Raw genomic sequence first — 218,870 nt, forward strand, 5'->3', positions numbered from 1 at the left:
GGTGCCTCGGATAAATCGCCCCTAGCCGGGGTGGGCTCCGACTACCGAAGAGCCAGATTATAAAGCAGGTGAAGACATGTATATAGCGGGATGCAGGCATGCAGAGCGGCTCTGGTCACACAAAACTAACCTGTAGCCTGCAGGGCGGTTTCTCAAGCAAACCATTGTGGACTGGATTCACGCGTTAAGCGGTAAACCATGGCTTGCAAGCATGTGATCTACTTGCCACCCAAGCTAAACCACAAAAAGTACATCGTGTATTGTGATTAGCTGGGCGGACCAGCCACTATGTAGGAGGGGTACGTGAAGAGTCCCGAATCACAGGTTGTCAAGTCCTCCCTTTGCCATCTGTGTGTGTGTGTGTGTGTGTGTGTGTGCGTGCGTGCGTGCGTACATCTTGACTCCTGGACTTTCCTGGACAAGTCCTTGCAGTTTTCTTGGCAAGGTTTTCAAAAGTGGTTTGCCCCGGGGCTGAGAGAAAGTGGCTGGCCCAAAGTCCCCCAGCTATGGCTTCATGCCAGAGGTAGGACCAGAGTTTAGGGTTTACCTAGCTTCTAATCCAGTACCTTTAACCCCTGCACCAAACTGGTTCTCCTGTTTTACTCCTGAGCAAAAAAGCAGGTCTGAACTTGATTGTTAGCCAATTGTTGCCCTTGTTCCAATCTACCCTGCATTTTTTTATTTATTTCATGCCGTTGAAGCCCACACATCTTCAAGCTGCTGCGACTGAGAAACATGGCCTTAACCCCTGGTTGACTGAGTGTTCATGTGCTGAATTAAACCAATTGCCTAGCCATTTCCAGCACACTGAAGTGGAACTGAAACCTCAGGACCCGGTTGGCCCAGAACAAAGTACCAGAAAAGCTCATTGGTGCCCTTCTAGCTTGAGAATAAACTGCCTTGGATATATGCCTTGGGATATATCTTAACAGATTATTAACATGGCATTCTGTATGTCGACCAAGACCCAGAATTCCCCAGCCACAAAGCCACAGGAGAGAACACAAAACAGTGAAAACACACAAGACTACCATCAGAACAAGAAGACTCAAACACGAAATGCCATGCACATCACACATGTCTGGGCTGGGTTTGAACAACGCAAAGATCCTGATTATAAACCACATTAAGATATTGTGTGATGCAGGAATGCAATTTCTTACTAGCTGTTGTCACATAAAACTAAACTTGTATGACAGTTTCTCAAGCAAACCATTATTGATTGGGTTCACACATTAAGCTGTAAACCATGGTTTGCAAACAGGTACACAGCCAGCTAAGGTGGGCTGTATTCCTTTCTAGGACTTTGCAGTGAAAATTGGGCACTGCCAGAGAGAAACAGAGTGAACCTACCTCATTCATTTTCTCACAGAAGGAAGGAATTTGACAACCGGGGCTCCTTCTAGTGAAAAAGCTGGTATACCAAATGAACTCTTCCCTTCTGGGCCACTAAATAAATAAACACAGAGAAAGAGAGAGAGAAAGAGGACGACCATTCCACCATTTCCAACCTGGTGGTTTTGTCTCTGAATCCCATCTTCCTGTGAACAGCAGTTACAGCATATCCGGGCTGAATATTAACCGCATTCTCACCCAAACCCTGTGATGTAACTTTACTAGAAAATGTTGTAAGTGCGGGACTTACAACAAAAAAATGTTGTCGAAAAAAACATCCCCAAGGCAGGCATCTGAAACAACCCACAGACTGTTAGTGAGACAACTACGGGGCCTTATCTAAAAAGTTACCAGGAGTTGAGCAACAGTAGGAATCTACATCTTAATCTTGAAGCTCAAGGATTTGGGGGCCCAAAGTCCCAAAAAAGTTCTAGTTACTACATTAATTGGGTATATTTTTGTTATAACTCCATGAAGATCTGGGCCCGATACAGCTTTGTCTCCCACTTCTGCTTTTTATCTTTAGGATCGCTGTGTGACATAGATAGACTGAGATTCTGTTATTGTGGCCAAATGGGAGTTTCAAAACTGGGATCTCAGGGCAATCTGTTATGGCACTTTATTCTCTCCATGTCTCTCAACTTTCTCTACCTGTCTGCCCTCACCAACTCTATCCATTATAGCATTCCTTGAATGCTGCCTATAGTTTAACCATGGTTTATTGAATAAAATACTGGCTACACAAAACACTGAAACGTAGAATGCATGAGTTGGAAGGGACCTTACAGGATCATCTAGTCCAGTGTTTCTCAACCTTGGGAAATTTAAGGTGTGTGGACTTCAACTCCCAGAATTCCCCAGCCAGGCTGGCTGGGGAATTCTGGGAGTTGAAGTCCACACACCTTAAAGTTCCCAAGGTTGAGAAACACTGAACTAGTCGAACCCCTGCTGAGTGAAGGAATCCATAAAATACTTTCTGAAAGGGAGCCATCCAACCCTGAAGCCAACACCAAACAAATCCTATTATGGCTTAGCAAGATGTGCAGACCCAATTCCAAGCTTATTTCCTCACTTCTGTATTGTAAACCACCTTTGAGTCCTTCAGGAAGTGGGTGGTCTATAAATAACTGTATACATAAATGAATATTTATGCTTGCCAACGTGCAAGCAGGCTGGGTGTGATGGGAGGTGATATCCTATCTTCCTTTCTGGAACCTGCAGTTAGGCCAATAGGACAAGCTGGGGGTGATGTTGATGTACCGTCCTTCTAGCATAAAAGAAAGCATAAAAGAAATATGTCCCACAGCATCCCTCCCCAAACTGTGAAATTGAGAAATGGTGTTAGCCAGGCTAAGCCAATCACAGCAAATCAGGTTTAAGAGGCATGAAAAGCTCTTGGAATGAAGGCTGGACAGAGATAATATGCAGGAAGGAGAAAGTCAGAAGTAGTTTTATTTCAACCATTGTGTTTATAGTACCACATCTATTACCCCTGATCTTTGAATTATATGTATATTGTAAACCTGTATTAAGTCAACAATAACCGCTCAGAGTCCCTCTCTGGGGGGAGATGGGCGGTAGCACAAATTTGAAAACTAAATAAAAAAAATAGTCATCAACAACTTGATGGCAACTAACAACCACAACAACAATTCCCCACCCATCAGCGTGGCTGGCTCTGGGCTCCAATACACTGCAATAAACTGCAGTTGGTACCCCTCAATTCTTGCCCCTTCAAGGTAGATCAGGTATCTTGGCACTGGTGGCCAAGGTTCTTTTGGGATTCAGGAGCAATCACCACACCTAGCGAGTGTAGGAAATGCAATAGAAGTTATTTGCTATCAGGTTTAAAGTACAGAGAGAAGCATAAAAGAACTGTGACCCAAACACTTGGCCTTTCTGCTGCCAGAGGCTCCTTCAAGGCAGCAGATGATACCCCAGCAGGTCCAGAGGGGGGTAGCACCTCCTGAATGGTCTATGCTGAAGACCTCCAAAAGGGCAAGTGCCTCTGGCTGTCTTTTCTTAAATCTCACTTTTTTTTTAGCATAAGCTTCTCGGTGGGCCAAGTGCCAAGGACACCCTTATCCGACTATGTCTGGATCAATTGAAGAGAATCACTGGAGCTCAGGGTTGAACTGTGAAGTCCTTGGTGCTCTCTCAGCTTGGTTGTTGGCTTGCAGACGTTTCATTACCCAACTAGGTAACATCATTCCTAGATGAGAGGCTTTGCTCACAGTCACTCATGCCCTCGTGACTTCCCCTCTGGACTACTGTAATGGGCTCTACATGGGGCTGCCCTTGAAGAGCATTTGGAGCTTCATCTGGTTCAGAATGCAGCTGCATGGATAGTAAATGGTGTCGGCTACTCAACACATGTAACACCACTGCTATGGGAGCTGCATTGGTTGCTGGTGTGCTTCCGGGTGCAATTCAAGGTGCTGGTTGTCACCTTTAAAGCCCTTCATGGCTTGGGGCCGGGTTGCCTAAGGGACCGTCTTCTCCCAGTTGTTTCTACCCATCCAATTCGATCTAGCAGGTTGGGTGTGTTACGGGTCCCATCAGCCAGGGAGCGTTGGTTGGTGGGAACTAGAAGGCTTGCCTTCTCTTCCGTAGTGCCTGCCCTCTGGAACATCCTCCCTCCGGAAATTAGGATGTCCCCAACCCTGCTGGCCTTTCGTAAGGCCGTAAAGACCTGGCTTTGTGCCAGGGACCTCAAGCCTGTGGATGGTTCCTTCTCTTGGCTGTATTAACATCCATACATTGCTCACTTGGCAGCCATGTATATTTATTTTGTATTTATTTTGTATTTTAACTGTTTTAATTGTAATTGTTCTAATTGTTTTATGGTTTTATTGTTGTAAGCCGCCCAGAGCCACTTGCTGAGATGGGTGGCTATAGAAATCAAATCAATCAATCAATCAATAATCAGTGCTAGTGAGTGTGGGGTTTGCTCCCTGATCATATACAGTACCTACTATATATGAACAGGGAACGAACCCCACCCTCACCAGCACTGATGATGTTACCTCATTGGGTGATGAAACGTCTGCAAGCCAACAACCAAGATCAAGGAGCACCAAGGATTCCACAGTACGTCTGTGCCTTTGCAAGTGTGCTTTTTAGGGAATAGCCTGGTGCTAAGCAGACGATTCATCTACATAGCTTTGTGTCAGTTTGTCTACATTGGGAGAAGCCCAAGTACCAATAGATGTGGGAAAAGCAGTAAGCTACTTCTAAGCTGTTCATCTGAGGTGAAGAATCTGGCCCAATCTTCTGTCATGGAAACAGGCACCACAGGAACTACTGAAACTCTACTTTATTGTTAAAGGGTACGATAACATAATCTGGAAAGCCTAAGAAACGTCCTTTCTCTGTCTCTCTCCCCTTCCCCCACCTTATATGAAAGAGAATCAAGGTATGGCTTTTTTTTCCTCTCCTCCCCTCCTCTCTGTCTGGGCTAAGTTGATGTTTATACAACGATCATTGAATTCCTTCTTCAAGACCATCTCCATATTCCTCCACACCAATGGCTGTTTTAGTCTCCACTATTAAACTCATAAAAGAGCTGGTTGACCTCACCGAGGGGCTGGTGGTTGGGATACTTAGGCTGGTAATATTGGGCGATTTCAACTTAGCACCCCCGGGGTGGGTTCTGAGATGGCTCAGGATTTCGTGATCACTATGACAACCACAGACTTGTCCTAAATCATCATTTTCATTCAGAGTTAGTAGCCAGCTGGACAGAATTTGAAGAGGTGCAATATCTTGCAACATTATCTGAGAAGACTCAGTGAATCAGTGGATCGTGAGTAGTCGGACAGAGTCCTCAAGGATATGAGTTTTGCCACCTGTGGCCTTGGTCCCTGTCCCACCTGGCTGGTAGATGTTGCCAGGGAGTGGACAGGAAGTTGGCTTCAAGCACTTGTGAATGCCATACTGTGCAAGGAAGAGACATCAGTGTCCCTGAAGAGGGCATTAGTGCAACCCTCCTTAAGGTGCCAAGCCTGGATCCGGCTGTATTGGATAACTATCTCCCATTCTAGCTACCTCCTTTTGGGAGAAGGTTTTTGGGAAGATGTTGGGCCACCATTTGCAAAGGGCTGTGGAAGAATGGATTACCCGGACCCTTTTGAGTTAGAGTTCAGGGCCAGGCATGGGTGGAAATTGCACTGGTTTTCTTGTTGATGACCTATGGCAGGGCTTATATGAGGAAGCATGATCCTACTAGTCCTACTGTATCTTCGTTACCATCAAACATGTATTCTACTGGACCATCTATTAGAGTTGGGAATTGGGGGCACCATTCTTCAGTGATTCAATTCCTTCCTAAGTGGGCAGTTTCAGTGGCAGGGGAATCAACCCTCAGGGACTCCAGTATGGGGTTCCTCTGGGCTTGATCCTCTCCCCCATCTTATTTAACATCTACATGAATTTGCTGGAAGGTCATCAAACAGTTCAGTATCATCAATATGCTGATGGTGCCCATTTATAAATATGTATCCCAGGATGTTCATGAGATGAGTGGAAGTCTTGTCTTGGTGCCTGGAAGCTTTGAGAGTCTGGATGGGGAGAAACAGGCTGAGATTGAATCCTAGCAAGATGGGAGTGCCTTTGGGTTTGGAAGCTGGCTGACTCTGGGACAAGACAACTTTAGATGGGGTTGTGCTCCTCCAGGAAGAGCAGACGCACCATCTGGGGGTGCTCTTGGAATCTCAGCGCCTGCTGGAACAGCAGATGGAAGCTACAGCCAGGAGGGCCTTCTCCCACTTTAGCCTGGTGCACCAGTTGTGACTGTTCCTGGCGTAGAAGGTGCTAGCTACAGTCACTCATCCCTTTGCCACCTCCAAAGTAGACTACTGCAATGTGCTGTAGGTGGGATTGCTCTTGAAAAGCACCCAGAAATGAAAACTTGGGCCAAACGTGGTGGCCCACATATTAGCCAGGACAACCCAGGATTGTCATATTATACCAATACTACAGGAGCTGCAATTGGTTGCCAATATGTTTCTTCGATAAGGTGCTGATCATCTTTAGAGCCCTGCATAGCTTGGGGCCTGGACATCTTTGAGACCATGTGTTTTTGCCTGGAGAGAGCACTTGGGAAGGGACCTCAGGGGTGAGCCTTCTCTGGAGGAGCTCCACTCCCTGTGGATTGCCCTCCCACCGGCTACAAGAACCACGCTCTCACTTTTAACATTTAGGAAGCATTTAGAAACAGTTCTCCTTCAAGGATGCCAGAGCTTGAAATGAATCTGGCTATCTGAATGATGTAAGTTGTTCAGTTTTTTATGATTGCAATAGGATTTATGCCGATTGCATTTATAATCAATTTAAAAATACTGAGAATTTGCTTATTCCTGTTTAATTAGATGTTGTACTTTGTTGACTGAAGCAGCACCAAAGCATTCCTAATCACTCAGTGGGGATTACAAGCACTGATTTCCAACCCATCTACAGATTAAAGTTGGGACTTGGTGGGTCAAGCGTGTGCTCTGTAAGCAAGCAACAAACCTGTTTTCGTTTTGTGATTTATTTCATCATACCTGAAGGGGCCATGTCTTCTTCTGCTTCCACCCTGTTGGGAGCTTTTACCCCACAAGGAAATACATCTACTTATTTCAAGGACACGCGCCACTTCCCTATTCTGTCTCCTAGTCATGTCACCCAATTTCTCCATCCTGGTCCTTGCTGCCCACTGTGTTAGACTTCAGCTCCCACCAGCCTCAGCTGCTAGCCCTATACCTTTTACTTTCCACTTGTCTGCTTTTCTCCCCTTGATGCTGTGTGGGGACAATCTCCCCTCCTCTCTCGATTTCTTCCCTTATTTACTTGGCTGGGGAAAAAAGGCTCCTGGCTCCCTATTGATAGTTTTCTCCATCAGCAAAGTCTGAGAGAAGAGATCCCCCTTTTATAGAAGCTGTATACAAGTGAGATGCAGTCAGGCATGAAGAACTAAGGAAATATGCAGATTTCCCACAAAATAAAACGTGGATGCTTTCAGAGTTCTGGCTGGCTAGTCAGCCACGCCTTCTTCTAAGCCATTCCATTCTAGCAGCATTCATTCCCAAACTGCCTCCAGTTTAAACAGGTAGTTTTAATCTACAATGAATGGCTTGAGAGTACCTTACTTGCAAGATTAATGACAATCTGGACTTGCCAAGCCCCTTCTGTGCTGTCTGTCCCCCAAGAGTCACTGAACAACTGCTGAAAATCAGAGGTGCCTTTTTTTACTTCAAGGCACAAAATATTAAAAAAATGTAGAATCTTCCTTGCTGCCCAGTGAAAAATCCCAGCTGTGCCCACCTACCTCAGCCCTTGGCAAATGAGATGGGGAGGCCTGAGGGTTGTGCACCCCAGATACATACCTTTTTAGCCCTTAAGCCCCTCGTAAGAGGCCCAAGGCCAGAAAAGAAACTTTTTGACAATGGGAACCTTCCCTGTCCAACACTTCCTTTGGCTAGATAGCAGAGCTAGTTATATACTTAAGCAGAATGCAGTGGCTTCCTATTAATTTAGCTATTAATAAGGACAGCAGAGAATTATTTAAATCACTGTCATTTACAGTACCGTTCACCTTAAACACAGGAAGAGATAGAGATTATGGGAACATGCATCTCAGATGCCAAAGGGATCTGACTGTCTTGGGTTTTGTGGATTTGGACAGCTGATTGCAGAGGCATTTGAAATGTGGAATGAAATGTATTGGGCCCAGCCCTGTATGTGAATTAGGAGGAACAACACAGGTTGCCTGCACTTCCTTGGCAGAGGAATGGACTACGAAGAGGCTAAAAAATATGCGAGCTGCTGCAGCGGCCCTTCATCGTATCAAAATCCAGCAGATTGCCAATGTTTATTGGTTTCAGGGTGCCAGAAAATTACATTATAAAACCCCCAAGTTATGAAACCCATACAAAAAAGAGACTGAGATAAGGCTGGCCCTCAAAACTGAGTCAAACTTCCCTTGCTGGGGATGAACAGGGAGAAAAGAACTAAAAAAAAAAAAAAAAGTCTTGGAGATGGAGAGCAGATAATTCTCGGCTCCAACTCAAGAGTGAACCTTGATCCAAAACAAACTGGCCCCCAAGGAGGGCCACCACGGACACTGGCCCTTCCAGCCAGCAATGCACAGACACACACGAGCAGAGTCCTCTAGGTGATGGCAAAAAGGCCTGGGGAGTTGACCCTTGGTTTCTAAGCTCAGCCTTCCCAGCACGTGTTGGCAAACAAAGAGCGCACGCAACCGGCCTGACACGGATGTTGGACAACCTCCTTGCTTCTGGGCTCAGCAAGACCAGAGCCTCCCCAAGCCTCTGGTGGAGGTGGCGTTCTTGGCCCAGCAAGCTGGGAGAGCTCATTTCCTGCTTTTGCCACCGCCTCCAGGGAGAGAAACAGGGGCGTGGGCCAGAGCTTTGGCTGGGCCACGTTAGAAGGCCACTGAGCTCGGGGGAGAGAGAAAGCGCAAGGTGGCACCTGCCTCAGCTTCACTTCAAAACAGAATCTAAGGAAGATGACACACGCACCGCCCCCACCCCCCGGTCTCCCAGAGATGTTTCTCCAGCAGGCCAAGCGGGTCAGGCTCTGTGGGGGCATCAGAAGTGGCCTCTGTCGAGGAAAAGCTTCAGGAGCTCCAATCTGCTGGCCCCTTCCTTCCCCTGCGCCAAGGGTTGTCTTTGTTGCAGAGGTTTCATTTCCTTTCACACGCAGACCCCCCACCCACCCCACCCCTCTCCAGACACGCTTCTTCTCTCCTCCCACCCACTTGGCGTTTCTTAAGGCAAATTCCACTTGGAGAAGAGCGGCCTCGGCGTTCCAAAGACCTGGCCAAGAGGACAGTCGACGGCGGGTGGGAGAAAGGGGCGGGGCCGGGGGAGGGCCGGGGCCAGGAGGAGGAGCGACTTCACATGCAGGATGGGCAGCAGGACCCAGCTTAAACCTGGGAGGAGGGGAAGCTGCTGCTGTCCGGCAGCACGTCCTGGTGGGCCTCCAGGCGGGCCAGGCGGCTCTGTTCCAGGGCAATGGCTTCCGCCGAATGCTTGCATTTCTCCGAACCGCACTGGCAGGTGAAGTATTTGCTTTTGATGTCCCAGAAACGGTCCCCGTAGTCGAATCTGCAGCCCGGGATACAAGGGGAAAAAGGCATGAAGATGACTGACTTACTTCACCTTGAGAACCAGAATGATCTAGCTTTTCAAAGCCCTGAAGAGCTTAGGGACAGAATATCCCCAGGGTCATCTCCCTCCTCTCTTTTGTCTGGCTGGGCTCTTTGGTCCTCTTCACCCCTCCCTCCCTCCCTCCCTTCCTCGCCATTACTATTTTTATAAATAACTCAAGGTGGTGAACATCCCTAATACTCCTTCCTCCTCCTATTTTCCCCACAACCACCACCCTGTGAGGTGAGTTGGGCTGAGAGAGAGGGACTGGCCCAAGGTCATTAAGTGAATTTGATCCAATTTTACGACCTTTTTTGCGGCAGCTGTTAAGCAAATCACAGCGGGCGTTAAGCGAACGTGGTTGTTAAGCGAATCACACAGTTCCCCATTGATTTTGCTTGCCAGAAGCCAGCTGGGAAGGTCGAAAATGGCAATCACATGGCCATGGGACACTGCAATGGTCGTAAATGCAAACTGATTGGGCCCAAATCATGATCACATGACCATGGGGATGCTGTGACAGTTGTAAGTGTGAGGACTGGTTGTAAGTTGGTTTTTCCAGCACTCTTGTAAGTCTGAACCATCAGTAAACGAATGGTTGTTAAGCAAGGACTACCTGAAATGTAACCTTACAATAAAGTAGAATTCATCTGGGCATGCTTCCTGTCTAGACTACCTTGCAACCTTGCAGGTCTGAAAACACATTTCTCCCCCCGTTGCCTTTACAAGAGACCTGGGTTCTTTGATAGAGTTATCAGTGGCACTTAAGGTGCTAAAGGTTGAGAGCCACCATGAAGCTACTTGCAGAGGAGTGCATCTCCCCGCTGCATTCTGAACTGCAACAGCTTCCTGGCTAATTCCACCCAACGATGTCTCATCATATACATACACACAACCCACAATTCCCCTGAGACTGACCCAAGTTCTTCGCCAGTCTGAATGTCCCGGCTGCTGAAGAAAGCAATGCGGGGGAAGCGCAGGTCCTGGTGCAACATAAACACTCGTACGGGGATGATATTGGGGTCACACAGGTGGTTGATGAAGCGGCTGACGTTGCCATAGTAACGGGCGTCGATGCAGTAGACCTCGCCATCCTGTAGGAGGGAAAGACCGAGTGTTACCCAAACTCTTCTGGATAGTCCGAGAATCCTAGGGTTGGAAGGCACCTTGGACCTTCGACTCCAACCTCTGCCCAGGGCAGGAATCCTCAGGCCATCCCTGCCAAAAGGCTGTCCAACCTTGGCTCGAAAACCTCCTGTGACAGAGCTCCAGAGGCAGGCTGTCCCTTAACAGCTCTCACACCCCGGAAATCTATCCTTATTTTGAGTTTGGATCCCTCTCTGCATAAAGCTTTCACCCGCTGGTTCTTGTCCTACCCTTGGAACCTCAGGAGAATAAATCCGCACCCTCTTCTCCGGGACAGCCCTTCAAGTGTCGGAAGACTACTGTCAGGTCCCCCTTTAGCCTTCCCTTTCTAGGTTAAACATAAGCCTGTTCCTTTAACTCTGTATTTCTCAACCTTGGTGACTTGAAGATACGTGGACTTCGACTCCCAGAATTCCCCAGCCAACTATGGGGAATCTGGACAACCTCAGAGTTCACTTTCTGCATCTCTTTGCTGCCACCTAGCGGTCAATCTAGTCACTCAAGTCTGCTCCCACCTGCTGCTCCACCCATTGTGACTCCCTAAGCAAATTTCCGAGGAGTTCCTCTGCAAATGAGCTCTGGCCCTGCAGATCACGAACAGCTTGTTGCTTTTCTTAAAGATCAAAGGTTTGCACCCCCAATCCATGCCTCAGGGAAGCTGCCACTCCGGCCTCAACTGTATTTATGCCTCTCTGCCCAGATCCGGCAGCCTTTCCTGACAATCTCTGTGGTTTTTTGTAAAAGGAGAGATGTCCTGAAACCTCCCCAAGAATATTCTGCTCAATCTTGGGGGGAAAACAACAACAATAGAGTATGCTACTTGAATGAAACAGACTATTAATAGAAGAGTTCTCTGACTCCTTAATGGCTAACTTAACAGCGATCATGTTAGTCAGTCATTAGGCAGCCACAAGACTTTTTGCTCTGTTAAAAACAGTCTGCTCCTTTCAAGCAGCATTCTCTGTTCTTTCCCTGCACAAACATCTATTTTTAATACAGGCAGTCCTCGACTTAGGACCACAATTGGGACTGGCACGTATGTCGCTAAGCGAGGGGGGGTCGTTAAGTGAGTCATGCCAGATTTTATGACCTTTTTTGCTGTGGTTGTTAAGCAAATCACTATGGTCGTTAAATTAATCATGTGGGCGTTAAGCAAATCAGGCTTCCCCTATTGACTCTGCTTGTTGGAAGCTGGCTGGGAAGGTTGCAAATGGCGATTGCGTGATCCTGGGAGGCTGCAAGCGTCCTAAATACATGCCAGTTGCCAAGCACCTGAAATTTGATCATGTGACCAGAGGGATGCTGTGACGGTCATAAGTGTAAGGACCGGTCGTGAGTCACTTTTCTGAGCGCCGTTGAAACTTTGAACAGTTGCTAAACGAATGGTTGTAAGTCAAGGACTACCTGTGTAAGTATACAACTTCAGATGACAAGCACCATTTTAAAAGTGGAACGGCTTCTTCACGGGAAGCCTGTTCTTATAGCTACGACATGGCTGTGTTATTTAAAAGGAGGACCTATGCCAAGCTTCCCCCGATGTGTTGGGGCTTCATCTCCTCCTGTGCCCTGTACAGAATACCTGCAGGACTGCCTACTGCAGCCAGTACCAGCCCAACCAGTTAGCTCTATTAGGGAGAAATGGCTACAAGTCTCACACTTCTGGGAGGTTCATGAGGCCTGAAGGAAGGCAGCGTGACTGGGGAAGACCCTCCCTCTGGATATCAGGTTGACCCCTGTCGATCTTTTGAAAACTCTGGACAAGCAAGCTGTTCTGGAGAGCCTTCCCTGATTTGATTTGATGTTGCCACCTTTATTTCTATTTTTATGTTATTATGGCTGTTCTTCTTTTAATGTTGTTTTATTGTTCCTATTTATGAGGTTTGTACATGCTGCCAACTGCTGAGTTGGTAAAATGGTACTGTGGATATTTTAATTGTACTGTTTGTTCTATGGAACTTGCCAGGAGGTTTTTTTTGCATTGTGCCTGGATAGAAATATGTGTAATGCAAATACAGGCCAAAACAAAACAAAAATGAAGACAGGTGTAGAAGCACTCTTTATCTCATTTGATCCCCAATTTCCAACGTTACCTTGTTGTCTAGATCAAACAGGTACGAGTCATCTTCTCTTACATCAGCTTCTGCATCGGAAATCAGCTCTCCTACATACCTTTTAATACAAGCAAACATAACAAGGGGAGAGGATGACTTGTCCCTTTAAGCCAGCAGGTTACCACAAGGCCCCAACCCTGGAGGCGCACAGCAGTCCTCCTGCCACTGGCCTGCCATATAAAGGAAAGCTCGAGATGGAAAAAGGTTTCACTCACTCGCATATGAAGGTTCCCTGGGGGATGGTCTGAAGGGCACGGACCCCCCATCCCATTTTTGCAGTTCGGTACAGCTGCAGACGAACCCTTCAATGAAGAATATACAAAACAGAAAGATGCACAGCTCTGTGAAAACGTAAAGCTTGCTTCCCTCAGCTTCCTTATCTATAGAGCAGTGTTTCTCAACCATGGCAACTTGAAGATGTGTGGACTTCAATTCCCATGGCTGGCTGGGGAATTCTGGGAACTGAAGTCCACACATCTTCAAGTTGCCAAGGTTGAGAAACACTGCTATAGAGTATTAAAAAATAAGAGGTGGGGGGACCCAATAAAAAATACCTCTCATAAAAGACCCCCTCCTGGGTAGCAAGGAATAATTAAACCGGACTTCCCCAATGTGTGCCCTGCACTGCAATTCCCCAAATTCCCAGATAATGTGGGATGAGAAAGAACAGGCTATGATATCCACTGGAAGAAGGATGGGACATAATATGATCAGCAATAATAAGACAATGACAACAAAATGGATTAAAAAAAACCGGAAGTTATTATCTCACGTTGTTGCAGTGAATTCCACAAATTAAATCTGTGAGCAACACCCTTTCATTCCCATGTGCTACTAATTTCCAATTTTTCCCCCCCTCAACTCCTGGCAAAAAAATCCCTGTCCTTTTCTATTCTCAGAAGGGGTTTGGCATTGCTTTCTTTCTAGGGAGGGAGGGAGAGTGAGTGTGTTTGTGTGTGTGGCCCAAAGTCACCGAGCTGGCTTTTGCGCCTAAGGCAAAACTTGGGCCTCCATACTCCATACAGCTTAAGTGTTAGACCAAATTGGTCCTCTCCAGGGTATTCCAGTCTCTGTTTTTTTAACCCAGTGTTTCTCAACCTCGGCAACTTTAAGATGTGTGGACTTCAACTGGCTGGGGAATTCTGGGAGTTGTAGTCCACACATCTTAAAGTTGCCGAGGTTGAGAAAACACTGCTTTCACTCGTAAACAATTTCTGCATTCTTCAGTTTAGGACACAGAGAGAGCAGTAAAGCAATCAAAGATCTCACTTGATGCCACTTTGCACCACCCGGTTTTTGCAGTTCCTCCAACAGGTGCAGGCCTGGTTACATTCAAAGATCAAAGGGGGCTCAATCTTGTTGAATTCTTGTAGCAAACGTCCATCCTGCAGAGAGAGTGGAAGAGGAAGGAAATGCTGATGGGTCCATTGTCATGGTAACAGCCTCTCCCCCCCCCCCACCCAAATGAGGCCCTGGGACGTGTGCTGGCAAACACTTCCCCCTCCTCGTCTTGCAAGGGTGGGGGAAGAAAACAAAGAAGAATTGTCAACTTCAGGTTCTCTTAAATTAAAAATAAGGAAGGAGAATCACATAGGCCTCACTTTCTGACCTGTGAGGCCTACGTATTTGTTGCTACAACTTCCAGAAATGCAGACTGACATAGACCACATATGACCACAGTGCATTTGGAAGGCACCAGGTATCGGCAAAGTGAATGATATGGACGTTTCCTCCTTTTCGGGAACTGGCGTTTACTGCCTCATCTGCTGAGAAGATCTATAGATCACCTTTCAAAGCCCAAGAGAACTGCAAAGAGGTCTGGGTTACTAGGGGACATGTATCAGGATTGGTCATGCAACGGCCAGGATCTTAAGGTCTCCTGAGTAAACTGTTCATCCCTTTTGCTCCCATCCATGATCTGTCGTTTGGACAGAGTAGCAAGAACCAAGATAAGACACTGCAGGGCCAGGGGGCTGTTGGGTTTCCCTTGAATCACCTGCTAAAGCAGGAGCCTCAACAGAAAGATGCAAATATTGTAAAATAATCAAATAAATATACATTTAAGACCCAGCCTGACTGGCAGCACCAACTGGGTTGTCAGAAAAAGGGGCCAAGCAAAGACAGGTAGTCCTTTACTTGCAACCACAACAGGGACCGGAAAATTCATTAAACTGTGAGGTCATTAAACAAGGCATCAAGTGGCCACACCCAATTCCATGACATTATTTGCGGCGGTCATTAAGCGAATCATGTAGTTCCCCATTGATTTTGCTCATTGGAAGCCAGCAGGGAAGGTCGCGAATGGTGATCATGTGACCCCAGGACGCTGCAACCATCATAAATACATGCTGGTTGCCAAGCGCCCAAATTTTGATCATGTGACTGCAGGGATGCTGCAGTAGTTGTAAGTGTGAGGACAGTTTGTCAGACACTTTTCCCAGCACTGTTGTAATTTTGAATGGTCACTAAACAAATGGTCATAAGTCAAGGACTACCTGTAAGGCAGTTCCCAGTAATACATGAAACCTAGATGATAATAAATTTGTGATTGAGTGGGTGAAAGAGGTACTGCTGTTGCTCTCTGGGTGGGTGGGGGGAAGCAACATCCCTGTGCAGTGTGTCAGGAAGCATCTCCATAAGCAGAGGAGAAGAGAAAGAAGCTTCTTCTAGAAAAGGCAGTGCTCAACTGGCTTCCCCTTCTTGGAAAGAGAGGTTGTATGGTGTAGTGGTTAGTACCGGAGTAGAAATGGGCGGGGGGACCTGGGTTCTACTCCTATCTGAGCATGGACAGGGTGATTTTGGGCCAGTCCCTCTGTAATGGTATGTGGAAATGACCTTGGGAGACTGAGCCCAGAGACCCTGCCTAGGGAACAGTCAGATAAGAGGCAGCATAGCCCGCAGCTGGACAGTGGGTGGGGCAAGAGGCTCAGAAGGGACCCTCCCTAATTTCTTGGGAGGAAAATTGTACTTTCAGGCTTGCAAAGTTTTGTTAATGTAACCTTACAATAAAGGAGAATTAGCTGAGTTGGTTCTGTTGCTTGTCTGGTCTACCTGGGAAGGCTGACACCCCCTCTTAGCTCACTCAACCGTAAAAAGTTGCAGTTGTGGGGGAAAACAGGAGGTGGGGAATGTGTGCTGCTTTAAGTGCCTGATAAAATTAAATATTAAAAACCCAGGGAAGCATGTTAACAAAGGGAGATTATAGCTGAGTACCATTTCTCACGTGCGTCCAAGTAGATTTTTTTTGTGCATCCTCAACCTGAGGCTTCCAGTTTGCTAACCAGCCCTTCTGCCCCACTCAAAGGCACCCCCTCACCTTGTCATACCAGCAGCGGATGCTGAGCTGTCCACAAAGACAATTGCTGGAGGAACAGTCATCTTGGCACGTGCAATGCTGCCAACGTAAGAAGAGACATGAAAGCAGAGGTAACGTGTGGTAGGTAATGGTGCCAAATGTCACCCAGCCTCTATGCCAGTGTTTTTCAACCTTGGCAAATTTAAGACATGCAGACTTCAACTCCGAGTTGTGCTGGCTGGGGAATTCTGGGAGTTGAAGTCCATGTGTCTTCAAGTTGCCAAGGTCGAGAAACACTGCTTTAGGCTAAGGTAGCTACGTAGCCTCTCCAGATGGAGGAAGTACACAGACCATAATTCTGTGCCACAGGCAAAGCCAGCCACTGAGAAACCAGAGGTAGCAGAAATGGGAGCACAGAAGCCATACCTAACAGGTAGCCTTGTACTACTCTTGAGATCAAACTGCTTCAATTCTTATGCTTTTTAGCTGTTGAGCCAATAGCCAGGAAGCCAGCTTTGCAGAGGCTATATATTTTTTAAACACTGGCCAAAATTTCACAAGAGCTCAACTCAGTCCTCGTGCAAGATCTGGCTATCCTATGAGACTGTCAGCCATTCTTATTATGCTTCATTCTAAACTATTAAGTATATTAATCTAAACTCCAATTTGATTCTTAAATCAAGTTATTCATTTGATTTGGAATGCTGGTAGTGCTGTGTAAAGGCATTGCAGATGTGGAGTGCTTGGTGCTCTCTGAGCTTGGCTGTTGGCTTGCAGACGTTTCATTACCCGGCTAGGTGACACCATCAGTGCTGGTGAGGGTGGGATTTACTCCCTGTCCATATACAGGAGCTTGCCCTGCCAGTGTTGGTGGGGGTGGGGGTTTCTCCTTGGGAGTTCCTTGATTAGGCTATTGTTCACAATACCCTAATCAAGGAACTACCAAAGAGACAAACCATCAAGCAGACAAACCATCAAGCAGAAAATAACACCTAATCAAGGAACTACCAAGAAGAAACTACACCCCCACCAGGGCTGGCAGGGCAAACTACTGTATATCAACAGGGAGCAAACCCCACCCTCACCAGCCCTGACGATGTTACCTAGTCGGGTAATGAAACGTCTGCAAGCCAACAACCAAGCTCAGAGAGCGTCAAGCGCTCCACAGGTCCACCCTGTGCTACATAGATTCTCTTCTACTGGAGGCATGACAGATGCCAGATTGCTGTCTCCACGTCCCGTCTGTACTGCCTCCCCTGACAGCTTGGCTCATCAGTCTTAGACAGAGAAGAACCCTTCCCATCACTTTCTTCAACGGGAGGGCCAGGAGTCAGGTCAGAGACCCTTTGCATTGCAAAGCATCTGCTCTCCCACCACACCACGGTCCCTCCCAGGCCAAAATAACCATCCAGAGCCAGGCTAGGCTTCTGCTTTCCCCTCTGCTGGCCGTACCCAGGAGCCCTGCCGCTTTGGGGTGGATCAGAAGGATACCTGCAAGTGGGTGATATTGCGATCAATGTTCATGGTGGAGGTCTCACAGTTTTCCGAGATGTACTTGTAATCATCTGGGCAGGGCTCATCGTCCACAGAGTTGACACAGGGAATGGGCACATTTTCGTAGCCACGAGCTACATCCCTGGTTAAAGGAAGCGAGCCGGACTTATGGCGGATGCTACTTTTAAGCAGCAGTTTTTAAGAACACCACCGTGTTTTAACAGCATTTGCTTCTACTACTCTCTTGCTGAATGATATTCCATCCTGCTTAAAAGGGGTATTTAGTGGGGATGATTGCTGGACTCCCTTTGTAAGCCTCAGTCGTTTTATTTTTATTCGGAAAAGTACTGAAGAAATATTAGGACAGAAGACAGTGTCGTGAAAATCCTTAAAATACTTGAAATCTGAGGAGGTATAATGAAGGGGATAGTTTTTCCAACCTTGAACCTGCTAGATGGTTTGGACTACTAGATGGTAATCAGAACTACTTACAACCACAATTGGGACCAGAACTTCCATCATCAAGCAGTGCACCTGTCAAGTGAGTCACACCCAATTTTATGACCTTTTTCGCCATGGTTGTTAAGCGAATCACCACAGCCATTAAGTGAATCATGTGGTTGTAAGTGAATCTGGCTTCTCCGATTGATTTTGCTTGTTGGAAGCTGGCTGGGAAGGTCCCAAATGGTGATCAAGTGACCCTGGAATGCTGCAACCATTGTCGGTATGTGCCTGAATTTTGATCATGTGATTGCAGGGATGCTGTGGCGGTTTTAAGTGTGAGGACTGATTGCAAGTCCCTTTGTTCAGTGCAGTCGTAACTTTGAACGATTGCTAAACAAATGGTCGTAAGTCGAGGACTACCTGCACATACAAAGTTGCTGCAACTTCTTGATCCCCCAGACCAGATGGGAGCAATAAACACAAGAAGAACCACCCAGGGTGAGACCAAATAGCCATTAATCTACCCTTTTGTCAGATGCCTTTGAAAGAAAGCCCACAAACAGAAGAGCACAGTTCACATGCCCAAATATCACTTAGATCACAATCCACAAATTGTTCTAATTCAGTAACTTCTGAAGTTCAACTACGCTGTATGAATGACTTGCTTTCAGCTGCCGAATCTCCTCCTTTGTCGAATTAATTCTGTTTTTGCTGTTAGGAGAGGGGGTAGAAACCTCTCTAGCCAATTCCTCCACACCATGCATAACTGTACATAAATCTATCATGTTCCCCCAACCCTTACCGTTTTCCAACTCTAAAGAACCCAAACGTTGGATGCTTTTTCACAGGGGTCACTGCTAGCTGCTTATTTACTCCTGGAGCTTCAGCTCTTTGGGACTTTTTTATCTTTTAAGGTACAGTGACCTGAACTCTCCAGGGCTGGAAATAGGCAAAAGGTCTCCAGCGAGCATCTGCCCGTCCAACATGTGGAAGCAGAAGGTGCCTGCTGAAAGTCCCTGTCCCCTGCCCCCCCTGTCAGGAAGCTAAAGGGAAGGGGGCTCAAGGCAAACATCTCCTGTTGGGGGGATCCTCCTGCGGAAGAACTTGTCTTTGGACAAGATTTTGGAACTTCTGGCTTTTTTGAAGAGCTTGTGGCCACCAAAGGAGTAGAGCAGTGTTTGTCAACCTTGGCAACTTGAAGATGGGCAGACTTCAACTCCCAGAATTCTGGGAGTTGAAATCTGCCCATCTTCAAGTTGCCAAGGTTGACAAACACTGCTTCAGAGGATACCACCTGGAAAAAGCCACAGGTGTTTCTTGAAGACATGCTCACCATTCATCGTCTGGAAGGCTTCTTCTTTCTCTTCTTCAATCAGGAATAGCTATCTGTCGAGGTTGCCTTAATGTGAGTTCCTGCACTAAGGAGGGGGTGGACCTGTGGGCTGCAAAGGATGCCTACACGTGGGATGATAAGGCAGGTGTCTCATCAGAAACAACCTCTTACTGTAGAATTGAGAAACGAGTCCCCCTTTCTGGGGGGAGATGAGCGGTGATAGAAATTTGAAAAATAAATAAATAAATAATAAATAAATTGTAAAGCTTGATAGCAAAGGAAAGCTGGAGTAAGACTAAGCACAGTTGCAGTTTCACTTAGCCACTGCTTTGCTTAATGAATGAGTTGCTGGTCCCAATTGTGGTCGCTAAACGAGGAGTACCTGCATTAAGCTTCCACCCACTGTCTCTCGTCTTACCCTCAGGTGCTGTGCAGAATAAATCCAAACCCTCAGCCCTGTGAAATGTCAGGTATCCAGTTTCTCTCTCCCTCCTGATAAACTGCATCTGTTGGCTTAACTGATTCTACCACTGCCAAGTGCTGCTTGATAGATTTCCCCCTTCTCTTTGTAGAAGTGGCTGTCTTCAACAGCTGTTCTATGTCCTTTGTAAAACTCCACCTGAGCCTCCTCTTCACTTGCTCCGGCTTGTAAGCTCCCTGTGAAAGCCCATTCATTCATTCATTCATTCATTCATTCATTCATTCATTCATTCACATTTATTTTCTATCCCGCCTTTATTATTTTTATAACTAACTCAAGGTGGCAAACATACCTAATACTCCTTCCTCCTCCTATTTTCCCTACAACAACAACCCTGTAAGATGAACTGGGCTGAGAGAGAGGGACTGGCCCAAGGTCACCCAGCCGGCTTTCATGCCCAAGGCGGGACTAGAACTCTCCTACCACGCCTGATTGGCTCTTGGGCTGAGAGAGAGGGACTGGCCCAAGGTCACCCAGCCGGCTTTCATGCCCAAGGCGGGACTAGAACTCTCCTACCACGCCTGATTGGCTCTTGGGCTGAGAGAGAGGGACTGGCCCAAGGTCACCCAGCCGGCTTTCGTGCCTAAGGCAAGACTAGAACTCTCCTACCACGCCTGATTGGCTCTTGGGCTGAGAGAGAGGGACTGGCCCAAGGTCACCCAGCCGGCTTTCATGCCCAAGGCGGGACTAGAACTCTCCTACCACGCCTGATTGGCTCTTGGGCTGAGAGAGAGGGACTGGCCCAAGGTCACCCAGCCGGCTTTCATGCCCAAGGCGGGACTAGAACTCTCCTACCACGCCTGATTGGCTCTTGGGCTGAGAGAGAGGGACTGGCCCAAGGTCACCCAGCCGGCTTTCATGCCTAAGGCGGGACTAGAACTCTCCTACCACGCCTGATTGGCTCTTGGGCTGAGAGAGAGGGACTGGCCCAAGGTCACCCAGCTGGCTTTCGTGCCTAAGGCGGGACTAGAACTCTCCTACCACGCCTGATTGGCTCTTGGGCTGAGAGAGAGGGACTGGCCCAAGGTCACCCAGCCGGCTTTCATGCCTAAGGCGGGACTAGAACTCTCCTACCACGCCTGATTGGCTCTTGGGCTGAGAGAGAGGGACTGGCCCAGGTCACCCAGCCGGCTTTCATGCCTAAGGCAGGACTAGAACTCACCGTCTCCTGGTTTCCAGCCTGGAGCCTTAACCACTAGATCTATGCAGCCGTTGGCCCCACCCTAAAGCAGAAGCCCCTCCAACCGGAATCACGTGCCCAAGCACATGACAAGCATTAGGAAAAAGAAACTGAAATCCATCCGAACGTGCTTGCATGCCTTCGTTCAACCTGACCCCCTTACCTGCTGATGATGCGTTCCGTGCGCACAGAACGGTTAAGGATGCCTTGGCGGATCTTGCGATTGAGCTGGAGGGCAAACCAAACATCTGAGTTCTCCAAGGTCAGGTCCACCGGCAAATCCCCCTCCTTGTTCCGTATCTCAGTGTCGGCTCCCCTTGACAGGAACAGGCTACGTGAGGAGGAATGATGTGGCGGGTTAGAGCAAGGCCTGCCACCTGCTAGTCTCCCGCCATCTTGCAATGCAGGACCCGAAACAGAAACCTCCCGACTGGCTGTTGCTTACAGGACACAGTCGTGGTAGCTCTCCCGGGCAGCTATGTGCAGAGGCGTGTCTCCGTGGAAATTGACAGCATGGAGGTCACACTGGGCATTCAGTAAGACTTCGGCAATCTCCGCACTTCCTGTGAAGGAGGCCCAGTGCAAGCAGATGTTCTCTTCCTGGATGGAAGAAGAGGAGTCCTTAAAGCAGCCTTTCTCAACCTTTTCACCCTGGAGGAACCCTTGAAATATTTTCCAGGCCTCAGGGAACCCCTGCACTTTCAGGCTCAAATATAGGCCAGCAGCTGCAAAATTGTTATATTCGTTCCATGGGTAGGCCTGCATAGATGTACTAAGGATGTTCTTAAACTAAAAATAAAGAATGAAACTTATCTCTTTAACGTGAAGTTGCCCGAATTTGAAATCATTTTTTAAAATAAATCGTGATCTCCTGGGGAACCCCTAGCAACCTCTCACGAAACCCTGCTTGAGAAACCCTGCCTTAAAGAATAGTGACGGGCAGCATGCCAGGAGGCCAAACTTCCACACGTTCCCTTGTGATCACTTGGGCTGGCCCGTAAAGACCTGCAGAAGCTCTCCTCCATCGCTCACACCGGAGCCCATAGGAGGGGTCCAAAAGGTGAAGATGGCAGTCCTGACTAGCAGGCCCAAAGCCCTGCTCCTTTTGTATGTGCATCAATGTTGCATGCACATACGAAGGAAAGGGGCTTCAGTGGCACTGCTGCGACCATCGTGTGACTGCTTTGACTCCGCCCACCCCAACAGACACTGCTGGTTGCTCACCATCACTTCTGGTGTGTTAAGGAAGCATGCAGGATCGGGCCTTCTTGGGGGGACACTCAGGGCCAGGGAAGCTCAGAATGAGCTTGTTCAGCTACGGCGGCCCTGTCTTCAAAAATGGAGCTGGCTTTGTTTCAGAACTGGTTTCTTTGTTCCTGAGTTTTGTTCAGGGTGCTCTTTTTGGCATGTGGTTTCCTTGTCCGCTCAATCATTAATGGAGGGGAGGTTGGCCCCATCCCTGTTAGCCTTTTGGAAAGCCCTTCAGACATGTTTTTTTCCAGCAACCTTGGAGATCCCGTGAGTTGTATTGTGCCCAGATTGGTGTTTCTCAACCTCGGCCATTTTAAGAGGCGTGGACTTCAACTGCCAGAATTGGGAGTTTCACCCTGCAAGGAAACCCAGGCTCACGTACATTGTCAGTCAAGGTGACGTCAGCTCCCCGGGTGAGCAACATACGGATCACCTCAATGTGCTTATGCTCAGCGGCCCAAATAATGGGGGTCCAACCTCCGTTGTCCTAAACAAGACAAAGAAAGAACGGGCTTGGGTGAAGGCCCAGGGAGAGTTGTGGCTGGGTGAAGCTGGCAGCCACTGTCACCAAGCAAGGGGAACCAGCCCCCTCCTCACCTGGGCATTGACATCCACCTGCCCCGTGGAAAGGAGCAAGCTGACCATCTCCACATTTCCATTCTTGGCAGCGTGATGGAGACAGGTGGATCCGTCATCCTCCTTTGGCAGGAACATTGGGGAGAATGAAACAACAGTGATTTAACTTGCATGGCAGGCACTTCTTCTTCCAAGAGTACCCTTTGTATAAAATGTTCCCTCCCTACTTTTATTGTTCTCATAAAACACTGATGGCATCCCGAACTCTAGCCCCTTTAAGAAGCTGCCTCCAATCCTGGATTTGTGCATTACACTAAGTGATTTATTTGGCTTTGGCTCAGGGTCTTTGGTAAGCCCAGCCAATGTGGTTTGTATATAATGGCTTAGTGCTACATGCATTCCAGGCTCAACAAACCATGGTTAAAACAAACCATAATCCTGTCCCTGAGTCATCCTATTAGACCAGCATTGTTGATGCGGGTTGTTGGGAATGAGTGATCTATCTGTTTTGGAAAAGGCAGTATTTTCTACCCATCAAAGAATGCAGCAATATTTATTTATTTATGGAAGAGATTCCGTGACATCTTACAATAATATATTGCATTGTTTATATTATAGTAGTGAATTCCTTGGTAAACCAGTGGCTGTTGATAAATACAAAATATAAGACAGTTGTTTTCCTTTCTTAGTTTCTACTTCTAATTTTTTTAAGTTTCTTTTTTTAGGATTAAAGATTATGCTGTTACCAAAATAAAAGTTTTTTTTAAAAAAAAGCACTGTTGGTGCTGAATGTCATGTTTTCAAGTAGAAATTATTTTAACGGAGTGAGCTCAAGATAGTCAAGACACAAGCATTTGCTCCTCCACCGAAGTACGATTTTTCTCAAACACGGCACATGTTGCAAAGAAATGCTATGGTCCGGTACCTCCTACATGCCATTTTGAGGAGTCTTACCCTTTTAAAAGCAGCAAGACACATAGAAATTGAACCATTATGTGTCAAAACAACTGAAGATGGGCAATTTCTGCCTGTCGTATATTTATTAAAGGCACAGGACTGTTGCAGAAAAAAAAAGCTGCAACTCAAATCCTGCACTGACCTCCTTTTAAGAAAATTTCCCCACCCCGTTCCCATCCACACAGCTCTCCTTCCACCAGAAGAGGATTTCCTTCATCTCCTGACCTTCGTGTACACACAACCACCCCTCTTGACCAAGTAACGAGCTAGCTCCACGTGGTTGTTTGCAACAGCCTCCATTAAAGGGGTTCGACGCAACTTGTCCACCGTATTTATGTTGGCTCCAGCCTGCCAGAGAGAATATTTATGATTTATTACTAATTGACTTGTCTGTTTACTTATTTAACTGATATACAGGTAGTCTAGGATAGCGACCATTTGCAATTACCACAGTGATGAGAAAGTAACTTTGTGACCAACGCCTGCATTTAGGACAGTGTTTCTCAACCTCGGCCATTTAAAGACTTGTGGACTTCAACTCCCAAAATTCTGGGAGTTGAAGTCCACAGGTCTCAAAATGGCCGAGGTTGAGAAACACTGATTTAGAACAAAAGCCTTCAGTGTAAAACTGATTACAGTCTGGTCAGTTTCAGGCAGCAGCTGGGGGCCTGCCAGGAGGGTTCTAATCAACTAATTAAGGTCACAGAGCAGAGCTTGTTAACTTGCAGTTAGCACTTTTTAGGAAAGCCCTGGGCTGCACATAAAAGCTCAGGAAGAGATGTGGGGGGGGGGGGGGAACCCAGGTCAGGCACAGGACTCTCTGCCAGAGAACTTTATCTGAATGAGACCCCAGCGCAGTGACCTTTACAGCATCTCTTTCTCGCTGTCCCTTGGTTTGCTTAGTGACCGTGTCACTTAGCGACCATTTCACCTGAACCAATCGCTAAGCAAGGACTGCCTGCATGCCACTTTCACCCAATGGACTCAGAGCAGCTTAATACTGTCATATTTATTATATGAATATTCAACAACTCTTCTCTCTCCCTCAGCAAACCCAGAAGTGTGTATTTTCATCCTTTAACCTTTCCATCCCACGCTCTTTCAAAAGGCTCCTTCGAGTGTAAAACTGGAGCAGAGCCAATGACCTGCTGCTGCTGCTGAGCAAGGATATGTGCATTTAAATCTACACGTGAGTTAGGGTGGATCAGGAGCCTGAATCCCGCTTTCTCAAAACGGGCTGCGGAACTTCCAAAAAGCAGTGGATCTGCGCTACACATTTTATAGATTAGAACACCATAACTGAAACAGAGTGAGGTGATCCAAGCGGATATTACCTATTTCTCCTTGCTATCCAATTTGCCAGCAATTCTTTAAACTACTGAAAGGGAGTTGAGCTACCGCAACTTACAAAAGTCGGTGAAGAGATGCTACTTTACATCTGTGCTCAGAGGCCGGGGTCGATTGCTCTCAAAGTCAAGCCCAGGGCGTGAGGAGGAGAGGAGAGGAAACCAGCAGAGTCCAGAGGCTCAGGCTTGCACACACACACACACACAAATACACACACACACCTGCAGCAAAACATGGCAGATTTCCAGGTAGCCCTTCTGTGCCGCAGCATGAAGTGGGAAACGTCTGCTTTGTTGTTCAGTCTGGAAATTGGGGTCTAAGCTGTCTACTGGGGGGGAAAAAAAGAAGGTAAGCGTCCAAGAGAGAGAAAAGAGAATAAACTTGATTGCCCCAGTTGCTCCAGATTCACCAAAACAAAATGGTAGATTTTAATCCTCACACAGGAAGCACTGAAAGATGGGGGGTAAACCTCTCTACCTTTCACAAACTCCTGATAAATTTCCCTCCCCACCATTCAAGATTTGACTCCAAAAACCAACATATGGGAGCACTGCACAAAACCAAGCTTTGGTGTGACAAAAACAAGGGGCAGTGAGCCTCAGATTTCTGCACTTTGAACGCAGCATTTTCAACGGGCTTTAAAGGTATGGTGTTTGAAAACACCATGTAGGTACTGACACCAAGAAGCACTGCCGATGAGCACCCCCCAGCCTTGTGGAAAAGGCAGTGACCCGGACCGCATGGGTTGATTCTAGTTGGAGGTGGTAGCCCTGCAGGTATTGTGGTGCTTGGCACACGGGTCACAGCATGATCACCTGGTGATCACAGGTAAAGGTCGACACCTTGAAATGTCCTACTTTACGGAATTATCCTTTATGGAGGTTTATCTGGTTATTTTCAGGTCCTATTTTATCTATCTATCTATCTAATTTTATCACCGCCCATCTCCCCCTCAAAGGAGGGACTCTGGGCAGTTTACAATAAAAACAGAGTTAAAATTCAAGACAATCATAAATACCATAAATACAGTAAGAATAAAAATGAGATAGGATCTAGATGGCTGAGTTCTCTATCAGTCCGTGAGTATAACAGAGTTATTTTATTTTATTTTATGATGAAACTATTTTGTCGTATCAGCAACCATAAACCCAAGAAAAAGAGAGAACCTGAATGATAATTCACAGAAACTGTTAAATACGGGCCAATGTTCTCTTCTAGTATTACAGGTAGTCCTTGCTTAACAACCATTTGTTTGGTGACGGTTCAGACTTATGATGGTGCTGAAAAAACTGACTTATGACCGGTCCTCATGCTTACAACCATCACAGTGTCCCTGCAGTCATGTGATCACAATTTGGATGCTTGGCAACTGGTTTGCATTAACCGTCGCAGCGTCCCATGATTGCCATTTTCAATCTTCCTGGCCAGCTTCCGGCAAGCAAAATCAATGGGGAACTGCGTGATTTGCTTAATGACCATGTGGTTCACATTAACGCCCCCAGTGATTTGCTTAAGGACCGCTGCAAAAAAAAAAAAGGTTGTAAAATCGGGCTGGATTTGCTTAATGACCGCTTCGCTTAGCAACCAAAATTCTGGTGCCAATTGTGGTCATTAAGCGAGGATTACCTGTACTCCTTAATCTTATAGAGCAGTGTTTCTCAACCTCAGCAACTTTAAGAAGTGTGGACTTCAACTCTGAGAATTCCCCAATCAGCATGGCTGGCTGGGGAATTCTGGGAGTTGAAGTCCACACTTCTTAAAGTTGCTGCGGTTGAGAAACTGCTCTAGAGGAACCCTTGTTCTAGAGGATGCCCTTTTTCTATCACTGGCCTCCTCATCCATATTCCAGCAGGCTAAGTGGGTGCAAGCAGACCTAGGCAACTTACACAACATCAGGACCACTTTCTGGAGTTCCCCTTGCTTTACTGAGAGATACAGCTGACGAGGATGGAATCGTAGCTTCTTGCGCCTGGGAGCAACAGAGTAGAGAAATCAAAGAGTTTTCTCTGTCAGGCAAATGAATCTGGAGACAGGGCAAACTGTGGAAGGGAAAAGGCAGGGCAGAAGGGGGAAAACATGGTAACTCAGCCCCTGTGTTCTCACCTTACTTGGTTGCCATGCCCTGATCGCTGCTCTCAAACAACCAAGGTTTGCTGAAACAATGCTAATGATCACCATGGTCCTTCCACTAAGGCAGAGAGGGCAAGAATAGAGGCTTGCTTACCGCTCGGACTCCTGCACCACCAGGGCCCGCTCCAGTTGCTCCCGTCCAACCCCTGGTGGCAATCCTTGGGCTGAAAGCACAGCCCCGTTAGGAAGAGTCAGCCGTGGTCCTGCGCTATCAATGCCGGGGCCTCCGAAGCCCATCATATCATCTGGTGGGTGTTCAACACCTGAGCCCCCACGCATCCGAGCGCTGAGGAAAGGCCAAGCAGAGAGGTAAGATACCGAGTTAAGAAATCATAATGTTGGAGTAAGAGGGCCTTTCCTGGTTATCTGATCTCATTACTTGTCAATCCAACCTAGACGTGTTCTGAAGGTAAACCTAATTACAGTTTCCACCATGCAAAGGAGACTTCTATGGTCTTCCAGTAGACAGGAAAGGGGAGGACTGCTTTCAAATCATGCAGCCCCCCCCTCGCAGTCATTGGTTGAACTGCTGTGACATCACAGAACATTCTTAAAGAATCCCATTACGTGGTGAAATAGTATCGGGCATGATATCACCATAGGCAGTAATGCTCTCAAAATACTCATTTCTGGTGGATCAACAAGAGGGTCTGCACATCACCCTTTGGCAGTGTGTGTGTTGCTGGGCTTTGGCCACCTGTTGTAAAGCATATGCCCCATGGCATGGGGCCAGGTTAACTGAGGGACGGTCTCATCCCCGTAACATCGGCCCATCCCGCCCAATCATGCAGAGAGGGCACATTATGGTCCCCGTCTGTAAGAGAATTTCATCTGGCGGGGTCCAGGAAGGCCTTCTCTTGGAACATCTTGCCCCCGGAGGTGAGGCAGGCCACATCGCTCCTGACTTTCAGGAAGGCCCTGAAGATTTGGTTCTGCTGTCTCGCTTGGGGCGGGAAGGTGGGTAGCCTAAGCTTGCACCTTAGAACCCCTCCCACCGGATTGGCATCTTAGAGCCACTTGGATTTTATATTTATTTACATTGTATTTTATATTGGTAATGTGTTTATTCTATCGGATTTTAATGTTTATTGTTGTGGTTTGAATTTTATTGTAAACCGCCCAGAGTCCCTCTTGGGGGAGATGGGCGGTAACAAAATTTGAATAATAAATAAATAATAAATAATAAATAAATATGGTAAATCGCTCAATGACAAGCATATGGTCTCAAAGAGGAGTTGAAGACTAGCTTGGAAAGGAAAAAACTGCACTTGGAACCTGAGATGGGAAGAATGTTCATGATGGAGAAACAGGAAAAGAAGAAGCAAAAGGCAAGTGGGAGGGAAGAGAGGGCTGAGGAACAACCTCACATGGGGCAAGCTGTACACCAGCTGAGGGGAAGGAAGGAAGACCAAGTAGGGATCCTAAAGAAGAAGAGCACCAGGAATTAGATGCCAATACGCTTAATACAGTGATTTTTCATATAGTGCTTTAAAATGAGCTGGTTGCAGAGCAATCCTCATCTTCATCATCCCCATCCTACTCTACTATCCATAAGACACTCACAACTGCTAATTACCTGAAGTAAAAACAATTAAAAATAACTATCATTATAACTGTAGCAGCACAACAGAAAAGGCCGGCCTTAATGCCTTCTCTGAAATACAGCCGAGATGTCCATGGGGAGGAGGCAAATGATGACACATGCATTGTTAACACCAACCATGTGACTTATGTACTTGCGTCTGATGTTGGGATGCAAGTATGAAAGGTCAAGGGTTGTGCTGTGTTGTTGCAATACACAGTTCATTATTTCCGTGCCCTCATGAGTTGTACCAGCTGCCTATGCAAATGGTGGAAGTGGAAGTGGCCTTGAAGAAAATATGTGGCAACCATGAGTAAAATGTGAGCTTAGTCCAGAACAACAGGGAAGTGTGAGAAAGAAACTCAAGATTGTCCTACCTTGATTCTCTTTGGTACAAGAGGAAGGGAAAGAGAAACACTGACAGGCTTTCAAGATTCTGTGATTACAGCTTAGTTAATCTTGACCTAGGCCAGTGTTTCTCAACCTGGGCCACTTGAGGATGTGTGGACTTCAACTCCCAGAATTCCCCAGCCAGCCATGAGAAACACTGGCCTAGATCAATAAAGCAGAGTTCTAGTATGTCTTAGGGAATCTGTTTCCCCACCTGGCCTACTTCAAAGGGCTGACATGATGTCACTCAAAAGAGTGGGGCTGAAAATTTTCTGCTGCCATTTGGTGTGGGGGGGGGGGACCGTAATGGTGGGATGGAAGATCTTTGAGATACAAATCTACTTAACCCTCCCAAGCCCTGCTGAAATGTGGCCCTTTTGCTGCTGAGTTCTAGCAGTGCAATTTTGTCCTTTATGGGATATAGAAGTTGGAATGGAGCAAGCTGCCTTCCGCACAGGCAGTGCCAAAGCTGGGAGACGTCTGGCTCCTAATTTCAGCCATTTGGTCAAATTGTGTGCCCTCTGGAGGGGAAGGGGAGGGCCTGTAGATTGCCTACTTGCTTTACAGCCTGAGAGTGATGCAGGAGAAGACCTTTTGCATAAGCATTTGCATACCAGGCACATTTCATTTATGAAGAAAAAAGACACATCCTTTTGTTTCCTGGAAAACCCGGAACCGGGATCCTTGCCAGACGCAGCCTGCTCACCTGGGCTGGGTGGTGTCAGCACGGCCGGTGGACTCGGAAGCGCCTTGGCCATGCGATGGTGGGATGGGGACAGGCGTGGAGGTATCTGCCTTGGCTATGGTGATCTCCTGGGCCTCCGAAGCATCTTCTCCACAATGTGGACAGAAGATCATGCCGTTGAGCTGGGAAACACAGGCTTTGTGGAAGCGATGAGCCACACGGAAGTCAGGGTGGCACTCCAGAAAGGTGCCCTGAGGAAAACAGGTGTCAGGGATTTGGAGGCCCGTCCAAAACTTACGGATATGAGTGCTCAGCAACAATTCCCAGGGTTCCTGGCCGCTGGCCAAGCTGGCCAAGGCTGCTGGGGGCTGTAGTTCCACAACATTACTGGGTAGCCAAGACTGGAATTGACAAGCGGGCTTGCTAGAAATGATAGAGCTCAAGCTTCCGGAAGAAAAAAAACATGAAAACCCAACCTCTGTCACCAGCAGGCAGCCAAATTCTCCAGGATGACCAGGCCTAGGACAAGAATTTGAGGAAGACTGGCCCTCTCTACTTCCCTGACCAACCCAGCTATGCTTTCTTCTAACTGAGCTTGAGGCCTGGGCTCAAACTGGCCACCAATGGATTCATTCAGGTGGAGACAACTCCAAAACCCGTGTTCGACCCCTCAAATACCTCCCAAGAGTGGGTGGATGACGACCCACGCACCCCACGATCAGTCCCCACACGCCTGCCGGTTTTCTTTTCTCACCGCTGTGCAGAAGTAGCCGCACCCAGGGCAGCAATGATGCTTCACCATCCGGGCACGATGGGCTTCGCACAGGACCATGAGCGGAACCCGGCTGGAGGGACGCATGGTCTCTTGCTTTAAGATGCTGCTGCTGCAGCCGTTTAGCTGTAAAGGCACAAAGGGGAAGCTGTTTCCCTCCTTCTCTGGGCCAGGCCCCACTGAGGCAATTCATTAGGGCAGTGTTTCTCAGCCTTGGCAACTTGAAGACGTGTGGACTCCAACTCCCAGAATTCCCCAGCCAGCTGGCTGGGGAATTCTGGGAGTTGGAGTCCACACGTCTTCAAGTTGCCAAGGCTGAGAAACACTGCATCAGGGGCTAAGCTATCTTGCTTCAGAGAGCAGCAGCAGACACTCAGCTGAGCAAAAGAGGGCCCATTTCATTCAGACGTCAACCTTGCCATCTTCAGTTGAACCTTAAGCTCAGAGATCATCTTAAAATGGGGGAGGTTTAATTTCCACAAATTGTTCAGGCCTACATTTCAGCCAGTCTCGTAACTGGCTGAACTGGGAGGCAAGTAGTATCATTTGTTATTACAAGTTGGGCCACCACAAAATGTTGCAGTACGGTTAGTCCTCATTTAGCAACCACAATTGGGACTGGCAACTCAGTCGTTAAGGGAAGCAGTCGCTAAGTGAAACCGTGACTGTGCTTATGATCTTACTTCAGCTTTCCTTTGCTTTCCAGACCTATGAAGGTCATAAATGCGAGGATTGGTTGCAAAGTTACTTTTTCATCACTGTCTTAACTGCGAATCGTTGCTAAACGAGGCAGTCGCTAAATGAGGACTGTGTATGCTACCTGCTAACCAAAGCACAGCTATCCAAGGCTCCAGTCCATTACAGGATATTCTGCTTTTCCCTTCTATTTTTTCATTCTTTTTCAACTGAAATTTAACATTCTATGGAGAGGCCAGTCTTTAACGGGCTGTTTGGAACATGCAGAGTTTTGTGCTTCTGTAAAACTCAGTGTGCCTCCAAGCATGTTGACATTTCCCCTTCCTCAATGGGCCCATGGGACATCCACAGAGGGTATCAAAAAAAAAGTCTAGATGGCAACTGTGACCACATGATCAAAGCCCACTCCCTTTTCATGTGCACATAAAAGGGGGTGGGCTTTGATCGTGCATTCATGGCCACCACCTGCCTTATCTGACACCCCCCTGCAGATGCTCCTGGACCCATATCTGGCCTCTGTTATCGGCACCCTCCAGCTAAGTTAACCATTAGAGAATCCTTATTATCACTATCTAGAAGCAACAGAGGGGCTGCGATGGATGTTGACTTAAAATCAGTAAGGCAAAATGGAAGGGACCTAAATAAAGCCATCTGGAGCCTCTTCCTTCCAGATCCTTGCTCACCTCCCCATCAGCACTCTCGGTTGCCATGCACTGATTTCCAGCCTGCTGGCTAAGCCGCTCAATGGTCGGGGCTTCCATGCGGCAAGAACACAGCGGAAGTTCCTCAAAACGTTCGGTTTCCAGAGAACTTGTCTCATTAGACACTCCTGGGAGGGGAGAGGAGGAGAGATGTGTGTCCTGGAAAGGCCCACTTGTCAGCTACGCAGGTCCATGTTCTTTGCCCGTCCAGGCTAAACTCTATCAACTGGGCGGCCAAAGTTTATTAGGCGCGCTAAGACCTGAGTAAGACATCTGTGACTTGAGGTTGGAAAGAAGATGGCGCCCTCTTCTGTGCACAAAAGCCAACGAGGCTGGCCATGCAACTTTTCTTCAACACTGGCAACTGGACAGCGTCTTCTACAGCATATGAAGGCACTAGACTAGCTTAAGAGGTGGGGGGCAACCTACTGCTCTGGCTGCAGCTTCCCATCTTACAACCCTGGTCTTCAATCAACACCATCCTCCTCAACGATGTACCTTCTCCTGAGCTTGCAGGCTCTGCTCAACCTAGGGGTCCATTAACGATGAGCCAGAAATGGTCCAAGATGATTTGCTGTTGAGGTAGGAGGGGCAACGGATGAAGCCCAAGTTGTAAAAAGGCAGCAAGAAGTTAATTTCTTGGGGCAAATGTTCAAAAAGGGCCCCAAGCCCACTCTCTTTCCTCTGGTCTCTGATACCCAGATATGCCTTGATAGCTTTTCATTTACGGTCAACAATGTTCCTCACCTTCACAGCGCATGTAAGGGACATGGAAAGCTGTGAACAATTCTCCCCTTGAGAGAGGACAATACAGCTTGCTCTAAACTAGAGCAACACAGCTTGAATCCTGGAACCCACTGCTCCAAAGGAAGAGGGGGGGTGGGGAGGCACACACCAGCATTGTTGGGGGACAGCGCCCCCTCGTTGGGCAGTTCCAGGCAGCCAAGAGGCACCTCCGTATACTCGCTCTGGGTGGCTGACGGGCCATCGTTCAGACCTGAGGAGGGAAAAGGAGGAAGAGAACGTTCACATGGAGGAAGAGCACCCCAGATGCTTTCAGGTTTCTTTTCGTTAAATAATTGCCATTCTGATGGCCTTCTATCTGGAGAGATTCTTTCAGAGGGTTTCTGAATGAAACTAGCAATTGCTTCAGATTCTGCAACCTCCTAGGTAATTAATATTTGTTTGTTTGTTTGTTTGTTTATCAAATTTGTCACCGCCCATCTCCTCCGACCGGAGGGACTCTGGGCGGTTTACAATATAAAACAATAAATATATAATAAAATTTCAATATAAAACACACTATAAAACAGTTTCACCGAGCTACCAAATATAATAAAATCCAGATGGCTGTGGTCTCATTCAGTCATTGTGAGGAGGGGCACTTCAAGGTACTAGCCAGCCCCAGGTATGACTATTCTCCTCCCTGCCCCAAGCCTGGGGGCAGAACCGGGTCTTCAACTTCCTCCGGAAGGCTAGGAGCGATGGGGCTAATCTCACCTCCGGGGGCAAGATGTTCCAAAGGGAATTTCAGATGTCAACAGCTACATGTAGTCCTCGCTTAACGATCGCAATTTTGGTCACTAAGCAATGCAGTCATTAAGCAAGGCATCATGTGACTGGACCTGATTTTACAACCATTTTTACGGCGGTAGTTAAGTAAATCACAAGGTCGTTAAGCGAATCAATGGTTCCCTATTGATTTGGCTTGTTGGAAGCTGGCTGGGAAGGTCACAAATCACGGTCACGTGACCGTAGGACAGTGCAACCGGTCATAAATCCGAGCTGGCTGCCAAGTGCCCAAATTGCAATCACGTGACCATGGGGATGGTGCAATGGTTGTCACTTCAAGGACAGGTCGTAAGTAACTTTTTAAGCCCTGTCGTATCTTCGAACTGTCATGAAACAAATGGTCGTTAAGCAAGGACTACCTATACTATTTCTCTAATAATGGCTGGGGCAATTCGTCAAAGTGCTCACTTTCCAAAGAACTTGTCTCATTAGAAATGGAAGGGGAAGAAGAGGAGATGTGAGTCTTGGAAAGGCCTTTTCGGCCCTTCTTTTTGCCAGTCCAGGCTGAATTCTGTCAGCTGTGCAACCAAAATATTACTAGGCACTCCAAGTGCTGAGTAAGACATTTGCCACCTGAAGTAGAGACAATGGTACCCTCTGTTGTAAATAGTAGCTACAAGTAGCTACTATTTCTCTAATAACCCTGGAAGGTAATACAGAATCTAGTGTAGGGATGGCCTACTTAGTCCTATCTTCCATCCCCTCACAACAGGTCATTATGGGGAAGCGTGGTGGCCTCCTCAGGGGTTCAGTGGGATCAGACTAGGCCCAAGGAGACCCAGGTTTGAATCCCCATTCAGACATGAATCTCCGCTGAAGATCTTGAGTCAACCACTCATCTGCAGCGCAGCTTTCCCTGCAGGTTATCATGAGGGTCAAATGGGAGAGAAGAGAAAACCCAGCATCTTGCCCCCGACTCCATGAAGGAAGAACGAAACAAATCAGCATCTTCTAATCTCGGGCTCCCAAATGATTTGGGACGCTAATCAAGCCCAACCACCCACAATGAAGGTCGGAGTTGGTAGAACTGTACTCTGCTAACCTCAGAAAGGCACCAGTCTGGGGGAGTCTGAGCTAGGGCACACGCGTTCTTTAACCATCTTTTTCAGACAGCTACTTCCGTGCTCTTCCAAAGAAAGGTCCAGCCTACAAGCGATCAGCATCTTCCTACAATGATGGTTCGTCTGACCTACCTCCAGCAAGCTTTCCCATCCGAATCCAGAGGAGCCCCGTCTTTCCTTTCCGCAAAGGGAAAGAAGCCGGGACTCTGCATCTCGGATTTGGTTGCCCCGAGAGGAAAATCACCTTTGTTTTCCTTGGGAAGTGGCTCTTTGCGCTTGCGTTTTCGGGACGGCTTGATCCAGGGACTGTCGTGCCGCCAGCGCTTCCGGGCTTTGCGTCTGGAGCTGGAGGTGGTGCTCTAGAGGACAAGGACAACAGAAGAGCCCCGGAGAACGACCATCATGGACCACAGCTGAGGGCCGGGGATGATGGGTCTCCATGCAGGAGGCTCCTCCATGCATCTTGGGCCAAATGGGTGAAGAGCCTCACCTACTACAAGCCAACATCCTGTTGGGGTTACAAGTGACTGAGCGATAAACCAGAGGTTGGCAACTGGTGCCTGAAAGTCACACAGCGCTTGTGCTTTTGGGCCCCCAGAGTGCAAATTAGTTGTTCTGGTAGCCATGCTTTTATTTATCATTAATTAATAAACGGAGGGGCCACCACGAACAAATTCCTATGCAACCAAGATGAGTCAACTCACCCTATCAGAGAGGTTTCCTGACTCTTCCTCTTCCTCATCATCTTCATCTTCTTCCTCCTCCTCTTCCTCCTCCTCCTCCTCTTCCTCTTCTTCTTCCTCCTCCTCTTCTTCCTCCTCCTCCTCTTCCTCCTCTTCTTCACTCATGTGTTCTGCATCAGACTATAACCAAAATAAATGAATTAATTAAAAAATGAGGAGGGGAAAGGAGAAGACAGGAAGAGTAAAACTGGAAAACCGGCTTTCAGTTCCAACTAGAACTCTTACAAAGCTTTTTTGTCCTGATGGAACTTCCTGTTAGGTAAGTACCAGGGAAAATCTGGAATAAGCTTTCACGGATAAATATTCCGAAGGTATTCCTAACCAGCTATTTCCCTAAAGGAGTATCTGTTCACTAAATGCCACAGGGAAACTCAACATTCTTATTTACAACACGAGGGGAAAACTGGAAAAAAAAAACCTGAATGTGGCATTGCTGTTCAATGTAGTCTGCTAAGATTTCCATGTTTCTTTCCCCACCTCCTCCCAAAATAAGTTGTGAGTCCTCCTGATTGCAACTTTAATAGAGAAACATGTGGGCAACGCCCTGTGAAATCTCCAAAGTCAAAGGGCACTAAATTAAATTTGCGAGGGGACAGTTTCCAGTTTCCAGGTGCATCTCCTCCCCAGTACCCACTCCTAAAGAGGCAAAATAAAGTATCCAAAATCAGAAATCATGCAGGTCTCATTTTGCATAATTTACACAGGCCACTGAAATCATCTTTCAGATTACTCCGTCTGATCTGACTGTGGCAGAGATATCTAATCCTTGGAAAAATTCTCCCAGCTCTGCTTACACTTTTTCAAAGAGACAGAGACAGGGAGAAGGCAAAGAGACACAAAAGTATGTCCAGGTTTGGGATGGCAAACTTTTAAAAGGGATCCCTTATAGCTCTGTAAGGGAGCCCTTGTAATGCTTTATTTCTCTATAAGGGATCCTTTATACAGATAGTCCTCGCTTAACGACAGCAATTAGGACTGGAATTGCCATCGCTAAGTGACGTGGTTGTAAAGTGCGACATCGCATGACCACTTCCAGTTGCTGCCATTAAACAAATCACTGTGGGTCGTTAAGTGAGGACGTCACATGGTTGCCATTTGCAACCTCCTGTTGGCTTCCCCATTGACTTTGCTTGTTGGAAGCTAGCAAAGAAGGTCACAAATGGTGACTATGTGATGCTGTGACATCATAATCGTGAGTTGGGTGCCGAGTGCCCGGATTGTAACCACGTGACTGCAGGGATGCTGTGATGGCCAGAACTCCAAGGACCAGTCTAAGTATCACTCATTCAGTGCCGTCGTAAGCTTGAAGGACACTGAATGAGTGGTCGCTAAGCAAGAACCACCTATAATTTAATGTAGTGGTTAAGGCACCGGACAAGAAACTGAAAGACCATGAGTTCTCCTCCTCCCTTAGGCACGAAAACCGGCTGGGTAACCATGGGCCAGTCCCTCTCTCCCAACCCAACCCACCTCACAGGGTTGTTGTTGTGGGGAAAACAGGAGGTGGGTGCATTATGTGCACCAACTGGAGTTGCATGAAACAAAGGTAGGATATAAACCTCATAATAAATAAAAATAAAAAGATGAAAGTAAGGGCCTGTCTAGCTTGAGAGGCAGCACCAGTTCTCTCAATGGACAACGGGGAGCCATTTTAACTCCCTGCAGTGCCTTTGACTCGGCAGCATTCTGGGACATTTAAAGAGCAGCTTCCAAATCCAAGGGGAGCCTCAACACTCCGGGCTGGGCTACCACACGGGATCACGGCAGCTGCCCAAAGATGTTGTGTTTTTGAGTAAATTGTGCCATCCCGCACCCCTTGCATGAGTCTCAAGGGATTAATGGCGCAGCTGAGTCAGCCGCTCAGCATCTTACTCTTCCTACCTTGCTGTCTGAATCGATGTGGCCGTCCACAGAGTAGCTGTCGTAGAAGAGGCTGAAGTCGCCCCCCACTTCAGTCTCCCACTCCTGGCCTCCGTCCTCCTGTGAGGCTGTGGCAGGAGCCGTCATCTCTTCCGTCACTGTGATCTAGGGAAAAGGGTGGCTTCCATTAAAAACTGCCAAAGGTTTATTTTTATGCGGGGTGTGGAGTTGGTGAGGTTGTTCCTCATTGGGAAGATTATGGCTTTTGGCTACTCAGGTAGATGTTCTCTGCTTTCCTGCTGCGGGAATCATTTCTGAGAGGCTGGCATCGAAGTCATGCAAAATAAAGACATATGTGTCTTTTCTCCCCCAGCTTCAGAACACTTTCTAAAACCAAGTTTCTCAACCTTGGCCGCTTGAAGATGGATGGACTTCAACTCCCAGAATTCCCTAGCCAGGAATTCATAGCCATGGCTGGCTGGGGAATTCTGGAAGTGGAAGTCCACCCATCTTCAAGTGGCCAAGGTTGAGGAACACTGCCTTGAGAGAACCACTGAGCGTTTAAAAGGAAGAGATGCACCTCCGTGGTTGCTCTGGGACTTGACCGCTGAAGTGAGAGGGGAATCCTTTTGTGCAACGCATCCGCCATGTAATCGTACTTCCTGTGCTTCGCAGGCTCCTCTTTAGAAAGAGAGGGAAAAAGAGGAGTGAAATGAGAATCTGGTAGACTCTAGTCCAGCCTTCCCCACCCCGCAAGTGATGGGACTACACCCCCCAGAATCCCCAGCAGGCATCGAAGGCCAGGCTGAGGCATCTGGTCTGGCCAATGCCTTCAGCCCCAAATCTCTTTCTATACCAGCCCAAGCATCTTTCCAAATCTAAATCTACGGTCTCCATACCTGGTTCTTCAATGCTTCTCAAATCATCTGAGACACGGAAATGTAACATCTCCGAGACTCTCTTTTCAGGCACCTTGGGGAAGGAGAAGAGGAAGGCCGATTACCCATGCAGATAGGACTTCACTTTTTTAGCTGCTGCCCCATCAATTTGTACAGCATCAGCAGAAATCTCAAGTGGTGCAGAAATACCGTAGAAAAAGTTTGATCACGCAGCCCACATATGTCACATAGTGTTTAGAAGAATTCAGAATTCCTGTTCTGGTTTACACCCAGCTTCCCCAGCCTGGTACCCACCAGGTATGTTGGACTATTATGCCCATTACTCCAGTATGGTCATTTAGGGTAACGGAAATCATGCTCCCACCCAGTTGGAAGATACCATACAGGTAATCCTCGACTTATGACTGTTCGTTTGACGGTCCAAAGTTACGACGGCCTCGGAATGGGCACTTTATGGCCTGTAAAGCACTTCCTAGTGTCGCAAAATGTCGCACCCCCCCCATGGTCACATGATCACATTTCAGGCACTTGGCAACAAGCTCACATTTACGACTGTGTCTCGTAGTCACGTGATCACGTTTTGCAACCTTTTTGCTGTTTTCTGGCAAAAAACACCCACTGGGAAGGCTGGATTCATTAGCAACCACGATACAAATGGTTGTAAAATCAGGTCTGGTCACGTGGTGACTCAACTTACAACTGCAAAAACTTACAATGAAAATTCCGGTCCGAATTGTGGTCACAAGTCAAGGACTACCTGTAAATAAGGATGCCAAGCCAAATGATCTAAATTTTTCCAAAGTTAGCCATTCGTGAGCATCAAAAGCAAGTGTAGTTTTGTTGGCTATGAAGAAAAGAAATCCAGTATCCACCAAGGAAACGCCTTTGTTAGGTGTTTGAGTGCCAGGAATGATTAGGAAAAAAAGAGCGGGGAAAGGTGTCGATGTGTAGCCATGTCTCAATCAGGTTAGATGGAGCCTCCAGATGCACAGACAGCTTTTGATCAACATACAGCAATGTTAAGTTGTGCTAATAGTTGCTGGAAGAAGGAACAAGTGTGTAAATTCGGGAAAACATGCATTCCAACTTTTTTTGTCCTGCAAGAAATACTGAGTTCCATTCACTGGCAGAAAACCAGCCAAATCTTCTAGACCAATGCTTCTCAACCTTGATGACTTTCACATGTGTGGACTCCAACTACAATGAAGAAGTGTCGACTTCAACTCCCAGAATTCCCCAGCCAGCCATGCTGGCTGGGGAATTCTGGGAGTTGAAGTCCATACATCTGAAAGTTGCTACGGTCGGGAAACACTGGGCTAGACAAAAGAAACATTTACACGCTGAAAAGCCTTTCTTGGTGATTTGGGAGTAAGAACCCATGATGCTTAGCTGCTAAAGTAGATCATAAGATGCACGATCACTCCACAGCCTGATGGCAAAGGGGGATTATACGTATCTTAAGTGGTTTTGCCGCTTTAGTAGCATGAAAGAGTTGTACTTTATTATGTACAGATTTGTCATAATTGGTTAACTTTCATGCTGGTACAGGAATTCCTCTGGACCCAGTTGTCTGCTCAGGGCCTTGCTAAAATAATCTACTGCTGTAAATTATCCTTCCTGTCATCAACAACGAAGACAACTCAACCCCCAAGTCCATCTCTCCGTACAGACGAAACAGCATCGTACACAAACAAGCAACGGGTCTTCTGAACCAGTTCCCTGCGCAGAAGCTACCTTTGCAAGCCTACCTGCACAGTGCTGGGCTTTGACATTGTTTTCCTAGCTCGGTGAACCTTGGGCTTGACTTCTTCAGTGGCTGGCGCTGAAGGCTGAGCAGGAGCAGAGGCCACCGCTGGGGCAGGAGCGGGGGCTGAATCTGGGGCTGGATTTGGGGCTTCTGTTGTGGGAGACCCAGAATCCCCCGGAAGACGTGACCCAGGCATAGTTAGCAAACGCATAGCCAGACTCTGGATAGAAGTTGGGGGTTTGCTGGTCCCGGTGAGGGACATCTTTGCTCGGCTGGGTCCCACTGTTTTGCTGGGGGACGATGGGAAAGTCTTGGCAGCGTGACCTGAAGAGAAGGGAACGAGTTTAGGACACCCAGCCACGACTGCATGAATGCAGCGGAGATGGAGATACAGCCATTTGATACAAGCAGCTCCTGATGTCTTTTATTAACAGTACCTAGAATGTTTCAAATGCAAAACAAGTGGAGGTTGAGACCTGGCTGGAAGACATCCAACCTCGAAACACCCCATTTTGAGCTGGAACATTGGTTCGAGATTGGAAGCAGCATGGGATACTTAGAATGGCCAGAACAGCATTGGAACACAGGCAGTCCCCAGGTTAAGAATGCCCCGGGTTAAGGACGACCCATGGTTAAGAACAGAGCCTGCTGTAGCAAACTTCGAGTTAGACACACAATGATTTGAGATAAATACACAATGGTTCGAGTTAATTGCACAATACTATTTCTACAGTATTATACAATTATACTTTTAATTATACAATTATACTGTTCTGGCTTACATACAAATTCGACTTAAAGACAGATCTTGCGAATGGAACTCATTCTTAACCCGGGGACTACCTGCATGTCTGGCAAGTTAGGTACAGGGTGTTTTTTGAGCTTGAAAGAGTTTACACACCTCTATTACTGATTAGAAATTTTACTGTAGCATTCATATTCCAAGAGCTTATTTGGTGTACAGTAGTCCCCACTGAGCGACCGCTCGTTCAGTGACCATTCGAAGTTATGACAGTGCTGAACAAGGAAACTTACAACTGGTCCTCAAAGTTGCGGCTGTCGCAGTGTCCCCAATCACAATTCTGGTGCTTGGCCGCAGCATCCTGTGGTCACACGATCACCCTTTGGGACCCTCGCTGCCGGTTTCCAACCAGCAAAATCAATGGGGAAGCTGGCAGGAGGTTGCAAGTTGCAGTCATGTGATGTCACACTTAATGACAGCGCAGAATTTGCTTAACGATGGCAATCAGAATTGCTGGAACTGCCGTCGTAAGTTGGTGCGGTCACGTGATTTTCTGCTGTATGACTGCATCGCTTAGCGACAGAGTTGCCAGATCCAATTATGGTTGTTAACTGAGAACTACCTGTAGTGGTTAAAGGCACCAGGCTAGAAACCTGGAGACTGTGAGTTTTAATCCTGTCTTAAGCACAAAACCAGCTGGGTGACCTTGGGCCAGTCCAGCTTTCTCAGCCCTAGGAAGAAGAAGGCAAGGGCAAACCACTTCTGAAAACACTGCCAGGAAAATGACACAGACTTGTCTGGGGAGTCTCCAGGGGTCAAGACTGAATTTGAAGGTAGCAAAACAAATAAAAAAAATTCATATCCCACCTATCTTCAAGGCTCAGAGAGCTCTACACTCCATCTGTTCACCTCTACAACTCTGAGGTAGGCTGGACCAAAGGACAGCAGGTGGCCAGAGTCACCCTCCGTGAGTGGGGACTTGAACCTGGCTTTCCCTGGTCATAATCCAACACCTTCACACTATACCATGCTACCTTTGCTCTCTCTCCCTGTGGGCATGACCGGTGGGCTCAGAGAGAGAGAAGAGAGACCGATGAGTCACAGGAAAAGCAGGGAAGAGGTGAGCCTATTAGGAGACTGAAGTCCTCCACCCAATCTTTGGAGCCAGTATCCCAAAGAAATCAGAACATTCAAGTGGAAGAAGAGACCCTGGGAGGTAGGTTGGGAAGACAGCAACTGGCCCAAAGCCACCTAATGAACTGCTTTGTCTGAGAGCAGACTTGTACCTGGATCTCCCTGGTCCAAGACAACCTCTTAACCAATATACGGTGCCCCAATTTCCAGTCCAGGAAGCTTCTAACTCAAATGGCAGTCATTGCAACACCAGCCACAGAACACAGATGCACAACAGTACATCAGCCAACAGAAGTCACACAACCATAGCCTTACAGGTCTCGTCACCAAAATCCTGCAAAGAAGTCTGCCAGAGAATCCTGTTTTTTTCCATAAAGGAAAACCACCTTCTTATTGGCGTGTTCCTCAGTTGCTGATCCCCTTTCCAACTCACCAGGTAGGCCTTTGCTCCCTGGGGTGGGACTAGTATTTGAGCCAGCCAAGATGCCTCCTGATTCCGGAGACACGCATCCCCCTTCTTTTGCACTCCCGGTCGCTTGCGTCCAGACTCCGTCGTCCCCATTTCTGCTGTCTCCTACTCCTCCCAATGTGCTTTTGGTCTTCCGGGGAGACAAGGCCCCGGAAGAGAGCTCCGAGTCCTCTCTGGAGGGTACAGGATCTTGAGAAAGACACAGACAAAGTCTCTCAGGGCTCAGGAGGGTTCTAGAGTCAACGGGGTTCAAATCTGGGCTGCAGATGAAAGCAGCCCCTTTCCCAACTTCCAACCTTGGACCTCCATTAAATCTTACCTATTTCATCTACTTCAACTTCCACCAGAGCTGACGCCCCTGTTAATCCCCGATGGGCCTCATCCTGAGGGAGAAAAAAAACAGCAATTCAAAACGCAAGTTGAGATTAATTTGCAAATGTTGACCCGGGCTTGCATAGAATGCTAAATCGTAGTTTACTTCACCATTGCTGGTTGCAGAGGAGATAACCCTCAGCCTATGCCTGGCCACTTACACTACATTCATGGCCCCTCCTGACCAACCCACCCAAGTCGATGGGGTCAACATTTTAGATGTATCTTTAGGGTTTTGAAGTGTGCTGAAGGAGAGCATATTGTGTACGGTGCATTTGGATGCCTTTTATTTCAAAACCGACAAGCTTTTATCTTTAAAATGCTAGATTTACAAGCGCACACACATTACTTTGTTCCCAGTCACAAGCATACAATCTACTATGGGGGGAAAGAAAGGTGATACATTAATTCACTCAGTTAGACTTGAATCTCAGCTATTTAATCATCCCCCAATAAACAACCAATCCTCATTCAATGTTTCCTAATATATTAGAGGCACAAGCCACAAAGCTCCCTAAGCTATCGTGTCCTTGGTTTGATCACGGCTTAGCAAGTTCCGGGACACGGCCACCACCGCTCTTAGCTTAAAAGACTCTGCAAAGCTCCAAACTGTGGCGGGTTTTAAAAACCAGGGTTAAACTGTGAGTTAGGACGCAATGCAAACCCAGCAACTGAATACACCAACTTTCTCGGGTATGCTAGGATAAAACAAGCCTTCAAATACAACCCCTTCTTCCTCAACAATAACACGAGGTTCGGTTTCTTTGCTTCCCAAATTTCTCTCCAACCTGAGCTAATCGGTTAGAACTCTTCTGACACATTTCCAGCACCTGAATGAACCCATCAGGTTCAAGCCTTCTTCCTTCCAGCCAATGAAGGTGTAGTTTATTGTCAATTACCTGAGTCCCATTCCCCTGTTCTATCAATCCAGTCCCTACGACAATACCAATCTGCCTCAACTACCAAATGCAGTTCCTCTTCTCTATTGCTATAGGTGAGATGGGTCTATGGTTAACCTGACCAAGATAACTCAATGAACCCAGTCTCCTAGGCTCACTCAAGCCACTGAACCACAAATGAACCACATGGGCTAGGACATCACAACATACTAGATCGAAACACGCAGATTTCAGCATGTTGCATGAACGCAGAGATTTTACAAAGAGATTGAAAATCTTTGGTAATTGGAGTCTTTTTTTTAGATTTTTTAAAATCCCACCTTTATTATTTTTATAAATAACTCAAGGTGGCGAACATACCTGGTACTCCTTCCTCCTCCTATTTTCCCCACAACAACAACCCTGTGAGGTGGGTTGGGCTGAGAGAGAGGGACTGGCCCAAGGTCACCCAGCCGGCTTTCATGCCTAAGGCGGGACTAGAACTCTCCTACCACGCCTGATTGGCTCTTGGGCTGAGAGAGGGACTGGCCCAAGGTCACCCAGCCGGCTTTCGTGCCTAAGGCGGGACTAGAACTCTCCTACCACGCCTGATTGGCTCTTGGGCTGAGAGAGAGGGACTGGCCCAAGGTCACCCAGCCAGCTTTCGTGCCTAAGGCAAGACTAGAACTCTCCTACCACGCCTGATTGGCTCTTGGGCTGAGAGAGAGGGACTGGCCCAAGGTCACCCAGCCAGCTTTCGTGCCTAAGGCAAGACTAGAACTCTCCTACCACGCCTGATTGGCTCTTGGGCTGAGAGAGAGGGACTGGCCCAAGGTCACCCAGCCAGCTTTCGTGCCTAAGGCAAGACTAGAACTCTCCTACCACGCCTGATTGGCTCTTGGGCTGAGAGAGAGGGACCGGCCCAAGGTCACCCAGCCGGCTTTCATGCCTAAGGTGGGACTAGAACTCTCCTACCACGCCTGATTGGCTCTTGGGCTGAGAGAGAGGGACTGGCCCAAGGTCACTCAGCCGGCTTTCATGCCTAAGGTGGGACTAGAACTCTCCGTCTCCTGGATTCTAGCCTGGTGCCTTAATCACTAGACCAAACTGGCTCTCTTTCTTAAATGCTTTTTTTAGTTGTTGAAGACTGAAGATCTAGAGGGCCCTCAATTTGGGGAAGAGGTGTATCAAATCACACATGATGGTGGGGAGAGAAAGAGAAACAGCAGATACTAATAGTTGGATTTGCATCCTAAAACAAAATTGAATTATAATTTAGAGCAAGGCATATACCCCGCTCCTGTAGTTTATAAATTGGGATGTATGGCTTAGACAGGAGTAGAAAACTGCCGCTTACCACAGGGGCATCAACAGCCAGGACCCAATTTTGTAAAAGGAGGAAACCTGAATTGTGACATCATAATGCAAGCTCTGCCCCTTACATACATGTTTGCAATGTCACAATGCAAGTAGAACAGAGGCAGAGTTTGCATTATGATGTTACTTCCTTCCCTCTCCATAGCTTGCCAGCAGCCTTCTGCAACCACCAAAGTTTGTGGGATTGGGTTTCTTTTAGGGGCTCAAATGGCCTCCTAGCCTTTAAAAACCCTGAGCATTCCTCAGAATCAATTCCTGACCCTACCCAAGTTGGGAGAATGGCCCTACACACGCAGTACTAGGCTTAATGCGTCTCCCCAGCCAATAAGGTTTTGCATCCTTGGCACAGTGCACGGTGCTAGTTGGATTTCATAAATCATGGTTAAGGAATCCATAGTTTAATGTGAAACCTGCACTCAATCTCTCTCTCTCCTAATACTAGACCTTGCAATCTTTCCTTGAATCTGAATCGTGGAAGCTTCAAGGCAGAGAAAAGAAAGTCCTTCACAGAGGAAAGGGTCCAACCATTCAACACTGCAACAGCTGTCAATTTAAGACAGCTTGTAAAGAACCATTCATGAGGGCTAAGACTCCACAGTAGCAACAACTCACTGCAATGATGTACAGGCAGTCCTCGCTTAACAACCATTTGTTTAGTGATGGTTCGGACTTATGATGGTGCTAAAACCAACTTATGACGGGAACTCACACTTATGACCATCAGTGTCACTGTGGTCATGTGATCACGATTTGGGCACTTGGCAACCAGTTCACATATATGACTTTCGCAGCATCCCATGGTCATGTGATCACCATTTTTGACCTTTCCAGCCGGTTTCTGGCAAGCAAAATCAATGCGGAACCATGTCATTTGCTTAACAACCACATGGTTCACTTAATGTCCACTGCAAAAAAGTCATAAAATCGGCTCAGATCACTTAATGAGCACTTTGCTTAGCAACTGAAATTCCAGTCCCAATTGTGGTCATTAAGCGAAGACTACCTGCAGTGGCATCATGATCAGGAGCTGGGCCTTTCTCTGTACTAGTTGTTGCTCATGACATGCTATCATAGCCTTGTGTGTGTCTCCATGACTGTAAGAACAGAACATACACCAGATAGGGGGTTTTTTTTAGAAAAAAAAAATCTATTTCAACCTTCTTATGTCCTCCCTGGCTGTCTGTAGACATCAGGTTCATGCTAAAATGGTTAACGAGCACTGATATGGTGCATCTGACCTTATGGCATGCCTGTGGTCTGCAAATAAGGGGGGGGGCACAAATGATGAAGCCCCACAAATCACATACTTGTGTTCAATGTCAGGGTGCAAGTAGGTGATGGTGGCATCTGCTTGATGACATCACTGCTATGAGAGATCGGGCTAAGACTGGGAAAAAAAAAACAGACAAGGATCTCTGAACACAGATCTCCTTACAGGCTTAGTAAATGAACACTCTTAGTCTGTCATGCAAATGTTGTGGGAAAGAAATTCAGAAGCTTCCAGGAAACCCCAAATTAACCCATTAATAAAGGAGCGGTGGAGCGTTCCTATGTTTCCAAGATTTTGTATTTTAAACTTTAATTCTAAGAAATTAGAAGGTTTTATAAGAGGTTTTTATTATATTTAATGTCCTAACAGCCAGGAATCACGCTGAGACGAGGAGTAGGTCTCTAGTGTTTATTGCTGCTACATGAGACAGAAAATCCTAACAAACTGAAGAAGCGTGGGAAAACCCCAGACATATAAACCCCAAAAGTTAAGGCGGGTCTGATCTGTGTCTCTTTGAATGGCTGCTCAACTACGCATGCGTTTTCCCCCCTGGATAGGGGCCCCCTCCTGCTCACCATCAGTACTCATGACATTTAATTGTGTATTACAGTGTTTTACAGTTTTATATTTTTATTTAACTTTTATTGTAAACCGCCCAGAATCCCTTTTGGGAGATGGGCAGTGATAAATTTGATTAATAAATAAATAAATAGATTAATAAATCTATCAGCAAAGGATCGTTACCTTGTCGTGGTGCTGGAGCTTGAGCACCTCAATGATACCATGAGCTAAACCGTGAAGGGCCACCCAAGACGGGAAGGTCATGACAGAGAGGTCAGACTAAATGCGATCCCTGGGGAAGGTAATGGAAACCCACCCCAGTATTCTTGCCGCGAAAACTAAATGGATCAGTACAACCAGAGATATGTCGGTATACCATCGGAAGATGAGACCCCCAGGTTGAAAGATGGTCAAAATGCTACTGGGGAGGAACAGAGGATGAGCTCAACTAGCCCCAGACCTGATGACGCAGCTAGCTCAAAGCCGAAAGGACGGTTAGCGGCCGACGGTGCTGGTGGTGAACGGCGAATCCGATGTTCTAAGGATCAACACACCATTGGAACCTGGAATGTAAGATCTATGAGCCAGGGCAAATTGGATGTAGTTATTGGTGAGATGTCAAGATTAAAGATAGACATTCTGGGCGTCAGTGAACTGAAATGGACTGGAATGGGCCACTTCACATCAAATGACCAACAGATCTACTACTGTGGACAAGAGGACCACAGAAGAAATGGAGTAGCCTTCATAATTAATAGTAAAGTGGCGAAAGCAGTGCTTGGATACAATCCAAAAAACGACAGAATGATCTCAATTCGAATTCAGGGCAAGCCATCTAACATCACAGTGATCCAAATATACGCCCCAGCCACAGATGCTGAAGAAGCTGAAGTAGAGCAGTTCTATGAGGATCTGCAGCACCTACTGGACAACACGCCTAAAAGAGACGTTATTTTCATCACAGGAGACTGGAATGCTAAGGTGGGCAGTCAAATGACACCTGGAATTACAGGTAAGTATGGCCTGGGAGAACAAAATGAAGCAGGACATAGGCTGATAGAATTTTGCCAAGACAATTCACTCTGCATAACAAACACTCTCTTCCAACAACCTAAGAGACGGCTTTATACATGGACTTCCCCATATGGACAACACCGAAATCAGATTGACTACATCCTTTGCAGCCAAAGGTGGCGGACATCTGTACAGTCGGTAAAAACAAGACCTGGAGCTGACTGTAGTTCCAATCACGAACTTCTTCTTGCACAATTTAGGATCAGACTAAAGAGATTAGGGAAGACCCACAGATCAGCTAGATATGAGCTCACTAATATTCCTAAGGAATATGCAGTGGAGGTGAAGAATCGATTTAAGGGACTGGACTTAGTAGATAGGGTCCTGGAAGAACTCTGGACAGAAGTTGGCAGCATTGTTCAGGAGGCGGCAACAAAATACATCCCAAAGAAAGAGAAAACCAAGAAGGCAAAATGGCTGTCTGCTGAGACACTAGAAGTAGCCCAGGAAAGAAGGAAAGCAAAAGGCAACAGTGATAGGGGGAGATATGCCCAATTAAATGCAAAATTCCAGAGGTTAGCCAGAAGAGATAAGGAATTATTTTTAAACAAGCAATGCACGGAAGTGGAAGAAGACAATAGAATAGGAAGGACAAGAGACCTCTTCCAGAAAATTAGAAACATCGGAGGTAAATTCCAGGCCAAAATGGGTATGATCAAAAACAAAGATGGCAAGGACCTAACAGAAGAAGAGGAGATCAAGAAAAGGTGGCAAGAATATACAGAAGACCTGTACAGGAAGGATAACAATATCGGGGATAGCTTTGACGGTGTGGTCAGGGAGCTAGAGCCAGACATCCTGAAGAGTGAGGTTGAGTGGGCCTTAAGAAGCATTGCTAATAACAAGGCAGCAGGAGACAACGGCATCCCAGCTGAACTGTTCAAAATCTTGCAAGATGATGCTGTCAAGGTAATGCATGCTATATGCCAGCAAATTTGGAAAACACAAGAATGGCCATCAGACTGGAAAAAATCAACTTATATCCCCATACCAATCTATTGAACAGTGGCACTCACTTCACATGCCAGTAAGGTAATGCTCAAGATCCTGCAAGGTAGACTTCAGCAATTCATGGAGTGAGAATTGCCAGATGTACAAGCTGGGTTTAGAAAAGGCAGAGGAACTAGGGACCAAATTGCCAATATCCAATGGATAATGGAAAAAGCCAGGGAGTTTCAGAAAAACATCTATTTCTGTTTTATTGACTATTCTAAAGCCTTTGACTGTGTGGACCATAACAAATTGTGGCAAGTTCTTAGCGGTATGGGGATACCAAGTCATTTTGTCTGCCTCCTGAAGAATCTGTATAACGACCAAGTAGCAACAGTAAGAACAGACCACGGAACAACAGACTGGTTTATGATTGGGAAAGGAGTACAGCAGGGCTGTATACTCTCACCCTACCTATTCAACTTGTATGCAGAACACATCATGCGACAAGCTGGCCTTGAGGAATCCAAGGCTGGAGTTAAAATCGCTGGAGGAAACATTAACAATCTCACATATGCAGATGATACCACTTTGATGGCTGAAAGTGAAGAGGAACCGAGGAGCCTTATGATGAAGGTGAAAGAAGAAAGTGCAAAAGCTGGCTTGCAGCTAAACCTCAAAAAAACCAAGATTATGGCAACCAGCTTGATTGATAACTGGCAAATAGAGAGAGAAAACGTAGAAGCAGTGAAAGACTTTGTATTTCTAGGTGCGAAGATTACTGCAGATGCTGACTGCAGTCAGGAAATCAGAAGACGCTTAATCCTTGGGAGAAGAGCAATGACAAATCTCGATAAAATAGTTAAGACCAGAGATATCACACTGACAACAAAGGTCCGCATAGTTAAAGCAACGGTGTTCCCCGTAGTAACATATGGCTGCGAGAGCTGGACCATAAGGAAGGCTGAGAGAAGGAAGATCGATGCTTTGGAACTGTGGGGTTGGAGGAAAATTCTGAGAGTGCCTTGGACTGCAAGAAGATCAAACCAGTCCATCCTCCAGGAAATCAAGCCAGACTGCTCACTTGAGGGAATGATATTAAAGGCAAACCTTAAATACTTTGGCCACATAATGAGAAGACAGGACACCCTGGAGAAGATGCTAATGCTAGGGAGAGTGGAGGGCAAAAGGAAGAGGGGCCAACCAAGGGCAAGGTGGATGGATGATATTCTAGAGGTGATGGACTCATCCCTGGGGGAGCTGGGGGTGTTGACGACTGACAGGAAGCTCTGGCGTGGGCTGGTCCATGAAGTCACGAAGAGTCGGAAGCGACTAAACGAATAAACAACAAGATAAATAAATTCTTGGCATCAAAACTCATTAAAGAAAATCCAAGTGAATCTTGCTTTTTTGATTGTGCTTTGCACGTGAGGGGCTGGACAACTGTGTAAGAATTTCATTTTGGCATCACTGTGGTTTGCTGCAGATACTGCTGACTGCAAGGAACTCTAAATTAAGGCTCATGGTTTATAAAGTCTGGACACCCAAGATGGCAGCTGTTGCAGGAAGCCACAAACTTCAAATAAAGTGCTGCCTACAATGTAGGATGGGGTGTGTTTGCATGCCTCCTTATAAGAGCTTGTTAGCTGAGCTTTACAATTAGCATGTCATAAACACAACCAAGACCTACTCACATATATATTTGGTCTAGTGGTTAAGGCACTGGGCTAGAAACCAGGAGGCGGTGAGTTTGAGTCCCACCTTGGGCATGAAAGCCAGCTGGGTGACCTTGGTCCAGTCCCTCCCTCTCAGCCCAACCCACCTCACAGGGTTGTTGTTGTGGGGAAAACAGGAGGAAGGAGTATTAGGTATGTTCGCCGCCTTGAGTTATTTATAAAAATAATAAAGGCGGGATAAAAATTAAATAGATAAATATATGTCGGTCTTCACTGGGCTTATTTATTGCTGGTTCTGGATCCACAAATAGAACTATGTTCTACAAATCATGACCAGTTCTAAGTTTTCTTACTGATTCTGTTTCTCTGGCTTCTCCTTCAGAAGATAATGGATGACCATAGCCTGAATCTACAGGAAGCAGGGCATTTTTCCTTAACCTGGTATCCTCCAGATGTGACTGGAGTCAACACTGACTCAAAGGTGCACAGGCACACACAAATAATGGTGCACTAGGTGGGGGTTGGACTAGATGATCTCTGAGGTCCCTTCCAATCCCTCCATTCTATGATTCTTACCCTGTTGTGTGAATCAGATCATCCCAATAAGTCATTATGCGATTGGTCTGCTTTAGCTTAGCATGTTCCCTGAAGCCAGCTTTTGCCATTCGCCTAACCAGTTGTGTGAACCCAGTCAGCAAGAGAGCCCTGTTTGTGCTGCCTCCGGCAGAAAGGATGGCCCCCAAATGTAACTCCGTGAAAATGTCTGCAACCTACTTTTAGCCACATTCTAACGCGGTCTCCTTACGAAGCAACCCTCAACAAAGGGGCACGGGGAGGGTCGAGGACAGAGGAGGGGCGGGCCCTCAACGCGAGAAAGATGCACGCGGGACTTGACGCCGCAAGGGCTGCAAGTTGGGCTAGGAAGAAACGTGTCCACCGGCCGTGAGAGGAGATCACGGGACACGAGGAGACGGGGGCCAGCTCAGAAGCGAGCACACGCTCTGAAGGGAAGCGCGTCCTCCTCTTCCCCTGATCGCCACGGATTCCTAAATGCTACAGTCGCGATCCTCGGGGATCCGTGCAGGACCGCGCTCTCATCCCGTTTTCCTTCTTTTTGCGCCGGAGAAGCTGACCGGCCGAGAGGTCACACCTCCTCGCGTCCCCCGCACCCGCTCCTCCAGCGCCCCGTCCAGGTGAAAACACAGCCTCCTTTTCGCATTCCCTAAGCGCGCAGCAAGCAGCCCCTCCCCGCGCGCCCGACGGAACCAGAAAGGAGGCGGCGAGGCCGGGGGAACCCGGGAGTTCCTGCTGCGCCTCCGCACGATCGTTCTGCAACTCCCGCCGCCGCCGCCCGGGTCCGTCCCCCTCCGCGACCCAAACCTGAGCAACTCCCGCTCCGACATCATCCATGGCCTCGCGCGGCGGTGGCAGCAGCGCCGGCCCCGCACTGACGTCACGGTCCTGGGGCAAGGAAAGGAGGGGGAGGGAGCCACTTAAAGGGGCAGCGCCGCCATTCACCCGGTTCAGACAAAGAGCGGGGAGGGCGCGCGCGGGCTGCTCCCGGGGCCTCCTTGAGGCCGAGCGTCCGCGGCCGGCTCAGTTGCAGGACTCTCCCCTGGGAAGAGGCGTCGGAGCGGCCCTCCCTTGTCGGGGGCCCCGGATCTGCTAGCACTGGAGCTCCCAGCATTTCCAGCCGGCGGAAGCCACGGGGGCCTGGGGATGATGGGGGTTGCAGTCCACCCCGTCGGGGAGGCATCCTCAGACCGTAGGGCAGAGCTGCTCTAGAGAGTTTAGAGCCTAACATGCACAAAATGTAACTTTTGAGAGGTCGTTCGTTTGAGGTCCGTGTGTTTTCGTATGTTTGATTGGCTTCCTGGCCGTGGCGCCTCGCGCGCGTTTACTCAGAAAAACGTCGCACTGTTCCATGCAAACGGAAAAGTTTACACGGGAGTCACAGGGAGCGTCATTTGGAATAGCCGCTCTGCCGCGAGCGCTTGGCGCCGAGGATAAGCGGGTTACTAAAAAGAAAAATAGGGGTGAACGGCAGAGAGAAAAAAGATCCGGCGGAAACAGAACCGGATCTGCCGGCTTCCTTTCTTTATACTGTACTCTTGATACGCTGGGGCGGAGGGATGTACTCTGAACACGTGCCGATTCATTGGCCAGGGTGTATTTGAATGTCCAATACGCCTTTTGGGCAGAAATATTTGCTCGCTACTGCTTCCATTTGCATGGATGCCCACCTGTGAGAGAGCACCCGTGGTTGGTGGCAAGGATCTTGCTTGCTTGCATTCATTCATTCGAATTTATATAGCCTCCCATCTCACAAACAAGAGACTCTGGGTGGCATACAGAGCTAAAAGCAAATACATTAAAAATATTTAAAACCAACTAAAGAATGTAAGACGAAGGGATGTTAAAAATAAGGGAGCCACCTCACTGGTTCACCCGTCCCCTGGGGTCCCCAGGCCTGCTGGCAAAACCAAGTCTTGAGGGAGCTCTGGAAGCTCAACTGTGACAAGGCCAACCTCACCTCAAGTGGGGAGAAGATTCCACAACACAGGGGCCACAGCAGAAAATGCCGCCCGCTCAGGGCCCACCAAATGTAGCAGGGGATGCAAGATCCTTTGTTTCCTAAAGAGCTGTGGACAGTAAGGCTCTCGGGTTGATCTGGCTTTGGCTTGGTATGCTTAATTGGGGTTCATCTGACAAACCGTACTACAGATTTGACCGGTGAGTCTGCAAGCTGAAGTGCAACAGATCCGCTGGATAAATCCTCCTGTTAAAATTTGGGAGTCAAGAGGACACCCAGCAAAGGAGCCCGGAATCTTGGTTCCCTTCCCCAATTAAATCCAGTCAAGAGCAACAGCACCAGTATTATGGTTGTTTTTATTTATTTTTTTAAGAACAAAATTAAATGGGGGAAAAAAAACTAGTTAGGGTCCATGGGATCAAAGTTTTTGTCATCTCAAGGAGAAAAATCCCCCATTGCCACTTGTGGCAGCAATTCCAGCATGGTGAGATTCAATGCAGGTTGCCCTTTCACTACTGAATATACAATACAGCAATCCAGAAAATTTCAATTCCCAGTTCAGTTCAGTTTTAAAGATTTTTTCTAGCCCTCGAGATGATTGATTCTTGAAAGTGTATGGGCAACATCCAGGAACATCCAAAAAGCTGTAATTGGCTTTCCAATGGGCAAGGCTTAAGACTCTGTACTTGATATATCTCTACCCCTACACCCGTTTCATCAACTTTCCCCATCTATAGATTGCAAAATCCAGCTTTTCATAGCTTGGCCTGTTGATTCCTTTTAAGCATGAAGTATTCACCAGTCCTGCAAGGATGCTTCCAAAAATTTCTGTTGGATTTGCACATTATGCCAAGCCATAATAGGGATTGTTTAAGCTTAGTGAGTTGTCTGAACCCAGCCACTATGGTTTGTTCAATAAACCATGGTTACAAAAACCCTTGCTTAGCACAATGTGTGAATATAACCTTGGAGATTTATGGAGACTCCACGAATGGGGAAGTAGCCAAAAAATTATTATGCAACACTGGAAGGATAAATCTATAGCAAACCTTCAGCTGCGGATGTTTAATAGGTAAGTTGCCTGCACTGATAAGAGACCTCAGCTGATCTTAGAAAGCTAAGCCAGTTTAGTACTGGGTGGGAGACCACTAGAAAAACTCTAGAACTGTAGACTTCTGTGGGAAATTGAAAAAAAACAAACCTGAAAAAAGGCAACAAGAAGCAACTTCCACATGGTTGCCAAGGAAAAACTACATGGGTGTATTCATGAAATCATGAAAGGTCAATTTGGAAAATCTTATTTTACTACTCTGGAAGCCTCGTGTGGCGCAGAATGGCAGGAGGCAATATTGCAACCGAAACTCTCCCCACAACCCGAGTTCAATCCCAGCGGAAGCTGGATTCTCTCTCAGGTAGCCAGCTCAGGTCGACTCGGCCTTCCAGCCTTCTGAGGTTGGTAAAATGAGCACCCGGCTTGCTGGGGAAGGTGACGACTGGGGAAGGCCATGGCGAACCACCCCGCTACAGTCTGCCAAGAAAATGTCGCGAAAGCGGCATCCTCCCAAAGGGTCAGGCATGACTCGGTGCTTGCACAGGGGACCTTTCACCTATTTTACTACTCTAGCAACATCTGTTCTTAGTTCTTTTCTAAACGGAGGGAAGAGCATCTTCAAACAATCTGATTGCCTTTCCTTGAGTTTTCTAGACAGTTAAAGGTAACTTCATTCTCTATATAGCATATAGTCATTATCCTATTAAATATGGTTTTGTAACGTGTGAATAGCACTGAGCCCAACATCCGCATTTTTGGTTTTCTTCCTGTTCCGCTGTTACTGTTTCTTTCCTAATAAAACAAAAGAAAAAAAACGATACTGTGCTCATCACAGCCATTTTCTAAACGACAATGCTCGGTATTCATCTGCTTCCTCCATAAATCGATGCCTTGTGCCTAGAAACGCCAAATCATGTGACAACCACAAGTTGCCCAGAGAGCTCTCTCTCTCGTTTTGCTTCTGTTGGCCGGCAGAAGGGGCCACTGAGACCTGCGAAGGCCTGCTCCTCATCTTGACTACCATATTCTAAGCTTATATTCACAGCCACGCGGACAATGAACTTCCTGTGTATCGGCTGTTCTTCCCAAAATGTCGCAGGGGGATGAAGGCTGCACTTCTGTGATGCAACTACGGAGGAGGAGCAGAAGACAACCAGCCCTGCTACTTTCTCCAGCAGATCCCTTGGGACAGACCAGCCTGTTTATCCCTTCGCTCCTCTGCCGCTTCCTGTAGAATTATTGCCTTTTTTATATCTGGATAAAATTGCACTAGTGGGCTGTTCTCTCAAACATCACAGTAGAGACTTTCTTTGCCCAAATGACTTCACCCTCAGCAAGGGTCACCCATGAAGTTTAGGTGGCTGCCAACTTTCCTTCCACTGTTTTAGGTTCTCAAAGGCTTCGGATGTCCTAAAGCCTCGTCTATAGGGTCTTCGTTGACCTGTTCTTGTGGCTGAGTGATGACAAGAAGATCAGAGAGAAGGTCCAAGGCAACAGACGGCTGGCAGCATTTAATAACTGTATCGTATGCTGGTGGAGATCAATCCCCTCTACGCCATACTGCTTAAGGTTTTCCCCCCCGTTTCTTTGGCTGAGATGGAGCAAGGTCTCATCCATGTCACTTCAGGGGAGGAGGAGGTATCTCAAGTGAGATTCCCCTCCTCAGACAACCCAAAGCCACAATCCTACCACGCCTACTTGGAAGGCAGCCCCACCCACTCCCATAGGACTTCTAAGCGAACACTGGATGGGGTTGGGCTGTAAAAGAGGTAGCCGTTTTTGATAATGGGGCATAAGGGTCCTGCGCAGGATGAGGACAGATCCCAGGAATCCCCTCTCCTACCACTTTCTATTCCAACTAATTAGATCCCTCTCACTTCCCAGACTATCCAGGAACTTCCCTTCATGGTACAGTCTACTCTGCTAATCCACTAGCCGCTTCCCACACCCATCCAAAGAATCCAGGGCTTCCACCCCTCTAGCACACTAGCACTAATCCTATCCCACAAAACTCAGGGATCCTGGCTCGTTACCCCTACATCTAATCCCTATAGCCCGCGTCCCTCCCTCAGAGCTCAGGCGTCCCCCTTTCCATTTCCCACCGCTACCCCTTCTTCCTCCTTCAACGTATGAGGACATTGATCTCGGTCACGCTGGCTTCCATGACGTTCTCAGCTGTAGTTTTGCCGTGCTGTTCCTTGAGGTGGCGGCGAATTGCAGGCTTGTGGGCAAAGCGCACATCGCAGTAAGAGCAGCGGTATGGCCTCTCACCACTATGGAGGTTCATGTGATCATGGAGCGTGGACTTCTGAGTGAAGCACTTCCCGCAGATGGTGCAGGAATGTGATTTCACCCCACGGTGAACATTCATATGCCGGTTGAGGTTGCTGCTGTGGTTGAACTGCTTGCCGCACCGAGGGCACATGAAAATGAAGTGATGGGCCCGCATATGGAAGACAAGCTTCTCCACCCCCTGGAAGACCTCCTCACACTTGGTGCAACAGATGATTCTTGAGATCCCGCTACCTCCCCCTAGTGTTCCTGAACTGCTACCTCTCCCTACCACAGGAAAGGTGGAGAAGGGACGACCACTCAGTCCTGCAAGTACCAGTCCCATCCCACCGCTGCTGCTCTGGCACTCAGCAGCAACAGCTGCTGCCTCACTGGTCTCCTCCAAGTAGCCTCCTCCAGGGATGATCAGGAGGCCTTTACCTACAGCATCCTCAGAGAGGCTGTAGGAGGCCTTTACCACACCATGCTGAGGTTTCTCTGGTGTAGATTCTGGAGAAGACTCAATGCCTTCTGCCACTGTAGAGTTGACTTGAGGCTCTTCCTGGTCTCCAGATTCAGCTTTGTTCCACCCTGCTGGAGGAGATAATTCTTTGTCCCAAGCTTGTGGTGAACTTTCCTTGTTCCAACTTTGCTGGGGAGATGCATCTTTGCTCCAGCTGGTGCCCATCTGCTGCTGTTGCTGCTGCTGCTGCTTCTTCTGCCGCTGGGCCACTTCCATGGCTGATTCAATCTTCACAATGCAAATATCAGAGACAGAATCTTCATACCCATAATCCTCCTCTTGCTCCTCCTCTTCCTCTTCCGCCTTCATCTCCAACTCTTCTTCCAATGGGAACTCTAGTTTAACAGGCCGCTGAATGGACCTATCAGCCATAAAAACACAAATGTTAGAACATTAGGAAGAGAGTTTGAGACATGGGTAATGCCGCTGTCTTACAAGGAATCAGACCATTGATTCATTATTGCAAGCCAATAGTCTCAAGTCTAATGGGTTTCATCCATCTCTAGAGGCAGACAATTCTTCTCAGAACAGCAAAGTGGGGAACTGAATGTGTAACCTTCCATTAAACCACAGGCCTTCTTTCCTAGTTTGAGGTTACTCCTTGACAATACACTCCAAAAGGAAGATTTTAATCAACATTCACATGTTATGGGTTTCCTTTTCATAACAAAGATGAAAACTGACGAAAGAGGCAAATGTGCATGGGATAACCCACCAGAAGATAGCAAGGTATGGCATCAACCAGGACCAGAAGCTGGAAAGGAGCTGGCAAGATCTACAGACAATGGGTCCTTTCAAAGCAATACATGACTCTTCCCATGCCCAGCAGTGTGGACCATTTGCTCCTATACGAATCATTAATGTCAACTTGGTGAGGGGCAACTATGTTTGAGCTATGGGTCACTTGGCCATGGAGTGGTGTGCTGAGGTCCAAATCAAAAAGTGGGTTGGGCCCCATAAACAATTCTCCCTCAAAACCAGTAACTCTCTTCAGCAAATGCTACTTAAAGATAATGCTCCCCAAATGTTGAACTTTTTCAAACAAGTTTGCTGGCTTACTTATTTATGCAATCTATCTACTACCTAAAATCTGCCAGACTCTAGTTGACCACTGAGCTTCAGTGTGGAAACCAAAAACTGCATTGCTGAATTCTAGAGATGGTTCCAAGGCACACAAAGATGTGCCTTGTATGTGAGCATGCAAGTACACGGGTCCGTGTGTTGCTGTCTGTGCGAACGTGTGCGCATGCTCTAAGAAACATCAATCCCTGACTAGAATTTTCTTACAGATTCTTCTACATGTTCTTTACCTTCAGAGTTTAAGTAGACACAATTTAAAAAATGCATTTGCTCTCTCAATTTCCTTTCTTACAGAAGTTTCCATTAAGTAAATCCTAACTCAATATTAAACTTTCATGCAAATAATGTCTTTAACTTCACGCCTTTGCTGCTGTTGTTTTTATGTATCAGATTTTTATTGGGGAAATTAAAAAGTACCATCAATGTTAATCTTCTGAGAATCTGTCTTATATACACTATGGGATATCTTATTCACATTTTATCCTTCTGCTTTTGGGGTCTGCTCTAACTATTTTGTTCTTTGACTAGACATTTAACTGCTGTTGTGTCTTCTGGTCAAACTATTTTAAGCTGAATGGCAAGGCATGGATCCTTGGGGAAAAAATAGTGCTGTTTTTGATGACAGCAGGAGTTGAAAGGCGAGCATTTGCAGGGTTTTGAAATGTTAGCTGGCTAGCTTGCTCTAAGTCATCTGCTTAGATATTGGGTACGATTCTTGTTTTGCTTTTCAACAGCCTTTCATTATGAGGAGTCATTGTGTCTGGGGGAATCTGCCCAAATGCCCATTGGACTATGTATAAATCCTGCATCCCTGGCTGACACCCTCAAGAACTGCACCCAACCCAAATCAATAGTATTGGGCTTAGTGGATCAATGGTTTGATTCGATATAAGGCAAATTCTTTTCTCTCCCTGTATCTGGATCGGCCTTGCACAACGAACGCTCCCAATAGGTGGCTATCGCCCCTCAAAGGTCCACAGCCAACACAGCTACTGATCTAGGTAGTTCCATGGATGGAGAACATCCCTAGGGTTGAACCACAAAAGTGTGACTTGCTACTAGATCACAGGTCCAGAACTGTTTCTCATGGCAAGCATGCCCCCACTCAAATCAGAGGATGCCACATGTAACCCAGCCCATTCGTTAAAAAATGATGGCAGCTCTACTGTCAACCACAACAGTATTTTTCCAGTGGATTCACCACTACGATGCTGCATCTATCTCTGTGATAGCCAAATCCCATATTACAACCTTCTTGTGATTACAGTCTCAGGAACTCCCAAGCTATACTATTTATGCAATTCTGAGCACGTACGATAAACATGTTTCATTTAATCAAATTAATTACGCAGGATAGACAAGACCAAAGCTGCTATTTCTTTGGCTGCCCAGATATGGTGCTATTACCTTACTTACCCAATATATTCCTTATAGCACACAGTTAAAGAAATACTATTAAGAACAACCTTTAAACAGCTTGTGTTGGTCGCCTGTGGTGAGTAAGAATCACCTCCAGGTGACCAGGCTGGGAACTTTTTTCAAGAAGTTGGTTCTTTCTATGGATTTATTTTTCCTTTTAGGAAGAGACTTGGACTAGCAGGAAAGGGGGCACCCAAACGGGGTAAAAGCTTTTTGCAAGGTTAATTAATTTATTTGCAAGATTAATTGTAATTAATGGAGGGAGCTGGCTTATGGAATCGCCAAGGGCCAGAAACAACTGAATGGATAATTCGATTCATTTTGCAAGGCTCTGAGGAATTCTTCAGCAAACCTCTTGCGTGAGTGCACTTTGTTGGACGAGGTGGAGCAGCCCACTACGCTGGAAGACTTGAATCTCCGGTAGCCTCCAAATTTGGCCGTCTCTTCCTTGAGGTTGATCTTGGGTTCGATGAACTGGGACAGGGCATTTCGACATTTTTCCACCACGTGCTCCATCTGTAGGTAGCTGGCAGCTGTCAGATAGTTCACAATGTCCCTGACGGCAAATTCTAGCGCGCCGGTGTAACAAGAGAGAAGAAGGTCGGCTACGATCTTGGCACTGTGCATGAGGGAAACCTGGAGTTCGGAGGAAGGGTTGAGCAGGAACTGGTCTCTAAGGAAGGGGGAGCAGGCCGCTAGGATGACTTTGTGGCCCCGGAACTTGAGGCTGTCCGCCACGATGGTGACGTCACAGAAACGCTCCTCAAAGCGCAGCTGATTCATGTTGCGCAGGGTGGCTGCCTCGTGGCCAGGCAGCTGAAAGCGAAGGAGCTCCACGCCAGATGCCATTGGCTCTCGCAAGGCGGAAGAGAGGGCCAAATTCCACACCGGGAGGAAAAGCAGAAGAGGCTGAGGGCCAGGGTCAAAGGAAACAGAGACACTGAAAAAGAGGGAGAGGAGAACACTGGATTTAAGACTGTAAATAAGCTCACTTTGGGCAAAGAGGACCCCTGTCCTCCCCCAACCCTCAAGGCTTCACACAAGGTGCTAAAACACCACTTGATTTATCTGGTTTGGTATTAGCAGGTTGCACGGACTCACTCTAGTTTACGGCTTAGTGAAATATATGGATCCAGTTTACGCCACAAGCCACAGTTAAGCAAATTAAGCTTTAGCACAATCTGTGAGCCAAAGGAAGATTATTTTTTTCCTCAGCCTTGTCATCAAACCTACCCATTTTTTTTTGAAACTGATTCCCACCTTTAATAATACCTTTTTCAAGGTTATACACGGCTGATACACTAATATTTCTTTTCCCTTTTCCCTCTCCTTTGACTTGCTTTCTCCATCTCGCTTGCCTCCATCCTGATCTTATACGTGACAAATCCTGTATTTGTTTACACGTAATTTCTTCTAAGATTAAGCATGCATTTTATAGCTCAAAGCTCAGTGAAGTCAGTTAGGCTTACTTCTGAACAAATAGGCTTAGAATCTGTACTATATGCAACTTAGAACTGTACCAACATAAGGAATACCAAAATCCCAAACGAATGAATGAAAAACACATTTAAAGCACCATCAAATCCATGTGATGCTCAAGAAGTTTCACTATGGTCTTTATTTAAGATTGTGTCCTAAAACATCCTAGGGCAATACAACAATTGTAAACTGGGTTGGTTCTTTGATTAATATGTCCCCCCAAAATAAGGCCTTTGTCAGATCTCACGTAACCAAAGCAATCCCTTCTCTCAATCAGCAGACTCTAATCTGCTTTTCCCTCAAATGCCTCCATTTTAGCCCGCCTACACTTCACCCCAGCCCTGGCCAGTTTCTTTCATGGGTATACAAAGCACATTTCATTCTGAATCCTGGACCAATTGCAATCTACTACAGCTATTTATTTAGGGCCCTATCGTACATTGCCACTCTCGATTTCTCTTTCATTGCTAGTTTGCACTTGTATTTACTTCAAGCTGTTGCAGTAATCTCTTTGAAGCAGCATCTCCATGGGTAAATCCACACATGTGAGTCCTACCCAACTAATCATCCCCTAATTGGGATTATGGGAACTAAACAAAAAACAAAATCCAAAATATTGGTTGAGTTCACACAGTATGTCAAGTCATCGTGAGGTTTGTTTGGTTTTAGCTTACCGTGTTGTTTTGCCTTTGTGGCTTATAAACTAAGGCTTAATGGCTTGGCATGAAATATATATCCATCCTGAAGCTTCTGCACCATTTTTAGAATCAGAGCAATCAAGCATGTCATCTGTACCCTAAGTTGTGGTTCATTTTAAATTGAAACATCTCTCAGGTGGAAGTTTGTTTCAAACAATGGTTAAAACTAACCATAATTTGGCTGGGATCACACCACATACTAAGCTATAAACTAGAGCTTTACAAACTACTACATAAACATTCTAAATCTAAACAAGCTGCATGATGATTTAGCACAGGGTTGACCTATCTGCATTGCAGAACTCCAAGCCACCACTAGGTGACTGCAAAGAAGCCTGGGAAATAGAATTAGTCTTTGCTGCCATCTAATGGTTGGATGGTGTTCTGCAGTCCAAATACAGCAACCCTAATTTACAGTAGCATGATGTATGAATCCAGCCTTTCCTTAAGTTTCAATGATACCTCAAGTTTCTGATTGCTTCATCATTCATGTAGTGCAGGAATATTGGGGGTAAAAGAAGCCAAACAGATTAAACACATTTTTGTTCCAAAAAGTTAGAACTTATTGTGACATTCAAACACAGCCTCCGTCCTGGTTCATACAACACATCAAGGCGCATAGGATCGATTAGATTTTGGCTTGGGGTGTTAAGGGAATCCAGCCAATAATGTTACTCTGCTCCTTAGTTCAGTGCCTGCATGCAATATAATCTACAAATCTGGCCTTCCCTTGCAAACATCAATGCCTATACTGCATATTTTGATTATGTGGCATTAAGTAATTTTCAACTCCTAGTGGCCATGTAGATTTCCTTCATGATGAATACTGCATACAGGTAGTCCTCGCTGAACAATCATTTGTTTAGTGACGGTGCTGGAAAAAATGACTTACGACCGGTCCTCACACGACCATCACAGCATCCCCACAGTCATGTGATTGCAATTTGGGCACTTAGCAACAGGTTCACATTTACGACCACTGCAGCATCCCACAGTCACATGATTGCCATTTTCAACCTTCCTGGCAGGCTTCTGGCAAGGAAAATCAATGGGGAACCATGTGATTTGCTTAACTACCACATGGCTCACTTAACACCTACATGGCTCACTTAATGCCTGCAGTGATTCACTTAACAACTGCCTCAAAAAAGGTCATAAAATTGGGTCAGATTTGCTGAATGACCACTTCGCTTAGCAACCAAAATTCCAGTCCCAATTGTGGTCGTTAAGCGAGGACTACCTGTATACCTATACAGCAGGGTTTCTCAGCCTTAACAACTTTTAAGATGTGCGGACTTCAACTCCTGCTATACAGAAAAAGAGAAGCACACATGTAGGCCTGTATCCTCAGCTCATTTCCCCAAAGTGTTTACTATGTGCTGCTCATCTTTCACCTAATAAGGTGTCTGTATGTTTAATTTAAAGAGTCCACATTTGAGGCATCAGCCAACAGACAGGCCATCCAGTGCACAAGCATCCTTACGTGCGCACAAACTCCAGCTTGAACTATTTTGCTGCCCAGAAGTTGCAAGCGTGGAGCGCTTGCAAGAAAAACTGTGATTTAACTCTAGGAGTGATGACTGGAGAGGTGTGGCATTAACTCCACCAAAGGCAGCGCCCCGGGAAGGGGCAAAGCCGCGGGGCGCGCACACACAGACACGCCCACGTGGAAGTGTGCCCCGCTGCTCCTGGGCTTTCCCAACCGGGTGCCCTCCCAGAGCGCAGGACCTCCGAAGGCGGAGACCCCGGGAGGTCGGAAGCGCTTCCTCGTCCGCGAAGCCCGAGCGCGGGCAGGCTCCGCGCCGCTTCCTCGCCTCTGAAAAAGGCGGGAATCTTCTTCTCTCCCTTGCAGCACAAAGCGGGACCTGCAACCTCGCGCGGGCTCGCAGGAAAGGCTTGCACTTGCCTCCCCTCCGCTCGTCTGCACGCTTTCCAACACCGGGATCCCTCGCGAGGCTCCCCGCTCGCCTGCCCAGTTGCGCGCAACCACCCGCTCGGCTGCTGCTCTCCGACTCTCTTTCGCCCTGTGCACGCTCCTTTCTTCTTTGCAAAGAGCCAGAGATCCCCCGCCTCCCGGGTGCCGCCCCCGCCCCCCATTCCCCAGCCTCTCCTTCCTGCCCCTCACCTGGATCGCGGTTCCCCCTCTCTTGGAGGAGAGGGGACGGCCCCAAATCGCCAAAAAGAAGGCAAGCCAAGAGAAAGGAATTAAAGGGGCCTCGTTAAAGGGCCAGAAATGGGGGGGGCAATATTTGTCAGCCAGACAGAAAAAGAAAAAACTCCGAAAAGGGTCAATGAAAGAAGGAGGGAAGAGGCAGAAAGAACTTCATTGCATTGTGGGAGAATCCACCCGTGGATCCTTTAAATGCCCACCCTCTTCCCCTTTAAGGCCAGTGACGTCATAAGCACGCGCCTCGAGGGCAGAGGGGAGGGGCGCATTCTTCAGCCTCCTCCAAATCACCTTGGCAACTAATCCCCCCTCCTTGGAAACCGCTTTTGTAGAGATGGGGGGCTTCCTCTCCACCCTCTTAGGAGAAAAGCACGAGGTTTCCAAAGGGGAAGATGGGCGGGAAAGAGAGGAAAGCGTTCCGGCTAGGCCGTGGTTGAACAGCAGCTCCGTCCCCTTCCGAGAGGCGCTCTGGCTGGGATGGCAGCGTCCACGCGCAGCCTCTGAAATCCGCCAGGAAAACTCTCCAGCCCGTCCTCGTTGCAGAGCTCGTCCGACTGCAACGAACTTCGGTTTTCTCATCAAGTGCCATTGCTCAACCACCAGCTTCCCGTATCAGATAGTCAACTATTAACAGCGTCATTAGATTTTACTAGTCCTGCAACTGCCTAAACTGACATTTAAGAGCATCTCCTGTTCTGAATTTGCGCTTACCTCCAAATGAGTATTTTATTCCTTTATTTTATTATTTCTTTTATCCACTTCCCAGGCATTTGGAGGTTCCTAGCTAAAGGCTGGCCATTATTAGTGGCAGAAATCATCAAAACGCAACAAATTTAGTTTTTCTCGTCCAGTGCAGTTGTTTTATGTATATTTTAATGTAATTTTTATCTGGCTATGTTTTAATGCTATTTATTGTAAACCGCCCAGAGTCCCCCATTGGGGGAGATGGGCGGTGATATAAATTTAATAAATAAATAAACAAACAAACAAACAAACAACTTCCCACGGTAGTTTTCCAATTGTTAACACGTTCGTTGAATTTGCTTCCCAGGCATTTGGAAGTTCCCAGCTAAACAGTGGCTGGGAAGTTTCCACTTCTTCCACCAACCTAGTTACCTTCTGGAATATGGAGGTTGTGGTGTGGGCACCTTGTAATAACTTCTTGACCACAGATCAGACTTACCAAGGACCTCCAGAAGATGAAGTGGCAGGGAAAAAAATTATGGTAGAAGGATAGCATAGGTAGTATAGACGTTAAGGTACTTTATGTTACTTTTTTTGTTTTGATTATTGTAATGATGGTTATTTCCAGTGACTAGAAAAATCATTATTGTGTTTTAACTTGATATACAGACATTGGGTATGTCCTCTGCTCAAATTTGGTAATGGGAGTGGCATATAAGCAAATAAACCCAGTAAATAAAAAGATGCCTGTGGTGGAAAATGAATAGCGAATACAATTGAACATATGTATGAACCCTTATTTGGGTTTATGTTATAAAATAAGGGCAGCAAAATGTCAATATTACCCTGCCCTTATTGCATCAGTGAAATGCCATCCGAAAACCTTGTTTTAATACAGTAACTTGTACCCTACTGGGGTAGAGTTGGTAGATCTTCCTTTAGAAACAGATGTGCAAGACATTTTGACAAAGTCGCTTTTGTTTGCTTAGAATTGGACACCGTATTGATAGTACCCAAAGAGATAACTGGGCTAACAATTTTCCAAATAACTAGGGATTCTTTCAATCTTAATGACTGTAAAGGTGTGAACCATTTGAATTCTACCACTAGTGAGCTTGACCTCATCCTTCCTGGCACCTTTGGGTGGCTAAGGTGGGAGTGAGGGAATGGGTTTGAGAAGTGGTCAATGCCTTTTTGAGGGAGAGAGGTGATTCCTGCAGCTATGGTAAACTCTTGAAGAGGCTATCTCTCAACCCCACAGTCTTAGACAATTTCCATCCATTATTATGGAAGATCTTGGAGAAGGTAGTGGGGCTTCAGCTGTAAAAAATCCTGGATGAAGCTGATTATCTGGATCCAGCTCAGAGCCAGGTGTGAGACAGAAACAGCACTGGCTACTTTTGTGAATGACATTCTTTGAGACTTGGATGTTGGGAATGCAGCTTTCCTTCTCCTAGATTTCTCAGCTGCTTTTGATACCATCAATCATGATATCTTTCTGGAACACCTACAGGAATTGGGACTGGTGGCACTGTATTACAGTTCTCCTTCCTGAGTGGGTGGTATCATTCAATCATGATGAGAGATTAATGAGGCCCATAGCCTCCTGTACATGGGGTACTGCACACCTTGATAGCCCCCCATACCATATTACATGAAGCCATCTGAGGATGTCAGCTGTCAGTTCAAGGTGAAATATCAATATGCTAATGATATCCAAATATTCATCTTTATACAGAGCTGTAGAGATGCTGTGGAAGTTCTCACTCAGTATCTGGCAGCTGTAAGACTGGGTGAGATGAAACAAGTTGAAATTGAATCCCAGCAAGAAAGAGAAATGATTTGTCCAGTGGTAGATTGGTGGGCTTCCCTGTTGGTTCTGGAGGGGGTGACATGGTCTCCAAAGGAGTAGGTCCACAACTTGGCAGTGCTCCTGCATTCATAGCTCCACCTAAATCAACAGATGGAAGCTGTGATGCCTTTGCAGAGCTGCAGCTGGGGTGTGAGATTACCACAATCCTCTCCAGCTTGAAGACTACCTGGAAACCATAATTAATGCAGGATGAAGCAGCCTGCACACTGACTAGTATGAACTTGCTCGGCAGTATGGTGCTTACATTGCAAGTACTCGACTGGCTTCCAGTAGGATTACAAGGGTAGTTCAAGGTGCTAGCATTAATCCATAAAGCCCTAAATGGGATACATATGTGACCATCTCTTATAAGTGGACTCTGGCCAACCTGTTTGTTCTCCTCATGAGAAGAACTTCCCAAGAGATGAAAGGAATGGTGTGGAACCAGTGCTTCCAGTTGCTGCCCTGGCCCTCTGAAATAAGCCCCCCTCTGAGATCCAGTTAGCCTCTACTTTAGTCATCTTCTGAAAAAGCTGTAAAAAATAGCTTGTGAAAGAAAAGTAAATAAAAATTACATTAAATTAAAAAATTAGACTGAAATAACAAAATGATGCCTGTGCTTTGCCTGCCATCTGTTTGGCAGTCTTAATTTTATATTGGTTTCAGAGAGTATTGTGATGCAGTTTTATGGTTCTATTGTTGCCCAGAGATTGCTACTGTGGCAGAAAGCAATGGAAAATTACTTTCCATCACCATTATACAATTCCATAATTCCATTACACAAATAATGGAAAATAAATAAATGTTGTTTCTAGCACTTTCAGAAATGATGAGGGGTGAAGATCTGTGCAATACAGAAGAGATTTAACTAATAAAATTGTGAAGAACTTGGAAAAGACATTTGTGCTATGAAAGTGTGTGTGTGGGGGGGAACATTCCATGGACTCTTTTGGAACTGTCAGAGGCTTGTTCCAGAAACCATAAAATGTTTCTGGTTCCTCTCCTCTGTCATGAAATGTGCAGGAGGGAGGGGGGTTGGATTGATTGCTGCTTGGGAGCAGAGACATCGCCAGCAGACACTGCAGAGATGGGACTGAACTGTTTTGGCAATTGCCTTATCTGCAATTAACACCAACCCGAGGAATGAAGCCTGGGAACTGAGTTGTAAAACCGAAAGCAGTTGCAAGGATTCAGTTTCAAAAGAAAGGTGGGAAGACGTGATGAGTTTAAGGGAGGGATCCAGGGAATCTCATTCACTTGTGTCTTTGAATGGCAAGGGGCTGTATCTTAATCAAATTTCCTTCCTAAACCCTAAATGGCTTATAGTGAGGATTATTGCTATTGAGATATCGGACCCCACATTCCTCACAGAAACGTCGTTGAACTCATCTCTTGTCAGGCACAGTCAGCTTCCTCAGTGGTGGAAAATCCTGTGAGTTGTAATCTAGCAATACGCCTTAGGTGTAATGAAAGAAAAGAAAATGCAAAAAAAAAAAAAAAAAAACACCAACCCCCAAACCATCAAACCCAAAAAGGGGAGAACTGAGGGGATAAGGTCTCAGCGGGCAGGTAATGGCGTTCCGTGAGTCATGCTGGCCACATGACCACGGAAGCGTCTATGGACAAACGCCGGCTCTTCGGCTTTGAAACGGAGATGAGCACCGCCCCCTAGAGTTGGACTCGACTGGACTTAATGTCAAGGGAAACCTTTACCTTTACCTGTAATGTAGAAGGTTTTCTGTGGAGGTCTCCTAAACTCTGGAGCTCTCCCTTTATGAATTCACCTGCTAGTAAACCTGAGAGTATTTAGGTACCAGTTTAAAAAACAAGTTTCTTTTCCTAATCTTTTAAGGTAACCAGAGGCAAAAAGAGGACCTTTTAATAGTTTAGTAGGGGAGCAGCTGAGCAGAAGAGGAAATTTCAGCAGACATCACTACAGCTTCTGGATTTCTTCTATACTTTCTGTCATATATATTTATCTGGAAACTTAAATCAACAGCTGAGCTCCTCTTCAGGAGCTCCAGTGTGTAAAATTAGGTGAGCAACTAAGGAGGAAGAAGGTTAACAAACTGCGATGCTCCTTTCCATTGAAAGAACCGGAGGCCATTCTTCTTGAAATCTCAGGAAGTTGAAGAACATAGAGCTCTCTGTGAAGGCCTCTGAGGAGGACAGGCTCCAGGAAGTTGTCAAGGAGAGGAGGACCTCAAGGAGGAAGTAGTGTTGCAAGAATGTGGGATGAGTCAGGTGGTGGTCCATGTAAGTGGACCACCACCTGACCAAAGGAAGAGTCTGGGAGGCTGTTGGTCTGTCCCACAGAGAAGATAAGTAAGTGGTAATTGGAATTGGGAGAAGGTAGAATTGCTTAATACCTTCTCTGAATCTGTCTTCTTTCAAAAGAGGAAGAGGGCCCTTCCTAAACCAGCTGAACAAAGGGGAAGGGGGAATGGAGTGCAGTATTGAGGAAGGCCCTTGAATCCATCCCCTTGCTTACTTTGGGGATCCAAATAAAACATCCCCAAAGGAAGACTCTACGGTGATAACCACAACATAGTGTGATGATACCAAAATGACAACATGCACACAGTAATATCATCCTATAAATGCCAGGATCATGTATTTATGCCCCAACATCTGATGCAAGTAAATAAGTTATGGCATTTGCATGATGATGTCCACATTTTGTCATTTTCCCCCTTTCCTCCCTGTAGGCATCTACGAGCTGTCTAGCTTCTGAATGAATACCATCAAAATCTTCTGCAGCAATTGATTCCACGGTTGATTGGCTCTTTCCAGTAGAGTGTTTTTCCTAACATTCCTAACAATTCCTCACATTCAATAGGAAATCCATTGATGTAAATATAGAACAGCCATTTCTAAAGCCAAATGAAATGTGCTGCTATCAAATACGCTATCTGGTAGATTTCAGAAGTCTGCCATCTCTCAAAAATACTCGCCCCTGTAATCGTACTGACTTTGAAATGTGGAATTACTGCATTGAGATTTTTACAACAGTTTTTGGCATGATATAATTTGGCCTATTTTCCAGCTGCGGTCCGGAAGAGATATTTCTGAATATGTGAAAGTTTACTCTCAGATAAACATCCTAAAATTACAGTGGCAATTTAACTATGGCTATAAAAACAAGGCCCTTAGTAATGATTTAACAAGTGTGAAGTTTGAAATGTTTTGTGCGGTATCTATTAATTGATTTTATCTTCCAAACTTTTATCTTTTGCTAAACCTTTCAATTATATATGTACTTTGCTATTTTGGCCCTTTGGTCGTAATAAATGGGATACACAACGAGAATAAAGACTTGTATGTAATGTTTTCTATGACCCTCTGATGGAAGAACCTATTTATCCTGCCCCTCTTTTCAAGGCTAAACCTAATGGGTTCCCTCCATCTGTCCTCTGGGGTTCCAGACCCTTGGTGGTTCTGTCTTTCTTTGCACTTCATCTGGTGTAACGATTGCCTATTCAAAATCACCATCAGACTCACACAGGGCTTTCACTGATACCTGATTTAATAATGAATAGTATGCAGGATCACAAACAAAGCTGAGGATAGTAAAAGCGCGGGATTTCTCCCAGTAAAACCCCAAGCAGCTTCCAGTCCCTCCCCCCAAAGTCAGTACAGTTCCATTCCCTGCAGGTGCCCCTAATGGTTCCTGCCGGTCTGCGGGAAACATCCTTGACCAGGCGAGATAACCCAAACATGCATTCTTCACTCCTCGCATCGCAGCCTGGTACCAGGAACAGGAGCAGCCCCCTCCCGGACAGCGACTCGTGTCAGCCCCATGGCGTGGGAACCCGTTACGATGTTTTCCAGGAACATTGGAACAGGGACCGTGACATCTGGTTTGCCTGGGCCCTTCTTAAAGTATGTTGCTGGATACTTTAATTTTGCCTTTTACAAATCCAACTATTAGTGTTTCTCCACCTTGGGAAATTTCAAACGTGTGCGCATCGGAAAGTTCCCGAGGTTGAGAAGCTCTGTATTACAGGCTTCTCCTCTTTTGCTTCTGACCAGGTGATGTGACAAACTGGAAGTATTCTAACTTAGGACAGTTTTCCACCTGCCTTCTCCTATCTGGCCTCTGGGGGGTGCAATTGTGTCACCCGTTTTTCTCCTCAGTAATACACCTGTCCCATTCCCCGGCCTGCTTCTGCCAAGTGCATGAAGGTCGCGCTCCCATTTTCTTGCAATTCTCAGCCTCGCAAGGAAGTCCAGACAACCAGCAGCAGTAGCTCTATCTTTATGGTAAGGTTACCTGAACAGAATCTTGCAAATCCGACAGCACATCTTGCAACAGAATCTTGCAAATCTTTTACTCTCCCAAAAACTAGGGAGGGTCCCTTCTGAGACGCTTTCGCCACCCCGCCTCCTCAGGACTCAAATTCTGTTTATCAGATGGTGGACTAGGCTGGGCTCTTCCTCCCCTCTCCCGAGGTTATTCCCGCAGGCCATTACAGAAGTTCACCTGCTGCCCCGTTTAGTCAGCTTCTGTACATGGAGGGGGAACTGGGATTCCTGTGTGGGGCAGAGATGGAAGTGTCAGAATAGGGACCCAGATTCTAGTCCTTGCTTAGCCACAGAAACGTGTGTGTGTGTGTGTGTGTGTGTGTCTGGGCCAGTCCCTCTCTCGCGCAAGTCAGTGGGTGTAGCAGGGAAGATGCAGGAGACCCAGGTTTAAGTCCACCCTCAGCCACATTGGATCAGTTCCTTCCTGTCTGCCCCAAAGCCATGGGGCGGTATTTCAGTGCAGTAAAATATGGCCCATGTTTCAAAGTCAGTACCATTACAGGGGCAATAACTTTGACAGATGGGAATCTTTTGAAACCTACCAGATAGCATATTTGACCTAGCGATGAAGGTCGAAAGTCCCAGATTTTAGTCCCCCGTCAGCCAGGGACGTTCCCTGGGAGACTCTGGGCCAGTCCCTCCCTTCCAGTCCCAAACCCAGGATGGGGTAATGGGGACTAAGATCAGGGGGACCCAGGTTCTAATCCCACCCCCCCTCCAGCCACAGAAGCTCCTGGGGACTCTGAACCAGTCCCTCTCTTGCAGCTCGTCCCACCTCACAGGATTGTTGTTGTGGGGGAAAACTGGCTGAGGTAATGCCTCCTATGCTTCCGTGGGCCCCTTAAAATCAGCTCAAGTCCTCTGCCTTGAGATCTGTTGTGAATTTATGGTTGAGGATGGTGGGCCAAACTCAAAGTGGCTGATTGCCCCAGTTATTACTTGGATTTCCCCCCCCCCCCATTTTTGGTGAATCCACGGGACTCCTTTGAATGAGATAAACAACCGTCAAGGGAGACCTTTGTCCACTGGCTTCCCCTGGTCCAACTCCATGTTTAATCATTAAAATCCAGCCGAATTAGCACAGTAGCCACTGGCAGCCTTCCCCCAACCGGGTGCCCGCTGGATACAAATCCAGTAAGTTTAGTGTTACAGTTCCCATATCCTCAACCCGTAAGGCCATAAGAAGTTTCATGTCCTCCTGGTTTTGTCCTCAGAAGCCCCTGAGCTGTGATACAACTCCAGTAACTGGGATGGGAAAACCCAGGGATTCCCCGAGGTGGGGACGGTCGGGCGCGATGTTCGTAGCCTTGACTCCGGTGCGAACTTAAGTAAACTGGATTTACGGGAAATCAAGGCTGGGAGGAAGGAGGTTCGGCCGAGCGGGAAAGCTCCGCAGGCCGTCGTGTGCAAGCGCCACTGCCCCCAATTAACCAACCAACCAGGTTAAAGCAGCTTCTCCAGGCGGCAAGCGCGAACGTCCGGGGGAAGGAAGGAACGCGTGCCGTTCAGGGATGTGGGAATGCGCGGGCACGCACGACTACGGCCAAACTGCATTTTTGTCCGGGTGGTGGTGGGAGGCTTCGGTGCCAGGATTTTCCCCCACCCACCTAGCCCCCAGCAGCTTTGATCGCGATGAGTTACAGTAAAGGAAGGAAAGGCCTCCAGACCCGCCTTTTCCGAACTCAGACGCACTCGAAGCCACAGGCAAGACTCGGATTTAGCTACGCGAACGAGCAGCGGTTTCGTCCAAGTTTGCACAATCCTCCCTTTCCCCGCCAATCAACACCCTCGCTCCCCCGCCCCCCCAGCCATCGCTTAGTTTCTTTTCCCGAGCGGGAACGGCGGACGCGAAAGCGGGGCGGCTCTTCCCCGGCTGCAAAGTTGGGGGCGGAATTTCCCACTCTGCGGGCGCGGCGTGAAAGAGGAGGGCGGCCCCGGCTCGGCGGCGGCGGCGAACCATGATCCCCGTCCTCTGTTTCCTCTCCGGCTTCGTGGCAGGTAGTAGCCGCCACTCACTGCCTTTCGCTGCTGCCTGGGTTGGGGGCGGCGGGCGGCGATCCAGCCCCGGGGGCGAGGTGGGGAGGGGAAGCGGTCAGTGCAGTTGCCCCCCCCTCTCTTCCCCGGCTCCAGTGTGTTTTTTCTGTCCTCTTTCGAGTAATTCTTTGAGATTCGATTTTGTAATGCCAAATTTTCTCTGCCGCTGTTCCTGACACCCCCCTCCCTGCCTGCTGAGCCGTTTGCTCCACCCCCCCCCCGGGTTGGAATTCTCATCCTATGCAGAATTCCCATTAAATCCTGTATCAGCCTTTGAAACCTCTAATTGCCCCCCTCCCCTGCAAGATTTTGCTTTCTCAATTTAGTTTTCTTTTCCAACCCTTCTGTGCTGCGCTTAAGTTTCTTTGGATTCTGCCTGTTCTCCGGTAGTTCGCGCCACTTCCGTGAGACTTACTCCCAGGTAAAGCGGGAACCGGATTTCTAATGTAATCGAATCGAATTATCCATTCAGTTGTATCCGACCCTTGGCGATTCCATAAGCCAGCTCTCTCCATGTAATATACTTCTAATGTAATGTAGACCAGCAAAGAAATTCATTTAGTTGGAAGCAAGGTTCTACAGAACTTGATGGGATCTGCCCCCTGCAACAGATCCAAGCTGAGTAGCCACATTTTCACCTGCAGGAACTTGGTCCGTGGTTTTTGTTAGTTCAGTGTGTGGTATGAAGTAAGAAAATGAGCATAACTGAATTAATCGTGGCTTAATTAACCTAGGTTAAGCATATCCTGTGATTATAGCCAAGGTAGGATTGGGAAAGCCCAAATTCAAATTCCCAGGTTTCACTTTCCTGCCTTCAAATGTATGCTCATTCAGGAAATTCATAGGGCAAAACTTGTCTATAGCATTAAACTGTACTCCGTCAGTCCTTGAGATTTCATACAAGTATGCCAGCCTAAAACTTGCTGCCCCGATTGCCAATTGCCAATCCTTGCTTTACCACAGTAACAAGGGTGGTGGCTGGTAGTGTCCTTATTGCTTCAAGGTGGGACAAGATAATAATAAATTTATTATTAGTAATTAAATTTGAATAAATAATAATAATAATAATAATAATAGAAAAGAGCCATGGCAAGGCAAAGTATTATGTAGCCAGTACATAAAAAACCTAGCAGGCAAAGCAGACAACAGTGAGACCTGGCAATGGCTGAGAGTCAGAAAGTTGAAGAAAGGGGCAGAGGGGCTGATTCTGGCTGCACAAGGCCAAGCCTTAAGAACAAACGCATACAAAGCCAGAAGTGAGAAGACAGCAACAGACAGCAAATGCCGCCTCTGCAAAGAAGCTGAACGCGAATTAGCTGCTGCAAGGAGGTCGCACAGACTGACTACAAACAACAGCACGACAAAGTAGCCACAATGGTGCTCTGGAATATCTGCAAGAAATGCCACTAGCTCGCAAAGAAGAACTGGGGGGACCACAAAATAGACAAAATAATGGAAAATGAAGAAGCCAAAGCGCTCTGGGACTTCAGCGTTCAGACAGACAAGCATCTGCCACACAACTCCCCAGGCTTAACAGTTGTTGACAAGAAAGACACGAAAGTCTGGGTAGTGGACGTTGCAATACCTGGAGACCGCAGAAGAGAAGAGAAAGAACTGGAGAAAATCACAAAATACTAAAGACCTGCAAATAGCAGTAGAACGACAGTGGCAAAAGAAAGCAAAGGTGGTACCAAGAGTAACAGGCGCCTTGGGTGCAATCCCAAAACTTCTGGAGCACCACTTGGACACCTCGGCACTGACAGAATCACCGTCAGTCAATTGCAAAAGGCAGCTCTACTTGGAACAGCTCACATCCCGCGACAATGCCTTTAATATTATTAGACAACATCTGCCTATCCCAGGTGCTTGGGAGGGGCTCGACAGGTGGACAAAAATGCCAAACCAGTCTTAACATCTGGCTGGCTGTGTGACCAACCATAATATATTAAACTTGTATGCACCCAGTTCCCAACAACTTTGGGTGGAGCACAATAATCACAAAGGAAATTACAAAAAAATCAATAAAAGGAAAAAGATGGCAAGTGTGATAGACCAGATGGAATGAAGCAAGGAGTATCCCTTTCCAACCCCCCTGGGTGAAGAACAAGGTCTTCACCATTCTTCTGAACAACAGCAGAGTGGAGGCCATCCGGATCTCCGGGGGAACCTCATTCCAGAGGGCAGGCTCTGCCACAAAAGTTCAGGAAGCTATTGGTAGATTCCTTGAGCTTCGTTTCTCCTCCCACCAAATGATGCCTGTCACAATTGTGGGGTGGGGTTGGACAAGTATAGGGGTCCTTGGAATGACGTGCTTAGCCATCTGTCAAGTTGAATTTGCTGAATTTGTTGCAGGTGTGGAGGAGCTCTGCATGTGTGATCCATCCATTGAGCTCTTTCTGAACGGGGTCTAGTGCTCTTCTGAAAGAGCGCTAAACCCATGCTCCAAAATAGCCTGGGGGACAGGTTGTAGGCATGGAGTAGGTGCGTGGATTGATACAGGAAAGAGTATACTATGATCTCTGTGACTAGTGCTGAAAGGGAATAGCGGTACTGCCAAGGAGTCCAGCTCTGTCCTTGTATCCAACACCACCTGGAAGTAGCCCATGGCTATGGAACTGGAATGGAGTAGACAAAACAGGACAGACCTCATCACCCATCGAACGAGTGAACTATAGCAATGTGAAACCCCTTCTTGGCAGAAGAGTGAGAAGGCTGTAGTGCACCTAGTGGTGACAGAATCAGCCATACATACTGTAGCTGGTAGAACCTGGTACTCTTTCCTAGGTTAAATTGACTTTCCGTGCAGCCCTGGTTGCTGTGCAGCATGTTCAAACGGGTGTAGCATGCTTTCCAAAGAGCGCTAAACCCGTGCTTATGAAAAGCCCACATAAAATGTGACAAGCACTTTGGCGGGTCATTACACAGGCTGATGCCTCTGTGCAACTCAAGCCAAATGGCTACAGCAAACAGTTTCCCAGGGACCAGAGGGGAGGGGACGTGCCTTCAGCAGCCCAACACAGCCAAGAGGAACCGGACAGATCTCACTCCTGACCACGTCGGCAGGCCCATCATTGACGAAGCATGCCAAGATTGTATCCATGGAAGAAACTGCTGGTAGAGGGAAAACGCTACCTGAAAAGTGTAACAGCTAAAGACAACTTTAAGCTGCTTCAGCTGCAGGATGGGGATGAGGCAAAGACAACATCATGAGGAAATGACATAAAAACCTGCTACAGGGGCTTGTTGGTGCTGCAGAGAAATGCATGAGAGTGAGCCCGTAGAGCTTGCTTTTTTTAATAGTAGTTTTATTAAAAATTACAATTGCAACAATAAAAACTAACGTAAACCAAAAAAGAAAAAATAGGTGCAGAAAAAAAGAGAAAAGAGAAAAATAGAAAAGAAAAAAATAATATAGTAAAGAAAAGTATATAAAGAAATGACTTCCCCCTTCATCACAACAAGTATAAACAATTTCAGTAACTTACCACCCGCTCTTAAAATACAACAAATGATCTCTTCTTCCCACATCCCATCTCTTATTTATAAGCAAATCCTTAAAACCTTGTTGTTCAGTCCTGATCAGCAAAAGCCCATAAAGGGTCACCAGAGATAACAACATACCTATTTTAACCTTGATCAAATAAACCAACTTTTTTTTCCTTTTACTTCTAACCATCTTGATCTTTAGTCCCTTCAAAAAATGTCCTAGAACTTGGTTTCTTTTCATTTCCTTTCTCACAAAATTCTTCAAAGCTTTAACAAGCCTCTTTTGTAAATCCAAAATAGGAAAATTATCAAGGTCACTCTCTTGGTTTGCTATCTGTATATCCCTTTTAATTATTAAGACATCATCCAGTTTCTTTTGTATGTCCAGTGTAACATCTTTTTCCATGTCATTCTTGAAGCCTGTCATTTTTAAATCCACTTTCAAATCAGTCTATCTATAGAGGCAGAACTCTTAAAATTAACTTCTGAGTCCATTGTTCAAAAATATCCTTCTGTATGTCCAGTGTTAAAATATTTTGCTTCATTCTGTATTTGTAAGTCAAGTTTGAATGTTCTTTAATTGTAATCTTTAGTTCTTTCTAGTTCCCTCTAGTGTCCAGTTTTTAAGGTCTTATTATGTTTTTTAAAAAAAATTCAAAACAAAAACATTTTCCCATGGGAAGGATTCTTTATAATTAATTCCAAAACCTTATTTCAAATTTATCTGGACCCTTAGTCCGTTTGCAGCTTTCTAAAATCAAAGTTTTAATCACCCTTTTGCTGTTTATTAAAAAAAAATTTTTTTTTAAGTCCTTAAACTTGTATTTAAAACTCCTTTCGCGAGTGAAGGAAACTCAGTGGGTGCTGTCAAGCCTGTCAGTTCAAAGGTTCCTAATAGCTGAAAGGCAGTTAACATGCAATTTCCAAAAGTGACTAGAAAAAGAACTATGCAATCTTAGTGTTCTTTTAATGGCACTGACCGTGGATGGAACAAGATGGGTATTCCCTCATTTCCCAGAGCTCTCAACCTGCCAGAGGCTGCTGTCTTGTGGTCCCCTCACAAGGAGCAACTGTCTGGAGCGCTTGTGGGCGATCTCAAGTCCTCTCCTTGTTTGGAGAGGAATTACGAAGAGCCGGTCTACTTGCCAGCTCTTCATTCCACCGCAGTCGTTCGCTTTTAGCAGAGCCATCTTCAATTCGCCATTTCTTCCCTGGATGTTTTCTGGGACTTTTCCTACATGCTTGAGTTGGCAGAAAACTGGACCTTCCTGAAATTCGTTTCCCTCCTTGCCAGCTCCTCTCTTTCCAAGCACTGACTTCCCAGATAAAACTTAGCAGATTTTACAATTTTAGACGGCCCTTGCACAGGGTCAGAATAAGGGGGGAAATGCTATTCAGATGTCAGTAGAACAGAGGATGCTTTAAGCCAGAGCTTCTTAAACTTTTTTTTTTCCTTAGGACCCCTTCCCACTTTTGAAAATTATGGAAGACCCCAAAGGAGCTCTTGTTTGCATGAGTTATATTTATCGATATTGACCCTATTAAAATTAAAACTGATGCATTCGCTGCCACGACTGCTTCTTAGGATTGTTTGATGGGATTTTAATATTGTATTATTTTTCAACATAGGCTGGCAAATAATTTTGATTATTGGGATCCCTGAGAGGGTCTTGGGGGGGCCCTTGTAAGGTCCTAGGGCCACACTTTAAAAAACACTGCTTTAAGCTATCTGTCCCAAGGGCTGGTCACCCTGGTCAGAGCCTGCCAGGGTGAATTTGTACACAGAGGAGGGCAAGTGGGAATGACTCTTTTGAGCCTGTGCCACACATTTGTTGTGAGGGCAAAAGAGTGCGCTATTCGAGCTCTGGAGGAATCGCAGGGCACAAATATAACAATTGCATGTCTGTGGAGTCCTTGGGGCTCTCTGAGCTTGGGTGGGGGTTTCTCCTTGGTAGTTCCTTGATTGGGGCATTGTTTTTCACTCAATTGTTTGTCTGTCTGATTGTTTGCCCCCTTGTTAGTTCCCTGACCTGGGCATTGTTTTCTGCCCGATTGTTTGACCGCTTGATTGTTTGTCTCCTGCTAGTTCCTTGATTGGGCTATTGTTTTCTGCTTGATTGTTTGTCAAAAAACTAACAAGGAGAAAACCACACCCCCACCAACACTGGCAGGGCAAGCTACTGTATATCAACAGGGAGCAAACCCCACACTCACTAGCACTGATGATGTTACCTAGTCAGGTGATGAAATGTCTGCAAGCAAACAGCCAAGCTCAGAGAGCCCCAAGGACTCCACAGTTCAGCCCTGAGCTACGGATATTTTCTTCTATTAATTGCATATCTCTTGCATTGTTACCTCCATTTGCAGACAGCTTTTACTTCCACAGCTCATTCTGATGCGTTTTTAACCCAGGATATCATAGTTCCATCGTTCGTACTTTGTACTAAGAGTTTCTGTCTCATTTTTCTGAGAGTCTAGCCATTTCCAATCACTTCTTTGTTCACACCCTTTTTGATTCTTGTAGATCTGTCTATTTCGGGGAAGGCAGGAAATAGCATGTGAAGCAACCATAATGTTGGCTAATACGTGAGCTGAAAATGGAAGGGGAAGACACTTTGTACCATCAGCAAATTACGATTCAAATCATTTTGTTTGCATTTTGGGTTTTTTTTTTTCCATTTTGAAATCCCAATTTGGAAGGCAGGGATGCATGAAACTATTTTTCAATCTGATGTGAAACAGCAGTGACAACTGCTTATTCAAGTCAGGCTATATAATATCCAAAAGTAAGCAGATTATTTCTGCTTATTGTACAGGAATGTTGTGAGCCCCTTTCTCCATTCCTGACAATAAATAGTATATTGAAGAACAATACGTGCAGGCCATCAAGATTTGTAGAGATGATGCAGGAAGGTGAAAGCTCAGAAGAATGAGTTTAATGAAAGACACTACAAAAACCAACATGGGCTTTTTCAAACTCACTTCCGTTAAACAGAAGATAAAAGAAATGGGATATAGCTGCTCCATTGATTTTCTTCTGCAAGTCCTGGAGAAGAAGTGAGGTGCCAGATATCTGGAGAAGAGCAAGTGTTATCTTCATTTTCATAAAGACAGAAAAGAAAGACCAGGGGAACTGCAGTCCAATCAATCTGATACTGGTATTTGGAGAGGGTCTTGATCAGGGGTCCCCAGACTCTTCTGCTCATTGAGCCCTTCGTGAAGGTTCAGATTGTTCATCGACCCCCGAACATTTATTATATGAAAATAATTTAATAAATACTACTTTAGCTAATAGTATTACAAATAATAACAACAACAACAACAATGGATAGTCCCACTGACCCTTGGGAGAACCCTGATCTAGGCTGAGATATACCCTTCTCCACCCTGGCACTTCTCAGAAGTATCTGACTTCAGATCCTATAATAGTCCTTTCTCTGGGTTAGATAGAAGCTGTAGCTCTGAACAGCACTAGGGGAAAATTGTTCTAGAATCAATTGTTTTCCTTCCTTCCACAACACTCTTGGTCACATGACCAGGAAGTAAGATGGATGGAGGCTTAGAACGGAGCAGTTGGTAGCAGTCTAAGTCACTGCCCAATTTCCTCTTCCATAGGGATGTCCTGTCTTCTGGATTTTTTTCTCTGCAGCCTCTGGTTGGGTTCAGCCCATTTTTAAATCTGATCTTTCTGTTTCTAGCTTCTCTGCCCATGCCAAATTTGGTCTCATTCCATTTTTCGGAGAGGGATGCTGCTGATATCCAGAGAGATGGACAGAATCCCAACCGCCTTTACTTAATTTATTTCCAACTTTCCGTTGGGTTGTGTCATGAGTACGGATGGTGAGCAGCAGGGGGCCCCTATCCAGGGGGAAAAACGCATGTGTAGTTTAGAGGCTTTGAACTTTCCGTCGAAGAAACTCAGAGCAGACCCGCCTTGAGTTTTGGGTTTATCTGCGTGGGTTTCCCACGGTCTTCCAGTTGGGCAGGATTCTATCTTCTAGAGCATTCAATAAACACTAGAGACCAACTCACTGTCTCAGCATGGTATTTTGCTCTAAGTTAGGGCAGGTTGGCAAGAAAGCAAAACAGCTTTTTTAAAACGTGTTCAGAATAAAAGGAAGAGGCAGCAAAAGAGGGACCAATAACGAGAAAAGGCGGACTTACTTCATTACTTTCTAGACAGGTTTTTCTGAGTGCAGAATCTGCAATCCATTGGACAATTGTGAAAAAATGGCCGACGTAGTAGGATTCCAGCTGAAATGGGATGGAAACTTTGCCAGGATTCACACTTGCATTTGAGCATGGGACAAACATGCCTTGGCAATTGCTTTTTTTCTGTCATATCCCCATGACAGTGTTTCTCAACCTTGGCAACTCTAAGATGTGTGGACTTCAATTCCCAGAATTCCCCAGCCAGCACAGCTGGCTGGGGAATTCTGGGAGTTGAAGCCCACACATCTTAGAGCTGCCAAGGTTGAGAAACACTACCCTATGATATTGTGTCCTTCCCCACAGCCAACAACCTGAGTCAAATTGTTCTTATTTATTCTGGTGCTAAAGGAATGTTTTTCCCCTTTAGCCAACAGCAGCCAGTGGCCATTCCAAGTTGTGTCAAATTGGATATATTTTGCTGCCTGATGCAGCAAGGTGATTTGCAGGACTGGGGTCATCCCAGCATTTCTCGGCCTCTCTGGTTGGTGTGAGCTTGCCCTTTTCCCTTTGATCACTTCCATCCATGGTCATTCTGTTTTGGTGAGCATTTGAAAGCCTCACACCAAAACAGTAGACCAGACCAGTTGTATATCCCATCCCAAAGAGAATGGCTTCGAGCCCTATAGATAGAGAAAGCTGGAGAAAGAAGGGCAAGAATTTGAAATACTGATTGTTATAAACAGAGCTCGTGTTGATACCCAGCAGCCACCCGACATCTTTCAAACTGCTTCACAGATTTGATACAATAAATCTAGGTATCTGAGCCGGGGAAATATATCCTTGCATTGATTGGCCTGGTTAGCTGAGAGAAGCCTAACAGAGCTGCAGAATCCAGCTTTCTCAGATGAAATTTTCTTCTTTTTCCCATCACTTCTCAGGGCACAGTATAATGGTATGTGGGAAAGACCTTGGGAGACTGAGCCAAGAGACGCTGCCTAGCGAATGGTCAGATAAGCAAGGGCACAGCCCGCAGCTGGATAGTGGCCGGGCAAGAGGCTCAGAAGGGACCCTCCCTTGTTTCTTGGGCTGTGAGGGAGAAAGTGGGGAGGATTGTGCTTTCAGACTTGCAAGATTCTGTCAATGTAGCTTTACAGTAAAGTAGAATTAGGTCATCTGGTGGTGATTCCTATCTGGTTTACCCCAGGAGGCCGACCCACAGGGTTCATCAACAGTTTGGTGGACTCCTGGAGATGCCACATTAAAGACAGGTTCTCCCACTTTCCCAGAGTCTCGCAGCCCACCAATTAGGTAAAGTTGGAGAGCCCAGATCTTTCCAAACCAGACACCTGCAGGGGTTTAGTGCTCTTTGAAAAGTTTGCATCTGCACAAGCCTGCTGATGATCTATTAAACCTATATAGGATTATAGCTAGAAAATTCCGTCTGGAAACTTTGTCCTATTTCTCCTTCATGGTGATGCTGCTTAGGATCCCAAACCTGTGAGAGGTGAGGGGTGCTCAGACCCAGAGGTGGGCTTTTCCCATGGTAGACATAAGGCTCTGGCACAGCTTGCCACCAGAGGTCCACCTGGCCGCCTTATTGGCTTTCCTCAAGGCTGTCCAAGCCATTTTATTTTGGTGGATATTTCAAGGGTGAGATGACCTGGACTGGCATTTTGTAGGATGGCTTTATTTTATTTTGTTGAGATTTTTTTTTCTTATATCATGCTTAGTACCTTTGTGGTGGTACCCAAACAATTGTAATAAATAAGTGTTACTCTAAAGCCCTTCATGAGGCTGGGCCAGATTATCTTGGAACCGTCTGTTTTCTGTAGTTTTTGCCTGTCCTGTATGAGCCAGCAGAGTTGGCATGTTCTGCGTCCCATTGATCAAACAGTGGCATCTGATGGAACCCAGGAAGTGGGCCTTCTCTATTGTGCTCTCTGGAATGATGCCCCTCCAGAAATTTGTACACCCGGCCCCTCCACAACCTGACTGTTTTTAAGCAAGCCCTTAAAACCTGGCTTTCTCCAGGCCTTGGGTGGCAGATCTCTTATGCGATGATTGGTTTATTGGATTTGTTATTTTTCCAGAAGTTTGTTTTATTGTTTTATATTGTACACCACCCAGAATTGTGCTGGAATTGGGCAGCCTATAAGTCTAATAAAAAATAAATAAATCGAAGCATAAAATCCTAATGCATAAACTGGAGGGAGTATCGATCCCAAATTCCAAGGACCAATGTCATAAAAAGGGCTTATTTTAAACCCCAAGCCAGTGACATCCCCTTCCTGTGCCTTGCAGCTATTGCCACCCAAGATTCGGTCCTTGGTGCAACGTCCTCCTGTCCAAGAGCATCTATCCGAGGTGGGAACGTCTCTCTCTCCGATGGATATCGTCCAGGAAGCATCCTCACATTTTCCTGCCCAGTTGGCACTTATCCATACCCCACACCCAGCCGGATATGTCAACCCGATGGCAAGTGGACTCCAATGCACCATCCCAGTGGAACCCGTACCAACGTAGCCCTTTGCAGAGGTATGTCAGCCCTGATACGGCAGAACGACATTTTCCTTTAATGTGTTCCTCTCAGCTTGGGTATCTGGTCCATGTAGTAAGATTCTACTCTATGTTTGCTCCCAAGGAGAGAATCTAGTGATCCTGTATCAAGGGTGTCTGTGGGGAGGGGTCAAAAAAGTCAAGATGGGAGCTGTACCACACCATCAATGCCCCACCCTTTTTTATCTGTGCATGTAAAAGGGGCAGGGCTTCAATTGTGCGATCACAGCTGCCATTTTGGCTTTTTTGGTGGACGTCCCATCATGTAACTTTTCCATTACCATTTCTATACGGAGTACAGGGAGAGCTGATGATTAGGAGCTGCAGCCAGAAGAGCTACTGTCAGCCCTTCAAGGTAGACCAGACTATGCCTCCAGAGTTATGGATGCTAAGATTACTTTTATTATAACGTTACAGTAACAGAACCTTGCAAATCTGCATGCTCTTCCCCCTCCCTCCCTTTCTCTTTGTGAGAACTGGGGAGGATCTTTTCTGAAATGCCTTCTCAGATTACAGTTCTGGGCCAGACTCAGATTTCTTTTATCTGACTGTTGTCTTGGTTGCAGCCCTTCCTCCTGTTCCTCAGGGCTATTCCTTCTGGCCATTACAGCTACTTCTTACAGCCGTTCTTTAAAAATAATAATTTTCTGCCGCTAAGCCTTGCGGTAGACAGGACAGTGACAGTACTGCAAGAGGTGATAAAAGAGAGCAGGGCTTGTAGACTTCTTTTCCAGGAGGTGTTAATGTTTTATATGTGCATTAAGCCTATTAAAGGCTGTTTTTGTAGAAATAACGTTAGCAAAGGTTTAATTAATGGTAAGAGATTAAATTTTTACAATAAGTATCTGTGTTGGAGAAGGTTGGAAGTCTCCTTCTTCTTATATTTTCCTGCTATTTTTGTACTTAGTTTTTTTCTTTAGCTCTGTATTCACAATTTTCTCTACTCCGTATTTTGTATTTTAACTTTACTTTGAAATTCTAATGATGTTCTTATTTTTTTAAAAAAAAGCCTATGAAAGGCTTAAATGAGTGTAGCTTATATTTCCTGCTGAAATGTCCGGCTTTTCCCTTAGAGCCAGGCTGCTCACGAACCCCAATGTGCATGTTTCAGAGGCTGTGAGTTGCTTGTGATATTGATTGATTGATTGATTGATTGATTGATCAAATTTAGCCACCGCCCATCTCCCCCAAAAGAGGGACTCTGGGCAGTTTACGATAAAATCAGGCACGAAATATAAACGTTAAAATCTCATAAAAACATTTATTATAAAATACAGTAAATAAATATAGATTCCAAGAAAGGTATAAAATCCAGGCTGGTGGGAAGGACTCTAGGGTGCGAGCCACCCCCAGGAATGGTTATTCACTTTCCCACCCCAGGCGAAACGGCAGAACCAGGTCTTCAGGGCCTTCCGGAAGGTCAGGAGTGAGGGGGCCTGCCTCACCTCCGGGGGCAAGATGTTCCAGAGGACAGGGGCCACTACAGAGAAGGCCTGTTTCCTGGACCCCACCAGATGAAATTCTCTCACAGACGGGATCCATAACATGCCCTCTCTGGATGATCGGGTGGGGCGGGCCAATGTTCTGGGGATGAGACGGTCCCTCAGGTAACCTGGCCCCATGCCATGTAGTGCTTTAAAAGTAATAACCGACACCTTGAATTGGACCCAGAAGCAAACTGGCATCCAGTGCAGCTCACGCAGCAACGGTGTTACATGTGCCCTTCTAGGGGCACCAAAAATAGCCCGCACGGCTGCATTCTGGACCAGCTGAAGCTTCCGGATACTCTTCAAGGGTAGCCCCATGTAGAGTGCATTGCAGTAGTCTATATGGGAGATAACCAGGGCGTGAGTGACTGTTCGGAGGGCTTCTCGGTCCAGGAACGGGCGTAACTGGCGCACAACCCGAAGTTGCACAAAGGCCCTCCTGGCCACGACTGCCACCTGCTCTTTGAGCAGGAGTCGTGAGTCCACGAGGACCCCCAAGTTACACACGGGGTCTGTCTGGGGCAGTGCAACCCCATCCAGAACTAAGGATGACAATTTCCCCGAAGATGAAGCACCGTCAATCCACAGCCACTCCTTCTTACCAGGGTTCAGTTAGATTAGATTAGATTAGATTAGATAGATAGATAGATAGATAGATAGATAGATAGATAGATAGATAGATAGAATACTTTATTGGCCAAGTATGATTAGACATACAAGGAATTTGACTTCGGTGCAAGACCTCTCAATATATTTACATAACATCAGAAAATAAACAATAATAAAGTAGTAATGTTATTTACTAAAACTATACAATCAAGAAAGAAAAAAATGAAGGAAAATAATACTATGGCTATGAACTAACACACACTCATATTTAAAGGGAGAATTTAGGGACAGCATCCTGCATCTGTTGTCCAACATATGTTCACATTTAACAGAGCATTACCGGTCACATCCCAGCAGTCATGCCTTACCATACATTGCCAATCATTATATCAGGCTACGTTAATTAGGAGTTCAACAGAGCAATGGCACGAGGGAAAAAACTGTTTCGATGTCTAGATGTTTTGACAGATGGTACTCCGTAGCGCCGTCCTGATGGTAGAAGTTGAAACAGTTTGTGTCCAGGATGCGAAGGGTCTGCAGATACCTTCTCTGCCCTCCTTTTGACCCTTGCAATATACAGGTCTTCTATAGAAGGCAGGCGGATTGCAGTGATTCTTTCTGCAGACTTAACTATCCGTTGAAGTCTATATCTGTCCTGCTTGGTTGCGGAACCAAACCAGACAGTTATAGAAGAACAGATAACAGACTCAATAATTCCTCTGTAAAACTGTACCAAAAGGTCCTGAGATAGATTAAACTTCCTAAGTTGATGCAGCAAGAACATCCTTTGTTGTGCCTTCTTGATGATAGTTCTGATGTTAAGCGTCCATGTCAGGTCTTGAGAAATTATGGAGCCCAAAAACTTAAAGGACTCTACTACTAATACTGGGCTATCAAATATAGTTAAGAAGAGGGGAGTTAGAAGGATTCTTTCTAAAATCCACAACCATCTCTACAGTTTTAAGTGTATTCAGGTTCTGTGAAATGTCTCAGCTGTTGTATTTGATCACAATTGCTTTTAATTGTATTTTTCTGCTCTGTTCTGATATTGGGTTCTCCATTGTTGTTATCCACCCAGGGTTATTTGCTTAAAGATGTATTATAGTAAATGTATTTACTATAAACAAGTAAATAGGATGGGAACAGTCTTGCTGTCATTGGCAGTTATCTTAGGAATTTCAGCCATGCGATCCATTTCTCGTTTATTTTTTAGGGCTCCTGTACTGGGGTTGCAAGTTTTTCTTTTTCCCCAAAGTTTTTGGGGGTTCCAGTTTTTCTTGCTGTCTGGAGTTTTGTTGCCCAGATGCTGTAGCCCAGCTCTTTTGCGATGCCTGCAAATGTAATGAAATGTTACCTTCCTTAAAATTAGGAACCTTCTGATAAAGTTTCTAGCCTTCCCTTATAATGCGTTGGCTACGTTCACACGTAATCGTTGGTTGCATTCCCACACAAAGAGCCGCTAGAATTCTGTGTATCTGGAACAAGCTGGTTTCTCCTGCTAGCAAGAACAAACTAAGCAAACTAGGAGGAAACCTCAGTTTATGATTTGTTTAGTATACTCTAAGAACTAGATCTCTGGTTTATTCTTCTTTGAACAAGCAAGAAAGTAGTTTGCATGCAACCCTTAGCTGTAATTGTAATTTGCTAACAAACATTCTGGTTTACACATAACGTTAACAAAGTATAACTAGGGGCTCTCTAGGTTGTTTAGTGGTTCCCACTGCGGGGAAGAGTGTGTTTGTTTTTGATAAGCCAAAACTTTTGAGCGTTTGATTTATTCTTGGATGCTGGTCTGTTTGCATTCATGGTTATCAGCCAGGGCCTCTAATAAAGTGTTCACTCTGCATTAATTTAAAATAATCACGTCTCCTTGTACCCACTGGCACTTTTATCTCCTTCCCTCTTGCCAGATCCTGTTTATGCTTATGCAATGGTAGGAATTTCCTAGGCTAACCCAGAATGCCATTACAGTAGGTTTGGCAAAGGGTGCCAGTGTTGAAAGTCCAAAAAAAAAAGGTGCAAACTTCACATTTATTTTTTTTTCTCTTGAAATGCCTGGAAAGGGAAGGACAGTGAGAACATTTCCAAACAACGGGGCATGTAGGGCTTTGATGGATAATGACAATTGAACATATTTGACAATAAAAATTAGCAAAGATTTAAAAACCAGCAATAATATTGACCCTGCTGGAGTCCCATATGAGCTGAGGGGCTGGCAAAAACCACTTTCAACCTGTCAACCTTCCTGGGTAGACCAGGCAGGAAACACAACCAGATGAGCTAATTCTACTTTATTGTAAGGCTACATTAACAGAAACTTGCAAGTCTGAAAGTACAAATCTCCCACCATCTCTTTTTACAGCCTGAGAAGTTAGAGAGGGTCCCTTCTGAGCCTCTTGTTCCTCCCATTATGCAGCTGTGAGCTATGCTGCCTCTTGTCTGACTGTTCCCTAGGTAGCATCTCTTTGCCCCGTCTCTCAAGGTGTCAGACTCCTCGACCAAATGTCAATATAACATCTGATCGAACTCGGTGCCATTTTGAAGACATCCAGAAACCCGTGTCAGCAGACTGCGAGTCGCCAGCAGGGAGGAGGAATGAGATTGGAGTGTGAAATTTATTGTTTGGGTTAGATGCCCCTTGCCAAGGTCAGCGGGCAGTAACTGTTCAAGCCATCTGCTGGTAGCGGGGAGGGGCGCGTACCTAGGTGAGGAGTGGGGGGGGAGAGGTTTGTGATTTTAAACTGCAGAATGCGCGGGAAAAGGGCATTCGCAACTTTTTCCTTGTATCAGAACGCTTTGCTTCATTAAACAGTTAACTGAGCCCAAGTCTCTAGACTGTCATTGAGTAAATGCTTGAGCAGCTGGTCGCTACACAAGGTCTTTCTCATGTACCATTACACATCCTTCTTGTCAGGGATGGGTTTGGTTGGCCTGGACCAGGTTTCCCAGCAGGACCAGGATCCTGGGCCAGGTTTCCCAGCAGGACCAGGATCCTGGGCCAGGTTTCCCAGCAGGACCAGGATCCTGGGCCAGGTTTCCCAGCAGGATTAACTAACCGCTTCTGATTCTGGTCCTGGACCAACTGAGACTAGGAGTTTCCCACCACTTAAAATGTCCTTCTTTTGAGGGCAAGGGCTGCCCTGACTAAGCAAGAACCACGCCGAGACGAGGAGGAAGTCTCTAGTGCTTTATTATTGCTATAGTAGACAGAAAATCCTACCAAACTGAAGAAGCGTGGGAAAACGCAGACAGATAAACCCCAAAAGTCAAGGCGGGTCTGTTCTGTGTCTCTTTGAATGACAGCTCAAAGTCTCTAAACTACGCATGTGTTTTCGCCCCTGGATAGTGGCCCCCTCCTGCTCACCATCAGTACTCATGACAAGGGCTACAAATTGAGGCTGCAAGACTCCAGGCCACCACTGGGGGCAACATAAGGAGAAGGCCATCCTAACTCTTTCCTGCCATCTAGTGACGGTCTGAATTTTTCCAGTCCGGATCTGGTAGATCGACAGCATTGAGGCCACGCTACAATAGCTGTTCTGCAGGAACAGGAACTGGAAACCCTTGTGAAACCAGAAAGGAGCGATTTCAAGTCCGTAGCATTTCCTAGCATAAGTGAGGACATTTAAAGATGGCGCTGCGGGTTAAACCGCTGAGCTGTCGATCGGAAGGTCGGCGGTTCGAAACTGTGCGGCGGGGTGAGCTCCCGTTGCTAGTCCCAGCTCCTGCTCACCTAGCAGTTCGAAAACATGCAAATGTGAGTAGATCAATAGGTACCGCTTCGGCGGGAAGGTAACGGCGTTCCGAGTCGTCATGCTGGCCACATGACCCGGAAGTGTCTATGACAACGCCGGCTCCAAGGCTTAGAAACGGAGATGAGCACCGCCCCCTAGAGTCGGATTCGACTGGACTTTACGTCAAGGGAAACCTTTACCTTTACTATCCAGAAGTATTGGAGTGTGACCATGGAGGCCTACGTTCTAGGCCTGGCATATTCTGAGCCAGTCCCTCCCTCTCAGCCCAAGAGCTGGTATGGGCTAGTGGTGAAGGCGTTCTACTTCCTGCTTAGCTAAGGAAGCTAGCTGGGTGTTTCTGGGTCAATCCCTTCTTTGTAGCCCAAGAGCCAGTGCGGTCTAGTGGGGAAAGAGTTGGACTAGGATCAACGACACTGAAGTTCTAGTCCACCCTCAGCCGCAGAAGCTCCCTGGGGGACCAGTAGTGATTTCTCTGCCTACCCCATCTCACAAGGTTGGAGGAACTAACGCTATGGAGAAAAGGAAGACACAACTGGCATTTGAAACATGACTTCTAGTTTCATTTTACCATTTTAGTTCAGATTCTGAGCCTAAATTTCAGCTTTTAGTTCTTGTCTCTTACTTCTCTTTTGCAGACATACGCTGCCCTGCGCAGATGAGCTTTGAGAATGGCTTTTTCAGCCCACGGCGAAACTCTTACCCAATTGGTGACATGCTGAGCTTTGAGTGTTCTCACGGGTACCAGCTTCTTGGCTCATCCCAGCGGTACTGCCAGCCCAACGGCCAATGGAACGGGACCTCCCCTGTTTGCGATGATGGAGGTGATTCTTGTTAGGCTTTCGATGTGCCCGCCTCCCCTAGGTGTCCCTTCCTGGCCACGAAGGTGCCACCTCCTGCTCCCAGTTTGTCTTCTTTGGGGTTTACAGAAAAGTCAGTAAAAAACCTCCGTGCTAGACAGCTCAGTTGTTCAACTTTAACAAAGATTGCCCACTTCGAACCAAGATGGATGGCCACCATCACATCTGGTGGTAGCAACGTCCATCCACACTTCACCCAGCTCACAGAATATGCTGTGCTATAAAAATGAAGAAGCATTTGGAGGCAGTACGACAGCCGCCATGTATCTTCCCACATCATCTGGTACAGTCTCACCTCTACAATTGTGTTGGCGCTTTCTTCTTCTCTCCACAGTGGGGCACTGCCGCACCCTTGCTGTCCCCCCTGGGGCGATTGCTACAGGAAGAAGCAACCGTCTTGGTGGTCGGGTCTCATTCCAGTGTCAGACCGGCTTAGACTTGATTGGATCATCCCAGCAGGTTTGCATGCTGGATGGTGAATGGTCTGGTACGCAGCCAAGTTGTCGAGGTATGCATTTCAAGGAGATCTCTCTTCCAGCGGGTTGGACTAGATGACCTCCAGTGTCACCACTTACTCCCTGGCTTCTGCATCCTTTTGTAGATTCACTATGTGCATCTACTTTCCAATTTCCCTTGCTCTTCTTTCACATTTTTATGTTCCTTACCTGCCTTTATTATTATTGCTATTGTTACTGTTATTGTTTAATTCTGACCTTTTAGCAAGGCCAGAATTCTGCAACCTCACACCCTCATAATTTCCTAGGCAATAAATCCCATCATCCTCTGCCAACACATGTTTTGCAGTTCAGCAAATCTGGAGGGCATCAGATGAGGGCAGACTATTAGTCACCTGTTCACTTTAATGTTTTCTCTACTGCTAAAATATTCTTCTTTCAGATATTCAGACATTTTACCAGCATAGTGTCCTTCCCCTCAACTTTTAAGATGCAGTTTTTCTAATTTCTCTTGTTTTGCTTTCTAACGGAACTTTTGTCTGTTTCTTTTAGCTTCCTTTGCTTTTAAAATATCTCACGTCTGGTTCTCACTTATAAAACTTAGCAGGGGGATTATTGAAGATCTGCACTGAAAGCCCTTTGTCTTGCCTGCTATAATAACAATTGAGCTAGACAGGAGGAAAGATTATGATCTTTTCTGCACTGGCCCCACATCTCTGAAACATATTATCAAGGGACGTTTGTTAAGCCTCCATCACCACAGATTTTAGGAACAAGTTCAAGGCTCCTTTATTTTCTGTGACCTTATATTGAATTGTGTTTTAAGCAGGGGCATCTGGGATGGAGGTCAAAAAAGTCAATATGGCAGCCATGGAGCCCCACCCCTTCTTAATGTGTGTTGCAACCCATGTAAAAAAGGGGCAGTTCTTCAAAACTGATCTCTGCCATCTTGACTTTTTTTTAAACATTATTGTGATGCATGTAAAAAAAAGGGGGGGCTTCATTCCTGGGGTCAGAGTGGCCATCTTGACTTTTTTGACCCCTCCTTGCAAAATCTGGTTTTTAAGATTTCAGTGGTTTCCTGAAGTTTAATTGGTGGGGTTATTTGTTTTATAATTTTCCCTGGGTTTCATTAAGGTCAATGTCTTTGTATCTCCTGTATCATCCTAGAAAGGTTTTAAATTCCAAAATGTGGTGTACAAATATTTTTGACTAAAATGAATGAAACATTCGCTTTAGCCATCCTATCTAGCTATTTGTAAATCCTTCAAAGATAATTGTCATCATTCGCAACTAGCTTTTTCATGCATGAACCCCACTTCCTTTCAAAACTCCCAGAGCCAACCAAGATTTTGGAATATCTCATCTTTTTCTTCTTTTTTTAACATTTATAACTTTTCTTTTTCTTCTTTTTTAAACAGCTATATAAAATAATATAGTAGAGATTTAGGCACTGAGCTCAAAAATTTATACTTTTTTATATCATAAAAACAACTTAATACACTCCGCTTGGTATCGTTTACTAATGTTACATTGAGCAATAATTATATAACCTCAGGAATTATCTTTTTGTTCATAGATAATATCTTCTTTGGGAAAAAAGCACCTTTGTTTTAAATAAAATAAAAAGATTATAATAAGACTAAAAGAAATAAAACAAGCACAGAGCATCTTCTAAAAGAGGGAAATGAACATACAGCTCTATCTGTATCTGTATGTGCTGCATTATTGCTAAATAAAGTTTTAACTGTTAAAAAAGAAAAAGAAAACTTTGGAATATCTTAGCCCAAGTTCAGTGAATGCCACTGTTACCCCTTTGAAATGACAGATCCAAACAGAAGGACTTGTTAAAATGGTTTTATACTAGGTACTAAATATACCCAAGGTAATATATAATATAGGGTGTATTTGGGCATAGTGTAATATAATTTAGTATGTTATACTAGGTACTCAAATTCTCAAAAGAGGTTAAAGAAACCTGTCTATAGAACAGAAGCCAAACTCAGGTACAGAAGGAATGGAATTTGGATATAATTCCATTTAAGTTTAATTCTTCCTCTACCTGAATTTGGATTCTATTCTATTCCCACTTTTTACTTTCCATCTGTTACTTATTAGACTCAATTTCCCTGTTAGAAAACCAAAGGCTTGGCCTTTCCACCATCAGAGGTGTCCACAGGGGAATCACATCAAGCCGTGTAAAAAAAAGGGGATGGAACTTTGATTACAGGCTTCTGGCTGCCATCTTGACTTTTTTGACCCTTCCCTGGGACCACGATCTTTTAAAAATGGGTTCTTTATTGTTGCTTTTGTTGTTGTTTACTCGTTTAGTCGCTTCCAACTCTTCGTGACTTCATGGACCAGCCCACGCCAGAGCTTCCTGTCGGTCGTCCACACCCCCAGCTCCCCCAGGGACGAGTCCGTCACCTCTAGGATATCATCCATCCACCTTGCCCTTGGTCGGCCCCTCTTCCTTTTGCCCTCCACTCTCCCCAGCATCAGCACCTTCTCCAGGGTGCCCTGTCTTCTCATTATGTGGCCAAAGTGTTTCAGTTTTGCCTTTAATATCATTCCCTCAAGTGAGCAGTCTGGCTTTATTTCCTGGAGGATGGACTGGTTTGATCTTCTTGCAGTCCAAGGCACTCTCAGAATTTTCCTCCAATACCACAGTTCAAAAGCATCGATCTTCCTTCTCTCAGCCTTCCTTATGGTCCAGCTCTCGCAGCCATATGTTACTACGGGGAACACCGTTGCTTTAACTATGCGGGCCTTTGTTGTCAGTGTGATGTCTCTGCTCTTAACTATTTTATCGAGATTTGTCATTGCTCTTCTCCCAAGGATTAAGCGTCTTCTGATAGGAAATCAGAAGACGCAGTCAGCATCTGCAGTAATCTTCACACCTAGAAATACAAAGTCTTTCACTGCTTCTACATTTTCTCCCTCTATTTGCCAGTTATCAATCAAGCTGGTTGCCATAATCTTGGTTTTTTTGAGGTTTAGCTGCAAGCCAGCTTTTGTACTTTCTTCTTTCACCTTCATCATAAGGCTCCTCAGTTCCTCTTTGCTTTCAGCCATCAAAGTGGTATCATCTGCATATCTGAGATTGTTAATGTTTCTTCCAGCAATTTTAACCCCAGCCTTGGATTCCTCAAGCCCAGCATGTTGCATGATGTGTTCTGCGTACAAGTTGAATAGGTAGGGTGAGAGTATACAGCCCCGCCGTACTCCTTTCCCAATCTTAAACCAGTCCGTTGTTCCGTGCTCTGTTCTTACTGTTGCTACTTGGTCGTTATACAGATTCTTCAGGAGGCATACAAGATGACTTGGTATCCCCATACTGCTAAGAACTTGCCACAATTTGTTATGGTCCACACAGTCAGGCTTTAGAATAGTCAATAAAACAGAAATAGATGTTTTTCTGAAACTCCCTGGCTTTTTCCATTATCCAGCGGATATTGGCAATTTGGTCTCTAGTTCCTCTGCCTTTTCTAAACCCAGCTTGTACATCTGGCAATTCTCGCTCCATGAATTGCTGAAGTCTACCTTGCAGGATCTTGAGCATTGCCTTACTGGCATGTGAAATGAGTGCCACTGTTCGATAGTTTGAACATTCTTTAGTGTTTCCCTTTTTTGGTATGGGGATATAAGTTGATTTTTTCCAGTCTGATGGCCATTCTTGTGTTTTCCAAATTTGCTGGCATATAGCATGCATTACCTTGACAGCATCATCTTGCAAGATTTTGAACAGTTCAGCTGGGATGCCGTTGTCTCCTGCTGCCTTGTTATTAGCAATGCTTCTTAAGGCCCATTCAACCTCACTGTTCAGGATGTCTGGCTCTAGCTCCCTGACCACACCATCAAAGCTATCCCCGATATTGTTATCCTTCCTATACAGCTCTTCCGTACATTCTTGCCACCTTTTCTTGATCTCTTCTTCTTCTGTTAGGTCCTTGCCATCTTTGTTTTTGATCATACCCATTTTTGCCTGGAATTTACCTCCAATGTTTCTAATTTTCTGGAAGAGGTCTCTTGTCCTTCCTATTCTATTGTCTTCTTCCACTTCCGTGCATTGCTTGTTTAAAAATAATTCCTTATCTCTTCTGGCTAACCTCTGGAATTTTGCATTTAATTGGGCATATCTCCCCCTATCACTGTTGCCTTTTGCTTTCCTTCTTTCTTGGGCTACTTCTAGTGTCTCAGCAGACAGCCAGTTTGCCTTCTTGGTTTTCTCTTTCTTTGGGATGTATTTTGTTGCTGCCTCCTGGACAACGTTGTGAATTTCTGTCCAGAGTTCTTCCGGGACCCTATCTACTAAGTCCAGTCCCTTAAATCTATTCTTCACCTCCACTGCATATTCCTTAGGAATATTAGTGAGCTCATGTCTAGCTGATCTGTGGGTCTTCCCTAATCTCTTTAGTCTGTGCAATAAGAAGTTCGTGATCGGAACTACAGTCAGCTCCAGGTCTTGTTTTTACTGACTGTATAGATGTCTGCCACCTTTGGCAGCAAAGGATGTAGTCAATCTGATTTCGGTGTTGTCCATCTGGTGAAGTCCATGTATAAAGCCGTCTCTTAGATTGTTGGAAGAGAATGTTTGTTATGCAGAGTGAATTGTCTTGGCAAAATTCTATCAGCCTATGTCCTGCTTCGTTTTGTTTTCCCAGGCCATGCTTACCTGTAATTCCAGGTGTCATTTGACTGCCCACCTTAGCATTCCAGTCTCCCGTGATGAAAATAACATCTCTTTTAGGCGTGCTGTCCAGTAGGTGCTGCAGATCCTCATAGAACTGCTCTACTTCAGCTTTTTCAGCATCTGTGGTTGGGGCATATATTTGGATCACTATGATGTTAGATGGCTTGCACTGAATTCGAATTGAGATCATTCTGTCGTTTTTTGGATTGTATCCAAGCACTGCTTTAGCCACTTTACTATTAATGATGAAGGCTACTCCATTTTTTCTGTGGTCCTCTTGTCCACAGTAGTAGATCTGGTGGTCATCTGATGTGAAGTGGCCCATTCCAGTCCATTTCAGTTCACTGACGCCCAAAATGTCTATCTTTAATCTTGACATCTCACCAATAACCACATCCAATTTGCCCTGGCTCATAGATCTTACATTCCAGGTTCCAATGGCGTGTTGATCCTTAGAACATCGGATTCGCCGTTCACCACCAGCACCGTCGGCCGCTAGCCGTCCTTTCGGCTTTGAGCTAGCTGCATCTTCACGTCTGGGGCTAGTTGAACTCATCCTCTGTTCCTCCCCAGTAGCATTTTGACCATCTTCCGACCTGGGGGTCTCATCTTCCGATGGTATACCGACATATCTCTGGTTGTACTGATCCATTTAGTTTTCACGGCAAGAATACTGGGGTGGGTTGCCATTGCCTTCCCCAGCGATCGCATTTAGTCTGACCTCTCTGTCATGACCTTCCCGTCTTGGGTGGCCCTTCACGGTTTAGTTCATGGCATCGTTGAGGTGCTCAAGCTCCAGCACCACGACAAGGTAACGATCCTTTGCTGAAGGATCATCTTTATTGAATCAAGCACAATATCCAAAAGGAAAATAATACAGAAAACAAAAACAGGAAAAGAAAAGCAAAACCAACACAAAACACCTTAGGGATTTATATACGTGTAACTAAAGAGGAAATTTTAAAAATGACAGTCACTCTGAATATTTCTCAAGGAATAACAATATCTAGTGAAGGCAAGCTATTTGGAGATGCTTTGTTAACACGGCTAACAAATGGACTCCAGATATTAATAAAACAACCCTGAATTAAAGGATTTTAAAACACATAGTTATTCAACCAATGCTTTTCTTGTCCCACTGAAATACCAGTTACTCAAATAAAGATGTATTTTGTATTTCCAGTATTCGACGGTAACAAAATTGTGGCAGTTTAGCAGAAAAAAATAATAATTCACTTCTTACGTTGGAAAGATGGATGGTAAACCCATGGTCAGATCAATTAATTAATCATTCACATTTCTATTACCGCCCCTCTCCCCCCGAAAGGGGGACTCTTAATTACAGGAGGTCGTTCAGAGCCATCTCTTCATCTCCTTTGCAATTACAGAAGATGCTCTGTATCTCTTCTCTCTTCCCTACAGCCCGCTATTCTTTTGACCGAGCTGAGGATGTTAAAGCCGAATTTGGAGCCTCGTTGACAGGTGTTCTGAGTGAAGTATCTGCATTTGAGGTTGACCCTTCTGCGGCATCTCAGAGTGAGTCTAACTCCTCTTTGCTCCAGAGCTGTAATGGCTCCGGGTTAAGCTGGATCCATAAACAAGAGAGAGGTTGGAAATGTAATTAGATAGTTATCAACGTTCAGGGAAGACTAAAGCTCCATTAGTTCCAGTGGAACACGGCGATGATGGTTTTCGCTGTGGGTAATGGAAGTTTTCAGGAGGGTTCTGGGTTCATGCTAGGGGCAGAAGCTCATTTTTCTTGGGCATGGTCTTCCAGGAAGCATGGTATAACTGAAACTCCTCCCAGAGCTACAAATAGTACAGGTAGTCCTCAGTTAACGACCAGTCGTTCAGCGACTGTTCGAAGTTATGGCCGCACTGAATGAGTGGAACTTATGACCAGTCCTCGTGGTTGCAGCTGTCACAGTGTCCCTGCGGTCATGTGATTGAGATCTGGGCACTTGGCAATTGGCTTGCAGTTACAACGTCACAGTGTCCCACAGTCACATGATCACCATTTGCAACCTTCACTGCTGGCTTCTGACAAGCAAAGCCAATGGGGAAGCCAACAGGAGGTTGCAAATGGTGATCATGTGACATTGCACCTAACAACAGCGTGGGGTTCACCTAATGACGGCAACCGGAACTGCCGCAACTGCCATTGTAAGCTGGCGTGGTTGTGTGACGTCACGCTTTATGACCATGTCACTTAGCAGTGGAGTGGCTGGTCCCAATTGCCGTCGTTAAGCAAGGAGTACCTTGCTTGGAGAGATTCTAGAGCAGGGGTATTTGGAGAGATTCTAGAGCAGGGGTCCCCAGACTCTTCAGCTCATCAACCCCTTTGTGAAGTTTCAGATTGTTCATTGACCCCCAAACATTTATTATATGAAAATAAATTAATTAACAAAACTGCTGGGGGTCACAAATGGAGATTACGTGACCGATTTGCATAAGAACTGCAACCAGAACTGCTGTCGTACGTTGGCATGGTGATGTGACATCACACTTTACAACCCCGTTGCTTAGTGATGGATTTCCCAGTCCCAATTACCATCGTTAAGCGAGGACTACGTGTACTAAACCACATTTTATTTTAAATGGATATTTGCACCTGAGTTGGTGTGTTTGAGGCTGGCAAATCTGTCAGTGTTGGGTTTTTTTTTTTCATTTTCTTATTTTGGGAAATGCGTCAAGTTCGTTTTTTCTATTTCAATTTTTTTTGTCAATAAGAATAAAACTCTGCTTAGATTTGGTTTTATTAAACTTGAGACTTTTTAAGAAGCTTGCACTAAGATTTCTATGAATTGTAGTCCATGTTTCTCCAAATGGCTATTTGCCTAAGCTCCACTTTTGCAATGCCTTTTTTCCGATACAAATCATTTTTGACACAAATCCATTAATGCAGACATTTTGTATAGACTTTCCCCAGTATACTTTTTTTATTGTTATTACTGGGAAGCTGTAAGTTTTGTGTATTGGTTCTAAATCACGAAATATTTGTGTGTGTGTGCGTATAAATAAAAGACATGGAAGCTTCGTATTCAGACTGAGCCTATAGCTTAGAGACAAATAGGTAACTTGTGAGTTTGTTGGAAAGGAATGGAAGGGTAAATAAATAAAATAAATAGCCAGCTCACGTATCTGAGATGGGCAGCTATATAAATCAAGCAGATGGATGGATGGATGGATGGATGGATGGATGGATGGATGGATGGATGGATAGCAGTGGGCAAATCTATTGGCAACTTATTTCATAAATGGCAAATCAAGCCAGGTGGAGGGAAATCCAGGAAGAAGCATTTCAAATCATTCAAAGAGGCTATCCCCTAATGAACTCAATAGAAAGGAAGTAGAAAAATAATCTTCTAGTTTCCAGGATTCTGCACTAATCCCAGATATGCACGAAAGAGAACTTGTAGAAATCTATACACTGTAGTTCTTCCTCCCGACAGAAGTGAATCTCTGTAGCTCAGGGTTGAACTGTGGAGTCCTTGGTGCTCTCTGAGCTTGGTTGGTTGCTTGCAGACGTTTCATCATCTGGTAACATCATAGTAAGTGCTAGTGAATGTGGGGTTTGCTCCCTGTTTATATACAGTAGTTTTCCCAGCCAGTGTTGGTGGGGGTGTGGTTTTCTCCTTGGTAGTTCCTTGATTAGGGTATTGTTTGAAAGTGAAGCTTCTGGATGGTCTTCAAGGGCAGCCCATGTAGAGCACATTGCAGTAACCCGGTTGGGAGGTGACTAAGGCATGAGTGATCATGAGCAGGGCCCCCAGTCGAGGATTTTTGGGTCTGCAACTGCGTTCAGTCGTGTGCTACTTTGTATCCTCCCAGGTGGGTAGGGCCAAAAGAGGAAATGGATGGGACAGTGCTAAATAAATATATAAATATTTGGTTAATAAATTAAATACATGAATAAACAAAATGCTGTGGTTGCCAGATGCTTCCAGGCAGTCCAGAAGAAGGATGTGAATCCTAGAAAAGATGCAGCCACAAATTGTCGTATTTACCTTTGCCACCATTACCAGAAAAAGAAGCCAATTCCATGGAAATTTCTCTATTTGCTTTTTTTTCACCGTTTTATCTCCCTGATGTCTAGGAATGATGCCAGGCCTGGATTATTGTGGAGGAGGTCCAGAGGAGGTGGCTAGACTGCCAGCATAATTATAATTATGTCGTTTGTAGGAGCAAGGAGAGAGAGAGAGAGAGTAAACCTTAGGATCAGCCCCCTTGACACGTCGTCCTCAACAGATTTCCCCAAGGGAAGATGGCCTTTGGCTGATGAAATAGTTGCCAATTCTGCCTTAAGGACTGCAGGGCAGGTCTATGGCATGATTGATTGATTGATTGATTGATGAAATTTATAGGCTGCCCCAATCTGTCATGACTTGTGGCAGCCTACCAAATAAGATAATAGAAACAAAAATGTACATAATCCAAAAAGAAGGAAGTCTGGAGAAACCATCAGCCATCTAATAGACCAAGACACCCCACAAGGAATCCATCACCCACTTTAACCCGAGAGCCAGGTTTTAAGGGTTCACTTCAATGGGAGCAGTATGAATCTCAGGGCTGAATGGGGTTCCAGAGGACAAGTACTGTGGCAGAGAAGTCCTCTGGATCATCTTCTCTACTGCAGTTCCTTGCTACTCCTTTCCATCCATTGGTATCTGGTATCAGAGGAAGCTGGTTCGTTTGCCTAAGATGGAAAGTCATAATTTCTTTCTCCTCCATACCAGCTTCACCTTTAGGCCGAAGACTTATACTGACCAAAGACAGCTTCCTCTATGTTTATTTCCTCGTGGATGCTTCCCACAGCGTGACTAAACATAACTTTGATATCTTTAAAAATGCTGTAAGCCAAATCATCATCAGGGTGAGTATCTGTGGATAGGACTTGGATAAAGAATTGGGAGGTGGTGGTGCTAGCAACAGTGCTGATTACTAGGGACATCAGGACATGTTTACCCTGCAAATGTAAACTAATTTGAACTTAAAGGTCATCAAGGTTTAACCCAAGTTAATCATAATATAAACAACCAAATCAGCATGTGTACAAAACTAAATCCCAAAACGTTGGAAATGAGAGAGGGATCTTCACCAAGACTAGAGTATATGAGTAGGTTACGTTGGTTTATTTATTTATTTGTCAATCTGTATGCTGCCTCAGTCCAGGAGTGTCAGCCCCACTAGGTAGCAGACAAGAAAACAACTCCCCGGAAGGCTACAACTCCTTTGACTGAGATTGGCTATAATAACAGAATCTTGCAAGTCTGACTGTGCTGTACCCCCACCCTTATGCTTATGTGAATTAGGGAGGTGTCTGCCTGAGCCATTTCTGAATGTTATCTTATTACTCTGGACTTAAAAAATGCTTCAGCCCCTTTTGCATATACAAGAGATCCTGTGTATCTCTGCCAAGGTCATCTTCCTTACTCCCTGCACCAAGAGGCTCCAGGCGGTTTACTCAATAGGATTAACACAAGGGGGTTGTAATTGCTTTATATGACTGTTGTGAGCCGCCCAAAGTTGTTGAGAGTCAGGCGGCATAAATTTGTTGTTGTTGTTGTTGTTATTTTAGGGGAAAGTAAAAAAAAATCAAGATGGTGGTTGCAACTCTGCAGTCAAAGCCCAGCCCCTTTGTACATGCATGTGATGTCACTGCACGTGTAAAGGGGTGGGACTTTGATTGTGCAATTGTGTCCACCATCTCTACTTCTTTTACTTCATCTGTGGATACCCTGGAGAGGTCAAATGCTGGCTGGGGAATTCTGGGAGTTGAAGTCCACATGTCTTAAAGTTGCCAAGGTTGAAAAACACAGGTTTCCTTGAGGGGTGATCACACCTGTTCAATTGTTGTAAGTTAGTAGTACACACCTTGAATGGTGAAAGAGGGAAATGCATTAAAAGCTGGTTTTGAAATAGGGCTGGGAGGTCAAAGCAAAACATTGGGTTCCTTTCTTGAGTATTCAGCTGCTGGTGTGTTGTTGAGAAGATTTTCTAAGAACAATGCAAAGATTTGCTGACTCCCAAGTTATCAATTTATCAGTGTTTGTAATCCTTAGTATCACGTACAAACAAACAAGGACAGGTGGTCCTGTCCTTTTCAGTAAATATAAGGAATATCCTGCTTTAGTTTGACAGAAAATTCAACAGAATTCAACTTCAACAGAAAATGCAAATGATTTTCCAGGTTTGGTGCAAAATTGAGCCATTTGCAGCATTTTTATTTATATTTCAAATTTCGTCAGCGCCCATCTCACTCAAAGAGCGACTCTGGGTGGTTTACAATAAAAGTAAAAATAAATACAGATTTAAATACAATAAAAATGTATTCTGCCCTTTAATAGCAGTGGCCTAAAGTTGGCTACTTCACTGTAAAATAATGAAAAGGGAAAAAAGCCAATATAGCAGATAGTATTCATAAAAATCTCTATGGGCAGTTGCCCAGCTCTATAGTCCAGCTACACCATCCTTTATTTATATTTTTGGATAATTTTAATTAAAAACAAGAGGGAGGGTTGACAAGCTATTAAGAAAAAGCACCAGACTTTTGCATCTTTATTTATAAGTTTGCACCAATTTGGACCCCCTCCCAATGTTTGGCCTTTAACTCCCAGAATTCCCCAGCTGGCCTGATCATTACTGAGTATTCTGGGAGTTGAACCTACACAGCTGGAGGGAACTAGACTGGGAAGAAAGAGACTCTCTCTACGGTCCATCTGGGAGACTTCAGCTTGGTGTTTTGTTTGGAAGTTTGTCCACTTATATAAGGATGGGGAGGCCAAGACGGGCAACCTGGAATTGAAGAGAGGAGCCTTGAAGGCTAGGAAGACTGGGAGAGTTTTAATGGGGTTGCCTATTTGTTTTACACCATTGGAGGTTCATTTTGCAAGCCTAACCCTGTGTAATGGTATGTGGGAGATGGGGTGAAGAGATGCTACCTCAGGAATGGTCAGATAAGAGAAAGAGAGGGCATAGCCCACAGCTGCATAGTGGGCATGGCAAGAGTGTGATGGTTGCCTATTCTAAAACACTCTCAGACTCACAAGCAGGAGCTTAATAATATCTGGTTTATTTAAGAATAGTATGCAAGTACAAAGAAAGCCGAGAACGATGAAAGCGCGCCAAAATCAAACTAAAACCCCCCAATACAAATGAAGTCCCACCCCCCTGTACAATCGTCTCAAATTCACAATCCCAGGTGCTCCTAACGAGTTCTGCTGATCAGCGGGAAAAGTCCTTGAACAGAGAAGATAACCCAAACACATTCCATCGAAATGAACACGGATAGAGAGCTTGGTACAAGGTCCCACAGCAGCTCCCTCCCAACCAGAAACGCGCGTCAGCGCCTTGGCATGTGAAACGTTACGATGTACAGTGCACATTGAAACGGTGAACATGACAAAGGCTCAGAAGGGACCCTCCCTAGTTTTCTTGGGCTGTAAAGAGGATGGCAAGAGATTTGTACATTCAGACTTGCAAGATTCTGTTAATGTAGCTTTACAATAAAGTAGAATTAGCTCATCTGGTCGTGTTTCCTGTCAGGTCTACCTGGGAAGGCTGACACCCTGACAACAAATTTATGAGAGTATCTGTGCATGCTGTCAAAATTCCAAGAGAAAATAACCATTGAGAGTTGTCTGATTGTGGTGGGGTATCAGTGTAATAAATATCCAAACGAGCTTACCTACGTTTGGAAGCTCTTCTCCTGCCATGTAGTGGGGCCTTGGAGCTGGCTAATTAAGAGCAAATTCACTGCTAATCTTCCATCTGCTGGGTTGAAGCAGAAACCATCAAATGGACTGAGCCTGCAAGAAGGAAACTTTTAATTAACATGGTAGGACACCTTTGGTGAATCGTAAGTGGTCAATGATCTCAGTAAAGTTATATTTTTGCTTAAAGTTATACCTTTGCTGAATGGGATTTAGTTGTGTAAAAACATGATTGAAAAATGTGCTATGTAGAACTAATGTTATAATCTTGCTTGCTGACTATAGAAAAGCAAAGCTTCAGCTGCTTTGATAGGAGGGCAACCAGCCTTTCCTGAAAGGTGGATTGCCCAACAAAATTGATTCTTCTGGGAATGCACTATTGTGTATTCCTGGTCAATTCAGGCTACCTTGAAACTGAGCAGACCTGGGTCCTGCTTCATATCAACTGAGAGAGCACTATGGAATGTGCCTCAGAATTCTTTGCAAAATATTGCAGTGAAATGCAGGGACCTTGGTAGAAAAACATCATAAGGAAAAAGGTTCTTTGATGGCAGTTAGTTAGAAAACTGCCTGTTTGTTGGATGTTCTCCAAAATGTAATCCTCTTTTTTGTGTTTTTGCTTTTTTTCACTCCTCAGATTGCTAGCTTTGAAGTTCCCGTCAAGTTCTCAGTCATATCTTATGCCAGCCAGCCCAAGACAATTGTCGACATTGGCGACGATGCTGCTGAAGATGCAGAACTGGTGCTTGAGATGATGGAAAAGGCTATGAATTATAAAGGTGGTCACTTAGCCCAGTTTGCATGTTGAATTTTTTGCCCGCATCTCTGTATGTTGCTCAGCGTTGGGTAGCTTTATACATTTGATAGAAGATAGACAGACAGGATAGATGGGATAGATAGGATGGATATGATGATAGACAGATGGATGGACGGACAGACAGGATGGATAGATAGATATGATAGATAGATAGATAGATAGATAGATAGATAGATAGATAGATAGATAGATAGATATCTTATTTCGATTAAAATATTTATATACTGTTTCTCATCAGTGGTGCCTGAGAACAGGGAGTGGTCAAAACAGGCAAGTTTGTGATGCAGGTTTATGATGCAAGCCCCATGCCGTTGTCATTGTATAGGGAGACTCTCCCCCTTACCCAGATGTATCTCATACACATATACAATATCAAGTTCATACTTCTTCCCTGCTCTCTTTCTTACTCATGCATACACATACACATACTTCCTGTCCTGGAAGTAAACTTAATTTGTGCTGGCAGCCATCAAGAGAATGAAGAAAGGCTTGGATGATTGCCTCCAGCCTCAACAATTTGCTTTGCCTTGCTTGCTTTCCTTCCCACCCACCCCCAAAATCTTTCTACCTTGCTGTTATGGAAGCCAGCCAAGTCAGCCTGGCCTATGAGTTGTTGGGAACTTGAGCTACCATATCCATTTGGGCTACCATATCAAAAATGCAGACCACACAGTGGTGGTCAACCAGATGTTGGCAGCCCAGATAGGATAGTCCTAGAGAGGACAGGAGCAGTGCAGATGAAGAATGGAAACCAATGAGGAAGCTACTGCAGGGTGGGATGGGGAGCACATGCTTAAAAATCCAGACCAGCTAGCTTAATGCTGAACAAAAACTAAATTAAAACTAAAAACTAAATTCTGCTCTAAACTCTGTAGATGAAATCATGGGGATGGGCAGAATTATCTCTGTGGGCCCCAGCTGCTCCACGTTCAGTAGAATATGAGAATGGTTTCTAGTAACATCACTATTTTCTTCCATGTTAGAAAGTCAGGTTTACTCAATGTTACTCCCCCAGTATTTAATTTTTTCTCCAAACTAGGCTTATGAGATTTAAATTTTAATCCGGTGATGGCAGATTGCACGCTCCAGTTCAGGAGTGACATAACATCCACCAGTGCTTTAAAAGCTGTAGAATTGGTTTTGTGACCTTCTTCTTTTCAGCTGAAGTTCATAGGTAGATCTGTTCACAGCTGCAAATGTCTTTCCACCCAGCTGGAAAGAAGCATGTGCACTGGTTGGTTCTTTAGTCTGTGTTTGAAGCTCCTCCTCCTCCGCCATCTGATGCCGCCTGAATCACAAGAACTCTGGAGTTGATGCTGTGATTTTGCCCTGCAGTGACAAGGAGATAGTATGGCTGTGGCTTGCTACGTGCGTTTGTGTTCTGAAAACAGAGGCTAAAACAGAGGGTAACCTTTCAGACGGTACCGTATCTCTCCCAGAATTACAGTAGTGTACATGGCTATGTGCTTGTATTATAAATCCAATGAGTATGGCACTGTATTCATTAATGTTGCTATCCACAGGAATTGTGTTTGGGGAAAAAAAAACAGATTAGCACAGGACTGATGCAGGAAGGAGAAAGCTTTTATGTAAATCTTGCTAGAGTCTGAACCAGAAACTTGGTTGAAGTTCTCAACTGCAGGTATAAACCTCACCAAAGTACGGTCCTTCCTCGTCTCCCTTCCACAGAATAGTCATAAATCTCGTGTCTGATTTAGTGCCCTGCTGCCGCCGCCGCCATCTTGGAGTCAGTCTTGACTCCTGGCAACTGCCTGGACCAGTCCCTGCAGTTTTGTTGGCAAGGCTTTTCAGAAGTGGCTTGCCCTTGCCCGCTTCTTCCTAGGGCTGAGCGAGAGGGACTGGCCCCAGGTCACCCAGCTGGCTTTGTGCCCAAGGCAGGACTAGAACTCACGGTTGGTCTCCTGGTTTCTAGCCAGGTGCCTTAGCCCTGACACCAAACTGGCTCTCAGTGTCTGTATTAATAGAACATTATTTTGGTCTGGGAGATAGTTTTACTGATTAAAATTTTAAAAAATCCATAGAAAGTTGCACAGCTATGTACAGTGTCCCCTAGCATACAGAGAGATGTAAGCTATCTTCCCCTAATTTATTAAACCATTAATGTGAAGGGCACCTGAATCTTTTCTTTAAATATATGTTACCATGTTTTCATTCTTTGATGGATAACTCTCTGCAGCGCAGGTCCTTAAAATGCAAATTTACGCTCTCTGAGCACTTTAGTAAATTATAGCCAGAGTACTGCTATTTCCTCACAGTCAGAAGCATTCTGTTCTGTTCCTGTTCCTGTTCCTGTTCCTATTCTATTCTTCCCTTTCCCTTTCCCTTTCCCTTTCCCTTTCCCTTTCCCTTTCCCTTTCCCTTTCCCTTTCCCTTTCCCTTTCCCTTTCCCTATTCTTCCATTTCATTTCATTTCATTTCATTTCATTTCATTTCATTGAAGTAGATGCTTAATGGAATCTATGGCAGCATTCTTTTCCATTCATGCCCAGGGATGGAGGCAATGTCTTCCCACTCTTTTCTCATAGATCAATATAAGAGATTGACAAAGCCTTGGGGAATGCTACCTATTGTGGTTCCCTCTTGCTGCCTTCTGCATTGTGCCGGTTTATTGTTATTTTGTATTCTTAATTTATATTTTAAAGCATCTCACACCTTGGAGAAAATGAGGTTAAAAACAAACAAACCCTGCCAAGACTAATCCAGCCCTTTTTGCAGATCATGGCAATGCCACTGGAACCAACATCCACGCAGCCCTTACTGCTGTTTACTGGATGATGATTAACGAAGAAGCAGTTGCCAAAGAGCAGTGGAACAAAGTCCGCCACGCCATCATTCTGCTCACAGATGGTGAGGAGAAATGGGGAGATTGAAAGTGGCATTTTTTGTGCGGGGGGAGAGACCACTCATCATCTGTTGCAAGCAGCATGATTGACGTAGGATAACGAGAATCTCTAGGCACGAGGCTTCCTTGGCCAACAACTGATGGAGAACATTGGGTGTGAGGAAGAATCCTCTATCTGGTTGATAATTGCAAGCAGTCAGAGGGGTAGTGTCCTAACAGTCAGGAACCACACTGAGACGAGGAGTAGGTCTCTAGTGTTTATTACTGCTACATAAGACAGAAAATCCTAACAAACTGAGGAAGCGTGGGAAAACCCAGACAGATAAACCCCAAAAGTCAAGGCGGGCCTGATCTGTGTCTCTTTGAATGGCTGCTCAACTCCTCGCTACTACGCATGCGTCTTCCCCCCTGGATAGGGGCCCCCTCCTGCTCACCATCAGTGCTCATGACAGGTAGGGCCCTAATTCAGTGACCGAGTCCATGCTTTGAATGTAGAAATACCCACATTCAGTCCCCTCCATCAAGTAGGATTTGAGATACGGGCAATGATCTTGGACTTGGCAACGAACTTTGGTGACTCTCCTGTCTCCATCACTCTTCCCGCCGAAAGTCGTTCCAGCCACCACCAAAATAATTCCAATATCAAAAGCAGTGGTGAAGCCAAGCCATCAGTGGGTTTCCAGCAGAAACCTTGGGAAAATCAAATTTGTCCTTGTGCCTTTCGCTCTAGTGTTGGGATTGTCAAGCCATCTGAGTGATGTGGAAGAGGAAGATGTAGTCTGCTCTGTAATTTCTGAAGCCTTTGGGCAAAACTATTTCTCCCATTGCTTCCCACTCCCTTTCCCGGAATTGCAGAACTTGAGTGTTGAAGACTTTGAATTTTTAGCAATGGATGATATTTTAGTTTTGTTAGGTTTTATCGGGGGTCATTGGTTCCAGTGGAATCGGAGGAGCTTATTTTGTATTTCTTTATATGGATCTTTTAATTATTTATGGGTTTCCCCCCCCCCACGAGTATGCTGTTTTCTATTACTGTAAACCGCAGGATATCCATGACTGATTCAGTGGGTTACCAATATGAGACAGACCTGGATGATCAGGAGGATAGAGAAGAGAGGACATCCACCTCCTTTCTCCCCATTGTTGTTGCTGCTTAGCTACGTGGGAACCAGGGCAGGGGAAAAGAGAAGCTTCATGGAGGATGAGGGCTGGAATAATCTCTTGAGGAAGAGTGGTTGAGGAGGACAGCTCATTTTTCTCCTCCTCTCCAATTACCCAAGCTTTTTTGGGAGGTGGGGTGGGGGAAGGAACTAGATCCTCATAATTTCAGAATTAATCTAAGATGCGGCACACAACTTGTCCCTTCCCAAAGCTTTGCCCCCTTGCAGAATGCTTTCAAAAATTGCTGCCAAGTTTTATGTGGAGTCCTTGGCGCTCTCTGAGCCTTGTTGTTTTCTTGCAGACCTTTCATTGCCAGACTAGGCAACATCTTCAGTGCGAAGGCTGAAGGTGGCTAAAACTTCAGTAGAAGTTTTATGTGTTTGTGTGTCGTAATGTAACAGAAGTGGGAAGTTTTATCAGCTGCACGCATCTTGACCACAAAGAGTTCCCCATCCCTGATCTGAGATGAGCTCTTTTGACCAGGCCTCTCTTGATCCCCTCTCTTGACCACCCGGGAACGTGCTGGAAACACCTTCTGCTTGTGGCCTTGAAAAGCTTCCCACCAGATGGAGAATTAGTCAGAATTATTAGTCTAAAGCAAGGCCTCCTTGTGTTTCAAAGCCAAGCTCCAGCCTATAGATCAAATGGATTTTAAAATATTCTCATACCGCTTGTTTTTAGCACAGTCAGAGGCCTGCCTGGTCATGATCTCCATGCTGCCCAGCAACTATGCCATGACTCCATTTTCCTTAGCTGGCATATTTTTCTTTTTCATTTAAGAACATCCACACCAGTTTGGTATGATCCTCCCTGAATTTTCCACAACTTATTTCTCTTGGCCCATTTGTTTTGCCTCAGCACATGAGCTGAGAATTGCGGTCTGATTACGTCCTCTATTTTATTTTATTTTTTTGCCTTAAGGAAAATCCAATCATGGAGGTTCTCCCAAAACTGCTGTGCGCCAGATAGAAGACTTCGTGAATGTCAGAGCAAACCGGAAGGATTATCTCGGTGAGTCAAGAAAATCATGCTTGATTTTTCAAGAGCATCATTGTGTTACTTTGCAACAGCAAGAAGCCCCTGAAGAATCTGGCTTTTCTAATGCAGACTGAACCTCTGTATAATGACTGCTCAACTGAAAACCTACTATAGCTTAGCTATTGTGGACTAGAGTCAACGTGGTGCAAAATAAATGTATTAGTCTTTATGAAGCCAGAAGTCTTGATTTTCTCTGATTGTTATTAGGAGATCCTCAAGAACCTTTTTTTTTCCCCTTGAGATGCTTTCTTCCCAGGTTGTCTCTCAAGACTGCATTGCTACTTCTGAATTGCTTCTTCTAGATCAGTGTTTCTCAGCATTGGCAACTTGAAGATGTGTGGACTTCAACTCCCAGAATTCAATTCTGAGAGTTGAAGTCCCCACAACTTCAAGTTGTCAAGGTTGAGTAACACTGTTCTAGATAAACCAAACATCTTGTCCCCACCCCCAGCCCACTCACTTTCTCAATCTCTCACAAAATTCAAGTGTCATCATGATGAGCTGAGATCAGGCTTCACTGCCAAGTGCCACTGTCACCCCTTTCTACTTTTAGGGAACATTTGGGGAAGGCTGTAGCTCAGGGCCCAGCACATGGCTTCCTTGCAAATGCTCCCAGGAGATGTAAGATTAGGGGCAACTCCTATCTAAAACCCAGGAGATGTGCTGCTGGTTAGTGCCAGTATGGAGGTAGGTGGTTTAGCGACTCATCTATGACTAACACACTAGAAAAAACAGCTAAAATAAATAAGTTGCCCAAATAGAGCAGCAGAAAAAGGTGCTGCTGGAAAACAGCAGGAGCCATTTTTAAAAAGCTATGCAAGTATCTCATGCAGAAATAATTGAAAATAGAAAATGTATTTGCTCCCGCATCTCTCCAGGAAAAGTAATTTCAGTTAAGGTATTTTCCTGGGCAACCCACAGAGAAATGGTAATAAAAATCTAGGTCACGGCAAACGTTCTCAGGGTTCTTAGAACACAATACAAAAAAACCCAGCTGGATTCCTCTTATGTTTGCTGGGAATCTTCCCCATCTGCTTAGTTTCCCTCAAAATGAATCCTAAAAGGTCAAGCTCTTATTTTCTTATTTCAAATGGCTTTTAATGCATAAAGCCCATTCATTCTTGCATTTCACTGCTAATTAACTGGCTTGATGAATCTGAAAGAACCCCTGTTGATAAGATTTGGAGACTATCCCATCTTTTCTTCCAGGATGTCCTGTGAAAACATGTCCTGTTGTTGTTTCACTCAGATATCTATGTTTTTGGCATTGGGAACCTGGACGTAGACTGGAGTTCCATGAATGACATTGCATCGAAGAAGACAGGGGAAAGGCATGTCTTTGTGATGGAAAATCCACAGGAGCTCAAGAAAGCTTTTGAAGATGTGCTGGGTGTGTAGGATCTTTCTCATTCACCAGGGACAGGGGGCGCAAGGGGGAAAGGGGCAAAGGCTGTCCAATGTTCAGCTTGCTTCTTATGCCAACTGTGGAAGCTTGACACCAAAAAACCCCAGTTCTGACTTTCTGCATTTCAAAGCACTTGCTGAAAAATCTTAGGCATGAGCCTCTCACAGAAACACAAGGGGCTTTGCAACAATTTTTGTATTCCTTCAGTTGGCATTCCTTCAGTTAGGGACGCGGTGGTGCTGCGGGTTAAACCGCTGAGCTGCCAATCGGAAGGTCGGCAGTTCGAAACTGCGCGGCGGGGTGAGCTCCCGTTGCTAGTCCCAGCTCCTGCTCACCTAGCAGTTTGAAAACATGCAAATGTGAGTAGATCAATAGGTACCGCTTCGGCGGGAAGGTAACGGCGTTCCGTGTTGTCATGCTGGCCACATGACCCAGAAGTGTGTCCGGACAACGCCGGCTCTAAGGCTTAGAAACGGAGATGAGCACCGCCCCCTAGAGTCGGACACGACTGGACTTTACGTCAAGGGAAACCTTTACCTTTACCTCAGTTGGCATACCTAAATATATATATATATAGGCAGTCCTCACTTAACAACCATTCATTTAGTGATGGTTCGAACTTATGATGGTGCTGAAAAAAACAACTTATGACTGTCACAGCCTCCCCATGGTTGCATGATCACTATTTGGGCGTTTGGCAACCAGTTCACATTCATTTGTTAACTTTCTAACCATCTTAGACCCCAGAGATTTGGAGGACATATGTGGTTTGGCAAACTACTCTGACAGTGCAAGATGGGATCAGGAGAACCCGTGGCACGTGCTTCTCCAAAACACAGTGAGTACAAACTACTCTCCATCCCCCCTCCCCAAGCCATTGTGATCTCTTTCCTCTCCCCTGATTTCTGTAGGGGCTTACAGGAGTGTGGCCCCACCTGGGGTTCACTTGCTTTATCCCAGATAATTGGTCCCATTGGGTGGTTCAGGATGGGAATCTGGAGAGCCCCCAGATCGGTGTTTCTCAACCTTGGCAACTTTAAGAGATGTGGACTTCAACTCCCAGAATTCCTCAGCCAGCCTTGTCCACACCTCTAAAAGTTACCAAGGTTGAGAAACACTGCCTCAGATCAAGGAAGGCTGGCCAAGAGCATAATTCTGGGGTGTTACCCTTGGGAGAAGAGCAATGACAAATCTTGATAAAATAGTTAAGAGCAGAGACATCACACTGACAACAAAGTCCGCATAGTTAAAGCAACGGTGTTCCCCGTAGTAACATATGGCTGCGAGAGCTGGACCATAAGGAAGGCTGAGAGAAGGAAGATTGATGCTTTTGAACTGTGGTGTTGGAGGAAAATTCTGAGAGTGCCTTGGACTGCAAGAAGATCAAACCAGTCCATCCTCCAGGAAATAAAGCCAGGCTGCTCACTTGAGGGAATGATATTAAAGGCAAAACTGAAATACTTTGGCCACATAATGAGAAGACAGGACACCCTGGAGGAGATGCTGATGTTAGGGAGAGTGGAAGGCAAAAGGAAGAGGGGCCGACCAAGGGCAAGGTGGATGGATGATATTCTAAAGGTGACGGACTCGTCCCTGGGGGAGCTGGGGGTGGTGACGACCGACAGGAAGCTCTGGTGTGGCTGGTCCATGAAGTCACGAAGAGTCGAAAGCGACTGAATGAATAAACAACAACAAAACCTTACATTGAACCATTTTTTTTCTAGCATCATTTGGATTCCTCTTGCCGAGGGGCCTTGGTTTCAAAGACCTGGGTTCTAACAGCTGCTCACTGCTTCAACAGCCTGAATGACTTATCTGGTTGGACAGTGGTTCTGGGTAAGATGCTATGAAAAAACAAACATGCATTCTGTCACGGTTCTTGGTTCCAGTGTAGTTCTGGGGTCTTCCCTTCTCCCCGTGATTCTGAGGCATTGCTTTCCTGCATTTAGTTGGGAATAGACTTTCAGAAACTTCCGTTCCATGCAAATATGAAATATGGGACTCCAGCTTGATTTGTACGTAGCGCCATCAACATACCCAGGGCATTTCCAGAAAACAAGAACAAAGAAAACCCTAAAGAAGTAACGGTCTAAAGCAGGGTTTCTCAGCCTTGGCAACTTGAAGATGTGGGGACGTCAGCTCCCAGAATTCCCCAGCCAGCCTTGCAAGGCTGGCTGGGGAATTCTGGGAGTTGACGTCCCCACATCTTCAAGTTGCCAAGGTTGAGAAACCCTGGTCTAAAGTTTCACTGAGAAGAAATAACAGACGGAGGAGCCAGAGGGTAGGAGGAAAGAAACAAAAGATGTACTCCTGTGCAGTGATGATGGACCGAGCAGATGCAGTGAAGCTTGCTTGAGCTTGGTTATAGAGCCAGGCTTAGGGCCAAGCCTAACAATAGGCAGAGTGAGAAGCTGTGTGTGATGGAACAATACTGGCCCTCGACTTGAATCTCCCCTGGCTTTATCTACCTTGGGAGACAGAGTTAGTAGGTGAAGCAACTTGCCCTTCACCTCCAAGGCTGATGTGCTGCCTTCCACTGCATTGGAGAAAGATGCTGGAGTCTGGAAGCTGCACTTAATGTTCCGGGGTGGGGAGAGGCTGCTGGCCGGACCAGGAGGGGCAGCTGTGAAAATAGGCAGAACCACAGCACCAGTGTGGGCAGAACTGGAACAACTGGCCGTTGAGCAAAGTCTTTTCTGACATTTTTAAAATTTATTTATTTATTTATTTATTATTCAGATTTCGCCACCACCCATCTCCCCCAAAAGGGGGACTCTGGGTGGTTTACAATAAAATCAATAAAATCAAGATTATAATAATAGCAATTAACTTCTATAAAAACAGTTACAGACATAGCTGGGTTCTCTTTTTTCAAAACTGTGTTTAGCATACTTGGGAGCGTATCCTAACATTTTCATGGGTTTTGCACATGAACATGTTAGGAAAGCACCCTGCTGATGTTTCCTAATTGCACTGTTGAAATTTGGTGAGGCAACCAGAGTGAGGCCCAGGGGCACAAAAATAGGGGTGTTGGCAGCACTTGTATCATAGCTGGATCCTCAGTGTTAAAGTAAGTTCTAATGGCCAATCTGTTTGGCTTCTGTAAGTCAACTGCCCTCTTTTTTTGAGGCAGCAAAATGTCCTGGTCCCACTGAATTTTCTGGAACTATCTACGGTGTGTAGACATGACAATGGGTTTGCTGTTAGTTTTACTAAGGCAGGGGTTTAAAAAATGTGGCCCCTGCATCACATTCAGCCTCTGTTCTATGAGCCTTGGAACCTTCCTATGAAGGTAGATCTGGTCAACTATTCCACCTCCACCCCCCCCCTTTTTTTGCGTTTTTTAGTTCAAGCCTTAAGGCCCATTTTACCCCTTAAAACCACCAGAGTCCCGCCCCCGCCTGTTTTTCTAATGCATTTCATCATGCCAAACCCAGTGCGGCTCTCAAACCAGTGGAGAGTGCTCGCATGTCAATGGAAGGAGGGATTGGAAATTATAGAAGTGATCAGTGTTGCTTCCTTGTAGCAAAGTCCATCTGGATGTTTATTCAGCTACCTGTCTCATTCAGCAAAGATCCTGCGGCTTCAGTCTGGTGTATTATTTCCTGTTCAGCTGGGCAGGGGATTAATAATGAAATCATATGGAATGCATTTCTTTTCTTTGGAACGTCTACAGTATGTATTTCAATGCCCGCCCTCCATTTTATTTTCTTTAGTTTTGTTTATACGCACACAGAAGAACAGGTGGAGATCACCTTGATGAAAGTACACAGGAGCCATTAAGGGAAAAAAGAAAGTCCTGGGGGAAGGGGAGGCATGAGAAGGTGACTCAAAATAACTCCACTGTGACTGTGTTTGATATAAGAAGTGGCAGAGGCTTTCAAGGTTCTGTTATTATACCCTACAAGGATAAAGTAGCATTCCTAGGACCTTCCAATGTCTGTTTCCTAACCTGACCTACCTGAAAGGACAAGTGATGGCCATCTGTCTGAAATGCTGTAGCACGTCTTTTAGAAAAAGGGAGGTTCTCAGGGTTCCTCAACCTTGGCAACTCCAAGCTGTGTGGACTTCAACTCCCAGAATTCCCCAGCCAGCAAAGACATTGCCTCCATCCCTGGGCAAAGCTGGCTGGGGAATTCTGGGAGTTGAAGTCCACACAGCTTGGAGTTGCCAAGGTTGAGGAACCCTGCTCTAGATGACCTCTGAGATCCAACAGAGGAAAACATAGCCAGCAAATGTTGGACAGCTTTTTTTTCCCCTACCGAGGCAGGGTATTCCAGACTGAGGGCTCTCAGTCATAAAGCATTACATAGGCATTCTGTTTTTCCCTTGTGAACAGATTGGTGGGAAAACACTGATTCAGAAAATAAATCTGGATTCTGTGTATGATTCTGTGACATCTCGGTATCATAAGCCATGTGTTCACCTGACATCTCAGCTAGGAAGCTCAGTTAGCAAGCATCCACGTAGTGCCATCTTAGTCCTCACACGTAGGGCTCCTTCTCCTGAGATGATGTGATACTGTAGGGTACAGCCCAAAACCTGGTTCGCATATTACATTAAACCATCATTTGATTAACCATGATGTCTTAATAAAATGCAATACCATTCACATAAGCACATGGACCTTGTAGAGGATGAGGTAGGGGTGGAGAATCAGGGTTGATATTTTTCACTAATAGTCGAAGTTGCAGTCTCTGGGACCTCTGCTCTGCTTCACCAAAGGGACGGGAGACAAAAGATGGACACAGTAACCAACACTTGAGGATGCACAGAAGTACAACTGCATTAATGTAAGAGCTCTACATTAGATCAGTATAAATTGATCGCAATGCAGTGAGGAGTCCATTTTTGGCCCATCAGCCAAAAGGTTTTCTCCGTTTTGTTAGCTGACATTCCTTACAAGGAATGCAGGTAGTCCTTGCTTAACAACCACAATTGGGACTGGTATTTAGGTTGCTGAGTGATGCAGTCATTAAGCGAAGCTGGACCTGATTTTACGACCATTTTTGCGGCAGCCATTAAGTGAGTCACTGGTCATTAAGCGAACCACGTGGTTGTTAAGTGAATCATGTGGTTCCCTATTGATTTTGCTTATTGGAAGCAGCTGGGAAGGTTGAAAATGGTGATCACATGACCGTAAATGTGCGATGGTTGCCCAATGCCTGAATCGCAATCATGTGACTGCAGGGATGCTGCAACAGTTGTAAGTGCAAGGAACCGTCATAAGTTAGTTTTTTCAGCACCATTGTAACTCTGGATGGTCGCTAAACGAATGGTTGTTAAGCGAGGACTACCTGTATGAGTCCTGCGTCTCGTATACACACAGCAAGGACCTGTAGTTCAGCCATGGAGGAAGCTTCCTTCTCTGAAAAAGGCTGAGATATTTCGGCGACCAGCTGGATCCCTGGGAGTCTGACGCCAGCTGTCTTCTCATCAGCTCCAGAAACGGCAGGAAGAGAGTGAGGCAGTTCTTCCCGAAAGCAATCCAGTGTTTTACAGTAGCAAAGGAATGTGGAGGATCTCTTATTTTTTTCTCCCCTTGGCAGGAGGAGAAATCAGGCTGCGGATAAAGAGGCGGGTTGACCATGAATTATACAACGTTCGAGCTAAGCTAGCCCAGGGCATCCCAGAATTCTATGACTACGATATCTCCCTCATTGAACTGGAGACGCCTGTGTCATTTGGGGGGCGAATCAGGTATTGTGTCTCTTTGCCAGGTCTTAAAGCTCATCTGGCTTGTTCTGAAACTTTTCTTGACTGACGCGGATGATGCTCTGCACATCTGAACTGAAGCCTTGTTAAAGGAATCCAGTTCTGTTTTGTCTATCAAGGCAGGGCTTCCACTGGAAGCTCCTTTGCATCATGCTGTTACAGGGAGTCCTTGTTTAGCGACCACAACTGGGACTGGCAACTTGGTCATTAAGCAAAGCGGTCACTAAATGAAACTGCACCTGTGCTTATGATCTTTCTTCAGCTTTCCTTCGCTTTACAGACCTGCAAAGGGCATAAATGTGAGGACTGGTTGCAAAGTTACTTTTTCATCACCGTCGTAACTGCGAACGGTCGCTGTATGAGGCAGTCACTAAAGGAGGGTGTTGAATGATGAATGAGGCTTAATGTTTTTGTGACCTCTTGACTCTCTCTGTTTATTATAGTGAATGCTTGTGTTCTCAGGCTGATTGGTTTTTACTGAGATGTTTCTCTTCTATTTTTATTACAATTTTACTCTGTATTCCTTGAGGTGGCAGAAAGGCAGAGAAAGCCCTCTTTAATTTTTTAAGTAAATAAACAAACAGGTACCAACTCTGGTGGTGGGCACAGTGGATTCTGTATCCCAAACAAAGGTGGCCAGTCAAGGGCCATCTGGCCACACCCCTTCTTTGTGGTTCACAGAACGCCCTCTGACTGCACCTTGGAATTTTGCTGGCCCAATTGCTGAAAATTATTTCCTGCCATTTTGACACAGAACCGGTAGCGAGATCCATAACTTGGGCTCAACAGAGTGATAACAGACAGAAGATCTACAACCCATCTGACCTCAAGGCCAGAAAAGTTGGAAAATCCCAGCTGGCCCTGCCCAACTTGAATTACCACCCTGTCCTCCCTCATTCCTCTTGCCGCCCACCCACCTTTCTGGCACCCCCTGGATTTCTCTTAATGGGAATTGAATTGAACAGAACCATCTTTTCTTTCTAGGCCAATCTGCCTCCCTTGCACCGAAGGTGCCGACAGAGCCTTGAAGAAGAAGCCCGGGACAATGACATGCAGAGATCATGGTAAGGAGACCAGGTTTCTCCATACTTTGCGGGGAGCTCCATTAATTAAGCTCCATTAAGCTCCACGGTGGCATAGTGACCAAGAGGTTGGACAGGTTCAAGCCCACCCCATGAAAGTAGACTTAGCTCAGCCTCTCTCGTGTGGCTGTTGTTGTGGGGAAAACGTTGGAGGAGAAAGTGTTATCTCTGCCTCTTGAGCTGCTGGGTGGACAAGACAGACATCATCATCATCATCATTTATTTTATTAAAGTTATGAGCCATTATGACACTGGGTGGTATACAATATACAATATAATAATAACAATGTAATAATAAAACATAGAAGGAGACATAAATGAAGTTTGGGGTGTGTATCAATTACACTGCATTGTTTGTGATAATGGGATGCTCACAATCCCTACATTCAAACAACACTGCTGCATCTGGAAGAGTAGCATTGCGGGGCGTGAGTGGCTGGCTACACTTCTGCTCCCAAACGAGTGGGGATTTTCCTTTCTGTGGAGTTTGATAGTTGGGAGAACCATCAAAGATAGTATCTCCCAGTCCTGTGAAGGTGGTACAGCCCAACATTACCACTGTAGGGTCCAACCGCTTCGTTCTGCTGCATGTGTAGCATCTTCAGGCCATGGAGATAACGCTACAGAATGACAACAGGAAGACAAGGTGTGGGTTTTTTTTTTATTTTTTAAGTGTGCTGCCTTTCTCCAAAAGAATAAGCACATTGTGGGGGAGGATTTCTCTTTGCTGATGGAGATATTTATCAGGTTCTTGACACTAATGCAGCATAGACATCCAGGATGGGGGCGACTGTGCAGCTGAAGCCCCACCTGTTTTTTTTTATCATGTGCAACATATATAAAAAGAGGCAGGGCTTCTGTTGCGTTGTGAGGGCCACCATCTTGCCTTTCTGACATTCCTCCCAGGGACACCCTGCATTAGGCACTAGGGCTGGGCTGGGCTCTTAATTTCACTTCCTATATAGCTGGCACTATCGTTTCTTCCCTTTTGGGGAACCTATTAGTATCACTTCCTCTCCGTTTCCCATTTTTTGCAAATCTGTCATGTTTGGTTTGTTATGCTTGATTTTTATGTTTTTAATACGTGCATTCATTTTCCATGTGTTTTTGTGAATAGTTCCCCAAATAGGCAGTTTTTGTTTGCAGTTTTGTGAAACACGCACACGTTTTGCAAAACATTTTTTTTCCTCCGCTCAGCATTTCCACGCATCGTTCTCATGCATGTGTGTCCTTTTGCGCTGATTGTCCCATATAAACCTGCAAATTGAAGATAGCCAACTTTCACTTTGTTCATTTGAAAATTGAAATTAAATAAGTTCTTGTCTCCCATCTCTAAGTAGCAGCGAACTGTCTGCTAGCATCAGTTCTTCAATCTGCATGAAATAATATTTGCAAAAGGTGCAAAAAAGTTCAAGTGCATTTAAAAAAGAGAGCATACATATTAGGCAGCATGGCATTTATTTACTGATTGATGAGACTTATATGGCTGTCCATCTTATGTGCCATAATTCTGGATGGCTCACACCAAAAACAATAGAAACATTAAAGAAACCATCAAAACCAGCATCCAAGAAACAACTCAGGTGCCCTAAACCGATACAGGTAGTCCTTAACTTATGACCACAATTGGGAGTGGAACTTCTGTTGCTAACTGAGGTGGTTGTTAAGTGAGTCACACCCGATTTTACAACCTTTTTTGCTGCAGTTGTTAAGCAAATCCGGCTTTCCCCCATTGACTTTGCTTGTTGGAAGCCAGCTGGGAAGGTTGTAAACAGCAATTACGTAGCCCCGGAATGCTTCAACTGTTTAAGTGTGAGCCGGTTGCCAAGCACCTGAATTTTGATCACATAACTGCAGGGACACTGCGACGGTCATAAGTGTGAGGACCAGTTGGTGTAAGTCACTTTTTTCAGCACTGTCATAACTTCGGACGGTCACTAAACAAATGGTCATAAGTTGAGGACTACCTAATATATAAGCAATCACAACCACTGGCCTCCAGCTCCATCCTGTTCTAATGCCTGAAGGCTAGAAGAGTAGAGACCTGCCAGAACTTGGAGGGAAGGTGTTCCACAGCGCACCAGCACTGTCCAGGGATGGGCTACCCATTGAGAATAAAATATGACACCTTTCCAGATCCAAGGGGGCCAAAAACCCCGATCCATTCCATCTTGCTAGGGTTGAGTCACAGCTGGTTCCCCATCCAGATCCTCACAGCCTCCAGGCACTGGGTCAGTGCCTGAATAATATGACCTGCCCAGCCAGAAGTGGAGATAGATAACTGACTATCATCTGCGTACTGATGCTGCTGCATCCCATACCAACCGATGGCCTCCTCCGTTGGTTTCATGTAGATGATAAACAGGAACAGTGAGAAACCCAAGCCCTGAGGCACCCTACAAAAGAAGGGCCTAGGGCTGGACCTCTCCCCCCTCCCCAATATTTAGAAACATTGAACATTGGGAAAACACTAAAGGCTACTTACAAACATGAAGGAAAACAAAGGGCAAAAAGACTTGGGGCGTTTTCTAATGAATTTTGTAAAATCCATTGAAAAAACCCGAATCCTGCCTCAGCTGGTGTAGATTCTGTCACTGAATAATTTAGTCTGATCTGCACATCCTTACCGTTGGGGTTCTTTGCAAATGTGAGAGATTTTGAGGAACTTGGGAGGTCAAAACACTTGCTATTTCAGAGGAAAGATGAAGGAAATTACTTAGGGTAAATACTGTACAAAAACCCACATGCTGGATTGGATGGTTCTTGTCACCCTTACAAACAACCCAACCCAATTTCATTAGAATGGTGATTTTTTTTAATAAAAAACAAATATTGCATCAGACTTGTTTCTTCAAAAAAATCCAAGCTGTTTCTTCAAAAGAGGAAATAGTTCTGCTCCAGGTGGCTAGCTTTCTCCCGTTTTCTGAGGGCAGAAAATGAAAATCTGGTCCTTACTTTCTTGTATCTGCCACCTTTCTTGCTTCCTCTGTTCAGAAAAGACAAAAGTGTTTGGGCATTTTTGTTTGGGGATGGGTGGCAAGAGGAGGTAATAAAGGGAGAAAGGATAAAAGTTACTCAGGGTAGTAGAATTTACTCAACGTTACCCAATGAAAACTGTCTGGTATGATGGAGGATAGATGAAAGGTATGTTCCTTCCTAAATAATGTTTTAATTACCCCATGCAATTTTTAAAAAATGGCTTGTAGGGATCAAAGGCTTCTTTGTGCTATGCTCTGTTTGGAGAAAAAAATGTTTTAAAGGAACAAGTGTACAAAACTAGCATTTTCCTCCAAGGTTTAGTGAGATTCACGTATATTGAAGCCTGACTTAGGGTTCTACTGTTGAGAGTAAAGTAGCGTTCAAGTTGATTGTGTTATGTTTTACGTTACGTTAGGTAAAGGTAAAGGTTTCCCTCGACGTAAAGTCCAGTCGTGTCCGACTCTAGGGGGCGCTGCTCATCTCCATTTCTAAGCCATGGAGCCGGCGTTGTCATAGACACTTCCGGGTCATGTGGCCGGCATGACGACTCGGAACGCCGTTACCTTCCCGCCAAAGCGGTACCAATTAATCTACTCACATTTGCATGTTTTCGAACTGCTAGGTGAGCAGGAGCTGGGACTGGCAACGGGAGCTCACCCCACCGCGCGGTTTCGAACCGCCGACATTCCGATCGGCAGCTCAGCGGTTTAACCCGCAGCGCCACCGCGTCCCCTAACGTTACGTTACGTTATTATTATTTATTATTATTATTGTGACTCCAGTGACTCTAAGCCATGGTTTTAAATTTCCCACGGTGCCTGAGAAGTGTTGCTTTTAGCTATTCTAGAAAATTTTGAGAGGTGCTCAAGGCTACCCAATGCTTTTACAAATGATTCCACCAACCCCACTCAAAAGACTAAAAGGACTACAGTAGAGTCAAAAGAACCCCCTCAAGTTGTGAACAATGTCAGTCAATGGTAATGATAATGATGACGATGATGATGATGAAGATGAAGATGATGATGATGATGATGATGATGATGATGATGATGATATGCCTTCAAATCACTGTTTGAGTCCTTAGTGACTTCACACATAGATTTTCTCCAGGATCATCTGTCCCCAGTCTGTCCCCTGAGGTCTTTCAACAGTCTATCCATTGCCACTGTCACTGAGTCCATCCACCTTGCTGCCGATTGTCCTCTTCTTCTCTTTCCTTCCATGTTTCCCAGCATTAGAACCACCTCCAGACAGCTGGGTCTTTGCATATGTCTGCAGTAGGATAATTTGAGCCTGGTCATTTGGGTCTCAAGTGAGAATTCTGGATTGAATTGTTTGATGATCCATTTTTTTGTCATCTTGGTTGGCCATGGCTTGAGTCTTTTCCAACATCAGTGTTCAAAAACAGTGATATCTTTCTATCCTACCTTTTCAAAGCCACCCATCCACCATCTCATTTAAGTGTAGAGCATCCTATAATTCTACTGGCTAAGATCCAGAGAAGTCAATAATTCCATCTATGAGTCATGTTGGAGTTTTGGATTCTTTTTCTCCTCAAGTGGATGTTCCCTGCCAAGACTACCCAAAGGAGACATTAATCCTTAAAAAATAAATGGGAAAGAATTCTTCCCCTTCATAATTCAGTGGCAAGGGCAAGAGGGAGCTGTGCCTGTCTGCAAAGGAGTCTGAATTAGGGACATGCTTCATAACGGCATTGCACAAAAGGCTGCAGTTTTATTTGGAATTTTATCATTTGTGTTTGGCAGATGACCTTGTGATGCATGTGATGTCCCTTGATTTCAGCCCCACTAGGTAGACTAGACTAAGGAATCAACTCCACAGGAAGGCTAAAACTCCTTTTCTTGAGATTGGCTATAACAACAGAATCTTGCAAGTCTCATTGTGCTGTACCCCCTCCTCCTTCTTATACTCATGTGAATTAGGGAGGTGTCTGCCTGAGCCACTTCCATACACTATCTGCCTGTTGTAGACTTAAGATAGGTTTTCCCCCTCATTCCTTTGATAACAAAGCTCATATATCTCCCATCAAGGTCATCCTTTTTTTTAAATAAATTTTATTCAAGGTTTTGCAAAGAACATAAAAACTAACACAAACTAATAAAGAGTAAATGGAGCAAAGAAAGAAAGAAAGAAAAAGTGAAAGAATAAAAAGAATAAATAGAAAGAAATAGAAGAAGCTTCTGATTTCTGTTGCAGCAAATCTAAGTACAATTACAAAATTAACTCTTATTCTATGGTTACAAAAAAGGAGTTCCCTTTTTTCTATTACCCAGTTTTTTTGCAAGTCATCAAAACTACAAAACATAAGTGCATTTTGTTCCAGTTCATGCAAAAGGGGTTTCCAGTCAGCCATAAATGGGATGTTGTTTTTTCTCTAATCAAAGAAGGTGATTTAGCCATTTCCTCAAGGTCCATCATCTTCACCAGCCATTCCTCCATTGTGGGTAGTGCTGAACCACTTTTGAGCATATCGGGGTCCCCCTGCAGTTGCCATATATAAAAACAAAGTTCCATGGCTTATTTCTAATTGCCTATTAGTCCCAAAAGAAAAGTCTCTGGTGTCAGTTGTACTTTAACCTTTAAAATCTTCTGAATTAATGTACGGTATGTATTTGCATCCAACATTTTTTGGCTTTTTTACATGTCCCTTCATGTTGTTCACGCTTCCAGCAAAGATTCGAAGTACCTTTATACCTTCTAGATGATTTTTCTGGTGACAAACACCAACGATCTCTGAGTCAACAATTCCTTGGAAACAAAAATTGGGCACATTCAAGAGATGGTTCAACATTTATCTTTTTACCCATCATGCTGATTGCTGTTTGCAGGGAGTTTTTGATGTAGCAAAGTATCAAAACCGCGCGGCGGGGTGAGCTCCCGTTGCTCGTCCCAGCTTCTGCACACCAAGCAGTTCGAAAACATGCAAATGTGAGTAGATTAATTGGTACCGCTTCGGCGGGAAGGTAACGGCGTTCCGAGTCGTCATGCTGGCCACATGACCCGGAAGTGTCTATGACAACGCCGGCTCCAAGGCTTTGAAACGGAGATGAGCACCGCCCCCTAGAGTCGGACACGACTGGACTTTACGTCAAGGGAAACCTTTACCCTAAAGTATCAAAAGTTGAATCTTCCCCTTGATAGGGGCAGGGGGATTAACTAACTAGCATGCCAGAATCCTATTCATTAATCTAATTGCTCCACTGACAGCAGACTCTTTTTCTGGTGAATTCATTAAGGCAGAGAGATCCCTTGAAAGTTTTGAATGTCGTCTTCTAGGAGTTTCAGCAACCTGAACTAGGATACTGCTTAGCAGATACACCACAATGTGAGGATTGTAGGTTCAGATATCCCAATAGTAAGAAATCTCTCTGGAACCGGTGAGGTCTCAGTAAAGTATTTTGTTTATTGAAAGATACAGTAACTTCGCCATCTACAACTAAAGACTCAGGTAACTGAAATCTCCCCAGTTCCCTCCTTCTACCTGCCCAAGTTCCTGCCTTCCTTTGAAATTGAATATTTACAACTGCTGCTAGTTTTACAACAACATTTTCCACTGTCTGTTTGCAGATAACACTGTAGCCACAGCATTCTGGTGTCAAATTGCTGGCTCGGTGATGTCTCTGGTTCTCACTCACAGCAATCAGGTTTCCCCCCTCCCTCCTTTACAAACCATGACAGAGGAGAGGGATCAGAAAGGGGTTTTATGGCTTCTGAGACCATACCTCTGGCATACAATTGTCTAGAGCAGGGTTTCTCAACCAAGGTTCTGTGGAACTCTAGGGTTCTGTGAGAGGTCACTAGGGGTTCCCTGGGAGATCACAATTTATTAAAAAATTATTTCAAATTCAGACAACTTCACATTAAAGAGGTAAGTTTCATTCTTTATTTCTAGTTTAAGAACACTGTTAGTGCATTTATACAGGTAGTCCTCACTTAACAACTATTCATTTAGTGATGGTTCAGACTTACAACGGTGTTGAAAAAAACTAATCGGTTTTCACACTTATGACCATTGCAGTGTCCCCACAGTCACGTGATCATGATTTCAGCACTTGGCAACCAGTTTGCATTTATGACCATCGCGGTGTCCTGTCATCACAAGATCACCATTTTTGATTTTCCTGGCTGGCTTCTGGCAAGCAAAATCAATTAGCGCCCACAGTGATTCGCTTAACGACTACCACAAAAAAGGTTGTAAAATCGGGTCAGGTTTGCTTAATGACTGCTTCACTTAACAACCAAAATTCTGGTCCCAATTGTGGTCCTTAAGCTAGGACTACCTGTACAGGCCTACCCATGAAACGAATATAATAATTTTGTAACTTCTGCCTGAATGTTTGAGCCTGAATGTTCAGGGGTTCCCTGAGGCCTCTTGAGAAAGGCTGGTCTAGAGAACCTCTCATTTCTTTCTCAGCCTCACCATCTCTCACATTTAGCACACTACCATGGAAAAATCTTAGCTGAATTAAAAGCTGGTTGAGTGGTTGAGTGTTAACACATTTCAGACCATGATAGTGATAGGTTCCATTACTTTTTCTTGAATCCCGGGTACCTTATTCTCTAGGTGTGTGCAAGAGGTATCCAATTCTAGACCATCTTCCTTGCTGTAACCTTAGCCCAGACATTCTTCTATCCAAACCCATAATTATATGTCCCTTTCTGCTTCACAGAGCTGGAGCTGCTGAGTTTTGAGAAGGTGCCCGCCCAGTTCATATCCTTGGACCACAAGAGAATGAACGTGCAGATCAAGACCAAAACAAGTGTAAGTGTTTGGTTCCCTACTCATGGGATTCTGGGTAGTAAGAACCTGAAAGGAGAGAGGAAAATGAAGGTGAAAATGTATCTGAAAGGAGAGGGATGGGGGAATGTTCTTCCATTTTCCACCCCTTTGAAAAGATCATTTTACAGCAGATTTTTATGATAATGGGGTTATACTCCTGTAAAAAACCCCAAAAACCCATTTTTTTGTTCTGAATCCCGTACAGGGGTAGTAAGCTTAGTTGTGTTCCAGGGTTTGCAGCATCTGGGACAAGTAGAAGCCTTTGGTGCCCCCAAAACATGGTGGGAAAGCCTCTTTTCTCAAATGCTGTTGCTTTATCATTGGAACGCTCCATCTTTTTCACCCGACGAAACCAACTGATTGCTCTGTGCCAATGCCACACATACGGACCCACTTACACACAAGTTACTCAGGGAACAAACTACCATGAGAGGAAGCTGGGAAGTTTCCTTTGTTCTGTTCAAGTTCACCTTTTGTTCTGAACCAAGAGCTTTGGGTTTTTCAGACGCAGATCTGGTGAAAGAGAAAGTAGACGAAACGCGCCTTGCATAAATAATGTCCAGGAGTACCACTTACAGGAATGGAGAAGAATATCAATATCTATATATTTGTTATAGCGACTGAGGGCCTTTCCCCATTTGCACTTAACCAGGGCACAAACATGTTCCGGAAATCTCGTCGTTCTGTCCCTATGACACTGCATTCATTTCATCCCAGGCCTCTTTGTGAGACAGGCTGAAACTTTCCTTAAGGTAATATTTCCCCATCTTAAACTGACAGCGCTGAAAGGCGGCCTCAATTTATTTATTTATTATTCAAATTTCTATCACCGCCCATCTCCCCCCAAAAAGGGGGACTCTGGGCGATTTACAATAAAATTATCCTTTTAAAAGCATCAACATATAAAATTACAAAATAAACAACTAAAATAATAAAATAATAAATACAAATATAAAATCCAAGTGGGAGAGATTACATTCGGTAGGGAGGACTCTACGCCACCGGCCACCCCCAGGAAGAACTATTGCCCTTCCCCTCCCAGGTGAGGCGGCAGAACCAGGTCTTCAAATCCTTCCAGAAGGCCGGGAGTGAAGGGGCCCGCCTCACCTCCAGTGGCAGAAAGTTCCAAAGGGCGGGCGCCACTGCAGAGAAGTCCCGCCTCCTGGACCCCGCCAAGTGGAACTCCCTTGCCAACGGGATCAATTTAAGTAAAATGTATTAGGTCTTGTCGCTGTTACCTTGGTGGGAAGCAGAGGTCTGTAGAGACCAGGAACAGGCAGGAAAAGGATGGTCCATGGGAACAGTACGTTTATGGTTTTTTTTAAAAGAATTTTTATTAAATTTCAGAAAAAGATAAAAGATACAGAAAAACTACAAAAAAAAACACTAAAAAAGTGTGAAAACACAAGAGAAAATTTTTTAGATAGATTACAAAAAGAAGTGACTTTCAACTTTAAACATCAGATGTCATGAGTACTTATGGTGAACAGGAGGGGGCCACTATCCAGGGACAAAAACGCATGTGCAGTTTAGAGAGTTTGAGCTGTCATTCAAAGAGACACAGAACAGACCTGCCTTGACTTTTGGGGTTTATCTGCCTGGGTTTTCCTACGCTTCTTCAGTTTGGTAGGATTTTCTGTCTACTAGAGCAATAATAAAGCACTAGAGACTTCTTCCTCGTTTTGGCGTGGTTCTTGCTTAGTCAGGACATCAAGGATATACAGCAATTTCCCATAATCCTTACTCTATATTAAACCAAAATCACATTATTTCTACAAGTCGACCCCTTAGCACATTATAAAAATCACTAAATATCATTGCTCTCTCCCCTTATATTAGAAGAAAAGAAAAAGTATAAACCACCTAATCAACTTCCCCCCCTAAATTAACAATTACTTAATTATTCCCTTCCTACTGCTATTCTATACATTCCTGTCTACTATAATAAAGATCAAAAATAAATCTCACTCTTGGGAGAGACATTTCCATCACTGTTAGATTCTTCAGGTTCATCCACATCATCCCCAGCCAGATGGCACATTTTAGACCACATATTTTCCACAATGCTCTGAATGTTTTGCATAATAACTTGGAAGGAATCAGAGAAAATCTGCTTAGTATCTGCTTTAATATCTCGGTGAAAGTCAGAGAAAGCCTGGTTAAGATCCTCCATGTCTGAAGCAGTAAATTATGGCGCCCTCTAGATACTTAACCAGCAGAAGTGAAAAGTAATGGAAAATTTCAAACTGAATTAAGATAAGATCACAGTTCCCCAGGGAAAGTAGCAGCAGGAAAGTAAAAGTTCAGAAGGGCAGATTCAATGTGTAGGGAAAATGCTAAAATCTTCAAAATTAGCACAGAAATAATAACAGGGAGACAATAACACACTCTCAGCTCTCCTTAGCATTGGATAGAAAGCAAAATCCAAAACTTTAAAAAAAAAAATTAATTAATCACAAAAATAACAATAAGCACCAAGAGAGATCGTTTCTCATTAAAGTAGGAAGCCTCTTTTAGAGTACAAATACTTAAAAAAATAAATACATTGGGTGCTTTAGAAATGGGCTGGCTGGACTTAATGTCCTTTAAGGCTACAGCGCGGCTTGGAAGTGGTGTTATCCCAGCCTCCCAGTGAAGTCTTACCTGTTGATCGCAGATGCTGTTTACAATCTCCTGGCTGCAACTTGCCACCTGGAGGACAAATGGGTCAATTCCAAGCATTTTCTTTGGTCTAGAAAATGCTCCTGGGTTTCAGAAGAAACCAGCCTGAGCCTAAAAAAACTGCCACGATGCCAGTTCTGCCTGCGGAGCTTGTGGGCACAGCTGCTCAGTCTGCCATGTTCCCACCGGAAGTCGGAACAGTACATTTATGTTGATAGTTTTCTCTGACTCTGGGATGGATGGAGAACTCAGCAATTGTCAGCCTTACTAGGTAGACCAGACAGGAAACACAACCAGATAAACTAATTCTGCTTTATTGTAAAGCTACATTAATAGAGTCTTACATGTCTGAAAGTACAATTCTCCTGCCGTCTCCTTTACAGCCTGAGAAACTAGGGAGGGTCCCTCCTGAGCTTCTTGCTCCACCCACTAGCTAGCTGTGGGCTATGCCGTCTCTTATCTGACCGTTCCCTAGGCAGCGTCTCTTGGCCCTGTCTCCCAAAGTCTTTCCCACATACCATTACAGCAGTGGTAGATGCCATAAGTCATTAGTGAGGAACCTGTAGTGGGAAATGGATGGATGGATGGATGCTCTGTCCTCAACCTGGCCCTTTGGGTCTTCTGGTCAGTGTTCCCATCACCAAGTTCAAAGCATCAATACTCCTTCTGTTCTGCTTCTTCAAAATCCAACACTTGGCCTCCATAGCAGGCCATTGGGAAAACAATATAGCTGGATCTTTATTTTATCTTAGTTTGGGCACAGATTTTAAACCAACACTGGCCAAGCTGCATGGTAAAGTGGGAACACCACCCTCCTTTCCGCACCCAGGAGAAGCCTACCAAACAGCTGGCTGATGGCCTTGTGTAGAGCTAAATCTGTGCTCCAAACAACCTTGTCAGCTGTTCAGGGGGCTTATTCCGCGCAAAAGGGGAACTTGTCCCACCTCACTACATGTAGGGTAAGCCCATAAATCAAACACCTGATTGCTGAGCTTGTTTTGAGCATATGCTCTTCAAGCACTGCAGCTGTGCACTGAACAAGGACATGCACCAGCTTACTGGCAGGCTGGGGAAGCTGCATGTTAAAGCAAGAGAGCCACATCCCTCCACACCCAGCATCGTGACCCGAAGAACTGGCTTTATTGCATTGGCCCAGACATTTCCCCAACTCGCTCCCTATATCACTATCCTAACTGGGGGTGTGGGGGTGGCTTCCTATCAGCTGGTGATGTTCAGAAATGTGCAGGAATGCTGCAAAGCCAGAATCCTGCACTCAGACCCCAGCAGCCTTCAGTGGTGACTCAGAACAGACACAATGGGTGCAGGGGAGAAATCAACATTGGGGCCAGCCGATTTCATGCCAGTATAATTTTCTGTTGACTCAAGAACAGGTGGAGAGCCAGTCTGGTGTAGTGGTCAAGGCACCAAGCTAGAAATCAGGGTGAGGCACAAAGCCAGCTGGGTGATCTTGGGCCAGTCACTCCCTCTCAGCCCTAGGACAGAGGAGGCAAGGGCAGCCCATTTCCTAAAAACCTTGCCAAAAAAACTGTAGGGACTAGTCCAGGCTGTTGCCAGGATTTGAAGGTGCACACACACAAGTATAGGTGGAAAGCACTTGATCCAATGGTCCCACTAGCTACTTCAGTAACAGATCTGTTAACCTGTTGCTTCTCGCAGCGTCCCATGTGTATTTCTGGAGCTATTCAGAAGGGAATGATATATTCCAATGTGTCCAATATCTTCGAAGTGGTGACAGACAGATTCCTGTGCAGCGGAGAAGACAGGTCGTTGGAAACATCCACTTGCAAAGGTTATTTAGCTGCAAAAGAAGTGTGACTGTATCCCCATTGTGTGTATAAGTGTGCATGTCAAAGAGGTAGGGCTGAATTCTGGCAAAGCTATTTCACCTAAGTTTGAGTCACTAGACAAGGAGTGTTTCGCACCATTTCCACTCCCCAATCCTTTACAAATAGTTTGAGGCTGACCTAGTATTGTCCTAATGGAAGTTCTGATAATATCATAAGCCAGTCAGTGCTTCCTTCAACTACCCAACAGATAGAAGAAAGGGGCCAGGAACAGGATGCTGAAGACCATAGATATAAGCAGTGCCCTGCTGGATCGGACCCCTGAGCCTTCTAGCCAGCAGTCTGCTTTCACCGTGGCCCCCCAACTGCACAAGGAAGCCCACTGGTCTCCCAGCAGATGGCCTTCAGAGGCAGTCCCATGACCATCCAGGCTAATAGCCAGTGATCCTAGGGCAAGGGCCCACCAGTGGGATAATGGGCCACTGGGAGATTTTACAGAACTGCAGCATTGCAGATGGAAGAGCCAACTTTGCCTCAGGTTCAAATAAACCAGTGCAGAGCTGGGTGGGTAGGTAGGTAGGTAGATAAGTTATTTTATTTTACTTTATTATTTCTTAAGAGGACATTTAAGTGGGGTGAAGAGAGGTTGGATGCATCACGTTGCTGGTCCCTGCTGGGCAAATATTTTCTAATAACAAAGATCTTTCAGTCCAGGGAATTTCCTTATCATGTTGAATTTACCCACTGATATGACGGCAACTTCCACTTGCAGAACCCTTCCCCTCCTGCTCCAAACTTTCTGGTCCTTGCTGTGAGCTGAGTGCCTGGCTCAGTGCCTTGTCTGTTTCAGACACCCAAAGGATCAGATGAGTGTAGGAATAAGGTACATTTCCTGGCGGCTACTTAGAAATTTTGAGGGCCAGTTTGGCGTAGTGTTTCAAGGCACTAGATTAGAAGCCAGGAGACCATGAGTTCTGGTCCTTAGGCCTGGAAACTAATTGAATGATGTTGGGGCCATCAGTCTCAGTCCTAGACTGGAAGTCGAAAAACATCCACCTACCAATCCACACTGGACTAGCGTGGAAGATAATGGTCTATAGCCTTCAGCCTGCTGTAGATTGAAAGGAGGAAGAGGAGGAGGAATAATTACACAATTCCTCCTCCACGGAGTGGCTGGATGCAAGCTGACATAGCTTGCATCTTGATGACCAGAATAAGCTCTACAGCTACTTTGGCTTTATCAACCGTAAGATATCAATTGACATTTCAAATGAAATAGTAGGAACAAAGTTACCATGTTTAACCCAGAGGGAAGAATTCTAAGAAGTATGATCTATGTGAGATAATCTGTTTTCATTTCTTTTTTTTAAAAGGAGCTATCGAAGGCTAGTGAGAAATAAACAATTACCTTCCAATTAAATCAGGTCATTCTGTAGGTTCTCTATCTTAACTATCCCCAGATGTGAAGATGGATCTCTGATCAGGAGAGACAAAGAGGTCTTCTTCTGTTGTTCCTCTAATCAGCAGTTAAGCATTGGCCAGTTTTGCAAGGCCTGAAAATAACATTTGAACTTTTTTCTCCCGGAGGTGGCAGGAAGTGGTGAAGCTTGTCCCCTGTTTAATTTCCCTTCTTCTCCCCCTTTTGCAGGTGAATCAGGCGGATCGCTCTTTGTGGAAAGGAGAGAAAGACATTTTCAGGTAACGAATCTTGTACTGGATTTGAATATGGCATGCACAGTAGCTGGAGATAGTAGGTCAAAGCTCTCTTCAGCTGGGCTCCACCCAGTCACTCCTGAGATCCTACCTGTCGCTAAGCCAGGATTGTTTAAATCTGTGGTTTATGGAACAAACCACAGTGGTGTGGCCTGACCATGACAGTTATAACTTAGTTCAGTATGTGAACCTAGCCAGAGTCCTGCAACCTTTAAGTGGTGGTGGTAGTGGTAGTTATTAGGAGCTCAAGGTAGCATACTGTTGGCCTTGCAGAGTAAACCAGATAGGAATCACAACCAGATGAGCTCATTCTACTTTATTGTAAAGCTGCATTGACAGAATCTTGCAAGTGTGAAAGTACAATTCCCCCCACCCTGTCTCTTTTACAGCCTGAGAAACTAGGGAGGGTCTCCTCTGAGCCTCTTGCCCTGCCCATAGCTGCGGGCTATGCTGCCTCTTATCTGACTGTTCTTTTGGCAGCATCTCTTTGCCCTGTCTCTCAAGGTCTTTCTCTCATACCATGACACATACGTGAGGATCTCTTTCAGTTTATCCCTAAGGTAGCATTTGAACACTGCCGCTGCAGGGAGAGGCCATGATTTTCTTATTAGATTTATTTTTAACCCCCACTTTATCTCCACTGCTGCTAGAAAGAGAGGGTGAGGTTTTATTTATTTATTATTCCTCCCCCCTCCTGTCCTTGCCTCCACCGGAGCCCCCAGTTGAAGCGGGGGTGGCAGCATTTCCACGGCAAGGCTTTGTGGCTTTGAGGCTCTGGGGCGCCTGGTGGCAGGCGAAGCAGCAAACCCGGGATGCTAGTCCAGCCTTGGCAGGGCAGCAGAACCGGGCGGTGCAGCGGACTTTGGAGGCTGGGAGAATCTGGCAGCAGTGGATTGACCAGCTGGCCAGGGGCATTGGGCCGGCCTTGGTAATGGACTTGGGGCGCAAGACCCCAGACAACGAGCAAGAGGCTGGAACTGAGAACACTGCGGACTGGGGGTTTGAGGCACCGATGAATTGCAGCATGACAAAGCAAGCCGGGCGGTCTCTGAGCAGGAGGACTGGTATAGTGGCACAAGGACTTGGAAGGTGGATTTGGTGGAGACTTAAAGACAGGACTCTGGGGGAGTGGCGGACTCTGGAGTTCTCTCAGGGCACTCAGATGTGGGCACAGCCTAAGGCTTCTAATACTGCTTTGGCTGATTTTAAAACAACTGGATTTGAGAACATCGAGATAGAGACTATAGCAGATCAACTGACCATCCCTTCCTAACCATCCCAGGATATAATTAGGCTATTAGGGATCCCTAAATGGTGAATGGCAGGCCCCCTCAGGTGTGAGAGACGTGAGTGGGTGCCCAGGTTTGGATGGGTAGTGTGAGAACACCCACCTCCTGAGTGAGAGGCAGGAGGTGAGGAGTAGTGGTTGGGTTGCCCCCTGCTGACTAGTGAGAGAAGCCGGGGGGGGGCACAGGGTGTGAGTGTGGGCGGTGGTTGGGCTCTACCAGTGCCAAGAGCGTGAGCTGGTGCACTGGGGGGCCCCCATCGCCCTGTGATTGAGTTGAAGTGTGGTTGTGTGAACAAATGGAGGGGTCCCTCTCCTTAACCAGCGATCTCAGGAGTCCAGGAGTGGGGGCTAATGGACCCCGAGATCCCAGGGGTTGTAGGGCGGGGCAGGTGATTGAGGTGGTGACGGGTAGGGGACGATATGACGGGAGCCAGAGGGCGGGTCATCATAGAGGAAGACACCCCCGGTGCTTGTTACCTGTGGCAAGTTCCGGCCCTCTGTGCTCGAACCCGGGCCCTGGACAGCCGACTCGTGGTTGTCCTGACTTTCGGCTGCTGCTCTGTAACGCCAGGTCAATAAACAACAAGGCCCCCCTCATATGTGACTTGATCACAGAAGAGGGGGCAGATCTGGCGTGTATTACTGAAACCTGGCTGGGCGTGGAAGGAGGTGTTGCTCTTTCGGAGATATGCCCGGCTGGGTTTCGAGTCTGGCACCAGCCGCGACCTCAGGGCAGGAGAGGAGGGGTGGCAGTTGTCATCCGAGAGTCTCTGGTGGCCTTCAGGGGCCCTGCTCCACAAGTGGCCGGGTGTGAGACCCTGTTCTTCAAGTTGGGTGCTCGAGAGCAGTTGGGAGTGTTGCTGCTGTACCAGCCTCCCTGCTGCATCGCAACCTCCCTGCCTGAGCTGGAGGCCGTCTCAGGTTTGGCAGTGGAGTTCCCCAGGCTTAGGGTGTTGGGGGGCTTCAATCTGCCTTCCCTGGGGCAGGCCTCGGAAGCAGCCCAGGAGTCCATGGCTACCATGGCAGCCATGGGCCTGTTCCAGATTATTCAGGACCTGACTCAAGACAGTGGCCTCACCCCAGACCTAGTTTTCTTGTCGGAGCAGTGGCAAGATGATCTGAGGGGAGAATTACAGCTTTCCCCTTTGTCACGGTCGGATCATGCCCTGGTGGCCTTGAGATTCTCTCGTGCCGTTCCCCTCCGCACGGAGGCAGGACCCATTCGATTGGTCCGCCCCCGGCGACTGATGGACCCGGCTGGGTTTCAGAGGGAGCTGGGGGTTATACCCGAGTCTCTCCTGCACGGTCCAGTGGAGGCCCTAGCTGCATCCTGGAATAGGGAGGCAGCCAGAGCCTTGGACAGGATCGCACCTGTGCGGCCTCTCTTGCCCACCCAAACCCGGCACTCCCCGTGGTTTGCGGAGGAGCTGAGGGTTTTGAAGAGGGCTAAGAGACGCCTAGAGTGCCCCTGGAGGAAGACAAAAACTGAACCTGACCGAACACAAGCTAGAGCCGCGATTAAGGCCTACCTTGTGGCGGTAAGAGTGGCGAAGCGCCAGTACTTCTCCGCTCTTATTGCATCCACAGAATGCTGCCCGGCGACCCTGTTTAAGATTACCTGATCCCTTTTGGGGAAAAGGGAGTCAGAAATCCATCTACAGGGCCGTGCTGAGGAATTTTCAGGATAAAATCGCTTGGATCCGGATCGAGATGGACTCCAAGCGTGAGACAGAGTCGGAGGAGATACCCAGGGAATGTACTTACCAGGTTATCTGGGACCAGTTCGATCCTGTTGAACCCGAGGAAGTGGACAGGATCCTCCGGACTGTAAATGCTACCACTTGCCAATTAGATCCATGCCCCTCCTGACTGGTGAAAGCAGCGCGGGAGGTGACATGTGGCTGGGTCCAGGCAATGGTAAATACATCCCTGAGAGAGGGGGTGTTCCCAGCAGCCTTTAAGGAAGCGCTGGTGCGCCCCCTCCTCAAGAAACCATTGCTGGACCGTACTATACTGGACAATTTTTGCCCAGTCTCCCACCTCCCCTTTTTGGGGAAGGTGGTTGAGAAAGTGGTGGCTTTGCAGCTCCTGAGGATTCTGGATGAAACGGATTATCTAGACCCCTTTCAGTCAGGTTTCAAGCCCGGTTATGGGATGGAAACGGCATTGGTCGCACTTATGTATGACCTCTGGCAGGAGCGGGATGGAGGCAGTGCATCCCTCCTTGCTCTTCTTGACCTCTCAGCGGCTTTTGATACCATCAACCATGGTTGCTCTGCTTGCAAATCACAGAGAACTTCAGCCATTGGGGTGAAGAGCAGTCCAGGTTACCTAAGGGGCCGCCTCTTCCCCGTATCATCAGCCTGTCCCACCCTCTCATGCAGAGAGGGCATGCTGCGGACCCTGTCTGCAAGGGAATTCCATCTGGAGGGGTCCAGGAGGCAGGCCTTCTCTGCAACAGCCCCTGCCCTTTGGAATATCCTTCCCCCAGAAGTGAGATTGGCTCCCCCCTCATAGACTTTAGGAAACAACTAAAGACCTGGTTCTGTAATTATGCCTGGGGTAGGAGAGAGAGTAGTCATTCCTGGGGATGGTTAGTCTCTTAGAAGGACCCTGCTCTGCTTGCAAATCACAGAGAACTTCAGCCATTGGGGTTTTTATTGTATTTATTTTATTGTGTATTATAGTGTTTTACAGTTTTACAGTTTTATATTTTTATTTATGTTTTATTGTAAACCGCCCAGAGTCCCTTCTGGGAGATGGGCAGTGATAAATTTGAGAAATAAAATAAAAATAAATATTAGATTTATAATCCTGCTGAGAGAAAGGGACTGCCCCAGTCACTCAATGAGTTTTTATGTCCAAGATGAACTAGAACCTGGGTCTTGTCATCAGTCCCGCACTGCAGGATTGTTAGAGTAGGATATGGAATAATACAAGCATGAGACCAATACCAAACTTAAATATAAGTTATTTTTATTAAAGGGATGATTATTTATTAGCCATGTTTCCTAGTGATACTCACATGTGATCTCTCATACAGTGAAAGAGGTCTCTCTTTTGATGATGGACTTCTTAAGAGGTCAGAACTTCCGTTGTGAATCCACACCTCAGAAATACTTCCTGATGTTGGTCAGCTTAGATCTTCCTTGGGACTCATCTCGCTGCTCTGTACATGACAGGACTTTAAGTAAATCTGTAGCTAATAGACAACAAGCCATTCTCTTAGAGAGTGTTCCAGTCATCCCTTTTTTGGTAGCCTAGAGTCAATTCTGATGTTCAGCTTTCCAGATGGGCAGCAAAACAGGTCTTAACAGGGCAGGCACAAGCTGTTCTCTGCTGTCCTAAAATCAGTGATCCAGAGAGAGGGTTGGGTTCCCATCATTGGGTGTCCTCAGGCAGAGACGGAACAAGCCATTTGCTTCTGTATAGATTTCTGCAGTTAAGCGGAGAATGGCTTGATGGCCTCAAGAGACCCTCAAGGATCCTGGGGTTAGAGGGAAAGGGGCTTGGGAGGGAGAAGGGAAGAAATCTTTCAACAGTTGGCTTTGGAAGACGGGCATTCTGCTCTCCAGTATTCCTGGATGGGCACTCTAGCTCCAGCTTTAGATGCTCTGAGAATAGCTGGGACGCCTGGCATGAAGAACACTTCCCTGATCCATCCCAGCTGAAGGGAAACATTAGTGAGATCTAGCTTGGCCAAGAGCATTAATAATAACAATTAGTGACTGACCTGATCAGATCCAGGTTATTTAGTTTGGTATTTACCATTTACAATTTCTTTGTCTTTCTTGATAGGTGGGTGTGATCAGCTGGGGCACATATGACCCGTGTGCACAGAAGAAGAAAAATGACAACATGGAGATAATACGAGATCCTCCTAGCAAAGAACATAAACCACGAAATTTCTATATCAGTCTCTTTCAAGTGCAGAACTGGTTAAGACAACATCTGGGCAAATCCTTGAGATTCATTCCCATGCAATGAACTTCTAGTACTTACTCTTAGCCAGAATTCTTCCTTACAGTATTTGCCAAGCCAGCAATCTCCGTAATAATACTTATTAAAAGTTACCTTGATGACATCTGGTGATTCAACTATTTATATTCTCAGCAGAAGGATCAAAACCAAATTTGGTCCAAAGCTCATCAGGTCAGAGCCTTGAGTTCCTTCCCCAGACATTGCAAGAATGCCTATCAGCTGGAAATAGAATCAAGCCAGTGGTTACTTTCACAATATATTATGCACCTCTGCTTGTCTTCTTCCAAGATCCTTGCATAATATTTATTCAAAAGTTAATTCCATTCCCTCAAAGCTTTCTAATGTTAATTAAGGCAATGGCAATTAAACGCTTTCTCCTTGCTCTTTCTGCCCTGTTTATTATTACTTCTTACGGAGCATAGCAGCAGGATTACTATTAAATAAACTGATCGTCAATGGAGTAGCATGTCTCAATTGATTCTTAGTGTCAATTCTTGTTTTCCCAGACAGAATGTCTGTCTATATAGTGCCATAAGTAGTTTCTTTTTGTATGTTCTTTGAATTATTACATTATTACATAGCATAATGTATTTCGTAGTTTGCAAAGCAGCTATTGTATGGGAAAAGAAAGATATCTGAGGAAACCAGTGAATCAGGAACTGATGGGGTTAGAGGCGACTCATTAGAAATCCCCAGGAAGCAATAAATAAGTCTGAAACAGGAAATAGGATGCTTTTAATTCAAAGCACAGAAGTTCTGAAGTGCCAGGAATGTTCTGCTGTTCCTTGTCCCGTTCAGGTTAGCCTCTGTGGCATCTGTGGGAGGGGCACGACTGTGTTGCCATCTTGACTTGTTGGACACACACACACACACACACACGCTTGTGCATGTCCTTGTCCAGCATCATAATTACATTTTAAATTTGGACATCATTTAAGAAAGCAACACAAAACAAAGAAAAGTGATACAGAAAACCATAATGCTCTTCTTAATCAGTGATGTCCCTGAATTCTTTCTAAAAATAAATGAATAACCCAATAGATCCATTATGGATTATTTTTTTCATGCAGGATATAATCTTTGTGCAAGAGAAGTGAAGTGGTATGTCTGCATATACTTCCAGCAGGGAGTTAAGGGAAAGATGTTGGCTATGATTTTACGGTGGCCTAAAGCTCTAATAACAGCTTTCCATTTCCTGCCACCACTGACTGGAAGTTCTTTCCACCTATCTTTGAGTCAGCAGAAAAGCAGACTGGCATGACATTTGTTCTCCTCGCTGCCAGCTCCGATCCTGGTTCTGTTTCATCAGTTCCTGGGCTGCCAGTCCAGTGGAAAAGATCTGAGCCACCTTAAGGTTGCCCTTGGATGGTGTTGGAATAAGGGGAAATACATACTAGGACACCTAAGGATGATTTATGCCTGTCTCATGGGCTTGGAATGATACGAAAGCAACATCAGGGGACACAACTGAAAAAAAGAAGTTGCTAGGTCCTGTTTGTATCCTGAGGTGCTGGTGGGGAAAAGCTTAGAAGCTGAATTGCAAGTATGAAACACGTCCCTCATGGCCACTGCCCCTTTCCCTCCTCTTTTCCTATGAAGCCAAAGGAAGCAGACTTGGCAACTGAGTATGAGTGGGTGTGCTTGCTGAAAAAACAATGAGTTAGACTCATCAGGCCTCTCTTCAAACATGGACAGCAGTTGGACTTGGGACCCAACAGGGCCGGGAATTTCAAGGAGTGGGACTGAGAAGGACCCACAACCTTGCCCTGAGCAATGGATACTTTCTCTTTTCTTTTAAAGGATAGTAAAGGTATGCATTCATCAAATCATAGATAAGAAATACCAAACAACAACAACAAATACAAGTAACTTGTATAAATAAAGTTACACACACACCTCTCCCAATGGATTCTGGATAGAGAAAGGCAACGGATTATTTTTAATACTAGGGTGTTTGGCCTGCTGGAAGTTGTCTGAAATAGTTCCATCAATTGATCTTGGGATTACCCAGCCCTAAAAGATTTAGTTGGGAACACTCTCTTCTTCAAAGCACAGCTAAAAATCCGGAGTCTGGTAGCACCTTTTCAGACCTAGCAAATAGGATTAAAAATCATAAGCAGGGGTATCCACTGGGTATGTATGTATGTATGGACAGCAAAGAAAGTTAAAGACAACAACTGCAACAACTCAGCCCATTACATCTTATGAAGACACAACAACAATTCCAATTTGTAAGGAAACAACACTGACCAGCAAAGATTGCTTAACCTCTTGGTCTGAATGTCTAGGTAGACAGCCAGGTCTTTAATGCCTCATGAAAGGCTAACAGGGTCAAGGCCATCCAGATCTCCAGAGGGGTGCTGTCCCACAGGGCAGGCACTGTCACAGAGAAGGCATGACTCCAACAAGATGACATTGTATAATGGAAGGGACTTGCAGCATTCCCTTCCTGTTGGATCTGGTGAGGTGAGCAGGAAGGCTGGAGATGGGTGAAAACTGTCCAGATTCACTGGGTCCAGCAGTGGCCTCTTGAGGAGGGGGCAGAAATTTGTCTCTTTCAAGGTGGGTGGAACCACCCCATCCCACAGTGAAGCCACTGCATGGACCCAACCACATGTCACCTCCCAGGAGACCCTAATTAACCAGGAGGGACATGGGATCTAAAACCCAGGTGGCTGAAACTACAGGTCCACGGGCCCTGTCTATTTTATCAAGGCTAAGAGGCTCAAACTTTTCCCAGATAACCGGGCAACTCCATAGGACCATTACAGCCAGATTCCAAGTTTAAGCAAATCTGAATGACTTCCTTTGATAGATGCCTAGCAAAGTCCTCACAGCTGCCCTACAAGTCTTCCCCTTGTAGGAGGGAATACCCAGGAGACACTGGGTTAGCCTAAACACAGCCATTGGTCGGTTCTCTGCAAATACTGTATGGTCAAAAAGTCATAATGGTAGCCATGGCGATGCGATCAAAGCTCTGCACATGCAACTCACATCAAAAATAGGTAGATCTTCAATCACACCATCTTGGTTGCCATCTTTATTTTTTTTACCCTACCCTGTGGACATCCCCGGGCGTAAGCTTTTGTGAGTTACAGCTCACTTCATCAGATGCAACAAAGGCATATTTATTTATCCAATTTGGATGCCGCCCAGTTCCAATCAACTCTTTTAATAAAAGGTTAGTCTGAAAAGGTGCTACCAGACTCCTTCTGTGGCTAACATAGACCAACATGGCTCTCCTGCTACAAGGCACAGCTAGTGAATTATGCTATAAGCTCAACTTGCCTGGCTGTCTTAATGGCACAACCTGGCTTCTTGCACTGGCTTATTTTAGCTGGAATAATCTGCTCTGGCAGTTCTGGATAATTTGGTAGATTCAGTTTATAGCATAGAGGGTGGTTCAACATCTGAATATACTTGGACGTTTACATGTCCAGAATCCTGCTAATAGCAAATCTTGCTTCCAGGTTCAGATTAAATTACAGTTTCCTTTATCCTTTGACACTGATACCCTGATTTTTAGAACCTGGTTAGCCTTAGGGGGCTGCCTCTAGATCAGCTCTTCCCATTTGGCCCACGACTAGTTTCATGTTGCCAACATTTGATAACAAGGTCAGGGTTTGGCAGTCCAATTATTTGCCAAGGAAAAAAGAGGAAGTGGAAATGGACACGATAGGTTTTTGCAAGATGAAGCTCGCATCCATTTCTATCATTTAGCAATATTACCACTAAAAAGCAGGAACCATGCGTGTGGGCTTCAGGTTAGCCCCACTGCTTAGCAATAGCCAGTATCTGATACATGCCTGGCCTCCAGTAATCCTCTGGCATAGTCCAGATCATGAAACTTTCCTCTGTTATGCATTAAAGCTGGGAATTTTCCTGATGACCTTTCCTCCTTTCCTACCTCCAAGAGGCAGATTTGCCCTGATTTCTTTCCCCAAAGCCTTGGGGATTCCTGTCCACCTGCTGGCCAACGTCTTCTTGCCTTCATCCCCTCCCACCCAGCTCTAGGGTTGCTTAATGGACGTGCTATTTCCCAAAACTCAGCTGCTTTCTCGGGGTGGGGTTAGCCAACAATTTGTTTGGAGGGAGGAAAGTCAACATTTCATAAGCAGCTGCCCCGCACTGGTGCTGTCACTACCAAGGCAGAAGCAGAGAAGCTGAAAGAGGGCAGAAAGGGGAAGGAGGAATGCAGAGGCTTCATCAGCTGTTTTACATCGCCTTCGCCCTGGGGGCATTTGGCACAGGTAAGCTAAAGGATTCAGGAAACAGCTGGTGAGGACTCCAGATGACCACAACAGGGTTGTGCTTCAATGAAGCTGACGGTGCTTGAAGCCTCAAACTTCTCAGACCTTTGTTCTGTTGACAATGAAGCCGCAACGGTGTGAGAGAAGGGTTGTCACATAGAACGGCTGAAAACAAGCGAGCTTTTAATTTTTTTTTTTCAGTTCCAGTGTTGATACTCTTTGCTAGTGAATATTTGCTGTTTTCGGACTTTCCTTCTCTCCAGCCTTTGCTACCTGTATTTTGCATAACTGCTTTTTGGCATCTTAGAAATAAGGGATTGATTATCTATTTAATTTTACCAGCTAAAAATATTAACTGCCCAACATTGGAAAACTCTAGATCACGTAACAACTGAGATGTGAGTTAAAAAGGCCTCTTCAATTGCTAGATTAGAAAATAAATCACAAATGAAGTTTGAATAATAAGGCATCAGAGGCAGGAACCGTAATTCTATCAAATTTGGATGGATTTTACCGTTTATCCCAGTAGCAGTAGACTACAATATGGTAGTATTTTATATATGGTAAATTTGTGTTTGGACTGTACCTGTCTCTTTATTGACTTTTTAAGCAAAGTTTTTGTATTTTCTATATCTTTTTTCTCTAAGCATCTTGGATTTATCACGTTTGTTAATCATAGTTCCATAAAAATATTATCTCTAGCTGCTTTTTGACATGCAAAAGTATCGGATGGATGCCTCACAATGGTTCTTTAACTAGTGGCAGCTTTTAAGAACCAACATTCAGTGATATTAGCATGGTAGCTGACAGGTAACATTGTGTGACAACTGCTCTGCTTTCATATGCAGCACTGATAAAAGCAACCAAGATAGTGTCCCATACAATTTTTGGGAATTTTGAGTCTAAGTGGGGGAGAAAACTTTCAAAATGAATTCTGAGTTTCGAATTCAAACATTTTCATTTCCTTTTTGAACTGCAAAATTGGAAAGCCAGAAATGGGCAAAGGTCTGTTTCAAAATCTATTCTGATGTCTTGGATACATTTTAAAACGTTACAGAAAGAAATTAGGTGCAAAAATTGTAGGTGCAATATATCATTTTGTTTATGAGTCCTTTACATAGGCATGGGTATGGTGCATGCTCCGTAGGCTTCAGGTTTATTCTTACAAGGAAGTGTTTTCAGAATAAGATATTTGTCGTTTTTAAAGCATGGTGCAAAGCCCTGGGGTTTTCCCCTTTCCCAGTACATAAAAAAACTATATACAGGCAAAGGCTTAAATTTTATTTATTTAATTAATCTTATTTATTTATTTAATTTATACAACGGGGTGGTTCACTCTGCGTGGCTAACAACTATTAAAAACAAGATAAAAACCATTATAGTCCTTAAAAATGATTGCAGAGGAAAAGCATAACCTCAGAAAGATAGGTTTTTAGCCTAGCTCTTCTCCTGATTTATGCAAGGATTTATTTATTGGCTTCTGCATTTTAACAGCAGCTTAGAGTGATACAGGCCAAGCGTATCTCAGTAAGAATTAGGCTAAGATTTAGCGCAAGTAAAGATAAAAAGCAGAGTGGCTGTGTTCTCTTTCTTACAGGACTTGTTTCCTTTTTTGCAAAATTGTAATCACCTTTTGGAGCATTTATTGTGGTTTTTGTTTGTTTGGTCTCCTTTTATCAGAAATAAGATAGCTTAGGGCATAGAAAGATTTCAACTATTGGCTTGAGGCTTATGGGACTTTCAGAAACAGTCCTTCCTAAACAAAATTGGATTAGCCATTAGACTAAGTACACTAAATTATAGGGTTATTGACAGACCTACACCTGGGAATTTCCCAATGTGAAGTGTTACACCATCCCTTTCTAGAAGTGTGTGCACCCTTACATACGTGCAAAAGATAAAACATCACTTGTATCTCAGGAGTGTGTAATCTGTAGCCCTCCACATATTGCCGAACTTCATTTCCCAGCAGGCCCCAGCGTACATGGCTAATGGTGAGGAATGCTGGGAGTTTAAGTCAGCCACACACAAAGGGTGAGACTGCTTCTCTCTATAGCAGCCTTTCTCAACCTTTGACCCTGGAGGAACCCTTGAAATATTTTTCAGGGCTCGGGAAACCCCTGCACATTCAGGCTCAAATATAGGCTGGAAGTTGCAAAATTATTCTATTTCTTTCCTGTGTAGGCCTGTATGTATGTATGTATGTATGTATATGCATTGACAGTGTTCTTAAACTAAAAATAAAGAATGAAACTTACCTCTTGCATGTGAAGCCGCCTGAAGTTGAACTAATTTTAAAAATAAATTGTGATCTCCCAGGGAATCCCTAGTGACCTCTCGCGGAACCCTGGTTGAGAAACCCTGCCCTAGATGATTTCAAAACTTTTATACAGTGGCTGCATCCACACAACACACTGAGGTCCGTAGTCAGTTCATGGGGCTCATGCATCGCCATTTTGCCCCCAACTTAACTCAATCCCTGGATCAAAGCCCTGCCCTTGCACAGAAGAAAGGGGCTTCTTCAATTCTGTGGTTGCATCTGCCATCCTGACATTTTGGTGACCCCCTCGGGTGTACCTGACTGGAGATTTAGCATTGCACTAGCTGGAGTCTGAAACAAAGGCTTGTTGTTGACTTCACATTCCAATTCCTGAGGAAAGAAAACAATTTCTGTCCCTTTGACTCAAATGCTAAAGATTCAAGGACACAGTTCTTTGATAAGCTAAGTTTATTACAGATACTAGGAGAACTATAATTAAAGCAGAAAGCCAGCAACTAACAACCAACCGGCTGCCTCAAGCCATCTGAATAGCATTCCTGAGGTTCAAAACTTAGGCCAGTGTTTCTCAACCTTGGCCATTTTAATGTGTGGACATGCTGGCTGGGGAATTCTGGGAGTTGAAGTCCACACATCTTAAAATGAGTAAGGTTGAGAGAGGAAGGAAGCTGCTCAATGGGAGAAGCAGTTGAGTTCAGTGCATTGTTATTATAATAGACTGTAATAGACCAAGATCATGATCCTGGATATCACTGTTTCCCAGACCACAAACATTAGGAAAGTCCAAATGTGCTGGAAGGCCTTTCCAGGATGGGAGGGTGGGGTCAGACAACAGGGCCCTGCACCTACTAGGGTGCTTTGGTATGTCATGTGAACACATCAAATGACAATCATTATTTCATGTATAATTTTCTTGCATTCTATTTCTTGCATTTTAATTTGATCATTTTTGAAGAGAAATACAGAGAAAATAATATGCAGAAGCAAATGGTAAAAAGACAGCAATATACATAGACCCAACAAATTGAATTAATATCAGAACAGACGAAAAATAAAGGAAAAATCCTGTGAAAGAACATAGTGGGTATAAATTACCGAAACGAACTGCATATTCATTTAATAACAGTATATGGAATGACACATAAAATGTGTCTGTCCTTGTAAAAACGTTATGAAATCTCAGCCATTGTGTGATTTTTTTCATTAGTATTAGAAAATAGATTTTTCAAAAATTGTTAAGTTATGCATGCCTTGAATCCAGTCTTTGATATCTGGGATAGTAGTACTTTTCCAGTCACTCAAATATAAATCTCTTGAATTTTGATCATGTGACCATGGGGGCATTGCAATGGCCATAACTTTGGGGACCAGTCGTAAGTCCATTTTTTCAGCACCATTATAAGTTTGAATGGTTGCTGAACAAATGACTGTAAGTCAAGGACTACCTGTATAATTCTCTTGGCAGTTCCCCATGCCCAATAACCAGCAGAACTGAATTCAGAATAACATAGACATCTAACATGAAGACATTTACCCACCCATTGTCACATTCAGTGATGATGATGCTCAGAGACTATTTGAACTGTGCTCCTGTGTCAAGCATTAAACAGAAGAAGGGAGCAAAATGTTTAGTGCTTTTACTAGCAAGATTAAAATATACACAAGGGGCTATAACAAATTTGAAAACAAACAAATATGACAGCAGTAGAGGATCCTGGACATCAGGATGTTTTCAGGGACTGCAGAGATCTGATTCCAAATGTTTGGGGTCCCTATGGGGTCCATAAGGACCACCCATAGGCCAGCTTCTTCCTACAATCGGCCCTTGTCTGTTTGCTGGTTTTCATCCTCTGGAAGTTGAATGTGTAGCTTTTCTTGGCTCAAGAGTCCTACCAAGCTTCGTGAGGACGTTGGAGGCTGCAGGTCAAATGGGGATAAAGTCCAAACTCCATATAAACCTGATTTTTTGAGTTTGAGAAGTAATGGGTGCCTGAAGCCTCTCCTACCCAAAACTAAAAATGGGCCAGCCTTTTTTGTCCTGGTCAATCTGGGACTCAGGAGGGGTGCTGGGCAGCCACATGGGTTGCACACTTGCTCTACAACAGTTTGCACCAATGCATGTAAAAAGACAACAAGGAAAACAGGCAAATGAACAGAGAACGATGCAGAGGGGGAAGGCAAACTGGTCAAGAAGTCTCTGGAGGGGACTACCTTGGGGCATCCACAGAGGGGTCAAAAAAGTCAAGGGGGCCCCCATGGCCATGTGATTGACGCCCTATCCCCTTTAATGTGTGCGCACAAAAAGGAGTGGGGCTTCAATTGTGTGCTTTCTAGTGCCATCTTGGCTTTTTTGACTGCCCCTCTGGACACCCCTGTTAGCAGATTGCTTGGAAAGCCTTTGGCCCAGGAGAGATCAGAAAAGTCACACACCAGGCATTTCTATAAAAATAATTTTATTTACAGAAAGCAAACATATTTACAGGCTCTCAGTGAGAGCTGCTTAACTCTCTACATGCCTACACAGAAGGGAAACTGAAACTAAAACAAGTCCAGGCAAGTTCTTCTCCCCAGGTGCAAAAATTAACATTGGAAAAGAGGACAATTAAATTCAACCTCTTCACCTGGCCAAAATGATTAATTACCATAGTAACCTTAATCTGTAGTAGAAAACATATTAACAACCCCAAGCCTTGGTAGATGCCCACAGTGCTGGTCTCTGATGCCCCCCCCCCCCCAGCTTCATTGTCTAGGAACTGTGGCAGATAAGAAAACAAAATATTATGGATTGCAGACATGGGATTGCAAATATTATCTGATATTAGGGACCTCTGAAACGTTAAATTCTGTACACTTTAAAGCTCTCTCTCCAACCCATTCTGTGGCTCTGTCTTTTCATTAGAAAATGGTACCTGTTTCTCCACAGAACTAGGTCAGATTCCTCATCTGCTGAAACTCTGTAGGCAAATCCCTCCCTGTCTTAATAAAGTGGTCTTGCAAAATAGTCATTCCTGCTGCGGTTTGTCAAGGGAGCTGTAAGAAATTGGCTTGAAGAATATTTTAATAGGTTTTATAGATTTCAAATGTGTGAATATTTGTAATGTACAAATTGCATTATGACTATGGGGATGATGATGATGATGGTGGTGGTGATGACAATGACGATGATAAAAACTGCTCACCCTTTGAAGAAGAGCAGAATCCAAATGCTAATCAAATAGAAGAGAATCTCTGTAGCCCAGAGTTGAACCATGGAGTCCTTGGTGCTCTCTGAGCTTGGTTGTTTGCTTGCAGACATTTCATTACCTGACATGGTGACATCGTCAGTGCATCACTGATGATGCACTGATGATGTTGCATAGTTGGATAATGAAACGTCTGCAAGCAACCAAGCTCAGAGAGCACCAAGGACTCTGCTAATCAAATAAGCAAAGAGCACTTAAGAGCCAGAGCAGATGTGCCTGCTTATTTTAATATGCATATTTTCATACATGCATATAAGAGTCCTGGGTGGAAATGCTAATTAGTGTGACCCAACAAGGCAGGAAACTGATCCTTTCACTTTTTCCTTCTTGTTGCACCTCTGAGAAAACCTAGTCCCCCCCAAACCTCCTTAGGAGAAAATTCCCTTGACACCAGACTTCCAACTCTGAGAAATTATTTTTCTTTACCTGTAGAGGGGGCATTCTGGTCATTTGGGGAGGAACTAGTAGATTCTTGAGCGAATTAAAAATAGTATAATATTAATAACTGTATTGAGAACTGGGGTTCAGGGACCTTAATTTGATTTCCCTGAATAAATCCTTCAGCTACAAAATGATTCCCAGATTTTTAACCCATCAAGTAAAGAGTAGAAATAGAGAACAGTTAAAAGAAGGAAATAGATTTTAGATGAGAAAGCCACACTGATGCCTCCCCCTCCCAATCCTTTGGAGGCCCCACAAGGCTGGAGACCGAGGCTTCTTCTTGATGTGGTTAGGACCCCTGACACTCATTCAGATGGGGTTATCTTTCCTGCAGGGACTGCTAGGAGTCAGGACTGGAGGCCACCAGGGTATCCAAGACAGAGGACAATTTCCTGATGCTTAATAGCACTATCAGAGCAACCATGAGAAGTTCTGTGCCCATGGCCTAACCATATTAGCAGAAGGCTACAAAGAGTTTAGAATGTCAGTTTGGGGTAGTGGTTAAAGATGCTAGAGAAAAAACCAGGAGACTGTGAGCCTAAGGCATGAAGCCAATGCTGGGGGGCTTTGGGACAGTCTCTTTCTCTCAGCCTAGGGCAAACCACTTTGTCAGACTCCATGATCAAGTGGTTGCTGAAACATTTGATCGTGTTCATCCGCCATGATGAGTCAACGTGTGTCAAGAACAAGAAGGGAGGAGGGAATTGCAAGGAGTGTGAATCTTTGCTGTTTGGGCTAGGAAGGGGGAAGTCAAGGTCATACTGCCAGAGACATCTGTGCCTGGTATGGCTGACCATTAGAACTTAGGTGGGAAAGCGATAGGAGTGGGGAGCGGAGTACTGGAAAGTTTTAATTAGCTAGTTTAGGCAGGAAGCTTTCAATCATAGCTTTTCTTCTGATCTGTACACTGAATACAAACCTGAATTCTGCATATTCCAATTGTGCATGAGTCAGACCATTATTGGGACTAATGGTGTCGTTTCTTACACACTTCTGAAAAATGTTGCCAGGAAAACTGCATGGACCTATCCCTGAACTTGCCAGGAGTCAAGATTTGTTTGTTTGTTTGTTTGTTTATCAAATTTGTCATCATCCATCTCCTTGCACCGGAGGGACTCTGGGCAGTTGTCCTAACAGTCAGGAACCACACTGAGATGAGGAATAAGTCTCTAGTGTTTTATTACTGCTACGTTAGACAGAAAATCCTAACTAACTGAAGAAGCATGAGAAAACCCATACAGATAAACCCCAAAAGTCAAGGCGGGTCTGTTCTGCGTCTCTTTGAATGACTGCTCAACTCCTCACTGCTACGCATGCGTTTTCCCCCCTGGATAGGGGCCCCCTCCTGCTCACCATCAATGCTCATGACAGCAGTTTACAACAAGACAATTAAAACAATAAATAAAGATTGACTTGCTGTCATCAAAAACAAAATTAAAAATCATACAGCCTATAGGTTGGCCTAGGGACGCGGTGGTGCTGCGGGTTAAACTGCTGAGCTGCTGAGCTTGCCGATCGGAAGGTCGGCGGTTTGAATCCGCGTGACGGGGTGAGCTCCCGTTGCTAGTCCCAGCTCCTGCCAACCTAGCAGTTCGAAAACATGCAAATGTGAGTAGATTAATAGGTACCGCTTCGGCGGGCAGGTAACGGCGTTCCGTGTAGTCATGCCAGCCACATGACCACAGAACTGTCTACGGACAAACGCCGGCTCTTCGGCTTTGAAACGGAGATGACCACCGCCCCCTAGAGTCGGACACGACTGGACTTAATGTCAAGGGAAACCTTTACCTTTACCTTTACCTTATAGGTTGGCCATTCATGAATTAGAAAATAGGTTATCACTGGAATCCTTTTAATGTTCTTTTGTGCTTCTTCCTACCAGATGCTGTGGATGCTACCTTTGATGTCACAAACCTCCAGCAATTTGAAATTTTGGGTGGCAAAACCCTAGTGCTGGAGAACAACACACTGCTTCAGTATGTATGCCCAGAGGGCAAATACCCGTACCCTACCGAGTTCCGAGCTTTCCCTTCGAGCGGGAGCACGTACGAAGATAAAAAGGTCGTCCACCAGGCCCACTGCCGAGGTATGAGGACATTCATAATGTCTAAATTTAAAAAAAAGACCCTGCCTCTCAGCTGGCCTTGAAAGCAATGATACACTAAGGGGATGTCCTGTTCTGGAGCTCATAGTTTTAGGGGCTGTTTTGATTTCATGGGGAGACCCATTGTATTTATTTATTTATATTTCAAATTTAGTCACCACCCATCTCACTCAAAGAACATCTCTGGGCGGTTTACAATAAAACAAGAATAGCTGTTAAAATACAGTAAAACAATATTCTTACATAAAAATATAGTCCAAGATATAGATGCTAAAAAGTTCTTAATTTATGGGAGCATTACAGGAGCATAGCTTTGCTGGCTTCTAAATGTGTGAAGCTACTGAAGCCCTCCTGCTTAACTTCTGCTACCAGGGATGCTGGGCAAAGATCTGCCCTAACAGACCTACCATCAAAAAATGGTATCTTCTCATCTTGGAAGACTTTCTTCCTCATTAAACTTTGTTTGACATCAAAGGAAATGTGTAGGTATAAATTGAGCAGCCGTTAATGCCAAGCCCTATTCTGCCTCCATAACAAGGCCAAAAAACGTGTGGCCTTTAAAAACCATCATCAGTGACTCTCCTTAAAGGTGGGATTGGGAAAAGTGAATGTAAGTGGCTGCTTGATCGTGTGTTGAGGTGCCACCAATGATGTTGCAGCCACAGAGATGGTCCGCACTTGTTACCTATCAGGCTATTCCTGAACACAGCTTAGGGTGAATGCCTCTTTGAGAAAGGGAGTGATGCCCCAGCACTGAAAGAGGTAGTGGTGTGTTTATTTTTCAAGAGGTCATCCTTTGGTCCAGCCATTCTGGGCAACTTCTGCCCCATCTCCAACTGTCCCTTTTGGGGGAAGGTGTAATTGTATGTGAGAAAGACCTTGAGAAACGGGGCAAAGAGATGCTGCCTAGGGACCAGTCAGATAAGAGAGGGCATAGCCTGCAGCTGCATAACGGGTGGAGAAAGAGGCTCAGAATGGACTTCTCAGATTGTAAAGGAGGCAGCAGGAGATTTGTATGTTCAGACCTGCAAGACTCTGTTAATGTAGCCTTACAATAAAAATAGAATTAGCTCATCTGGTTGTGTTTTGTGTCTGGTCCACCTGGAAGGCTGACAGAAGGTGACAGAGATGGTAGTAGGGTGATAACTACACAAGATCCTGGATGAAGCAAGTTATCTACTTTCCTTTCAGTCCGGGTTCAGGCAACCACATTGGTTGCTTTTATGGATGACCTGCAGCATGGCCTGGATGGAGGAAGTACAGTCCTTCTTGTCCTGCTGGATCTCCCAGCAACATTTGATATCATCAACCATGGTGTCCTTTTGGCTGCCCGGAAGGGTTAGGGTCAAAGTTTAGCCATGGTTCCGCTCCTTTGTAAATGGTTGGTTCCAGTCTGGGGTGGAGTTAGAAGAGCTTGAGCCCTTGACCACTTCACTGTGGGATGCTTCATGCTAATCTCTCTCCATTCTTTTTAACATCTACGCAAAACTACAGGGAGATATAATCTGTCAATTCAGGGTGAGGTATCATCAATACGACGATGACCATCTTTACATCACTACCCTCGGCCGTTGTCAGCCCCGCTACGGTCATGCGGTACTTTTTCAGCAGGCCCTTGGGAACTGTGAGGATTGGATGCAAGGAAACAAGCTCCAAATGGATGGAGCTGCTGTTTGCCCAAAAGCACTCTGGCTCCAAGTTAGTTTGATCTTTTGCTGTAGAAAAGTTGCATTCCCTCTGAAGAAGTAGGTGCGTAAGCCATTACTTCCCAGTTCAAGATTTCCTTTGCAAAGGCCCATTCCGACATATTTCTCTCATCAGTCCTAGAAAAGTGATATTTGGAGCATTAATCCACTAGATGTATCAGTCCCTGTGACTGTGATGCCTTGGAAAGCTTGACCCATTTCTTCCTGTGCTGCATTTTTCATTGGGATATAAGGAAGGAACTTACAGATCCACTACTTTGGAGATCCCCAGGAAGAATTTTTTTTAGAAAAGTTGCTATTCAGTGAAGGGCCCAGTTATTCTTAATGTAACTACCCTGTGTTAAGCTAATTGTTTTAAGAATGATACTCGGGTTTTATTGTATTTCTTGATTGATTGGCCAAAGGCAACAGGGAGATTACATGTATGGCCTGGCAGTAGGCTATCAACTGTTTTACTTGGGTTCATTCTTTTTTGTAATGAAGTTTCATCTCTAGCCAAGCCACAACTGTGAAATTTTGGCCAAGTTCTGGCCTAGGAACCAAGTCAAGTCATAGAAAGTCTGAAGTTCTGTGATAAGGTATCAAGTCCCAGTCAGAGGAGCTTGACAACGCCTCTGCATGTTTTCAAAAGTTCACAGTCTTAAGGCTCAAGAAGGGGAAGAGAGGATTAATTTGTTGAGGTGGGGTGCATTCCAGAATACGACCATGAAATATGTGATCCTACTTACTGACTTTTGCTATTCCTTTCAGATGTTCGTTGCCACAGGATTTTAGAATTTGAAAATGGTGACTATGAGCCCCCACAGAAATATTACAATGTAAGCCAGAACATCACATTTACTTGCTACTCAGGATACACCATGGCTGGGTCTCAAGTCCGCACCTGCCTCCCCAATGGCAAATGGAGTGGAAAAACAACAATATGTGACGACGGAAGTGAGTGGGGCAGTTAATTGCGCGCAAGACCTGCCAATGGTCTCACTTTAGACTTCTCTTTTCCATTTTTGAAAAGATAGCATCAGCTTTATCCTCCATCAGCTTCTATACTCAATTGGTCATTCTGCACTGAGCCAGAAGTGAGCTAGATGAAGCCTGAATGTCCCTCTGTATCGTAATTTGCTAAACAGAAGAATTAAAAAAAAAAAAATTATCCCACCTTTATTATTTTTATAAATAACTCAAGGCAGGGAACATACCTAATACTCCTTCCTCCTCCCATTTTCCCCACAACAACAATCTTGTAATGTGGGTTGGGCTGAGATAGAGGGACTGGCCCAGGGTCACCCAGCCTGCTTTCATGCCTAAGGCAGGACTAGAACTCTCCTACCATGCCTGATCGGCTCTTGGGGAGAGACAGAGGGACTGGCCCAGGGTCACCCAGCCCGCTTTCATGCCTAAGGCAGGACTAGAACTCTCCTACCACGCCTGATCGGCTCTTGGGGAGAGACAGAGGGACTGGCCCAGGGTCACCCAGCCCGCGTTCATGCCTAAGGCGGGACTAGAACTCTCCTACCATGCCTGATTGGCTCTTGGGGAGAGACAGAGGGACTGGCCCAGGGTCACCCAGCCTGCTTTCATGCCTAAGGCAGGACTAGAACTCTCCTACCATGCCTGATCGGCTCTTGGGGAGAGACAGAGGGACTGGCCCAGGGTCACCCAGCCCGCTTTCATGCCTAAGGCAGGACTAGAACTCTCCTACCACACCTGATCGGCTCTTGGGGAGAGACAGAGGGACTGGCCCAGGGTCACCCAGCCCGCGTTCATGCCTAAGGCGGGACTAGAACTCTCCTACCATGCCTGATTGGCTCTTGGGGAGAGACAGAGGGACTGGCCCAGGGTTACCCAGCCCGCTTTCATGCCTAAGGCAGGACTACAACTCTCCTACCACGCCTGATCGGCTCTTGGGGAGAGACAGAGGCACTGGCCCAGGGTCACCCAGCCCGTTTTCATGCCTAAGGCAGGACTAGAACTCTCCTACCACACCTGATTGGCTCTTGGGGAGAGACAGAGGGACTGGCCCAGGGTCACCCAGCCCGCTTTCATGCCTAAGGCGGGACTAGAACTCTCCTACCATGCCTGATTGGCTCTTGGGGAGAGACAGAGGGACTGGCCCAGGGTTACCCAGCCCGCTTTCAAGCCTAAGGCAGGACTACAACTCTCCTACCACGCCTGATTGGCTCTTGGGGAGAGACAGAGGCACTGGCCCAGGGTCACCCAGCCCGCTTTCATGCCTAAGGCGGGACTAGAACTCTCCTACCATGCCTGATTGGCTCTTGGGGAGAGACAGAGGGACTGGCCCAGGGTTACCCAGCCTGCTTTCATGCCTAAGGCAGGACTACAACTCTCCTACCATGCCTGATTGGCTCTTGGGGAGAGAGAGAGGGACTGGCCCAAGGTCACCCAGCCCGCTTTTGTGCCTAAGGCGGGACTAGAACTCTCCTACCATGCCTGATTGGCTCTTGGGGAGAGAGAGAGGGACTGGCCCAAGGTCACCCAGCCCGCTTTTGTGCCTAAGGCGGGACTAGAACTCTCCTACCACGCCTGATTGGCTCTTGGGGAGAGACAGAGGGACTGGCCCAGGGTTACCCAGCCCGCTTTCATGCCTAAGGCAGGACTACAACTCTCCTACCACGCCTGATTGGCTCTTGGGGAGAGAGAGAGGGACTGGCCCAAGGTCACCCAGCCCGCTTTCATGCCTAAGGCAGGACTACAACTCTCCTACCACACCTGATTGGCTCTTGGGGAGAGAGAGAGGGACTGGCCCAAGGTCACCCAGCCCGCTTCGTGCCTAAGGCGGGACTAGAACTCTCCTACCATGCCTGATTGGCTCTTGGGGAGAGACAGAGAGACTGGCCCAGGGTCACCCAGCCTGCTTTCGTGCCTAAGGCGGGACTAGAACTCACGGTCTCCCGGTTTCTAGCCTGGAGCCTTAACCACTAGACTAAACTGGCTCTTATTTACTCACTCACTCACTTACTCACTTTCTTATTTAGAGAACTGGAATCTCCAAATCAGCCTTTCTCAACCTTTTGATCCTGGAGGAACCCCTGAAATATTTTTCAGGCGTCAGGAAACCCCTGCACATTCAGGTTCAAATACAGGCCAGAAGTTACAAAATTATTATAGTCGTTCTCTGTGTAGGCCTGTATAGATGCATTAACAGTGTTTTTAAATGAAAAATAATGAGTGAAACTTACCTCTTACATGTGAAGTTGTCCAAATTTGAATTTTTTAAAATGAATTGTGATCTCCCAGGGAACCCCAAATGGCCTCTCACAGAACCCTAGGATTCCACAGAACCCTGGTTGAGAAACCCTGCTTTAAATTAACTAAATCAACATGCAAGAACTGAGTTCCTGGTCAAACTGAGATATTATTTAAAAGAGAGATCTGTAAATCACCTAAGAGTACAGCTGCGTTTTAGCTTGTTAATACCGAACTATGTGACATAGATGCATCAGCTTATCCTACTAGATAGCTGAAAAAACAGGGAATTTCTGGATTCCTGAAAAAACAGGAAAAGTGTAGGTGCCTAGCAACTTAGAGAATTCTTAGCTTTAAGAATATAGTTATAATTCTTAGCCTTTTCAGGACCAATAGGTATTTCCTATGTACATAATGACATATTTGCTGTTAAAATTACAAATTACAACTTAATAATGGTGCCCTCTCTTCTCCTACCTAGCTGGCCACTGCAGTAACCCAGGTATTCCAATTGGTGGCGTAAAACAAGGCAAAGAATATCGGATAGAATACCGGGTCCACTACCGTTGTGGGAATGGTCTCATTCTTGTGGGATCCAAGGAACGGACTTGCCAAGAATCAAGAAGCTGGAGTGGAACAGAACCAGAGTGTTGGCGTGAGCAAAGGGGATGGAGTGTCTGATGGGATCTGGAAATGGGGGTCAAATGCTGAACATGGGAACCCTGGGGCTGTGAGAGGCATTCCTGGTTACCAGATCTATTGTGTAGGGATGCCATACCTTCGTTACAGTTTGGTTTTGTTGTTGCGTTCAGGGGTGGTGTCAGAAAGGCAAGCTTCAGATATAATGTCCAAACCATGGTTAGGTGACTGTCCTGTCCCAGGCCAAGCGCACACAAGGACACAGGGAGGTGGTAGCAAACCTCTACCAGATGAGTTTTAAACAAATCGCAGGCAGCAGAGAGAAAGGTACGTGCAGACGCACACACGGGCACAAAAGAAATCAAGCCCCCACAAGTCCAGCAAACTTGCCTAGAGAGACAGTCCAAAATCCAAGGAGCAGGCACAAGAATAGTCAGGGGGAATCCAAGAGTCCAAAACGCTGTAGCGAGGTCGGCTGGTCCAGGTTCAGAGTCACGGTCACACGGGTTCAAGTCCAAAGGCAAGGCACACAGAGTCTGGGTTTGTGAACACTTGTCGCCACAGAGAGGCTTGAGCCGGTAGCTCTTCTTAAATAAGAGCAGTCCCGGTGTGGCTCACTTCAGAGGGGAAGGCTCCTTCCTTGCGAGGAATCTCGCAGCGTGCCTTCGTTCTGCTCTCTGCTCTGCACGGTGAGCCCTCGCGCTGGGCGGGGTGGCAACTCAGCCTCTTCAGAGACGGGTGGGAGCTGTGCGGACAGCCCTGCCCCTCCGCCTGCAGCCGCTGAGCCGTTGCTCTCTCTCTGAATCTGGATCTGGCTGTGCATGATTTGTCTCCGCTTCTGAATTGGAGCTCACCATGACAGGTGACCATGGATGGACTTCTCTCCTGTTTTACTTGCTTTGTCATTCTCCTTACAAAAGTTCTTCCTAGCATATGAAGCCATTTCTATTCCACAATTCGCAGGGAGCAGAATTTAAATGAGATTTTATGTTGTTTGTTGTTTATTCGTTTAGTCGCTTCCGACTCTTCGTGACTTCATGGACCAGCCCACGCCAGAGCTTCCTGTCGGTCGTCAACACCCCCAGCTGCCCCAGGGACGAGTCCGTCACCTCTAGAATATCATCCATCCATCTTGCCCTTGGTCGGCCCCTCTTCCTTTTGCCTTCCACTCTCCCCAGCATCAGCATCTTCTCCAGGGTGTCCTGTCTTCTCATTATGTGGCCAAAGTATTTCAGTTTTGCCTTTAATATCATTCCCTCAAGTGAGCAGTCTGGCTTTATTTCCTGGAGGATGGACTGGTTGGATCTTCTTGCAGTCCAAGGCACTCTCAGAATTTTCCTCCAACACCACAGTTCAAAAGCATCAATCTTCCTTCGCTCAGCCTTCCTTATGGTCCAGCTCTCGCAGCCATATGTTACTACAGGGAACACCATTGCTTTAACTATGCGGGCCTTTGTTGTCAGTGTGATGTCTCTGCTCTTAACTATTTTATCGAGATTTGTCATTGCTCTTCTTCCAAGGATTAAGCGTCTTCTGATTTCCTGACTGCAGTCAGCATCTGCAGTAATCTTTGCACCTAGGAATACAAAGTCTTTCACTGCTTCTACATTTTCTCCCTCTATTTGCCAGTTATCAATCAAGCTGGTTGCCATAATCTTGGTTTTTTTGAGGTTTAGCTGCAAACCAGCTTTTGCACTTTCTTCTTTCACCTTCATCATAAGGCTCCTCAGTTCCTCTTCACTTTCAGCCATCAAAGTGGTATCATCTGCATATCTGAGATTGTTAATGTTTCTTCCAGCGATTTTAACTCCAGCCTTGGATTCCTCAAGGCCAGCTTGTCGCATGATGTGTTCTGCATACAAGTTGAATAGGTAGGGTGAGAGTATACAGCCCTGCCGTACTCCTTTCCCAATCTTAAACCAGTCTGTTGTTCCGTGGTCTGTTCTTACTGTTGCTACTTGGTCGTTATACAGATTCTTCAGGAGGCATACAAGATGACTTGGTATCCCCATACCACTAAGAACTTGCCACAATTTCTTATGGTCCACACAGTCAAAGGCTTTAGAATAGTCAATAAAACAGAAATAGATGTTTTTCTGAAACTCCCTGGCTTTTTCCATTATCCAGCGGATATTGGCAATTTGGTCTCTAGTTCCTCTGCCTTTTCTAAACCCAGCTTGTACATCTGGCAATTCTCGCTCCATGAACTGCTGAAGTCTACCTTGCAGGATCTTGAGCATTACCTTACTGGCATGTGAAATGAGTGCCACTGTTCGATAGTTTGAACATTCTTTAGTGTTTCCCTTTTTTGGTATGGGGATATAAGTTGATTTTTTCCAGTCTGATGGCCATTCTTGTGTTTTCCAACTTTGCTGGCATATAGCATGCATTACCTTGACAGCATCATCTTGCAAGATTTTGAACAGTTCAGCTGGGATGCCGTCGTCTCCTGTTGCCTTGTTATTAGCAATGCTTCTTAAGGCCCACTCAACCTCACTCTTCAGGATGTCTGGCTCTAGCTCACCGACCACACCGTCAAAGCTATCCCCGATATTGTTATCCTTCCTATACAGGTTTTCTGTATATTCTTGCCACCTTTTCTTGATCTCTTCTTCTTCTGTTAGGTCCTTGCCATCTTTGTTTTTGATCATACCCATTTTTGCCTGGAATTTACCTCCAATGTTTCTAATTTTCTGGAAGAGGTCTCTTGTCCTTCCTATTCTATTGTCGTCTTCCACTTCCGCGCATTGCTTGTTTAAAAATAATTCCTTATCTCTTCTGGCTAACCTCTGGAATTTTGCATTTAATTGGGCATATCTCCCCCTATCACTGTTGCCTTTTGCTTTCCTTCTTTCTTGGGCTACTTCTAGTGTCTCAGCAGACAGCCATTTTGCCTTCTTGGTTTTCTCTTTCTTTGGGATGTATTTTGTTGCTGCCTCCTGAACAATGCTGTCAACTTCTGTCCAGAGTTCTTCCGGGACCTTATCTACTAAGTCCAGTCCCTTAAATCTATTCTTCACCTCCACTGCATATTCCTTAGGAATATTAGTGAGCTCATATCTAGCTGATCTGTGGGTCTTCCCTAATCTCTTTAGTCTGATCCTAAATTGTGCAAGAAGAAGTTCGTGATCGGAACTACAGTCAGCTCCAGGCCTTGTTTTTACCGACTGTACAGATGTCCACCACCTTTGGCTGCAAAGGATGTAATCAATCTGATTTCGGTGTTGTCCATCTGGTGAAGTCCATGTATAAAGCCGTCTCTTAGGTTGTTGGAAGAGAGTGTTTGTTATGCAGAGTGAATTGTCTTGGCAAAATTCTATCAGCCTGTGTCCTGCTTCGTTTTGTTCTCCCAGGCCATACTTACCTGTAATTCGAGGTGTCATTTGACTGCCCACCTTAGCATTCCAGTCTCCTGTGATGAAAATAACATCTCTTTTAGGCGTGTTGTCCAGTAGGTGCTGCAGATCCTCATAGAACTGCTCTACTTCAGCTTCTTCAGCATTTGTGGTTGGGGCGTATATTTGGATCACTGTGATGTTAGATGGCTTGCCCTGAATTCGAATTGAGATCATTCTGTCGTTTTTTGGGTTGTATCCAAGCACTGCTTTAGCCACTTTACTATTAATTATGAAGGCTACTCCATTTCTTCTGTGGTCCTCTTGTCCGCAGTAGTAGATCTGGTGGTCATTTGATGTGAAGTGGCCCATTCCAGTCCATTTCAGTTCACTGACGCCCAGAATGTCTATCTTTAATCTTGACATCTCACCAATAACCACATCCAATTTGCCCTGGCTCATAGATCTTACATTCCAGGTTCCGATGGTGTGTTGATCCTTAGAACATCGGATTCGCCGTTCACCACCAGCACCGTCGGCCGCTAGCCGTCCTTTCGGCTTTGAGCTAGCTGCGTCATCACGTCTGGGGCTAGTTGAGCTCATCCTCTGTTCCTCCCCAGTAGCATTTTGACCATCTTCCGACCTGGGGGTCTCAACTTCCGATGGTATACCGACATATCTCTGGTTGTACTGATCCATTTAGTTTTCACGGCAAGAATACTGGGGTGGGTTGCCATTACCTTCCCCAGGGATCGCATTTAGTCTGACCTCTCTGTCATGACCTTCCCGTCTTGGGTGGCCCTTCACGGTTTAGCTCATGGCATCATTGAGGTGCTCAAGCTCCAGCACCACGACAAGGTAACGATCCTTTGCTGAAGGAGATTTTATGTAGTCGCTTAGAAATGCAGGAAAAAATCAGCCACGGATTTCTAATTGGAGCTAGTGGATGAAATTCACCTTAATGAACGCCGTGGCTTCAGCGCCAAGATTGGGCCAAATCTCAGCGTGTTGGTTTTTCACTAATCAAAAATTTACAATAAATATCATTTTAGGGAATGCGCATCTGAAAAATAACCATTGTCTGAAAGCTGAATACAAAACCAAGAAAGAAACTTATCCTGGAAAACTTCCTTATATACGTATTTACATCAGGGGAATTCATTTACTTATTAGATTTGTGCTGGCAAAGAGTCTTTTGATTGCGGTGGATATCCATCAAATCAATAAGCAAGCAAGCTTTGTTTAAAAATAGGACATCAGGGAAATGGGAGTGGAGGAAATTATCTCAAAGAATATTTCAGTAATAATACAGTATTTTTACTAAAAACCATATAGATTAAATGCACCACTAAAACCTATATAGAATACTGGCATATTAATTACATAGGTAATGATATATATAACCAGTCCAGACTCCAGGAAATCGAGCCAGACTGCTCACTTGCGGGAATGATATTAAAGGCAAAACTGAAATACTTTGGCCACATCATGAGAAGACAGGACAGCCTGGAGAAGATGCTGATGCTGGGGAGAGTGGAGGGCAAAAGGAAGAGGGGCCGACCAAGGGCAAGATGGATGGATGATATTCTAGAGGTGACGGACTCGTCCCTGGGGGAGCTGGGGGTGTTGACGACCGACAGGAAGCTCTGGCGTGGGCTGGTCCATGAAGTCACGGAGAGTTGGAAGCGACTGAACAAATAAACAACAACAATGATATATATAATGTCCATAAAATGGACCAGACCGATAGCTCCAGAGAGTCTTCTGTGTTTGTCACAAAGGGGCCCAGGGCAGCAAAATGTGCCATCTTCCCTTCCTAATATTTTAATTCTGCTTTGCATAAAAATAGCACTATTTATTTTTGTGCATCATCTCTTATGTTCTGTTGCTAATTCGGCCTCCTGTTCCTTCCCAGAGCCATTCACTTTTGACAGCCCACAAGAGGTTGCCTCCCAGTTCATCTCTTCTTTGACTGAAGCTGCTGAAGCTGCAGATGCTAACAGAAATGTCTGTAAGTCTTTGTAAATGGAGCAGGCTTGGATCAATATAGTTCTCCTCCTAGCATAAAGTGATAGAGCACAATTACGTTGTTAGATGCTCTCAGTTTCTCTGAGTAGTAAAATACTCTAGGGCAATTTAATGGAATTTCATTGCGTCTTCTTTCCATAAACATTCAAGGGAGTTAACCCACAGAACCCATTCGCACTGATGATGTTACCTAGTCGGGTAATGAAACGTCTGCAAGCCAACAGCCAAGCTCAGAGAACACCAGGGACTGCACAGTTCAACCCTGAGCTACGGATATTCTCTTCTATGAGAATTGTTAAAAGCATTACTGTGCAACTAAGACACTGAGTAATATTTTCCTAAATATACAAGCCGATCACTAGTTGAGCAAAAATGGAAGCAAATATCTGGGGCTCCTCCAAGGCAGAAGATTCTACCCATAGTATCTTGGGCACCCCTCTTCCTCTGAGAACCCCGTTCTCTCTGTGCAGATGCCTGTCAGACTGCCAGCTGCTGTTACTCATAGACGTATCTGTCTTCCACCCTCATCTGGACCAATGCAATGCTCTTGAAACTCTGGGTAGAATCTCACCCCAAAATACAGAGATGTATTTCCCAGTTGTCAAGGAAATAGCTCCTGATTCTAATTTCCATCAATGACATTTTCAACAGTATGTTGTAGTGCAGAGTGCTAATTTAGCTATACCTTCTTCCAGGTTATTCCATTCCAGTAGTATCATGCGTATAGTTTTCCCCTTCAGTGTTAAGCCAGTGTTTTTAAGCATGCTCAGTCATGGAAAGAGAGACTTGGCCCTCCCCATGTTTTGTAAAGCATGTTGTATATTTGCCTACCTTGGTATCTTCATAATCTGATGATTTGGCTCTTCCATCCTGAGCCTTGGAAATTAAAAAAGAAAAGAAAAGAAACAAAAATGGGGGCCTCACATCAACTATTCCAGTTGACTGATTGATTATGGGCCAGCAAGTTGCAATTCCTTCATTCCCTAGAAAGAATGTCCAGTATGTCAAAATTGCACATAATTGGAGAAACAAGCCATGAATTCTAGTTGTCTTCATCTCCCAGCCTCTACAGGGAAGCGTAAGATTGTCATTAAGAAAGGCGGCACAATGAATATCTACTTTGTCCTTGATGCCTCAAGAAGTATTTCGAGAAAAGATTTCAAGGACACACAGAATGCTACAATCAAGTTGATTGAGAAGGTATGGAAGACTTGGAAAGTTTCTTTGCTCACTCCTGTACCAAGAGGGCCCCGATATTAGTTCTAAACCAGTGTTTCTCAAACTTGGCAACTTTAAAACATGTGGAGTTCAACTCCCAAAATTCCCCAGCCAGAATGCTGGCTGGGGAATTCTGGGAGTTGAAGTCCACAGATCTTAATGTTTGGGTCAAGCCGATAGACCCAAGGTGCCAGGTTCGGGACTTGGTGTGAAGCAAACAAAACACCAAGATGAAAACCAGACTTTTTATATCCACTTTATTTCAGAGCTCTGAGATACGTGGAGACTCTCCGCTAAGGGGGAGAGTCCTGAGCAAGCCACAGATCCCTGCTTTTAAACTATCTTGAGACAAAAGAAATACAATCAGCTCACAGCTGGTTTCTTACAATTTTAGCAATTTTGGGAACAGATCAAAAACAAACTTACCATAACCTTATCAATCTTGCATGTCCTGTCAGCTGCCCAAGCCATGACCCACCTTATCAGGCTGACCACAGCTGGTTTCCTGCATCCCTACGCCAGGTCAAGCTCATACAAGGAAATCACAAATCATACAGTTATCTTCAAGGATACATAGAAATCAATCACAAAACATATAGCTGTGTTCAGAGATTACAAAAGCAACCAAGAAAATCGTAAGTCCCTCTTTTGGGGGAGATGGGCAGTAGCAAAATTTGAATACTAAATAAAGCATACAGCTGTTTTCAAAAATTACAAAAACATGTCATTGAGTAAAACTTCTGACAAGGATATTGAATACAGGTTTCAGCACAAATGCACGTATTCTCATATGCAGGCTCATTATCAGATGCTGACTCAGTATTAGTTCCCTCTATTCCAGTTTCTGCCATTTCCGTTCTCATCATTAAGGTTGCCAAGTCTGAGATACACGGTATAAATGATGAAATTAAGGCGGGGTAAACAACATTTTAGAACAAGGGCACACTGGCAATGTGGACAGCCATTGAGAAATGGCTGCCGCCGTGGGCATGGCCAGACGTAAAATTCTCATTTGCTGGATGAATTAGCTTCACAAAATATTCTCTACCATCCCATAGGGACCTTTGTAAAGCTGAAAGCCATTCCGGCAAATAAAAATGAGGCTGAAGGCTAGTGTAGTCTGCTTTGCAGCATGGCAGTTTCTTTTTTGTGGAGTCCTTGGTTGTTTGTTTGCAGACGTTTCGTTGTCCAACTAGGCAACATCTTCAGTGCTAGAAGGGAGGGGGGTCTGCTCCCTGTTGATACACCGTGGCTTGCCCTGCTTGTGTTGGTGGGGGTGCGGTTCTCTCCTTGGGAGTTCCTTGATTAGGCTGTTGTTTGCTGCTGGGTTGATTGCCTGAGTCAATAGTTCCTTAATTAGGGTGAATTGTGTACTGCTTGATTGTTCATCTGGTGTTAATCCTGGTGTTAATCTTTGCGTCTCTGAGTGTTGATTGTTGGCGAGGAGGTGTTCTGGTCTTTTTGTTTTCTTTTTAGCTTTTTGTTGTCTCTTTTGAATGGTGTGTAAATGTTGTTTATCTCTACGTGCCTGTTGATGGCTGACTTGTCTGAGTGCCAGGCTTCCAGGAATCCCCTAGCGTTTTTGGACTTAGCTTGGTCTAGGATGCTCTCAGTCGAAAGTATGGTTGAGTCTGTCGATGTGGTGTGAGGTTATGGCGTTTTCATTGTGCCTTCTGACTGCTAGTTGGTGTTCATGGATAGGCTCTGCTAGTCTAAACCAGAACACCTCCTTGCCAGCAATCAACGCCCAGATAAGCAAAGATTAACACCAGGATTAGCACCAGATGAACCATCAAACAGAACAATACACCCTAATAAAATAAAAGCCAAATACACCAAAATAGAAATACCCAGGATAATGGACCTCATCAACCTCTGCCTTACGACCTATTTTCAGTCTGATGGAGAAATATACCAACAGATCAAAGGAACACCCATGGGATCACCGATTTCAGGACTTATAGCAGAGATCGTAATGCAGCGTCTGGAAAGGACAGCACTCCCACACATACAACCCAAAGTATGGATCCGGTATGTAGATGACACTTTTGTCATAATACAAAAGAAACAACTGGAAGAAACCCACAAAACCATCAATAACATCTTTAATGGAATAAAATTCACAAGGGAAGAAGAAAACAATAACACACTACCCTTCTTGGACATCCTCATCAGCAGAGGAAATGATGGCTAGAAACACAAGCCTACAGGAAAGCTACCCACACCAGCCAAGTGCTCCACTACCAAAGTAACAATCCAACCTCCCACAAGAGAAGCTGTGTAAGAACATTATTCAGATGGGCACTTACACACTGCAGCCACCCAGAACACCAGAAAAAAGAAAAAGAACATCTGCACAGCATCTTCCAACAAAATGGATACCCGCTCAGCTTTATCAAAAAGCGCCTCACCACCCAACCCACTACAACCCAACCGATGGAAACCATGAAAAGGATAACACTGCCATACATCAGAAACATCTCAGAAACCACCAACAGACTGTTACAACCACACGGCATCACCGTAGCACATAAACCAACTAAAACTCTTCAAAACATATTAAGCAAGCCAAAAGACCCAATAGCCCAAGAAGGAAAAACAGGAGTTATGTACAACATACAATGCAAAGACTGTAACAGCCGCTATGTGGGACAGACAGGCAGAAGACTAGCAGAGCGCATCCAGAAACACCAACCAGCAGTCAGAAGGCACAATGAGAACTCCTTAATCTCACAACACTTGGACAGACTCAACCATAGTTTCAACTGGGAAACGGGGAGCATCTTAAATCAAGTCAAATCCAAAAACGCCAGAGAATTCCTGGAAGCCTGGCATTCAGACAAAGCAGCCATCAACAGACACATAGAGGTAAACAACATTTACATACCATTCAAAAGAGACAATAGAAAAGCCAAAAGACCAGTACACTCCCTGGCCAGCAATCCACACCCAGATATGCAAAAATCAGCACTAGGATTAACACCAGATGAACCATCAAACAGCACAAGACACCCTAATCAAGGAACTATCAACTCAGGCAATCAACCCAGCAGCAAACAACAGCCCAATCAAGGAACTCCCAAGGAGAGAACAACACCCCCACCAACACAAGCAGGTCAAGCCACGGTGTATAAACTGAGAGCAAGGCCCCCTCCCTCTTCGCACTGAAGATGTTGCCTGGTCTGGCCATGAAACGTCTGCGAGAAAACAACAAGGCTCAGAGAGCAGCAAGGACTCCACTGTTCAACCCTAAACTACTCATATTCTCTTCTATCAGTTTATTATTGTTGTTGTTATTATTACTATTATTATTAAAACAACTCCTTTTAGAAAAAGCCAGATGAGAAAGAGACAGTCTAGTGGGAACTAAGGGACATCCTAACCCTGAAGTAAGGTCTTGTCTCTTGAACAGGATGGCCAATATTTGAAATAAATTCTGGTCTCTCTATGGAGGCTTGATAATGAAGAAGCAAAGTCATATGAATATGTGGAAGGAAATATATGAACAGTATCAGGTTTAACAAGAGTTAGTCTTTAAGCTAGAGGTCCTGGATCCTCCTTGCAGCAGCCCTTGGTGCTCTTTTTGGATGACAACTGCCAAAAATTGTGGCAAGATTCACTGTCCTTTTGCGGATCCCTTAGTCCTTCTGCCTACTTTTCATTCCCTTGATAATCCATAATTGCTCATCGGTTTATTTTTTTTAAAACAAGAACAGTAAGATGGAATAGATTTATACTGAGCTATTTGCATCTCTAAGTAGTGCCTGAGGGGCTGAATTCAAGACAAATTATTTATTGTTAGCTTCTGCCCCGAGAGAGCTCAACTGCTGTTGTGCCTTACCAATGTGGCCACTTCTGCAAAGCTCCGGAATAGGGTATTCTATGCATTTATACGAAGAGTCGGAAGCGACTGAATGAATAAACAACAAAAATTATCTGTACTGGAGAAGGTCGGAAGGCACTGTCTTTTTCCGCTTTCTATCTAGCTGTGCACTTTTATAGTTTTTCTTTTCTCTTTAGTTCTATACTCTGTCTTATCTATATTCTATATTTTGTATTTTAGCTATACTTTGAAAATCAATAAAGTTCTTTTTTAAAAATCGAATAGGGTATTCTAGAACTTGGCAGAAGTTCCAGAAGAGGGGTATTCTAGAACTTGGCAGAAGTTCTAGAACAGGGCAGTCTAGAACTTTTTTGCAGAAGTTCCAGAATAGGGTATTCCAGAACTTTTGTGGACGTTGCCACATCGGTAAGTCTACAGTAAACAAAAATAGGCCGGGGAGAGAGTCCTGGGGCTTATAGCTTTCCCTCGCTAGCAAATGCTTGCGGGTGGGAAGACTTTGTGTGCTGAAACAGAGTAATGTCCTCTGAGCCATTCCCACATTGCCCTTGGGACTGAATGTTAACAAATTCAGGAGGAGAAATGCCATATGAGTCAAGCTTCTTCTTGCCTCCCGGTTTCCTTTTGTAGATCTCCAGCTATGACGTCTCCCCCAATTACGGTATCGTCACTTTTGCCACCCACAGCAAAGAGGTTTTGAGCACAATGAATCCAAGAAGCAGTGATGCGGCCTGGGCAATTGAGCTACTAGAAAAAGTCAAATATGCCGGTGAAGTATATTCCTGATTTTTGCCAGGGAGATGGGTCGAGCCAGAGGATTTGTGCAATGTTTTAATAGTATTTACAGCAAAAAATGGTCCATGAAGACAGTGTCCTACTTACCTGGGTATGGAGATACTTCATCTTTACTTCATACTTCATCTTTAATCCTGAATAGGATTGCACTTCCTGCTTGGGGACTGGTGTGCAGTTGGGAGGGGGCTTTTCTTGGACTCGCAACCCTGCTCAAATAGGAGGCAGCAGCTGTGGCAAGAAAGTCCTTTGCACAAATTCATTTAGTGTGCTAGTTGCACCCATACCTGGACCAGAAGGCTGTTAGGACAGTTGCTCATGCTTTGGCTGCCTCATGTTTGGACTGTTGCAATGAACTCTCCATGGCACTACCCTTGAAGAGGACTTGGAAGCTGCAGCTTGTCCAGCATGCAGTGGCCACAGCATGCCCATGTAGCACCTCTGCCTTTTAAGCTGCACTAGTTACCAGTAGGCCTCTGGGTAAAAATTAAGATGCTGGTTATCACCACAAAGAACGTTTTTTCATATATAGTTCTCTCACCCAGCAGACTACCTTCAACTCTATATTCAAATACTGTAAAAAGTTTTGTAATTCAAGCCTCTCCATTTTATCATATAATTCCTCTAAATCAGTGTTATTCAACCTCAGCAACTTTAAGATGTGTGGACTTCAACCCCCAGAATTCCCCAGCCAACATGCTCTAAATCTATGCTACATTTGTCACCTCACGTTCATACAATTCTCAATAAACTACCACAATCTCTTCAAAGCCCTACTGCACTTTCCACATTTGGTTATAGCAAGCTCTTGTATCCTTTTGATCAGAATTGCCCCAAACCCCTTCCCGGGGACATTGACAAACTAATCTACCCCTAACTTTTGCATTTTCTCTTGTTATCTTTTACTTAGGGGAACCCTAATAGCATTCTTCCAATTGACAGGTGCAATTTCAGACTTCCTGAAATGAAACAAGACATTCCATTAGCAAAACACACCCATATTTTAACAGTTCTCCAGTTACACCATCTACACCTGCAGCCTTATCATTTTTCAGCATTTTAACAGTTCTCCAGTTACACCATCTACATTTGCAGCCTTATCATTTTTCAGCATTCTCACGTTATTTACGACTTCCTTTCCGTGAAGTTTTTTTTAAAACAGTAACATTTATTACATTCATTTCACTTCCACTCTTTGACATATCACAGTCATACCACATGAATCTTCAGTATAGTCTTCCAGCATTCCTCACTTCGGTTTCATCCCAAATCATTTCAACATTTTTTGTTTCTAATTGCATGCAGGTCCTTGTTTAGAGCTCTTTACCCATTTCCCATATTTTCTTTGCACCAAAATTGCATTTCCTCTGTTAGTCTTCAATATTCCTTGTCCTCCTTGACCATATATTTTGCAACTATGTTTTGTCTCTGAACACATTATAAAAGCTTTCTCTCATTTTCATTTTTACAGCCATCATTCTCTTATACACATTTTTCTCATCCATAACCTCTCATTTCATAATTCCACCAAGAAGCCTTTTTCGTACTTCCAGTAAATAACTTCACACACTTATGTGGCACTCTGTATGTTTTCTATTCAATTCCAAGCAGCTTCTACATCCTTAAGTCTTTTTCCTTACATTCCCTTTCCAATCATTCTACTGGGAATTGATCTATTTTCTAATGTTGTTATATACCACGAAGATATGGTCTGTCTCAAATTCAGAACCTCTCATTCCCCTTGTATCCTTTACAAATTCTCTGTCTTTTGTCATGAAATCATCGAAGTGATGATTTGATCAAATCAGTCAAGCTCCAGTTCCTCTCTGCTGTGTATGCATGAATAGATTTACACTTCAACCACGCACAGTATTTGAAACCCACAGAGTTGTTTCTAAGATCACCCTTCTCGTTCCTTCTTGGATCTCCAAATAACCTAATAACATTTTTTGTGCTCTTCCCTCCCCTTCCCACCAAAACACTCATATCATTTAGCAGAAAAAATTTCCCCTGAATTGGATGCATTCAGAATATTGTTCAATTTTTTTCCCAAAGTTATTCCCGGATCTTTCATTGTCACCTCCACTGTAGTCTAACATGGAACTAGTATCAGTCTAAGATTCATACTTTTATACTTACCCACAACAATCTAGAAGACCTATAGCCTTTTATTGATAGTTAAATCTGCGCCTTTACTTTTTTACATGTATTCTTCAACTCCACTCCCCAAGGTTAGACCACCTTCAGTCAGATCTGTGACAACCTTCTCACTTTTTCGAAGTTTCACAGACACTCAATACACCTTTATTTCTTTTAGTTCACGCTGTGCTCTTCTTAAGTTTCTAATCTCAATCTTCCATGAGACATGATCATCCCCAGATGGCACCATACTCTACCATCCATCATGGCTATGATCACTTGAGGCTTTCACATAACACTTTTTAGTAAGATAAAGAAGGTATAGACTATGTTACCAGTGTGGTTATGTGTCCACATGCAGCATACCATAACTAGAAAACCAGAACTGGTCTCTTTTGGCACATTTGGCCAGGATGCCACAAACCTCACCCAAGCTCAGGCATGATTTACCTCAAGTGTTTTCATGCAATACTATAGCCTCTTGGATGTTATATTTATTTATATTGTATTTTATATCTGTAAATTGCTTTATTTTTATAGGATTTTAATCATTTATTATTTATTGTAAACTGGCCAGAGTCCCTCTTTTGGGGGCGATGGGCGGCAGCAAAATTTGAATAATAAATAAGTAAAATAAATAAATTCTATGCAAGCTAGAATCTCTAGTCTATGGTATAGACTATTTTGGAAGCCAATATATTGTTACCTGCATCCTACCAGCTAGGATGTATTTGAAGCCATTACTGGCCTGCTAGAACCACCTAATGGAGCAGAGCGTAACACAGCTGAGAAACTGTGCACAGAAAAAGACTATTATCTTAGATAGCTTTAATGAGCACATCAGAGAAACACAGGTTATTGATCTTATACATTCAGCCCTCCCAAGCATAAAGGATCACACACTTAGACAAAGTAGGTTTAAGATAAGTAAAAGGATTCTTACTGACTTTATTGTTGGTTCAGTTATATCCATCTTCAGTGGAAAATGAAGTTCCTTGTATCTTCTGTTCTTTCTAAACTTAATTTACCCTAAAGTCTCAGCCCTATAGCTGCCAAGAGCTGCATGGAAGAAAATGGGAATTCCAGGCCCACCGCATGGTGCCCGGAGATATGGAGCCGTGTGCTTAGCTCCTGATGGAGTAGAAGAAGGAAGAGAGGGAGAGGAAGTAGGAGTGGCAACAAACAGCTTCCTCTAACAAGCATGGAGAGTTGCATCTTGGGAACAAACTCAATTTACATGCTAATTGAGGCATGCTGATTTGCTAACACTTCCAACAGTAATAACATACATTCAGAATGTTTAATAGCATAAGAAATCTTGAAGCTGAGAAAAATTCAACACTGAAGAATGGCAGCTGTTGATGTTTTTCTGAAGTGGGGGGTCTGAAGACCAGCTAGGTTATATTGCTGCTGCATGTGTAGCCCATATACTAAACCAGATCTAAGGCTAGCCAGCTGCAAAGAATGCAAAGTGTGTGATTTTAATTCGTCTTCTTCTTCTTTATTCTCTAGACCATAGGCAAAAGCCAGGAACCAACATCAAGAAAGGCCTGCAAGCTGTCTATGAAATGATGGTTTCCCAGGAAGCGGATGAAAGGAGACGTGGATTGAACCCTCCTCCTATTTCCAATTCCACACGCCATGTGATCATCCTCCTGAGTGATGGTGAGGGGAAAAAATCACTAAAAACCATACTTTGCTGGTAGGGCAGCTACTTTTTAATATTTTTGAGAAAAAACTTTTATGATATTTATCCATTTAAGAAATCTATTCCCTACTTTGCAGCTTAAACTAGATCTACAGAGGGCTCAAGTATCTCTTAGTATGTATATTCAAGAGAACTTGTTTTATATTTTTATCCTTCCCCCTGCCCCCTTTTCCCCTCATCCTCCAAAATCTACTTACATCCCGGATTCAAGTCTCTTCCTATGTGGGTAATCCCCTATTTAGGTCAAGATCTCTACTTGGTCTTTAAATGGTACATCAAAAAATGGTGGGGCTGGGAGAAGTCTACCACTGGTTTAATTTTCAGTGATTCAAATTCAGTTGACTTGAATGAAGTGAATTATTTCTATAGAACCTTTGGAAGAGCTGTGGGGCCACATCTGAGGTTTTGGGGGGGGGTGTCTTGATCAAGCACTTCTGCTTTATAATAATTCATACTCTCCTCCTTTAGGTGACTACAACATGGGTGGTAATCCAGTTTCTGTCATTAGTGATATTAAGGAGTTCCTCAGAATAGGGAAATCCCGCTCGAATTCCCGCAATGAATTCTTAGGTAAGCCCTGACAATGCACCAGTTGGGAAGGAAATGGGGAGGAAAGTACTTTGAACCATCATTGTTACACAGCTGGACTTTCACAATGTTTGGCTGCACTTGTCTGTGATAATTCCTTCTGCAAACACTATAGGCCAAGGTCAGAAATTATTGGTCCGATGTTTTAAACCTTAAACCACTGTGTTGTTGTTGTTGTTTTAATTCTGTGCGTGTCTGACCCACTTCTTGGCATCTTAATCCAAGGAATAATAGAGAGTAGATGACATCACAAAAGCAGTTTCTATGTTCCCAGTTGAATAAAACACCAGGTGAAATTAGCACACCAATTGAATATAGTATATTTGCCCTGAGGAAGTCAATGCATTTATCTGCACAGGTTACTGGGATTACCAAAAGAAGAAGAGACAAATATTTGGGTGGTACCTTTGATGCTAGAACTTGCAGGCATCATGCCAGGATTGTGGACCACATTGCACTTGATAAATCACCTGCTGTTGACAGTAAAGTAACAGAATGGTGTATACGTATATGTGATGATTGATTGATTGATCATGCTTGCATACCACTGTGTTCAACTCCTAGAAGTTTACCACAATTAAAACTTAAGATACCATACTCTTAGTAGCACTGTTTTAAAGTAGCAAAGTAAAATTCTTAAAATAGTCAAAATTACTGCATAAACATTAATTGCTGTCAACCCTGCAGTCACCTTGGATGGCACTGGTCCTCTTCATATATATATAATAGACATTTCTGAATAGTTTCCAAAGGCAGCCCCTTGTAAAGAATATTGCAGTAGTCCAGTCTAACGGCAAAAATGGCTTGAATTACCATTGCCAGGGTCTCCTGCTCCAGGAAGGGCTGAATTTCGTGTATCAGCTGAAGGTTGGAAAAAGACTCCCTGCCTGCAGCTTCTACCTGCAAATCAAGCAGTAGCCATGAGCCAAGGAGGATTACCACATCATGGACCTGCTCCTTTAGGGGTACTGCACCCCACCCACAATTACAACTAGAACAGTTAGAGAATCAGATGGGTTCTGGAGAAGCAGCACTTTTTACCTGCTAGGATTCAGCTTCAGCTCAAAGTCCTACCAGTCCTTGGCAGCCTCCAAACTCCAAGTCAAGACTTCCATGACATCTGTGACCTGGCCTGAGATGGAAATGTACAGCTAGCTATCATCAGCACACTTAGGCTATCTCACCGCAAACCCAGAGATGATTTCCCCCAGAAGTTTCATGTAGATCTCTGTAGAATCCTGCAAGGCTGGTCTCTTGTCCCCCGACCACCAACTGGTATCATACACTTAAGTAGGAGTGGGACCACCGTAGAAAAGTGCCTACACTCCACCCCATCCCTTGTAGGCAGTCTAGAAGGATACTATGATTGAGTAGGACCACTCCTTCCATCTGAATCCCCATAAAGGTCAACTACTGGATTGACTAATGCCTTTTCCATCCCATGCCCAGACCTAAATCCTGAGTGAAAACAGAGGAAGGACATTCTCACTGAAATCCTGCCAGTTCCCAACAACTTTCCCTTTTCAGGAGATAGGGCAGCAGTTGTCCAATAAGGCCAGATGCCTCCTCAGAAGAGTCCATTCCATTCCAATTCCTCCTTCACGGCATCTGGAACAATTCCAGGCAGTGACAAACAAATCTTATCTGGGCAAGGAAATGATCTGACCAAGGCAAAGGACTCAGAGTACAGGTAGTCCTCGACTTAGCACCATTTGTTTAGCAACTGCTCGAAGTTATGATGGTGCTGAAAAAAGTATGACCATCGCAGTGTCCCCACAGTCACTTGATCAAAATTTGGGCGCTTGGCAACCAGCATGTATTTACAATAGTTGCAGTGTCCTGGGGTCACATGATTGCCATTGGCAACTTTCCCAGCCACCGGCTTCTGACAAGCAAAATCAGTGGGGAACCACATGATTCACTTAACAACCACATGATTTGTTTAACAACCGCAGCAAAAAAGGGCATAAAATCGGATCGTCACGTGGTGCCTCACAATGACCACACTGCTTAACAACAAATTTTCTGGTCCCAGTGATTACACAACTCAGGACTATGGTTGCCATGGATGGTATAAATTATGGAGCTTTCCCAGACCCCATCCCCAGGACAAGCGAGTATAAATCCCCCAGTAGTTGGGGAGATTCCAACACCAGCTTCTCAGAAAGGAATCTTGCTGGGCTGAAGGGCGGGCAGTACACACACAGTATTCCCAACATGTCCTCATAGTCCCACTTCACACAATAGCACTGACACCCTGTCACCTGTAGAGCAGTCACAGCTAAGGTTGGCACCATCTCCTGACCCTGCCCACGACAGCAACCCGAGAACAAAGTCAACAGCAATCCAGGTTTCTAGCCCCAGGAATGCTGGGCCAGAAGGAAGGACTCCATACAGACTCTTGTATGGATGTGGGCAGCTATATAAATTAGATAGCTAGATGATAGATAGATGGTAGGAAGATAGAGATGATAGGTAGATAAAGGTAGGGATGGATGGATGGATGTGTGTGATAGATAGATAGATGTTTGTGTGTGAGAGAGAGAGGGAGAGAGAGAAAGAGAGAGAGAGAGAGAATCAGTCTTCCAGCCCCTTCAGTGCAGTTCAGCTTGGCTAGCACAAACTCAAATACAGTATATTTGCCAGAGTGCGAGCCCATGTGGAGTAGTGGTTAAGGTACCAGGCTAGAAACTGGGGTACCGTGGGTTCTAGCCCCCGCTTAAGCACAAAGCCCCCTCTCTCAGCCCTAGGAAGAAGGCAGTGGCAAAGCACTTACAAAAATATTGCAAAAAAACCCCAACACAGGAACTTGTCCAGATAGTTGCCAGGAGTCAAAACTGACTTGAAGGCACACAGACAGACAGACAGACACACACACACACATTGTTAGAGTACACCAGGAATGGATGAATCTGGAGTTTGTACACAATTCATTTGTGCACATTACTCTCATAAATATATCATTTTTGTATGGACCTTTATCCTACAATGCATCTTTTTATTGTTGGGGAACTGCATTGCAGAATTTGGGGAACTGCAGATTTCAAATGGTATTTGAGAATTTTGGTTCACGCATGCAAATTTTGGTTAAGAAATGTGAACTTCTTTACGTTTGCTTTCAGAGGAGATCTCAACAAACTTGTCCTCCATCCTTCAACAGGGTTACTACTCTTGTGTTGGTCTTGATGCTGATTAAGAACACATCTAGTTGCCTTGTTTAAAAGTGTAATGACTGGTCAGTGAGAGAATTCTGATGCCAGATGAAAACTCTTAAGTGTTGAGGAGGAGATTAGCAGTTTCTAGGCTAGAAGTGAACGTAATGGTTCGACAACCACTTGGCTTCAAGGCTACCAAATGTGCTGACCAGTATAAGTCAGTTCAGAAGTTCAGAAGTTCAGAAGTTCAGAAGCTATGGGTTCAAACCCATGCAAGTATAACAGTAATTTACATCTTCAAAAATGGCAGCGGGCAACCAACTGCTGCGTGTGGCTTCATTCTTGTCCTCAGTAAAGATTCTAATCTAGTCCAGCCAGGTTGGGAGTCTTCTGCCAAAGCTAGTAATTGAGGAGTCAAGACAAGCCATGAATGTCTGGAGACGTTCAATTGATAGCCAGGAAGACTGGCAAAGATTGCAATACTTTGTTAAGGACTCCCTGCTACAAACTGATTATGCCTGTTTTAGTCAGGAACATTAGTACGTCTCTACCAACTTATGCCCTTGTTCATGCTTGCATGCAGATGTTTACGTCTTCGGCGTTGGGCGTCGGGCCAATATGCAAAATATGAATGCTTTGGCATCAGATAAACCTAGAGAGAAGCATGTCTTCAAGCTGAAGGACATTGAAGATCTGCAAAAAGCCTTTGATGAAATGATTGGTAATTTGAACATATATTTTGTTGATTTAATTGCATGCTTCTATAGGGCTTTTAATCCTTCTCAGAAAACCATTGAGTTTAAGGACCCTCCCTCACATAATTCTCCCCATTTCCATTTTTCTGTAGAGCGTGACTTTCTATAGCTACCTATCCTCTCTATTTCCCTTCTCAACCTCCTCAAGGAATCCTTGAGTCACAGTCTCTTGCCTACCCACCGGGCCACTAGGCCCTCAGCTTAAATTCAAAGGTTTGAGAAAAGTACCTTTCTATTCCCAGATGAGTCTGAATCTTTGTCTATGTGTGGCTTGGCGAAAGAGCACAAAACAGCAGATGATCAACTGAAGAATCCCTGGCACACCAAAATCACCATCAGGGTAAGGCTGGTCTTTGAAACAGAATTGAGTTCAAAGAAGAATGCTTTCTTTAGTTATAATCTGATGAAGATTTGGCATTTCTCATTTCTTACGGGCTTTCTCTGTGGTGCCTAATAGATTTTACATTATCTTGAGACCGCCATTGGACAATATTGGAAGAAGGATGAAAATTTATTTATTTATTTAATTTTTTATCCTGCCTTTGTTATTTTTATAAATAACTCAAGGCAGGGAACTTACCTACTACTCCTTTCTCCTCCTCTTTTCCTCACAACAACAACCCTGTGAGGTGGGTTGGGCTGAGAGAGTGACTGGCCCAAGGTCACCCAGCCGCCTTTCATGCCTAAGGCGGGACTAGGACTCACAGACTCCTGGTTTCTAGCCTGTTGTCTTAACCGCTAGACTACACCAGCATAAGAAGGATTATTTAAACCTGTCCTATCCATGGGGAGGGGGGTAGAGTTTGAGGCAACTTGGTGGGGACATTGCAGAAAAAACATGTTGCCTGGGACACAAGTGGAGAAAGCCTCTTAGATCAGCACTAATGAAATTAGTTTGGACAGCAGAATTACTTTCCTCTGAAGGGAGCAAAACACTGAGCCTATAATTTCCCCCATTTTTGTAAGCATTGTGGGCACAGCATGGCCTATTCAGCCATGACATGGGTTTTGCAAGGAAGCCAATGGTATCTGAGGGGGTCAGGTTTAGGTAGATGAAGTCCAATTGAAGCATACCAGTCAAGGCAAGGTAGGCATGTTGCATGAAGTAGGTAAAATCCCATCAGAGTCAACAAATGTCAGGGTTGGGATGGATCTTGAAGGTCATCCAGCCCAGACTTTGCCCAATGCAGAAAACCAGTGTGACAGCATGCCCAACAGATGGCCATCCACTTCTAAACACCTCCACTGAAGTAGAATCCACCACTTCCCGAGGAAGCCTGTGTCCCTGTTGAACAGCCCTTACCATTTGGAAACATTCTCGTTGTCCAACAGAAATCTGCTTTATTATAATTTCAACCCATAATTTCTTGTCCTGTCTGCTGGAAAAACTCTGAACAATTCTTCCCTGTTTTCTACATGACCACCCTTCACATATTTGAACAAGGCTATCACATCTTCCTACAGTCGTATTTTCTTCGAGGTAATATACCCATTGGCTCCATCCATTCCTCATCTGATTTTCCTTCTTATCATCTTGAGTGCTGTCCTCTGGACATGCTGTGGTTTGTCATAGTCCTTCCTAAAATGCAGTGCCCAGACCTGGATACCCTATAACCAATGCAGAATAGAGAAGGATGGTGTTTTTCTTGATCTTGACACTATATTTGTTGGAGATGCAAATTCAATTGGTAGCTTATGACCTTTCAATCACCAGGGGCCATCGGAGTACAGAGAGAGAGTTAAGGATTTACTTTATGTTCTCTCTTTGTAATTCTGCTTGCTCCTGGTCTAAGAGATTGTTATCCCTTGTCATTTCCTTCTGCATTTGCTCCCAGCACACACACACAAAGCACATGCTCCATCTGGTAGGATATATTTGCTTATCCCTACCATATCTTTCTTGTCAATACATATCCTTTCTGTTAAGTTATAAAACCTGCTTCAGACATCATTGCTTAGGTCAAATTCCTGCTCTGAGGAATGCTGTCATGCACACATGGCACACTTCAACCTCCAGTACTAGCAACTAAAGTAAATATACACCATAAAGTGCCATAAAGGAGAAAGTGTGAGTCTCCTGTGCAGCTAAAGGAAGCTCAGTGAAGTAAAGAAAGCAAACAACTTTCAGAAATGGAGTCAGGAAAGTTTCGGCCTATAGAGAACCGGGAAGGAATAGAATTTTACTGGTCTTCTGATCATTTAAGATGAAAATGCTCCTGAAGTCTCAGTGAATTTCCTTTGTGCTGGACAGAGAAAGACCCACTGAAGCAGGCAGCAAATAAGAACCTGGAATGTCACTGTTTCTCAGCCCCGCCCACCTCACAGGGTTGTTGTTGTAGGGAAAATAGGAGGAAGAAGGAGTAATAGGTATGTTCCCCGCCTTGAGTCATTTATAAAAATAATAAAGGCAGGATAGAAAATAAGCAACTAAATAAATAAATAAATAAATGCCGCAAATGTCCAAGCAGTTGGGATGACCTAAATAGCAGTGACTGACTTGATTATTATTATTATTATTACTACTACTACTACTACTATTATAATATTTGGAAAACCCTTTCAGACATTTATGAGAAAAGATCCACTGTGTCCAAAGTGCATATTTTCAAAAAGCTATGCAACAAGTGTTTGGAGAAGTGGGAGAATCTAAGTCTGCATAGAAATTAAAAAAAAAAAAAGACAGTTCACATCAGCTGGAGAGACAAAGCATGTCTATAAAAGAAGAAATGCTGGTTGCTATTATTTAAAAGTCATTGCTCGGAAGATACCAAGCTGGGATACATGCAATAGAAAGGAAAGAGAGAGTATATCTTAATTTTGTAATAAACCATTTGCAAGACTGTAATCTGTGTAACTGAGTACAAAATGCAATTCGCAGTTAAGAATTTTCTTGTGTGGCCCAGAGAAAAGAGAGCAATGCTTCATTTACAATTCAGTTGTCCTAGTAAAGGGAGATGAGTCAAGTCTGTAAGATTACATACTAAAGATGACGATTCACCTCAGCCCAGTGTAAGAGGAGGCTAGAAAGTAGCAAAGTGTGCAAGAAGAAATGGACCCCAAACGGCACTTGTTTTGATTCTATTGCAACTTCTGACTTCATTAAAGAGAGAGGTTCCTTGAATTAAATAAGTATAAATCTACCCTTTACTTGACAAACGGACAAGGACTGAAGATTAATGTTTTAGATTTCAAGAGAGCTGATTTCAATAAGCTAAGGGGAACGGTAAGAAAGATACCATGGATTGAAACCCTGAAAGAAGGGTTGGGAAAGTCTGAAAAATGAGATAATTAAAGCCCAAACACAAACATTACGAAAGAGAAAGAAAAACAGGAGGCAGCTGATGGAATTCCTTGATGAACCGAAAAACAAAAAGGAAACTTAAAAGAACAAACTTAAAAAATGGAAAGAGGGCAAATAATAAAAGCAGAATTTCAGGATAACCTACATCTGTAAGGACGGGGGTCAGCCTCACGGGGGTTTGCAACGAATGTCAATAACAACAACAACAAAAAAGCAGTTCTCACGTGGAATGAGAGGAAAGTTAAAGAAGGGGTTGGTCTACTTGCTGGAGGAGCTGGCAAGATGGTGATGACAATGGGTGGAAGGCTGAGCGGCATCCTTTCTGTTTTGGCATCTGTCCTTTCGGAGAAGGAAAAAGTGGGTCCATCCTGTGAGAAGTCGCATCGTGGGGGATAGAAGAGAAATGCAGGTCAGAATAGGCAAGGAAATGGTGAGAGAACACCTAGCTGGTTTGAATATATTCAGGTCCCTGGGACTGGATAAATTACCCAATCTCTCCAAAGCTGTGGAGGTGGAGGATTTGCCCTCTGCTTTTGTGGATGCCAGCAAGATCACACCTTCTGCATTCAAAATTCATCTCCGTTTCTTTTTCTTTTGTCTTAGTCCCATCTGTCTCCTGGTTTTTTGATAGACTTCTTGTTCCATTTTACTTAGCTAAGCAGGGTGGGGGTGGTGTCTTGTTCCCTTGGAAAGTCTTAAAGAAGAAACGCGTCCAACAATTGGTTCCCATTGAAGACCCCAGGTATTAACTTCGCTTTTTTCAAAGTTAAGACCTTGGGTGAACATTGCCTTAGGACAACTCTCAGTACGGTTTCTATTTATTAAAAGATAAGAAACTTGTTTGGATTCAGCAACCAAGTCAAACACAATGAGGAACTTGTTTGGATTCAGCAACCCAATCAGGTTCTCCAGATCTTTAACAGCGGGATATATTTTCTACATCTTTGATTCTCTGCTAGTGTGATTCTTGAAAGAGCATTATCCAGTAGGTACTATCCAAGGACTTGCAAAAAGTGGAAGGAGGCAGAAACTGTTATAACTGATGGCAATGCTTAGAGAGCAGTCGTTGCCCAGTGTGTGGCACAGTACACGTGGACTTAAGGCTATCCAGTAGCACTTACTGTATAGGAAGATGGTAATAACACTTATTCTTGAGTTAATGTTGACTATTGAGTAAGTCCTATTGAATATAATCGCACTTACTTCCAAGTAAATGCACATAGGATTATTTTGTGAATCATTCATAGTGATTTTTCTCTTCCAATCAAAGCGTGCTGGTGGGTCAGGATTTGAACACTGCAAAGGAACCCTAGTTTCTGAGTACTACGTCTTGACAGCAGCTCACTGCTTCACTGTCGACGATGTGGCTGACCAGATCACAGTCTCAATTGGTAAGCACAGTCCTCTTTTGATAGGAAGCTAATAGGGTGGGCAGCTGACCAGGAAAAAAAGAAAATCTGGCTTGCTGTTTCAGAGTAGCCAAATGGGCAGAGATCAGCTGATGACCCCCTCCTCTGGTGATAAGCTATGCAGCCCAAGACAGCAGAAAGTCTATGTTTTATTTTCCTGTTTCCTAGGCAAACTACAGTTTCCTGTGGAGAGAGTCCGATCCCACCCTGAATACAACATCGGAAAGTTACGAGATCGTAGAATCCCTGAGTTCTATGATTACGATGTCGCTCTGGTAAAACTTGGTAAAAAAGTTCAGCCCAGTTACTCTGCAAGGTGAGATCTTGCATGGAGAGAGAGGGAGGGGGGAGGGAGAGAATGATGGCAGAGCACTTTCAGTTCTGACTCAAAGGGATATTAGAATCAATCACAGATGCGATATTAGTTTTAAAGTAGTTCTGTAAAATGTGTGTTTTTTATCTCTGTCTTTTGTTGTCAAAAACAAGCTGGTTGTTTCCTATTTAAAAGGCAAGCTGAAGTTTTAAATCAGTGTTTTTCAAACCTGGCAACTTTAAGATGTGGGGACTTCAGCTCCCAGAATTCCCCAGCCAGCATGGTGCTTCCTGTTTTATTTTAGTTTGAAAGCAATTCCCACACCATTGTGGCCGCTCTACACGAGGAAGAACCCGCCTGAGCTCCCATTAGACAAGATGTGAGCTGAAGCTCAGTGCAGTTGATGTGTCTCTGGTGCTTCTTCCTCACAGGCCAATTTGCTTACCATGTACACAAGGAACATCCCGAGCTCTGAGGAAGCCCATTGCAGAGACCACCTGCAAGGATCACGGTAAGAGGACTGTTTGCTTTTCAGCAGTAGCCAACGTGAGCCAGAGGACAGTACGTTCCATAGTCACCAAGCCTTGAGTGCCTCCCCCAAAAGCTTGTATTGTGCTGTTGAGCTGTCTCAGGATCAATATCTTATGTGGGGTCCATCAAATCATTACCTTCCAATTATAACTCCACTAAGCCACAGAAAACCCTTGAGCAGGGGAAAAACACTGTCTTTTGATTGGTAGCCCTGGTAGAAGGACAGTCTAATTCTGAGATTGGGGACCAGAAGGCACAGCTGCTAAGGGAGAAGGTTCCCCAAAAGATGGTTAAGTCCTGGGAAAGAGGAAAGCGTGAGAAAGAAACTCAGAATAACTCCCCTTGATTTTGTTAAGTATAAGTTGAGGTAGAGAGGAACTTGACAAGCTTTCAGGATTCTGTTACTGAACTAAAGATCATTCCTGAAATCCCACCGGTTCCTGTTTCCTGACCTCAACGATCCGAAAGAGCTGACAGTAGCACAAGGAGACGTTGGTCTGAAAACGCCCGTTTTTGTTTGCTTATTATAGCAGTGCCATCATTTGTGTCAGTGGAGTCAGTTCTCCAATAACATGGGGAGGTATATAGAAAACCAAATTAAAGGATCCTAGACAAGCAGCTTCTTAGCCTTTGCTCAAACCCATCTAAGGAAGGAGAGCCCACCAGAACTGGTTTTATTGTTGAACCATTCTCACTGTTAGAAAGTATTTTCTGGTAGTAAACTGGAATTTAGCTACCTATAACTTAAATCTGTTGGTCCATGTCCTGCACTCTGGGGCAATGGAGAACGGGTCTTGGAGAACATCCTTGCAGGTGTTGTAAGAGGACTATCCCATCTCACCTCTCCCCCCAATTATTTGTCTCAAGCCTAAACTGTAATGGGCTGTGGGAATGACCTCAGGAGACAGGAGGAAGAGCCGCAGCCTAGACAACGGTCTGATAAGAGACATCTGAGTCCAAAGGAGGGGTGGGGGTGGAGAAAGCATCTCACAAGGGACCCTCCCTAGTTCTCTGGACAGTAAAGGCAGGGGAGGGGGGAAGTGCTTTAGACTTGCAAGATTCTGTTGCTGTGACCTTACAGAAAAGGTAATGTTAGTACTCAGGATTTTGGTGTCCTGTCTGGACTACCTCGAAGGACTGACAGAAAGACACTCAGCTCCTTTCATTTTGTTCATAGAAGTTAGCTGCTAGTTCCCTGGTCACCTTTATTGCTCTTCTCTGAACCTGTCCTCTGAATTTCCCTGCCCTGCTGTCGTCACGTGCTGCACTGCATCCTGGAGTGATTCGATCTCATACACGAATGGATTGGACTTGTGGCAAACTTGCTTGAAACGCGGGCCATCGCTGGTCCATGGGCTGGCTGATGCTTCCAGCATCTTCCCTTATTTCTTCTTTCTCGCCACTAGATGTTCCTCTTCCCAGCCTTGGCAGTTCACTAACATCACTTCACACTGTTTGGTTTCACAGAGAATGAGCTGCTACCCGTGGGAAGCGTTCGTTCTTTTTTTGTAACTGACTGTAAGTACGAAAATGAAGGCACCCATGGGCTACTTCGCAGAACTGTACAAATCAAGAACAGTGAAAAGGTAAGATTTACTTTCATCCTCCCCTCCCCTCCCCTCCCCTCCCCTCCCCTCCCCTCCCCTCCCTTCCCTTCCCTTCCCTTCCCTTCCCTTCCCTCCCTTCCCTTCCCTTCCCTTCCCTTCCCTTCCCTCCCCTCCCCTCCCTTCCCTTCCCTTCCCTTCCCTTCCCTTCCCTTCCCTTCCCTCCCCTCCCTTCCCCTCCCCTCCCTCCCCTCCCTTCCCTTCCCTTCCCTTCCCTTCCCTTCCCTTCCCTTCCCTCCCCTCCCCTCCCCTCCCCTCCCCTCCCCTCCCCTCCCCTCCCTTCCCTTCCCTTCCCTTCCCTTCCCTTCCCTTCCCTCCCCTCCCCTCCCCTCCCTTCCCTTCCCTTCCCTTCCCTCCCCTCCCCTCCCCTCCCCTCCCCTCCCCTCCCTTCCCTTCCCTTCCCTTCCCTTCCCTTCCCTTCCCTTCCCTTCCCTCTCTCTTTCTCTCTTTAGTATTTGGAGTTGGTTGGAGTCAGGCAGTGCCCCAATTGAATAAATTAAAAACAAATTTAGAGAATGTATATGGCTGCCCATCTTACATATATAACCCTGGGCGGCTAACAACAAGCGTGCGTGTGCGCGCACACACACACATCAAAATAAAATCTCAAATCAACATCTTCCAGGATATTTTTGTGCTTTATGGCTTTAGTGTGGCCAGGTGCCTTGTGGAGCTGCCTAGAGAGGTAGAATGTCACCATTGGAAGGAAATAACTATTAAGTTGGGACAACATCTATTTGCAGGGTCTTCATTGGTTTACTGTCTCCGTTTCAATGGATTAGGTGATTATTTATCTTGTATATAAATAAAAGAGCTCTGAAGGAAGGAAAAATCCTTACCTTGATTTTAGAAGAGATGTAAATTTTCATGCTTGAATTCTCTCAGAGCAGAAAACATATTCCCTTGAAGGGGTACCTGCAGCCAGAGGGGGGGTCAAAAAAGTCAATAATTACCTTGTCTGAGGGTATCTGTAGGGAAGGGGGTCAAAAAAATCAAAATGACAACAACAACCATGGGACTGGAGCCTGTCCCTTTTTTATGTGTGTCGTTTTGAAGCTATTTGTGCTGGGTTACCCCACTTTGTTGTGTGGCAAGTTTTTTTCACTATTCCCAACAAACACATCCGTTCTACCTACAAGTTAAGCCTAATTCTCACTGAGATGGTAGATCTGTCCCTGGATTCTAAATGGGCCATGCTGTGGAATGTCCATCATTTCTCCGAATTCTTCAGAGCTGAAAATTAGGTCGGATGGACCAGGGTTTTAACGTAGCTGTCATCCCAACACACTAATTGTTAGTTGAAAGAGCTGGGTAGAGAATATGGGGCAGCCTGAAGCATCCCTTGAGGACGGGAAAGGGGAGGGAGTAGTCAAAAGACAAGATGGCTGAAGCAGTGTCATGACACGCCCACACCATCTTGGCTTTTGTGACCACTCTTCTGCAGACCCTGGTGGGAACAGCATGTTTTGAAATGGCAGGTGGGACAAAAATAGAGAAATGCCGTGCTAAAAAAAACACCCCATCGCATTATAGCTGGGCTTTGCCTGTATAATTAAAGACGTTTGCAAATTGATAATTGGTTTGAAATGACAAACACCTTGGTTCTAACGTGATGCTAAATCAGGGATGGCCAAGGGCGTCCCTTAACATTTGCAAGGGCTGAGGGCCACAGGGTGGGTGGGATCTTGATCCCATGGAGCAGGCTGCTCTTTTCTGGGGGAATTTGGAGAGTTTTCACCAAGAAAACTATTTCTATTTTAAGAGTTACCTTACAATTTTCTCATGGTTCCAGTCACCAAATGGTGGGAAGAAGCTCTTACCTCAGTCATAGACAGAGGGGGCTCTGAGATCTATAATCAGGGCACCTGGGGATTGTGTGTGCTTCTGGGGCTGTAGGCCACCCACCTTTGTGTCTATCTAAACTGGGACTTATTAAAGACTGCATTCACACAATCCCCAGTCCAACAAGGTATGGCTAAATGTGATGAGTGAGTAGTGTCCTTTAATGATAGTCTTTAGTGACATGTTCTGTTTTCCCATTTCCGTTCCATTTTTCCCCCCTCAGAAATTGGCCTGTGAACAAGATGCTAGGAATGCCAAATTCTACAAAAACATTACCAATATCAAAGAAGTAGTAACTGAAAACTTCCTCTGCACTGGGGGACAGGAACCTGTGCTGGACCCCAACACTTGCAAAGGTGAGGAATAATGGTACTCTCTGCATCCTGGTTTCTTACCCCTTTAGGCCTCTAGAAACCAAGTCCAAAGCTTCATGTGAGCCGATCTTGCAAGTCACAGTAGAGCAACATTTGCAGGAAGAAAGGGAATTGTTTATTCAGGAGGATTAAGAATATAAAAGGTGAAGACAATCTTTATTTGCAAAGATCTAGGACAATCTTTATTTGCAAAGATCTAGGACAAAGGGACGCGGTGGCGCTGCGGGTTAAACCGCTGAGCTGCCGATCGGAAGGTCGGCAGTTCGAATCCGCGTGACGGGGTGAGCTCCCGTTGCTAGTCCCAGCTCCTGCCAACCTAGCAGTTCGAAAACATGCAAATGTGAGTAGATCAATAGGTACCGCTTCGGCGGGAAGGTAACGGCGTTCTGTGTCGTCATGCTGGCCACATGACCCGGAAGTGTCTCCGGACAACGCCGGCTCTAAGGCTTAGAAACGGAGATGAGCACCGCCCCCTAGAGTCGGACACGACTGGACTTTACGTCAAGGGAAACCTTTACCTTTACCTTAGGACAATGCCCTTCCGTTCCTTCTGACTCTGTGCCCTACTTGTTATGTAAAGACACCTGGGAATAGAAAATTGGATGTTACACCTGTAACATTCACATGAACACAACAGCAGGTGTTAATAGATATATTTCTTTCTGAATATATATTTCAGGGCCTTCCTGTGTGAATGCAACAGTGGTAATATAACTACACCCTAGAATTTAGAAGCAGCTTTTCTGATGCAGGCTGGTTAGTCTCAACTTGCATCAGGTTACGGGGCTGAAATTACAGAAAGTAGGCATCCAGGTGAATTCCAAGCCATCCCATATGGGACAGAGAATCTGGGAGAAATGTTTATATTGGCAGTGTCTTTCCATGGTCAGAAGTTATGAATGGTTCTTCATAGCATAGATACATCCATATAATATTCTAGCTGTTTTAGGGAAAATCTGGAGACGACTGTTTTGGTAGAACCTCAGAAGTTCTAATGAGAATTCCCAGAAAATTCAGACTAGTGCTTGTTGAGTTGCTTTATGCAGCCTCATACCCATCAAATGTCATCATTAAGAGGTGTTAAGAGTATCACCAATCCATCCCCTTTCTCTTGCTTTTACCTTACCCTGTTTCGGAAATTAGAACCACATCATTGCAGACCTGCAATCTGATACATGTCGAAGCTTGCCTGAAATTCTCCCATGAGCTGGATTCCCATGTTAGGTTCAGAACTGATCTCTCCCTACCCAGGTCAGCCCCTTGATTGAATCCCTTTTCCCTTTGGCTTGCAGGTGATTCTGGTGGTCCTCTCATTATTCAGAAAAGGTTGCGCTATATTCAGGTGAGTGGTTACTTAAGCTAAGCTGCTCGACCACTGCAGATGTGTATTGATTGCCTGGATTAAACCTGTCGGCCTCAGGTCTCTGCCGTGATGAAATTCTGATTATCTTTATGCCATGTGTAAGTTGGCTGCATGTCGTCCAACTCCAAAAATTACCACAGAATGTTCACACCGAGCATTTTGCAGCCATAATTTCATCAACTTTGATAATAAGAGTTTTTTGTTTATCTGATAACCATTTCTTTCAGTGAAACCTGTCAGACCGCAGAATCTGGTTTCTCACTGCTTTCTATTTCTTCCTCCTATAGGTCGGCGTGATCAGCTGGGGTGTGGTTGACGTCTGCAAAGGCAGTGGGGCAAAATGTGAGAAACCCTATGAATTCCAGAGGGGCCGTCCCTCCTTTGCCAGGGATTATCATATCAACCTCTTCGAGATGATACCGTGGCTCAGAGAACAGCTGGCTGACGAGCTAAAGTTCATCTAGACCTATCTTTCCCAGCCCACTAAGATGCTCTGTGTAAATAGAAATGACATCTCCAAACCTTGCAAAGTCAGTTCTGTGTTAACAATGGCGATTAAATGCAACTGTAGAGAGAAAAAACAAACGTGATGTGTGTTGTCCTCTGTTTATCTCCTGTGTTGGAATGGCTGGGTTTGGAGGCATCTATGATGATTGCCTTAATCTAAATAAAACTCGCAGACTCATAATCTTGATTCAGGTTCTTGATTTATTTAGAAAAGAGTGCAAACATGTAAAAAGCTGAGAATGAGGAAAGCGCGCCCAAACTCAAACTAAATAGCGTCTTTGCCAACATCACTCCACCCCCTCCCTCACAAGCAGCCCTCCCACATTCCCAGGTGCTCCTAACGAGCACCGCTGATCAACGGGCTAAACGACCTTGACATTTAAGAGATAGCCGAAACACATTCCTCCCTGGCACAATCCAGCCTGTTTATTGTACAAGGTTCCCAGCAGCACCCTCCCAGCCAGTACACGTGTCAGCACCATGGCAAGCGAACCGTTACGATGTAATCCCATCTGAACGGTGAACATGACATACCGCCCCCCCAAAACAATTTTTTAAGCAGCGGGCTTAGAAGGATAAGCAGTATGAAAAGCCCTAAGCAAATCGGGAGCAAGAACATCACATGCAGCAACCCATTCCGGATGAGGAAAATGCTTCCACCGGACGAGGTATTGAAGAGACCCCCACAGCCGCCGGGAGTCGAGCACTTCTTTAACCTCGAAATGCTGTTGCCCATCAATCATGACCGGTGGCAGGGGCGGTGGGCGAGGATGCCAACGGGAAGAATCCTGAGCAGGTTTCAGCAAGCTGCAGTGAAAAACAGGGTGTAAACACTTCAAATTATGAGGCAAATCCAAGCGAACAGTCACAGGATTAATTACAGCAGTGACAGGAAAGGGTCCAATAAACTTAGAAGCCAACTTTTTCGAAGGCTGGGGTGACTTCAGAAACTTCGTGGAGAGGTAGACTAGATCTCCAACTCGAAAAGCCAGCTGCTGACGCCGGTGGCGGTCAGCGTGTTTTTTATAGGCAGTTTGAGCGTCACGAAGAGCGGCTCGAATAACCGGCCATGAAGCAGAAAGCCTAGAGCCCCAATCAGAGGCGTCGACAGCGGGCGTGGGTGGTTGAGGAAATTCCGGAATGGGAACAAAATCATGACCAGAAACAACATGAAATGGGGTCTGGCCAGTGCTTTGATGAACCGCATTATTGTAAGCCACCTCAGCAAAAGGAAGCAAGTCAACCCAGTCATCTTGATGATAATTTATGTAAGATTGAAGAAACTGCTCCAAAGTGGCATTAAGGACCTCAGTGGATCCGTCTGTCTTGGGATGCCAAGCAGTAGACAGCGCTTGCTCCATGCCAATGAGCTTCAGAAAAGCCCGCCAAAACTTAGAGGTAAATTGTGTGCCCCTATCAGTCACCAAACGAGAGGGGCATCTGTGTGGTCTGTACACGTGTACCAGGAAAAGTTTGGCCAGCTGCTGCACCAAAGGAATGGAAGTACAAGGCACAGTGAGCTTGCTTAGAGAAGTAGTCTTTGACCACCCAAATGACAGTTTTCTTCTGACTCGGAGGCAGGTCAACAATGAAATCCATGGAAATTACATCCCATGGGTGTGCAGGGTCAGCCACTGGTTGTAGGAGCCCTTGCGGTTTACCCACCGACCGCTTAGACATAGCACAAACAGGACAAGAAGCCACATAGGCTTTGACATCCTTACGAAGGGTGGGCCACCAGAATTGCCGACGAACCAAATGGAGGGACTTCAGGAACCCAAAATGCCCCGCCTGCTTACTGTCATGGGAACGTGCCAGTATAGCAGAATGTTGAGAGTCTGGGACATAAAGATGGCCCTTGACCCAAGCAAGACCGTGCTCAAGGGACACTTTGTCTGGATTTGCAAGAAGCCAAGGATCGGACTTCAGCGAAGCCACAAAAGCAGAGTGGAGCAGCGATGGCAGTGGTGGCTGTTTGTGAACTGGCGGGGAGGGCGGTGATTGGAGGCCCCAAGCGCGGCTACGCGTAACAGCCACCAATCCTAATTGAGGTCCTGACAAGACGGTGCCGACCACGTCTGGCACCGGACCCTCGTCCTGTGGCAATCTCGAAAGGGCATCAGCCAGAAAATTCTTTTTTCCAGGGATGAATTTAAGATGGAAATTGAAACGACTGAAAAACTGAGCCCAGCAAATTTGTTTTGGGCTGAGGCGCCAAGGAGTACGAAGCGCCTCAAGGTTGCGATGATCAGTCCAAACTTCAAAAGGGGAAGAAGCCCCCTCCAATAAATGCCTCCAAGCCTCTAAGGCTGCTTTTACAGCAAAAGCCTCCTTTTCCCAAACGTGCCAGCGTCTCTCCGCCTCGGAGAACTTGCGAGAGAGATAGGCACAAGGCTTCAGAAGCCCCGAGGGATCCTTTTGCAACAAAATAGCTCCAATAGAAAAATCTAAAGCATCCACCTGTACCACGAACGGAAGGTCCGGGTCAGGGTGAGCAAGGACCGGCTCTTCCGTAAACAGAGCTTTGAGCCAATCAAAGGCAGCCTGACAATCAGGAGTCCAGTTGAGCACAGCCCCGGGGTTTTTTACCTTACGGGTCTCCCCTGACCCTTTAGTTTTTAACAAATCAGTGAGGGGGAGGGCAATCTCTGCGAACCCCCGGACAAAGGAGCGGTAAAAATTGGCGAACCTGAGGAAACTTTGAAGTTGCCGCCTGGTCCTGGGGCGTTCCCAATTACGCACCGCCTGAACCTTAACAGGATCCATCTCAATGCCTTTATCGGAGATCCGATAGCCGAGATAATCTAAGGATGATTTGTGGAACTCACACTTAGAAAGCTTCGCATACAGTTTGGCATGCCGAAGCTTCGTGAGAACCTGCTTAAGAAGACGTTCATGTTGCTCCAATGAGTCAGTATAAATGAGAACGTCATCCAAATAAACCAAGACCCCCTTAAATAAATGTTCATGTAACACCTCGTTAATCAGTTGCATGAAAACACCTGGAGCACCTGCTAGACCAAATAGGAGAACCTTATATTGGAACGAACCCAAAGGGCAATTAAAAGCCATTTTCCATTCATCCCCCTGCCTAATGCGAATACGATAGTAGGCTTCATGAAGATCCAACTTGGAAAATACTCTGCCTGTGGACAGATGAGCAAGCATGTCCTTGACGATGGGCAGAGGGTATTTGTTGGAAAGGGATGTGGAATTCAATCCCCGGTAATCCGTACAAAGTCTGAGGGTGCCATCCTTCTTTTCCCAAAACAGTACGGGAGCCCCAACCGGCGAATTAGCCGGCTCAATGAAGCCCCGAGCCAAGTTTTTGTCAATGAAGTCTCGTAAGGCAACAAGTTCCTTCTTAGTCATGGAATAAATCTTTGGCTTGGGTAAGGGGACATCTGGGAGGAGTTCAATGGAACAGTCAGTTTTACGATGGGGGGGTAACTGGTCAGCCTCCTCCTCCCCCAAAACATCAGCAAACTGGGAATATACATCTGGAAGACCTTCTAAAAGGGGTGAGGGCATCAAAGCGGGCGCCAGCTCAGCTCGTCCAGTGGTTGGGGGCCCCGCACGGCTCAGAAGAGGTGCTTGATAGAAGCCATCCTCGAAAGTAACGGAGCGGGAGTGCCAGTTTATATAGGGATTGTGAGCAGCAAACCATGGGATACCCAAAACCACCAAAGGGTTACCAACTGGGGAAATGACGAACTGAATGAGTTCATAATGGGATCCCATGCGCAAGGCCACTTCACCAGTAAAATGGGTAGCCGGCCCTCCCCCCGCCGTGGAGCCATCCAGCTGCTGGAAAACCAGCGGCTTAGGGAGGGGAAAGCACGGTAAATCCAATTCCCTGACCATGTCAGGATGGATCAAGCATCTGGAACAACCAGAGTCCAGTAAAGCCCAGACTTCAATGGATTTGGATTGAAAGCCCAGGTCGATTTTGACAGCGAGGATAGGGCAATCAGCACTCACCATATTAGAGATGCGCCCGGATTCTACCACCTGCCCTGCGGCGCCGCTTAAGACAGGTGGAAATCATTTCCCGCCAGCTGTGCGAAGTCTTCTAACACGTCACCAGGAGTGTAGATGTCCTCATCATCTGCGGTCGCCAGCGCTCCTGTCAAGCACCTCGGGGGGTTGGCTGGTTTTCTTGGCGGCTTTTGCAGTGCCTTGCTGGAGCGTTCCAGAGGCTTGATCTTAGTACAGTCGATGGCATGGTGACCAGGCTTCCCACAAGTGATACATTGCCCTTGCGCAAAACGGCAGCGCAGCTCCGCATCCCATCGCGCTGACAGTAGTAGCACTGGAGCACGGGCAGTGGAGATGGGCCAGTCTTCCTTGGTGGCCATCATGAACGTGCGTTGGGCATGTTCGGCTTTTCCTGCAAGGCAAATCCAGTCATGCAAAGAGGTGGGGTCATCACGTCCAAGCGCCCAGCGCAAGACCTCGCGATTGAGACCATCCTTAAAACGATCAATTAGGGTGGCCTCTGACCATTCGGGTACTTTACCCGCCAAAACTTTAAACTCAAGAGCATAATCCGCGACAGTCTGCTGCCCTTGCACAAGTAATTTCAACGCGTCCTTAGCCCTTTCCTTGGCCAAGGGGTCCTCAAAGTAGTGTTTAAGCGCAGCCAAAAAAGTATCGAAAGTGGCCAGCGCTGGCGCCCCAATCTCCGAGAGCTGCACATACCAGTCCGCAGCTCTGCCCTTCAGCTTCGTCGCCACGGCAGCTATTTTCTCCTCCTCCGACGGGAAAAGGTGTCCATGGCGTCTCATGAAACTGGCGGCATTGGTGAGAAAAAGGGACAGGTTAGCAGGGTTGCCGTCGAACTTGACCGGAAAGTCCCGGGGGGGACCCCCAGCCGGAGTAAGTCCAAGGGACGGCCAGCTTGGTGTTACCCCTATAGGAGTGGATCCTCGGGGCCCTGAGTCCCGTGGCGGAGCACGGCCATCAGCCCCTGGAGACAGGGAAGGTGGGAGGCTAGGTTGCCTAACCAGCACGGGGCCACGGATGATTTTCACGATGTCCCCCAAGGCAGTAGACATGGAATGGAGAACGTGTTCCATGGATTCTACCTTGGACTCCAGGACCCTGATCCTGTCCAGGGTAGCAGAATCCTCGAGCGCTGTCCCTTCCAGTCGCGGGCTTCGCAACACCCCGGGTTGCTCTGACGGGGTGTCCGGCCAGCAGAGCTTCCATGTGGTACGGGACGTGCCGGCTCGGGGGTCCATCAAGGCATCCCACAGGAATTGCTCCTGCCCCATTATGTCGTCATCTGGAGGTGGGGGAATCCGCTTTTTAGATCCAGCGGTCGAGGAAGAATCGCCCGACGGAGGTGTAGATTGGGCAGGAACAGGGCTTGGGTCCCGGCTCGGGAACGTTGATTCTGGGAGAGGTTCAGTCTCCTCCTCAAACTCCACAGGATCTTTTCCCCCTTCAGCCATCACTAAATCCTCTTTCGCAAGAAAATTTTCTGGTAAAGAGTAGCGAAGTGGGTGGATACTATGATTCTCAGCTTTATGTGACGATTGCCTTAATCTAAATAAAACTCGCAGACTCAGAATCTTGATTCAGGTTCTTGATTTATTTAGAAAAGAGTGCAAACATGTAAAAAGCTGAGAATGAGGAAAGCGCGCCCAAACTCAAACTAAATAGCGTCTTTGCCAACATCACTCCACCCCCTCCCTCACAAGCAGCCCTCCCCACATTCCCAGGTGCTCCTAACGAGCACTGCTGATCAACGGGCTAAACGACCTTGACATTTAAGAGATAGCCGAAACACATTCCTCCCTGGCACAATCCAGCCTGTTTATTGTACAAGGTTCCCAGCAGCACCCTCCCAGCCAGTACACGTGTCAGGATCATGGCAAGCGAACCGTTACGATGTAATCCCATCTGAACGGTGAACATGACAGCATCTGTGTGGGGCGGGGTGTCAAAAAAACAAGATGGTGTCTGTGACTGAGGGCTTGCCCTTTCTGTATATGTTGCTTGAGGCAGAGCGCTAGAAAGCGTTTGGCCCAAGAGATCAGAAAAAACACGCACCAGGCATTTCTATAATAATAAATGTATTTACAGAAAGCACAAAAACATATTTTCAAGCTTGTGCATTCACACACGCGCAGAGAGGACTGGGAGGAAGGCTGTGTAGAAAGGAAACTGAAACTAGTCCAGGCAAACTGCCCTCCAGGCAAATCAGGAGCTTTACCTTATATGGTCATGCTTTTCACACCCAAAACTGAGGATACTTACATTTGGCCTCTTTACCCAGCAGAGTGATTTGTTACCATAGTAACCTTAATGGCTTGGTCCTTGCAAAAACAAAGAAATACCAACATTGCTCTCCTTTCTGTGGGCATGATTTTGGGGGATGTCAGGGAAAAGGACCCATACTGGCAGGTCTTCATTTGCACGGCAAACCTCTTGCTGATTTCACCCAATTATTTATTTATTTGTGTATTTATTTTCTGTCCTGTCTTTATTATTTTTATAAATAACTCAAGGCAGGGAACATACCTAATACTCCTTCCTCCTCCTCTTTTCCCCACAACAACAACCCTGTGAGGTGGGCTGGGCTGAGAGAGAGGGACTGGCCCAAGGTCACCCAGCTGGCTTTCATGCCTAAGGCGGGACTAGAACTCTCCTACCACGCCTGATTGGCTCTTGGGCTGAGAGAGAGGGACTGGCCCAAGGTCACCCAGCTGGCTTTGTGCCTAAGGCGGGACTAGAACTCTCAGGCTCCTGGTTTCTAGCCCAGCACCTTATCCACTAGACCAGACTGGCTCTATTAATTAATAATCCATTAATTATTAATTTAAAAATACACCAAAAACTGAACCTGTTTAAAGTTTAAGAAAACAACAACAATCCACATTTGTACAGCTCTTCCTGTCCTTGGACTTTTATTTGTTTGTTTGTTATTGGGACTATTTATACGGCCACCCATTTCGCAGAAGGGGAACCTGGCAGAACTCTTCCCAATTTTAACCACTTAAAAGGGAAAAAGAAACGGCCAGCATGTCACCGTTCTGCTGCAGATCCTCTAAAGCAGAGTTTCTCAACCTCAGCAGCTTTAAGATATGTGGACTCCAATTCCCAGAATTCCCCCGCCAGCTTCCAGAACACTACCATAGCATCTCCAGACAATATGACACCATTAAAATGCATTACATGCTCTATCACTAGGTGCACTGATGAAAAACAACTGGAGAAAATAACAAAATCTTGTGCTTTACGAACTGAGGTTGAAAGATTATGAAGGAAAATACCTACTGCAATTGGAGGTCTTGGTGCAATACCAGAAGGATTCACCAAATGCTTAGATATGTTACTTACTGGAATAGATCCTACTAATTTTGCAAAAGACGATGCTATTTGGAACAACATGCATTCTATGGCCATACCTCCATGACTCTTAGGTCCTTGGCTGTTAACACCCAGTGGATTAGACTGTGATATTTAATAATAATAATAATAATAATAATAATAATAATAATAATAATAATAATACCTAGAGACAAGGAAGATCAAGGAAGCATTGGAAATAATAAAGCAGCAAATAACAGCCATAGCTAAGAAAATCAGCAGATATGAAGCTCAAATTGCACACTATAGGCCAAATCTCCAATTTCAGTTGAATCAGAAACTTTTCTACCAATCCCTTGAAGCCAATTCAGTGGCCTGCTAGAACCATTGACATGGAGTAGAGCTTATGACAAAGCTGAAAAGCTGGCACAGAAAAAGGAAAATTATATTAGATAGCTTCAATGAGCACATCAGAGAAACACAGGTTATTGATCTTACACACACAGACCTCCCAAGCATAAAGAATCACATGCTTAGACAGATTAGGTTAAGATAAGTAAAAGAATTTCTTACTGACTTTATTGTTGTTTCTGCTACATCCATCTTGGTGGAAAAGATGAAGTTCCTTTGTTCTTCTTTTCTTTCTAAGTACTTCGTTTTGCCCTAAACTCTCAGCCCTACAGCTGCCAAGAGCTGCGTGGAAGAAAGGGGAATTCCAGGCCCACCACATGGTGCCCAGAATGGAGGAGAGCAGCACACATCCATGTGCTTGCTTCTGGTGGAGAAGAAGGAAGAGAGGGGAAAGGAAGTGGGAGTGGCAACAAACAGCTTCCTCAGAGTTGCATTGTGGGACAACTTAATTTACATGTTAATTCACACGCAAATGAGGCATGCTGGATTTGCCAGAACTTCCAACATCCATCAATGGAGAGACTGCAGTGAACCAGTGAACAAGCAGTTTTGGACACATCTATGGGACAACCCAAGGAAAATACAAGAATGCAGCTTGGATAAAGGAGGAGGATAAGGAAAAAAGGAAGAAGCTGAAATGAAAGAATTTGTAATAACAGCAGAAATGTTGGAGAAACAAGCAAGGAAGATCAAGAACTGGTTAGCAGCAGGTGAAGATGAACTGCGTGGTTTTTGGTTGAAACATCTGACTGGTCTGCACCCACTCCTAGCCAAGCAGTTTAACGCCACAATGCAAGGAGGTGAAATTGAAGAGTTGTTAACATCTGGCAAAATCTGCCGGATAATGAAAGATCCAACAAAAGGGCAGCACCAGGTAGCTACAGGCCAATTACCTGCTTATCAACAACTTTCAAATTGCTACTGCTGTTGTAGCTGATGCAGTCCAACAAGCTGCTAGTTGAAAACAAGCTCTTCACATCTGAACAGAAAGGGAACTACCCAAATAGCAAAGGGACAAAAGATCAGCTCCTAATTGACAGGATGATTTTGGAAAATTGCAAGAGAAGGAAGACCAACTTGAATGCATCTTGGATTGATAACAAGAAGGCATTTGACCCCCTGCCACATGATTGGATAATCCAGTGCCTAGAAATAACAGGATTTAATAGAAACATCAGAAGTTTTATTCAAAGCTTTGGTGACCTCTATCACCATTGACCAGCAACTGTATCTTCCATTGTGACACAGTTGCTGGTCAGTGGTGATAGACTGGGAGAGGTCAGACTAGAAGAGAAAGAACTGGAGAAAATCACAAAATACAAAGACCTGCAAATAGAAGTAGAATGACAGTGGCAAAAGAAAGCAAAGGTGGTACCAAGAGTAACAGGCACCTTGGGTGCAATCCCAAAACATCTGGAGTACCACTTGAACGCCATCGGCATTGACAAAATCACCATCAGTCAATTGCAAAAGGCAGCTCTACTTGGAACAGCTTACATCCTGCAATGATACCTTTAACCCCATCAGACAACAACATCTGCCTAGCCTAAGTGTTTTCTGGCTGGGGAATTCTGGGAATTGAAGTCCACCCATCTTAAAGTTTCAAGTTTGAAAAAGACTGTTCTACTGCAGCCCTCAGGAATGTGCAGGGAAACTGATTCAACCTTCCATGGGAAATGGCTGTCCAGCCTCTTCCTAAAAGCCTCCACAGATGGAGAACACACAACCACAGGTTGCATGGAAGGAGGTCCTCTCTCCACACTCCTGACCCAGCAGAATCCACACCAGAGGTCAAAAGAGGCAATATGGCAGTCATGGCATGGTGATTGAAACCCACCCCCAAACTAGTGAGACTTTGATGAATGCCTGCAATTGTCATCTTGCCTCTTTTGTCATTATGCCTCTTTTGACATCCCCACCCCCACCCCAGTTCCCAAGGCTGCTGCTTTCCAGTCCCAAGCCAGAAACTGGGCCAACAGTAAATTGGCAGACTGTGCCCTGCCTGCAGTAGGACTGTATGGCCTTGACTCTGTCTTTTGCACACAATGCGACTTCTGGACTATGCCTAGCCATTGCCTTAAAACAGTGGTTCTCAAGTGGGGGCCCTAGGATATTTCAAGGGGCCAAAGGTGAAAAACATGTAACAGGGTGCCACAACATTTGCTGAGAGCCCCAGAAAAGCAAAGTGTATTATATGCAAACACTGTCCTGTTGACGCCAGGAAATGCACCAGTTGCTGCCCTGTGTCCATATCCAGTAAAGGGACCTGGACAAGGAGACCAGAGGAGAAAAACATGGTTGGGAGGGGGCCGTGGGTGAAAAAAGGTTGAGAAACCCTGCCTTTAAGCCTCACGCTGAGAATGCATGATGGCAATCAAGGTATGAGGCTACCAGTCTGGATCACGGTGACTCTGCTGTCCCCTGGCCAGGAAGAGCTCACAGCCTCCACACCAGCCAAAGGGTCTGAAGCCAGAGGGCCAGGGAAAATTCTCTGGGCATTCCCAAACTATGTAATGCATGCATATTAATGTTAGCAATTAATGTTAATTAATTTTTATATGAGACCAAGGAAATTATCAAAAATATATAAAGGTGTTTCAAATCAGTGTTGGAAATGTGAAAAACATGTGCAGACATTTTGTCATGCATGGTGGACAGGTGAGAATGCTAAGAAATTTTGGATACATATAATGATGCAAAGGATCTTAAAGATTAATATTGCTAAGAAGCCAGAACATTTTTATTAGGACTTATGGACAATGAATTAGAAAAGACTCATGGTAGATTGATATCCTATATAGTAACTGCAGCAAGATTATTGTTCACAGAACAATGGAAGAATAATGAAATTCCCACAGTGGAGGAATGGATTGGGAAAATGTCAGAATTTGCAGAAATGGCAAAACTGACCTTTTTGGTCAGAGAACAAACAACAAAAACTTTTTTGAAAGACTGGAAACCTTATATGGACTTTTTGCTGAAAGAAGAAAAAACTGGACTGATGATTTATGGATTTGAAGATTAAGAAAGATGTGGACTAAACAAGGGGGTGAGTGTCATGTTCACCGTTCCAATGTTCCTGGTACATTGTAACATTTCACATGTCATTTACCTGATACGTGTTTGATCTGGGAAGGGAGGAGGATTCCATCTCAGGGAGTCGTTATCTGTTGGCTGCTGGTTTGGAATGTGTTTGGGTTATCTCATGTGTTCAAGGTTCCTCTCCCAGGATCAGTAGAAACAGTTACCAGCACCTGGGAGGGGGGTGGTTGCTGCAGTTGGGCGAGGGGAGGGATTACGTTTTGAGCCGAGGGTTTTTAGTTTGTATTTGGTGCGCTTTTACTCATTCTCAGCTTTCTCTGTATTTGCATACTATTCTTACAATAAATCAGATATCATTAAGTACCTGCTTGTGAGTCTGACTCTGTTAGGATAGGCAATCATTACATAAAGCTGAGAATCTAAAAAAAAAAAATTTCCGTTAGCCCCTTTCCGGATTTATTTTGTGAGGGGAAGTGCTAGCGATGAGCAAACCAAATCCACAAGCCATGGAAAGCGAGGAGTTGAGCGAGGGGGAACCCGATTCTACGGTGGTAAGAACAGAGAGAGTCCCCCCTAGAGAGACTTCAGAAGTTCGGGAGGGGTCGAGCTTCAGCCTCGGGGACGAGGAGGTTGGAGGCAAGAAAGCCCCTGAACCAACCGGCGAGTCGCCGGGTGAGTTGATCACCTGGGATGAGACACAGGGAGCCCTACCCGGGACGTCAAGAATGTCTTGGAAGCAGCGGTACCCGTTGTCCCCAACTGTGGTGAGGCAAGAGAGAAAGGAGGGATCCCAAACCCCTGAACGTATAAAACTGCTGGAGGCTAAATTGGAGTCCTTAGAATTTATGTTCCGAAAAATGTCCATGGACTGGGGTCCCCGAGAGAGGAGGAGAGAGGAGTCCAGTCATAGGTACTCGACTCCTTCTTTGCCCCCACCTTCCCCAGAGGAAAGGAGTAGGACGCGGCACCAAGAGGAAGTCAGAGCGCCGAGGGTGAGAATTTCAAGGTCCCCTCCTCGAGAGCGGAGATCCTTGGGGGCTACGAGGAAGCCCGATCATCCAGCTGTGATGAAGGGACCTCCCGGAGTGGGGATAAAGGACTTTACCGTTAAATTTGATGGAGATCCAACCAAGCTGTCGTTCTTCCTTACCAATGCAAGAAGTTATATGGACGAATGGGAACAGTGCTTCCATTCAGAAAGGGCCAAGATTAATGCCATTGCCACTAAGCTCAAGGGGCGGCCGGCCGATTGGTATGTACAGTTATGTCAATCGGAGGCCCCTAAGTTAGAGGCATTTGAGGAATTCCTATGGGCGTTAAAATTACACTTTGAAGACCCGTTAGCTAAGGAAAGAGCAAAACGGGCATTGAAGGAGCTGTGGCCAGGGGCCACGATTGGTGGCAGACTACGCTCTGGAATTTAAGGCTTTGGCTGGGAAAGTTGAGGATTGGTCCCAATCCACCTTAATAGAACTTTTTAAGGATGGTCTGAATTCGGAGGTCCTAAGGTGGTCACTTGGGTGAGATGATCTGGACTCCTTATATGAGTGGATACAGCTGGCAGGGAAGGCTGAGCATGCCCAGGAAACTTTTGCTCACTGGAGGGTGATGAAATATGCTAAGTTCAGCAAGGGTTCCCGCACCGCTGCACCCACTGGAAAGTCCGGGCAACGTGCGTGGGAAGAGGAGAGAGAGTGCCGCTACGCGAAGGGACAATGCCTCCAATGTGGGAAGGAAGGTCACCGAGCGGTGGCATGCCCGAAAGGAAAGACCGAGGAACATCCGGGAATGTCATCGGGGAAATCTCCTTCTTTACCCAGGAAAATGAAGGCGGCTTTGGCTGAGACCGAGGCAGAGGAAGTCCCTTATTTCAGGGACAAGGGGGAGCCCGATCTACTCCAGCCGGCGGGAAATGCCAGCCACCTGCTTTAAAGGGCGCCGCTGGGCAGGTGGTAGAGGAAGGGCACGACCACATTTCGGTGAGTGGCAACTATCCCACACTGACAGTGAAAGTGAAGCTAGGCTCCCGCACAAGAACTGTTGAAGTGTGGGCTTTGATCGATTCAGGGTGTTCACATTGCTTGATGCACCCTGACGTGGTGGCTGCTTTGGAGTTACCCAGGTTTCCGTTAAAACGTCCCATGATTTTTACCCAGCTGGATGGTTCTACGGCGGGGGGGAAGCCAGTCACCCATTCCACGGGCATGGTGGCATTGCAAATGGGCAGCCACCATGAGGGGCTGCCGTTTGTAGTGGCGCCTGTGGGGAGTCCTTTAGTCATTCTGGGGATTCCTTGGTTGGTCCAGCAAAACCCATATATAAATTGGGTGCACAGGACTTGGGGATGGTTTCTATCAAGCCCCTGGAGAGGACGATGCTCCGCAGGCTGCAGTGGGGAGGGCGGCGGCAGCAACCCCGCATTTTGCTGCCACCCCACTGGAGGGCTTGCCGGAGCAATACCAGAGTTTTGCAGATGTGTTTGGTGAGAAAGAGGCGGACCAACTCCCACCTCATTGGAAAACTGATTGTGCCATAGAGTTGGTCTCTGATGCACAACTACCCAAGCCAAAAATCTATGCCATGACACAAAAGGAACTGGCGGTGCTGCAGGAGTTTGTGGACAAAAACTTGGCCAGGGGTTTTATTGAACCAGCAAATTCGCCAGTAGGTGCCCCCATTTTGTTCCGAGCGAAGGATGGGACATTGAGACTTTGTACAGATTACCGCGGATTAAATGCGGTCTCAATATTGAACAAATATCCTTTGCCAATAATAAAGGACATGTTAGCACATCTGGCCAAGGGGAAAATCCTAAGCTGGATTTGAGGGAAGCATATTTTTGTATCCATATACGGGAGGGGGATGAGTGGAAGACTGCTTTCAACTGTCCTCTGGGCTCTTTCCAGTACAAGGTTTTGCCGTTTGGTTTGGCAGGGGCACCTGGGGTGTTTATGCAATTGATCAATGAAGTGTTACATGAACATTTGTTCAAAGGGGTACTGGTCTATTTGGATGATGTTTTGATTTATACTGAAACGATGGAGGAACATGAGCGTTTGGTGAAACAGGTGCTTAGCAAACTGAGAAAGGCTGAGCTTTATGCTAAACTATCTAAGTGTGAATTTCATAAGACTCAGCCTGACTACTTGGGGTACAGAATTTCCGATAAGGGTATTGAAATGGACCCTGCAAAGATTCAAGCTATTTTGGAGTGGGAGCGCCTGCATACTCGCAGGCAGCTCCAGAGTTTTCTTGGCTTTTCCAACTATTATTGCCAGTTCATCCAGGGGTTCACAGAAATTGCATTGCCTCTCACTGATTTATTACGAACAAAGGGGCTGGGGGACACACAGAAGGTGAAGAACCCAGGAGCATTGCTCAATTGGACACCTGAGTGCCAGTTGGCTTTCGACAAACTTAAAAGCCTGTTCACTGCTGAACCTATTCTGCAACACCCTGATCCCACTAAGCCCTTTGTGGTTCAAGTGGATGCTTCTGATTTCTCCATTGGAGCACTCTTGTTGCAGGCAGATGCTGCAGGCTGCCTGAAGTCCTGTGCGTATTTGTCCCACAAACTTTCCGAGACGGAAAGGCGATGGCATGTTTGGGAAAAAGAGGCTTTTGCAGTCAAGGCTGCTTTGGACACATGGCGCCACCTCTTAGAGGGGGCCAAATGTCCTTTTGAGGTTTGGACTGACCATAAGAATTTGGAAGCGCTTAGTACGCCCCGTAAGCTCAGTCCTAAGCAAATCTGTTGGGCTCAATTTTTCAGCTGCTCTGATTTTAGATTGAAGTTCATTCCGGAAAGAAAAACTTCCTGGCTGATGCGCTTTCCTGCCTGCCCCAGGATTCGGTCCAGGTACCTGACGTTGTGGGTACACTGTGGACAGAACCCCAGTTGGGTATGCAAGCTGTCACATGCAGTCAGACTCGTGCACAGCTGCCCTCAGCTTCAGTTTCACCGGCTGGGGGAAGGACGTCGATTCCTTCGCAATTGCAACAACGGTTTCTCTCCGAACTGAAATCTGACACTTGGTTGCAAGCGAATAGAGACAATGTTACATTTGACCGAGGCTTTGCGTGGAAGCAGAACTGCCTCTCTGTCCCTGACAGTTTGCGAAGGGAGATTTTGAGTAGATCTTATGATGATAAAGTGGCTGGTCATTTTGGCTTTGTGAAAACCTTACACCTGGTGCGCCAGCAATTCTGGTGGCCTACATTGAGACGTGATGTCAAAGACTATGTTGCTTCTTGTCCTGTCTGTGCCATGTCAAAACGGAAGGGGGGCAAACCGCAAGGCTTGCTGCAGCCGGTGGCCAGTCCCTCCCATCCTTGGGAGGAGATCTCCACGGATTTTATTGTCGATTTGCCTCCTAGTCAGAGAAAGACTGTGATTTGGGTGGTGAAGGACTACTTTTCTAAACAAGCCCATTTCATTCCATGTGCCTCCATTCCGTCTGCTCAACAATTAGCCCACCTCTTCCTAGTCCACATCTACAGGATCCACGGGAACCCCTCCCTCTTGGTCACAGATCGCGGGACACAGTTTACTTCCCAGTTTTGGAGGGCATTTTTAAAGCTGGTGGGCACCAAACAGGCGTTGTCCACTGCATCGCATCCAGAGACTGACGGATCTACAGAGGCTCTTAATTCAACCCTTGAACAATTTCTGCGTGCATTTGTTAATTATCAGCAGGACAATTGGGTTGATCTCCTGCCTTTTGCTGAAGTGGCTTACAACAATGCTGTCCATCAGAGCACAGGGCACACCCCTTTCCGTACTGTTTTTGGCTGGGATTTTGTGCCCATTCCTGATTTGCCTCAGCCCACTACACCGCCCTGTTCTGCTTCGGATTGGGCTGCGCACCTGGCCGATTCCTGGCCGGTAATTCAACAAGTGTTGGCAGATGCCCAATCCGCCTATAAACTGCATGCTGATAAGAGACGAGCCCTTCAACCTGCCTTTAAAGTTGGTGATAAGGTCTACCTTTCCACCAAGTTCATTAAGTCTCCTCAGCCCTCGAAGAAATTAGCTCCTAGGTTTGTTGGTCCTTTTCCCATTGTGGGAGTTGTGAACCCTGTCACGTTTAAACTGGATTTGCCACACAATCTTAGACGTTTACATCCTGTTTTTCATTGCAGCTTGCTCAAGCCTGTCAACCACTCCGATTGCTGGCATCTCCAACCTACACCTCCTGCGCCAATTATGATTGAGGGACAGCAACATTTTGAGGTGAAGGAGGTCCTGGATTCTCGCCGGCTTCGTGGCACTTTGCAGTACCTAATTCAATGGAAGCATTTCCCCCACCCTGAGCGGGTGGCTGCCCGCGATGTTCAATCTCCTGTTTTAGTTAGACGCTTCCACATTGCTTATCCTATGAAACTTGCTCCTTAATATTTTTGGGGGGGCGGTATGTCATGTTCACCGTTCCAATGTTCCTGGTACATCGTAACGTTTCGTATGTCATTTACCTGATACGTGTTTGATCTGGGAAGGGAGGAGGATTCCATCTCGGGGAGTCGTTATCTGTTGGCTGCTGGTTTGGAATGTGTTTGGGTTATCTCATGTGTTCAAGGTTCCTCTCCCAGGATCAGTAGAAACAGTTACCAGCACCTGGGAGGGGGGTGGTTGCTGCAGTTGAGCGAGGGGAGGGATTACGTTTTGAGCCGAGGGTTTTTAGTTTGTATTTGGTGCGCTTTTACTCATTCTCAGCTTTCTCTGTATTTGCATACTATCCTTACAATAAATCAGATATCATTAAGTACCTGCTTGTGAGTCTGACACTGTTAGGACAGGCAATCATTACAGTGAGGGGATTTGTAAAATATTTAAGAGGGAGGGGGGAAACAAGAAGAATGTAATTATCTGTTGAATAGAAGGTTGGAAGTCACTTACATGTTTCTTAACTTCACTTTCCTTTTTCTTTCTTTTTTTCCTGACCTTTTCTGTTTTTCTTTTCTTTTATTATACGAAAATTCTTAATACATATAAATTTTTTAAAAAATCAGACCAAGCCCTTTCTGGTAACCCGTGAGTGTGTGCATGCACATGCACATATTGTTTGTTCTGCACATAATATGACAGTCACTTACTTGTTCACATTTTTTTGCATTACAGTTTCCCCAGAACCAGAAAAATATCTCAGTTTGGGTGGGGGGGTGAAATTTCAAAATTAGTGTCAGGAAATGCTGTAATGAGTGGAGGTTGGATAAATCATTATCCAAGTACACAAAGCCTTCAGGTCACTGCCACCACTGGAATTCTTGCCAGGATCTAAGGATTGCCTAATTTGAAGATAATCTCAATATTACAGTTCCTTTCTCGGGAAGAGATGCGGGCAGGAATCACGGCCATTTGCAGGGAGACAAATGAGGAAATGTCCATTGCAATGCGACCATACGATTCACAGTGAATATCAGGAGTTGTATCATTTTCGCATCATCAGGATTTGTATGAGATGCCTACAAGGGGCTATTTGGATTATGGATCCATAGGATTTGCCATAGAAGAGATTCTGGAAAGTACCACTTTCAGATGGCTGAAAGCGAAGAGGAACTGAGGAGCCTTATGATGAAGGTGAAAGAAGAAAGTGCAAAAGCTGGCTTGCAGCTAAACCTCAAAAAAACCAAGATTATGGCAACCAGCTTGATTGATAACTGGCAAATAGAGAGAGAAAATGTAGAAGCAGTGAAAGACTTTGTATTTCTAGGTGCGAAGATTACTGCAGATGCTGACTGCAGTCAGGAAATCAGAAGACGTTTAATCCTTGGAAGAAGAGCAATGACCAATCTCGATAAAATAGTTAAGAGCAGAGACATCACACTGACAACAAAGGCTCGCATAGTTAAAGCAATGGTGTTCCCCGTAGTAACATCTGGCTGCGAGAGCTGGACCATAAAGAAGGCTGAGAGAAGGAAGATCGATGCTTTTGAACTGTGGGGTTGGAGGAAAATTCTGAGAGTGCCTTGGACTGCAAGAAGATCCAACCAGTCCATCCTCCAGGAAATAAAGCCAGACTGCTCACTTGAGGGAATGATATTAAAGGCAAAACTGAAATACTTTGGCCACATAATGAGAAGACAGGACACCCTGGAGAAGATGCTGATGCTAGGGAGAGTGGAGGGCAAAAGGAAGAGGGGCCGACCAAGGGCAAGGTGGATGGATGATATTCTAGAGGTGACGGACTCGTCCCTGGGGGAGCTGGGGGTGTTGACGACCAACAGGAAGCTCTGGCGTGGGCTGGTCCATGAAGTCACGAAGAGTCGGAAGCGATTAAACGAATAAACAACAACAACCACTTCAGGTTACAGGTAGGGATAATATTTATGAAAGCTCTAACCTATAGTCAGAATCTCAGTTGAAGCCAGTGTGTGAGAAATTGTGGGGAGGTAAACATTCAAAAGATAGTAGCTGAGTCAGTTCCATCTTATCTCATAAACAGCAATTTAGCCATGGTGGAAAGAAAGAAGCATTTCAATTCATTCCAAGGGACTCTCTGCCTTAATCAACTCACTATGAATGAAGGTGAAGTTCACTGAAGTTTCAAAGATTCTGTATTTAGCGTTAAAGGGGAAGAAGAAACATCAATAATCTGTGCTGTGCTGATGACACTACTAATAACTGAAAATGCAAACCATTTGCAAGCTCTAGTAAGGAAAATCAAGGAGCACAGTGAAAAAATGGGACTGATATTAAATATAAAGAAGATCAAACTAATGACAATAGGAACAGCAACTAGTCTTAGAACTGAAAATGAAGATTTTGAAGTGGGTGGTAGCTTCTGCCTTTAAGGATCAACCATCAACAGTAAATGAACCAGCAGTCAAGAAATACGTCACAGACAAACACTTGGTAGAATAGCCATTAAGGATCTGGAAAAGACATTCAGATGCTGGGATATGTCTATACCTACAAGATCAGAATCCAGGCAGGCAAAGGTTTTCCTTCTGACACTCTAGGGAAGCAAAAGTCAGACTTTGAAGACAGAAAGAGTATTGATGCATTTGAACTTTGAGTTTGGAGAAGATGCCTGAGAATACCATGGGCAGCTAAGAAAACAAACCAATGGATCATTGACCAAATCAACCCAGAATTCTCACTCAAGACACTAATGGCCAGGGTCAAAGTGTACTACTTTGGACACATTATGTGAAGACCTAACTCTCTGGAGAAGGCTCTGATGCTGGAAAAGGTGGAAGATGACCAGCAGCAAGGTAGACAGAATCAGTTATAGTGGTGATGGATGCATTGTTAGAAGACCTGAAGGTCCAGGTTAGGGACAGATCCTCTTAGAGAACAATTATCTACGTGGTGCTAAAGAGTAGACACTGACTTGATGGCACATAATCAATCAATCAATCAATCAGCATTAAAGGTACCTTAATGAAAGAAATTTCCGTAGTTCTTGCTTCCTTGATCTTGCCAAGCTGTGTGGGACTTTATTTATTTATTCATCGCATTTCTTCACTGCCCATCTCGACAAACAACTCTGGACTTAACAAAATAAGATTTCCCCCCCCCCAAATGCTTATGACTGCAATCCACAGCTGTGAAAGAGGTGTATCGACGGTTTGTGTGCATCTGTGTAAAGGTTAAACCTCATAACGTACTGTTGTTCCAGTTTAAAAAAAACAATTTAATGATGTTGAACGAATTAGCAAAACAACCATAGACAGATACAACCGTATTAATGAAATAATATCACATCAAAATTAATAATCATAATTTTAAAAAATAAGGGAAAAGAGGACGTAGAAAATTATGCATCTCTAACATGGGAAATCAGAAGACGCTTAATCCTTGGGAGAAGAGCAATGACAAATCTCGATAAAATAGTTAAGAGCAGAGACATCACACTGACAACAAAGGTCCGCATAGTTAAAGCAATGGTGTTCCCCGTAGTAACATATGGCTGCGAGAGCTGGACCATAAGGAAGGCTGAGCGAAGGAAGATCGATGCTTTGGAACTGTGGTGTTGGAGGAAAATTCTGAGAGTGCCTTGGACTGCAAGAAGATCAAACCAGTCCATCCTCCAGGAAATAAAGCCAGACTGCTCACTTGAGGGAACGATATTAAAGGCAAAACTGAAATACTTTGGCCACATAATGAGAAGACAGGACACCCTGGAGAAGATGCTGATGCTAGGGAGAGTGGAGGGCAAAAGGAAGAAGGGCCGACCAAGGGCAAGGTGGATGGATGATATTCTAGAGGTGACAGACTCGTCCCTGGGGGAGCTGGGGGTGTTGACAACCGACAGGAAGCTCTGGCGTGGGCTGGTCCATGAAGTCACGAAGAGTTGGAAGCGACTGAACGAATAAACGACACAAAAACAGCATGGCAATTGTAACCACCCATATTTAAGATCTTGGAAGACTGATAAGAACAAGGAAGAAGAGAGGTGTCAGATGGGAAGAGATGATGGGGGGGGAAAGGAGATTGAATATCTAGATACCAAACCAAAGAGAAATGCTGCCATCCAAGAAGCAGTGTCCATGGAGAGAGGGTCTAAAAATCAACTGCAACTGGGCAATTGAAGACCTGCCCCTTTTTATGTGTATTATTAAAAGGGGAATAGCTTTGATCACATGGCTGCAGGTACCACCTTAGTTTTTTAAAAAATTTCACCATGACCACCACCACCAGATGCCCCTGTATTCAAGTGCTTGAGTCACTTCAGTCAAGGAAGCAGGCTTTCATAACAAGCCATTGTTGTCTTGAATTGCAACAGTTAAGCTCTTCCCATACATGTGACTAATGGCCTAAGAGTGTGATGGCTGAGTCTGCATGCCCCAATCAGTTCTCAGCTCAGCTAGCCAAGACAAACAGGACTGACCCAAGATCAGAAAGACTCTCAGCTTCTACATTACCCGGGATTCTTACCAGTTGCATCCATCCAAACAATAGTAGACATCTACACCTACAGGCTTCAACAAAGGATCGTCACTGGTGCTGGAGCTTGAGCACCTCAATGATGCCATGAGCTAAACCGTGAAGGGCCACCCAAGATGGGAAGGTCATGACAGAGAGGTCAGACTAAATGCGATCCCTGGGGAAGGTAATGGCAACCCACCCCAGTAATCTTGCTGTGAAAACTCAATGGATCAGTACAACCAGAGATATGTCGGTATACCATCGGAAGATGAGACCCCCAGGTCGGAAGATGGTCAAAATGCTACTGGGGAGGAACAGAGGATGAGTTCAACTAGCCCCAGACGTGATGACGCAGCTAGCTCAAAGCCGAAAGGACGGCTAGCAGCCGACGGTGCTGGTGGTGAACGGCGAATCCGATGTTCTAAGGATCAACACACCATTGGAACCTGGAATGTAAGATCTATGAGCCAGGGCAAATCGGATGTGGTTATTGGGGAGATGTCAAGATTAAAGATAGACATTTTGGGTGTCAGTGAACTGAAATGGACTGGAATGGGCCACTTCACATCAGATGACCACCAGATCTACTAGTGTGGACAAGAGGACCACAGAAGAAATGGAGTAGCCTTCATAATTATTAGTAAAGTGGCTAAAGCAGTGCTTGGATACAATCCAAAAAACAATAGAATGATCTCAATTCGAATTCAGGGCAAGCCATCTAACATCACAGTGATCCAAATATACGCCCCAACCACAGATGCTGAAGAAGCTGAAGTAGAGCAGTTCTATGAGGATCTGCAGCACCTACTGGACAACACGCCTAAAAGAGATGTTATTTTCATCACAGGAGACTGGAATGCTAAGGTGGGCAGTCAAATGACATCTGGAATTACAGGTAAGTATGGCCTGGGAGAACAAAACGAAGCAGGACACAGGCTGATAGAATTTTGCCAAGACAATTCACTCTGCATAACAAACACTCTCTTCCAACAACCTAAGAGACGGCTTTATACATGGACTTCACCAGATGGACAACACCGAAATCAGATTGACTACATCCTTTGCAGACAAAGGTGGCGGACATCTATACAGTCAGTAAAAACAAGACCTGGAGCTGACTGTAGTTCAGATCACGAACTTCTTCTTGCACAATTTAGGATCAGACTAAAGAGCTTAGGGAAGACCCACAGATCAGCTAGACATGAGCTCACTAATAGTCCTAAGGAATATGCAGTGGAGGTGAAGAATAGATTTAAGGGACTGGACTTAGTAGATAGGGTCCCGGAAGAACTCTGGACAGAAGTTCGCAGCATTGTTCAGGAGGCGGCAACAAAATACATCCCAAAGAAAGAGAAAACCAAGAAGTCAAAATGGCTGTCTGCTGAGACACTAGAAGTAGCCCAAGAAAGAAGGATAGCAAAAGGCAACAGTGATAGGGGGAGATATGCCCAATTAAATGCAAAATTCCAGAGGTTAGCCAGAAGAGATAAGGAATTATTTTTAAACAAGCAATGCGCGGAAGTGGAAGAAGACAATAGAATAGGAAGGACAAGAGACCTCTTCCAGAAAATTAGAAACATTGGAGGTAAATTCCAGGCAAAAATGGGTATGATCAAAAACAAAGATGGCAAGAACCTAACAGAAGAAGAAGAGATCAAGAAAAGGTGGCAAGAATATATAGAAAACCTGTATAGGAAGGATAACAATATCGGGGATAGCTTTGACGGTGTGGTCAGTGAGCTAGAGCCAGACATCCTGAAGAGTGAGGTTGAGTGGGCCTTAAGAAGCATTGCTAATAACAAGGCAGCAGGAGACGATGGCATCCCAGCTGAACTGTTCAAAATCTTGCAAGATGATGCTGTCAAGGTAATGCATGCTATATGCCAGCAAATTTGGAAAACACAAGAATGGCCATCAGATTGGAAAAAATCAACTTATATCCCCATACCAAAAAAGGGAAACACCAAAGAATGTTCAAACTATCGAACAGTGGCACTCATTTCACATGCCAGTAAGGTAATGCTCAAGATCCTGCAAGGTAGACTTCAGCAGTTCATGGAGCGAGAATTGCCAGATGTACAAGCTGGGTTTAGAAAAGGCAGAGGAACTAGAGACCAAATTGCCAATATCTGATGGATAATGGAAAAAGCCAGGGAGTTTCAGAAAAACATCTATTTCTGTTTTATTGATTATTCTAAAGCCTTTGACTGTGTGGACCATAACAAATTGTGGCAAGTTCTTAGTGGTATGGGGATACCAAGTCATTTTGTATGCCTCCTGAAGAATCTGTATAACGACCAAGTAGCAACAGTAAGAACAGAGCACGGAACAACGGACTGGTTTAAGATTGGGAAAGGAGCACGGCAGGGCTGTATCCTCTCATCCTACCTATTCAACTTGTATGCAGGACACATCATGCGACAAGCTGGGCTTGAGGAATCCAAGGCTGGAGTTAAAATTGCTGGAAGAAACATTAACAATCTCAGATATGCAGATGATACCACTTTGATGGCTGAAAGTGAAGAGGAACTGAGGAGCCTTATGATGAAGGTGAAAGAAGAAAGTGCAAAAGCTGGCTTGCAGCTAAACCTCAAAAAAACCAAGATTATGGCAACCAGCTTGATTGATAACTGGCAAATAGAGAGAGAAAACGTAGAAGCGGTGAAAGACTTTGTATTCCTAGGTGCAAAGATTACTGCAGATGCTGACTGCAGTCAGGAAATCAGAAGACGCTTAATCCTTGGGAGAAGAGCAATGACAAATCTCGATAAAATAGTTAAGAGCAGAGACATCACACTGACAACAAAGGCACGCATAGTTAAAGCAATGGTGTTCCCCATAGTAACATATGGCTGCGAGAGCTGGACCATAAGGAAGGCTGAGAGAAGGAAGATCGATGCTTTGGAACTGTGGTGTTGGAGGAAAATTCTGAGAGTGCCTTGGACTGCAAGAAGATCCAACCAGTCCATCTTCCAGGAAATAAAGCCAGACTGCTCACTTGAGGGAATGATATTAAAGGCAAAACTGAAATACTTTGGCCACATAATGAGAAGACAGGACACCCTGGAGAAGATGCTGATGCTAGGGAGAGTGGAGGGCAAAAGGAAGAGGGGCCGACCAAGGGCAAGGTGGATGGATGATATTCTAGAGGTGACGGACTCGTCCCTGGGCGAGCTGGGGGTGTGGACGACCGACAGGAAGCTCTGGCGTGGGCTGGTCCATGAAGTCACGAAGAGTCAGAAGCGACTAAACGAATAAACAACAACACCTACAGGATTAGCTATTCTGGGTGTGTTCCCAGGCCAGAAAACATTATATCCTGTCTGTTAATACCTAGCCAGGTAAAGAAGAATGTTTTCTGTGGGGCTATTTCAGTATCTTATGATACAGCCAGGATGACCCATAAATTTACTTTCGTCAGTGCCAATCTCAGAATTTAAGATGAAGGGAAGGTGTCATCTCCTGATCCAAGTTCTAAGATCAGGAGTTGAGAACAGGGAACATACAAACCTTCAGGCCTGCATTGACTGTAGCTGACAAATTCCTACAGCTGTGCAGTGATCCAGATCTCCAACTGAATTGGAGCATGCACAGATGCCCACATGACACCTATTGGGAACACTTCAAAGCAGTGTTTCTCAAACTTGGTGAGTTTAAGATGGGTGGACTTCAACTCCCAGAATTCCCCACCCATCTTAAAATCACCAAGGTTGAGAAACACTGCTTTAAAGTGAATGCATCTTCTCTCTAGGTTGCATGACAGCTGCATCTATAAGTGGTGTCAAAGAAAGTCACAATGGAAGCCATGACCTCACAATCAAAGCCCTGCCCCTTTTCTACATCCTTGGTCCCCACATAAGCACAGGAAAAGACACAGCTCTTTTAAGGTGTTCCTTAAAAGATACTACACAGGATCCAAGTCACTCAGCCTTTTGAATCTGCATCTCTGCACGGGCCTCCTAACTATTGTCAGGACATATGCAAAAAGGCAATGATGAGCACTGCCTGAAAAAAGAAAAGCAATCCACCTTTCCAAAATAAGAAATCTACCAGATCATTGTTCCTTTATATTACTCCCTCAAGGTAACTTTCTCAACCTTGGCGAACTTAAGATGAGTGGATATCAACTCCTAGAATTCTCCAGCCAGCAAAGCTGGCTGGGGAATTCTGGGAGTTGATGTCCACCCAGCAAGGCTGGTTGGGGAATTCTGGGAGTTGAAGTCCACCCATCTTAAACTCACCAAAGCTGAGAAACACTGCTCTAAAGCTACCAGAAAACACTGAAAAGTGGGGCTGAGAAAAGTGACTTGGAAAGTTGCACTAGAGCACTACAACAAGCAAGACTATGCAACCAACCAGACACTCGTCATTGTCAGCGGGAAAACCTCCCAAAAGAATTCCAATCCACAAGGTTCGATGATACAGAGAAAAGAGTTTATTTGTAACGCATTTGCAAAGGCGGGTTCCCTCCATGCAGGTGCAGGAAAGAACCAAGAACAAGGTTAACACAAAACTTTTTATACCCTATCTGTCCTCCCCCTCCTACGAGGGCTCAGCTCACAATCTTCTTTTTTCCTTCCAAACAGGCAACATTATCTCATACATTTTTGCACTATCTTCTAAACTTATGGGTTTGTGGGATGATTCTGCAGATCCTCCCTCATCCTTGTTTTGAGGTTTCAAAGTCTATCTCTACTCAAACACATAGTACTATCGACAAACTATCCTACACATAATTAGCTACAAATTCTTAACCTAAGCAATCTTATCTAAACACCCACATCCTTGTTTCATATATTCAAGGTTCAGGGTCCGTTCACCACCTGTGGCTAGCTTTTCGCTTAGTCATGAGTTTGAGGCACCTTCCGGGGATGCTCTTCACCCCCCTCCCTCACATCATGAACATATTATGGGATGCTAAGATGTCATTCTGCATTGGATCCACAGAGGTGCTACTGCAGTTGAAGTCTTGCAGAGAACGATGTGCGTAAATGGCTGTGGGATTAACTGCAAAGCGGCTGGAGTCAATAATATGCAATCATTACTGCACTGAACATATAGATGGCTCTTAACTTACTGCTCTTTTTTTCCCCATGTCCTAATTCAGTGGCTCTGTTGCAAACAGAACGTTATCTGCTGCCGCCTGAATTAGTTTGGTTGTCCTTTGTAGATTTGTTCCTTCCAACTTCATTCTTAAGCACAGTGCTTTCTGTCTTGAAGAAAGGACTGCTACTGTAGAAGGAAATGGACAGAAACATCATTTTTCTCAGTGGAGAGATGACTGATGAACCTGCACCAGCCAAAAAGAAATGGCAAATATTTTGTTCTCATGGAAGATCTGATGAAAAAACATCTCCATGCCTCCTGGAGTGTTCTTATTACAGGCAGTCCTCACTTAGCAACCACAATTGGGACCAGCAACTTTGTTGCCACATGCCACAGTCACAAAGCCTAAAATCACGTGACAACGACAGGCTTATGACCTCACTTCCCCTGCGGTTGTTAAGCGAGACATCACGTGGCCACAACTTGCGATTTTACCTTCTCTATTAACTCTGCTTGTTGCAAGCCAGTTGTGTGACTGTGGGATGCTGCGACAGCCATAAATGCAAGGATTGGTCGCAAAGCTGTTTTCTTCTTACAGCATCGTAACTGCAAACAGTCACTAAATAAGGCAGTTGGTAAGCGAGGACTACCTGTATAACGTTGGAAACTCCTGGCCTTATAGACTAGAGACCTGCTGTGTTCCTCCTTAAAGAAACATCTCTCCCGAGTGGGGGAGATGGGCGGTAATAAAAATATGACAAATAAATAAATAAATAAAACAGTATTTTTCTCTAGGGTCATACTGTAACTGTACAAAAGCAAGCGTGCTTGAGTCAAGGAGACACCAACAAGTTGTTCTGGAGTGGATGTCAGAGTCAGATGGGATGCAACTCTTTCATTCCAGACACCCTGGTGCTGTCTTTAAAGGACATGTTACTTAGCATGGCTGTCTTTGTTTGAATTTTTTTTTCAGTTTTAGGAGAATAATTCACATAAGCAGACCTTAATCTGATCTTATCTATTAAGGGAAGCTGGACTGGAAGAAGATGAGTGTGGTTCTAAAATGGGAGGAAGAAACACCAGTAACTTGCACTATGCTGATGAAACTGCAAAGGATCTGCAAGCCCTAGGACTAAAAACCAAGGAGAAGAGTGATAAAAAAATGGGACCAGAATTAAATATAAAGAGGACCAAACTCATGACGACAGAACAACCAGCTTTAGAATTGACAATGAAGATATCAAAGTGATGGGTGGCTTCTGCTCTTTAGGACTATCAACAGTAAAGGAACAAAGACTCAAGAAATATGCCGTAGACTAGCACTTGGTAGAGCAGCCATGAAGATCTTGGAAGAGATATTAAAATACCATGATGTGTCTATACCTACAAAGATTAGACTCCATGGTACTCCCTGTGACACTTTATGGAAGTGAAGATTGAAGGAGGATAGGAAGAGTATTGATGCTTTTGAACTTGGGTGTTGGAGAAGCCTCCTGAAAATAGCATTGTCAGCCAAGAAAACAAACCAATGGATCATCGAACAAATCAACCCAGAGTTCTCCCTCGAGGCACAAATGACCAGGCTCAAATTAACCTATTGCAGACCCAGGATGCGAAGATCCAGCTCTCTGGAGAAGGCTCTGATGCTGGGAAAGGTGGAAGGAAAGAGAAGAAGAGGACGACCAGCAGCAAGGTGGATGGACTTAGTTATTTTGGTAATGGGGGAACCATTGGGAGACTTGAAGGACCAGCTTAGGGATAGATCATCACAGAGAAGATCTGGGGTATCCTTTGGGCTTCCCTCTTTGCTCTTCTTAGTGTTGTGTTGATATTTATATCATCTCATTTTAGTTCACACTATGGGGTAAGTATGGAACAAAAATTAAACAGAATTTCTACATGCTAATTTCAAATCCAAAGCATTGGCCAATCCATACAGTATCAGGGGTACCTATAGAATGTGGTCAAAAAAGTCAATGGTGCAATCAGAGCTCTGCTTGCTTTTTAGGTGTGTCATAGAGCTTCGATCACACTGTTGTGGGCACCATCTTGACTTTTTACCACACCCTGCAGACACCCTTGTACATTATATTGTTTTATAAAGTAACAAAAGGGGCTGGATTTATAGAACAGATTAAGCCACAAAAAACTTAACCAAGATTAATAGTAACAAAGGTCAACATGTTGTGTGAAGGGAGCCTCTTGACTTTTACTGAAGGGTGTTGTGTGAATCTAGCCAAAGTGGTACATTGCATGTAGTGCCTTGCTGGGTCCAGCAAGGTCAAGGGTCTAAAAACAAAGACATACAGTACGTAGATCTGTTTTGACAGGACACACCATTCACATTTTATTTACTTATTTACTTATTTATTTATTTAAATTATTCACATTTCTATTACCGCCCATCTCCCCCCAAAAGGGGGACTCTATTCACATAACATATACAAGGAATTCAAACAAGTGTTCAGTGACTTACATTGAGCACCTCTGTTGCATTTTAATCAATTGGGAATTCTATTTTAATCCAACCCTTATATATTTATATAAGGGTTGAAATGTGGTTATATTTTGTTTTATTGTTTGTTTTGTAAACCACACAGTTTTCTAAAATACAGTAGTATATACAGGTAGTCCTTGCCTAACAACCATTCGTTTAGCAACGATTTGGACTTAACAACAGTGCTGAAAAAATTGACTTACAACTGGTTCTCACACTTATGACCATCACAGTGTCCCTATGGTCACTTGATCACAGTTTGGGCACATGGCAACCTGGTTCGCATTTATGACTGCACAGCATCCCACAGTTACACGATTGCCATTTTCAACCTTCCCAGCTGGCTTCCGGCAAGCAAAATCAATGGGGAACATGATTCACTTAACAACCATGTGGTTCACTTAACGACTGCAATGATTCATTTAACGACCACTGCAAAAAGGTCATAACATTGGGTTAGATACATTTAATGACTGCTTCACTTATCAACCAAAATTCTGGTCCCAATTGTGGTCGTTAAGCAAGGACTACCTGTAAATATTGGAAAATAAATAAATGAATAAATGTAAACTTTCTTCATTGACTGATGTACATCTGAAATTTCTGGAAGATTTATTACATTTAAAAAAGCATCTGTCTGTTCACATGCTATATCTACAGGTGTAGAATATATTTTTTGTAGAATTCAAAAAGCTGAAGATTAATTTCATTATAATTGATGTACCTTGGTCCTGAGGAAGGCCTCATTAAAGGTATTATTTTACTTCGTTGCAAAAGTTTCAGATGTGAAGCCAACAGTTTCCCTGGTATTTTTCCCCCCGTTCCCAAAACTTTTGTTTCACTTGGTTTGAAAAAACTATTGCATATCCAAAGCACAGAACTGGCCCAATTCCAGCTTGGTAGATCCAAAAGTATGACTGGTGGAGTCCTTGGTGCTCTCTAAGCCTTGTTTTCTTGCAGATGTTTAATTGCCAGACCAGGTAACATCTTCAGTGCAAAGGGGGAGTGGGCCTTGCTCTCATTTATATACGGTGGCTTGACCTGCTTGTGTTGGTGGGGGTGTTGTTCTCTCCTTGGGAGTTCCTTGATGGGGCTGTTGTTTGCTGCTTGGTTGATTGCCTGAGTCAATAGTTCCTTGATTAGGGTGTATTGTGCTGTTTGATGGTTCATCTGGTGTTAATGCTAGTGCTGATTTTTGCATATCTGGGTGTGGATTGCTGGCCAGGGAGTGTACTGGTCTTTTGGCTTTTCTATTGGCTCTTTTGAATGGTATGTAAATGTTGTTTACCTCTATGTGTCTGTTGATGGCGGCTTTGTTTGAGTGCCAGGCTTCCAGGAATTCTCTGGCGTTTTGGGATTTGGCTTTGTTTAGGATGCTCACCGTTTCCCAGTTGAAAGTATGGTTGAGTCTGTCCAAGTGTTGTGAAATTAAGGAGTTCTCATCGTGTCTCCTGACTGCCGGTTGGTGTTTGTGGATGCGCTCTGCTAGTCTTCTGCCTGTCTGTCCTATATAGTGGCTGTTACAGTCTTTGCACTGTATGTTGTAAATAACTCCTGTTTTTTCTTCTTGGGCTATTGGGTCTTTTGGGTTACTTAGGATGTTTTGAAGAGTTTTAGTTGGTTTATGTGCTACGGTGATGCCATGCGGTTGTAACAGTCTGTTGGTAGTTTCTGAGATGTTTCTGATGTATGGCAGTGTTATCCTTTTCATGGTTTCCATCGGCTGGGTTGTAGTGGGTTGGGTGGTGAGGCGCTTTTTGATAAAGTTGAGCGGGTATCCATTTTGTTGGAAGATGCTGTATAGATGATATGAGTGATATGCTTTTAAGTACCTTCTAACCCAATCATTTCCTTCCAGCTACTTCTGCTAACAAAGAAAATAAATCTTCGCCAGTTTATTCAAACTATTGGTTTCGGTTGAAAGAGGACCTTGAAGGGCGAAAGAAATCAATACTTGAAAGAAATATTTGATTTGGCAGCCTGTTGGAGAGGATTATTACCACAGCTGTTGATAACAAGAAACTACTGGCTCTTGTTTGCTTAAAGGTTTCCAGCAGAAATCTTTTGCAATAGAATTGTTTTGCAAAGCCTAACTTTGGGTGTGCCTGCTACCAACATCAAAATAATGAGAGCTTTGAAGAGTAAACCCTTCAACAGAGAGGTGTAGCAAAGGTCTACATGTTCTGTTGGATTGTTGTGAATGTTTCCATTTTTATTAGATTTATTTCTTAGATCTATATCCTGCTCCATCTAAGAGCAGTCCGGTGAGAGGGTTGGGCTGAGGGAAAGGCCCTGACCCAGGGTCTCCCATGGAGCTTCTGTGGCTGAAGGGGGACCAGAACCTGGCTCTCCTTATTCCTGGTCCTGCACCTTCCCTGCTATCCCACACCAGCTCTGGAGAAAAGAAGGAGAGACTGACCCAGATTCCCCAATCTGGCTAAGGGGGGAACTGAAGCAATTAAAGAAATTACTATGGCAGTTTCCACCGACGCTAGGCTGCAAACCAGATATTCAGAAGCTGTTACAAAAACAAAAATGGGTAGAAGCATTTTTGAGAAAGGAGACGGTATTAGGAAGAGACTCACGTTGGCTCCTCCCTGACTCCCTGGGCTACAAGAGGGAGGGAGGAAAGACACAGTCAGATTTGCAAAATGTGGTCAATACAACCTATGTCAATAAAGCTTGGTTCTAGTCTGCTGGTGGAATTGGTTTCCTGATCTGGTCTACCCCCCACCAAGCAGACCAAGCCACAGGAAGGCTAAGACTCCTTTTATTGAGATTGGCTATAAAAATAGGATCTTGCACATCTGATCGTGCTGTGCCCCCTCCCCATCTTATAACCATGTGAATTAGGGAGATGCCTGTCTGAATTGCTTACACAGACTTTCTGCTTGTTTTGGACTTAAGCCGTGTTTCACTCCTGGCTGCTTTGGTAACAGATCCGGCCTCTCTCTGTCAAGGTCAGCTTCCATACTCTCTACAGGCTGATATTCTCTCTGGAAAGGGGTACAAACCCTCACAAATAATTACCACCAAATGAAGAAAGGGTTCTCGCTTAGGGCCAAGTTAAATGGAAAGACAGTCCCCCAGATGCTCTAGTGGCAGTTGTGTCAAAGCTACCTTGAGACATGTTTGTTGTCGATGTTCTTGTTGTTATTTCCTGTATGTATGTGTTGGAAGAAATTAAGATCTCTCCCTGCTGTTTGTGTTGTCTTCCCTCGGAAACACTGTCTCCAGGCTCTACTGCCTTTTACCTTGAGCAAGGTAAAAGGTTAAAGGTTGCACATAAGAATGAGCTTGATGCAAAAAGGAGATGCCAGAGATCAATATGTAAAAGGAAGCCCAACTGTTTAAACAAAGGACTTCCTTCCGATTCAGTCAGACACCCTGGAAACACCAAAGGTTGCTCATTCACAGATATTAGCAGAACCCATCCAGGTAAAGGTTCTTCCCCAGCCAAACAGATCTCCATAATCCAACCACAAAAGATCCCTTCCAAGGTGAACATTCCAGGCTAGTAGACAAAGCCACAGATGACCAGATCAGGAAACACCAACAGCAGAGGGCCAAACCACAGAGCGCCCCCTCTCTGAAATCTGGGAAACTGCACTTTTCTCAAATTCCTAGGGGGTGGGAACACCTTTGCATAGCAATGGCCTAGCTCTCCTGTATAATGGGCTTATGGGGGAAATACTGGTGTGGCCACCCTCCACAGCACGCTTACTCTGCATTTCGTGTTCTCGGAGAATAAACCTTCAACCTCTGTTCCAGCAACTGCCTGCATCTTTTCATTCCCGGCTCGGGACGAACCCTGGTAAGAATTCCTTCTAACGCATGTATGTACATACAAATATTTCAGTATATCAGCTGCCAGCAAGCAAATTGGCCTTGTATAAGGCATTAGAACATTCTGCAACGTAAAGGAATTCTTGCCTAATCTGGAAGATTCCAAGACCTCAGACATAACCTAAATAAGAAGAAAAGAAAAAGATTTTATTCAAAATCCTTACCCTTCAGTCTGAAAGGGAGACACAGGTTACCTTGCAAAGTCCGCACTGATGATGTTACTTAGGTAATGAAATGTCTGCAAGCAAACAACCAAGATCAGGGAGCACCAAGGACTCCACAGTTCCACCCTGAGCTATAGAGATTCTCTTCAATTGGAGCTGTGTAGGCCAGGCACTCACTGGAGTTCACAGGTGAGTCTCATCCTCTCTCTATATAGCTAATTTTTATAGGTTAAAGGTATTAAAATAACATGGCCCAACATCATGTTTCTCTTGTAATTGCTGTTTATAATTCAGAATCACCTAGCTTACTCATGTAAATCCTGCTAGGGTCATGTGTGTGAATTTCCCCCTTGTGTTTACTCTGGAATTAGGCATTTCCCCTGCCAATAATGGGATTTAAATTAAAATGTAATCCTAAACGACAGAGTCAAGATCACTACCTGATTTTCGCATGGAAAAGGGAACGTTCCTTTTGCTCCGGTCGGGAAACAGATACCACAGCAAGGATCCAAATTTCAAGACCGGAGAAATTGAAATTGAAAGAATGGAAGAAAAGTAATAGACGCCATCAGAAATGCCCAGAAGAGCCCAGGCAGGTATAGTGACAATGTGGAAGACCATTGTATTTTGAGGAGTTCAAGTGACATATTTTGATTTCTGCTTCACACGAAGAAGCTTAGAGTTCACTCTGAGCCATAGTAATATTTAGCTGACTTGTTGTTTTCCACTTTTACTTAGAAAGGGCCCGGGGAGAGAAGGGAAAACCCCAAGATTGTTTACGTTAAGCACTAGCTTCTCTGAGCAACTTCCCAGGATCTTGAACTATGTCATAAACAGGTGCCCAGGTCCTGGGAACTATCCAATCAAGGTCAGATTATGCAGTCTCGGTCCCGTGGAAACAGGATCATGAGGTTTTAATGCCAGACTTCGATAAAAATCTTAGGATTGCCTCTTGAGTTTGGAGTTTGGCCACAGACCCTGAAACCAGGTGCTGTGTGCAAAATTGTCCTGGGGACCCTTTGCTGTTGTTTACTGGAGCTCCCAACAGCTGAAGTGAGATTTCTTACCATCTGGCTTGGTATGCTTTCTTGTGTTTCTCTTTAACTTGCCTGCCACAGTTCAACAATAAAGCTTAAAATCTCTTTACCCACTGGTGTGCTTATTGTTGTCTCTGGATCTAAAAGAACCAATTGTCTGGGCACCTGATCACTGCCTGGACACTGGGCAGTACAACATAGAAGGGAAAGGAAAGGAAACAGGGGATGTTAGCCCTGAAAGAAAGAAGCTGAGCCTGAAAGAAAGAAGAGGGGAAGCAGAATCCTCTACAATCCCTGACAAGATTTGGGAGAGTTGCAGAAAGGGAAGAAGTTGAATGTACAAAGTAAGGAAGATGACCTCGAGGAAATATGCAGGAACCGTTACCTAGGCAAAAGGGGCTGAAACGATTTTTAAGTCAAGAACTATGAGATAATGTTTGGAAGCAGTTCAGACAGACACCTCCCTAATTCACATGAGTATAAGAAGGAGGAGGGGGTACAGCACAATCAGACTTGCAAGATCCTGTTATTATAGCCAATCTCAAGAAAAGGAGTTTTAGCCTTCCTGTGGAGTTGATTTCCCCTACCAAGGGGGGCTGACATGGAGCAACAGCTGAGCCCCCCTGAAATCAGAGGGTCCTCCACAGAAGAGCCAAAAGGGGGATCAGCTATTCCCCCATAGTTTCTGCCTGCCTCATATAGTCAGACAGAGCCTGCACGCTTCAGTTTCCATCAATGAAACAGCGCCACCTGATGGGGCCCAGGAAACAGGCCTTCCTTCTCTGTCATGGCACCTGTCCTCTGGGACACCACCCATCAGAGATCCATACAGTCCCCACCCTGGCCCTTTTACGCAAGCCCTCAAAACCAGGCTTGGTCCCCTGGCCCTGGATCAAAGTGGGTGGTTAGACCCCTCATGAAAGGTTTTGGTGGTTTAATTGATGGCTGTTTTTCTTCAGGCTTTCTTTTTGGATGAGACATTCTAAGTCTTCACTGAGTTTACTGTGATGCCCTGTGTTCTGCCGAGTGTCCAGGCCGTGATCAGGTGCCCAGGTAATTGGTTCTTTCAGATCCAGAGACGATGAACAAACCACTGAGTAAAGACGTTTTAAGCTTTATTATATAACTTTATTATATAACTAACTTATATAACTGATACCGAGCAAGATGATACTCAGTCTCCCAATGATGGTACCCAATAAACACAGGGGAGACACCCCGGGGCGGCTCCTTTTCCAGTGGATTCAGCCCTAAGTCTGTGCAGAAGCTTCCCAAGCCAGTTTTGCATGCAGCACCCAGTACCAGGGTCTGTGGCCAAGCTCCC

General features: G+C 45.2%; 3 protein-coding genes and 1 long non-coding RNA gene across 6 annotated transcripts; 1 reads left to right on the plus strand and 3 right to left on the minus strand.

Annotated features, from left to right (window-relative positions):
- Positions 1 to 9,134: 9,134 nt before the first annotated feature.
- EHMT2 (euchromatic histone lysine methyltransferase 2) lies at positions 9,135 to 51,916 on the minus strand. Of its 3 annotated transcripts, none has more exons than XM_063291235.1 (29): positions 51,862 to 51,916; positions 42,663 to 42,726; positions 42,308 to 42,532; positions 40,000 to 40,322; positions 38,252 to 38,324; positions 37,933 to 38,033; positions 37,374 to 37,517; positions 35,454 to 35,612; positions 34,994 to 35,108; positions 33,012 to 33,113; positions 32,099 to 32,244; positions 30,702 to 30,845; positions 29,969 to 30,198; positions 27,385 to 27,576; positions 27,047 to 27,129; positions 25,382 to 25,485; positions 24,039 to 24,161; positions 23,811 to 23,912; positions 22,878 to 22,979; positions 22,663 to 22,767; positions 21,475 to 21,629; positions 21,193 to 21,360; positions 17,589 to 17,733; positions 16,119 to 16,196; positions 14,072 to 14,187; positions 13,018 to 13,104; positions 12,782 to 12,860; positions 10,464 to 10,639; positions 9,135 to 9,503 (listed from the first exon to the last, which is right to left on the minus strand). In XM_063291235.1, exons 1-29 carry the CDS (start codon positions 51,889 to 51,891, stop codon positions 9,323 to 9,325), a joined length of 3,852 nt encoding a protein of 1,283 aa, XP_063147305.1. In that variant the 5' UTR covers positions 51,892 to 51,916; the 3' UTR covers positions 9,135 to 9,322. The 3 variants fall into 3 exon arrangements, with proteins under 3 accessions (XP_063147305.1, XP_063147304.1, XP_063147306.1); XM_063291234.1 differs by having other exon boundaries at positions 25,382 to 25,488; XM_063291236.1 differs by lacking the exon at positions 23,811 to 23,912 and having other exon boundaries at positions 25,382 to 25,488.
- A 1,437-nt stretch (positions 51,917 to 53,353) lies between these two features.
- Positions 53,354 to 54,794, minus strand: LOC134492186 (uncharacterized). Its single transcript, XR_010067395.1, has 2 exons — positions 54,643 to 54,794; positions 53,354 to 54,332 (listed from the first exon to the last, which is right to left on the minus strand). It is a non-coding gene; the product is annotated as an uncharacterized LOC134492186 (long non-coding RNA).
- A 138-nt stretch (positions 54,795 to 54,932) lies between these two features.
- On the minus strand, positions 54,933 to 60,284 carry ZBTB12 (zinc finger and BTB domain containing 12). Its single transcript, XM_063296283.1, has 2 exons — positions 59,711 to 60,284; positions 54,933 to 57,220 (listed from the first exon to the last, which is right to left on the minus strand). Exons 1-2 carry the CDS (start codon positions 60,205 to 60,207, stop codon positions 56,188 to 56,190), a joined length of 1,530 nt encoding a protein of 509 aa, XP_063152353.1. The 5' UTR covers positions 60,208 to 60,284; the 3' UTR covers positions 54,933 to 56,187.
- A 12,102-nt stretch (positions 60,285 to 72,386) lies between these two features.
- Positions 72,387 to 184,393, plus strand: LOC134489876 (uncharacterized). The gene is made up of 36 exons (XM_063292748.1): positions 72,387 to 72,541; positions 82,517 to 82,750; positions 89,258 to 89,443; positions 89,814 to 89,987; positions 96,050 to 96,163; positions 99,364 to 99,500; positions 102,977 to 103,118; positions 105,893 to 106,024; positions 108,102 to 108,191; positions 109,468 to 109,608; positions 110,364 to 110,461; positions 111,348 to 111,459; positions 115,173 to 115,323; positions 116,323 to 116,402; positions 124,091 to 124,182; positions 128,539 to 128,671; positions 130,315 to 130,364; positions 135,466 to 135,651; positions 139,763 to 139,898; positions 147,742 to 147,945; positions 150,420 to 150,605; positions 153,355 to 153,528; positions 158,763 to 158,858; positions 159,939 to 160,075; positions 164,565 to 164,703; positions 168,378 to 168,530; positions 169,042 to 169,143; positions 172,900 to 173,037; positions 173,314 to 173,411; positions 177,643 to 177,763; positions 177,950 to 178,097; positions 178,526 to 178,605; positions 180,093 to 180,211; positions 182,295 to 182,427; positions 183,738 to 183,787; positions 184,096 to 184,393. The coding sequence occupies exons 1-36, from the start codon at positions 72,502 to 72,504 to the stop codon at positions 184,270 to 184,272; spliced, it is 4,683 nt and encodes a 1,560-aa protein (XP_063148818.1). The 5' UTR covers positions 72,387 to 72,501; the 3' UTR covers positions 184,273 to 184,393.
- The last annotated feature ends 34,477 nt before the right edge of the window (positions 184,394 to 218,870 follow it).

This window comes from Candoia aspera, chromosome 2 (assembly GCF_035149785.1).
Source record: "Candoia aspera isolate rCanAsp1 chromosome 2, rCanAsp1.hap2, whole genome shotgun sequence".
Taxonomy (NCBI): Eukaryota; Metazoa; Chordata; class Lepidosauria; order Squamata; family Boidae; genus Candoia; species Candoia aspera.

Excerpts from the sequence above, each read along its gene's own strand:
- EHMT2 (XM_063291234.1), bottom strand. The coding sequence starts at position 51,891 with ATGGATGATGTCGGAGCGGGAGTTGCTCAG. Across the intron at positions 33,114-34,993 it reads ACTTCCCAAGGAAAACAAAG|GTCTGAACGATGGCCCGTCA; the intron begins GTGATTTTCCTC and ends TTCCCTCCTCAG. Across the intron at positions 30,846-32,098 it reads CCGAGAGTGCTGATGGGGAG|CTAAACGGCTGCAGCAGCAG; the intron begins GTGAGCAAGGAT and ends GTGCCTTTACAG.
- LOC134489876 (XM_063292748.1), top strand. The coding sequence starts at position 72,502 with ATGATCCCCGTCCTCTGTTTCCTCTCCGGCTTCGTGGCAG. Across the intron at positions 108,192-109,467 it reads AAACCGGAAGGATTATCTCG|ATATCTATGTTTTTGGCATT; the intron begins GTGAGTCAAGAA and ends TGTTTCACTCAG. Across the intron at positions 110,462-111,347 it reads ACGTGCTTCTCCAAAACACA|CATCATTTGGATTCCTCTTG; the intron begins GTGAGTACAAAC and ends TTTTTTTTCTAG.
- ZBTB12 (XM_063296283.1), bottom strand. The coding sequence starts at position 60,207 with ATGGCATCTGGCGTGGAGCTCCTTCGCTTTCAGCTGCCTGGCCACGAG. Across the intron at positions 57,221-59,710 it reads AAAGTGCACTCACGCAAGAG|GTCCATTCAGCGGCCTGTTA; the intron begins GTTTGCTGAAGA and ends TATGGCTGATAG.